The 276,705-nt window shown below is 41.0% G+C and overlaps 1 protein-coding gene, 1 long non-coding RNA gene and 1 pseudogene across 3 annotated transcripts; 1 reads left to right on the forward strand and 2 right to left on the reverse strand.

Annotated features, from left to right (window-relative positions):
• Window positions 1–8,882: 8,882 nt before the first annotated feature.
• Window positions 8,883–133,133, reverse strand: MET (MET proto-oncogene, receptor tyrosine kinase). 2 transcript variants are annotated; one of them, XM_062208224.1, is made up of 22 exons: window positions 132,956–133,133; window positions 108,231–108,277; window positions 103,173–104,389; window positions 73,581–73,772; window positions 60,256–60,390; window positions 58,986–59,159; window positions 52,750–52,910; window positions 51,099–51,201; window positions 50,876–51,012; window positions 49,688–49,849; window positions 48,486–48,585; window positions 44,656–44,874; window positions 36,441–36,587; window positions 34,707–34,863; window positions 34,375–34,515; window positions 31,201–31,431; window positions 28,850–28,930; window positions 25,807–25,988; window positions 22,295–22,404; window positions 20,933–21,098; window positions 11,586–11,722; window positions 8,883–11,480 (listed from the first exon to the last, which is right to left on the reverse strand). In XM_062208224.1, the coding sequence occupies exons 2-22, from the start codon at window positions 108,271–108,273 to the stop codon at window positions 11,270–11,272; spliced, it is 4,206 nt and encodes a 1,401-aa protein (XP_062064208.1). In that variant the 5' UTR covers window positions 108,274–108,277; window positions 132,956–133,133; the 3' UTR covers window positions 8,883–11,269. The 2 variants fall into 2 exon arrangements, with proteins under 2 accessions (XP_062064208.1, XP_062064276.1); XM_062208292.1 differs by lacking the exon at window positions 108,231–108,277.
• Window positions 133,134–133,788: 655 nt separating this feature from the next.
• Window positions 133,789–151,182, forward strand: LOC133765063 (uncharacterized). Its single transcript, XR_009866566.1, has 3 exons — window positions 133,789–133,876; window positions 139,336–139,410; window positions 151,103–151,182. It is a non-coding gene; the product is annotated as an uncharacterized LOC133765063 (long non-coding RNA).
• Window positions 151,183–173,502: 22,320 nt separating this feature from the next.
• Window positions 173,503–173,599, reverse strand: LOC133768579 (U6 spliceosomal RNA; annotated as a pseudogene).
• Window positions 173,600–276,705: the final 103,106 nt, after the last annotated feature.

Genomic DNA, 276,705 nt, shown 5'->3' on the forward strand with positions numbered 1-276,705 from the left:
GGAAGAAAGCAAATTATGGCCAGCACTGTGGCTCACTAGGCTAATCCTCTGTCTGCACCGCCGGCACCCCGGGTTCTAGCCCCGGTTGGGGCACCGGATTCTGTCCCGGTTGCTCTCTTCCAGTCCAGCTCTTTGCTGTGGCCCGGGAGTGCAGTGGAGGATGGCCCAAGTGTTTGGGCCCTGCACCCCATGGGAGACCAGGAGGAAGCACCTGGCTCCTGGCTTCGGATCGGCGCAGTGCTGGCTGTGGCGGCCATTTGGGGGGTGAACCAACGGAAGGAAGACCTTCCTCTCTCTCTCTCTCACTAAGTCTGCCTGTCCAAAAAAAAAAAAAGCAAATTACAAAGAATAAAGAAAATGTGAAAATGAAAGCCTTTAGAAATGACGACTACCACTTGTTGAGTGCTTTGCGCACATCATTCGTTTGGTCGTTCACAATCTTCTGAGGAAACCTAGGAATTTTCATTTCGCAGACATGGAAACTGACACTTAGGAGGGCTAAACAATTGCTCCAAAATCAACCACCTGGTGAGCGGTGGACATGATTCAAACTGTTTGTCAATTCCAAACTGTGTCTATCCAACCTTTATGCTAAAGCATTTCCAGTCCAGAATGAGAGCAAGGAGGGCTGAGCCTGCCAGGCAGGTCCCTGGGTGCCGACTTATGACTGGAGCAAGTCGGTAATAGGATGTAAAGCAATTCAGGTTTCCACACGTGGATCCTTGTGAAATGGGTAAGATTAGGCTGGCCCCACGTGTGCCTGAAGGATGGCCGGAGGGAAGGAGAGTAACTGGCTGCAGTAACAGGTTGGCCACACGTGGTGACAGTTCCAATCAGCCAGAAATGGTCATTCAGCTGAAATTCTGAAATAGTCCTCACAGAATGCAGCCATTCAGGAATAGGTGATCTACTTTTATGACCTAAGTCTACAATCTTTTATTGCTTCAAAGCAGTCTGGAAACTTCCATTGCAAACTTCCATTGGAGAAGAGAATAAGGTTTTTGGAAAAGCGTACTGTTTTGCTGATTTTTTTAAATCTGATTTTTTAAAATCTTGCCACTCAATTCACAATAGCTAAGATATGGAATCAACCCAGATATCTGTCAACTGAAGACTGGATAAAGAAATCATGGTATACAACACTATGGAATACTACTCAGCAATAAAATAAATGAAATCTTATCTTTTGCAATAAAAGGATGCAACTGGAAACTGTTGAAATAAGCCAATCCCAAAAAGACAGATACCACATGCTTTTCCTGATCTGTGATACAGTAATAGAGTACCTAAAACGTAATGTATTGGAGTGAAATGGACATTTTGAGATTCAGTGATCATTTATAGCCCTTGTCTCCACTGAGGAGGAACAGTGTTTTTTAATTAACACTGTTTTGTTGAACTCTTTACTTGTGTAGGGTTAATCTTATGAGTATAAAGTAAACTAAAAATAGATCTTTGTAAAAATTAAGAGTGGGAATAGGAGAGGGAGGAGGAAGAAGTGTGGGAGCGTGGGTGGGAGGCAGGGTAAGGTGGGAAGAATCACTATATATTCCTAAATCTGTATAAATGAAATACATGAAATTTGTATACCTTAAATAAAAAAATTTTTTTTTTAATTTTTTTTGACAGGCAGAGTGGACAGTGAGAGAGAGACAGAGAGAAAGGTCTTCCTTTTGCCGTTGGTTCACCCTCCAATGGCCGCCGTTGTAGGCGTGCTGCGGCCAGCGCACCGCGCTGATCCGATGGCAGGAGCCAGGTGCTTCTCCTGGTCTCTCATGGGGTGCAGGGCCCAAGGACTTGGGCCATCCTCCTCTGCACTCCCTGGCCACAGCAGAGAGCTGGCCTGGAAGAGGGGCAACCGGGACAGGATCGGTGCCCCGACCGGGACTAGAACCCGGTGTGCCGGCGCCGCAAGGCGGAGGATTAGCCTAGTGAGCCGCGGCGCCGGCCAAATAAAAAATTTTTAAAAAGCATATTTATTCTGCTTTGGCAAACAGAAATAAGCAAATCTGTTTTTTCATTAAGAGAAACCATTTCTGGGGCTGGCACTACAGCATAATGGTTAAGCAGCGACTTGGAATGCTAGCATCTCAAATTGGAGCGGAGGTTTGAGTCCTGGCTATTCTATTTCTTATCTAGTTCCCGGCTAATGTGCCTGGGAAAGCAGTGGAAGATGGCTGAAGTACATGAGTTCCTGCCACCCACATGGGAGACCTAAATGGAGTCCTTGGTTCCTGCAGATGGAGGATATCTCTCTCTTACTCTGCCTTTCAAATAAATTTTTTTTATTTTAAAAAAAGTAAAAAGACCATCATTTTAGTCTCCTTTCCATTTAAATAAGAACATTGGCTTGAAGGGACACCAAATTATAAGCCAGCAGATACAGAGGTAGTTCCAATAGGTTGGTCCAGCCCTGTTTACACAGTTCATATCAAGGAGGGACGTTTCTGGTGGGAGTGCAAAGTCCCAGCAGTAGAGAGACAATCCCCTCGAGTGCAGAGAGCATGCTGAGTAACAATAAGAAGTAGGCTACTAAAAGGTACTCAAGTGTCTGGTTTCAGGTGGAGTATTGCTGGAAGCAGACACAGAGTGTAACATCGGCTACCCTTGTGGAGAGGGAATGGAGGAAGAGATTCCTGTCCACTTTGTACCTCTCTGTCCAGCTCAAAGAGCTTTTTTCATGAAAACATATTTTACAATGGAAAGAAATTAAACAAAGCAACATAAAGGACAATGCAGGGAACATCCAGGAGTGGGAGGAAAGTGATGTATTCAGATACGCTGCATGAAGGCAGCTGTTGTGAGGTCATAAGGAACAGGCGCTGTGAGGAGGGCAGAACTGAGAGATTAAATTTGAGGATATGGGGGCCGGCGCTGTGGTGTAGTAGGTAAAGGCGTCTGCAGCGCCGGCATCCCTTATGGGTGCCCGTTTGAGTCCTGGCTGCTGCATTTCCGACCCAGCTCCTTAATGTGCCTGGGAAAACAGTGGAAGACGGCCCAAGTGCTTGGGCCCCTGTACCCACATGGGAGATGCAGATGAAACTCTCTCTGTAACTCTGCCTTTCAAATACATAAGATAAATATTTTTAAAAACGTGAGGATATGCCTGGAGTAAAACGCTGGTGCAGTGATATCTAAGCCACGTATAATTTGGAGACCTTCTTCTAGAGCCCTCGTGGAGGATTCCACTCTCCTCAGACCATGGTGTTTGAAATGAGAGGATTGAAAGCATCATTTTAGGAAATTGATGTGCCTGTGGTAGAGGAAGTTGCACAACAGGTTAATTATCTATCAGTAGAACAGTCCATAAGGAAACACATTCTTGCAGTAAACAGAGAAGAGAAACATAGGAAAGACAAATGTATAAAGGATTTGCATTTTTTGAATCACAGATGCATTGACAGAGAGCAGCACATGACACATTTTCGTATTAGCTTTTCCTCCTGTGAATCAACTGGCTTGATGGTGGCAGCCCAGACTTTTACTCTCTGTCATTTTAAGCTTTCGTTTACTAAACTAACAGCATTTCATTAAGCAAGACTAACTCCTCAGAGCATTACCTTAGCCAATTAGCTTTCACACAGTCATTAATTCCTGTGACATGTCCTGGGATGAGATCATTATCAATATTATTTTTATTAATTAATTTTCAGAAAAAACACATTATTTTTAACATTGGATGCTTTCTAAAAACATGGTTTTTAGTATCTTAGTGATAGTGATTTGCTGCTCTCCCACCAAGGTGATTCCACAGACCCTTTGGCTAACAAAGGTAGTTTGCATCCTCTCTGTTTAATACGCACAGTTTAGCAAAAATCAGAAACAGATTTGCAACAGGATGACGAGAGAGTACTTGAGTTTCTCTTGTAATTTCTCTTGACTGGGACTTCTGAAATCGCCTCTGAGGGTCACGTGACTGCAGGGTGGTCTCCTGGGGCAGGGCTTCACAAAGGCTCTCAATTTGGCATTTCTTGTTTACGAGAATTGTTGCTGCTGATGAATATGGTGGTTGTTTAGTCACAGTTCTATAGAAGGAAAGCCCAGCCTGACTCTAATGGAAAGAGCAGATGTCACAGAACCCAGTGGCAATCATCAACGTGAGGGCTTCAGCTGGCAGAGTCTGCTACATGCCCCAACACTCAGAAACAGAGGCGGAGAGAAGAGACTTCATAAAAACAACTGTGAAAATGATAACTAGGAAAGGTAGATGAAATATTGTGTTTATACATTCCAGGCTACCCAATAAAAATAGGAACTGATATTACAGATTCCATGGACCACAAATGAGGCACACAAATTGTTTAGGGAGCCAGTGAAAAACTGTTCTGACATGTTTGGATGCCAAAGATTTTTAAAGTTGATCTCTTTTGGCCTGGGAAGATTTTACGCATTTTTGTCGTTCCACTCCAGAGGTCTAAGGATTAGTGGATGTTTCTGCCCGCCTGGACTCATGTGAAGATATGAACGCATCAAGACAAAGTGTTTCAAGAATGGGATAAAAATTCATTATTATTTTAATGTGGGTTAATGTTAAATTGCAAGTTTATAGCATTCACATTAGAATTTTCTGTTGATGCAGCCTAAACATGTTATTTTCATTTCAGAATTCCTTCTTTTAATGCTACCTGATTTTCAGAATGCTTGACCAGGTAGGGTTTAATTGCTCAAGGGAACAGGACTTGAACTTTATTCTTTTTTTTAAAAAAAAGTTATTTATTTATTTGAGACAGAGTTATCGAGGGAGAGACAGAGAGAAAGGGGTGGGGGTGGGGTCTTCCACCTGCTGGTTTCACTCCCTAAATGGTCACAACAGCCAGAGCTGGGCCAATCCAAAGCCAGGAGCCAGGAGCTTTTTCCTGGTTTCCCACATGGCTGCAGGAGCCCCAGCACTTGGGCCATCTTCCACTGCTTTCCCAGGCCATAGCAGAGAGCTGGAACAGAAGAGGAGCAGCTGTGACACAAACCCATATGGATGCTGGTGCTGCAGGCAGAGGTTTCACCTACTACACCAGAGTGCTGGACCCTTGAACTTTATTCTAAATTGGTCTATGTGGGGAACTCTAATTCTTTACTAATTAATAATAATGATTTTGATAATAGTAAAAATGGATTGGGAGATATTTGAATGCTAATTGTATGTGAATACATCATATTAGCATTTAAAAATCTATATATTTTAATTGATAACAAGGAAAACACATTAATCAGAGTAACTCAGAAACATCCACTGGAGAAAAGGGAGAAGACAGACTCCTTCTATATGATTGTTAGATATGTGGAGTTGCTTTGACTCCAACACAGCATTAGTTGGACAGCAATGTATTAATGATGGTTTTTTTTTCATTTTTTCTTTCCCTCCCTCCCTTCCTTCTTTTCTTCCTTTCTCTCTCTCTCTCTCTCTCTCTCTCTCTCTCTTAACCAAAGAGATGCTCTTGTGATTTTCCTGGATTTCTGCTCCAGGTCACACAGTAAGTCAAGAGTAGTTATAAACCTCTCAGCATTGTGATCAATACCTTTGGCTGATGTAATCGAGACCTCTGGTGTAATTTACAGCAAAGGACAGTTTGGGCAAGGCTCTATTTTATTACCTTCCATTCACCAACTGAAATATTTCATTAGTTTATGACTGACACTTTTTCTAGTGTTTTGATAGATAGAGAATTGAGACAGTCCTGAAGAAAATATCAAGTATGAAGCAGAGAAGCAGCAAGAAGCATTTCTTCCTTTGGAGAATAATGTCTGCATACCCGTCTATGTCCTGAAACTGTCTATGGTGCCACAAAAATGAGTTGTATTTGGTCATCTGGATAGATTAGACTGTCCATGAAGCATTCTTTATCTTTCAAACACACGTCATAAAACTAAAACAATCTTGTATTTATTCTACTTTTCCCCAAATTGAATAATCATTAAGTAAAGCATCATAAAACTCTCTAGACATGATACTAAGAAAGCGACCCTTACCATTGCATCTTCACACAACATCCTGAAATTTAGATTGCTCTCTTCCCTGTGTGTTGTGTATTATAGGCCTGAAGGTTAACCAAGAACAAAGGAAACCAGTTGTTGCAGAAGTGATCCAAGGAACAGCAGGGATTTCAGAGAAAGGGATGGAGGTATCCTTCAGGTATCTTGCACTCAGGGACATGGTGCCACTGTCTTGTCACTCTTCTCATCTCCCACTCTATCTTATCCAAGCTCTAGGCTGAAGAATCATAGCTGTGTACTGCATAATCCAAGTGTGAGGTGAAGAATAGGGCAAGGATTTGAGTTTAGACATCTGTAAAGGCCTAATTTCTCTTTCAGCCAATCACAGGCTACCTTTATTTACATGGGCTTTTACTGCCCAAGGTGAAGATAAGAATATCACAATCAGTAAGTAACCATGCTGTGCTAGGAGCCTTCACACACTTGTGTTTAGTCCTGAAATAACTTTGAAGTAAGCAGGCATACCTACATAACAAGTGAGGAAACAGGATTAGAGTTCAGTATGTTGCCCACACTGAATCAAGGCTTGGTCTATTTGCCCAAGAGCCTATATTTTTCTTTTTCTCTTCCTTTACAAAGATTTATTTAATTATTTGAAAGGAAAAATTACAGAAGAGAGTGAGACAGAGATCTTCTATCTGCTGGTTCAGTTCCCAAATGGCTACAATGGCTGGGCCAGGTTGAAACCAGGAGCCAAGAACTCCATCCTAGTATCCCACATGGAGGCAGGAACATCAGCAGGCAGCTGGATCAGAGTGGAGCAGCTGGGACTTGAACTAGTGTCCATATGTTGTTGCAGGTGGCAGCTTTACCCACTATGCCGCAACACTGGCCAATGCAGAGCTGTAACGTCTCTCTGACATTTTACAGATCTAAGGAATGTATTATTCTAGTATTCACTAAGTATATAATTTTTTTGGTCTCTTCTATTAAGTTCCTTGGGACAGGAGGGACTGTTTATTTTTATATCCCCATTACCTCACTGTATTCCTGACAAAGGTGCTTGATGAATATTTGTTGAATCAAAGAAAATACAATGTAAATCAGGGGCTGGCATTGTGGCAAAGCACGTTAAGCTGCCGCTTGCAATGCAGGCAACCCATATGGGTGCCGATTTAAGTCCCAGTTGCTCCACTTCCAATCCAGTTCCCTGCTAATGCACCTGGGAAAGCAGCTGAAAATGGCCCAGGTACTTGGGCCTCTGCACCCACACGGGAGACCTGGATGAAAGTTGCTGACTCCTGGTTTTGGCCTGGCCTGGCCTTGTCTGTTGCAGCCATTTGGGGAGTAAACTAGCAGATGGAAGATACCTGTTTCTCTCTCATTCTATAATTCTGCCTTTCAAATAAATAAATATATCTTTGAAAAAATACAAATCAATTTTCTAGCCGGCACCGTGGCTTAACAGGCTAACCCTCCACCTTGCGGTGCCGGCACACCGGGTTCTAGTCCCGGTTGGGGCGCCGGATTCTATCCCGGTTGCCTCTCTTCCAGGCCAGCTCTCTGCTATGGCCCGGGAAGGCAGTGGAGGATGGCCCAAGTGCTTGGGCCCTGCACCTGCATGGGAGACCAGAAGAAGTGCCTGGCTCCTGGCTTCGGATCGGTGTGATGCGCTGGCCGCAGCGGCCATTGGAGGGTGAACCAACGGCAAAGGAAGACCTTTCTCTCTGTCTCTCTCTCTCACTATCCACTCTTGCCTGTCAAAAAAAAAAATACACATCAATTTCCTATATAATGCCAACTTGTTTCCTGAACTAAATTGTTAGATTAACAATATGAGATGTCAGCACTCAGATATCTGATATATTTTTATAGGTTTAATATCTCTTCTTCATGTTGAAGGGTGAAATCTGCCATAATAGGTCAAGGAATAAAAATGTAAGTAATGCCTACAGCAATTACAGAATGAAAAATTCCGTGGTAATTAAGAATTCAGAGCATCACACAAATCTTTGCCAAGAGCTAAGTCCTTCTATCCCAACCCATGTCAGTGCTCACCAAACACGAGAGCTACACAGGCACTACTTGTCTCTGAGGTGGTTTAAAGAGATCGAGTGAGGATAACAAAATGCTGTTTCAGTTCAGCAATTATTTGAGGCTTTACTAAGTGCCAGATATTAGGGATTTCAATACGACAGGTTCTTATCCTTATGGGGCACACAGTCTGACTGAACTTCCTGTGGAAATGCATCGTTTGGCTTAGGGGAAGTCTGGCTAGGTACAGGGGTTGGGTTCTTTCTCAGGAAAGCATAAACCCCTGCTGTATTTATTAGACATCGGTTTAATCTTGGGTTCTTTTAAAAATCACATTTCTTCAAAGTGCTACACCATTCCTATATGACTGAGCATCACCTCTGAATTATTTTACCATGACAAACACACACATACACACACACACAGATAACCTGAAGGTTTTCTGCCAACTGGGAGCTCCTGACAGATGGGTAGCTGGGCAGGTGAAAAGGGTAGTTTTGAGGGGGCAAGAAAGCCAATCTCTGACCTCTCTAACTGGCATCTGAGTATGTGTCTGTGCCTAGCATGGGATAGCAGGTCCCTGATTATATATTCTGGCCCAAAGACACACGTTGTGTGCATACACAGGTGCCAGAGAACAACAGGATGCTAATATAGGAACCAGGTGATGTGGAAGTTGAAAGATTGTCAGAAGAATGCAGGTAATTTGAGACCTAAGTGCAAATCACCCTTAGACAGTGGCTTCCTCAGATTCAAGGATTCAGGTATTATTAACCGTTGCCTATGCCTTGTGTTGACTAAGGTTCTCAGAAATGGAGAAGCTTGATGGATCCAGGAGAAATCCGTCATTGGCTTACTCTCTCATTATGTAAATGATGTAGGTAATGAAGCATGACTAGCAATAACAAACTCTCAGTACACAAGATGTTACATTACTTTATTTTAATCATATGATTTATCAGGACAACAACTAATAACAATACAAAGTACCATTCAGCTCAACTGCAAATATAGGCAGTGACAAGTATCTAGTTCTTGGAAGAGTCACTTACTCTCAAGATCTGTCCAAACACATTAACCTAAGGACAAATGATAAATAGCAAACATGATTTTCACATTGCAGTTTTTTCAAGCAAGTATATACAGGGTGCAGTTCCACTGGTGGGTGGCTTCCACAAGTTCTTTTGGTTCCTGGTGCATCCATTCTCTCCACCTTGGGAAGAGATACTTCTTTCTGCACAGCAGATTTCCCTTTGCTGACATCCAACGTTTACAATGCCCTGTGCACGAGTATTATTCTTTACATTTATGAAATAGTAACATCAGAAGTGAAACATCTCTGCAGTACAACTCCTTGTGTCTGCCCACCATTGTCAAAGAACTTTTGGTTGCAATCATTTTCCTGCAACAACAGCCAAACTCAACTATTGGGTTTCAGCATAACACACCCTCTTTGTAGCTTGCTATGTTAACCCTTGGCTTCAAGTCCTGGTGATGTAATAAGGGTGGGGTGTACTGGCAATCAGTACATTTCCTTATCACCATTTACAGCCATTGAAAACCATGAGATTATTAATCTGAGTCTGACATACCTTCTCTGAAATGTTCACAGTGCAGTATTTTTGTGGCCTAGCAAAATTTTTCTTATATCATTAAAAATAAACATTTTTATAAAAATATAATACTTTCAATGTTTACATCGACAAAACCAGTTAGGAGTAACCTATGCCACATGCACTATACAGTAGTAAGCACAAAATTCCACAGGACAAAATGCCACAATAGTCTTGCTTAGAGTAAATATTCATCCAGGTAAAATAGCTAGAATTTTCAGTTATCTTTTTTGTTTGTTTCTAAGATATGTTTTGCTTAAGACAAAACATGTCTTATTACAAAACGGGAAGTCTTGTTTTCAATTTGTGAGGTGAGAAGTTGCCACCTGAGTAGGAGGCCAGGTATTTCTAGTCTATCCACTGTTTGTTTTACATAAGGGGTTGTGATGGGAGCCAATGAATCTTTTCCTTGGATGTATTTTGCTTTAAATACACGTGGAGTTACCTTTGAAGATATTTATCACCACAAATGACTTGTTTTGAGTCATCATTTAAGAAATTACAAAACATCTAAATGTCCACATTCATTAGATCAGAACATGATTTTCTCAGTTGATTTTTCTTTAAAAAATGTATTTATTTATTTGAAAGGCAGAGCTACAGAAAGGCAGAGGCAGAGATAGAGATAGATAGAGACAGAGATAGAGAGAGATAGAGAGAGAGTGATAGAGAGACAGAGAGAGAAAGAGAGAGAGAGAGAGAGAGAAAATATCTTCCATCTGCTGGTTCACTTCCAGATGGCCGTTAACAGCTGGAGCTGAGCTGAGCTGATCTGAAGCCAGGAGCCAGGAGCTTCTTCTGGATCTCCCATGCAAGTGCAGGGGCCCAACGATTTGGGCCATCTTCTACTGCTTTCCCAAGCCACAGCAGAGAGCTGGATTGGAAGTGGAGCAGTGGGGTCTTGAACCAGCACCATATGGGATGCTGGCACTGCAGGCGGCGGCTTTACCCACTATGCCATAGTGCCAGCCCCTCAAACAGTTGATTTCTAAATGACAACTAAATATTTCCCTGTGATTAGGCTATTTTATGAAGATATTCTTTATGACATCTATGTACAACATATGAATGTCCCCATGTCATGCTATTTTGAAACTCTGATGAAAGTCTTTGCCTCCAGATAGTCCTCCAACAAAAAGAATGTGTGTACAAAAGTTTAAAAGGGAATGTTTGCCTAATAGGCGAATGACAACGTCAGCAAGGAGAAAGGCTAGTGACCGTACAGCAGACAAAAGTTCTTGGAAATGTGGAAATTCTAAACGAGGTGTAGGCTCCTGGGCTGCCACAATTGTCCTGAACATTACCACTTCTTCTGAATTTTCTGTGACCCAGGAGCCCTCAAATCCATAGTAGTTCCCCACAGAAAACCAGGTGGGCCTCTGATTTTTAAAACATTCAATTCAGAACTCAGGGGTTGGACTCCAGTGGGACAGGAGTGTGATCCTAACTATAGGGTTGCTGCTGGTCATTGGTCTGGGGGACCAAGCCTCTGGTTCTGATGCTCTGTCAGATGAGAAATTCCTTATGGCCCAGAAATGCAAATAACAATACAAGGTCCTCTCATGGTGCAATTTTGGCAAAATTCAAAAATCAAAAAGCTAAAAAACATTTGATGACCCTTCAAAGGCCAGGCAGTGAGAACTGTTGAAGAAAGTACGGCTGTTGCTTGGATAGGACTGTGACGTATCCAGGCATCACGTGTCCACTGTGCTGTGCACGTTATCCTGCGAGGACAACAGGGAAGGATAGGGAGCCACACATTTCACGTTCACGTAAGTCGCATTCACGTGGACATAGTGCTCCCCAATGAAAGTAGAGAAGATTGCAGAGATCCTGGAGACCAGTTCTGAGAAGGACGGGCGCATTTCGGCTTTAGGGTGCCAGCACTTTAGCATCACTTCGTACCTGTTTCGGAAGGAAATGCTGTGAGAGATCCCCAAGGAGGCAAGCATGTCTGTGAAAGTCAAGACTATAAAAGGGACAGAGGGTCCTGGCAGAATTCCTACTTACAAGGCATCTGGGCAGTATTCGGGTTGCAGGAGTCTCCTGCCTTGCAGCAGGTACACGGTTATGTCAAAGGTGTTCACATCAGGGTAAGGTGGGGCTCCTCTTGTCATCAGCTCCCACAGGAGCACGCCGAAGGACCACTAGTCAAATGAGGAAGAGGAGAATCCAGATGAGATAAGTGTGTGACCACTCAATTCCAAATGGAAATCAGCAGGGTTGGTAATGAACGCTGGCTTAACATACTCATCACGACTGCTGTTTGAGACAAAAGTTTTCTTAAGAGCGATTATTAAGCTGTAGCTTTCAGGGATAATTGGATTGGATAAGGTTAGATGATAAATAAATGTAAAGTTTTCAAAAAGAACAGCTGGATGTACATGACGGTTAGGATTTCCTTGAGTTAGTATAGTTTCCAACTTTTCCCTTGTATGATCAAAGCACCAACACACTTCTCTCCTTTTCTCTTCCCATAGCTTTACTACATTCTTAGATTGGTAGTAGTAGAAGATAAAGGACACCTTCCAGAATTTAAATTGTGAGATTTCAAAGTGAATGTAAACACTCTTTAAGAAATGTAACCCTATCTAATCTAAATGCTGTTAAAAGAGAAGATCTAAATCAGTGTTAGTAAAAACCATAAATAATAAGACTGCTGGACAACAAGACCCCTATTGAACACTAATTTCAGTAGAACCGTGATTTGGAAATGTTGAAGTCCTAGATTAATATAAACCAGCTGCATGAGCACTTGATAGCAAGACCACAAGGACACGGAGAGGTTACGTGACTTGCTAGACATTCGTTAATACATCTGAATTCACACTGGGACAAACATTTAACAGTTCTTGACCCTTGGGTCTTGCTGGGTTTACTGAACTTCACTAAATATGCATTTTCTTGCTCTCAAGCATTCTACTCAGAATGGATGAGACAGAAAGATTATCTCTCCCTGGACACATGCCAAGGTGAGATTGACACACAAGGAGAGTAAGCCAGCATGTGCTGGTGCCCCTGTGCAGAGGGCCCAGGAAGTCAGTTCCTGCTTAGCAACACTCTCAGGCTACTCCAAGGCAAAGAAGTATATGGGGGAAGAGATGAAGCACCCCCCCCCCCCGAAAAAAAAAAAAAGAGAGAAAGAAAGAAAAAGAAACCTGGAGAAGAAAGAGAATCCAAACTAGACAGGTAGAACAGGAAATTATAAAATTAAGAGGCAAGGGTAGTGTAATACTCTGCCGGGACAATAAACTGCGACTGAAAGAAAGAAACTAGGTAGAGATGGGAGTTGCTGATACAAATTTCTGCTAATGGCTCTTTCCTTTTTGCCCAAGTGCAAGAACTGCTTAAGGCCACGGACTGGCTTGATCCAATCACAAACCACAAAACCTCCCCCTCCACTCCTGGGGGTGGGGGAGGGTGCTAGATAACTTTGCTATCTAATTCAGCCCTTCAAAGGCTGCCATAGCCTGAAAAACCTTGTGATTCACTTGTCACTGGGTTAACCTTCAAAGCATTCAATTCTATCTAATGAGTATTTATTGAACTTCGATCATGTACAATTAGGTTACTGCCCAAGTTACGGAACAGGTCCAGGGGTGCTTGAACAAGTGTAAGAGTACTGTGCAGGGGCCGGTGCTGTGGCATAGTGGGTAAAGCCACTACCTGCAGTACTGGAATCCCATATAAGTATTGGTTCAAGTCCTGGCTGCTCCACTTCCTATCCAGCTCTCTGCTATGGTCTGGGAAAGCAGAAGAAGATAGCCCAAGTCTTTGGGCCCTTGCACCTTCGTGGGAGACCAAGAAAAAGCTCTTGGCTTTTGATTGGCACAGCTCCAGCAGTTGTGGCCATCCGGGGAGTGAACCAGCAGATGGAAGACCTCTCTCTGTCTGCCTCTGCCTCTCTGTAACTCTGACTTTCAAATAAATAAATAAATTTAAAAAAAAAAAGTATTGTGGGGCTGGTGCTGTGGCGTAGCGGGTTAACGCCCTTGTCTGAGGCACCGGCATCCCATATGGGTGCCGGTTCTAGTCCCTGCTGCTCCACTTCTGATCCAGCTCTCTGCTATGGCCTAGGATAACAGTAGAGGATGGGAGACCCGGAGGAAGCTCTTGGCTCTTGGCTTCGGATCGGCGCAGCTCCGGCCATTGCAGCCATCTGGGGAGTGAACCAGCAGATGGAAGACCTTTCTGTCTCTACCTCTCTCTGTAACTCTGAACTCTGTCTTTCAAATAAATAAAAATCTTTAAAAAAAAGAGTATTGTGCAGAAAGCTGTTATACAGATCAGTAAGATAGTGATTGTGACACAGGGAAAAGTCAAAGATAACAGTGAGGTGCTGAGAAAGGCTTCAGGAAGGGTGACAAGAAGGCGGGTCTTAGAGGAGCAGGGGGGATGTGTTTTCTGGGCACGTGGAGCATGCAGGCAGAAAGTGTGCTCCAGATGGAGGAAGTGACCCCAAGGGCAAGAGGACACATGTGTTTTTGTTGAACTGTGAGCACTATAGGTTCCACTGCATGAGGACTAGAGATAAAGTTGAAATATGTCTATGCGGTGGAGTTTCTAAATGTTGCAGGTAGGTTAAACTGAAAGTGAGGGGACTTGACTTGGTGCTCCTGGAGACTACATCTATAAATACTCTGTATGCAGAAGACAAAAGAACATGGTGATCCACAATACAGAGGCCACTTAGGAGGTCTCTGATTCAGAACGGTAACACATGCAGCACAGGAGCCTATGAGGTTACACTCCTGAATCAGGGAGGTAGAAGACTATTTGTCATATAACAAGGCATGCATGGGAGTCATACCCTTTAAAAATATTATCTTACTTCATCCTTATAACAACTCTGCAATGTAACTGGCTTCATCGATGTTTTAAAAATAAAGAAACCAAAGTTCTGAGAAGGCAGTGAAGTTCTGATCAAGTCTCTCTCACTGATAGCCTAGGCTACCCGTAAGTTTGGAGATGAACTCCTCAAACAAGAGGGAAGAGGTGAGTCCGTCTCCAGGGAGTTGTAAGATCGGGTAGTAACCGAGTCCCAGAGGAGAGCTGTGGGACTCCTGGCACTGGGGAGGGGAGAGGGAGGCCGTTTCTAAGGAAAACACTGTCCTGTTTGCATCCCAAACTCCCACAAAAGCGCTTGTGACTGACAGCACTGTGGGAGGAGGAGGCATGAAAGAGAATGACCCAGACCAGCAAGAGAGAAGCTGGGATATGTGTGGGGCTGAGGGGAAAGATGTGGGTACAGTGGGGGAGAGGCAGACCGTGAGTGTGCACTAGGAACAACAGCAGCAGGTCGCTTTTACTTTCAAGACAAGGGAGCTCGGTCATTCATGTGTACTGTGTGGCACTGGCCCAGTCATTTGGGATGTCTGAGCAATGAGCGCATCTGAAGGCTCTCTGCCCATCTTTAGCCAAGGTGAGGACCAGAGCAGCGATGAGATGTCAGAGATGGTTGGAAAAAGCTGTACAAAATGACAGAAGGGGTCACTGCCAAGATAAGTGAGGGGTGGAGACTAGAAAATGTAACATTCAAGAGTGGGTAAGTTGAGAAGATAAATACAAACCAGAATTGATAAAAGAGAAAAAAGGATATATTGATAAAACCTCATCAACTGGTAAACTGATTAAATTTTCAATGAAATTAAAAACATCTGCTCTTGCAAAGACATTAGAAAAAGAAATGAAAAGGCAATCCACAGAGTAGAAAAGTGTATTTGCAAAAACATGTATCTGCCAATACATACATATGTTCAGAATGCATAAAAGACCCTAAAAATTCAATAATAATAATAAAGTCTGGAGGTGGCTGTTTGGTACAGGTGTTATATGTCAACTGATATGCATGCATCCCATCTCAGAGTGTCTGGGTTGGAGTTCCAGCTCCACTTCTGACTCCAGCTTCCTGCTAATGCAGACCCTAAGAGGCAGCACAGGTGATGGCTCAAGTAGTTGTGCCCTTGCCACCCACATGGGAAACCCTGATGGAGTTCAAGGCTCCTGGCTTCAGATCGGCTGGGCTCAAGCTACTGCAGGCTTTTGGGCAGGTATAAGTAGATGAATGATTTCTGTTTTTCTCTCTGCCTTTCAAATATAATCAAACACATAACAATTTAAAAAGCCTGAAAATCAATTCTGAAACTTAAAAAAAAAAATAGGCAAATGACCTGAGTAGACACTTCACTGAAGGAGACACAGATATGGCAAACAAGCACATGAAAAGATGCTCAATGTCATTAATCATTAGAGAAACAAATACTAAGAAGAAAATAAGATATCACTACAACCTAATAGAAGGGCAAAACCCTTGAAAATTGACCATAACAAGTGCTGATGAGGATCCTCAACAAATAGAACGCATATGGATTGTTAGTAGGGATATAAAATGATAGAGACATTTTGGAAAAGAGGGCAATTTCTGATAAAGGTGGACATACACATATTTTAGAGTCTTAATTCTAGGTATTTAACAAAACCTAAATAAAAATTATTTTTGACCTACAAACTTTTAAGCAAATGTCACAGCATTTATAGTTATATATAATTAATTGCCTAAAATCACCAAGACCTCAAATGTCCTTCAACTGGTGAATGGATATATAAAATGTGGTCCAGCTGTACAATGGACTCAGAAATAAAAGGAAAGAGCCATTCAACTGTGGAAAACAGTATGAAGTTTCCTTAAAATATTTAAAATATAAATCATGGCCTAGCAATCCTACTTCTGGGTATTTATCTAAAAGAACTGGAAACATGATCTCAAAGGAATCTTCATACCCATGTTCATTTCAGCACTATTCACAATAGCCAAGAAGTGAAAGAAACCTAAATATCTACCGACAGGCAAATAAATAAAGAAAATGTGGTACATACATACAATGATATATTATGTAGAATTTAAAAAAAGAAAGCTTTGTCATATGCTACAACATGGATACACCTTGAAAGCATTAAACTAAGTGATACAAACCAGCCACAGGAAGGCTGTGTGATTCTACCTAGGTTGGATATCTAAAGTAGTCAAACTTGAGAAAGGACTGATACATTAATAATACCAATACAACACGGACAACCCTCAAAACATTAAGTGAAAAGACACAAACTCAAAAGGCGACTGACTGTATGATTTCATTTACATAATGTTCTTGAAAAAAATAAAACTATAGAGGCAGAAAACATCAGTGATTTGCAGATCCTGGGGACAGGGAGAGGGGATGACAAAAGACACAAGGCAAGGTTCTGGGATGAAGGAACTCTTCTCTGTCCTGATGGTGGTTGTTACATAATGCATGCTTTGGTCAATACTTGAAGGAGGGTACACTGAAAAGACAGTAGGGTAAACTGTACAATGGTGATGCCATCATCAGAAACCAGGAAATGAGACATGCCAACATGGCAGGAAAGAATTTGATTCTGAGCATGGTAAGTTTGTGCTGCTGATGACACACAGGTAGAGAGGGGCAGAGTTGTTTGTCGCTGGAATGCTTGCAATTGTCGAGGGAGGCTGACCCTGGAAGCCAAAACTCATAAGGAACAGCTATACTGAGGAGGTGAGAGAAAGAGAAGCACCAAGGATAAAGAAAACACAGCGAGAAGCAGGAGACAAAGCAGATGGTGCAGTGTCCCAGAAGACAAAGGAAGGGTGGTGGATACAGAAAATGCTTCAGAAAGATGAGGCAGGACGAGGGCTGAGAAAAGCTGGCTGGACTGAACTTTTGAGAAGTAAGTGCAGACCAAGGAAAGAGCTTGCACTCAGCATGAAACATAGTATGAGAAATTTCAAGTGTAGGAATACTCCAATTTAACTGACTTAAAGAGTATTGGGACTTTAGCTGAACTTCATCCAGCATTGGCTAGAATGAGAAACTATCTATAAGCAGGCAAGTTTTGGCTTGTAGATCCTCAGCATCCATACAGCTTGGGACATGCTTTTGGAAATGTGCCACGTAAACTGCCAAAAGACTGTGATGTTCTCAAAGTGAATCTTTGTGCAGATTTATCCATGCAACAAGTAACCATTTGCCAAAGCAGCACTGTGTACAGATTACTCAGGTTCGGCCTTTAAAAAGTAAGACACAGTGTCTTTCGACAACAGGGAGACAGAAATAGCATCATCACATCTACAGAAGCTTGTATAAATTTCCAGTCAAGATTCTGAGTGGCTGTTGCTATGTGAGAAGTGCTGACCGTGGTGCCATGTGTGTGTGTGGTAGTAGGGTGTGTGTGGGGGCTGTCAAAACGTTCAGAATCCAACTCTTACCTTGAACATGCAAAATTTCATCAGATACTTTTTAACAGCTTTGCTGATGTATAACTTACAGATTATAAAAGGTGCCAATTTTAAGTTTAAAGTTGGTATGTTTAGTAAGTTTATTTAGTTGTACAGCTACTACCACAATCAATTTAACACTTCAGAAAGTTCCCTTATACCCATTTATAGTCAATCCTCACTCCCATTGTCAGCCCCAGGCAACTAACAATGTATGTTCTCTCTAGAGTTTGACCTCTTGCTAGAAATTTCCTATAATGAGAATCACCCAACATAAATCTTTTGCGTCTGCCTTCTTGCCCCTAACAATGTTTGCCACATGTTGTAGCATGCATCAGTAGTTCCTTCATACTGCTGAATGGCAGTATTCCTCTGTATAGACATACCACATGTTATCTGTCCACTTACCAGTTGATGGATGTTAGGATTGCTCCCAGTTTTTGGCTGTTAAGACAAACACTACTGTGATCACTCATGTACATGTCTTCATATGAGCACATGTTTTCATTCCATGTCTTTATTAGCTAGCTATTCATATGTATCTTTGGTAAAATGTCTATTCAAATATTTTGCCTATTTAAAAAAACTGGAGTATTTTGCCTTCTTACTATTGCATTGTTAAGAATTGAGTCAGGTTCTGGATGGCAGACTAACAGGCCTGAATAAACAGTATGGTGTTATAGGCTGGGTTAATTCTCCTTACCTTACATTTCACCTGCCATGACCACTAACCTGTCCTCACTTCCCCTTCTGCCCCTCACTTTGTTCATCTCTTTCAGAAACTTTCAGGATCAGAACCCCAGACATTCAGCTCCACTGTGTACTATCACCTTGTCTTATCAATGCATGTGGAAGTTGCATTCTTCCACCATGACCTGTGACACACTTATCCAGTCACCTCAATTTATTCTGTAATGTTCCCTCCACCTCCTCACAGGAATGGAAAGTCGACTTTCATTTGAAGACTACAGTTTGTTTAAAACTCTTATGAACATGGCCTCAGTGTTCGCTCTGGCTGACTCACAGGGAGGAGTATGCTGACTTCTTGCTTCCCAATATAGCATTCAGATCCCTATCTCATTATCTTTCAATAGCTGCCAACCCTGTATCTTTTCAAATCCACACCCTCCACCAACATTATTTTCTGCCTGCATTGTTTGCTGATATCATGGGCTTCCACTTTTTTCTTTCCCAGTTGTCAATCTTTGCGCACTTTTAGATTCACAGTCTTGTTGACTTCTGCATTATGAACAGACTAAGTGTACTCCTCACTCCGTTCCATGCCCAGACTCCTCAGCACATCTAGACTGAATGATCTGTTTGTCACTCTTCTGATGCACCCAGGAGGAACGGACACTGCTGATCATACTAGAAACTTTCTCTTCCTCTAGCTTTCATGGTAGTCCCTTCTCCTGGGCCATCTACCTCTTTGTTCTCTTTCACTTCCCATCTGTAGGTTCTCCTGAATAATTACTTTCAAACTCTCAAGCACATATCCCTAGACTTGACCTCTGTTATGGACTGAACTATATCCCCTGGAAATTCATATGCTGAAATCCCAATCCCCAGTATGATGGTATCTGGAAATGGAGCCTTTGAGAGGTAATCATGTTTAGATGAGGTCATAAGGGTGGGCTCTCATGAAGGAATTAACACCCCTGTAAGAGCGTCTCTTGCTCTTCAGCCATGTGAAAAGCACTCAGAGAGAAGGCGATGATTTGTAAGTTAGGAAGAGAAGCTTCACTGGAGAAGGTAACAATCTATAAACAGAAAGAGAGTCCAAGAACCATGCTGGCACCTGATCTTGGACTTCTTGCCTCCAGAACTGTTAGATTTCTGCTATGTAAGTCATCTAGTGTATGGTATTTTGTCATGGCCGCCCTAGCTAAGATACCTTTTCTACAAGCTGCAGATCCAACTTCCAAGTGCCCGATTGACCTCTCTGCCTGCACATTCTTCTCCCAAGTCTAACCCATCTTATTCAAGGACCTAAGCATTTTTTCTCCTGCTCCGGCTTTTTGCTCCTGGTCGTCACATATTTGTTCTTGCACCGGCATACAACTTTGCTCATCTTTGACTTTAATCAATTCTTGTGAATACCGTGGATAATACCTCTGAGATGCCCCTTTCACCAGTTCCTTTCCACTCCTACAGTTTCTACATTATTTCTAGTTCTACCTCTCCGTCGTTCTGCCTCTATTTCTCTCACATCGTCTCTCAGAAGGAAGAGGACTGCAATCTAATCTCGTTATATGTTTATGTTTCCCCATGGCCAGAGAATAAATTCCAGGTGTGCTGGTTTGGTTTTCAAGGACCTCTATGATCTAGAATAAATCTATTTTTCTCAACTTATTCTGCTAACTCCCTCTGTGCTCTCCCTACCTGCCCAATAACCGATAAGCACTGCTTCTTTAAAATTTAGAGATGCTTGTACCCTCCAGACCCTTGGCCTCACCTGGATTGGTACTTCTATCTGATCAGTTGCCCAACTTCAAACCTTTTTTCCCTTCAGGCTCATTTTAAGCACCAATATAACTCCATAAGGTAATAAGGGCAATGCAGTGGAGCTGATGAGTGTGTCTCCCATCCTCAGTGCTCAGGTACATGCCTGAAGTTTGCCTGTGAAAGGAGGATGATCTTCGCAGAGAAAGGAGGCCACTTTTCCAGGCAGGTGCAAGGATCATGCTCTCACTGCCAGACCTGCCTTAGCTACAGCTTCCAGATCTAATGTGGAATTCTTGCTGCCCTTGGGCTATGAGAGAGAGGGCTAAGCCCAAGTCCACTGTGTGTCAAAATCACTGATAGCCTCCTGGATGACAGGGGTCATTCATGGTTCCCCTCCAGGCTTTCTAAGGAGCCAGTATGGTACCCTACTCAATAAATGGATTTTAATAAAAGAGTACATTTATGGAAATATCCTAGGGGTATCCAGCAGACAACCAACATCAGTTTTACACATGAAGATAACTGGAATTAGCTGAAAATTAGTTTTTTTTTTTTTTTTAAATTGAGATGCCATAAAATTATAAAGAAAGTTGGGTATAAAAGTAAAAGAGGAGGAAGTCAGGGATGATCAGTACATTACCACATCAGATTTAGTTGTAAACTTCTGAGTTTGCAGACTTTCTAAAGCCATCCACTTCACTGGCAGTTTTGCACCTGTTTTGTTGTGTACACTATAGTATTCTTTATCATACATATCTCTGGCAAGACCAAAATCAGCAACTTTGACGGTGAATTTTTCATCCAACCTACAGAATGGACAAAAAAATTATTCCTGGTGGCTGAAACAGAATTATTTACAGCAATGCTGAATATCTACAGAATACAGCAAGTGACTTTGGTATCTGAAATCCATATCTCCTGACAGGAGTGTCTCATCTGGCCTCTACTGACCTAACACTAAATTATAATGGAATTCTTCAATAAAGATGCTTGACATTTCCATTATGAATTCAACAGGCTTAGAACTCATGAATGTTAAACATAAGAAACTCCATTGTGCTTTAATGTAGAATTAGAGAAGCAATAAAACTGCCTCTTCTCCCAGTTTTCCTTGGTTGTCAAACATAATCTACCAACTGACTCCCCAAAGGAATCACATATCTTCACCTGTCAACTTATTAGCAATACTCAGTTTTATGGGAAACATGGAGGGTACTTTTTCATTCTCAGGCTAAATTAGTATATTAAATTCATATAGCTCACCACTGAGGTAACAAAAATAGGATACACAGTAAAGCATCTAAGAAAAACAGCAAAGTTTAGTAAAAAAAAAAAAATCAATTTCCGCTGTGTGAGGCTGCATATCCTTTGTTTAAGCTGGCTTTTATGTTGTTACATCGACCAAAACCAAGGTAGGAAATTAATAGCACAGCTCTTTCATTCACACATACCATAAGTCATGAATCAGGGCTGCGCAGGGGAAAAAGCACTGAATCAATTACTAACTGTTGACTGTTGTGTTATCCAGCCAGGCAGCCAGACACAAATAAAGTTCTTTGTATATTCATTCCCAAATACCATTTTTGGTAGGGCTTCTGCAGGCTGACTTCAAGTCCACTCTTGGGAAGTCACAGTATATTGGTATCTGTGTTACCACTCCTCTCCTTTTCACTGTAAAATGCTGAAGATCAAATTCTCCCTAGCAAACACTAATGTGGCATGAAACCACAACACTGGGGGCTACTGGTGGGAAGGGCTGTGGGTAGCAAAACATACAACAGCTGTGTAAGACCCCCTATGGAGCAACCCTTTTAAATTCTTTGTCTGATAAAGCATGAAAGCCCCGCCCACATCCCCAAGGCTTACACATCCATTTAAAACTTTAATGGAACCAAAGGAGGTTTGCATAAAGGAGAAAACATCTGCCCTAGCATTCAACAGCTGGGGACAGACTCCTCCTTGTCACTTAAGGTGGACACATGGCACAGAGACTACTACTTACATACAGTTTCTTGCAGCCAAGTCTCTGTGGACAAACTTTTTGCTTGCAAGGTATTTCATGCCTTTTGCTACTTGAAGACCAAAGCCAATAAGATCTTTTACAGTTGGGTTCTGAAATCAAAGAGAGTCGGAAAAGCACAAGCTAAGCATCTACTGTCCTAATTTGGATCTCAGAATTTTGAAATGTTTCTAAGAATTATAATATTGTCTCAAATAACAGTTTGTGCCCAGTTGATAGCAACAACATTTTTGAAGTATGTATTGTATACAAAGTTTTTGTAAATGACGGCTTATCTTTAGACACTTCTGTAATGCATGTGTGACAGGCTCTGCTTTTCAGATAGTAAGGTGGAGAGGCTTAAAAATGTAGGTTTTATTATTCTTTGGTTATGATGAGGATAATCTGTCATGAGACAAGTGCCTGTTAATTACACTTTCCAAGGGGCTTGGGTACATGACATTATGCAGGCCACACAGAGGAACGCTGGGGACAGTCAGGAGCAAGGGGAAAAACGGGGCGAAAGATTACTGCAGTTTCCACCAGGAAGGCCAGGTGAGGCTGGGCAAGCAGGTTCAGGATTGGCTATTCTGAATAATTTCTGTAGGCCCTGGGATAGAAAGGCTGTTCCTAGTTGCTGGTGATGCCTGGCTATGGGATGGTTAAATATTGGGATAGCAACTGGAGGTTGCTAGCAGGTGGCAGGGAGAAAGGTTCTGGATTGGTTGGTTTGCATATGAAACGCAAGCTATGAATATCTCCAGGAATTAGCTAGCTTGGGGAGGGGCAGTCCCTCCAGCATCAGAGAGGCCTCAGGTGTCAAAGCATCAGATACACAGTAAAGATAGCAGGCTCAGAGAGAAATAAATCACCCCAAGCCACCCAGATGATCAGTAGTAGAATCAGGATTTTAACCTAAGTCTGTTAGTTCCAAAGGCTACATGGTTGTGAGATCTATCACACCAGAAGACCTCCCACAGGTACTGATGCACCTGCTCACTCCTGAGGAAGTCTTGCACCAGTACAGAAAACACGAGACCCCATTCTCCACAAACCCCATCCTGGAAACTGGCTGAACTCAGGACTGCCTGTAGGAACATAAGAACTGTATCTGAAATTACACGGTGTCCCTGTGGCTGACAACCCAGACCAGGGTCTGAGCCTGAGGAAGCAGTAGCTCTTCTTCAGCAGCCACTATGCAAGGCAGCCAGGGGGGACTCAGCCCTAAGGGGTGTACTGCCCAAGCATACAGCATGTGGTTAGGTCAGTGCCTGGTGCTTTAGGCTTCTCTGGAAGACCTCTCTGTCAGTGGTTGTCACCTGTACTTCCTGCCTGGGTAGTAAAAGGCTGTGGTGCTATTCTGTACTGGGTAACAGGAAAACTACCAAGCTTGAACTGGAGAAACTACTGGAGCAGGTTGCACATCTAGGACTGCTGACTCTTCAGGACAAGGGCAAGAGGGAAAGTGGGATCTATTGGGGCAGCTTTGTAAGGTAAGGTCGCAGACTCACTGCCCCGGAATGTTCCATTGCTTTGGCTGATCATAAAATATCTTTCTTGTCCTTGGGCTTATTTTCTCTGAGAATCTGACCCCAAGTTTATAAAGTTGTTTTTGATCACCAGTAAAGCTACTCCATGGATTCCCACAGAGACCAGGACTCCGGAGCCAAGAAGGAGGCCAGGGTATCTAGAGTTCTGTTCTGGGGACTCCTCCTTTCACCCTCCATGGCCCTGCCCTGGCCGATGCTTGCTCGCCCTTTAGGTCCTGGCATCATCATCATGAAGAAAACTCCCACTTGCAAGAGACTAAGAACCTTTTTTGAAATTGTGAGCTCATTCATCCAACAAATGCTTAACAACAGCCCACATGCAGAATATTCTTTTAGAGGTTTGGAGCCATAGCAGTGAACAAAATACACAAAGATTCTGACTCCCATGAGTTTACATTGTGATGGGATGTGCATGTACACATAGGAGTATTTAAAAAGTTTATGGAAAGTGGGTTAAAAGACAAGTTTACTTTGGTGAAAAAAAATCTTTTTTTTGGAAAAGATTTACTTATCTGAAAGGCAGAGTTACAGAGAGGGAGATACACACACATACACACACACAGATAGGTAATGAGAGAGAGAGAGAGACAGAGAATCTTTTATCAGCTGGTTCATTCCCCAAATGGCTACAACAGACAGGGCTGGGCAAGGCTGAAAGTAGGAGCCAGGAGCCAGGAGCTTCTTCCAGGTCTCCCACATTAGTGGCAGTGGCCCAAGCACTTGGACCATCCTCTGCTGCTTTCCCAGGTGCATTAGTCGTAGCTGGATTTGAAGTGGAGCAGCTGAGACTTGAACCGGCACCCATATGGGATGCCAGTGTTGCAGGCAGTGTCTTAATCTGCTAAGCCACAACACTGGCCCACAAAAAAGATTTGTTTTTCATCATATACACTGATATTTTGGAAGGTCTCTCATATGAGAGGTTTCAACTTTTTTCACTTCAAAATAAACTTATCTTTTAATTCCATTTTTCATTAACTCTTTGAAATCCCCTTGTATATATACCTAAAAGGATAGCTATTACTTATTCATTTATGGTCTAGTATAGCACTATTCAACAAAAATATAATGGAAGCCCATATTAGAAAATTTAAAATCTTCTGGTAGGCACATTTAAGAAAGCAAAAAGAAATAGGTGAAATTATTTTTCATAATTTATTTTTCAACTCAATGAATTCAAGTTATTATTCTTTCAAAATGTACCTAATATAAAAATATGTTCATGAGATATGCTGCCTTATTTTATACCAATATATTCAACACAATAGCATACTCCAATTGCACTTCTCACATGTGCCTCATGGCCACAGGACTGGACAGCTCCAGCTGAGCATGTCTGATGCGGGTGAGAGTGCTGGAGGGAAGGAAGGCAGGGAAGAGGAGACAGACCAAAGGCATAGGCTGGAGAAGGGCAGCTGCACTTTTCAACAGGCCAGGAAGGCTCCATTTTGAAGATGACATTAGGGAAAAGATTTGAAGGAGAAGAGGAAGTGAGATGGGTGGATATTTGGGGCAAGAGTGTTTCCAGGTAGACAGGGCAGCATTTACAAGGGTCCTGAGGTAGGACAGTATGGGATAAGTATGGGAAACAGTAATGGACTCATCTGTAACTAATTCTTCAATATATTGTAGAGTTAAAACTCCACCTACAGTGAGGCTTGCCCTGCCTCTATTTCTCCTGTGCTATGCTCAGTTTCTGGCATAGTAGGCACTCACCAATGACTAAATGTATCTATCGGGCAGATGGTAGAGCTAGGCTGCTTGCAGAGCATATAATAATTACTGTCTTCCAGGTAACACTGACTTCCCACTGGGATAGAAGGTTCTGAGATTCCTGAATGGTACCAACATTTTATACATGCATTTTGGCTACTCGTGTTTTAAAAGGCTTAAACCAGGCATATTTTGAAAGGACAGCTGGTTTACAGCTGGTTCTATCATTAGTAAGCTTGGTAACAGACTTACATGTGTCTCATTTCGAATGAAATTTCTGAGATCTCCATGTTTCATGTACGGTAGGACCACCAGTGGAGACCCTTCACTTCGAAGGCAGATTCCCAAGAGTGACAGGACATTGGGATGACTGAAGTCTTTCATGATGATCCCCTCAGTCAGGAACTGGGAAACTTCTCCTATATCAGTGATTCCTGAGAAATCCAACAGAGGAGATATTAACTTCATGATGGAGCAACAGACAACTCATCACTTTAGACAGGAAGGGCAAGGAAACGGAAAACCACGGGTTACATCTTGTCCTGAAGCCTCAACCCAGGGTACTCTTTTTACAACACACTGGAGTGAACAATGTAGGACTAGAAAGGTGGGATACCTCTTCTCACCATTCGTAAGTCACAGATGACGCTCAAATAACAAGAAAGAATGTTGACAAGAGAAAGCATAGCCAGTTTATTTACCTATAGTTTTATGCGACATGGAAGTCTTCTGAAATGAAGACCCAAAGACTCAAGGGGAGAACCATGTTTTTATGCTTAGATTCGATGGAGAAAGGACAGCAGTGTAGAAATGTGATTGGACAAAAAGCATAACCTAATAACAGCCCAAGTGGGGGAAACCAGAAGGCCTGTCTGTTAGGATTCTTCTCAGTTTCTGCGTGGCATTTTTTCCTGCTGGTTATGGGGCAGGACTCTCTCAGAATGAGGGCTCCCGATGTACTTGCAGACAAGGTAAGTCCAAGAGTTTCTTTTTTTTATATTTTATTTATTTTTATTTTTTTTTGACAGGCAGAGTGGACAATGAGAGAGAGAGAGAGAGAGACAGAGAGAAAGGTCTTCCTTTACCATTGGTTCACCCTCCAATGGCTGCTGCGGCTGGTGCACTGCGCTGATCCAAAGCCAGGAGCCAGGTGCTTCCTCCTGGTCTCCCATGCGGGTGCAGGGCCCAAGGACTTGGGCCATCCTCCTCTGCACTCCTGGGCCACAGCAGAGAGCTGGACTGGAAGAGGGGCTACTGGGACAGAATCTGGCACCCTGACCGGGACTAGAACCTGGTGTGCCAGCGCCACAAGGCGGAGGATTAGCCTATTGAGCCGCAGCGCCAGCCCCAAGAGTTTCTTGATGTCCAATTCTTATATAGAAAGGCTAGAGGAAAATATTTGGGTCTTAGGGCTGTCTCTAGGGACAGGGGGTCTGGTTTCTATAACCTGCCTTGGGAAGGAGGAATCTAGTTTCTATGGCCCACCTTGGAGGAGAAAGGAGGGCAGGAGAAAGAAAGGCAGGAAAACATCAAGAAGAGACCTTGCTTCTGAGGCTCTTCCAGGGCTTTTAGTTCAAAGTCCTCATCATGCCAAAGTGCCATACTTCTGAGCCCCAACAGTGTCACCCTATACTACATCCTCAAGTCACCAGCTACCCCCAATTTCCTAAGACAGCATCCAATCTGTGTCATCCAGAACCACAGGGTATCTCATATTGAAAAAAGGGCAGAGAAGCTGGCCATTCTAGTTCTGTAGTGACTGTGCAGGGCAGTCATTTTTTGGTAAAGGGACAAATAGTAAATATTTTTCGGTTTTGTGGGCTGAGGAGTCTCTGTTGTAAATACTCAACTATGCTACTGAGCCACAAAAGAAACCACAGTGAGTGGCTGTGCTTCATTTATGAAAAGAGGTGGCTCCTGTGTTAGCAAAACTTGATGAATCCCTTTATGGTGTCTAAGTACCCATTTCTTGGCATGACAGTTTCTAACCATTTCTGGATAGAGATACCAAGGGCCTGAAACAAATTAGCATTCACGAGGAGTTAATAGCTTTTATTTGATTAATTTGTCTAGTATCTTTTTGGGGTTCGTGACAGTGTTGGTATTCTTTTATAAATGCAATGCATTCTAAGATTTGGAAAAGCCACTGGAAGTCCACATGGATTAGAACACACATCAAGCACAGAGAAGGATTTCTGGGTATTATGATTGTTCTGAGTATAACTGGCAGGAGTGCTCTCTTACAAGGCAAGTTAACTATCACAGCCAGTAGTTAGGTATCATATAGGCTGTCTCTTTAATTACATCATGGTCAACCTTCCAACCACATTAACCATACAGGCTGCTGCTCGGCACAGAGATTTATATTAGGAAAAGCTGAAATAGTGTGCAATAATGTGTCTTGTAGGAAAAATGTCCATTAGTGCATTTAAGGCTTATTAAATCTGTAGCATAACTGGTTAACATTTTTCAGGCAGCTGCAAATTATAAGCAGTGAATTAAAAATGAGAGTAGAAAAAGTAAGCATGTGAGACCTGCTCATAAAGGCAGAGCCAGGCACACTCCAGCATGTGGTATACATTGGTTTGCATAGTACATTAATTTATGGCCATAATTATGACTCTGAGTCCTCCATAAAGACTTAGTTTATGTTTGGAAGAATTCTCTGTTTCTTCAACATTTCATCCTAGAAAGATTTTCCTAATAACAGCCAAAAATTTTAAGAAATGTTCCAGCATTAAAAGAGGGTAAGTTTCACTTACTTAGGAAGCTTGTTTATGTGGAGCCGTCTCATTCCACAAAAATGCGGATAAATGAGGTATTATCATACTTATGATTTTCCAATTTTCTGCCAGCATACTTTTCTCCTGTTTGTTTTATTACATTTTTATCTTTTTAGTGGGAGTTGTGGTCAAAAAATAATTATTGCCATGTCTCTGGGTAAAATGAGTCATTACTACTGAATGTGCCAACATGCTTCCAATACTTTCCATAGATGTCACTTGCAAAACAATTATTATAAGACCAACACAGTTAAAACAGTTAAGTGATACTTGGTTCATCCAATAACCTCATTTCTCCTACACCCTTACTTACATGGGCTCTGAAGGGTAATTTCAGAGGAAATACTTCAGCAAGAGTTTAGGTCAAACAGATTTTCTGAGTTAGACCCATAATTTCAGCAGTAGCTGATTTTTTCCACGTGAGAAAATATAAATCAACATTTTACTATAAGCTGTTTATTGTTTTACAAATCACAAATGTTTACTCCACTGTTACATAAAGTATAACTTACTATTCAAAGATTTCACAGCACAGTGAATTTTCTTGCCATCGTTGTCCAACAAAGTCCCATGATATACACAACCAAAATGCCCTAGGTGAAGGAGGAAATGTGGTTAGTGCTATGTAACATTTAACTGTGCCAATAGTTAAGTAAATTAAGGTTTTTCACGACCTTCATCTCCTTTTCTTGACATATAGGAACAATGCATTGTTTTTTATACTTTTGAGTAATAATACCACTCTATGTGTACATGTTTCTATTTTTTAAAAAGTTCAGTTGGAAAGGGAGAGAGAGAGAGAGAGAGAGAGAGAGAGAGAGAATCTCCCCAAATGCCCACAATAGCTGGCAATAGCTGGGGCTCAGCCAGGCACTGGGGACTCAGTCTGCATCTCCCACATGGGTAGCAGAGTCCTAACTACTTGAGCATCACCCGTTGTCTCCTAGTGTGTACACTGGCAAGAAGCTGGAATTGAGAGTGAAGCTGGGACTGGAACCCAGATACTCTGATACAGGATGTGGGCATCCCAGGAGGTGTTTTAACAGCAACATCAAATGCTCACTCTGAATTTGTGGACACATGGTAATGTAATACATTTCACTTGAAGATATAAGCAGTATGGTTATTTAATACATGGTTAAAAATTGTAGGTGATATGACTGTTAATAAAGGCTGATATAATGAGATATGAAGGCACACTGGGACCACTGAGAACAGGGGATAACATCTACCTTATAAATGAAATTTATTATTTTAAGGATTAAATTTATTTTAAAACATAGCAATAAAGTTTTACCCACAAGAAGAAATCTAATAAAATAAGTTCCCTATATTCCAGTAAACTAAACTGAAATGAAAATGTTACCATTAGAAATAAGGTTAGTATTATAGAATAAGGATTTCCCCCATTAGTCACCAGTTAATACGTAAGCCAGGTTGGCAGAAACTGAAAGACAGTTGCCCAAATGAAGAAAATTCATTCTGACTCATTTTATGCAATTCTCTCTGGTCTTAACCACATCATTTTCTCAATGGCAACCTTTCATCTAGTGGCAATAATTTTCACCAGACGTGCCAACCATCTGATGGTTGTGTAAGCCATTCATCAGTTAATTAATCCAGCCAGCTGCAATGTCCTGAGTGCCTAGTATGTGAGTGTCAGGCATTAGGCTATCCTTTTATCCCTCAAAGATGAAGAAAATAAAACCTGGCTTCTAAGTGCTCACATTTTACCAGAGCAAGACATACAAATAGACAGTAGTTAATATTTACAGAATTGTTAATGATTGTTACTTCAAAAAAATTTGCTATTTTAGCATCCTTTCCTGATTAAAAAGAAATCTAATCTTACAAGTATAGAACAGAACATAATTAGTGAGGACATACACTAAAATGGGTGCAATTACTGGAATTTATAGTCTGCTAGGAGAACCAGAGAGGACTCTGATGTAAGCCCTGGAAGCAGGTTTGTACCAGTGAAGCTGCTCTGAGGGAAGGAAGCACACGCTGAGGATGAGCCTCCCAAGCGTGCGAGGCAGCGGGGTGTGGATGCAACCACAGCAAACTGAGAAGGCCTTGAGGCCTTGTGTTCATATCAGGCAAATCATGCCATTAAGCTTCTCTCGCATCGTGCTGGAGGCCCATACAACCTCTTTCAGTTTAAGCAGAATAAAATGGATCAGAGGCCATTCAATATTAAGGGTAAAAGCTTTTTAGGGGAAAAAAAAAAAAAAGAGTGGAGTTAATTTCTTGGCTTCTGATTGGCTACTTTTCCTGGTAAATACTTCCTCCAATGCTGTTTCTGCTAGCTGGTATTGCTGCTCTGGCTAGCTTACTACCAACACTCATTCCTTTTTGTATAAATAAATTGGAGTGCATTGGGAGATGATATATGTCATTTCAGATCAGGGGAATGCTATAAATTCCCTGTCTTCTGATGCTATCCAGCAGTATACAAAGTGCTATAAACCAGGACGTGGTAGAGTTTGTCACTGTGCTCAGGGTAAAGACAGGAGGGAGATAGCAGTGAAAATATTTGAGCTTAAAAGAATGATTTTATAAAGGGAGTAAACAGCACCTTCCAAGAAACTGTAGTTGCCAATAGGATAGAAAGATGAGAAAGGAATGTGATTTATTTCTAATACACTGGGGAGATTATCCAATTGCCTACAGGCTCAGGGGCAAATCCCCATGGATCTGATTTGCAGGGCTCCATTTCTGCAGGACAGAAATCAAGTATGCTTGTTATCAGTGCTCTGTCAGTGGCTTTCACCATTGTCTAAGTTCCTAATCTGCAAAGGCAGAAGATAAAATGCTTACTGGAAAATCGCATTTAACAAGAAATACGAGTGGAAATACTTACCTCTTCCTATGACTTCACTGAAATGCACAATCAGGCTACTTGGCCCAATCACTACGTGCTGGACTGCTTGGACCAGCTCTGGATTTAAAGCACTGAGGTCAATGTGGACAGTATTTTGCAGTAATGGACTGGATATATCAGAGTCTCCACTAGTTAGGATGGGAGACAGGTCCGTCAGGGGATATTGCACTTGTCTGCACGATCCATTCTGAGATGAGTTAGGAAACTGGTCTGCAAGACAAAGCACAATTACTAGAAAACATGATGAAACGTCACTTAGTGAAGACTGGGAGGTAGCAAACTGAATTAATAAATAAGCCTGAATTCTGCAATGAAAGAAATGGTGGCTATATCATTGAATGAGACTGGAAGAGCATTTACAAAGGAACTGGTTTGATAAAAATGATAATAAATTGGGAAAAGATACTGGCTTACATAGATAAACATTTTATAGAGTGCTTACACGAAACGTTTTGATTTCCTCTTCATTTCCTTGTACATTTTTATCAATAGCAAAAAACCATGCTTTAAATTTATTTTTAAACAGATTGCTAGTGTGTTAGTGTATTCTTAAGAATGGGATATAGTAGGAGTAGTCAAGCAACTGGCTAGTCTCAGAAATACCTAGCTCAAATGTAGGAAAATTGAAAAAAAAAAAAAGATGAGTTTGAGAGAATGGTGTTTATTAATGGAATTAATTCATACAGCACAAAACTACATTGATTCCTAAGGAAAATATACGCAGTAAAACATGTGATATACATGCATACACACTGAAACATATACGAATGCACAGCTGTGTGTACATATGTAGCCATACACACATAAATATATGTAATACGGCTAGAAATATGTAATGACTAAATGTGCAGAACAGAAAGCTTTTTTCATTGGTGAAAAATTCTCCATTGTGTGGAGATGGCCCTGGATTTAGCATTAATGCTATTTAGGAAAGGCAGGTTAGAATTGGGTTAATATGTCATTCTAATCGCCTCATTGAGGTCACCTGGAAAAGGAATCAGTATTGCTTTGAAGCTGATCTTTACACCCAAAGCTCCCTCTGAGCCTCAGGTAAGGTTCCCTTTTACAAGAAGTTCTTCCAGCTCAGGAGTCAGAAACTGTGCTGAGTGTAAACTTCTTAATGTCACACAGGTCAAAGGAGCCACCAGTTGCTTTGCCCTTTCCACCGGGAACCCAAACAGATCAAGGAGGCACCATAACTGCAGCAACTGACCTGAAGGGAAGTGATGCAGGGCACAGAAATGAAATAGCACATAACCTAGGGAGAGGATTATGTGGGGGGCCCTACTGGCACCAAAAAACAGTTTGTCTGCAAAGGAGTAAGAGAATCAGAACTAGAGAGAAGCTGCTGGTGGTACCTAACTATGCCTAACCCCACTGAAGCATTTATAAGACCTTTCACTGTAGACAGTTTTGACTAATCACAAATGAACCTGGCTGGAGCAGTGAAATCTCAAGTCATTCCAGAAAAGTTTGGGGAGCCACCTATAGGCAGGGTAGTTACTAGTTGAGAGTAACTCAGGTGCAGCCTTAAAGGAAGGGCATAGAAATGCTGGATGGATGAGGGAAGGAGGGAGCGCAGCTGGGTGTCTCTTCCTTTAATCCCAAGGAGCCAGGTTCTCCAAACCTTTTCCAGGATATTGGAAGTGCAAATTAATCTCTCTAAACTCTGTTCATTTCCTAAATCTTTGCATCCTGGAAATCAAGGTTATAAATCCTCAGGGGTATAGGGATGCAGGGAAATCCTTGATAAGACACAGGAAAAAGTTCCTTGGCATGGAATTCTACTAATCCTTTAGTTCAGTTCAAACATGTGCAGAAACCAATTTAAACCATAAGCTTCTGACTTTGGTGTAGCGCTGCACAGAATTCTAGGCCTCCTTGAAAAAGACTGTCAAGGTGTTCCCATTTGTTACAGAGAGAAAAGCTCTGCAATTGCCTCTTCATTAGATTCTGACTGTACATCAATAGCCTCATTCTTCCCTCTGGATGACTCTTTTGCCTGTTTTTTCTTTCTACATCTCCAAAGAGTAGGCACAGTGTAGACGGTGTAGAAGGAAATTCAACTTTCTTAGCAAAGATGGCAGAGGTTTGGTGAGTAAGGAGTTTGAAAAAAATATTTAATTTTATTTCAGATTAGAGCTATGAAATGTGAACAGAGACTAACTGGATCTAAATGTCAAACTATATAATGGGTTTGTTTCATCCATATTGTTAAAGGAATGGGTTTAAAAGGCAAAAGGAGTCACATGGGCAAAAACAACATTTACAATGTGTTTGTCTACAGAAATAAAATGAACTTCAAAAAGTAAGACACAGTAAGTGTTGAAAAAGTTAAAATGTTGAGTGCCTCATCGCTCTTATACATTTTTGGATGAGCAACTGCTAACTTTTCCAGTACTCAAAAGTGCCTGTGACTCACTTTATTTGTCCAATGGTAAATATTCAACCAGGGAAATGCTTGTACTTGACTCACGTCCTGTAACTTCTAAAGATAATGGAGCTGATACAACACAGACACTTTGCTTTCACCAGGAGATTGTAAATAAAACAATGTGAAAAGCTCTAGCTAACTGACATCATGGGCCTAGTATTTTGCAAAGCAGATGATGCTGACCCCTCCTTTTATAATAGAATAACTGAAGGTTTTTCTAGGACAATTCTCAAAATATATGCAAGTCTTGAAATATGGAAGGCAAAAGGCTGCATGCTAACAGATCATTGAGAATGCTTCCAAGGATTCCTAATGGTAGGTCTTAAATGTTTGGAGTCCAACAGGTAAAAAATGTAGCAGCTTCCACTTATATTTAAATAAATATAGTTGGCAACTGAACTCTTCCTGGATTGGTAAAGTGAACTTCATACTCTCTTAGCATTACACTTTGATGATAAACAAGTTTCCTTCACTCAAATGATTTCAAAATTAACTTATTTATGGGAAAAGAGCCCAAAGACACTAAAATGATAACACATGGGACCATTTTAAAGTAAGAGCAGTGTAATTCTGTGTCAAATGAAACACTGCTTTGGCACAGGCAAATACTTCTTTTATATTTTTATAAGAGGACAAAGGCAAAACCAAAAATAAACAATATTCACAACCCACTGACGTAGGTGTACATGTATTTCTCAGAACAATAAACTGAAATATACCTTCTGGAAAAGTAGCTCTGTAGTCTACAGATTCATTTGAAACCATTTCTGTAGTTGGGCTCACACTTCGGGCACTTACAAGCCTATCCAAATGAGGAGTGTGAACTCTTGCATCATAGCGAACTAATTCACTGCCCAGATCTTAAAACAGAGAGAAAGAAAGAGCTTATTAAAGACATGGCTGTCATGGGTCCTGGTAGACTTTGATCTAATGCCCAGAACTCACGACTTTCATGAGTCTCATATAAGTCAGCATACATGAATCTATGACAACTTTAAATTGTATGATGATATTCTTCAGGTAACTTAATAACACAGTAACCAAAAAGTACCTTTAATGCGCTTCTTCTTTTTTAGCCACAGAAAAAGTCCAAGTAATAATAAAAGTATTATTGATATTGAGACACCACCAACAATCAATCCCATAAAATTCTGATCTGGTTGAACTATTACTTTTCCAAGGACAGTTGAAGAAACTGCTTGCTTCCACTAAATAAAAGACAAATAAAGAGAAGTCAGAATTTAATCATTAAAGATACAAAATATACTACCCAGGCAGAATCACAATTTCTCTGGGCTCAAAATACCACCTGATTAATAACATTCTAGAACTGGCATAATTGTTTTCAGAGTAGTAAGAGATTCCTTAATTCTGCTTCAGTATTAGATAATGAGGAGAGAAATAAAAACAGTCCGTGGCCTCAAGGAACTGACTTGTAAAAGGGGAGACAGACAATAAATGCTTATAATGCAATACACAATTGATACCATGTAAGTATGAATAAACAGGAAGAAACAGAGACAATGGAGCATTAATTCTGTCCTGGAAGGCTAGGATGGAGGGGAGAGAAGACTTCCATAAGAAGTAAATACTTATATTATTATTATGGGACAATAAAGTCTCAGAATATTTTTATTTCAATTTTGACACTCAGAAGAAATCCTGGAGGTCCTTTTTGGTTCTAACATTTTATGATTTTAGGATTGATGATCTTTCTTAAATTCCAACACTAATATCATGATTCAGTGTTAGATTTTATAATTTTTTGTACTTTCCTATTTCATATTTTTTAAAAGACTTCAATAATCCTTTAAATTCACTCATATTTGGATACACAAAATGTGGTAATATGCAGTGGAATATTATTTACCCATTAAAGGGACAAAGTTCTAACACAAGAAGCATGAGCCCTGAAGACATTATGACATTATGCTAAGTAAAATAGCCAGACAACAAAGGAAAATACATATGATTCCATTTATATGAAATATCTAGAAAAGACAAGTTCACAGAGACTGAAAATAGAACAGAGATGATCAGAATCTGGGGTCAGAGAGGGAATGTGAGCTAACTTCCTAATGGTTACTGAGCTCCTATTCAGGGTAAACAGAAAATTTTTGAATTGGGCAGTGGTGATGGTTACAAAATATTGTTAATGCAATTAATGCCACTTCATCAAATACATTTAAAAATTCCATCCTATGCTACACACTTTCACTGTGACTTTAGGAAATTAATCATTTAATATATCAAAAGCCATTCAACTGTACACTTAAATTGGGTAACTTGTATGGCATGTGAGCTATATCACAATTCAGTTTTTATTTTTAAATGAATGAAGGAAACAACTCTCATTTTAGGTTATCTGATTTATCTGTTTACATGAAAGAAGTTACTGTGAAATAGTTTCCTCTTTACTTTACTCTGTCCAGTGCATATATCTTTGGCTAATGGGCTTCTATGCATTTGGGGATCACTGTAGTGGGCAGGGGCTCACAGGCTCCAGTTCCTGGTGTGGTGAGAGGTGAGGGGAGACGTATTCCCTTCTAAGAACTTCTGGCAAACTCTGGCAAGAGTGTGGCAGGATGGAAAGCAGTGTGGGTAGGAAGGACCTTTGAGACCCTCCCAAACTTAGGGAAGGAAAAAAAAAATCCCACTATTTCTAAAATAACATCTAGGACTTGAGGCTGAGTTGATGAGCTTTAATGATTTATTTTAAGCCTACGAGTGACATAATTACACTGGCATCTTTATTTACATCATGAGAGGAATGTAGGAATCCCACCTCTATATTTAGTTCACTGTTCAATTTCAGCAGGTCACTGGGGACCGTGCACAAGACGGCTTCAGAATCTGAGTGTATGTTCTCACAGCTCTTATTTCCAACTTTCAACACTTCACCTTTAACTGCTTCAGGGTCAATATCATTTCCCTGGAAGGAAGAAAAAAAAGAGGTTGTTAACACTTCACAGTTTTGCAGGAATGCTAACAATTATGAAAGAATATAAATATATTGCTTAAAACGCATGTGATTTTATGATTCTCATTCCCTAGGACTGGAATGATGGAAGTGCCTGTTTTAGGGCGCTAATTAGTCTGGAATTACACAGTCTATACCTTTTCCATCAAGTTAGATTTTAGAGAAAAGGAAAGAGACTCTTATCTTCTAAATTCTTACCACTGACAACATCTTCCCCATGAACATCTTATTAATGTCTTCAGTAGGTATGAATGTTTGGCAAAAAGCAAGCAATTTAGAGATTGAGTTGTTGCTCTGCCTAATTTGCTGTGACTCTCAACTCTGGCTTGGATGTTACAGTCACATTGAGAGCTCTACAAAATATGGATGCCTGGGTCTCATCTCCAGAGAGCTGAAGTAACTGGTTTATGTAAGCATATCCTTTTTTTTTTTTTTTTGGACAGGCAGAGTGGACAGTGAGAGAGAGAGACAGAGAGAAAGGTCTTCCTTTTCTGTTGGTTCACCCCCCAATGGCCACTGCAGCCAGCGCGCTGCAGCAGGCGCACCGTGCTGATCTTAAGCTAGGAGCCAGGTGCTTCTCCTGGTCTCCCATATGGGTGCAGGACCCAAGGACTTGGGCCACAGCAGAGAGCTGGCCTGGAAGAGGGGCAACCAGGACAGAATCCGGCTCCCCGACCGAGACTAGCACCCAGTGTGCTGGCGCTGCAGGCAGAGGATTAGCCTATTGAGCCGCAGCGCCGGCTGCATATCCCTTTTCTGTTTTGAGTTATGCAGTTTCTTTTTATCCTTCAATCCATAAATGAATTGTTTTTAAAAAACATTTTTAAAAAATTTATTTTGAAAGGTAGAGAGGAAGAGGGGAAGAGGGGAAGAGGGGAGAGGGAGAGGGAGAGGGAGAGGGAGAGGGAGAGGGAGAGGAAGAGGGAGAGGAAGAGGGAGAAGGAGGGAGGGAGGGAGGGAGAGAGAGAGCAAGCTTCTGTCCATTGGTTCACTCACCAACTGTCCACAACAGCCAGGCCTGGATCAGGCTGAAGCCAGGAGCCTGAAGCTCAATCTAGGTCTCCCATGTGGGTGACAGGGACCCCAGTACTTGAGCTATCACTGCTACCATCCAGGGTGAGTATTAGCAGAAAGTCAGAATCTGCAGCAGAGCTGTGCCTCAGACCCAGGTACTCTGATGTAGGATGTGAGTATCCTAATTGACATCTTAACCATAAAGTCACATGCTTGCCCCTCAAAGGCATTCTTTATGATGCTGTATGACCTTCTTTATGATTTGAGAACACAATTTCACTATTTTGAATAATTACACAGCTATAATTTTTTTTAGGACTTAAAATGTTATTCAATTTGATAGACTTAGTTAATGGGAGTTACTATTATACATTTCTAAAACATCAACATTTTGTTGAAGCAGCCAGTGATTAGCCTTGGGAAAAAAGTGCAAACACAGATTTTTTTTTATATCAAGAATAATTTCTTATATCAAGACTTGATGAGAATAAAGATTTATTAAACAAGCCATTACTTTGAGGAGACATATATCAAAACCTATTATTATTTTTCTTACAAACAAAAAGCAGTTGCAACATTCCTTTGACAGCATACACTGTTTTCACATACAGCCTCTTGGATGATCTCACTCAACAAACTGACAGGTCAGATCTCATTCTAGGGAAAGAAGTTGCAAGAGGATACTTCTTTATAACATGAAGCTGGGGTTCAAGAAAACATGTAAAGAGGCACACCCTGTCCCTGTGCCATTTCTTTTTTTTAAAAAATGGATTAACTTTATTTATTTTAAAGATTTTATTTATTTCAGACAGAGTTACAGAGAGAGGTCTTCCATCTGCTGGCCCACTCCCCAGATGGCCGCAACAGCTGGAGCTGCACCGATCCGAAGCCAGGAGCCAGGAGCTTCTTCAGGGTCCCCCACGTGGGTGCAGGGGCCCAAGGACTTGGGCCATCTTCTACTGCTATCCCAGGCCATAGCAGAGAGCTGGATCGGAAGAGGAGCAGCTGGGACTAGAACCAGCACCCATATGGGATGCTGGTGCTTCAGGCCAGGGCTTTAACCCACTGCACCACAGCGCTGGCCCCCCCATGCCATTTCTAGGAGCGGATGCGCAGTCCATCGACGCAGGTCAGCCTCACAGGGTGATTCCACAGAGAAGCCCATAAATCTTGCAGGTCACTCCGGGGATTCAAATGACAACTTGTTGGTTAGGTCTGAGGAGGTGAAGGCCCTCACTCACATCCTGGAGGGAATTCAGAGACCCACAAAGCAAAGAGTTTAAAGAGCTGGAGGGCCTGATTTATGAGTGGGGCTAATGTGTCTTGCTTGCTTAGATAATAAGTAAGATTGGGGGAAGGGATGAATACCCTGCATTTAAATTTCCAATGTTCATTCTTTCAGGCTCAGGGTCTCTTTGATGGTGTAACAGGGCTTCTCTAAGACAAAAACTGGTCACACAGCCCAGCAACTAGATCCCTTTTCACAGCCACCTACCAAGGAACATATGAGAAACAATGACTTCTATAGGAAGTTACTGTCAGCTTTCTACATGCAGTAATCTAAAAATTATTTATTTGAGAGTGAAGGACTATGGGGGGGAGAAAAGGGAGAAGAGAGTGAGGGGGGAAAGGTAGAGAAGGAGGAGGGGAGGGAAGGAGGGAGGGAGGGAGGGAGGGAAGGAGGAAGGGGGGAGGGAAGGAGGAAGGGAGGGAGGGAGAGAGAGAGGAAGGGAGGGAGGGAGGGAAGGGGGGAGGGAGAGAGAGAGAAAGGGAGGGAGGGAGGGAAGGAGGAAGGGAGGGAGGGAGGGAAGGGGGGAGGGAGAGAGAGAGAGAGAGAGAGAGAGAGAGACTGACTCCCATCTATCTGCTGGTTTACTCCCCAAATGCTTGTAACAGCATTAGCTAGGAGATCTGAACTCCATCCCTGTCTCCCATATGCATGGCAGGAACCCAAATATTTGAGCCATGACCGGCTGCATATTCCCAGGGAGCACATTAGCAGGATCAGAGCGACCATTCAAAATCAAGTACTTCCACAGGGGAGGCAGGCATCCCACGTGGTCTTGTTAGGTTAAACCCCCACCCCCATGCAGTCATTTTAAAAGCCTAAAATCTACGATATCACAAAAGTGACACTGGCAGTCTACTTTTATATGATAGAGGAGCCCATAAGAAAAAATAATGGGATATAGGTTAATTTTTCCTTTCAAGAATAAACATAGCTTTATTGAGCTATGAAAAAAATGCCTGTTTAAAACTTCCATTATTTAAATAGAAAACATACTTGTAAAATCAGCTGAGTTCTCATTAAAGTGGTTTTATATATGTGTGTGTCTATTTTTTTTCTTTAAAGCAACTGAAGAAAGAGCTTTCTTCTTCACACATTCTACACACATTCTACAATGTAGCTGCAATGATCTCATTTTACCCTGGGAAGACCCTCGCCTTCCAAGGTAGGCATTTATTGCTATTACATGTGAGGAGGTAAGGCTTGGGAACAGACTAGTTCATGAAGCCAATCACACTGCATTTGGAACAAAATCACCTACTGTACACTGTGTGTTGTAGTCACTGAGCATGTAAAGATAAATAAGCATTTCTTCCTCTCACTGTTAGGTTAAAGAGGGTACACTTCTAAAATGAAAACTATTGCCAAGGAGTCAATCAGCATGTACCTTGACCCTCCAATCTGGGCCAGCAGTGACATGTTTCTAGCCAAGATAGCCAGGATTCTGGCCTGCGGACTCATGTCAGAGGGATCCAGAACAGAGCAGACAGGGAGAGAAAATGGGTAGGCTTTGACACACAGCATTGTCGCACAGGGAGTCCTGCAGGTTTTCATACACCCAGGCGGCCACAAGGTGTGCCTGGGGCAGTCAGTGTGGTGCACGCTGGTAGCAGCACCCAGCCAGGCAACAGTTCAAAGTGCAGGGAGGATGACAGCAGATAGTCCGTGAGTTGTTGTTGTTGTTGGTGGTGGTGATGCAAGGCGAGAAGGACACTGCACTGAGGGATATGAGGCCCTCAATTGGAGACCAGTCTGAAGATCCTTCACCACCAGCTTCACAACTGAGTTCCACAAGCCGTGATGGGCATTTTGGGAAATAGGCCCCTGGTTATTTGAGCAAAGCTCGGTAAACCTAAACCTAGCTGGTTTCTTCACTGGCTACTTGGGGGCCTTTAGTATTTACTTGGGGAGCTGTACTGCTTGGTGGCATGAAACCATGGGTGCTGTCCATGTGCCTGGGAATATATATTTGCTTTCCCAGAATGTCTCCTAATTTGTGCAGCACAGGGAATACTAGTTTGAAAGTGAGCTAAGTGCACTGTCAAGTAGAAGACTTGTCTTGATGTTGGCCACGGTTGTCCTCTGAGAAAAGCACCCTTCACTTCCATCCTGGCTGAGGTGAGAATTGTCCTCAGGGTAACTGTGACTGTGATTGGGCTGACAGTCATAGCTGAATTAGCCAGAGGGGTAGGAAGACAACCTCTAGCTGCCTCTGAGCTGCAGGTGGATGGGTCTGGTTCAATGATGCTCCCGTCCAGACCTTTCTGTTCCCAGACACTGATGCCTGGCCTCTATCTGAGCTCTCAACATTTGTTCTTGTGTTCACGGTGTCACAGCCTGAGTCCCTGCTCCCTGCTTTAGCGTAACATCCTGCCTCAGCTTCCTGTTTTAGCTGGTTCTACCGACTAGAATTTGGAAGCATCTCTATTCCCATATATTTCTATATCCTCCATAATAAGCAAATCCTCCAAGGTAGTGTCAGGCTGTTGTAGGATACGGATAAAATTGATCAGGTTTGTGAGATGGAAGACCACACCTGTACCACACCCCTGTGTGAACTCATGCCCCTACCTGACCACACCTGTGTGGTCACCTGCCAATCAGGCTAATTAACCACCCCCCTTTGGAAGTGGATTAAAGGCCTGGGACATGGTTCAGCCCTTTTTTGCCCTTTTCCTTTTGCCCTTCTTCTTCCTTGCTGCCCTGTGCCTCCGGGGCGTGTAGCCTTCTGGCCACATGCTCCATGCCCTCCGGCATGCATGCTCCTCCAGGTGGCTGGGCTGGCTCCCACTGCTCGGTATGAATCCAGATTTCCCTTTCTTAGACAGGGCCCTCACTCCCCTATGCATTTATCTCACTGAATAAAAAGCTTAAAACTTATCATGCTGCCTCATTCACTTATACCAGTATTCAGAATCCTTTTCTGAATTCATGACAAAAACCCATAGGCTTATTAATATTGCAATTTATTAATAAGCACCCGGGAACAAGGCCACCCTCACTGCAGCATTAAATACTGTACATCTCTACCATCCATAAAATGTGCTCATGAACAATAAGTCACATGATATTATAGTTAGGGAGAAAATAGCGTGTGTGTTTCTTGCAACAGAATACACTTTTAGAAGTTTGTAAAACATTTAGAGCTATTTCATGTAAAGAATGGTACATAAATCATGGTACCATATACATGGTATACATCAAAGGAATATTGATATAAGAAACATCACAGTTCAGTGAAGTTCGTGGAATCTGAAATCAAGAAGCTTATATGAGCCCAACTTCTGCTGATGGCTTGCTGGGTGATCCAAGACAAATCAGCTAGTCTTTATAAATCTGTTTACTTACCTATAAATGGGGATAATTATCACAGGCCTCACAACCTCATAGGTCCACATAGGGCTCAGAAGGAAGAATGTATGTCAAAGTATTGTGTTAACTGTGAAGTTCCCTACAAATGTGGGTTGTTGTTGACAGGAGCACAAGGACACCCACTGCTGCTGACCATTGTCCACAACTGGTCCTGGTGGACTTGAAGCCTAGACTATAAACTACTTCCTCCAATCACGGGATTTCTGATTCATTCTGAGAAGTGACTGATCCTTGGCCCCTATTGTGTTTTCTTGACCCAAACTTGGCTGGTTCTTTTGCCCACGGAGTCGTCACTGGGTTAACTGCTAACTGAGGTAGCAACTCCCACAGTTGACTAGACGGTATCACAATTTCTTTTTCAGCCAAGGAATATTTGCATGCATGGCTGGTTGAGGATCATGACCTCTTCTTGGCAAAAGGAGTTAAGTCTCCCTGTAAACACATGATCCTTCCACAGCAGTTTCATTGACAAAATACACACTCTATCCTCAGTTTCTGAATGGTCATTGAACAAGCACAACACGAAACAGAATGATCTTCCTTTGATAAAAGCATTCCACCATTTGTCTAGAGGTGGACTTTTAAAATTTATCCCATGCTTCATTTTTCTTTATTTTTACCCTAAGATGGGCAGAGGTTTTATTATGCTCAACTTTAGAAACTGATAAAATGTTAAATTACTGTCACCCATAAAAATTACTCTTACATCTCAGATGTCTTCTTATACATAAGAGAAATGGAGTATGGGAAAAGACGGACTCATGAAACCAAAATAATCCCTTAAACTGCCTCTGTCCCTGCCAGATTACTGCCTGTGACATGGTAGGTGCTACATCCTTGTTGGAGAAAAAGAGTCAGTCTTTTATCATCCAGAAAAGGAGGTATTTTGTGCCTGTTTCTGGAGACTCCATGGGCCATGTTGGGAATACCATTAGCGGGCTGAGGATGATGTCAGATCAGCTTTTCCTTGGTCCAACAGTTTTGTAGAACATTGAATAATAGGTATTTAATTTACAGAAAAAGAGGTATTCTCTTCTATGTAAGACCGTGCTTGGAAGGGCAGATAAGGAACCATTTATCTCTAATCCTCCCCATCATAGATATGGGAACAGAAAGAGGGTTTCCTTAGGCGTAAAACTATTTGCACATAAACCTTTGTTTTCATCAAGAGAAACCAAATGGAATCTTTCAAACGGCAAACAGTAATTCTTGAATGTAAAAGGTCACACTAGATTAGTTTTATTGAAAAAAAAAAAAGAAGTGATAAAAGATCTTTCTCCCTTTCTAAAACTAATTAAAGAAGCAGATGAAAGAACTTTGCTGTGGTAAACATGCTGTTCATTGAAGCAAGCTTCCATTTAATTTCATGCTGGGCTTGCTTAATTATTGTACAAAACACAATCACATAGTTGGTAAACTTGTAGGAGTGTGAACGTGCACATAGGTTGGTTTGCAGATAAAAATCTTGTTGGAACAGCAGAATACTGCATTGTTAACCTAATGCTTACAGGGAGTGACGTATGAGAGCTCAGATTACTGCTAAACAAGGATTGCTCTCTTGTTTGTGTTTGGGCACGTCTGCATTCAGATGATCTTTCAGGAAAAAATTCTGCATGTCTAATACAACATGTTGAAGGATAAATAGTCTGCTCTTTTGAGTGGCCAGGGGAATGGATAATTAGTCTTGATCAATTTGCCTGTTTTATTGTTATTTGAAGTAAACATGACTGATGTGACAAGAGAGCCATATTCCAGTCTCTGTTCTGTTACTATTTCTGTGCTTCTCACACCAGTTAACCTCTCTGGGTTTTAGTGCTCTTCATTTGCAACAGGCTGGCTTAGAAAAGATGACCTGTTATTCTCTATTAAATTATACTGAGAGGCTGATAGATTCCTAACGTGGTGGGAACTCAGTTCCATTTGTAAATCAGCTTAGAGATGACCATATGCAGATATGAAATTCCAACTGTTACAAGGAGGCACATAATTACAACTGATGCATTTACTTTCATGGTTCTTCCTTTTATCTTAGAACATGCACATTTAGGTAAAATGTCCAGGGGAATGTATTACACTGGTAAGATAATCCAATACAGGTAGCCTATTTAATAGATTTGTTTCCTGCATTTGCTACTTTTAAAATATATAGACGAGGGTTTTTAAACACTTCATTAAAATGCAGTCCATGTTATATTTATCTTTTAGTCTTATGCCAAAAAGATTTCTTTTTCAGAGTTTACTGCTGATATAGCATAAGATATGACAAAGTACAATTGTATTCATAAAGCTATGAAGTTAATAAAGTTTGAGCTGATGATTTAAGAGAATGTTTTAAACATTTCTTACCTTAATTTCCAGTACATTTTCATTGCCCATTGAGATCATCACTGGCTTTTCAAAAGGCTTAAACACAGGATTATGTACATAAGTGAGATCAAAGTGTTTGGAAAGGATCCCATCCAACATGAAGAAGGCTTTGGTTTTCAGGGGGAGGTGCAGATTCAGCTGTTGTAGTGAAGGAGTGGTGCAGCAGATGATCTCTGAGTTGGACCGATGCTGACATGCCTGTGGGGAGACACAGTTCTCCACTGTTGACAGATGATAGCTTGACAACACTCATAGTGACTTTCCCACTCCACTACTTCAGTCAACTGGACGTACCCAATTTCTGACAAAAATATTCACTTACTTCCCAGTGTTGAAGAATATGGTTTGCAAAATGTCTGAAGAACACAGTAGATGCAAAATTACCTAAACAATGCAGTCTTCAAAGGAACATGCAACTTCACTGGCCTAGAATAGGTGATGCCAAGGTATCTGAGGCTGGCCCTCACTCCATCATTTTGTCTTCCTTAAGAATACTGGATAGATCTCTACAGGGACTGCCTTCTCATGTCCTGCAGCAGCTATGGCAGAGTAGGGGCTGGACTTGATGGGGTTACAAGTCCTTGGTTCATAACTTAGCTTTAACACAAGCTGCAAGAACTGACACACTGTTCTTACTTAGACACTCAGTTTCCTCGTTTAATAATTAAGATTAAAGGGTTCTTCCCAATGTGGGTAATACATGGGAAAGTGCTTTATATACTGTCAAACACTGCACGGTTAACATTATAGTTAAGTAGGTAGGTAATCTTATTAGTGTGTTTTAAGCTTTTAATGATTCATTACCACGTTCTATGCTGAATACTTCACCAGGTTGGTCTTACTTAATTCATGATCATCCTAAGGGTAGGTGCTCTGATCATCCAGTTTACAGATGAAGAAACTGACCTTTGTGAGCACATTATGTTCACCCAGATCGCATAACTCTGAGTGGCAAAGGAGGGCACCTACACCAAAGGATATTGTTTACAAAAGTCATTGCTGTAACTCCCATGCTATCCTTCTTGATCACTGTACATTTTGTATTGGTAAATCCTCTGCCATGTTTCTAGTCTATAGAAACTGTTCTATCATTATTTCATGCCCTTTCATTTGTGATTTCAAACCTCCCCAGTTGGAATTCTAATTTATGAATTTTGGAAAATGTAGTTTCCTCTTGATTGTACTTAGACTAAAACCAGCAACACAAAGTGGTACACTTAATGTTAAATGGTTGTGTTTTTCTCCCCAAGGAAAAGACAAACAAGCAATAACATCCCTTAGATTTCCTTTTCTTTGACAAGTATAGTTAGAGATAAAACAATTACTTACACTCACAATAGAAAAAGAACTCAGGATATACATAAAAAGCACAATCAGAATTTAGTACCTGATATTTTATCTTTAAAAATAATTTTTAAAAATATTCTACATTTAAAAATGTATGTATTGAGCAGATAAAACTCAAATATGGTATATATAAAATATTATTATTTGGTTTTATGTCAAATTAATGTGTTAACACTAAAAGCCATTTATTCCTGTCATCTTGAAAGATGGAAGTGAGAAATTTTATTGCCATCACATTAATTCTCTACATAGCAAGAAGAAATCTGAAAACTACGCAACACACTGAAGGCTTCTGGGAATAATTTAAGTTAACAAATGAACATACATTTTGTTAAGAAGGTGATTATTTTTATTTCAAAAGATCTGAATTTATTGAGCTTAAAGTTATTGTTGGATTTATATATCTAAATCAGGCCTGGCTAAGAGTTTTTTTTTATTTGTTAAATAATAAATGAGCTCAATTCATCATAGTCAGCTTCAAATTAAGTGGCACCGACCATGAAAGGAACATATATCTCTTTACAAGGTAGTTTGCACAACCAATGGTCAAACAGTAAATACTGAAATAGTAAGTGGTAAAATAAATGCACTACATTTTCATCCTTGCCCACTTCTAATGCATGGTTCTATTATGCTGACATGGTTGTAGCTAAATGAAAGAGGTCATACTTCTACATATGTAAACAGGTGAGGTTTTTATCCTCCACTATTGTCAGAATCTTCCTTAGGATATACACCTTTATGTCTAACACCCAGCAGGTTTTCTGTAAGCATCTGATTAGAAGTGAATGAATAAAGCTAAGAGGCCTCCTCTTGATACTGATGAGGGAGAGAAAAAAGAAATTTAGTCATTATTTTCATCATAGAAGCTCAGTGTTATCAGAAAAGTAACAATATCTCAGATTTCTACTTAAAAAAAAATCACATGCCAACATCAAGCAGCTATTCTTACTATCAAAAAAGTTATTTGGTTAATGAAAAATTGCTATGTTTAGTTGTAGAGAACTGAGATCCTTTAAATTAATAGTAGTGGCATTCTAACTTTGTTTGTGGCCATGTGTGGGGATTGATTTCAAAGCCCTTTACTTCATATGGTGATTCCCTGGAGTCCAGTCTCTCAGGAATATGATAAAAATCCAATAATACCCTTTAGAGGTGATGCAATGTGGCTGATTGAGAAGGTCAAGAAAAATCTCATTTGCAATGACCTTATTGTTTAGGGACTTGGCTTGACATTTTTAGCCCCAAATTGGTTTTTGTAATTAAAGAACACTGTGGCTTTGGTTTTCAAGACACATTGGATGGGGAATCCAAAAGAAAATGCGTAATTCAATCTGTCAGCTGCCCAATCAAGACCCTGCTTGAATGAGAGTAGTTAGAACTTTCATGCTAGGCTGAGGACACAAGTCCAACTAGATCATGGTGTTTTATAGTGGAGAAAAACATCAGCAAAAGTATGGAATTTTTGGAAATAACTCCAACCTCCCGAAGTTCTTAACTAAAATGACCACTTTAATGTGACCTATGTAATTTCATAGAACACAAAAATGGCTCCATCACTTTTAAGGAGGCATTCAATTACATTTTTTTTTTTTGACAGGTAGAGTTATAGACAGTGAGAGAGAGAGAGAGAGAGAGAGAGAGAGAGAGAAAGGTCTTCCTTCCATTGGTTCACTCCCCAAATGGCCGCTGCGGCCGGCGCTGTGCCGATCTGGAGCCAGGAGCTAGGTGCTTCTTCCTGGTCTCCCATGCGGGTGCAGGGGCCCAAGCACTTGGACCATCCTCCACTGCCCTCCCGGGCCACAGCAGAGAGCTGGACTGAAACAGGAGCAACCGGGACTATAACCTGGAGCCCATATGGGATGCCGGCGCCGCAGGTGGAGGATTAACCAAGTGAGCCATGGCACTGGCCCCTCAATTACATTTTGATGGAGCTTGCAAATAGAATAAGAAAAAAATGGAAAAACATCAAACTCTAGGACTTAACAAAAATATTCTAGGGCTTTTTCTTGTTACTTGATAATGTGCTAACAAAGGGATAAGAAGAATGGTAAGAAGAGCAGGAAGGTTTAAGAACACTTTGTGTATCTATAGTTTAGAAAGAAGAATGTTGCAGCAGGATCAGAGGCTTTAACCAAGCATTTTCTTATAGCTGAAGGCATCGTGTTCTATCATGTATTCACAAGAGGCAGAGGAGAATGCTGTGATTTTCATTTGTAGTATCTTTAAAGGTACTGCCTCAAGTTGGTAATCTTCATTTGTGCCTAAATACTCTGTGTGTGTGTTTTACAATGTCAGCCTAAGACTGTAGATAATTTCAGTTGTTGAATAAAATGACTGCTGATCTGTGCTGCAAGCAAGGTAATCAGCCCCAAACTCAAAACCCAAATGTCCTATCTGCCTTGGAAGCCAAGCGGTAGTGGCAGAAAGGCAGAGCCTGGACCCATCACCCCAGCACTTACCACTGTGAAGTTACTTCCCGCTTCGTGCACACTTATTACCATCCTTGGGACACTAACGGAATCCAGGTTTTTTCCAACACCTGTTATGGTGCTTCCACCGCTGGCCAAACAAAGTAGAAAAACAGCAGCATTTACAAGTTCTTTCCCCCAAGTATTTTCTTTTTTTTTTTTTTTTTAATCTTTTTTTTTTTTTTTGACAGGCAGAGTGGACAATGAGAGAGAGAGACAGAGAGAAAGGTCTTCCTTTTTGCCGTTGGTTCACCCTCCAATGGCCGCTGCAGCCGGCGCATCATGCTGATCCGAAGCCAGGAGCCAGGTGCTTCCTCCTGGTCTCCCATGTAGGTGCAGGGCCCAAGGACTTGGGCCATCCTCCACTGCCTTCCTGGGCCATAGCAGAGAGCTGGCCTGGAAGAGGGGCCACCGGGATAGAATCTGGCGCCCCAACCGGGACTAGAACCTGGTGTGCCGGCGCCGCAAGGCGGAGGATTAGCCTGTTAAGCCACAGCTCCGGCCTCCCCCAAGTATTTTAAGAGAGGGTCAGTTTGATCACATGCAGGGATTTCTAGAGGCACAGCCAAAGTCAATGGAAGTTCAGGGGTAATTCTTCTTCGGAAACAACTTATTTAACTTGAAAATATTCTTAAAAATGCATATTTCATAAACTGAAGACATGTGTTTATATTTTTATTCATCAAATAAACAAAAGAAATATTTTTCTCTGAAAAAAATACAAAGAAAAAATGAACATTAACTATTGTCACTATTCTGATAGAACTAATAGAGATTAGGCAAGCTGAACTGGGTCCTAAGTCAAAGGGAGTCTGGGATAGGGAAAAGCTGTGTGTGAAGCAGCCAAGACAAGAAAATGCACTGAGAAATGACAGAAAAAGAGAATTCTGATTTTGTGCTCTAAGGTTAATACAGAATTAATGTCTCTAAATACAGGTACATACACTTTATGATGGCACCTTAATCTGTTTAGCCATAATTTGTTTAAAATGTCATAGAATAGGATAAAATGCCTCTTGGTATGAACTGGCATTAATGGAGTAAAACTGTGACCAGGACCTGCATGTAATTTTTTTTCCTGGACGCATCCGTATCAAAGCCAGAGATAAAGCTGCAATTCCTCTTGACTCCTCTATAGCCCAATCAACCTTATGTTCCTTATTTTCTGATACATATCAACAGCTTCTACTTACCTAATAAAAGATTTGGTTGGATAAAATTCATCCACAATGGGGTCTTCCCGGTAACTGAAGCTGCTGGTTTCTCGGTTGGCTAAGTCGATTTTCAATTTAACAGGAAACTCAGTTGAAATGGTTTGGGCTGGAGTATAACACTCAAGAATACTGTTTGACATGCTGAACAAATAAAAATTAAGAAAATGGACCTCAGCCATCAGAAATATACATATTTTAGGATTATATTCCTAAATCAATAGAATTTAACTCAATAGATACTAAATAGGAATTTCCTGAAGTGGTCCAAAAAAAAAGTCCTGACTAGTGGAGGCTATTCTCATTGGTCTGGATCCCAAACTTAGCCTTGTTGTAGACAAAAGCCATCCTTCATCTCAATACATTTGGGATTTTAAACAATCCTTAAAGTGCTTTTGGTACTTGAGTAAACTGAGCCTTTCTCAGCCTAAGAAGCAAAAACATAACCTCCCAAAAGCAATCACCCCCATTTCTTCCCTCCCCAAAGTAACATTGTCTAATTATAAAACCTTTTAAGAAGGTTAATTTTATTTATTTGAAAGGCAGAGTGACACAGAGAGAGAGGGAGAGACAAAGATCTTCCATCTGCTGGTTCACTCCCTAAATGGTCACAACAACCAGGGCCGGTAGGCAGTAACCAGGAACCTGGCACTCCAACTGGGTCTCCTATAAGGATGGAAGGGTTCCAACTACTTGGGTCACCTTCTGCTGCCTTCCCAGGTGCATTAGCAGGGAGCTGGATCAGAAGCTCCCTGGACTTGAAACAATCTGGACTTGAAACAGTGCTCTGAGAAGGAACATTGGAGTCAGAGACAGTGGCTTAACCCGCAGCACCACAACATAGGCCTCTAATTATAAATCTTGACGGAAATGGTTAATTTACCATCCATTATCAGAATCTCATACCTCAAAGTGTAGCTAAGATACTAAGCTATCAAGAGGATGAATGGGAAGACTGAAAAGCAGGATTAATAAATAATAAAGGAAGAGTAGAAAAATCAGCAAAAGGAAGTGGATGGACTTGCGAAGGAGGAAGTTTTGTCTGCAGAAGAATAAATGATAAACATTTTGATTTTTTCTCTACAAAGAAGGCAGCCAGGCTTGCTTGATTTATTAGGTATAGATATTAACCCAACTAGATGGATGCAACAATAAATAAATTTATTAAACCTTTTTAAAGTACACGTTTTTTCACCAATTGAAATGTGTCTAGAATTTCCACTGTCCAGGTATTTTCCAGTTAAAGTCAGTAAAGTGCCACCGGCCTTAGGGCCATAACTTGGAGAAATACTTGTTATTACAGGATCCTGAATGGGAGATAAAAACAAGACAATTTGTTAATTTTTATAAAATCAAACACCTAGTTCGTGAGAACAATGATGGTGAGACTTACCACATAGGAAAAGGTACTATACTGTGTTCTCCCTCGACTGTTTGAAACAGTTATGGACATATTGAAATGCTCATTCGTCGTAGGACCAACTGTGCATTTCAACCTGAAACAAATGAAGGTTCAACATGTTATAAATCCTAAGGAGTTTTCCAGTTCGGCCGTTCTATGTGAACGTGAATTCACTCTAAATTGTACAGTGACTACTCTGAATGGCAACAAGAGGTTCACCGTAAGCCAATAGGCTGCAAATTGTATAATTCTATTTCTGTACTATTATGCTAAACTTTATATTGCTTGCATGACATTATTTGTACAGACAAAACAGGAAATGTTTTAATTCATCAACGTTGACCCCACTGATTGAAAAGTGCATAATAATCTAAGTCTAAGCTTATCACGGTGTAGGGATAATGTTTGGCATACTTAAAACAAAGGAATGGTATTTCAGTAGCACAGGAAACTGAGCTGGCTATCCAAAAGCCAAATCTATTCATTAAAATATATGTATCAACAAGCACATTTTGGGGGCTATACTTGTTACCTGTTTAGTTAAATTATTCGAGAATAATGGAATTGTGATAGGCTTTCCATGGAATTATTTTTAAATCAACAATATTATAGTTATAAAAAAGTTTAAGTATAATCTGTTATATTAAATAACTCTGTAAAGAAGAGAGTCAATTAGGTTTCATTTTTACAGTTCCTGATTTATATAGTAATGATTAAGAGTTTTGGAGAATTTGCAAGGGAGATTTCTAGAATGAATCTGTTTTGCCATTAAACTAACAAGTATGACATTAGCTGATGTTTTGGCCTCAGGAAAATGAGTAGAACTATACCTTTGTGTAACCTTAGAATAAATCCTGTAAGATATAAGCTAACAACTCATAGAACTTTAAATGACCCATTGATGGTACTGCATGATAATGAAGTTTCTGGATTCTCTGTTCACTATGGAATTCAGAGCTTAAAGAAAGCACAGGTGTTTGATGAGAAGAGCTGTGTTCAGAAGCCTGTTCAGCTCTGACTCTGGATAACCTCTCCTAAGTCATGCTCCACCTCTCTAAACTACAGGTACCTCCTGTGCAAAATAAGCAAGGCATTGTCGCCTCCTAACTTGAGAATGGCTGCATGAGATATAACCCGTCAATTAGAGTGCCAATAAATACTAGCTGAATGTAAACAAACTCATCCCCAAGGGGTCTCAAACATGCAAGTGAGGTACTTGATGACATTTCTCAAGTTTAGAAAGCGAACTTAGAAGCGAGAACTTATGCTGGACTTTACAAAAATTTTTTATAGAAAAATGTTATAGGAGACTTCGTATTTGAAGAGTGGAAAAACAGACTGACTCCAACCTGTGCTACTCTTTTAGACAATCTCTGCAAAATTGTCAGAGAAATGAGTGAAAACTTCCTAGATGCTTGAGCCTTCTTTTCTTCACCAAGGCGGTGTCACTTGGCTCTCTCTTTATCCCCAATATGTAAACAGAATTAGAAAATAAAATGAAACAAGCCCACAGCAGATGTGATAGGCCACGGCCTTTTTAAATTCAAGACATAGGCTTTCTGGGTAACTTTTTATAAAAAGTCATTCAAAAACCAAGGCTTTTTTCAAAGCAGAAACCAGCAAAGCAGTTTGAAGCCCTTACGTATTTGTCGTGCTCTCACTTAAGGTCAAGGTACAGCTTTCATTTCCAAGGAGGACTTTGGTTTTCTTTAAATCAAATTTATTATTCTTCCTGAACCCAAAGTCCCAGCCACAGATGGTCAGTGTGGTCCCTCCCTCAAGGGGTGCACTGGCTGGGAAAACCTGCAAGGATAACACAGAACTTTAAAACAAAATCCAGTATATTGTTATTTTTCATAGGAGTGGAAAACAAACACAGAAACAATATATATTCTTAAATGGTCGGAAATTGCTCCATTCTTCCACATCAAGTAGAACCTGAATTTTCACTACATGAGACAGGTGGCACGTTTTAGAGCATCTGGAACAAACACTAAAGCTACCTGAAATGCTGATGAAACAAGCTGTTTTTAAGAGGCTCAGAGATGCGGCCAAAAGCAGACTCAGCTGGGGTGGAAAGGAAGGGCCTTTGGAGGCTTCTCTAAAGCAGATTCCAGTTCTAGGGGTCTCTGGAGCAAGAGCAGTCACATCAGACTTTCACTTGCTTATAATCTGAGAATAAATGCTTTATGGGCCTCCTGATCAATCTCTGACCCAAACTCCTTCATCGGGAATGGGCATTTGATCTAGCAGTTAAGGTGCATGCCATCCCACACTGGAGTACCTGAGTGCAATTCCCGGTTCTGGTTCCTGACTCCAGCTTCCTCCTCCTGATAATCCTGTAGATCCTGGGAAGCAGGAGGTGATGGGTCAAGTGATTGAGTTTCTGCCATGCACGTGGGAGACCTGCAATGAGTTCCCTACTCCTGGCTCTGGCAGCTGTGGGCATTTGGGGAATGAACCAGCAGATGGCAGCTCTTTCTATGTCTGTTGCCCTGGGCCTTGCTCTCCTCCGCCTCTCAAATTTAAAAATATATAAATAAATAAAACAATGTTGCTATGGTATTTCTTACCCAGAGAAGGCACACAGTAAAAATACCTCTTTTGATGCTCATTGTTTGCACAATTGCATTCAGCAGCTATCACAACACCAAACACACAGATGGTATTCACAACATATCTGCCAATCATTCATTCATTATTTATAAAGCACCTTCTATGTGCCAGTTACTAACAAATAAATAAATGAATCTGCTTCTTTATACCTGTTCTAAAAGTATTTATTTGTGAGAGAAAGAGAGGGAGAGGGAGAGGGAGAGGAAGAGAGAGAGAGAAACTGAGGATGAGAAAGAATGTCCTTCTGCTGGTTCACTCCCCAAATGCCTCAACAGCGCTGAGGACAAAGTCAGGAACCAGGAGCTGGAACTCAATCCAGTTCTCCCACATGAGTGGCAGGGAATCAGCCATTTAAGTCATTACTACTGCCTCTGGGAATCCATTTTAGCAGGAAGCTGGAGCCAGAGACTGAGCCCATGTACTCCAATGTGGGACATGGGCATACTAACCAACATCTTAACCACTAGGTCAAATGCCTGCTCCTATATTGCTTAATTCACATTTATTATTGATTGAAAAATTTTTTTATTCTTTAAATATAGTCACTATTGGATGCATTTACATCAGCTGGTGAGCTGACATACACAGCCTTAAAAATTATATAACATTTAGCATATAAATTTTATTATTAATAGAAATAGACAACAGGAGAACTAGAGATCCCCAAATCAGTATTGTATCAGTTTTTCTCATGCTCTTCTATAGCATTATTTTACATCTGATTTTTAGGATTGGTGTCTCACTTTCACCCTCATATTCAACGGCAAATAAGTAACAGATTCATTTTATTATTGTCAGCTCCCTTCTGATGTGGCTCAAGGAAACTTTGGATGTATTTTAAAAGCCTCTGACAATCACAACATACGACAGCATTAGACACTTATGATCTCTAAGACAACTAACTGTTCTGAGGCTAAAATGATGAAAACAGAAACACATTTGCAAGTTAAAAATAAGCTTCTCCCCAGCAGCCTTGTGACAATTGAGAAAGGAAATACTCTTTTGGGGGGGGCATATTGTAAATTGTGCTGTAAAGTACAATGGTGGGAAAATGTAGCACCAAGATAGAGGCGACTCAGAAACCTATAAAGGTATGTGCTAAAGTTTGTGAAAGTCTGAAAGCGACTCTTATAATTAAGGAGGGCTTTCAGTCAAATGCAAAGTTGCAAACATTCCCATCCTTCCTAAGTCAATAATCTCAAACCAAAGTCTTAACTTACCCTTGTTACCAAACCCCTTTAAAGTCTTAGCTTAATGCTTTTATGATAGCCATTTTACCCATAAAATCCATTACACAGTGTGCCTTTCATGAAAATTTACCTCATCCATGTCTAGTCAAATGAGAACTGCTGCAGAAAAAAAAAATCTGTTTATTATTATGTTAGAAATCCAGTAGGAGAGAACAAGATAGCCAACCCTCCCAGGACAGCATCCAGTCTGAGGCAGTCACACAGCCACTCTTCCCTCTGCTAATGCAGGAGCCTCCTCATAAAAAACAGCTGCCCAAGGCTGATGATGGCCTGATCCCACTGCCTACACCCTCTTTTCCATGTAAAAGTTGAAGTCTGCCACTCAAGGCACGCCACCACTTGGCAAAGGGATTGGGCGATGATTTGAGAAAGGACATCAGGAGTTGTTCAACTGGTGCCCTGGTGAGACAAAGGGGCATTTTAAGCCCTCTGCTAGACTCTAAGGGTTGAAAGGCCAGCTCTGCTTAGTGCTGCACCCTGGGCTGAGCTGAGCACTTTCCTCTTGGCTTATGGGATAACCTTCACTCTTCCAGGAGGAAAGGAAGGAAGCAGTCGTGGACTACACACCCTTGGACAGACACAACAATGGGCTGGCAAACTCTGAGTGATCCTGAAGGGCAGAGACTTTGTGAGCAGGAAATGAGTGTCCAGCATTAAGCCAGAGTTGGGGTCTCCCACCCGTCTGGATAGGGGAGACTGAGCCACAGAAGTAGCTCTCATTCTTTCACAGGTGAAAGATCTCTTACTGATGAGCTCATTCCAATAGAATCTTTTTTAAAATTTTTATTTATTTGAAAGGGGGAGGGAGAAGGAGGCAGGGAGGAAGGGAAGGAGAGAGAAAGAGAGGGGAGAGAGAGGAGGAGAGAGACTGGGGGGGAGGGAGGAGGGGAGGAAGAGGAGGAGGAGGAGGAGGAGGAGGAGGAGGAGGAGGAGGAGAGAGAGAGATTGATTGATTTTCCATTCACTGGTTCACTCTCCAAATGCCCACAACAGCCAAGCTGAAGCCAGGAGCCCAGAACTCAGTTGAGGTCTCCCACATGGGTGACAGGGACCCAAGTACTTGAGCCCTCATCTGCTGCCTCCCAAAGTGCACATTAGCAGGGAGCTTGGAAGTGAAGTAGGAGCTTGAACTTAGACACTCTGAGCTGGTGTTCCCAGTGGCATCTTAAATGCCCATCCCACAACTGTATTTTAAGTTTTCAAAAAATCTTTTAATAAAACATAAGGAAGATACTCCTACCCTCCCCCAGATCAAAATTTTTTGAAAATTAAAATTCTCAGTCGCAGGCTTCTTTTCTAATAGGCAGTGAATTTGCCTGCCTATCACCACTGCCCAAAGTTATTGCAATTGTTTTTTAGCTGAATCTTCTGATCAATTAATAATGTTTTATCGTCTCAATGGGACTGGATTTAGTGCTATAAGACAATATTAGCCTAATAAATTCAGAATACATTGGAGAGTACTCTTTTCCAAAGCATTTCTCATTGCTCTTTAAGTCTGAGCTCAGATGACAGGTTTGAAACAAAATAAAGAGCTTCCAACCTTGAAAACTCTCCTATGTGGGACTGCAAAGGAGTTTGGCCTCTGAACATCCTGTACCTTGAAACGCAGGTTAACTTACATGTATTGGAAAGTGAAACTCTATACATTAGCTGGATTTTGTGCATGTAGCGTTTAAGACAGATAAGAAAAAGATGAATAGTCAGTCTTACTTTTTTGCAGTAAGAATGCTAAATGTCACGGTCTAGTGCAGCATGAAATCTTCCTAACATCTATGAACTGAAAGGGATTTATGGACTCAGCTGCACTACTCTCCTTCCAACCCTACAGCCCATGCCTGTCTGACATCTGCATGATACAATGCAACCTTTTAAAATCGCCAGCTACACAGTGCTGGGTCCAGAGAAGGTGAGAGAGGAGGGCTATTCAAACATTATGGGAGAATCTCTGGTTCCAGAACACTTTAAAATATTTACTCAATTTTAACCAGTTTAGTGTAGTGTTCTTGATTAGTAAAAGGAAGCACATTGGTCAAAGTTAGATGTTTCATTTGTACAGGCCATCAATCTACATTCTCTATTTACAAAACCTTTCTCTACTTACAACCTGGCTATTTTAAAAATGAACACACTGTGATTGAATTGTGTACGCCACACACCCTCTCCACATCTCTTTCACAGAGTGGCTAAGTTTATATTCCCGGTGACTCCAATTTTCAAGGCTCTGTGTTTAGAAAAGTATACAATGGCTTCTGATTTTAAGGTAGACTGAATAACAAAAAAGTGCATAAAAACTATAGTAGAGACTTAAATTTATTTTCTTACTCTCATTCGGTTTATTCTAAGGCCCTGTGTCACACCTAGCAGGAAAGGATTTGGTTTAAAACCCAGTCACCCACTACAAATCCTGTCCCCAACCGTAACTAAACGAAAACAGCCATGAGCTTGGGGGTGGTTTTTGAACTGCCTTGCACACTTTGTTTACTTGGGCATGAACCAGGAGACTGAGACCTTGAACTTAACTCTTTCACAAGAACCATTTACTAAAGTCCAACTGTTTCACATTTGGGAAGAGAAAACACATATTGTGTCCTCACCAGGAAGTGTTTCAAGCAAAATGCATTTGGATCAAGAAATTTTAAAGCACTGCCATGGAGATAGTCACTGTGCCAAATATATAAGAGTACTTCAAAACATTCATGGAAAATAGAATTAAAAGAAATTTACTTTGTTGCCAAAAATCTTTGAAATTCACGCACAGGCAAGGTCTTCAAAAGTGAGCATTATGGAAAAAATTTGCATGGATTACAAGATTTTTTTTGTATCAACATAATTTTGTCTTTTAATTTCATTTTGTTTCATGAACATTGTGCAGTACCCTTCTGTACTTGCCTGAATAAGGTAAGTGAGTTAGACAACATGGTTGTGATGTCCTGGCTGATGTGTACCTTCAGAAGCTAAGCACTCTAACAGCAGGGGCCTGTTTGTCTTGTATAGGAGGTACCTTCCCAGTGTCTACAAGCTATGCACTCAATAAATATTTTTGGAATGAATTTAAGAATGGAATGCCTTACAAAAGTATAGCTGTAGGCATAGTTACCACTTCAGCCTTTATTTCTCTTCCAGAAACATTGAGAGAAGACTTACAGCCTGTCATGGGAGCTTGTCCCTCCACCTGCTCCCCAGTTCACTCTGAGAAATAACCTCTGGTCTCCTTTGTGCTGAGACAAGGCCATGCCTTGTGCCCAGATACGAAGAAACCCTCTGTCCTGTCTGTCTCCGCATGACTGGGACTGTCAGTTCGTAGGCTGCAGCTCAGCATTCCAGAGCAGGCCAAGAGCACATCTGTTTCTGGGGCCAAGGTCATGTCTGGGCACTTGGCAGTTATAGCAGGTGGTGAGGAGTCACAGAATGGGTGAGTCGGGACAGAACAGGTCCCAGTGTGAGGACCACCAGTCTTTTATTCACACAGCACCGTGGGAGGAAAGCTGCTCTAAGAAAGAGTGTGGGCAAGAACTTGAGGTGCAGGCACGCCAGGTGCCACCCACAGAATAAACCCAGGAGGGAGATGGCACTTCAGCTGACGTCTCACTGGTAAATGAGTACATTGATTTTGGGCTTTTTTTTTTTAAAGTTTTATTTATATATGAAAGGCAGTTATCGGTGGCGGGGGTGGGGGCGGAGAGAGAGACAGACATATCTTCCATCTGCTGGTTCACTCCCCTCAATGGCCTGAAGTGGTCCAGGCCAAAGCTAAGAGCACAGAACTCCATCTGGTCTCCCAGGTGTGGCAGAAGCCCAGGCACTTGGGCCCTCTTCTGCTGCCTTTCCAGGCATTAGCAGGGAGCTGGATTGGAAGCACAACAATTGGTGCTCCAATATAGCATGCCAGCTTCATAGAGGCAGAGGCTTAACCTGCTGTGCCACAACATTGGCCCTCTGGATTTTATTTTAGTGATCTGTGTTTGCCAAAAAACCAGAAAAAATCATAACAGCCAACAGAGACTCCTACCTTGTAGATTGCAGGCAGACAGATCTCTTGAGTCCACGTCCCGCTGGGGCATTCCTCTGACGGCACACACTTGTCATGGCACCAGCCACATTGCACAAAGGGAGGGGCGGAGAGACACTGACTGCAGGACTGGAAATGTCCACAGCCCAACCCATTCAATGGGATTTTGGTAATCTGTGAAGGAAAGGAAGAATGTGCTGGTTAGTTTAGCAGTTCAGACACCTGCATCTCATATCAGAGTGCCTGGCTTTGGCTCCTGGCTCCAGCTCCAGAATCCAGCTTTCTGCCATTGTGGACCCTGGAAGGCAGCAGGTGATAGATCAAGTTAATTGAGTCTCTGCCACCCATGTAGGAGTCTGGACTGAGCTCCTGGCTCTTAGCATCAGCCCCAGCCCAGTACCGGCTGCTGGAATATTTGGGGTGTGAACCAGCAGATGTGGACTCTCTCTCTCTGTCCATCCATCTTTCTGCCTCTTAAAAACATATTAAAGGGCGAATAGCATTTATTTAAAGCAAGCAAACAAAAAACTAATAGTGATACAGAAAGAATTTCTAGGTGGGTTTTTGTTTTGTAAAAAATCCATAATTTGATGGAGTCTACTAGGGATAGCAATTGTGTAAGTCATTTAATCATATAATCATCATTAAGTGATTAAAATTTTAAAAATCAAATTTCCTCCTCCCTTTTATTATTGGCACATAGACGATAACATTTAACATCACTGTCCAGAGAACATAAGCCTTGTCACGCAGTGTTACAGGCCGTATATAGTAGGAATATTTTGCCATGTCTGAGACGATTTTAAAATAACAAGAGAGTATGGTTTAAGCAGAGGGAAAACACATTTGAACCTCTGGAAAATTCTAAGGAGGGTCACATATCATTCTGGCAACAAGATGCACATCCTTCAGAGAAAAGGGATTGCTGGCAAGAGTCAGATTCCAATGTGCATTTCCAAGACTTATCTGCCTGTGCTAGAGTTCTGCCACTAGGACTGTACTTCTTGTTCTGTGTTTGTTTTACTCACTGAGAAATACCGGACAAAAGGAGAAATACACAATGTGAAAAGACAGCCCTTTGGTCTAATCTTCCTTGAATAAGAAAAATTAACTGGATTTCAGGAGGTCTCTGGAATATTCAAGAAAGAACACCCAGGAGGAGCAGTGAGTCTAAGACAAGGAGAGATATTATAAAGGCCTCCATGACACCTGTAAATGCCCCCTCAGGAAGAACCAGGTCCTTGGAGACTCCCATGGGAGCAGGGCTCACCTTGTTTCCTGTGACCACCAGTGTATAGCCATTCTGGTTTAACGGGTGCTCCACAACCACTTCTGGAGACACAGGGTGAGAATCCAGGCGAAAATTCACATGAGGGATGTACGGTATTGTTCGAGAAATCACAACCTGAGAAAGAAAAAAGAAGCATCCTTATTTCAACAAGCTCTGTTTAAATGTGCATCTGAAATGTGGATGATAATGGTAATAACAGATTAGGAGAGTTCACGGGTGTTTGAACTGAAGACCCCACAGTTCATCTTGTAAATCAATATGACATACTCTAATCTGCCTTGGAGCCCATTTATTTGAGCCCTCAAGATAAACTTTTGCCAATGATATTTTAATGGTTTCTAGGGAAGGAGACCTTCTAATCAATCAGCTAGCACAGGCAGACAAATCCTCACAATTGTGAAGGGAACTGGCAGGGCTGAAGCCCTCCCAGAAAGAAGACACCACATATGCCACAAGGATTCTGGATCACTTTTTAATCTATCCCCTTGATCCTACGCACTGGGCAGTTCTCCTTGATGTAATGCTGAGCATAGTGGACAGAGGCCTGGAAACCTGAGCTAGTTCCAGCATTGCTGCTCTCAAGTCATATTTATAGACCTTAAGAGGTCAAAATAGGCCTCCAGCTACTCGGAAATGATGTACTGTATTTTTTACAAACCACTGTCCCATGATATGCTATTATTTGTATTATAAAACTTCTACTTTATCTCCTAGCTTTAAAATAAGGCCTGATGACTTTAATGCCTGGGAAGTGAGGTGTCACCCTAGGTTTCAGGTATGTCTAATTTGAAGTGTTTCCCAGCTATATAATTTCCATTTGCCCTGGAACTCAATAATAATAAAGTTCAGAGATGGGGATCACTAACTGGGATACAGTCAGGGTGATTATCATAGGTGCGACACAGATGTAAGGGGGCTTAGGAGTTCTCAGAAAGACTTTCACTCCTAGGCAGGACATCAGGCTGCATATTTGAGTACGTGGGGGTTTAGGAAGCTGAGCACATCTCTGGGCTTGAAGTCTGTTCTAGGAAATTGGCATTTCTCAACCTATTCGACTGTACTGGAAGTGTACTTACTTGCCATGGGTATGAAACTGTGGGACTAACATGGGCATCTGAGAGAGTAGGATGAATTATACAACCATTTTCTATGCCTCAGCTATATTATTCATAAAATGGGAATGAAAATTACAGGGGTAATTGTTTTGGATTCTAACAAACACATAAAACATATAAATGTTTCAGGGAATAGTAGTAAATTTTTTCTTGAGCATAATAAAGGAGCCAAGTGGGCTGAAACAATTTTGGAAGATTCCCAAAGTACCTAATTTGTTCCCAGAGAGTAGACTGTTGATAGAGAAACTAAGCTCACAGAGCTGTAAAAGTTAACCATCGTGACACTTCTAGTCTAGAGTTTGTTCTACCTCAAACACTCAACACTTTCAAAACATGTCCATTAAGCAGGGTGGCTGCATTTGCACAGACATTAAACGACTTGGTCAGTACGGGAATGGACAGAACTAACTTTAGGGCCCAATAGCTACTTGTGATCTTTGCAGGCACAATGAAAAGAGGTTCAATTACTAATCCTACCTCCCTCATGGTGCTAGTGACTGATGAGCAGGACATCACACGTCAGACTTTCAAAGCCTCCATCTCAAACTACCCAGATCTCATTAATCCAATTTTGCAGTCTTCATTTCGTCTTACTTTTTTCTACTTTCCTCCATTTTCTGACCTCCACTCCCCACCCCAGCTCCATGCCTATATTTTCTTGGTCATCTTCAAACAGCAAAGGTGAAAAAAACAAATCTCCTTTCACTCACAAAGCAAAACAACAGAAATCTCAGCCTGGCTTAATACTCCAACTCTACTTTCCACCTCATTTTGTGCTTTCCGCCTCACTGAAATGGCTCATACCTAGGACGCTTTGTATGGATATTTGCATTTTGGGCCTGTCTCCCTGGTTTCTCAGATTCTACTCAGACCTTCTACAGAACAATCACCTCTCTGAGCCCCTCCTGCATCTATTCTACACATTTCCTTCTTAATTACCAGGCCATCATCTTTGACTTTATCAACCCTTTGAATCCCACCCAAATACACCTTTACCAGAAAGGACTAACCTTTCTCTTTTTTTCCTGCAAAGAAGCTCTTTGCACCCCTGGACTTGGGTCGATTGATTTGTGCATCTTCAGTTAAGACTTCCTGTCTGAAGTGCACTGAAAGAAGTCTTAATAGCTACCTGAATCAGGCTCTGAGCAAACTGCTTTAAATAGAGACTTCGTTGAAGCCTCACGATAACCTAAAAGATGGTACTATGATTTTCCTTCAAGAAGCGACGACAGAGAATTTTAGCAAGAGAGAACAAGAATCAGGTTTCTAAGGAGCTTTATCTAATGCCAGGATCTGCATGCTTGACCTCTCCTTAAACACTCAACTGATAGACTCTTGGAGCAACAGAGTAAATACCAATAAAGAGCTTCAACTCATGAGTCAAAGCACTAAAACAAATTTCACAAAGTATTTGCCTTGCCAATTGCTCCTTGTTTCAGTAATCTCGGCAATATCAGTTAAGTGTGCCTAAGGAGGAAGCCTTTGCCTCCAATACAGTTTTTGATGACAAGGGGGAAATGTTATACCCTACCCACACAGCTCCTGAAGCTCCACTTTTGCTGTTTTTTTTTTTTTTTTTAAGATTTATTTATTTGAAAGTCAGAGTTACAGAGAGAGAGAGAGAGAGAGAGAGAGAGAGAGGGAGGGAGGTCGGTCTTCCATCTGTTGGTTCACTCCCAAGTTGGCTGCAATGGCCAGGGCTGCGCCAATCTGAAGCCAGGAGCCAGGAGCTTCCTCTGGGTCTCCCATAAGGGTGCAGGGACCCAAGGACTTGGGCTATCTTCTATTGCTTTCCCAGGCCATAGTAAAGAGCTGGATCAGAAGTGGAGCAGCTGGAACTCAAACCAGCACCCATATGGAATGAATTATTATTCCTGGCACCCCAGGATTAAATTATTAAAAAAAAAAACCAGCAAAAGCCAGGGCCAGTGGTGTGGCATAGTGGGTAAAGCTGCCGCCTGCAGTGCTGGCATCCCATATGGGTGCTGGGTCGAGTCCTAGCTGCTCCACTTCTGATCCATTTCTTTACTATGGCCTGGGAAAGCAGAGAAGATGGCCCAAGTCCTTGGGTCCCTGCACTCTTATGGGAGACCCAGAGGAAGCTCCTGGCCCCTGGCTTTGGATCCGCGCAGCCCTGGCCATTGCAGCCAACTAGGGAGTGAATCAGCGATGGAAGACCTCTCTTTCTCTCTCTCTGTGTAACTCTGATTTTCAAATAAATAAATAAAAAAACTTAAAAAAAAAGGAATTTTTTGTTGGGGATGGTGCTGTGGCATAATGGGGTAGGCCTCTGCATACGGTGCTGACATCCCATATGGGCACTGGTTCAAGTCCTGGCGGCTCCTCTTCCATTCCAGCTTTCTTCTATAGACTGAAAAATCATTGGAGAATGGCCCAAGTACTTGGGCCCTTGCACCTGCATGGGAGATACAGTAGAGGCTCCTGGCTTCTGGCTTTGGATTGGCCCAGCTCTGGCTGTAGCAGCCATTTAGGGAGTGAATCAGCAGGTGGAAGACCTTTCTCTCTGTCTCTCCCTCTCTTTGTCTGTAACTCTGCCTCTCGAATAAATAAAATCTTATAAAAAAAGAATTTATTTTTATTTTTTTTTGTTTATTTGAAAGGTAGAGAGGGATACTGATTTACCATCTACTATTTCACTCTCCAAAGGCCAACAATGGCCACGGTTGGGCCACACTGAAGCTGAGAGTTGGGAATTCAATCCAAGTCTCCCATGTGGGTGTCAGGTACCCAACTTCTTAAGGCATCACCTGCTACCTCCCAAGGTGCTCATTAGCAGGAAGCTAGAAACAGAAGTAGAGGTAGAACTTAAACCCAGGCACTCTGATATTGAATGTGGGTATCTTAACCGCTGCATCAGAATCATACCCCCAAAACTCTCCTCCTCCTCCTCCTCCTCCTCCTCTTCTACTATGACTACTACTACTTTTTATCTGAAAAGCAGACAGAGAGAGGGAAAGAGGTCTTCCATCCATTAGCTCATTCCCCACATGGCTGGAACAGCTGGGGCTGGGCGAGGCTGACTCCAGGAGCCAGGAGCCTCATTGAAATCTCCCATGTAGGAGATGAAGGCCCAAGCACTTGGGCCATCCTCTGTTGCCTTACAAGGCACAGTCACAGAGAGGTGGATTGACAATGGAGCACTTGGGAGTCAAACTGGCACTCCGATATGGAACGTCAGTGTCTCAGACTACAGCTTAAGCCACTGTGCCACAATGCTGGCCCCAAGCTCTGCTTTTGATAATGAGCTAGGGTGAGTGCTATTTGATGGAACAAGAGAGGACAGGAAAGCTGTATGGGAAAGGAGAATGATCCTTTGGATTTTGAGCAGAGTTGCACCCAGATGCAAACACTGTTTTAGTAGATCATTAGCCTGTTCCTGCAGGGCTTTCTAAGGCTGTAAAATGGCAAGAATGTTTTTCTATTGTTTAATTTCTCACTTTCTCTTACTGCTGAAAATCTAAATAATTGAGTAACCACTTTAACTCAAAATACCCTGAAGCAAAAATGTTTGCAAGAAATTAGGAGTTCTTTTTGGTTGTCATGGCGATAGTTCAGGGACAGAACTGAAAGTGGCATCTAAATTTAATTCTTATGATAAATCACCTGGCAATCCCAAAACAATTAGTATGAAACAGAAGACTAGCAATTCTTTTTGGAGTTTCCATTGCGTCAACAACTAATCTTAGGTATTTAGGTCACAAAATCTTTTTCTTTAATGTTCTTGAAAATATAAGACTACTACATTTTGGATGGGGGAAGGAATCTAAAAAGTACTTGACTGCTGTGGTTGTGATCTCACATAACCTCTCCCAGCGACTTATCTGGGGGAGCACTGGGGGAAGAAATATACATACAAATACCGTAAAACCATTGTAGATAGGCTCCTAAATCTGTAAACCTGAGCAAAATTAATTTTGTGTAAGAGTCTACAAATGCAGAAAGATCTCTCTCTGTCTTTCAAATAAATTTTTTTGAGTCTATAAGTAAGGTCTGCTCTCCTCCCCACATGCTTGAAATTTTACATTTTAATTGGACTGATAAAGTTTATAATAATTTAACATGTTTGTATGTGGCTTTCTATTTATTCTCCTAACTTTCAAGAAAAATTTATTTATCCATTTGAAAGAGAGGTGGAGGAGAGGCAGAGAGAAAGAGAGAGAGAGGGGAGTGGGAGAGAGAGAGAGAGAGAGAGAGAGATCTTCCATCTGCTGGTTCATTCCCCAAATGGCCGCAACAGCTAGGATGTGGTTCCTGGCTCCTCCCCAAGTGAGGAGCCAGGAACCACATCCAGGCCTCCCACAAGGGTGGCAGGGACTAAAGCATATGAGCCATTTTCTGTTGTCTCCCAGGTGCATTAGCAGGGAGCTGGAATGGAAGTGGAACAGGCAGGACTTGAACTGGTTCTCAGATATGGGGCAATGGAGTCACAAGAGGTGGCTTAACCCACTGCACAGCAAAATGCAAGCACCTACACCCTGTAATTTTTTCAAGTGGATAATTCAATCATTTTTAGAATATTTATAGATTTACTCAATTATCACCACAACCAGTTTTGGAATTGTTCTATTACCTAAGAAACCCTATATCTCTGTCATTATTCACCTAACTCCCCACACACCCTGAGAGCCACTAATCTATTTTTTCTCTTTATAGATTTTCCTTTTCTTGATAGTTCAGATGAAATCTCAAAATACTCAGATGTGATCTTTTGTGTCTGGAATCTTTCACTTAGCATGTTTCTACCCATCCTCCTTTTTCTTGCAAAATAATACTCCACTGTATGAATATACTACATTTTATTTTTCTATTCACCACTTGGACACTTGGGTTATTTACACTTTTAGCTATTATGAGTAATGCTGCTGTGAGCATTCATCATCACTTTTTGTGTGAGCACATGTTTTCATTTCTCTTGGGTGTACACAGCTAGAAGCAGAATGCTTCTGTCTTAGGGTAACTTTGTATTTAACCTTTTAAAGTACTACAAAACCATATTGCCAATCAATGGCTGCACCATACAACATTCCCACCATCAAGTGCTTGGGGGTTCCAATTTCTCAACATTCTCACAACACTTGTTGTCCTCCATTTTCTTGACTACAGCCATGCTAGTGGCTGTGAAGTGGAACGTCAGTGTAGTTTCAGTTTGTATTTCTCTGCCAAATGTTCTCTGACATTAACTAAGAGGAAGGTTTACTTCGGGCAGTTCACGGCCTCGGATGCCCTCCTCTTGCCCGAGTATGGTCCTCAGGCAGCCCCTCCTCGGCAGCCCCATCACCGATCTGAGGAACATGCCCTCATGGTAAGGATCCAAAAGGGGCTGGAGCGAGGGAGGGGTGGGAACAAAAGTGGATTCTCCCCTGGAGAAATAAGACAGGGAAGGATGGAGCAGCTGCCCAAGTGCCTGTGCTTGGCCAAGGAGGCAGAGGGCTTGAGGGATCGTATGGGAGGGCATGGAGTTGACGTGGTGGAGGTGGCAGCAAGGGTGGGGTGGTGCAGCATGGATGAGGATGAAGCTTTCTTGAATGATGGGGCAGGAGTGGGGGCCAAGGCTGGAAGATACCAGATGATAACCTGACACAGGGTTTAATCAGAGTTGCTGTGGACTAACAATACTTTGCATGCTGTGATATTCTGAGAGAGACCTGAGCAGCATTACAATTCCTGTTGGCACCACATTTTGACCAAGGCACTGCTTTGGGACTCAACTCTATGGGTGAGGGTTCCACCTGTGCCACTTTCTGGCCCTCCTGGTGTCTAACATGGGCAGTTGCCTCTCTGCACACATGCAACACAGTCCTTCATCTGTGACCCGGGCATCATATAACCTTGAAGACCAGTCTTAGAGAAATGTAGATTAAAATGCAACCAACAGGCTTGATACCACCTTTTGAAGATCAAAGTGAATTTTCCTTGTATAAGAACAGAAAATATATGGTTTTGTTCCAAGGCAAATAAAACTGAAGGAAAGGGGCCAGCGCTGTGCCATAATGGGTAAAGCCACCACCTGCAGTGCTGGCATCCCATGTGGGAACCAGTTCGAGACCAGGCTGCTTCACTTATGTTTCAGCTCTCTGCTGTGGCCTGGGAAAGCAGCAGAAGATGGCCCAAGTCGTTGGGCCCCTGCACCTAACGTGGGAGACCTGGAGGAAGCTCCTACCTCCTGGCTTCTGATTAGCTCAGCTCTCGCTGTTGTGGCCATCTGGGGAGTGAACCAGAAAATGGAACATCTCTCTCTCTCTCTCTCTGCTTCTGCCTCCCTGTAACTCTGCCTTTTAAATAAATAAATAGCCGGCGCCATGGCTCAATAGGCTAATCCTCCGCCTTGCGGCGCCGGCACACTGGGTTCTAGTCCTGGTCGGGGTGCCGGATTCTGTCCCGGTCGCCCCTCTTCCAGGCCAGCTCTCTGCTGTGGCCAGGGAGTGCAGTGGAGGATGGCCCAAGTGTTTGGGCCCTGCACCCCACGGGAGACCAGGATAAGCACCTGGCTCCTGGCTTTGGATCAGCGCGGCGGCCATTGGAGGGTGAACCAACGGCAAAGGAAGACCTTTCTCTCTGTCTCTCTCTCTCACTGTCCACTCTGCCTGTCAAAAAAAAAAAAAAAAAAAAAAAATTAAATAAATAAATCAATCTTGGAAAAAAAAAAAAAAAACAACCTGAATGAGAGTCTTGCTATCGTCTAGTTTCATTTCTAAGGGTTTTCTGTTAAGGAATGAGGGCAATTTTCCTTCTTAATGAAAGATGCAAATTATTGGAATTTGAGACTCAAAGAGAAAAATACTCAAGTGAAAGTGAGGACACCATTAATGAGTGGACACAGCTGTAGCTTAGAGGTGACCTGGTGGGCTCAGGGAGTGTGTCCCTCTTCCCTGTCACTCCCAGAGCAGACTCTGGCACATAAGTAAATCCCCTAGGCCTAACAACTGCCTTCACCTACAGACTGCAGAAGCTCACTGAAGCTGTTAGGAAGGCATGAGGCCTTTGAAAAGTTTCAGAATTTAGATAACCTTTGAGTTTAATCTGCAGGTTCAAGGTACAATCCCTGATGCCCCTTGCTTCTTTCTTGCCTCAGGTTTACTACCTTCTTAGCATGCAAAGGAAATGAGTGTTTAATTAGAAAGAAACCAGAATATAAGGAGAAGAGTTATTTGTTACCACTAAGGTGAAAATTTAGTTTTTTTGAATTAGGGGAAAAAACAGCAAACATGAGTAGTAGAAGAGATTGCTGATTGGTACAGACAACCAGATTGAAAAGTAGGGGGCCAGTGCTATGGTCCAGCAGGTTAAGCCACTGTCTGAGAGGCAGGTTCAAGTCCCTGGCTACCCTGATTCCCATCCAGCTCCCTGCTAATGTGCCTGGGAGAGCAGTGGAAGACTCAGATGGAGTTTCTCATGCCTGGCTTCTGCCTGGCCCAGCCCTGGCTGTTATGGCCATTTGAGAAGTAAACCAGTGATGGAAGATTATCTCTCTCTCTCTCTGTCTCACTCTGCCTTTCAAACACATAAAATAGATTTTAAAACAGAAAGGAAAAGAAAAGAAAAGTGATAAGACAATAGGCCAAGGGGCAGAAGCTGAATTGAATGAAGCTTTACTCCCTTCTTTTCTTGACTCTTTTTTGGTAAAGAGGCCAGGAGTGTTTCTATACCAACCTGACTCTAGAGAGGCCTGCTACACCCAACTGGTAAACAGTGCTCCTCCTTATACAAGTACCGATACATGTGTTCCATCTTTTTGAAATGAGTCAAAAATGAGTCAAAATGAGTCAATACCAGACTGAAAGAAAAACTCGAACACCTCAATACCAAATAAGCTGGGAAATCTTTTAAAAACTTTAAATAACCAACACATTCAAATCAACATTCCAAATATATTGACTAAAGGATTACCCAACCTATACACAGAGTATATCTTTTCTGAAATGATAAAAGTTTTAAAAACCTACTGGTATGTATTTTTTTTAAAAAGATTTATTTATTTGAAAGGTAGAGTTACAGAGGGAGAAGAAGAGAGACACACAGAGAGAGATTTTTTTTTTTTAAGATTTATTTATTTGAAAGCAGAGTTACAGAGGGGCAGAGGCAGAGTGACAGACAGAGAAAGAAAGAGAAAGAGAAAGAGAAAGAGAGAGAGAGAGAGAGAGAGAGAGAGAGAGAGAGGTCTTCCATCCACTGGCTCATTTTCGAGATGGCTGCAATGGCCAGAGCTGCACCAATCTGAAGCCAGGAGCCAGGAGCTTCCTCCGGGTCTCCTATGCAGGTGCAAGGGTCCAGATTCAGCAGAGAGCTGGATTGGAAGTGGAGCAGTCAGGACTTGAACTGACGCCCATATGGGATGCTGGCACTGCAGGTGGTGGCTTTACCTGCTACACCACAGCGCCAGCCCCGAGACAGATCTTCCATCTGCTGGTTCACTCCCCAGATGACTGCAACAGCCAGGAATGGACCAGCCCGAAGTCAGGAGCTGGGAGCTTCTTCTGGGTCTCTCACATAGGTGCAGGGGCCCAAGCACTTGGGCCATATTCTGCTGCTTTCTCAGGCACATTAGCAGGGCGCTGGATGGGAAGTGGAGCAGCTGGGTGCCATGGGCTTCCCACACAAGACACTGACTAGCCACAGTGGTGGCACAGGAACCAAACAAATTTGGAATCAAGAGGTCAATAAATGAATGGATTCTTTTGATTGGAAGTGAGTCATTATTTTCTGTCCCTTGATTACTAGCATAATCCATAAACTAATAGCAAAGGACATCTATTTAGATGATCCTTGAGTTTCCTAAGATGCAATAGTGTAGTTAGAGGCAGAAGAGAAAAGGGTGATTAGTTGTAATGGGATCAGGGAGAGGAGAGAAGCAGGTATGGAGGAAGAGCAAGGATGATAACAAAGAGCCTAATGACAGCTATGAGGGTGCCCAGGCAGAGGCTGCTGCTGGCAGGCCAGCATGGGGTACGCAGTAACAGTCCGGTGAATGTTTGTGGAGCTGAACTTAAGACACATCTTGAAAGGGCCTGAGCACCCTGCCCCCATCCCTGATCCACTCACTCTCCCTGGCCTGACAGTCATGCACAAATATTTTAATAGCAATGCTCTGCGTTGAGAGATTAAAGGCCTCGTACAAGTGCTGTAAAAAAAAAAAGCAAGCAAGCATTGTTTTGGATGTAGATTAGACGAAGAGCTCGGAAGGGGCTTGGAAGGGGAGACGTGGGCAATCCCCGTGATTATCCTGTGATCTTCATGAGAATCCCTCTCCCTTCTCCCCTCTCCCATGCAGCCATGCTCACTGTGCCAGTGTCCTCAGTCCTGTTCCTTTCTACACCCTTACCCCCGATTTGTAAAAAGGCACGTTTTTCCCTGTTTACTGGTGCCATTTTAAGTAGTTTATCACAGTATTTTACTTCAAAGCATCCCGAGAGAGTGATCACACAAATTAAAACTGGTAAATCTATGCTGGCATGGTACTGCAGACATAGACTCAAATACACACACACATTAGCATAGTTAGATGCAGCTGCACCTGTACAAGATAAGTCACACAAGTTTAAATGTTAGCAATGTGTCAAAAATGTCTTCTCTGCACACACATGATATTGTTAGCTAAACAATATAATTCTTTCTAATCAAATAACCACTGTGAAATACCTGATTCACTTTGCACCCAACAGCTGGGGCTGTGGCTTGTGTTCCCAGAGAGAGCTGAATATAAGCACAATAGGAAGGGCAGAAACAGCTGCAAACTCTTGGGAGGAAAAATTCGCACAGCAACCTTGCCATTGGGCTTCAGGGTAGGAAGGAAATAAAATCATTTTGCTGTTCCTTTTCATGTGTGGCAGCTGTCTTTGGGAAAAAAATTATATCCATTCTATTTTGTAACAGAAACTGCACAGTATTTATTAAATCATGAGTTCTAGAAACTTGGGTCTGGCCAGAGTTTTTGCATTTTAGTGCAGTCAAAACATTTACAGAACTTGGTAGGAAGTTACTGCTCTGACAGCTCTGGCTGAACATGCCCCTGTCTTTGCTCCACTCCTAACCACTCCTCCACCATTATTTGCTGTAAACAAACTTGATTTCAGTGATGCTGAATGATCTTTCAAATGCTTTATGTTTATCTATAAAACTTACTGGAATGGAATCGTCTTATACAGGTGTTAGAGAAACACTCACAGAAGCTCTGTGAGTCCCTGTGGCTCTTAGACTGCACATGCTATTGTTACCAGGTCAATGCTGGTCTTCCCTACTAAGATTCTAGAGTTTGAATGCAGGTTCAGCGCCACTGTTTCCTTTGCTCCACTCATTTGCCTAGCAGAGCAAGGTCAATAGGTTTCCAGTAGATAGCTGATGAATTAAGGTCAGCTGGTTTTAAAAAAAAATTGGTGACATCAATACTTTTCATAAAATAAGTATCTACTTATTTTTATGGACATACTATCGCTTTTGTTCTACAAATGATGGGAGACAGGACTAGAACATGTGCTGTAGCTTTTCACATGAGACTGGTGCCTGACATATTGCTTGGGTGGTGGACTCTGTATTCAATCAACCTATTTAAAAATAGGATTTCATTAGAATTCTAGCATCTGGAAATAGGCCAGGAACTCTTTGATGTTAAAAACATTGTTAGATCTAAAGTAACTGTAGAAAGCTTATTACTATGAAACTGGATTGGTGAGATTATGGGCAATTTGGAAAAATAGAAAAGCGGAAATAAAGATAAAGGGAAGCAAACCAACATTGCAAAAATATTACAAATTCAACAGCTGCTATCCTCTCTCATGCTCCTCCAAGATCTATGGAATTTTATAGTGTTCCATCAATGTAAATTAATAACACATATAAACACAAAATAACACTATGCATTTTCCAGGGATAATAGATATAGCCACAGTGCATGTCCACGTGGCAAGGGACTGGACATCCTTCTTTCAACTCTGAGAAGTTAAGAATACAGCTGAACTGTCAATATGGATGAGGTGTGTACAGCAGTTCTGGGATGGGGGACAGGAAGGAGGGGGAGAACAGACCTAGTTAGTTGTGAAGCAGAGGAGGAAGGGTGACCAGTGTGGGAAAACTTAGGTCACAGGATCTAGATGATTAGCTAGGAAGACTGTATTTACAACTTTGAAAAAATTCTACCAAGCCACTAGTACAAAAGAAACATGATTTATGGTTCTTACAATATGGAAATGACTGGTATCCAGACTGCTCTGAAGACATTGGTAATTTTTAAAAATGTGTTTTGCAAAAGAATAGAGATACAGGATGGATAGATGGGCAAGGCCTGGGAAAACCCAGTCATCCTTACTGGGTGTACCATAACTCTCTGTCTGATCAGCACACCAACCTATCAGACAACTCTAAGTACTAGCATCTCCTTGTAAACAAAGTTTCAGGCATTCACAGAAATTCAGTATTTCTGTAGATATCACTGACATTCTGTGTTAATCAAGAATCTATTAATGAACTCATGTTGAAAGGACAGATAACTATTAAATCAGTAAAATAAACTTAACACTAAAATCTAATTTTAATTTCTGCAAAGTGCTTTGATTCCTCTATCAAGGAAACATGGCAATTTCCATCAAGTTAGAAATGTGAAGTTTTATTGTATGGAAATATTGTTGCTGCCCATTAAAAGCATTTCTTAATAAAATCCAGATTTTTTTTTTAAAGTAGAGAACTTATTTGTGAGTGAGCCCACTGTTCTGTAGAATCAGAAGAGCCTGAATTACAATGGGGGTTTGATGACAGACTCCCTTCCTGACTGCTGCCAATATTTCTCAATGATGTGAATGTTTCTTCTCACGGAGACGCACGGTTCACACAATAGCTCCCCTTTGATCCGTAGCTTCCCTTGAGATAGGAAAACATGGCCTGGAAATACTGTAATTGTTTCATTTTTACTTTCCAAACATGTGACAGAATTTATGAATGGAAAAAAAAATGTAAACCTTTCTGAACAAGAAAATTAAAGCAGCCACGTCCAAACTTTTGAAAGCTCCAAGAACTTAAGACAAATAGGCTGCACACTTTGTAAAAAGTGGACCAGGTACCACTGTTTGGCTTTCCATGTGTGTCTCTAGCCTCTACAATGATTCAATAACTTACTGCAAAAACAAACATGGATTGCGTACTACCAGATAGAACAGACAGCCACGCTCAGAAAGCACCCACCTGCATGAAACGGCCCTCTGAGGTCCCGAGGTTAGCAATGGTGAGGTCGCCTTTAATGAAGGTGGAGATGGATGTTAAGAGGACTTGGTTGAACTGGCCCATGAATAAGTCCACACGCTGCAGTGCGGTGGTCAGCTCTGTACGGTATTCATCGCTGCGTGCTTCACAGTCTGACGAGTTTCTCAAAAGTGTCTGGAATAAAATATGGTCATACAGTTAATGTAAGTCCAGATGCAAACAAGCTGGTCAGAAACTTTCCAGTGTGTCCTTTCAGCGCTCACAGTGGAATGGCAAGGACAACCGTGCAGAGACAAATAGCCCCAAATAGGCGTCTACATTTCTAGAGGCTGCAAAGGCTCCAGTTTCACCAGGCACTGCTGTGTACACATACACAGACTCTAGAACGGGGCAGACCTTGCTATCATGTTTTTTTAAAAGATTGATTTTTATTTATTTGAAAGGCAGAGTTACAGAGAAAGAGAAGAGACAGTATGTGTGTGTAAGACAGAGATCTTCCACTCGCTGCTCACCCTGCAAGTGATCACAATAGTCAGGGCCAGATCAGGTTGAAGCCAGGAACTCACAACTCCACCTGGGTCTCCCACGTGGGTGCAGAGGCCCAAGTTCTTGTACCATCCTCTAGTGCCTTCCCAGGCACATTAGCAGGGAGATGGTTTGGAAGTGGAGCATCCCAGACACAAACTGGTACTCATAAGGAATGCTGGCATTCCAGGAGGTAGCTCAACCTGCTGTGCCACACTACTGGCCCCTGCTATCATCATTTGCACCATGGTTCAATACATAAATACACAGGGTAGTGTTTGACCTAGTGGTTACAACGCCAGTTAAGACACCTACATCCCATATCCGAGTGCCTGAGTTCAAGTCCCAGCTTTGTTCCTGGTACTAGCTTCCTGTGAATACATACCCTGGGAGGTAGCCAGTGATGACTTAAGTACTTGGTTCCCCACCACCCATGAGGAGACCTGAATTGAGTTCCTGACGTCTGGCTTTGGCCTGAGCCAGCCCCAGCTGTTGCTGGCATTTGGGGAATGAGCTAGGGGATGCGAGATCTTTCTGTCTTGGTATTTCCTTCTCTGTTAAATTAAAAAAAAAAAGTGAATACATAAACTTAGCTGATGCCATTACAACAAAAATAAAAGTTTAAATGTCTTAATTCTTGAAATAAAGGTGGCAAAAGTACCTGATATTATATTTAAAAAATTTTAATTTTAGAGCGAGAGGGAGAAGGAGAAGGAGGGACAGAGAGAACAGGAGAAGGAAAGAGGGAGAAGGTAAGGGAGAAAAAGAAAAGAGGAGGGAAAGGCAGGAAGAGAAAATGCTACCATCCACTAATTCATGCCCCAAATGCCCACAATGGCCAGAACTGGGCTGGGATGAAGCCAGGAGGCAGGAACCCAATCTTGGTCTCCCATGTGGGTGGCAGGAACCCAGTTACTTGAGCCATCATCTGCTGCTGCCAAGGATCTGCACTGACAGAAAGCTAGAGTTAGGAGCCAGAGCTGGGATTTGAACCGAGGCACTCTGATGTGGGACGTGGGTGTCTTATCTGCCAGGCTAAACACCTGCTCTGTATTTTAAAGTACATGCCTTTGTGCATACATGTACAGAGGGGCTAGGTGGAATGGTGTTTAACAGATAATTGATGGGAAAGCATAGCCCACAGACCCAGGGGCAGCATCAAATCCTGGTTCCAGTGCTCAGTTTTATGTAATTTCTGCCCTCTTTGTGCATCTGGAACTTTATGCCACCTGCAATTTATTCCTCTCATCTGTAAAATAGGTGGAATTGTAAAACAGCACCTAGATTATAGGGTGGCTATAAAGATTAAATAAACTACTCCACTAATCTATTTAAGTAGAACCCAGCACATCCAGAAAACCACTTTAGGATCCAGCTGACCAAAAGGCAATTATCACTCAATCTGGTAGCCACCCTTTAGGTTCGACCTCAAATGGAAGGCTTTTAAAAAATACTGTTCAGTAACAGGGGACTGTTAAGTGCTGTGCAGCCCTTCCTTCACCCGACACTCCATTCTGTGGTTTTCCTTCCTCCTCTCAGACCACAGCATTTATGTCTCCATTGCCAGGGCCATCCAAGCCTGGCTGTTGGGGCTGCGGCTGCTCAAGGCCGCTGCACTCACACTCAGTACTCTCCCCAGGCGGCCTCACACTTGTGTATCCACTCACAGGTCAAGAGAACCTCAGGCTCCACCTGACCAAAGCAGAAACCACAACCTTCCCCTGTCTGCCCATGACACCAGGCACCACTGAACAGCTCCGCCACTCCTCAAGGTGCACAAGTCAGAAATCTAAGTGTCACCCGTGAATCCTCCCTTCTCCTCAGTCCCCAAGCACAGGCCATCATCAATTCTTACCAGCCTCACTTCTTCTTCTTCTTCTTCTTCTTTTTTTTTTTCTTTTTTTTGACAGGCAGAGTTAGACAGTGAGAGAGAGTGAGACAGCAGAGAGAAAGGTCTTCCTTCCATTGGTTCACCCCCAAAATGGCTGCTATGGCTGGCACTGCGCCTATCCAAAGCCAGGAGCCAGGTGCTTCTTCCTGGTCTCCCATGCGGGTACAGGGCCCAAGCAGTTGGGCCATCCTCCACTGCACTCCTGGGCCACAGCAGAGAGCTGGACTGGAAGAGGGGCAACCAGGACAGATTCTGGCACCCCAACTGGGACTAGAACCCAGGGTGCAGGCGCCGCAGGCAGAGGATTAGCCTAGTGTGCTGCAGCACCAGCCCCAGCCTCACTTCCTAAACATCTCAATGTCTTTATCTCCATTCCCACAATCTTCATCCTGGCCATCCTGTCTCCTCCTGGGCAATGCCACCAACACATCCACAGTCACATTTGTCAGGTTCTGTTCTCCACATTAAAAATACAAATCTGATCATGTCTCTATCTAACACACTTAATGCTCCCCATGGCTCTTAAGACAAAGGGCAGCATCTTCAACGTGGCCTGCAGGGCTTCACATCCCCTGGTCCCTGGCCATCTTTTCCAGACCTGTACCTTTTGTACTCCAGTGAATGGGACTTCTTTCAGTTCTCCAAACAGGCCACCTGTCTTCCCATGAAGGGTCTTTGTATGTGCTGTTCCCCTTGCTGCCAATGCTCCTTCCACCTCCACGCACCTTGCCAACTCCTACATGTCCTTCATTCCTCAGCACATCTCCATTTTCTCAGGACACCCGCCCTGACCCCAATATTACAGTGAAATGCTTCTAGTACAGATTCTCATGACACCTTTATCCTGTGTCTCATAGCGTAGCATAACAGCTGCAACATAACACTAGTTTTTGTGACAATATGGTGTGAGACTTCTCCCCAATGATTATCTTCTTTTACCCTCCTTGGTCACCACCACATTAACAGTAGATTAAATAGCACACATAGTAGCTATTTGATAAGTATGAACTGAATGAATGAACAGGTAAGTGAATCAGTTATGATTAGAAGATGGGTGATGAGAGTGGAGGTATCTTATTTATTTATTTGAAAGAGTTATACACACACATACAGAGACAGAGAGAAGAGAAGAGAAGAGAAGAGAAGTGAGAGAGAGAGAGAGAGAAGGGGGGATGGAGGGAGAGGGAGAGGGAGAGGGAGAGGGAGAGGGAGAGGGAGAGGGAGAGAGAGAGAGAGAGAGAGAGAGAGAGATAGGTCTTCCATCCAATGGTTTACTCCCCAGTTGGCTGCAACGGCTGGAGCTGTGCCGATCTAAAGTCAGGAGCCAGGAGCCTATTCTGGGTCTCCCATGTGGGTGCAGGGGCCCAATAACTTTGGCCATCTTCTACTGCTTTCCCAGGCCATAGCGGAGAGCTGGATTGGAAGCAGAGCATCCGGGACTCGAACTGGCACCTATATGGGATGCTGGTTCTTCAGGCCAGGGTGTTAACCCGCTGTGCCACAGCACCAGTCCCTCAACAAATATTATTAAAGATACTTCCCCTGTCCTCAGGAATAAGGGCAGTTAAGGGTTTATGAGGGGGCCAGTGTTGTGGCACAGTGAGCTAAGCTGCCACCTGCAAGGCTGGCAGCCCATACTGGAGCGCTTGTTTGAACCTTTGTTGTTCCACTTCTCATCCTGCTTCCTTCTAAAGCACCTGGGAAGGCAGCAGAGGATGGCCAAGTGCTTGCACCTCTTCCACCCATGTGGGAGACCAGAATGGAGCTCAGGGCTCTTGGTTTCGGCCTGGACCAGCCCCTGTCATTCAGTCCATTTGGGAAGTGAACCAGGGGATGGAAGATTGATCTCTTTCTCTCTCTGCCAATCTGCCTTTCAAATAAATAAACAAAAAATTTTTTTAAACTAGTGAATCTGAATCTGAAAATGGGTGTGGGGGAATATATTAAGGAAAGTGAAGTCTAATTTGAAAGAAAAAGTTCATTCTTCACATCTTTGTATGTCACTAGAAGTCCAGAAAAATGACTGGGATGTTAGAAATTGTTATTTTCCTATTATTTGGTATACTACATATATATTTTATATATTTATATTACATATATATTTGGTATATTACATATATATATTACATATACCAAATGTAATATACCAAAATAAGTTTGGTATACTACATTTTGAACCACGTTGCTGTTTAAGAACAAATATAAACTCAGTTTTCCCTCTATAATTACCTTATTCCGTAAGGTCAAAATCTGTCACCTGGAGTGCAAAGTTCTTCAATTTCTAACTAAAAACCTTCTAAAGTGCTTGATCTCATATATCAGCAACTATTTCATTTAAGTGTAATAAACTGATAAACTGAGTCCGAGATACTAAATTTGACTCTTCTAATTAAAAATGTTTTAGACATTTATTTTGATATATAGATAAGTGCAATTACATGATTTAATCAGAAGCTTTTCTTCACTAAAGTACAACAGATTACTTCAAGGAGCAGCAGATAACTGACATGTCCCAGCAACTGAGTAGTAATCGATTAATTGATAATTGAGTTTCTATTGGGGATCAATCATCCATTTTCCTGAGATACTCAGGGCTGAGGGAAACTGCTTAAAGGGCAAAGGCCAATTTTCACCCGGAGGCCATCTGAGGGTCATGCTTTGGTTGGAGGTTTATCCTGTCTCTTGTTAGTGCTTTCTCTTTTTCTTCATGCCCCATATGACATCTGCAGGAACATTAAAGTCTCAGACTTGATGTGGGGTACAGGGCTGGTGGACAAATGATGGATTCACCGAGATGTAAAAACAATGTGCTATGCGTGGAGCGAGGAGTCTTTGATCATAAACTATCAGCAGCTTCTATCAACAAGACAGGAATTGTCTTATCTTTTATCCTCAGTGCCCTGTATTGAGCCTAGCATACAGTAGGTACTTAATAACAGTTTGATGAAAGCTTAATGCAACAGCAAAGCTGTTTAGAGATAAAGCCCATTACCTACCCAGGTTGCACTCTGGTCTGACTCCCTGAGTGGGGTGAGCAGGGGAATGGAGTGGCATGTTTTACAAGTGTCTCTTTAGAGAGTCCACAAGCCTGGGGCAATTTGTGGGTCATTTTCAAGGAGAGGAAGAGCAATACAACTGGGTCTTTAGCCTCTCTGCACCTGCTTCACACAGGTAAGGCATACATGTGGAACTTGCACCTAACTTAATGCAAAATTTATATTGTACACTTCTGAGCTTGTCCTTCAGGAAACAGAAAGGTCTCTAAATGGGACCTTCTCAGGACTGAGAGGATCCAGTTAAGCCCCAAATATAATTCCTGAGTACAGGGATATTGCATAATGTTGGAATAGGTTTTATAGAACTTCTTGATCCTGAAAAATTGTGCAATTTGGAGCCCAAAACAAATACCATGTCAGGTTCAGGTGGCACTCAAGTTTCATAAGCCGGTGACACAGACCTTTTCCCCCTTAGCTGAGATCTTCAGGGCAGGGGTGGGGGCACTGACTCTGAGGAAAAAGGAAAGGGTGACACTGAGCATCCACTTCGGGGGAGTGGCCTCTCCTTGTCTCTTTTCCACTGCGAATGCTGACAAACTCAACCACTGGGACCAGTGTGGCAGGAACTGGCTTACAGAGCTGCATGCTGCCTTTGAGGAGTAACAGCACAGGCAGCCCTGGTTTAAGCTCTCAGCATTGCAGAGGTAAAGCACTGTGCAAATACAACTAAATCGCAGTCTGATTTGCTGTGTTCCCTAAAGCAAAAGAGTCAATGTGTCTGCTGTTCATTCGTGCCCGGAGAATGGGGCTGCTGCTTCTCAGTACCGTACACACAGTTCCTGAGTGTGGCATTTGGAGTGGGACCCCATCCTCTGGAAGAGCAACCTGCTGCCAGTGCTCGCCTTGCTATTTGTGCTTCCCTAAAGCCAGGAGGTCTTGTGCTTTGGGGTAAAGTTGAGTGTGGGTGGTGGGAAGCAGTTGTCTGGGACAGCAGCTGCTTTGGGAAGCTGCAGAAGAGTACACAGCAGGTTGCACACCTGCTCCTGAAGGGAGCCAGACTGCCTTGTTCCTACAGTAACAAAGGGAGGAAGAAGGGAGAAGGGAGAAGGAAGGAAGGAAGGAAGAGAGGGAAGAAAACAACTTTACCCTGTGCCTGCACATGCCAGGCACTGAACGGGGCATTTTCATGTTGAAGAAGAGTCATGACAGGCCTGTGAGGTTTTCTCACACTCAGTTTTAGGAATGATGAGACTCAGGGCTGCTGAGGGCTTGGTCACAGAGCCCAGGACCCCCTGGAACAGACATGAAAATCCAGGTCTCTCTGGCTCTCAGGCTCATGAGTTTCTTTTGCTGCTATTTACCAGTCTGGGCAATGTTCTGAGGGTTACACAACTACAGAAATGGAAAAGTCCGGACACTACTTCACTCCTGTTCCTCAATGTAAGGCTGGAAGCAAACATTATTTCCCGCACAAAGCAGGGAGAGAACCACTAGCATCTTGGGCGGTATTAATCATCTTGACTCTCAAATCTCTCCTTGTTACATGCTTTGGTTAATGAACATGACCATGCTTGCATGCAGGTGACTTTCAAATTTCAGTCATCACCAATTCCTCTTTCTCTAGCATTGCCCACATGCAACCAGTTGCTAAGTCTGGCTATGCCCTGTCCACAGTGCTACTCTGGCAGCCCTGCCAGCTGCCCCTGTATCCCTTCCTGGCCCCGGCTGGGTACTTCTTAACTGGCCTGGAGTCTCCCAACTCCTCTACCGTAATGCAGTCACCAGTTGTCATTTCCTTCCCCAAAACTTCAGTGGGTTCTTGAAGGCCCACAGAAAAAAAATCCCAACTCCTTAATACAGCACTCAAATCTGCCTTGATTTGTCTTTTTAGTCTTTTAGCCCTTAAGGTGTTAAGATGACCTTCAGGTATACCATGTTAATTTTGTGGCTACCCTGACAGGGGAGATGCTCTACCTTCTACTTGTCATTGACATTTGTTCCTTGATCACAAAAACCCGAAGCTTGGCCCTTTTCTAAAATCTCTTTATGATGGATTTTCAGGAAATTATTCACTTAATTTAATTGAAAAGCAGAAACACACACACAATCTCCCATCCTGTGGTTCACTACCCAAATGCCTGCAACTGCAGGAGCTACAAGTCAGGCAGTGGGAACTCAATGTGGGTGGCAGGGATACACAGTGTACGCACTGTGTACTTCCCAGGTTGCACATGAGCGGGAAGCTGGAATCAGCAGCGGAGCTGGGGCTGGAACCAGGAACTCCACTACGGGACATGGGTGTCCCAAGCAGAGTCTTAATCAGTAAGCTGAACTCCTCGCCCCATGAGAGGTCTTCTGAATGGGAGAAGTAATGTGTTCTACTAGGTGGGAGTGGGGAGACAGTGACAAGGAATGAGATGGAAATGAAAGGGTGCAAGAAAATGCCAGAGGGCTTCAAACATTTGAGTCAAAAGAGAAAAAGAAGTGAGAGAAAACATTCACCCAGGACACGTGCTCAGGCCTACACACATGTTGAGTGCAACCACGGGCAGAGGACAGATGACGGTACACTTCCCCACTGCTGTTTACCCGCCCTTCTGGGAGCAGTGGGCACTACTGGATGGGCCACACAGCAGCTTTAAAGGCACTGGTCATGTTCCTTTTTTATAGCCTGGTGGTAGAAACCTTATTTTTCATGTATGAAGTTACCTTAAAAGTTCATGGAAAAATAGCATTCAAGACAAGTTAATTTGGGTGCAAAAATTTTTGAGATTCATTCTTTTTTTCATAATATGCATTTTCTATGACCTTTGTGAATATCCCTTGTATGCATGGATTTCAATTTTTTACACAAAAATATATTTTAATTTCATTTTCCATGAAATTTTTCAGATACCCTCATGTGCACATGCACACATATACATATATATGTGTGTACATGGTATACAAACCCTATATTCCTTACACTGCATCGTGTTTCTTATTTATATACTCCTATGGTATTTCAGTGCCAAACCAACACCCATGGCCTAAGGACTTGCAGGAAAGAATAAAAGCACCCCTAGGGGTCACGGCTGGCTCTATTCCAGCTGGGCTTTGATGAGCTGCGTGACCTCAGGCAAATAATTTGCTTCTCTCTGGTCCCAGCTTTTTTTTTTTTTTTTTTTTTTTTTTTTTTTTTTTTTACTTATTTGATGAACATTTGTGTCTAGTGTTTACAATGTGTCTGGCTGTTCTAAGCACTGTATAAATATTAATTCACTGAGTTGCATAACAAGATTAGGAAGAAACCAAGGCACTGAGTGGTCACAGTGCAGGAGGGGTTGAGTGAAGGGATTCCGAAGTTCTCTCTTAGCTCTACAGATGGCTTCCAAAGGCTTCTCCCGGCTTGCAGTCACCCACTGCCATCAGCCCACTGTCAGAAGAAACCACTACTCGGGTTGTCTACATTACCCAGTGAGGAAATGATTTCTATCTTCCAACTGGCAGGGGCTCCCTCCAATCTAAATGGATTCTGGATTTTTATAAGAAGTAGTGTTGAGCTTTCAAAGGACTATTATACTCTAAATAACCATATACCTATGAGAACCAATAATCAACACCTTGTTCCTTGTGAGTTATAAACTCACTTCCTTAACCCACATTCTTTTATATTGCCAGAATCACAAAATAAGAATTAGGGGCAGGTGTTTGGTTTAGTGGTTACAATGCCTGAGTCCCATACAAGAGTGCCTGGGTTCAGTATCTGGCTCCAGCTCCTGATGCCAGCTCCCTGCTAAAGCACAGTCTGGGAGGCAAGAGTGATGGCCCAAGTGATTGGGTTCCTGCCACCTACATGAAGACTGGGATTGTGTTTCCTGGCTCCCAGCTTCAGCCCAGACCAGATCTGGCCCTGTGGGCATTTGGGGAGTGAACCAGTGGATGGGAGCGCTCTCTCAAATAAATAGTTAAAATTTAAAAAAATGAGAATTAATCTATGATTTGTAAGTCCTGCTGCAACACTTTTCATGACTATTTGCCAGGTATTTATTTGTTACCTGACTCATGCATATATCATTTTTTGTAGTGAAAATAAAATCAAAGCACTCTATGTTTCAATGTATTTGATTCAAAATGTTTCCCTTAGTTAACATTATGATGTATGCAGTGAATATGCAATTACATTTAATTCAGTGTAATTAAGGATGTGATATATTTAAAATAGTGATTCTTTTAATTGATCTATAGGACAGATTTAGCTCACCTATAGATAATTTAAATCAGTCTTGCAGATAATTTTTTCATATATTTACTTTTTATTCAATTTGTTAATCTTAGAGTTCTTGCAAGATAAATTATTTGAAAATGCATTATCTTGTAAAACCATTGCCAGCTGACTCATACCGGCTCTCTTCCCATTTTGACCATGACTAAATTACCAGAAGCATTTTAACATAAGCTTACCTATAATCATACTTTGTACAAATTCTAGACACATAGAATAACAGTTTTCTTGGGGACACATATTTTAAAATAGAAAGTCCCTCTTTGCTTAGACCCTAGAACTTTTCTTAGATTGGCTAAAAACCCATCTGTTTTAATTTCAGGAATTTCATTTAGCTCACTTCCCTAAATGTCATTCATGTGCTGTCTTCTTTTTATCACAAGGGGCTGGGAGAGGGGATGGTGGAGCCAACTGCAGGCAGAGGCACAGGGTTTTGAACTTCGGTGTCTAGTTATATTTCTTACAGACATATTTTGAGTCCTCTCAGTCTACACTCACATGCCTAAGGAACCTGGATTCTCGGCAAAATGAAGAGTGAGCTCTCTTGCAGAGCAGGTCATTCTCTCTGGGGTCCGTAATACAAGCCAGACTGACTGGGGTGTGGTCCAACCCTGAGAACCTAATACCGTTCTGTGCAACAACAAGAACTCAATCTGCTATGCTCAGCGCAGTCTAAGAGACACTGGTTCAATCCTTCTGCCTCTTCTGCCTTTGATGAAGTAATCTACAGCTTCCAGTTCCCGTCAGCCTGAGCTCTCAGCTGGCATTTTAGCAGAGGAGCACAGCTGGGGAGTGGCTGAGGTGTCTCTAGGCGGGAGGGAAGGGCGTCCTCTCCGGCTGTGGCCTCAGAGACAGCAGGGGGCTGGCCAGTGGCTGCCTCAACACTGGTGACTCCGAGGTGCTGGGTGCTGCAGCTGCCCTGTTCTCACAGCCTCGTGGTGGTGACCTAACTTACATGCACATTAGTGCTCTCTCTTCTGAGGGCAGCCCTGGCCCCATCACTGCCTCCAGACTACCTCTGAATAAACCATCAAGGACACTCATCACGCTTCTCCCCAAGCTGACTCCTGCTCCAGCCTCCTGTCTCCACATGGCATCCACTGCTAACCTCTCCCCAAGGTTGAGGTCTCCACCCTCCCTGAGTCTTTGTTTTGCTTCATTGTTCAGGCCCACTTATCAATTGCATATCTATTTTTCCATGAATTAAAAGGAAATCTCAGGGCCAGTGCCGTGGTGCACTAGGTTAATCCTCTGCCTGTGGCACCGGCATCCCATATGGGTGCTGGTTCTAGTCCTGGCTGCTCCTCTTCCAATCCAGCTCTCTGCCCTGGCCTGGGAAGGCGGTAAAGGATGGCCCAAGTTCTTGAGCCCCTGGGCTCGTGTGGGAGACCATGAAGAAGCACCTGGCTCCTGGCTTCGGATCGGTGCAGCTCCGGTCATTGTGGCCATTTAGGGAGTGAACCAATGGAAGGAAGACCTTTCTCTCTGTCTCTGTCACTGTATGTAACTCTACCTGTCAAATAAATAAATAAAATCTTAAAAAAAAAGGAAATCTCATAAAATCTCATACTTGGCTTCCCACAATCTGATTCCCTGATACTAGAATCTTCTTCAGCAAGTCCACTTTATAAACTTTCTTTGAATGCTCCCAAGTTGCCCTTTCAGGATATCCTGAAAAGAACATGAGTTGTGTGACCACAGAGCACCCAGATCTCTAAGTCTCAGTTCCTCATGTACTTTGATAAGACAACTCTGTTGAGGCTTAAAAGTGACACAGGAGCCAGGATCATATTAAATGGGCATTTCTCATTCATTTAATAATTCAAAATTCAAAATATGGCAACCTGTGGTAGGTTGAACAATGTCCTCCTCTACCCCATCACACACACAAACTCATGTCCACCAAGAACTTCACAATGGCACCTTACTTGGAAACAGGGTCTTTGATTTTGTAGTTGGTTAAGGACCTCGAGATGAAATCTTCCTAGATTTAGGGCAGGCCCTAAGTCCAAAGACTCCTATCTTTATAGGAGAGGACACAGAGGAACATATGGAAGATGTGGAACAGTGGCAGAGACGGGTGTGAAGTTGCCATAACTGTGGGAATAGTTGGGGCACCAGAACTGCCACAGATAAGGATGGACTCTTCCCCGGAGTTCCAGGGAGGGGGCACAACCCTGGTACACACCTCAATTTTGGATTTCTGGCCTCCAGATCTGAGTGGAAAAAAAAATTTCGCTGTTTTAGGCCACCAAGTTTGTAGTAATTTGCTATGGTAGCTCTGGGAAACAAACATAAAACTACAGCATGTAGGGTTGGCATTGTGGCATAGCAGGTAAAGCTGCTGCCTGTGATGCGGGCATCCCATAAGTGTTGGTTTGAGTCCTGGCTCCTCCACTTCTGAGCCAGCTCCCTGCTGACGTCCTAGGAAAAGTAGTGGATGGTCCAAGTGTTTGGGACCTGCACCGACGTGGGAGACCTGGATGAGGTTCCTGGCTCCTAGCTTCAGCCTGGCCCCAGCTCTGGCTGTTGTGGCCATCTGGGGAGTGAACTAGCAAATGGAAAATCTCTCTGTCTCTCCCTCTCTCCCTGTAACTCAAGACTTCCAAATAAATAAATCAATCTTAAAAACAAAACAAAACAAAACAAAAAACCTAAAGCACAAAACCCACTCTATTCTAGATGCTGGAAGTATAAAGTAGTCAGCAAAAACATTTAAGTCCCTTCCCCGCATGCAATTTAAGCAGTTTTTATTACTGTTATTTGTTTCGTGACTCCTCATAATGTCTATAAGGTCAAAATTCAGAATTCTACTAATTTAGAACAAACCTCAGTCTCTTTATCTGTAAAACTGAAACACTCATACCTATTGAACAGAATTACTCACAGCTCACCAATGAGGTCATTCATGGCTCATCAAAATTCGTAGATCTGATATCTGTCTACTCTTAGGTTTTATTCCCTAAACAGGGGTAGGCAGGTTTTTTGTTTTTGCAAAGGGTTAAATACCAAATATGTTCATCTTTGAGAATCACAGGATTCTTATTACATATTTTTCTGTGTGTGTGTATGTATATGTATGTGTATATGTATATGTATGTGTTTAACACTTTGAAAGTATAACTGGGGTTGGCATTGTGGTGCAATGAGTTAAGCTGCTGCTAGAGCAACTGCATCCTATATCCAGGTATTGATTTGAGTTCTGGGTGCTCTGCTTCCAATCCAGCTTCCTGCTAATGCACCTGGGAAGGCAGCACAAGGAGAGTCCAAGTACTGGGCCCTTGCCACACATGTGGGAGACTTGGATTGCGTTCCTGGCTGTTGACTTCAGTTGGCCCCAGCCCTGGCTGTTGCTGTCTTTGGGGAGTGAACCAGTGGTTGGAAAACCTTTCTCTCTCTCTGTTGCTCTTTCAAATAAATAAATCTTAAAAAAAGAGAGAAAAAGAAACTGCTAGTGAAGTCTCACATCAGAAGTTGAAGTTTAATGGGGTCTGGGCAGAAGGTCAACTAGTGATGAGGGAAGGGGGAGATATCTGTAGCAGAACATATTTTATGTGCAAGTTTGTGTGTATAGATTTATATATACACACATGTGTATAATATTCTCATATATAAAATACTCACATATATGCATAAAAACTCTCATATATATGATATATAATACCCTCATATATATGATATATAAATGAAATAAATACATATCCACTCTGTTCTCAGGGAATCACTAGGATTCCGGCCAGACTCACCTTTAGAAGGCTTTGGAATTCTAAGTGTTAAAATTTTTGCTTCTTTATCACCACTTCCTAAGGTGAATCATGTCTAAAACAGATGAGCCCATGTGGTTTTGGTTAGCAGCCTTCATACGGCACTTCAATCAGAGCCAGGAGTGACAGTGATTCATAAAGAACAGTGTTCCAAGCGAGGCACGTTTTAATGCTTCATATAAAGAGGTTTTCTGCTTTTCTCTTTAGTTAACAGAAACCAAATTTTAATGTACTTACTCAGGGAGGTATAAAAGAGATTCAGAAGATACAATGCCAATTGCCCTGTACTAACCAATAAGACAAGAACAGTTCCTCTTGCAGGTGCTAAAAGCCCTAGTGTGTTTATGTGCCTAACAGTATCATACTCAATACAGAAGGGCAGTTAGCTATCTGCCACAAGAATTGTTCAGTTGTGCCCCACGTTGGTGTGTAAGCCATGGCTTGTATTGTAGCTTGCCATTAACACAGCTGTTGTTACTTTGTATCCATCCTCTCCATCTTACCAGTGTGGAGACTCTTCCTCTCCTTATCTCAGTCCAGAACTGCTTATCAGAAACCTCTGTTTGGGGGCAGCCCTTCTCAAGGATGAGGTCCCTGATGCTCACCCGGCTCTCTTCTCATCTCTCAGCATCAGTGTGAAGGCAGCCTCAGTACCCTTTCTGTCTGTATTAAGTGCACGCTTGGTGCCCAGGAAGTGGTGCCACTGTGGAGTGCAGGCCCATGCCACAGGAAGGGTGGTATTTTTTTGTCTTTTTAAAAATGTTTGTACACACACACATTTTGGAAGGGTAGTCTCAATAAACACCTTTGCCCTTAATTTCTTTTCCTTAACCCTGCACATCATTTTCAACTTAAAATCATAGACTGGGGCTTGTGTTGTGGTGCAGAGGTTAAGCTGCCACCTGTGACCCGGGCCAGCATCCCATTATGAACACCGTTTCCCACCCAGCTCCTTGCTAATGTGCCAGAGAAAGTATCAGAAGACAGTCCAACTGCTTAGGCCCCTACACCCTTATGGGGGAACTGGATGGAGTTCCTGGCTCCTGGCTTCAGCTTGGCTCAGCTCCAGCTGATGTGGCCGTTTGAAGAGTGAACTGGTAGATGGAAGATCCCTCCCTTTCCTCTCTTACTGTCTTTCAAATATATTAATTAATTTAAAAATCATAGATTGGTGGCCAGTAATAAAAATCCATGAATTCCAACTGCAAATTTCAAGGGAGGTGTCTCTCTTGGTATCACTACTTGGACAATGTCCACTAGATGGTGCTGCCTAAAATTCTTCTCATAGATGACAACACCTGCTTTGTCACAAGATTCAAAATGCTTGAAGGGGTAGGGAAGGTTTTCCCTCTTGCTCCTCTTGACAGTTATAGTTCTATTTTCTTTTTTTTTTTTTTAAGATTTATTTATTTGAAAGAGCCACAGGGAGGCAGAGGCAGAGGCAGAGAGAGAAGACAGAGAGAGAAGTCTCCCATCCGCTGGTTCACTCCCCAAAAGGCTGCAATGGCTGGAGCAGTGCCAATCTGAAGCCAGGAGCAGAGCTTCTTTCAGATCTCCCATGTGGGTTCAGGTGCCCAAGACTTGGGCCATCTTCCACTGCTTTCCCAGGCCAAAGCAGAGAGCTGGATTGGAAGTGGAGCAGCTGGGACTTGAACCAGTGCCTATATGGGATGCTGGTACTGCAGGCATTGGCTTTACCTGCTACACCACAGCGCCGGTCCCAAGTTCTATTTTCAATGCAGCACAAAGTCCTGGAATTCCTGCTTATTCACCCTCTCTCTGTTTATCTTTTCTAATTGGATTCATCTTCACGGTGGATAGGCAAGGGTGTTTGTGTGTGTAAGGAAGGGGCAATGGCAATGGTGGGTAGAACTTCACAGTTTTATTTCAGCGCTGATTAATTTATAGGAAAATCCTCCATTTTATAAATAAGTTTTTAGAGATTTGGGGAAGAGACTGAGAAAATTTTATCTAAAACATTCTCTTTTTACTAATCAGCATTCCATTACATTTTTTGAAATATGGGGCTAAGTCATAGTCATTTTCACATCTGATAAGCATTTATTTTATCCTAGCTCTTGTGTAAGGTACCGGGAACAGCTACAGAGAAATGCCATAGTCCCTCTCTTCCAGGGGCTAAGCATGGAACTGGTGAACATGTGACCACTGAGTGTGTGCTAAAAGAAATGGCAGAAATAAGCCACGAATGCTACAGGAACACGCAGGGAAGGCAGCTGATGTGGAATACGATGGGGCGGCTGGGAATGGTGGCATCTGAAATGATTTCCCAGGGAAGGAAATGCTGGAGGGCAGGGACAGAGTGTTCACCGGACAAAACCAGTGTAAAAAAAAATCACAAATCACTTAACACAAAATGAGCAACATCCGAGGCAGACCAAGCAGTATGTGCGAAGGCAGGGTTGGGAGGGAACTACAAGAACCACAGGTGGAGCACAGGCTGGGGTGACAGAGCTGTGCTTGAGCCACTACCATTATCAGCTCACAGGGTTGATTATGCACCTCTCCTAATTTTTTAAATTGTATTTCTTGTAGTTTATTCATGTGTTTTATTTATTTGGAAGGCAGAGAGGCAGAGAGAGAGGCAGAGAGAGAGAGAGAGAATCTCTGATCCATTAGTTCACTCCTCAAATGCCTCCAATAGCCAGGACTGGGCTAAGGTAAAGTGAGCAATCCTAGGCTCCAAGTACTTGAGCCATCACTGCTGTTTCGGAGCCAGGATTTGAACCCAGTTTCTCAGATGTGGGATGCAGGCAACCCAAGCAGAGCCTTCTCAGAGCACCCTCTCCTCTTCCGAATTTTTTGTTGGTGACAAAAACTGTTTCAGCGGTAACTCTGAATTGCCTCTTTGGGGGCATTTATGCTTCAGAAATTGGCAGACCTTACTTGTCAGAGGCTTCTCTTTTCCCTTCCATCAACATTTACCAGCACATCCCTGGGTGAGAGGGTAGACCAGCAAAAATCCATGGTCAAGGTAAGAAACTGTTCAAAAAGCAAGCTGAGTGTGGATTTTTTATACTGAAACCACTGGGAAGCCCTCCAATTATTTTAAGGATGTAGTTATACAAACAGGTTTGCTTTCAGGAAAGGTTACTTGTTCCAGCAACCTTTTGCGACATGAGACTGGGTGGGGATGAGGACAGAATCAGGGAGAGGTGGTTTTATCTGTATTGGCATCATTTCCAATACACTAAAAACCCCTGTCTGAAATGATAACATTTTCTGTTTCTGCTTTGTATACATGTAGGATAAGAGGTAAGGAGTTTTAAACTTTGCATTTGCTATGAATGACTGGTTTTTATTTTGCAGAAGGAATGGAAGACGAATGGGACTGTGCTAATATAGAAGACATGTAGACAGGCTGAATAATTCCTTGGAAATATTAGGTTTCTTGATTAAAGAGGTGGTGGTAGTCACACCCAAACCAGCAGCTAGATAAGGTGCTTAACAAAGTCATAAACCAGGGCTTGGGTTCAAGAATGAGAAAGCTAACATGGGTTAATGAATAAGAGAGGTTGTGTAAACTATTACTTAATCCCAACAGAGAGTTTCCTGAGCCACTGGGGAACTGGGTTGAGGTTGACAGACAGGAAGAAGGTTAGAAAGAGTCAGTATGAAATAAACAATACTTCAGTTTAATTTGTGATTTACTTACAGATCAGTATATGAAATGCAAACTTGACTAACAGCAAGAAAGGTAAATGGGGCTATACTAATGTTGTTATTAAAATAATTGTCCAGCCATTCACTGGAACAGAGATTTTATTACATATTGACAGAGAAAATAGAACATTCGACTATTTCTTAACTAGTTCTTGAACATTCAGCATACAGCTTTAAATAAGTTACTGGGAGTTGTAACAGCAGATTCCAAGGGCCAAAGCTTTTAATATCTAAAGGTCACAAAATACTAAATTAATATTTACCTACAAAAATTTACATGCGTACTTTCCAAATATTTCATAATCCTTTTTTTCATGAGTTTATCTGCATTCAATTGGATTGTTATATAATCACTAGGATCATAACATACTCAATAGCATATAGCTTATACCGTGGTTATCCTAGATTCTATAATATATTCTTTTTAAAATAGATATGTAACTTCTATCTGATTTACAACCATGCCACATATACCGACCTTTCAATTTTCAATACTGAGATGAATTTTTTGGTAGAATCTACTAAAAACAAATGGAGTTATATAAGGAGTCATGGGGGCAACATACTTAGCCTAAAAGTCTGTAAATGTTGCCTATATGTTCCTAAGTATTTAATTCCAAAAAGTATCTGGACAGGAAAATAGAAATTATTATCACAATTTATCATTATCATTTACTTTTTAATTATTAAAAATATATTTATTTGAAAGGCATGGAGGAGACAGAGAGATGAGAGAGAGAGTGCACACGCTCATACCTGCTGGTTCACTCTGTTCCCCCAAGAGTCAAGGCTGAATCAGGCCAAGCGGGGAACCTGGAACTCGATTTGAGTCTTCCATCTGTGTGGTAGGGACTCAACCACTTGAGCTAACACTTGCTACCTCCCAGGGTGCACATTAGCAGGAAACTGGAACCAGAAGCTATGCTGTGACCCAAATCCAGACCCTCTGATATGGGATGTGGTATCCCAAGCATCATCTTAACTGCTGAGCTAAAGCTCTCAGGTATTTTAGTTGTCTTTGTACTCATGCATGTCAAAAACTTGTACTTTGACCTTCCAACATCACAAGTTTTACTTACTATTGTTAAACACTATGACTCACTCATTTGCAAACACTGACATATCTCCTTAAGATTGGACTAGAAACAGAATTGATCATATGCCTGCTTTGTATGCCCAACTCTACCTGGAATCAATACCTTTCCCGTAACTCTTCAGAAAAAGAGAGTGAGTTTAGTTGAGAGTTAAACAACATTGCTCACTTTTTTCCACACTGGCTCTGGATCTGCCCAATATAATTGGTATTTACTTTTCCATTACTCGTTCTAATAATACATTTACTGGTCCTTATTTACCATGATGTTGGAGCCACAAATAAATTTATATTTCATGAATCATCACATATGTCATATCCTATTATAAATTCTTCTTCATTCATTTAATTCAGTTCCTTAAGCCCTGGGATCACCTAATTCGACCTCATATTGACCTTTATTCTTGTACTTTGGAACATTCCCTTCTTATGTGGTTGGAAAATGAAGAAAAATAGTCTCACTTTCCTATGATCTTTCCTGAGATTTTTGTGTAACCCCCCACACACTGTACTCTTATAAACAATCTTTGACACCCAAGACTGTGGTCATTTTACTGGAAAATAACTAGTCCTTGCATGTAATCACAGCTCTCAGGAAGGGCAAGCCAGAGACCTCTCCAGCTTGTGGGCACAGGAATCACTCGATGATTAAATGCCTCCTATTCCCTTAACAAACACCATTCCTTAGCCAAACGAAAGTCAACAAGGAGCAGATAAAATGGCAAGTCTTTCTTTCTATCCCCTATACATACTTTCACATCGCATTGCAAACCTTTCTGGTCGTGAGTATGAGAAAAACAGGCTGATTTATGATCGCCATAAAAATACAATTGTAAATGTTACCCTGTACTTATACCCAAACACGTCAGCAACTCAGGCTGTTTTTGTTTACTGCATTAAATACACAGATTTCTTTTGCAAGACAGATTTTTTTAATCAAATGTAATCAGCACTATTTATTATTTTTCCTTTGCAAAAAATATGTACTTAGCTACAAAGAAGAAAACAGCCTATCTTCTAAGACCATAAACTTAATTTTCATATTTGCATGATTTAATCCATATAGATAATATGATTAAAATGAAAGAGAAAGGCAAGGTATGTCTGCATCTAAAGCTGGAGAAACTTGCCTATAAATCAAGATGACAGAGAGATGGCTCCAAGGGCACACTTGTCTATCCAGTAGGTGCTCATGATATCCTTGTGAATCTGGGGCTCTTGTCTCTCCCCGGCCCTTGACACCACATGATTCTCATGAGAAGGAAATGGTCTAAAAATGGATGCCATTGTGCAGAGCACAGTACACAGATGCAGAAAGACAATGTGACTAAGGGCCACTCAGCATCACATTCCCTTGAGTTCTACTAATGCTTGCAAGTTTGTTAATTTCAAAGGAGCTTATTTAGTGTCTTCTCAGATTTGTATGATTCTCTTTGTCACAGGTTATAAGAGTTTATTGGTTACAAAAACAGCCCCCTTCCACACTAAGAGGAAAATGTGCTTCTGACAGATAAGGTCCCAAGACTTGGTCACAGAAGAAAGGAGAGGAGACAAGGAAGAAACAACTTGGCCTGACACAAGAAATACCTACTTTGAAATCAACTGAGTAAGGGGACAGGCTCTGAGACATTGCAAACCTATGTCCCTAGCTTCTAGAAATCTACACAGTTATCTTCTTTATGCTAAGGAAAGCTTCATGCTTACTAAAAAGCAACAATTCATTTAGAAATCAAAGAAAAGACAAGTAAGGTTTAAACATATGGACATAACACTACTTCTTGTTATGTTTTTGTAAGTATAAGGTAATATGCAGTGGCTTGTACTTAAAGGGTAAAGCTTATGAATGACAAGTAATTACTATTAGCTTTTAAATGTCTGCTGTATATCTGCCCATGTACTAAGGATATATTCCTTTCCTAAAATGTTAAGCTTCATGTGAAAGGTTCCTCAGGTTGGCCTTTCATGACTAAACTATAAGATTGATATATTCCCTCTCATTTGCATTCACAAATATTTATTTCCCTCACACAGATCTCATAAATTGTGATGTAGAAAGAGCTTTCAAAAAGTTTGTGTAAAAGTATAATTAAAAGATTATTTTGGTGTAAAAATGAAATTCATGAATAATCTTTTTATAATATGCATTTTCCATGAACTTTCTGGTTTGTTTATGGGTGTGACTGTTTATGGTAATGTCTGCTTTAGTCTGTTTGCTTCAAAAAGACAAGTAGCTAGCTCATTCACCACTGTAACACTAACAGGGTTAGACAGTCAAGAAATAGCTCTTGAATTTCTTGCTAAATCCTGGATCTATGAATAAATCCTTTCCTCTGTCCCTTGTTGAAATGATTACAAGTTTTGGGTCATTTTGCACACTAAATAAAATGGTTGGGCTTCTAGCACTTGGCTTAAACTAATAAGATAAAAGAACAAGCCCATAATGTAATTAGTTTAAAATAAATGGAAAATATTGCACATTTTATTGTCAAGATAATTTTTGGAGATATTCGCTTAGCTATTGACTGCCACTGCATTAGTGCTTGTAATCTGCTTAGTGCATTAGCACTAAATACTATTGATTCACTCAGAACTAACAGACCAATTTAATCTTTGTATTTCCCCATTTCCTGGACACCATCTCGCTTATACTTCAGTTAGTAGACTGGCTGCTGGCACACCAAGTGTTAAGCAGACGTTTTCAATTTAAAATTTCATTAGAAAATTTAATATACACATATATATTTTTTGGCATGCAGAGACATTCTAGCTAAACATGAATAATCTATGGATTTTAAAAGGACAAGTCAGCAAACTTAATTTTCATAAAATCAGCTCTAGGATGCTTTCCAAATCAAAACTGACCTTAATTTACCCCTTTTATCTGGGGCCTGACCTGAAGTATCATTCACCATTTTAATGTCCTCTGACTAATGAAAATTTTGGTGATCTACCCACATTAGACAACTGAAATCATTCAGTTTGAATCACAATGTATTTTTTTAATAGTTACATGATTCATAAAGTATTTACCCATTTGTGAACATCATGAATAGTTGAAACAAGCCTTTATCCTACATTAGCATGTATTTGTTAGACAGTTTGCTGTCCTCTTGCTGAGAAGGTAAAGAATATTTTGAAGTATCTCCAAGTAGTCACACTTCATCTGCTTCAGTGTCATCCTGGGTCTTAAGTGCAGTGCAATGAACTGCTTCCCCAAAGCAGGGGGAGGCTTTTAGAAAAGCAGTTAACATTGCTTAGCCAGAAACTCATATGCAAATGAACCAGCCTGGAACATTTTAGTTAGAAAAAAATATATAATTAGCAGGCTAGAATGTATCCAGGATCCTAGAATCACTTGCACATTCAATATTAAAAAAAAAAAAAATCAAGAGAGTTTTAATGACTTTAAAATTAGCTGAGCCCTTGGTTTTATTTCCTTGATAAAAGAGCATTTACAGCCCTCCTTGGACGCTGGAGATGTGACTTATGGCACATATCTGGGCACTGAGTCATTCTGCCCTCCTAGTGCCCACTAAATCAGTCGCCATGCCAATCCATGAATAAGCAACAGCAAAAATTCCTAGTGGATCCTCTATCTCTATGCAAATTCTGACAAGTCTTCATTTTTTCTTATTAGAGTGAGCAGATAACAGTGCAGGGTTGGATGGCCGCTGATAAGACACAAGTCTGAAATAAGGGCGTAACACCCAAAGTTTGAAACAATATTTTGAGTAAAAATCCATTACTGCTCAGGGAGGTCAGTATCCTTATCAAAATTCACAATCCCATATGCTTCCAGAAATCTCTAATCATGTAGTATGACAATGAAAATGTCACTATCAGAACTGTGACTCCAGAATTTTATTAGCATTTGAGATTTCCAAAAATCTACTTTTAAGATTTTTAAAAAAGATTTCTGCACTAACTCCTTATTGTTGATTGCATCAATTTTTCCAAGTGAATTTCAATGTAGCAATCAACAACTTAAATAAAACACAGGTTATACTCCCCTACTTTCAAAGATATTGAAACAATGAAAAATGAATGGAAAATGCAAGTGGCATAATTACCAACACAAGAGGTAGATACTACCAATTGTGTGATGAATCAATATAATCCACAGATAACCCTACCTATAGTTTTGAGGACAGTTTTGGTTTTAACTGTATTCTTCTGCTGTTAAACTTACTGAAAACATCATGCTCTTGCTGTTTTGTGTTTCCTGATAGGGACCCATGAATGAACCACACAATGGTTCAAAGAGGGGTTGGCAGGAAGAAGGGGAAAAGGTGAAGGGCTTTTTTTTCCCAGTACCTCCATGATGTGCCCTCTGATCTCAGACAGTGTTATAAAATTCTGGAAATAATCTAACTTTACATGTCTTTTAATAAAATAATATAATATGTCACTTTTCATGCAAGGGGTAGCATGGAGAATTCAAATAAATAAGTAAGGAAGCAGCAACTCCCTAAGCCTGGAGAAGAATGGAGTCCACAGAAGGAAAAGGAATCAAATGAAAAATTAATGAATCTCTAATTAGATTTAACAAAAAATCAAATCCTTATAACTTGAGGATTTTCAAGATTTAGCTTTATATTTATTACATTTGGTCTATGGCCAAGGTATTTAGTATTAAGTTTGGAGGACTAATGTAATGAATGAAGAATTCCCAATATTTTTCATATAGGATAAAATTCTCTCATTTCTGAGCACAGGAGGTAAAATACCTCTGTAATCTGACTTTACATTTTTCATCCCCAATACAAAATACATTCTCTTGAGAATGCCAGGTTGTTTAAGTAAGGCATGCCAAACCAGTATAATTACATGGATGTTATTCGTAACACTGACTCCACATTTGCAGTTCAAATGGTGTGGGAGATTATAGATATATGGCCTACGAAGAGTTATAAATCTTTGTTTATTTTATTAAATATTACGAGACATGCCCTGAGGATGACAGATCAATAATGGTCCTTGTGGTTTTCCTGATGGAAGGCTGCAATTATTTTCTTCCATTACAACTTAAATGTAACTCAATTTTCCTCATCTGTCATCCTTATAACAGTAATAAAGAAGCATTGCTGTATGTTTATTTTTCTGCCTGTTTGTATTATTCCTTGTTTGCATTTTCTTTTGATTTTTGCTCTGATTCAAAACTGCTCTAATCGCTTTGCTTTCTTCCTTTGATGGCTCTGAGTAGTGACCCTTCAACTTTGGCATGCTGAAACGGAGATGGAAAATTACTACCTTAAGTTTCCTTTATTTTGGGAAGCAGTTGGCTTCTCTTTGAATTTCAGTATAAATGATATTTAAAAACAAGGAAGCTTGATACAAACAACCCATGAGATTGGCTTTTTCTAAAACCATATTATCTGTGAACTATTGTTTATGTAGACTGTGACAAACACATAAGCACAGTATCACTGAGTGCCAAGAGTCGTTAGAAGTGAAAGTTGGACAAAGGAGCACAATTTATACCTCCCAGCTTGACTACAGAACACTTCTGATGCAATTGTTTTTCTCCCCACACTCTGCTCCCTCAAGCCTCCACCATTCCTCACCCCGTCTTTCTTTGGAGTGGGACTGTGAAATCATAAGAAATAAGAAGAAATCAAGCATTATGGAAGTGGTTACTTAACAGGTAAGGAGGGATGGGAAAGCCCCTGTGGGTAACAGAATGTGTTTCTTCCAGAAAACAATCCAATCATTTTCATTTTCTTTTCTCTTGGCAAGGATTCCTCCCTGTAATAGTTGCTAGTTATAATGATAGATCAGTTGACCCATCATTAATCATTAGGACGTCCAAGAGGCTGATGAAAGTCCTTGCTAGAAGTCTACTTTTATTCCTTCAGATGTCTACAAATAGAGAAAACTTTGCTAATGGGACCACAGGAAAAAGAGTGCAATGTGTTAATTGCATTTTCTGGAAGAGTGAGAGCTATTTCAAGAACACTTATCTTTTTTCTTTTCATTATTAAGTGAAAGGTAAGTTGATTCTGGTACAAAACCTTTTGAAATCTCTGCATAGTTTTTCTCAAAATACATATTTTCTTAAACTTTTTGAAAGCCTTTCATGTATTTGAAAACACTGGGTAAATTTTAAAACACTTCATAAATATAGTACAAGGAACAGATATTAACATTCAATTTGAAATATTGAGCAATTCTTATTGTGCCACTTATAAATTATTTCATTTAGTGAGCAAATAACCACACGAGGTATCTGTATCTATTATTATCCACACTTCAAAAATGAGGAAACAAGGCCAGCACCGTGGCTCGCTTGGCTAATCCTCCGCCTATGGCGCCAGCACCCCGGGATCTAGTCCCGGTTGGGGAGCCAGGTACTGGTCCTGGTTGCTCCTCTTCCAGTCCAGCTCTCTGCCGTGGCCTGGAAGGGCAGAGGAGGATGGCCAAGTGCTTGGGACCCTGTACCCGCATGGGAGACCAGGAGGAAGTACCCGGCTCCTGGTTTCAGATCGGTGCAGTGCCAGCCGTGGTGGCCATTAGGGGAGTGAACCAATGGAAGGAAGACCTTGCTCTCTGTCTCTCTCTCACTGTCTATAGCTCTCTCTCTGTCTCTCTCTCTCTCTCTAACTCTGCCTGGCAAAAAATAATAAATAAAAAGAAATTAAAAATGAGGAAACCATGGCTTAAACACCTGAGAGTTTAAATTTCTCACCCAAGCAAACAACCTGTATGTAAATGGGCCAGCTTAGAATCTGAAGCCAGGAATGATCCTAAGTTGCACATTTTCTCCTAGATGCTGTCATCTCCAGCTTTTCCCTACAGATGTCCTGATGCCCTCCAACTGGCTGAGGGCTTCCTAATTGCCTTTGCAGTCCTACCTTGGAGAAGCAGCTGCAATGTTGGTTAAGCAGGTCAATGTTGGTGGAGAAATTCTGGTTAATGGCGGAGGGCTGGGGCTGGCTTTACCAGTACCACTATCCAACGGCAGCTCTAGAACTGCAGTCATAGATAACTGTTAGCCGAATTCCCTGCTCCCGCTGCCCTCTCAGAGCTCCTATCTCTTCCACTAGGTGGGGAATCCTTTTTCAACTTTAACATTCATTAAAATTTTTTTCAAAATGTATTATTCCACTTCTTTAGGTAAATACATGATAACGTAAGGAACTGGACCTTTGCTGATTTGGGGACTAAAAAGAGAATTCTGTTCAATATTGATTCTCATTTGTGACTGGGCCAATGTAAACTGATTCTAGTTTTTTCCTGGAAACACCATGTTAATAAATCTCTTACAGGAGACTATTTGAAATGTCAGTTAACTTAAAGCACATTGACTGGATTTTTTTAGAGTTTATCCTCCAATAGAAGGTAAGGTCTTTCCTCCCCAGATTTGGATCTTCACCAAGTTTCCATATTATGGGTGTTATTTCTCAATATTTTATTTCAAATATTAATGTGCTATTTAGGTAAAATGCATCAGTCTAAAACAATTTCCATCAATACTAGTTTAGGATGCTTATGGAGGTTCATTGATGAGTAACAAAAAAAAGGGAGTAAAGATACTTAAGATGGATTTAGAAAAATGGAATTAAGACATTTACTTTGGTGAAAAAGTTTTTTTTTAAATTCATGTATAGTTTTTTGATAATATGCATGCTTCCATGACCTTTTTGAAGTCCTCTTGTATAGCTTCTTTTTTTTCCTTGTATAGTTTCATAGTTCTAAGTACTGGAACTCCCTGTAACAGTCCCTTAAGAATCACTTTCAGAAACAATACAGAAATGGCTACATGTGAATATCAAGAATATATTCTTATAGACCAACTAATACAATAAAGGCATTGGTATTTCGTGAATGGCCACCTGTGAATTGGAAAAAGTTTTCAGAAATAGAATCATATGCGGAGACTGAGAGTTGTGATGCATAAATACCTCATGGGTAAAGATGTGTTCTCGGAATTATTAGATGAACTCGAAGGCTTTTGTGAGGTCATCACTATAGGAAGATGCATGTGCAGAGTTTGCATCACATTTCATGGACTGTGAGACTCAGAACTGCAACACTGTATGTGATCATTAAGCAAGCAAGCCAGGTTTGATATACCAGCTGCACCCCTAGAATGCAAAAGAGCATTTTCTGCCACTCTCTTTGTCCAATCGTGTGATAGAAATGTATTCTGTACATGGTAAGGAACTCCATGAGGGTCAGGAAATTCATTGTGTGACTGCATGCACATCAAAGACAGGGTGGTCTAAATGAAAGTAACTGCTGCAGCTTCCTTAACCTTGTGCATAGAGCACACCCGAGTCCTTCCATACAACATTAGTGCTGTTAATAACAAAACTACAACATGCATATCTATCACTACACATTGTGCCAAAATAAAAACTCAGTTCCAAGAAACTAATAGAAGGGTCAACTGCTATCTTGCCAAATAGATTTGCCAAGATAAAATGAAATCATCTCATTGCTTAGAATTTCCATGCAAGTTTGATCTTGTAAATCAATTGTGTTTGTGTGACAAATGGCTCCAGGTGCCATCATTGTAAGATGAAGCTGGGAAATGATTATATGCTGGTTATTGGAATGATCTCAGGTCTTTCTTGTGGACTGAGTATAAAAAAAAACCCAGAGAATTGTGTAGTCCCATTTTCAGAAGAAATTTGTCATAAGTAACCAAAGAAGATAAACAGGCAATTAAATAAAGGAGGTTTGGAGGTATTTGTCTTTATGGAATGTGGCCAATGCAGAAGTTAGCTTTCCTTGTTAGAAGACTATACTGGCAAGTTCCATCCTGTTTCCCACAGAAATTTCAGCAATGGGAGTGATAATGGTTTCAGGTGTGGTTAGTGCATTTTGGGCATTTTTCCTGGGTGATAAAACTGACCTACATTTCATTGTATAATCCTGCCTTTTTGCTCCCCTTGGAACACTAAACAAGTCAAGGGGTAGGATAAAGTTCAGATGTGTTTTGACAATTTCTAGACTCCATAAATACTTTTACATCTAGGGGCTGAAATGTACAAAATAAAACAATGAGATAAGATACCAATGTATTGTTGTAAAGTCAAGTCTCTCACATTTTTAACAGAGCAAGGTTTAAACAGCCAAGTCATGTGCCCTGGAGGCCATAGGGACTTCCATTAGACCTGTTTTAGGTTTATGTTGCTGAGGCAACTCATTGGACGCAGGAAAAAGTGTTCTCTCCATAATGCTATTAATACTACAGTTTTATTTTCTAATTCTAGGTTTATGAAAGTCCTTTTGCCTCCTTTCATTCTTTTGTACTTTCTAGAAAAGAAAAGGGGTAGCTTCATGAAGAATTCCATTATAGCTTCCCAAATCCACAACGTATCGTTTAAGCATGTACAGAAGAAAGAAGTCTTAGTTGAGATACGTGTGTATGTATGTTACATATATTCATAGTTTTTGGATGGAGAAAAGGGAAATTGTGTCTTTAGTTCTCCAAAAGATGAATTGATTTACTCAGAATTATTTTCCTAGCTTCATAAAAAAAGGTACCAGGCATTTCCATAAATGTCTAGGCTACGGAAGTAGCCCAGACATTTCAGAAAAAGTCAACCCAAAGTTGCTGAAATCATATGCCCTTGGTACTCTTGACAAATTATATACTTTCATGTGTCAAGGACATAGTCAATGTTCTTTCTGCTCACAAGCATAGCCTTGAAAACTGCTGGAGTTAACTGAGACTTGAGACCATTTGTTCATTCTGTTACAACCATGAGTCATCATCGGAGGCTTACCCAGGTCCTTATACCCAATCTGGGTCCAGGACAAGTAAGCTTCAGGCTACAACTGACTCCTACATTGGTGCTGCTCCTCCAGTACCAGGTGATCAAATGACTCTCAGGTTAGATCTTCTGGGAATAGCTAGTAACTTCTATTATATTTAAATCACAGCACCAAGAATTTCCCTAATATCTTCACAAAAATTCCACTTACTATCAAGTACAAATCATAATTTATCAAAAATATTTATAATACCAAATACCAACCAGTAAAAGTACCAACCTAGAATGTGATAGATAAACAAATATTAAAGGAACTCCATGATTAAAGTCAAGACTCAAAGGAAGGATTTGGGAGGAAGGAAACATTTCCCTCTCTATTTTCTTTTTAAAATATTTATTTATTTATTTGAAAGGCAGAGTTACAGAGAGAGGGAGAGACAGAAAGAGATCTTCATCTGCTGGTTCACTCCCCAAATGGCTGCAACTGCTGGCACTGGGCCAGGCTGAAGCCAGGAACCTGGAACTTCATTTAGATTTCCCATGCAGGTGGGTGGCAGGTGCTCAAGCACTTGGGCCATCTTCAATTGCTTTCCCAGGCATATTATCAGGTACTTGAATGGAAGTACAGCAGCCTGGACTCCAACCAGTGCTCATATGGGATGCCAATATCACAGGCAGCAGCTTAACCCACTGTGCTACAACTCCAGACCCTATTTTTTCAAGTTATTTGGAGAAAAACATTACCTCATTTAAAAAGTTTTATTTAACAACATTTTAGAATATATATAATATATACACACATATCTTCTCAAAATATATATTTTAAGTAAAGTCTCTTTAATTAATGTCAAGAATACTGAATAATCATTTGTCTATCAGTGAGAGAATTTGGTCTCATAAGGAAAATGCCTTTAAAACCCACAAACTAGCATGAGTGTCTGTGGTTAAGATACCACTTGGGATACTTGCATCCCGTATCTGAGTTCCTGGGTTCAGGTTCCTGCTCTGCTCTCAATTCCAGCTTCCTGCTAATGTGTATCCCCAGGAGACAACCGGTGATGGCTCAAGTACAGAGTCCCTGCCACCCACGTGGGAGACCTGTATGGAGTTCCTGGCTCCTGGCTGTGGCCTGGCCCAGCCCCAGGTGTTGTGGGTATTTGGGGAATAAACCAGAGGATGGGCGATCTCTCTCTGCTTCTCAGTCTTTCAAATAATAAATAAATAAATAAATTAATTAAAGATCCCACAAATTAAGTTAAGCATCTTCTAAATGTTGCAGAGACTACAAAAGGATCTCATTAATTTTGTTTTACAGAAATTCTGTTGTGTTAAAACCAATATAAATTTGATCAGATCTACTAAAGCTTTTATGATAAACAACTTTAATAATCTGAAGTTTTGCAAATATTTAAATTCAAACTGTAAAAGTGTCTTTTAGCTACCACATTAATTTTTAAAGATACAATTTTAATTATAAATGAAGATGCAATTTCTAAGTTTTCTTGGACAGAATCTGCAAATATTTTGGACAAAGACCATTTACCAAGCACAAACAACACTCCTGACACTCTTTTCTAGATTGATACTTATGCTGTTTTAAGTCTCATACATTGTAAGTGGGGAATCTGTGTGACTTACCCTATTGAAGCAGTGCTCATGGTTGGGTCCATAAAAATGCTGGAGACATTTCACGTTGTTTTTGTTGACAATCTTGTTGAAGAATTCATTGATATATTTGATAGGGAATGCACAGACGGCAGATCGATTCATGGGTTCAGCGGAATCTGGTTTGCTCTGGGCGAACACCCCATAGAGAATGTCATCATTCAGGCTGGCTCCAATCTGCCTAGCAAGATGGGCCCCAGGCTTACTGACATATGCAGCCTGAAGGATATTAAACACTTCCTCCCTGGTGGCTCTCTTCCTCCTCTTCTCCGTGAGAATACACTCCAGAGGCATTTCCATGTAGGAATGCAAGCCGGAGTCCTTGGAACAGAACCTGATGATTCTTGTGTGGAAAGTCTGAGCATCTAGAGTTTCCTTTTGGACCGTCAGAAAGTAAATAAAATGGTTGCTTTCGAAAGCGTGGACATACTTAATGGGGTAGGAATCTCGGAACTCGGGTAGGACATCAATATAGGACTGATCCGTCAGAAACTTAAAACCATCCTGTGTTTCCTTCAGCCTTCTCACTGATATCGAATGCAATGAGTGATCTGGAAGGTAAGAAGAATTTATGGTATTGCCCACAAAGAAGTAGATGAAGCGCTGCTTTTTGGATAGGAGAACTTTGGCTCCCAGGGGGCTCACCACGCAGTCAGGACACTGGCCAGGCTCTTCATCTGCCTGTGGGGAGAACATACAGTAAACCCCCGACTGTATGTCAGCAGGATTATCAGGTGGGAGGACGTGTCGCTGGCAGGTCCCTCTGTTGACGCTGCCACAGCTAATGAGTTGGTCATCATAGTACTTGTCAACAAGCAGAGCCAGGTTGATGTTATCTTTCCAAACAGCACCTGAGGAATTGGCTTTGCTGCTGCAGTCCTGACATGGCAAACAATCCGGGTGTTCCAGCACCGGCCCGGTCGTGTATTCAGCAACCTTCTGAAGGTCTTTGTCATTTAAAACGTAGATGTGGTTGATGGCACCGAGGTAGACGTGATGCTGGTGCAGAAGGACGTTCTGGATGGGCGTTTCAGCGGTGAAGTTGGGAAGCTGATACTTCATGTTCACATTCATCTCGGACTTCACCAGTGCCTCTTTACACTCCCCATGGCTCCTCGGCACCAAGGTAAACAGGAGCACAAGGAAGCCAGGTGCAAGCACAGCGGGCGCCTTCATTGTGAGAAGTTTATCTGCCAAGACATGTTCAAGGCGAGAGCAGTTTAGTTGTCATTAGAAACAACGAAGAAAAAAATTGAAAGAATGATCCCAGTTAAACTATCACACATAAAGCTTCCTAACTGGAATTTTTACATAGAAGGAAAACAAAACTCCAGCAAGTTTCACATAAAGATGCATTGTGCATTTGGACATGACTCCACATAGTTTAATTTTAGAATTCAACCCATGAACAAGTAATTTTAGAGAACCATTATGAGATTCAAACAATGACCTGCATTAAAGACGATACAGCAACTAAGTTAGACTCATCCAGCAAGGAAGTAAGAAACATAGCGCATTTCTTTATTAACCCCTTGTTGGTTGTTTAATGTGGTTTCAGATCTGTGGCTAATGACTATGTTGATATTTTAAACTTTCTCAGTTAGTCAAGTAAAGGAACTGTGGCTCAGATTCATTTATTCTAGAAATCACAGCAGGCATTGTTTCCTTGGGAGCATGTAGAATTACCAGGCTAAATTTAGATTCCTTTTGGAAGAAAACAATCATAAATTCTAGAAGTAATATGATCACATGCTGTTTATAGGATTTTGTATGTAGAGGAAAGGTACAGTTAGAATTTGGCTATAGTTAACCTATTGTTTCAGATAGACAAATGCTTAATGTAAGATCACCAGGAACCCAAAGAGTAAGCTGAAAACATATAAAATAAAATATAATCTTTAGAATTAAAGTACAACCTGTTTTTTTCATTACCAAGTTAAAAAGCCATTTAGTAAAAGGAACATGATTTTGACATTCCATTGTATGCATATGGACAATATTTCTATTAGGAAGGACGAGTGGATTTGCTGCTCAGTATATAAACAGTGTGACTTCTACTTACAATGGCTATAATCAGGTAACACTTTGGGAAGGAGAGGCCTTAGAATGAATAGAAATTAAGTAACTATTTTTTTTCTCTTAAAATTTTGTTTATTTGAGAGACAGAGAGAACCATATGCTGGTTCACTCCTCAAATGGCCACAATGCTGGGCTTGGGCTAGGCTAAAGCAGAGAGCTGGGAACTCAAGGCAGGTCTCCCAAATGGGTGGCAGGAATCCAGTTACTTGAGCCATTTCTGCTGTCACTCAAAGTCTGCATTAGCAGGAAGACTGAGTCAGGAGCTTGAGCCAAATATAGAATCCAGGTATTCTGATACAGAATGGAGGCATCTTAACTGGTAGGCTAACTACCTGCCGCCTGCTTTTTATTTTGAAGAGTTTAATTCTCACAGGGAAAACACAGACTCTAAAAACACAGTAGATATTATCAATATACCAAAGATTAATCCTGGGTCTATAACACGACATGAGTTTTTCACTGAGCAATCATCATGTGCATTTCTTGGTGCTTGCACTATGGGAAATGGGACACCACCTCTGGCCTTCAGTGAATCTATGATGTGGGTAAGTGATAATATAAATATGCTTACAACAATAACACATGACATTAAATACCCTGCATAGCATAAACCAAATGCTGTAAGCATCAAGGAAAGGAGACATGGTCTGTACTTGAGATGATGATTATGAGAAATGGGGTAAAGGTCATTATGTTGTAAGATCTGTGAGGTTCAGGAAAGCAAAGGACAATGTCTGGCTTAACACTATATCCCACGTACCCAGCACAGAGCAGAGTAGATGCCAAATATGTGTTGAATAAATGAATAAATTAAAAAAGAAGTTCAAAGTCACATAACAGTTAAGTGCAGTAGTTAGAACTTGATCCCAAATCTTTCTGATGCCAAAATCAAAGACAATTTTATTCTACTAAATGGGGGCTTCCATTAAGAAGTAATGAAGAGCTCTGAACTGGAAAGTCATGGAACCAAGCTTCTACTCTAAGATTGATATTATATTTACTCCAAGATTGATCTAGAGGCATGGTTGCTTTGAACAGGGAGAACTTGGCAATCAGAAGACCAGTTGAGCAGGAATTATTATAGACCACAATGAACTCATAGGGCCAGTGCCTAGGCAGTGGTCCCAAGGAAAGAAAGGATCAATGAGAGACATATTTGCATAAATGGTATTTTACATCTAAAGGTAGAGTACCAAAGAGAAGGCAAAGATATAAGCAGTCATCTGGGGAAAGGTCACAAAATCAGAGTAGTCAGCAGTAGGCAGTTAGGCTGAAGGCAGGCAAACATGGCTTTAACGGTGTTGAGTTTGAAGTGCTGGTGGTAAATGAGCGAATGTTCTACTACAGGGAAGACTAGCAGCTTTGACATTATTCACCAGGAAGGAGGTGCTTGGAATAAGTGGAGAGTGAGAATTCTGAGCAGACAAGAGAATGTGTACCAAGGAACAGAGATGACGTGGGAAGTGTTTGGAGGAGAAGCTACCCTTCCTGGGAAAGTGGTTGATGGGTCTTGGGTGAGGTGATATCTGTCTTGGATGAGACAGTGACAGGTGGAAGTATGAGTACCAGGCATTTGCTAGCACCACACTAGAAGGAATGAAAATGCAGAACACAGGTTTAGTGGAGTAATTGAGACTAGTTGAAATGGAAATTTGCAAAGAGGTGATGGTTAAAACCAAGAGTGAGTATGCTCATGGAAGGATGAGGTGACAGAATAGAGGTGGTGAATGAAGCAAACCCTAGAGAATACCCACAGCTGAGGTCCCAGTGAAAGAGCCAGGGAAGGTTAGGTCAGATGGGCATCAAGAGAGCCAATACTGCACTGCACACAGAAGCCAGGTGAGGGTCTCAAGGAGCAGAACGTGGTCCACATGGAAGCTCTTTGTTGGCCTTCAAGAAAGTAGCTTCTAGAGATTCAGCAGTGATGTCAGGCATTAAAAAGCAAGGGAACGTGTGTTGAGGAAGTCGGATGTTTGCCAAAGAAAAGACAAATTGAACGTAATAACGGGATCAAGAGAGGTTTATTCTTAAATTGCAGGAAACATAATTTCATGTAGGGCAAGTGCTTATTTGTAAGACCTTCTTTCCTTCTACTTATATTGATTCAATGTCTATAAAGACATGGTGCTGTCCTTGGAAAGCTTACAATCACTTGTGGAGGCAGTGGGTTTACAGAGTTACAGGAATACAGAGGAATAGGAAGCAGGCAGGCGAGGAATGATGCTAGAGTTGAATCTTCAAGGAGGATGAGGAATGAAATTCTTAGCAGGCAGAGAAATCCGTGCAAAGTAGAAAGCAAATGATCTGGACAAGAAAGCAGCAAGCAGTTGAGGCTGGGGAAGTAAGAAAACAAAGCAGGCAAATGAAAGATAAAACTACTAGCAGTGCTTTTCCAAAGGGAAAAACAAAAAAGGCATTTCCAAGATCCTTGGAACACAAGAGAGGTCACAGGACTGAGGCAGCAGGAGAGAATGAGAATCAGATGAAGATACAGGGACACTGGAGTTCAGGGCATATGACCTCAATGTTTTATAAATAAATTATGGCACATGATCATCTGCTGAAAGGGATGGGTGCAGAGGACGGACCAGGGACTTGAGGGTGCATGAAGAGGTTCAGAGTAGATATTTCAGGGCATACAAACTATGGTCAGCAAGAAATGAGTGAAAGGACTGCTCTGAGGGCTCCTTTAGGATAAGATGCAACATGTTGTGACCACCTGTTCATTTTCAAGAAAGATGGAAGAAACTCAAGGCAGAAGGTCAAGAACACAATGATGACAAGAGTGCAAGGGATGCATCTGACTGAGGATACAGGCTTTGAAATAATAAGCAAAACTAGGAAAGTACAGTTGGGCCAGAAGGCAAAGCAAAGCATCCATAGGGTGAAGAACTGGAGGAGACTCTAACCATTTAATAATGCAAGTAACAATAACATGGATTGAGTGCTTACCATGTGCTAGGCATTCTGCCAAGCCCTCTGATTTACTCTTCATACACCTGTAAACAAGGAAGTATTATTATCCTCCTCTTCTAGATGATAAAACTTGCTCAAAGTCATACAGGTAGAATCAGAATTCAATTCCATGTCTGGCCAACAGGAACCCATTCTCTTAAATGCTTCCCCAACACTGAAGCAACTTCCTGAGTTAACGGGGAGTGCGCCCGGCAACAGGAGTTAGACAATCAGCTCTCTGCTTCTGGCCCATTTTTCTTCTCCAGCTTTGTGTCAATCTATCCACCGGAGTCTCAGCCCTGAAGTCTCATTTGACTATATGTGTCAAAAAGAGATCTCACCTCTCTTGGGGCCGGCGCTGTAGCTCACTTGGTTAATCCTCCGCCTGAGGCACTGGCATCCCATATGAGCACCGGGTTCTTGTCCCAGTTGCTCCTCTTCCAGTCCAGCTCTCTGCTGTGGCCCGGGAAGGCAGTGGAGGATGGCCCAAGTGCTTGGGCGCCTGCACCTGCGTGGGAGACCAGGAGGAAGCACCTGGCTCCTAGCTTTAGATCGGCGCAGCGCCGGCCGTGGTGGCCATTAGGGGAGTGAACCAATGGAAGGAAGACCTTTCTCTCTGTCTCTCTCTCTCACTGTCTATAACTCCGTCAAGTAATAAAAAAATAAATAAATAAAGAGATCGCACCTCTCAAAGCACTTTGTGACAGAGTGTACATCAATGTAAGGGAGCTGTACTTGCTATTTTTATATGTAATTTTCATTGTTTTGAAATGTACTGACAAGTTTTTGGTGATGGTGAAGGGAATGATTAGGAATAGAAGAAAAGAAGGATTAAGGACAAGCTGCTGGGTCAGGGATTGTCAAGCTACCACTTGGGATGCCCACAGCCCAGGCTGGAGTGCTTCGAATAGTGTCCCGCCAACACTTCCAATTTGGCTTCCTGCTAATATGCCTGGGAGGCAGCAGGCAATGGCTCAAGTATTTGGCTTCCTGTCATCCATGTGGGAGATCAAGACGGAGTCCCAGGTTTCTGGCTTTGGTCTGCTTCAGCCATAGATGTTACAAGCATTTGGGGGTGGAAAATCTATCTTTCCCTGCCCCTTTCTCTTCAAATAAATGCATAAATGAAACTTATTTTTTTTTTAAAAAAGAACATGCTGTCCTATTAGAAGACAAATGTAAATTGCACATATTATATGAAAAATGAAATGTTCTCCTCAAAATGGTGATTGTCTTCTAAAATTGGGAAAACTAACTTAATAAATAACTTACTATTGTATTTTTCTATAGAAAAAAAATAACAAAGGAAGAAAACAAATGAACCATTGCTGCCAAAAGGAAAAAAAATTCTAACATCTTCCTTGATGCTCATAAAAGCAGTGTGGAGGGTGAGAAACGGTTATTATTTTGCTTCTAGACTTTTTGATGGCTCTTTCAAAGTGATCATCTTCTACAATTTGAGGTTCTACATTAAATTATGTTCTTAAAATAAAGTTTGTATCTTAAGTCTGGTACATAGATCATTCATTGTACTAGACCTCACTTAGTTAGAACTCAAGACAATGCACAATGCGCTTTTTTCCTAACATCCCTAGATGAGACGGCAAAGTATAATCAAAGAGAAAAGGGACATCTTTTCTGTTTAAAGAAAAACTTCCAAACCCACTGCAATTAGTATTCTAGTCTTGGACACCTTCTTTTCAAAAAATGCATTTATTTGAAAGGCAGAGGGAGGGAGAGGGAAAGGAAGAGAGGCAGAAGAGAGAGAGAGAGAGAGAGAGAGAGAGAGAGAGAGAGAGAGAGAGAGAGAAATCTTCTATCCACTGGTTTACTTCCCAAATGACTGCAACAGTCAGGCGCTGTGTCAGGTTGAAGCCGGGAGCCAGGGACTTCATATGGGTCTCCCAGATGGGTGCAGGGGCCCAAGTACTTGAGAGGAGATCTGCTGCTTCCCAGGCACATGACCAAGGAGCTGGATGGGAAGCTGAGCAGTCAGGTACTTGAACCAGCACTCAGATACATGAGCATCCTAAGCAGCGGCTTACCCGCTGAGCCACAATGCCAATCCCTATACCTTCTTTTCATCTTCTGACAGTGAATAGTAATGCCATTGTTTCAGTGAGAAATAAAATAAAGGTTGAATGTATTTATTTTATCAAAAAATAGGACTAGGGCATACTACAAATGATAGGTTTTAAATTAAAATATAGGTTTCTTCTTAAATCATAGATAATATGAAAACTTAAGCACTTAAAATATTCCATACATTTGATCATTCTAATTAAGGCCCTTCCCATCAGTAAAGGTGTGTTGGCCAGACTAGATCTCCAACAAATGCTTATGTCCTACGGAAGGAAGGGAGTGAATCCTTGTACAAGTATTTGCTGCAAAGCTATGACTCATGATACTGAGTAAACTGAGTGACAGCTAAATGGTCATGTACACAGATTCCGCAGTGAGACTGCAGAGTTAGAATCCATCCACTCACTATGTGACCCTGGGCAAGTAACTCTAAGCCTCTGTTTTCTCAACTAAAATATGAGAGTGGTTCATGGACCTTCCTCACTTGTTAGGTGGGTTAGGTTACTCTGAGGATTCTGTGGGCTAATGCACATAAACCACTAAGAATAATGTATGGCATATAGTAGGTCAATAAATGGTCTCTATATTGTTTATGCCCTCAAACATCACTTAGGAGCATCTACAATGTACCAGAGATCATGCAGAATCAAGGATTCAAAGACAAAGACAACACTTTCCAATGGCCAGTGAGAGCTCAGATGAGGGGAGACAGACAAAAACACACCCCGGTTTAAACTCGATGTCAGAAGGTCCATGGAGCCTTAAAGGGGCCTTAACTAGGCTAGGGGGGAGTTGAACAGGTTCATTAATTGGTCAGTGGCCCAGTCCTCACAGTGCCTTTGCAGTTCTGTGATGAAGCATTAGGGAAAATCTGGTATAAGCTGCAGCACCTTGGTTGATGAGTTGTATGACCCAAAACAAATCACCCAACTCTTTTATCCTCAACTGCTTTCCTGCTTGTGAAATCACAGAGTTGAACCAGTTGTGTGTCAGAGTCTGCTGGTACTAGCTCAGGACATTTTGCAGTGTGTATCTCTTCCCAACCTCCAATTCAGTAACTTCATCTTGGTAGCTTGCAATCAGCTAAGGTGGGAGTATTTACACCATATAATTTGACAAACACTACAAATCAGGGGTTTTGTTCTCCCCTACTGGGGAGGGGATGTTAGCAAACATTAACTAGTTGGGGCTGGCACTGTGATGTAGCAGGTAAAGCCGCCACCTGCAGTGCCAGCATCCCATATGTGCACAGGTTCAAGACTCCACTGCTCCACTTCCAATCCAGCTCTCTGCTGAGGCCTGGGAAAGCAGAAAATGGCTCAAGTCCATGGGCCCCTGCACCCGTGTGGGAGACCCAGAAGAAACTCCTGGCTCTTGGCTTTGGATCGGCACAGCTACGGCCATTGCGGCCAACTGGGCAGTGAACCAGTGAATGGAGCCCCCCACCGCACTCTGCTTCTCCTGCTCTCTCTATGTAACTCTTTCAAATAAATAAATAAATCTTAAAAAAAAATTAACTAGTATACTTCTGGGATGAACTAAGGAACCCCAAAGCATTTTCCAATTCTAATAATTCTCAGTTCTGAGATTGTTTTTCCTAGAATTGCATTTAATTCCAATGCCACTGACTTGGCATATATTGCTCTCACTTTCCCATCTATATAACCTGCCAGATCTGGCTGTCTGAGCAATTTTAATATTTATATTCGTAGTAACTCCAGAAATACTTTTATTTTTGGCATATTTTTGTCAATACATTTATTCTTGTGATGTGCCTGGATCAGGGTTTCGACACAGAATGTCTGTTTTCTCTGTTTCTGCTGCTTTTTCTTTCTGAAACAGTGTTAGCCATTTAACCAGCTTTGAGTTCTTTACTAAAAGGAACACATAAAGATGATTCAAACAGAGTGACTAATTCATTCTCTTAAAATGTTGTGCATATATCAGGTAAAATTGAATCACCCATAAAACATTTTATTTCTCTTCAGTTGATGGTTAAGATAATCTCACTGGCAAAATATTTCCTGGGAGTGCTTATTTGAATAGCACCTTGGTCATTATTCTATTGGTATTTAGAGGAGTTTCCTTTCAAGAAGATTGTTCAGTAGGCTATGTGTATCAGCTTAGTTTAATCTTAAAACCAGCTAGTTGGCTCCGTCTGCCGTCCATCTACCTCTCATTAAACTAGGTTACACTGTTTTTCTCATCCCCCAGAAATCTAGCAATACATTTTTTTTAAAAGATTTATTTATTTATTTGAAAGTCAGAGTTACACAGAGAGAAGAGAGGCAGAGAGGCAGAGAGAGAGAGAGAGAGAGAGAGAGAGAGAGAGAGAGAGAGAGAGGTCTTCCATCCGATGGTTCACTCCCCAATTGGCTGCAACGGCCGGAGCTGCGTCAATCCAAAGCCAGGAGCTTCCTCCGGGTCTCCCATGCGGGTGCAAGGGTCCAAGGACTTGGGCCATCTTGTACTGCTTTCCCAGGCCATAGCAGAGAGCTGGATCAGAAGAGGAGCAGCCACTTCCGATGAGATGCTGGGCACTTCAGGCCAGAGTGTTAACCCGCTGAGCCACAGCACTGGACTCCTAGCAATACATTTAATTATCCAAGTACTGATTGAGAAATTAATTGCTGGTGCCTGTCAACACTATCACCATCCTCATCACTGTCAACACCAACAAAAAATCTTGCAAAGCATATATATGTTGTATTCAAATACTGATTCCTAAGGAAAAAACATGACAGGTGTAATGGAAGTTTTTTGAGAGAAGAGACTTTATAAATGTTGACATGGATAACTTTGTTTTCTTGAGGAAAAGATTTTCTTAGAAATCCTAACAAGTTATGACTATGTAGATTTTACTTCATAGTTTACAAGACATGGTCAGTTATATTATCTCTTCTAATCATGATTATAAGATCAACATTATTCTCGTGTTTTCAGAAAGCAAAACTGAAGTTCAAAGAGGATAAAGAATTTTCTGAAAGGTACTCAACATGCAATCCAGTCATGAGTATATTTCTTTTTAATGTATGAATATGGTTGAACTGCTGTGAACTATTTGCATTTCTCAGAAATAATTTTTATTCAAAAGCCACAATAATAAGCCATTTTTACTAGCACCCACTGATTTTCTTTCACTGGCAACTCTTGAAAACTGTCACTCCCCTACCTACTGGGCCTCTCTCAAGGCAAGGTGCATAAGCAAACCAGGCTGGCTTTTCAATGAGCTCTACTCTATTCTCTTTTTAAAATATATTTCTTTTTGGCCGGCGCCGTGGCTCACTAGGCTAATCCTCCGCCTTGCGGCGCCGGCACACCGGGTTCTAGTCCCGGTCGGGGCACCGATCCTGTCCCGGTTGCCCCTCTTCCAGGCCAGCCCTCTGCTGTGGCCAGGGAGTGCAGTGGAGGATGGCCCAAGTACTTGGGTCCTGCACCCCATGGGAGACCAGGAGAAGCACCTGGCTCCTGCCAACGGATCAGCGTGGTGCGCCGGCCGCAGCGCGCTACCGCGGCGGCCATTGGAGGGTGAACCAACGGCAAAAGGAAGACCTTTCTCTCTGTCTCTCTCTCACTGTCCACTCTGCCTGTCAAAAAAAAAATATATATTTCTTTTTTTATTTGAAGAGAGAGAGGGAGAGAGAGAGAGACCTTTCATCTGCTAGTTTATTTCCCAAATGTCCACAACAGTTGGGTCTGGCCAATGCCAGAAGCCAGATCTCCCACATGGGTGACAGGAACCCAAGTATTTGGACCATTATCTCACCTGCTGACTCCCAGGATGCACATTATCAAGAAGTTGGATTGGAAGTGGGGAAGCTGGGTCTCAAACCAGGCACCCCAATATGGGATTGGGCATCTCAAGTGGGGACCTACATGCTGTGCCAAAATGCCAGCTCTATTCTTTATTCTAGCTCTATTCTCTTTGACACAGTGCTTGGTCAGTGATGAACATGTAACCAAAGCAAGGCCAATCAGTCTTTTGGGGGATTTAATATGCATACTTGGAGAGATCTTTTCTTCAGGGAGCACAAGCACCAAGGATGGTGTCTGGTGTCTGGTGACCATCTTTGCTACCCTGTGGAGAAAGCCCACCTGAGTTTGAAACTGACCCAGAGGCAGGAGAGGCCAAGCATGGAGAGAGAGAGCTTCCTGATATTATTGTTTGCAAATCTGTATCTAGTCATTCCTTTTTTTTTTTTTAAGATTTTATTTATTTATTTGAAAGGTAGAGTTACAGACAGCGAGAGAGACAGAGAGAAAGGTCTTCCTTCCATTGCTTCACTCCCCAAATGGCCGTTACGGTCGGCGCTGTGCCGATCCGAAGCCAGGAGCCAGGTGCTTTTTCCTAGTCTCCCACGCGGGTGCAGGCGCCCAAGCACTTGGGCCATCCTCAACTGCCTTCCTGGGCCACAGCAGAGAGCTGGAGTGAAGAGGAGCGACCGGGACTAGAACCCGGTGCCCATATGGGATGCCGGTGCCACAGGCAGAGGATTAACCTAGTGAGCCACGGTGCCGGGTCCATGTATCTAGTCATTCCTTAAGTTAAAGGAAGTAAATTTTTTTTTTTTTTTTTTCTGGAGCCAGCATTGTGGTGCAGTGAGTAAAGCTGCTGCCTATGATGCTGACATCACATATGGCACCGGTTTGTGTCTCAGCTGCTCCACTTATGATCTATCTCTCTGCTAACGCACATAGGAAAGCAGAGGAAGATGGCCCTGCATCTGCGAGGAAGACCCGGAAAAGGTCTTGGCTCCTAGCTTCAGTCTGGCCCAGCCCTGGCTATTGCAGCCATTTGGGGAGTGAATCAGAGGATGGAAGATATCTCACTTTCTACCTCCTCTACTCTTTCTGTAACCCTGCCTTTCAAACAAATAAAATAAACATTTAAAAAATTTCTTTTTTCCTTCTTTTTTTTCATCAACTGTTTCATAATGATTCTTTTATACTTTGCTCCCGAAAAAGCCATGGGCAAAAAATATCCAGTGGAAAACATTATAAACCTGTGAGTTCAAAAAAAGTCAGTGCACAAAAGAACAGTGCATAAAATATTCAATTAGGACAAAGATGGCTTCTTTATCTACTTGAATAATTACCATAAATATTTCACTTTGCATCTGGGAACCTATCTATTTGAGGTGGTATACTATCTATATGAGGTGGTATACTAATCTTTTTTCTTACAATATAATTACACAATCTTCTACAATATTTATATAACATAATTTCAAGATGGGAATAATGTATCTAAGTGAAGAGTCAAGATATAAAAATTGGAAAATATTTCAATAGTGCTTTTAAGTATACCAATGGGATTTATGATGATGGAGAATGGCCGAGATCTCATATTCAGGAAATTGCAGCCATAAAAACAGTCATGGCTAAATCTCCAGGAACACTTGCCAGAGTGAATCCTAAGGAAAACTCTTAGCCTTGCATTTAAATTATCTCCATTAACATTAAAAGTAGGTCCAGGAAGACGAAATTCAGGAAAGAAGATCCCTATAGGAGACTCCTAATGTTATTTAAATTTAATATTTATCAACATTCACTGCTTATGAAATCACATTATATTCAATCACACAATATTCATCAAATATCTGTGAGCATCCACTGCATGCGACATGCTTATTTAGATACGGAGAACTTCTACCCTCAAAGAGCTTACAGCTTGCGGGTTAAAAAACAGCAGGATAAACTCTAAAATTTGAATGTGTAGCCTACAATGAAAGTGAATGGACCTACTGGGCTCTTGAGAAAGCAAGTTTTAAAATATGCTTTGTTGGCTGGCGCTGTGGCTCACTAGGCTAATCCTCCGCCTGTGGCGCCAGCACTCTGGGTTCTAGTCCCGGTTGCTGCTCTTCCAGTCCAGCTCTCTGCTGTGGCCCGGGACTGCAATGGAGGATGGCCCAAGTGTTTGGGCCCTGCACCTGCATAGGAGACCAGGAGGAAGTACTTGGCTCCTGGCTTCGGATCAGTGCAGCACGCCGGCCATAGCGGCCATTTGGGGGTGAACTAACAAAAGGAAGATCTTTCTCTCTGTCTCTCTCACTGTCTAACTCTGCCTGTCAAAAAAAAAAAAAAAAAAAAAAAAAAAAAAAGCTTTGTTGAATTTTTGATTCTTTTGTCTAAAGATTTAATATAATGCTATTGTAGTCATCAAAAGAGCCCACCATGACCTTGGAAACAATACATGGGATTAAAAACTCCTTTCTAACGAAGCTAGATAGCACCCTGACAGGGATTGCTAACAGTGAGTTGGAGGGACAGTAGGAATCCTCAGGATTCGTCTGCCCATCCAACTGTTCTTTTGTATGATCACAGTTAAGTGCTCCGAACACCTATGAGGCAAGCTTATTTTTCATATTTATAGGGAGTCTGTTTGACAACATATTTCATAACATTCTTCCCAAGAGTGCACGAACACTTCTGCAGATGTGGTGGGTTATAGCAGTGACAGAGTGGGCTTTGTCGTAAGACTTAGATGTGGAGTAAATCTGGGCATTATCATTTTTCACATCTTTGGACTCTGAGTGCCAGTTTCTTTCATCAAAACATGGGAATGATGGGTGCACCTTGTGTGCTGTCCATGAAGGCTGGACATGAATTACGAGAGGCACTGGAGTTCAATTATGCAGCACACCCTGCACCATCCTATGAAGGTAGCTATGCTGTTTATTACCCTCAGTTGTGTTTTAGCCAGTTTTCAATGCCCTCAACAAAAATGAGGAAGCTGGCATAGTCTCCTGGGTGAGCCCACTCCAAATACCTGGTGATTGTTTCATCATCTCAGTCTTCTTATCTACAGTTGAAATAATGTTATGTCTTATTTTCCCACACTGTGGCCATCCTGTGGTTTTCCTCTAACCCCCTTTCAAGTTCTTGGCATCTGTGCTTCTCTACAGGGGTCACAGAAGGGCCTCTCACACCAAGAAAGAAAAGCAAATAGGGACCATTACTTTACCTCTTTAGAGAAGAGTAAGTCCATATCCCACTGAGATTGAGCATGGAAGGACACAAGATGCCTAGTTAAATTTGGATTCCAAACAGTGGATAATTTTTTTTTTGGTATGTCTCATCCATCTATTTGACATGACAATCCTAGTTGTAAGCATATGAAAAAAAAAAAAAAAAGAAGTGCCTTTTTAATCAACAGAACTCAGATTGAAAAAATTAGAGTTGGGGTATTTATCTGTTGGGGTAGAACAGTTTTTTAAGGTTTCTCTAGCAAATAAATATTGCAAAACATACTTTTCTTTTAGGTTTTGCTGCTATATATCTAAAATATGCTGGTTTAAAAGTGATTAGCAGGGTAACCTGTTCCAGCAGATGGTTTAAATACCATGTGAAGGTATAACTATGTGGAAGGGAATAGAGATTCTTTTGTTTTCTTTACTAAATGTACTGTATGTTTTGCAGCCTGTCCATACATGACCTAAAATTTCTGTAGCACAAAGGATATTCCAAGACTTGAGTAATTTATTTATAAAAAATAACTTATAAAAATTTAAAATAAGTGACTATAGGAGAAAACAAGTTAAACTTAAGAATAATTTGTGTGTGTGTTATAATTAATATTTCCAGAGATGCTCTAAACTTTGTTTCTTGACTATTACACAAATGTTGCTTCTTGGGCAGAGATAAATAGTTATCTTATTAAAATCTTATTAAAATCTTATCCAATATTGCATCCTTCTTCTTTTTATAATCTTTTTAAAAGTTAAAAATGACTGAATCATAGCATAAGAAAAAACCAACTGTGCATTTTCCAGTTGTAATATATGATTGAGATCACTGTACAACTCTGATATGGCAAGAATAAAGATAAAGAGAATGGAATGCCATTATATTCTCAAGATTGTCCCTCATAAATTTGTAATCTGTTAGCAAACATCTCTGTCCCTATAAGAATAGTTGAAAGTACTCAACTTCTGGGAAGGAAGAATAAATGGACACTTGTCTTATCTTTGTGCATATTGTTTAAAAAACTTCTCAGAAAATACACTGAACTTTCAGATCCCCAATTAATGGACAGGGCTTTGCTTGTGAATAAGTTGAAGGTCAGGATATGTACTGCCCTTCAAAGTGTGAAGGTGGGACATCCCCACTGTTAAGAAAGTGCTAAAATGCTTGAAGTCCTATAAAAGTATTTTTTCAGATTTTTCAGCCTAATGGATGGATATGATTTTATAATTCAGATGGTGTGGAAATGGTACCAGATTTTGTTCATTTAATCCAGAAACACTGAATACCATAAATCTGCAAATCGCATTTGAGAAACATCTTTCTAAGTATGTCAGTTAAAACAGAATTAAGCCTAGCAACCTTTTCCAGTCTCACTCAAATACAAGGTTTGGATGGGATGAACCCAGCAGAGCAGTCAGAATGTGAACCACTGAAGGGAGACCAGTTGGAGAGGAAGCTGGCCCATTACTCACTAATGAATCAGACATTCCCTCCCTCAGTGTTTGCAAATGCCCTTGGCATAAGGCAAGCTGCAACTCCAAATGGGGAAACTGTGCTTAGGATTGGGCTGATAGCATGGATCAATCTTCTGGAGTGCCATCTAAGGCAGAACCCAAATAGCTGTGGAGGAACGCAGGTGGTGAGTAGCAACTGGCCTCCTCCAGCTTGTTATCGTGGCTGTCACATAAAAGAGAAATCAGCTTCCAGGGAAAGAGAGACAAGGGAAAGGCCAGTGGATGCTACAGGCCAGGTTCTACTCCAGAAACCTGAACTGTCCGAATGAGGTGAGACTTTCCTTGTGTCGCTATTTTCACTTAGTTCTGAATTTTCTTTTGCTCACACCTGAGAACTTCTTTTGGAAGTCGGCATTAGCAGGTGGATTCTTTGGCACTGGAATGAACTAGGGTCTCTTTTTCAAGGTGAATTTTGTCAGTATATGACATTTTTTTTTTTTATTGAGACAAAGTAGAAAAGAACTGTCAGCAAACATGGGAATGCTGTGAATGGAAGGAACAGCCACACCTGTCCTTATTATGCATAGATGTGAATTTCTTGGGTGAACATAACACAAATCTAACAGTTCTGGAAGAAGAATAAAAACATAAATAGCATTATGTTGAGTTTAATATGTCATTAGACAATAAAGAATCAAACAAAACTTCTACAAAAATCTGAAATACTTCCAAATGAGTAAAGAATGCCAGGCAAACTGATCCTTGTAAAAATAGAGTACAGAAAATAAGTGCAGAATCCAATTTCTAAAAACACTGTAAACATTCTGGATCCTTGAAAAATCAATAAACCAAAAGGTTATGAGAACTTAAAAACAAGTGTGCTCATTATTGCATTTATATACTGATCAATTCAAGGAAAATAAAAATTGAGGGCAGAATGTGTGTGTGTAGGAGGCATGTGTGTTTGAGGGAAAGAGAATGGAAAGACAGGAGAGGTATGATAATAAAAAATACAATCTATTTTTCAACAATATAGATGTTGCTCATTGAGTATGAGTTCCTAGCTCCATCCACCACGCTCGCAGACTGCACGGTAGGATGTGTGCACTGGGGGGATTATGCGGATGCCAGAGAGAAGGGCAGATTTCCAACAGGGGTAGTACTTGAGCTGGGTTTTGCAGGATAATGTGGAGTTTCTCAGGTGCATCTGAGGCAAGGGACAGGATTCCCTGTAGACAGGATTCACACAAAGTTACCTTAGGGAGACTGTGTAGGATTGTCCAGGAAGCTGCAATTAGATTAAAGGCTACGTGGGCTAGGCTGGCAGTGAATGAAGCTGGAAGACTGGGATGAAGACAGGAAAAGCCATCACAAAAAGTCTCATCTATCTCTTTGAGGGGTCTATCTGTAGGTGGGGATTCACTGGCAGCATTCAGGCAAATCAGTAGACACACACACACACACACACAAGATGCATTGTAAGTGTATGCCAGATCACTTTGGTGACAGGGTGGTGAGAAGGTTGTAATGGGAAGCAGTTACAGGTCAGAAGACACAATAGAATGTTGCTGCTCTGTGCAGGCAGTGAAGGATGAAAACTCACAGCAAAATGAAGAGTTCTAGATCTGTTCTTCATGTCTATCTGCAGAAGAGCCTGGAAATCTGTCTCCCCAACATCAGTTTTGTGTAACCAACTGCTATTGAAGACTAAATTTGACAACTATTTATTGAGACTCTACTATGTGCTGGATACATGGACTACACCTGTAAACAAAACAAAACTTGCTGCTCTGGGGACATGTGCTTTCTGGCAATGGGGTGCAGACAATGATTACTACACATAACACAATCAATCATCTGGAGGATTGGGAGTTGATAAGTGTTGGGAGAAACAAACAGCAGGTTTGGGGACCAGGATTTCCTGGAGGAAAGCCTGAGGGAAAGGTTTGTAGTTTTTGATGCAGGAGTTGAAGGAGTGGTGATCCCAGCCATTGGAGACTTCTGGGCAGAGGCAAGAAGGAAGAAACAGAGCATGCCTACAGTGCTATCGGCATACAACAAAGGGGTCAGTAGCAACCAGGAGATGAGATCAGGCAAAGAATCAGAGCTTATAGGACCCTGTGGACCTCTATGAAATCAGGAGGGAAATGGGGAATCAGTGCAAGATGTTAAGCAAGGGATTATGTTTGAACGGAATCACTCTGACCACGTGTGGGAGATGAGTGCTGGTGGCAGGGGTAGTATGGAGCACATGTGGGGCAGTGAGGCCCTTGGGGAGGCTGCTGGGCAGTCCAGGTGGAAAAGGGGGGTGGCCCAGGCAAGGGAGGAAAGGGTAGGATGAGAAGTGGCTGAATTCTGGTTACATTTTGAAGACAGAGTTAGCAGGGCTGGCTGATGGATTTGGGTATGAGATGTGAGAGAGAATAAGAAGGAATCAAGAACAGTCCAAGGAATTTGGCCTTTGTGCCTTAGAGAATGACTCTGCTAGTTACTCAGATGGATAAACTGATGGGTAGACCAATCAGTGGGCTTTGAGAACACCATGAGTTTGATGGTGTTCAGAAGATGAGGACTGAGCACTGGGGTCACCAAAGCTCATGGTCTGTGGAGGAGGGGATGAATGAGGCAGAGATGAAGTTGGGTCTCCTCTGGCACCTCCATCTACTCCCAGGAAGTCTGCTCTCCCACACTGTGATAACATTCCCACATTTCCAGACGTTACCCTGACTCCCAGCTACGGGGGTTTTAAATGTCCATCTGCTCCCATTCCCAGAGTTGAGGGTGGTGTCACTTCTTGCTTTGATTTCTACAACAGTTTCCTAGATGACATAGATTCAAGAGCTGTCATCTTTCATTGTCATTAATGAAACTGGGGTTTTATCTGTACTTTTCTGGTGATTTAAAGAACAATTTTTGTTGTTATTAATAATCTGTTGTTGCTAATAATCTGTTTCCAAGTATACCAGAGATAATTTTCTGAACCGACAATCTGATCATGTTGCTTCTTTGACAAAGTAAGAGGTCAACTCCTTAGCAGAGCTTAAAAGTCGTGCCTGAGTCAGCTCCTGCCCAGCTCCCCAGTGTTGTCTTTCTCTATTGTTCCACTAGAAATCTGGGCTGTGGCCATCATGCTCTCTTTGAGTTCTTGAAGCAAGCCATGTGGTCTCCAGAACAGAGATTCAGCATATATAATCCCTCTTTATGGAACACTCTCGCCCTCACTTTCCTTGGATAATGCTTACTCTCCTCAAGTCTCATCTCAGGGAACATTTTTTCTGGGAAGCTTTCTCTGATGCTTTTCTCACCCTCTGGTAAGATTAGGAACTCTCTCATGTGCTTATACATTAAACCTGTCCTCCCCTTTTCTAGTCTTAATCATGTGCTGTTGTCAATTACTTATCTGGGTCTCCCAATGGACTTTGAGAAGCAGGTGCTACGGATTGGTCAAAATAGGAAATGACCAAAATAAGAACAAAAGTTCACTTCAAAGTAATATTTATCCTAATGCACAATGGCTGTTCTCATTGAATGTCTACACATTCAGCAGGCAAGTTTGGGAAGTAAATGGTTATGTAATTATGACCTCTGTAGTAAATTCCTTGTAATGTTTAGATAATTCATCAGATTGGTGGGTCTTTATTAAGAGGAAATGCCAGCATTTGATTATTTTTGTTTCAAAACTAGTATTACTGAAATCTGCAAGGAATAACTTCAGGGCAAAGAAAACATATTGAAACAGATACTCTGCTCTTTGCAATAAAGCCAACAGTCCAAAGATGTTAAATAAATAAATCAGCTATAATGATCACCTAGCTCCGAAAATTAAAACCCATTTAGGTATTGTGAGGGAGTCTTGATCTTGATCTTGAATACTAGTCTAGTTATTCATTTAGAACCTTTAATAACATTTAGAAAGTAATTAATCAACTTATGGATTCAAGGGCTGTCACCTTCCATTGTCATTAATGAAACTGCTGGGGTTTTATCTGTACTTTTCTGCTGATTTAAAGAACAATTTTCTTTGTTGTTGTTAAACTCTTTGAAGACCAGCAGAATATTTAAAATCACTAGGCCATTATGTACAGATTCCAACGAACAATCCAAGAATGTGTTAGTGAGGCTGAAATAAAATTTAGAAGTCTTTTAATTTTGACAAGATAGAAAGGGAATTTTTAAAAACTCTAAAATGCATATTCATTTCTGTTGGGAGGAAACATTTTTCCCTGTCAAAAGTCTTTGCTTTGTTTGCTTCCTGATTTCTACCATTTTAAACTCATTAAAAAAAAAAAAAAACAACCCACAATAGCTAAGGTCATATTTTGGGTTCAAGGGTTCATTTAAGTCCCAAATAATTCTATCTGTTGTTGTCTCTGTCTATACCAGATAGTGGTCAGGCCACAAGCTCACTCTGGATGGTGCAGCCAATGGCTGGAGCAAGTGGCATTCTGCCTGCAAGTGAGACTGACAAGTGACAGCTGCTCACCTAAGACTCAGAGAAGCAAAAAGAGGAAGAAGGCTGTCCCTGATATGGGCTTACCTCAGATCTTTAAACCACTACCCGAGTTTGTGTTTAGAAAATGAAATGTAATTCCTACATACACTTTAGCATGAATTTTGTATAGTCAAGTCTCAAAAGAACGGTCTCAGATAGCATATGCAGGGGTATTCAACAGGAGTCCACAGCAGATAATATCCCAGTACAGAACGATGATGGATACGGTTTTTAGGACCACTACTTTTGGGCCCAACAATAATTTATGCACTATAATGGGATATTTTACTCCTGGAGATGGGATAAAATGTTTATAAATTTGTCTGGTTTTTCTTTAACGCTGTGATTTTCTCTAAGAAGATGGAATTTTATTTAGTGTTTAAAAGTAGCTGACATGCCACCAACACTCAGAAAAAAAGCTCCGCTTCTCATATGTATTCCTGCCATTCTTACTGGCAACCTAGTGTAGGGTGGATTAAGGGGCTCGATTTAGTAACGGAGAGATAGCATCTTCTCCCAGAATCAAAACACATACAATACACACACAATGCAAGTCTAGATTGTTTACCACGTAGCCTACCATTCTCCTGTGAGTATCCCTGCATTCCCCAGTGTGACCTGTTTCTTTCTCACTTAGAAAGAAGGCAGCCTGACTTCTGTTGGGACATGCTTTTCATGACTTACAGCACACCCATGACCATGACCATGACCATGTGATGGATCCACCACCTTTCCTCTGTTTACTGCATTGATCCAATGCCCCAGCAGTATACTTCTTGGTTTTCTCTGCTCTATCTACCAGTATTTCCTACATCTGTGGCTTGAGAGCTGTCACGAAAAAATTTCTTAAATTGAACTACATTTTTCCAAATGTACAAACACAATTTCATTTATTAAGTTGGGAAATATTTTAATGGAAACAAATGTATACAAAAACATTGATCTAAGATTACTGACCAACTGATCAACCACTGGGGAAAAACAGGTATGTCTAAACCATATAAATATGGTGTTATCTAGAATTAAATGCCAAAACAAACTTTAATGATGATGTATATATTCAGTAAACCTTCACGTTAACCTAGGAGAAGCTGTATTTCAAGACCATAATGACACAATTTTTCTTTTTCCTCCCGCACTTCCACAAGATATAAGAAATAGCCAAATTCTGTTACCACCTAACATGTCACATTAAAATAACACTTTTTTTTTGTTTTGTTTTAAATCAGGGATGTTTTTCTGAGGCTAAAATGTGATGGTCAATGAAAAATCTATAATATGCTATCAAAGAAAGCTCTCAACACCTATGTTTCTGTATTACACCTTCTTCTAAGTGCTACTTCCTTTTAGAGCCAAGGAGGTACTATTGCCAAAGCAGCCAGGACTCTAATCCTGTGCATTTCAATTGCGTTTAAAGCTACATATTTGTGTTGAGTCCATATGGGAAGTCTAGTTACCAGAAAATGCACACTCACAAACAGGAAATCTAACTACAGTAAGAAGGGGCTTTTCTCCACACAATAGAGTTCAAAGATGTGTCATCCATGTAATTCGGAGCAAAATCCAACACCACTATTATTGTTGGGTAAACCCCTCTCCCTCCTATATTAAGACAATGTATGATTACAGCATTACATTTTCTGAGCCTGTGTGAACTTGCTTTTCTTGCTTATAGATACAAGCCACCTGCCCTTTTCTGTGCTTAGCTTTCAATCAGTAAGCATGTCAAGGTGGGAAGAAGGATGACAGGAATAGTAAAAGAGGGGAAAATCAATTTTCAGAAAGCATATGGTAACAACTGAATATTTAATCAAATTAGCCTAGAAATTCCTTCCTATTTTCAGCACTCTGTGCAAGGCAGTTGCTTCACATACAAAATGAATTTCAATAAATGTCATATATTTAGTTAGATGGCTTATTTTTAAAATTTGTCGAACCAGGTCACTAGCTCAGAATAGATCTCATTCCAAGACATGACAGATGGATACTGATATTGAAAAGAAAGACTGACATTAGCTAGAAGGTTCTGAGCAGAAGAAAAAGTCATTCATTTAACACTCAATAAAATACTGAGTACCTACTGTGTGCTAAGACAAAATGATAGACATTTGGAATTTATGTTACAATACAAAAAGGAGTTATGTCAAAATCAGTTCCATGCAAGTTTTTGGAAGAAGCCAAACAGCATGGTGGCTCCAAAAGACCTTCAGATAGCAGCCGCCCCAAGGAGCATGAACATGAAGGCAAGAAGAGGAGAAAGGAGTAGACGGCTGCGTCTCTTCAGAGAGAGTGAACTGTTATTCGTAACCCTACTGATGCAAGTCATGTGTGGAAACTTTGTAAATGGTCAGGATGAAACCAAATCGGTGTGCAGACCCCAGGGCTACTTTTTACTACAAGAGAAAGGGGGGATTGAAAATTCTACTTTGAATTAGATTTTTTTAAAGAGTGAGTTCTGTTAGTGTGTCTCCCACCTGTCGGCACTTATAGAACATACTGCCCTACACGCAAAATTAAGGCCACTTCCTTTTGTGTGATGCTAGTAGTTTGGGGTTAATATTTGTATAAGAATGACTGCTAAAGAATAAAGTTACCCCAACCACAGTGAGTTCACATACTGGAACTGTCCTGCCAAATGAATTTTGCCCCTATTGTGTTCATTTTATTTTGGAGTAGGGAAAGTAAGGTCTTGCTTAGAGCAACTATTTGTTTCAAATAAAAACATTTAGACAAAAAAAAAAAAATCAGTTCCATGGCGTTAGGAAGGATTACAAGTGAATACCACTGGTAAACAAGGTCTTTAAATGAACTTATATTTTCCACATTACATCAGGAAATGCGTTATTATGTATTCGAGCATCCATCTCATCACAGTTCCAGGATTTTAGACTAACTGGGATTTCTGAAGATGCTGTTTACTGATCCTTAGCAAAAACCAACATCCTATTTTCCTGGAACAAAATGGGCCTTACATAGTGTCAAAGATTTCTTAGACATCAAAGAACCTAGAGTGACATACAGTTTATGTGTAAGAATCATTGAATCAAAACACATGGATTAAATTTCCCTTAAAAGACTCTTAGGTTTAAAATTTAAGAGTGAAAGTGCTGGTTTGATCGTATTCTGTTCCCAAGCATAGCCAAAACTTACTTTAAAGCTGGAGTTGTCTTATGGCCCTGCAATTTGGTTGGGCTTTCCCTTCTCACATGATCAGGCCCCAAAGGAAGAAACCTACCTTTGCTAAACAAATTACTACACCTCTCTCTTTCTCTGACTTGAGAGGATGATGTTATTTCAAAGGTTTCCAGCTTTAAATGTTGTCGCAATGTTGTTAAGAAGGTATTAAAAGTGAGAAGTCTTCCTAAACAGTTGGAGTAATTTCTAATTCTGCAAGTTACTTATTTTTAAAAAATTTTTTAACAAACATCAAAATTGGATCTGAAATTCTAGGTGCTCCCTCAGATTTCCAACAATCAGAATACAAGATCATTTCATAACAGGAAAATGCCACTGATCTGAATATGTACATGGTTTCATATATTACTGTATTTGCATTTAAAATTGTAGGAAGAAATACAGTACACATAATCTTCCTTTTTAACACAATGGCCTTCTGGAAGTTTGCTGGCCTGGGCATTTCACTGAGTTTTTAGGACTAAAGGAAACAAGTTAGTGCACAACCAATGTAAGAGCTTTTATTCCTTTGGAAAAATAGATTGCAACAGCGATCTGGTTTTTTTCTTTTTTTTTCCTTTTTTGACAGGCAGAGTGGACAGTGAGAGAGAGAGAGAGAAAGGTCTTCCTTTACCGTTGGTTCACCCTCCAATGGTTGCTGCGGTTGGCACGCTGTGGCCGGCGCACCGCGCTGATCCGAAGCCAGGAGTCAGGTGCGTCTCCTGGTCTCCCATGTGGGTGCAGGGCCCAAGGACTTGGGCCATCCCCCACTGCACTCCCTGGCCACAGCAGAGAGCTGGACTGGAAGAGGAGCAACCGGGACAGAATCCAGCTCCCTGACCGGGACTAGAACCCAGTGTGCTGGCGCTGCAGGCGGAGGATTAGCCTAGTGAGCCACGGCACTGGCCCTGATTGCTTTTGAAAGGTCCTTGAAACCAATAAGGCAGTGAAACTTTTGGATTTCCACGGTAGGGGAATAAACAGGTGGAGTTCAGGCAGATATGAATTTTAGGCAGATCCAAAAGAAGGGAGAGCCAGAATTCCACAGGGACAGTGTATCCTGAATGACAGAACTTGGAAATGAAATCTATGAGGCATTCAGGTTTTAGAAAATGATTACTTCAGCTTAAGAATAAAATAACTAGATTATCCTTTAGTGTAGAAATATAAATAGCTCTATCCAAAATAGGTGAGTTGATGAGTCTAGAGAAAGAAGAAATGTGCCAAAAGGCAATGAAGAACATGATATCCATTTTCTTTCTTAAATCACTTGCTTTTCCAGAGGGAAATGGAGAATTCTAGAAAATAAAATATTTTGTAGAGGCAGGTGGTCCTGAGGCTCTAGGGCCATTCATGCTGCTAACACAGCCAGGGTGGGAATGCAACTGGGACCACCAGGAGCCAAATTTGGCTCAGAGACTTTCTTTCTCTGTATAGTGTTTTGAAGACATTGAGTCAACCTTTTAAAGTGGATGGATTTCTAGCTTCTCTTGAGACTGAATGACAGCCACCACGTGGGTCCATGCCATGCACTGGATCCTAAGGCAACACTGATGATGCCAGATTCTTCTCTTGGGTCGGGCATTTTCCAAGCAGTTGGTTAAGTCCATACTGAAGTGGTTAGTTTCATTTAAATTACCTATTTGCAAATCTTCCTGTAGGATATTGATAGGACATAAAAGGGAAGGAAGAAAACCCAGTACAGTAGCTTAACAGTGGAGAGAAAAAAGAAAAGAGAAGGAAAGAAAAAAGTGTACAGCAGAGGAAGGCTGCACACCATCAGAGGTCCTCTTCTTTGTAGTCTCTCCACTCTACAGAGGGATCAATGACAAAGGCCAAGCGTATTCCCCTCAGCGAATCAAATGGGGCCAGGTTAACAGTGTGGAAAACAAGAAAAGTTGTACCAATGGAGCAATATCTCTCATAGAGGATGGAGGTGAAGATGGGACCAAACAACGTAGGAAAATACTACAGATCCTTGTCCATGCCCCTTAAAACAAGGGGTGTGGACTACCCTTCTGTGTTTAACTTTGAACTGTAGCTAGCTATGTCAGGAACTTCCCTAAAAACCAGGCAAACTGCACAATTCCAGAAGGAAAACAGAATGACAATGGTAGTCCCAAAGAGTGCTCCTGGGAGCCACACTGCTCATTCCCTCATGTCTTTTAGATCCTAGCGCAACAGTCAACTTTGAAGTGAGACCTTCCTTGACCTCATTACTGATTTTTTCAAACACTTCTCCCTCTCTAGCCAGCCTCTCGTATTCTTAATAGTCCTTACTCACCTTCACAGACTTATTCTTCCTTGCAATTCTTATTATTACCCAATATATGTACAATACATTTTATTTACATATTTCTTTATAGTTTGTCTGCCGCAATAGAACCAAGCCATCATAAAGTCAGAGATATTGGTCTGTTTCACTGTCTACTGCCACGTCAGAGTTGAGATCTATGCCTGGTAGGCATTGAACAAACTATCCTGAATGAATGACTAAATCCTCAATCACATTCTTGGAGTACAGGAATCTGCCTTTCACGAGAACCTGTGATTCTCTAACCAATTTTGCAATTGCTATCCTTTATTGTATTCAGAGACATACATTTTCAATTTCTTTCACTCATTATGTAAATTATTTGGCTCATAGGTCTTACATAACTTCTTAGAGCCCAAAGCTACACAATTTTGTTTATTTGACATATTTTACATACATATATATGTTTCTGGTGTGTAGTATAATGATTTGATACATGTATACAATGTGTTGTGGTTAAATCAGGATAATTATCATTCCATCTCCTCAAACATTTATTATTTTTATGTGATGGGAACCTCTGGATTTTTCTCCAGCTAATCTGAAATATATTATAAATTGCTGCACACTACAGCTACCCTTGTGCTATAGAACACGAGAATGACTTCCTCCCAGTTACATAATTTATAACAGAAATTAAAATCAACAGGAGTAACCTGCATAAGGATACTTGCACAAATTTACACAATCACAGAATGAAGTAACGCATACCTGGGTGTGTGATTACAAAGTCAACTGTTTTTTATTTCACTGTGCTCACACCTCCTGCTACACATGCCACATGTGTGATTTTTCTCTCAATTACGTTTTACAGCTTATAAAAACACTTTCTTCATTTTGTCCCTTGAAAAACAGAGTATTCAGATTTTACTGGATGTTTTTATTGAAACAAAACCCAAGGGGGCTATATTACACTGTTTAACACAGCTGAAGAGATATCTGAGAATGGGCTTTGTGATAGAAGGCCAGATTACAAAATTACTCACAGCTCTTGATCTGATAACAGGAGCAGAATGCCCCACACATATGAATGAAGCCTTTTCTTGGAATGCCTTACTACAAGAAGATAGAGAGAACTGGAGAGAGAAGGTGAGAAAAACGCCTGGGACTAGAAATGTTACATTCATTTTTTATGACTAATTTAAGATCCCTACCTCTCCCTCAGTGGAAAATGCCTCTTTGTAGTCTTTAAGCTTCAGAGATACTGGGGAGAGGTGCATGGTGCTGGAGAGAAAGCTGGAGCCAGGTTCAAGCTCACAGTTTCCCAGTCTGTAACATGGGATGTTAAAGATAGTTCTACCAGCCTTGTCCAGCTTGTAAATCTGTAGTAGCGTCAGAGAGATGACATATACAGAAGCAATCTCAAAATATTAAGGTCTTTAAGTTGCACTCTTTTGATTTAAAATAAAAATTCCATTATTTAATAGCAAAAGGGGAGATTTCTCAAGTTGTCCTTCTTGTGGGATATCCTCTGAATAATTATGAATTTGGTTCCATTTTGTATGTGTGACACTTGTCTGCATATCTAGACTGTAAACTCTTCAAGGATAAAGTTCATTTCTTCTTTTTTAAAGTAAAAGTTTTGTTACTACCTGGCACCCATGATGCTCAATGCTGAAATCTTAGTTATTTTAGGTGAAGCACACATGGGTCAAGCTTGATAAGTTAGGGACCACTGGAAACACAGAATCAAAATAACCCTAAGCTGACACGAGTCAGAGTTCCTACCACTGAGTCCTCACAGGTGACTTGATTTTGCACTGAGCAAAGCCCAGGAAGAAACTCTGCCCTGAGGGCTGTGTGTCAAACACACCTGTTTCAACATACTCCTGCCAGGAAAAGGAGATTGACTTCGTAGCCCAGGAGCTTCTGCATGTATTTTCTCCCCTTGAGGGAGTATGACTGGGAAAGTGGGTATCCCATGAACAAATACAGCTCACCAAGGAAAATCTTAGGGAAGGGAAAAAGAGTACACAGCTCTGGGGAGGTGCAGTGAGCCTCATTCCAATGAAGAAACTAGGAAACTGATTTGGAAAAATGAGGGCACAGAAGGCTTGGAAGCAGCTCTGACCCAGCCAAAGAAGGGCTAAGGAGCAAGGGGCACGGAAGGGAGGATCCGCATGTGTAAGGAACTGTGCCTCTCCAGGAGTAACCTCTAAGCCTGGGTGCAACCACTTAGACAGTGTATGTCCTGAGAAGTGCGTGGCCCTTTTGAGTTACTTTTTTTTTTCTCCCTAGATAGCCACATTTGGAAAAAAGAAAAAAAAAAAAAAACTTATTTGAGGCTACTATATAGGTCTGCAATAAGACTAATACTATTTTGAACTATTCTTTTTAGCAAGCTAAGGGCATTGGTTTTTGAAGTGTATTTCTTAGTCTAGACTTCATTAAAACAAATTTCTAAAAAATTTTCAAGATTAATGTTGGGCACATGTTCACATAGGCCTAAAAGGAATTTATAAATGAGGGGTCTTTCTTCTGTGTAGAAAAGTGTCATTTATCTTATTGTGAAGGTTTAAAAGTAGTGAAAACACCAGTTATGAGCTTTCCTATCGACTGGCTATGGTTAACCTGGCACATTTTCATCAGATAAACCTTATCCACTAACTCTGAGAGCACGTAGAACCCACCCCCACCTCCAAGACGTATCAGGGACAAAGCAATCTTTGAAAAAGCAGTCATTGGCAGAACACCCTCTTTATGCCATAAGTTCCATCATGTTAAAAGCAAAATACATTTAAGTAATGCAGGCTTATGCACTGTTCAGTTTGAAAACTGAACAGAATCTTCTAAACACCAGTATATTTTACAGGCAATCAGACATATTTTCAGTACCACAGAAATTTCTTATGAATGATATAAATTTCACCCGTGTTATTTGGGCAGGTCAAAAAGAATGAACTCTGAATCCAGCACAGACTTGCAATGGTTGGACCAGTACCTTACTTCTGTTCCACTATGGAAGTTAATATGTTCAAAACAAAGCCCAGCTAGAAAGGAAAGCCATATACCTGTAAATAACCCAAACGCCACTTAACACTGCTTACATAAAAGCACCATTTATGTCCCAGCAGCACAGAAAAACATGATGCACCTCATTTTCAGATCATCCTAATGCAGAAAAAATTCATTAGTCAGCTATAATAGTCTAGCTGTAAAGGCAAATAATGTTTTTCTGAATCCATTTGCATGGCAATGTGCATGTGTCTGGCTGATGGAAGTGACAGAAGAAACCTCCACCCAGTGCTACAAAATGTGAACAATCTTAAAATTCAGGAGAGGGTCCAGACGGTCCATACTCTCTCCCCTGTCAGATTTTACAGTCCTCTCACATTCATCGAGCATCTTAACCTGGCAATTAAAGTATCTTGATTATTTTGCCTAAGAGAGCTGACAATATTTCATTCTGCTTGAGGGCTCCTTGGAACATAAAACTGCGATAAGGTAAAATACACTGGGCAGCCACTGGAACCCTCTCCAAGTGCCAAAGTAGCAGATGCCTCTTTTAAAACACAAAAGGTGAGACCGTTCTTGGGAGTAAATTCTGCCCAGGCGATAGTCGGGGAAAGTACTTTCTCCGGTGCTTTGGTGCTTTAATGATTGGGTCAGCACCAGCACTTGCCACACTGTTGACCTCTGGTTAGTTATAATCTATTTCACCTATTAAGACAGATGTCCTCCGCCAGAGCCCCAGCAAAAAAAAAAAAAAAAAAAAAAAAAAAAAAAAAAAAAAAAAAAGACAAGGTACGCCGAAAATGATGGATCACAAGCCCCGTGTCTGTCAGCAATGAGGAATTCAGAAGTCCCACCAACACCTGCCCCGGGGAAGGACCCCCCCCACCCCCACCCCAACAATACAGAGACAAGCAGGCTTGGGAATAAGGAAATGGCTTGGTTCAAGCCTCGCAAGCTGCATCACCCGGGGACACGGTGACCGGCTCCCTTTTGGAAGGGCTGAATCAGACCCCAGCCTTGAAACTTGCAGGGCCCTCCCAGTCCGGCAGCACCCAGTGCCCGGGCGCCCCGTTGCCCCTGAGTCACACAGGTGGCGCTCAACAACAACCCCACCAGACGCCAATGCCCAGTCCGTTCCACCGGCCCGCGGGCCACTCCCTTCAGTTTCTGAAGCCCCGCAACTCTCGCCCACCCCCGTGGTCTTGCCCACCGGAACACCAGTGCTAGGGGAACAAAGAAAGCAGAAGCGCTGGGGCCAAGGGTGGGGTGCAGGTTATAGTTTTACCTTGCGGTGCTCAGGAACCAGCCGAGGAGAAGTCGGCGGCGCGGGGAGCGACCCGCGCGCTCCGCGCCTCCCCTCCTGCCTGCAGCGAGTCAGCTGTCGCCCCGCATCTGGCTCGCGCCCTCCGCCCGGCTCCGCATCTGGTCACAAAGCGCTCCGAGGCGCTGCGGGCGCCGCGGGCCTCCGGGTCACCTGCGGCCGGGCCGAGCCCAGCCCAGCCGAGCGCCCCGCCCGCCCTCCGCCCCTTCCCACCCGCGCGCTGCCCCGGCCGTGACTCAGCCGGGTACAGGCGCGCGCGCCTCGGGCGCGTCCAGGCTGGGGGGCAGCGGGAGGCGGCCGGACCCAGGCGCTGGCCCGCGCGCCCGCCTCAGCACGTGTCCGTCAGTCCGCGTCGCCCGCGAGGACCGCTGAGGTGGCGAGTGGCACCACCCAGAGAGGGAACTTGGCCCTCGCCCTTCCTGCCGCCCGCGCGCCGCGCCTGGCCCCGCGGGGGTCGCGTTTCCTCCGCCCCGCCCCCGGCCACCACAAGGTGAAACTTTCTAGGTGGCCAAGTTTCCTCGCCCCGGCTGCTGCGCGCTGTCTCTCCTGCCCTGGCTGGGGCGCTCGGAACTTTGCACAGCCGCAGAGGAGCGGGACCGAGTCTCCCCCTCCTGGCGCTCGGGCGCCGCGGGCCGCCGGGCGCGCACACTCGGCGTACCCCGCGCGGGCCGCGGGCAGGGCGCGGGGCTCGGCGCTCAGCCTCCCCCACGCCCGCGGCGAGCGAGCGAAGCACCGCGGAAACAAGGCGCTCATTGTCAGAGACGGTGGTAGGAGTGGACGGACGGATTGTCCCCATGATTTCGTTGCGCAACGATTATCCTCTCCTAGAATAACCCGAGTTTCCTCAAGGAAGAACAGAGGCGTGTAACCCTGAGGAGACTTCAGGTTCTTTAATTTTTTTTTTTTTATAACCGGAAGCAGGGTGATTAACCAAGCAAAAACAGAAGAAAAGTTTTAATTCTTGTTTGTTGAAATCTTATTTAAAAAAAAAAACAACAACATGTTGAGACCCTGGTGAATTGTTGAGGGGGTAATTTATTAGGAATTATGAGGGCTCACTAATTAGTATTTTAAAAGTATTTCGCATATAAAAATTGATAGTGACCTTTACGTAAGTAAGAGCATAAAGGTAATAGGGTCTAAGGAACCGCGTTGAGTTCTTTACAGCTCCGAGAAGGGCCTATTCAGTAGACGGCAATATATGATCAGACATGGATCTGTGAATACTTGACAGTCATGGGACAAGATAGCAGTCAACCTGTAGATACTATTTACTACAGAATGAAAAATAGAAAAATATGGTAGGAATAGTTGTTTTCCAAGAGCTTACTATGGGCCAGCAGGCATTTCACCGGAAGCAACACAGAGCAAGCTCAGTCCTTAAAGGTGGTTACCTCATGATTCCCCAGTGTAATTGGAAAGGAAAGCCCCAGTGACATTATTAGAATTCAGCACTAAACCATTTGGCAGATGAAGAAACTGAGTCCCTGAGAGTTCCTAGAAGGGTCACGCAGCTGGCTAGTAAAAGGCGAAGCTGGAACCCAGCTCTTAAGTGCTGGTCAGGTGTTTTCCACAGCAGGCCTCAAGGCCTCACTCAGCCAGGCACTGAGGATTTCCTGATACCACATGGCATGATTTAATAATGGCTACAGTTCATACTGAAATGCTGATTTGCTGGTGGTAGGGTCCTGGGCCTATTTATGGACAAATCAATTAGAGATTTGGAGTCCAGTAACAGCTTTCAATAAAAGGTGCCTAAGTGAATTTACACACACACACACTCACACACTTAGCCACAGTTGTCTAAAGGAATAATTAGAGTGCTGTTTCTATTTCCTGGTTTCCATAGCAATATGTTAACTGGATTTTTACATCGAATTATGTAGTTGCCTTAACAGGTTTTCTGAGTTTCAGTGCCGTGACAAAAATATAGAAGAAAAAAATTTACAATTAAAGTTGTAGAAAGACCCAGAAAAGCCGATGCAAACTGGAAAATCAAATAGATTATAAATGCAAACAATCTAGTCTATATTTTTAGAACTGAAGTTTTCTTAGTTTCTTGTGGTTAAAAAATTTCAATCCAGTTTACACACTATTGAAAATTGCTGTTTTGATTTATTAATTGTAAAAAGGTAATATTCTATAAAGGCTAAGAATAGCATAAATAAAAGTCTGAGTTTGGGCAAGTGTTGGGGTGCAGTGGGTTAGGCTGACCCTTGGGATGACAGCAGCCCATATTGGAGAGCCTGGGTTTAGTGCTGTCTACTCTACTTTTGGTCCACCTTCCTGCTAGTTCATCCTGGGACGTGGTGGATGATGGCCCAAGTACTTGGGCCATTGCTGGCAGACCAAGATGGGGTTTTGCGTTTGACCTGACCCATGTGTGGCTGTTTTAGGCATTTGGGGCATTAACTAGCAGACAGAAGATTTTCCTCTTTCTCTGTCATTCTGCCTTTCAAATATTGAATGAGAGCAAATAAATAATAAAAATTTTTTTGTAAGTATCTGAGTTGTGGATGTCTAATAATGTTTACACACTGTCTAAATAGATTTGATCCAAAAAAGGGTTAGAGGTAATTTCACATTTTTTAAAGAAATGGATGGAAACAGACATTAAAAACTGTAATAGGGTTCTAGAATTCTAATTTGGTTTTGCAGCAAACCTCTTGCTGTTAACTTTTCTTGGGTGGAGAAAGGTTAACTTGTATGATGAAGTTCTGTTGGTATTTTCCTAACCAAACCAAACCACTGTGGCTGTCACTGTTGGCTGGCTAACCCAGCACCTGTTCCCAACCAGATTTTCCCTTATCTGCCTGTCTCTTGGGGCTGGAAAACAGAAATATTTGCTTTCCCAGACTCCTTTGCAGCCAGGCATGGGCATGTGATGTAATTCTGGAAATAAGGTGTGAACTGAACTTTGATGGGGCCTTCAGGGAAAGGGTTTAGTTCCTAACAGGCAGTGCCTAGGAAGTTAGTGCCACCCTTTCCCTTTTTTGGTGGATTTTGATCTCAGCTCCACCTGCTAGCTATGTCACTACCTGCCAGTGGCTTAAACGTGGCATCTCATCTGTAAAATGGGATAATAGTCATTGAGGCTGCTGTTCTAGCATAATGAGTTAAGCTGCTGCCTCTGACTCTGGTATCCCACATGGATGTGGGTTTGAGACCCGGCTTCTCCGCTTCCCATCCAACTCCCTGCTAATGGCCCAGAAAAGCAGCAGAAGATGGCCCAAGTGCTTGGGCCCCTGCACCTAAGTGGGAGATCCAGAAGAAACTCCTGGCTCCTGATTTCAGCATGACATCACACCAGCCTTTGTGGCCATTTGGGGAGTGAACCAGCAGATGGAAGATATCTCTCTTTTTCTCGCTCTCTCTCCCTCTCTCTTTCTTTTTCTCTCTGCCTCTGCCTCTCTGTAACTCTGCCTTTCACATAAATTATACATCTTTAATTAAAAAATAGTCATTGTGAGGATTAAATGATTAAAGTGCATGGAATGGTGTCTAATAACATGTAGGTGGTCAAAAGGCATGAACTATTCTTCCTACACACTGGTGAGTAACACACAGTGTTAAACTGAAAACAGGATTCCTTGTGCTGACTTTGAGATGGGCCTAATGGTAGTTGTGGTCAAGAGAGAGAAACAGCCACCTGCTGCCCTAGACAGGTCGCTTCCTTTCTGCTCTCCCTTCCATGCATTAAAATTTGGGTCTTTGAAGGTACTCTGTAAACTTGTTTACATGGTACTGTCTTTGAAATGAAAACCATCTTCTTAGAATAGATGCCAGCAACTGGGGTGAGTAGGGCCCACCACAGGCATACATGGGCCTATAAAGTGTTTTTGAAGCATGGGAATCGTGGTAGGTAGAACATGGGTTCTACGATTTGTCATTAGCCTATATCTTCTCTTGCGTCGCTTCCAACTCACTTCTGCTCTTGACATCACTGTCTCCTAAAGGCAGCAGGGCTTGTAAGCATTACCTCAATTTTTTCATTCCCTAATTACACCTGTTATTGTGCCTACAGAAAGTGTCTCCACAAAAAGCCAGTAGAATAATTCAGGTGGTGATTGCTTATGTCATTTCTGTGGGCAATCAGAATTTGGAAATGTGGGATTCCTATAAGCTTTGTAGAAATATATTAAGCACCTTAGAATTTTCTGGGGCCAGTGCTGTGAAATAATGGGTTAAGTCACTGCTTGCAGCGCTGGAATCCCATATGGGCGCTGGTTCATGTCCCAGCTGCTCCACTTCCAATCTAGCTCCCTGGTAATGTGCCTGGGAAAGCAGCAGAAGATGTCCCAAGTACTTGGGCCCCTGCACACATGTGGGAGAGCAGGATGAAGCTCCTAGCTTCTGCCTGGACCAGCCCTGGTTGTTGCAGCCACTTGGGGAATGAATTAGTGGATGGAAAAATTCTCTCTCTCTCTCTCTCTGCCTCTCTCTCTCTATAACTCTGCCTTTCAAATAAATAAATAAATCTTTAAAAAACAAAAAGAATCACAGGCTGGTGCCACAGCTCAATAGTCTAATCCTCCACCTGTGGCGCCGGCACACCGGGTCTAGTCCCGGTCGGGGCGCCGGAGTCTGTCCCAGTCGCTCCTCTTACTGTCCAGCTCTCTGCTGTGGCCCGGGAAGGCAGTGGAGGATGGCCCAAGTCCCTGGGCCCTGCACCCGCATGGGAAACCAGGAGAAGCACCTGGCTCCTGGCTTCGGATTAGCGTGGTGCACTGGCCGCAGCGGCCATTGAGGGGTGAACCAACGGAAAAGGAAGACCTTTCTCTCTGTCTCTCTCTTTCACTGTCCACTCTGCCTGTCAAAAAAAAAAAAAAAAAATCACAAAATTTTTGAAAATGCACGTAAAAGAACAAACTAAAAACAAACCCTTCTTAACTTCACTTACCTTACCATTTCCCAAACTTAATTATCCATGGAATGCTTTTTTTCCCCTCTTAACATCTTCAGTGCCAATTTCTTACAATTTTATAGATGTCACACTTTAGGAAACCTTGCCTTCAAGAATGGAAATGCCAGTCACCAAGGGTCAGGCATTTGTAACAAGAGCTGCTTTTATGTTGATTTGTATTGGTCATTTGCTTGTGGTTGAGCTCTCTAAAAATAAATACTCAATGTTAAGATATCTAAAAATATGACTGAGCATATTCAATATTGAGGAGAAGTACAAGACTGCTAGGCTACAAGCTACAAGTATCATAATTTTAATCAGAGACCTAGCAAACCATGGGGAGGAAATTAAAGGTAAATTACCATCTCCTACAGGGTGCTGCAATTTTGTTAGTGATTTGGTCCATTTTCACATCTAGCTTATTGCCTCTCAAAATCATGCAAAGGCTTAATCTATTTAGGTCTCATTTACTAAATGTCTGTCATTGTCCATCATGTGTTTGGATTTCTGCTTATGACCTCATAATAAATCCAGAATAGGGGATTGGTGCTGTGGCATAGCCAATTAAACTGCTGCTGTGACACCAACATTCCATATGGAGCACCAGTTCGAGTCCAGACTGTTCTGCTTCTGATCCAGCTACCTACGAATGTGCCTGGGAAGGAGGCTGAAGATGGTACAAGTACCCATATAGGAGACCAGGATAGAGTTCTGTCTCTTTGCTTCAGGCTGGCCCCAACCTAGCTCTTGGAGCCATTTGGGGAGTGATCCAGCTGCTGGAGGATCTCTTTCTGTCTCTCCATCTCTCTCTGTAGCTTTGCCTTTAGAATAAATAAATAAATCCTAAAAAAAAAAAATCTAGAATAGGTATCATTCTCTTGGAAAAGAGGCTCAAAGAGATCATGTAACTTATCCAAGGTCACACAGCTGGCCTATCTTCAGAAAAACTGCACATCTCATTAACAGTGATTATAAACTGCCTCTGAACTATGATGAATGAGGTAGTCATTGTTTTAAATTTATTTTTTATTTTTAAATTTTTTGACAGGCAGAGTTAGATGGAGAGAGAGAGAGAGAGAGAGAGGTATTCCTTTTCCGTTGGTTCACCCCCCAAAATGGCCGCTACAGCTGGCGCACTGTGTCAATCGGAAGCCAGGAGCCAGGTGCCTCCTCCCGATCTCCCATGCGGGTGCAGGGCCCAAGCACTTGGGCCATCCTCCACTGCACTCCCGGGTAAAAGCAGAGAGCTGGATTGGAAGAGGAGCAACCAGGACAGAATCCGGCGTCCAAACTGGGATTAGAACCTGGTGTGCAGGCGCCATAGGCGGAGGATTAGCCAAGTAAGCCACAGCGCCAGCCAATGAGGTAGTCATTTAAGCTGCTCTGTTGGAGCAGAAGAACTTAAGGCTTCCTCTCATTTTCCCTTCTTCTCTCTCTGCAGAGTCAACTACAGCTTAAAGCATGGCCACCCCTCAACTTGCTTGATCCTTGGGATCTGATACCCACTACGTTACCTGTAAGTAAAACATTGCACACGTAGAAGCAAGGGTCCTGGGCAGTTAGCATGGCCCAGAGGGTGGGCTGGAAGAACACAGGACCAAGACGTCTGGGATGTGAGGAAGACCCAGAATGCTTTCTTCTGTGTTTCTGTCTTCACAACCTTTGTGCTCTCCTTTGGAGACCTAGGGAATGTGATAGAGAAGGAAAAGCACTAGATGACAGAGTCAGATTCCTGAGCGAGGCCGCTGGAACACTCTGTGTCTTCAGAAGATGAGGAATGAAGAGAGAGAAGAGAGAGGGGTCTTCCATCCCCAGATGGCCACAGTGGTAGGAACTGTGCTCGAAGGCAGGAGACAGGAGCTTTTTCCAATCTCCCACATGTGTGCAGGGGCCCAAGGACTTGAGCCATCTTCTACTGCTTTCCCAGGCCATAGCAGAGAGCTGGATCAACAGTGGAGCAGCCGGGACTTGAACCAATGCCTACGTGGGATGCCAGCACTGCAGGTGGTGGCTTCACCCGCTATGCCACAGCACCAACCCCAGCCTTACCCATTTATTCTCCCTGATTTATTCTCCCTGTCCCTTCCTCCCTCCCTCCCTGTTCTTCCCTTTCATTCCTTGCTCCTCCCTTTGCCTACCCTTCCTAATCTTTTTTTTTTTTTTTCACCTTGTGGTAAAATGGTGAAGGCATTTTGAGGGAGAAATTTCATTTTTTTTATACAGCAAAGTATAGCCTTATTTCCCAATTAGCTTATCCATTTCATTGGTTAATTTAAACTTGGGCAAATAGATTAGCTTATCTTGGGAAAGAATGCAGCCATAAAAATCAATGTGTTTCCTACATTGATCAGCATTTGTTTATGGATAGCCTTTAAAAAAAAGCATCCATGAGAGCATGTAATGACTACCATTGCACATCTTACTGCTGACTCAATAGGTACTTTGGCTCTTGACCCCTGTCAATCAGAGTCCTCATCTACAAAAATAATTCTAAGGTCTGTTGAACATGATTTGAAAATATTAACTATCACCTGAAATTCGGTTGAAACAAGTCTACTTAGAGCAATTATATCAAACAGACATCATAGAGAAAGAAATCAGTGTTTGGATCTTATTAATCAATGCCTTGTCCAAATATGATAAAAATATTTTTTAAAAAGATTTATTTATTTGAAAGGCAGAGTGAGAGCAAGAGAGAACAAGAGAGTGAAAGCAAGAGAAGCAAGCGAGCTCTTCCATCTGGTTCACTCCACAAATAGCTACAATAACCAAGGCTGGGCTGGCCTGAAGCTAGGAGCCTAGAACTCCATCCTGGTCTCCCACATGGGTGACAGGGCCCCAAGTACTTGGGCCATCTTCTGCTGCCTTCCTAGGTGCCACAACAGGGAGCTGGATGGAAAGCTGAGCAGCTGGGAAATGGGCACTCTGATATGGGATGCCAGTGTCCCAAGTGGCAACTTAACCCACTATCCCACAACTGTGGCTTCAATAAAAATGTTTTTCTGCTTCAATGTGAATGATTTAATAATCACCTCAAGTATAGTGTGTTTGGTGAGTTCAAAGTAAATTATGCAGTTAAAAATGGCCACAAAACTTAATATTTGGGGGGGGACTAGATAGGTTCTTGTGGCATAGAAAAATCATAGAATGTTTGAAAGGTTTGGTTAGTATCCCTGAAACTATTACACTTTAATATTCTAAAATATAATAAAGATGCTTATATTAAAACAGTTTGCAACACTTTTTCATTGGCCAGAGTTCAAACTTTAACAACCTTAGTATCTAAGCATAATTACTATTAATGCATGTTTAAAACACATACAAGAAATGGCAGTAACTCTGGTTTAACCTTGGTTTGTCGATGAAGAATTTAGAAAATAAGAGCACAAACTGTGACCAAAGGTCATGCTCAGAAAGCTGGCAGTGATGCAGACTGCTTAGGACTTCCAGCTCATTGGCCTATTGTAAACATTGCCACTTTACAAGAGCCAGCAAAATCCGACCAAACTACCCTCCAGAGGCCAATGCAGACCAACCTGTAGACAAAACTGTCAGATCTGATCAAATTACTGCAAACTTTCATACTTATATTGAAGGAACTTTCAAGGAATGTATAACCTGAATTACAAAAGACATCTTTTTAAAGCTTCCCCTGAAATGTCTGGTCATCTGTTTTGGTCTGAGTTCCCTGCACTAGGGCAGTTATCAAGCACTGTTGGCCCTCCCATTGCTACTGTTAACACATGGATTTGTCACTCTAAAGTTAAGAAAAACCAGATGTTCCCTTTGTTGTTCTGTATTCTATGGCAGATCAAAAGTATGTTTAAACAGCACCAGTGAAGTTGAGATTTAGAAATAATCTTATTAATCTGATCAATGATGTCATATGATTTAGAGCCATTTCAAGATTTAGACTGAACTTCAATATTTGGCCTACATTTATTGGATTACCTCCAAATAAATCAATTTTTGTATATAAAGACCTATATTTTATGGGAATCATAATTTGTGTGGAAGCAACTATAAACATGGAATAAAATATTTAAACATGTCAGATCTCATAATACATCAATTAATTTTTTTAAACAAATGTTTATTGAGCCCCTACCATGTGCCAGGGAAGTGTTCATGTTTTGCGCTACGAAAATGAATGAGCTATGGTCTGGAACCTGAGGAGCTCACAGTCCAGTAGGGAAAAGCGGCATTTAAGCCAGCAGACCAAGGACAACAAATCAAATGCTGTCTACTCTTTGTGTTACTGAGAGTCTGGTCCTTGTATACGGTGCTGAATCAGAATAACAAGGACAAGGTTTGAAGATAAAGGCAAGAGAAAGTTTAATAATCCATTGATAAATTAGGAAGATAGCAGACTAATGCCTGAAGAACTACCATCTTCCTGGGTGAGGGAGCTTTAGGGTTTCCAAGGAGTTCAGAGAGGATTAGAGGTAGAGAGGTCAGCAGTAAACAGCCCATCACCAAAACTGGTTGTAGGTCTGATAACAGGATATTGTTTAATTAAATATCAAATGTCAGTGCAGTTTCTTGAGAAACATGCTGCAGGGAATTGTGGGCTTGATCTTAACGTAGGTGGAATATAACAGCATATTCTGCATGCATGAGTAGCTGCAAAACACTATTTGACTGGAATCTGAAAGAGGCAAAGCACTGTGTTAAGAGATCATAGTGTTGCATTAACCATAATGAGGCTCACTCACCCGGAAGTCTATGATTAGTCAGGTTTATTGTGCTCTTAGTCATCTGCACCCCATTATACCCTATTACATCAGGAAAATGTAGGCCAGCTTCAGGCATCAGAAGGAGGTGAGAAGATGTGGACTACACTGCAAGGGAGGCCACATTTGAGCCATATCCTAAAAGACAAGCAGGAGTAGGGTTGGCACTGTGGCACAGTGGGTTAATCCACAGCCTGCAGTGCTGGTATCCCATATGGGTGCTGGTTTGAGTCCCATCTGCTCCACTTTCGATCCAAATCCAGGCTAATGTGTCTGGGGAAGCAGTGGAAGATGTCTCAAGTCCTTGGACCCCCATATCCACGTGGGAAGCCCAGAAGAAGCTCCTGGCTCCTGGTTTCAGCCTGGTCAAGCCCCGGTTGTTGTGGCCATTTGGGAAGTGAACCAGTGGATATAAGATCTTTCTCTCTCTCTCAACTCTGCTTTCAAGTAAATAAATAATTTTTTTTTTAAAAAAAAGATAAACAGGAGTTCTCTGGGTGACTGTTGGTAAGGGGACAGAATTGAGGAAGTGAAGTCTTAAAAAATGGAGCAGTCATGAAATAATTATATATTTAGGGTTCTTCAAATGGCTCAGAACAGCTGGGTCACAGTGTTTTGGGGTTAGGGTAGAAGAGGAAGCTGGAACAGTAGGTGAGGGTCAGAATACCTTTGAGGGGTCTGGTATATCACACCAAGACAGAAGATCTATATGGCAAGTGATAAGCAGTCACTACAATAAGTAAAATAATTAGAATTTTACATGTTTGAAACATTGCTGTGGTTTAATGGAAGGTTGAAAGCAAGATGAGATTGGAGGCAGGGTAGCAAGAGAGAACAGGATTTCTTTATTTTTTTTTAAAATATTTGTATTTTATTTGAAAGGCAGAGTTAGAGAGAGAGAGTGAGAGAGGCAGAGGCAGAGGCAGAAAGAGATTTTCCATCTGCTAGTTCACTCCCCAAATGGCCGTAATGGCCAGAGCTGGGCTGGTCTGAAGCCAGGAGCCAGGAGCTTCTTTGGGTCTCCCATGTTAATGGCAGGGGTCCAAGCACTTGGGTCATCTTCTACTGATTTCCAAGGCACATTAGCAGGGAGCTGAATCAGAAGTGGAGCAGCTGAAACTCGAACTAGTGCGCATATGGGATGTTGTTGCTATAGGTGGTGGCTTTGCATGCTCTGCCACAGTGGTAGCCCATAGGAGGGGATTTCTTTAATGCAGGAGAGCAATGATGAGACCCTGCTCCATCACACTCTGAAAGTGACCGCTGGGATATGGGGCCAAGAGGAAAGATACACACACACACACACAAACTTACTATATATGAGCCTACACTCTCCCACTCCTCCCCAAGAATGAATGACTCCATTTTATATATATTATATATAATAATATATATTATATACTAAATTATTATATAATAATACATAATATTTATTATATTATATATATATGGTGTGGAATCTGTGGGACAACTTAGAGATCAGAGAAATTGAGGAACACTCAAAGTTTGCTTTTTGTGTACAAATAACAAAAAAAGCTTTATACCATAATATATGTGGATTTTGTTTGAAAACTATACTTTGATAAAGCTTGTTTTATTTGTTTATGTTGTTTGGTGGAAGCCTAGGACACATGATGCATTCATTTTGGACTTGAGTTTGAGGTGGAGTAATTACTGATAGCTGCCTAAGGAACTGTTGGAAGTCTGGTAGGTTAGTCTAATATCAGTGTGCCGGATTTTTCTGCTGTGTGGTTGTTTATGTTTGGAACCATGTGTTTTAGACTTTCCAATCTCATTTAATCCAAGTTTGGGGGTGGCCAAAAGGGAAGTAGTGTGAGTTCTGAGATGAAGAAGAGGAACAGCCATCCTCATGTTCTAAAGATCATGGTCTTCTATCTGGTGAGAGATGGACGCAGATGTGCCAGTGTATTTAGTTTGTCCTCCCTCCTTCCTAATGCTGACCTTCTTTGTTAGAAGTTACCCTTGCTCTTTGAACAGACACTTTGCTTCTTGCTCACCAAGTTGAGAGGCAGGAAAGGCCAACAGCCTTTCATAGGCTTTGAGGTTCCAGGCTGCAGTAGGGCATGCTGACTCTCAGAGCTCCTTACAAGGTTTGACTCATTTGTGACTTTTCTCTCTTCCTTCAACTCCATTTTTCAGATCCCTGCTTTCTCAGTTTCTCCTATAAGTGTGTAAGTTTCATTTCCTATAGTAAATTCCTTCTTCTGAATCATTCCATATCCTTCCCTGATTGAATATTTTTTAAGCTTCAACTGAAACATGATTTGTCAAACAGAACTCCTTAAACGTTGCTACATTTTATACTCAACTTCTTCTTTTTTTTTTTTTTTGTAATTTTTTTTTTTTTGACAGGCAGAGTGGATAGTGAGAGAGAGAGAGACAGAGAGAAAGGTCTTCCTTTTTGCCGTTGGTTCACCCTCCAATGGCTGCTGCGGCCGGTGCACTGCGCTGATCCGAAGCCAGGAGCCAGGTGCTTCTCCTGGTCTCCCATGCGGGTGCAGGGCCCAGGGACTTGGGCCATCCTCCACTGCCTTCCCGGGCCACAGCAGCGAGCTGGCCTGGAAGAGGGGCAACCGGGATAGAATCCGGAGCCCCAACCAGGACTAGAATCCGGTGTGCCGGCGCCGCAAGGATGAGGATTAGCCTGTTAAGCCACGGCGCTGGCCTATACTCAACTTCTATCACTTGAAATTGTTTGGATATTGGGGGGTTCCATCTTTTCCTTGACTTTTTGATAGTGATCACCAGTAAAAATTAAGACTTTTAATAGGTTCAAATAGGAGAAATTGTCACGAGAGCTGAGTAATTTCAAGAAAATTAATCACTTGGTACATACGCTGTTGAAAGAAGTCATTGCTTTTGTATTATGTTGGGTCAACATTTTAATACAATCCAGTACTCCAGAACTTTGTAGGTAATGGAGAGACAAGCATGAAAGATCTCTGGTGCTCTAGGGGACAAAGAGGAAGGAATAGGGCATATTGAGGCAGGAAAAAAGGTTTCCCTCCTGGTGGGATATAGAGTCATTCATTCTTGGGGAGGAGTGGCAGAGTGTAGGCTCTTATTGAAAGAGCAGCTGGGAAACAGAGGTCCTGAAGTTCTTGGCTCAACAAAGATCCTCTCATGAGCAGGTCAAGCACATAAGTGGCTCTACAATGAGCAGTTGGGTTACTCTTCATCAGCTTGTACCCTGGGGAGAGATGAAGTTGAAATCCAAGGCAGGTGTTGGGGGAGGTATCAGCCTTGTTAGTATTGGGAAATAAAGTTTGACCTAGAAAAGTATGTGCCCTAGAGATTCTCCCTAGTTTTTGTTTTGCTTTTTTGCTTTCCTTCCAAAGTCAACGGAATAAAATGCTAGTAAGAAGATTGGAGTGTTGCAGCCTTTTGGCAAACATAGTGACAATGGCTTGCTCATTCCCTGCCGTGGGGATGCTCTTCCTTTTTATAATTGTGTGGCAATCTTTGGCTCATCCTTCAGGGTCCAAACTTGATGTTGGAAGGCCTCCACGAATGTCCTGTCCCTGGGCAGGCTGACAGGTTGCTTTGTCTGTTTTCCATGTTCCTTCCTACTCCTAAATTAGCATATCTCACACTGTGTTACAATGAGCCACTTTTGTGACAGCATATCCCAATGATGTATTAATTTGTGTGGACTTTTCCTGACTGCTACTTTGTGCCTCAGAAAACATTTAAAGCAAAGAAAAGGAGAAACACTGCCCCTGGGGGCAAGGGGAGGTAGGAGGTCTTACATCTCTTTGAGAGTGTTGTGGTTACATAGGGGCTAAGTTACTGCAAATACAGACTGACCCAGCTCTGTTTTTACATGGTTTAGGCGAGGCACCAGAAATAACACCCTTCCAATCTGTTTGCCCCAAAGCCTTGGTAGCTAGGGACACATCTGAAGAAATGCATTGTCAAGTTATCTTGTCATTGTGTGGACATCATAGAGTTAACTTGCATGAAGTGAAATGGCTGTGATGTCACTTGGCAATCTGATCTTATGGGACCACTGTTGTATACAGGGCTCAACATTGACAGAAACCTTATGTGGCAAACTTTATGAACAAAGTTTTAAAAATTCATCAATAGCTCTGGAAATTGGGCTGTGTCTTCTATAGATGTTACCTGGGCACATTAGGAATTGAACAGCATGTTCTGGGAGCAGAAACTTCATGCAGGACCCCATAGCTCTGCCAAGCTTCCAACTTTTTCATGTCCTGAAGCAGCCTTGGGTAAACCCTCTTTGTGGGCCTGATGACCCCCTGACCTGTGCTAGGTAATTAATAATCTTCTTCTTTTCCTGGGAGACAAATGGGATTAGCACACTTTGACAGTGTCTATTATTCTTAAGGAAGTTACATTGAGATCAGTGTCACCTTCCCAAAGGATACATTATACACTGCACACAAAGGGAGTCATGCAGTAGGGGTAAAATTCTTGTGACAAGTTTCTCTTTGTCCGGATAACTTACTTGTCAGCTATTTTCTGTTAGGTTGTTGAAAAGTACTGACTGCTTAGTGCCTGAAATGAGGCAAGAGAGTTGGGATTGGATGTGCCCATTAAACCTGTCACAGATGAGGTCAAGCGTGTGATTGAGGGGACCAGTAAACCTGTCACATGGGCCAGAGAAAGGAGAGTTGTGCTTGCGTGTCACCAAGGACTCAAGTACATTCCTTGGTTGAGAACACTTGCTGATCATGCCCATGACCATTGGCTGTAGGGTGGAGACAATCCCTTTTGCCTCCTGAGACCAAGTCAGCCAAGCCTGCTAGGGCTCCTGGACTGCTCCAGGAGCATCTTGGGTTTTTGTCTTGGGGTTCTGAAATTACTTTTTCAGGGTAATGAAAAGAAATGAAATGAAACTTAGAAGGGACCCCTAATTTTGGTGATTGTCTAAAACATAGCAAGGGCTCAGTGTTTGAAAGATAGCATAACCCTTTGGGAGGTGTGTTAATACACAAATGCTTCAAAGTCGTGTGGTCATATGGGGTCAGTCCTCTGATCTTGGTCTAGGCCAAAGTAATGCTGACAGAGGTCCTTCCACAAGGGCTTGATTGCTAATTGTGGGTTCCGTGTGGTCCTAAAGTCCAGGACAGCAGGAACCGAAGATTGACTTCTTTATCCACAGTGGCTGTAATCACATGGGATATAAAAATTAAGATCCCAGCCGCCTGCTAGCACCCAGAGTTCTAGTCCCGGTTGGGGTGCTGGTGTCAAAAAAAAAAAAAAAGAATTAAGATCCCATGGGGCCAGCGTGGTGGCGCACTAGGTTAATCCTCTGCCTGCGGCACTGGCATCCCATATAGGCGCCGGGTTCTAGTCCCGGTTGCTCCTCTTCCAGTCCAGCTCTCTGCTGTGGCCCAGGAAGGCAGTGGAGGATGGCCCAAGTCTTTGGGCCCTTGCACCCACATGGGAGACCAGGAAGAAGCAGCTGGCTCCTGGCTTCGGATCGGTGCAGTGCAGGCCGCGGTGGCCATTTGGGGAGTGAACCAATGGAAGGAAGACCTTTCTCTCCGTCTCTCTCTCACTGTCTATAACTCTACCTGTCAAATAAATTAAAAAAAATTAAAAAAAAAAGAATTAAGATCCCAGGGGAAGACAGAGGCCAAAATCGAGATGCAGAACTTTGTATCAGGATGGGGGGTGGGGTGAAGTTCACACATCTGAGTTGTGATCTGAGAAGGCAGAAATAGGGTGATTGGCATTCCATGTTTTTCAGTTCCTCTGCCATCTTTTTTCTGGGTTAACACTTTAATTTTGGTGGACTATCTCCTCTCATGTCCTAAAAAAGCATTCATATGATGAGAATTTTTTGAGACCTTGAAGTCTAATAGTGTTTTCCTTTTACCCTCGTGGCTTGCCTGGGAGTTTGGGCAGATGTAGAATCTAGGTTAGAAAACAGAGGTCTGTTGTGTAGCTAGCCTCAGTCTTTTTCTTGAAAAGTTTGATGTGATTTTAAGTCCTGATTTGTTTTTCCCACTTTATTTTCTCCATCCTCTCTTCTGGAACCCCAGAATCAAAGTGTTAGACTAGCAGGATTTGGCTTCTGATTTTTATACATATATATAATATTAATATATATATAACATATGTAATAGTATATATTCCCTTCCTCTCCTTTCTCTTTCCTCTCCTTTCTTTCCTTCCTTACATTTCTTTGTTTCTATCTTTCAGGTAAGAAAATTCCCTCAAATGTCTAGTAGTCCTTGGCTAACCATTCGCATAAAACATGAGGAAAATTGGTATGGGAGAGATAAGAATTCATGAGTTGAGATGCTAATTGTGGATTTCAGAGCTACTAGTTCTAAAACCAATTTGAATGTTTAGATCACTGAATCATAAAGATCTATCAACATGTGTTATGAGAGAGTACGTACACCTCCACAGATGATAGTAATTGTGCTGGGGCGTTTTCATTTGCTCTTCAACACCTGTTTCTGTGTCCTGGGAAGTTGATCACCATAGATGACAACTGCATGTTTCCTTTCCCTCTGCCTTGTTGCTGGGTTCAGCAAGTGGGGACACCAGCAAGACTCCAGGATGTGAGGAAAGTAAAGTCGGGGTCTTTATTCTCCTGACACTCTTCCTGCTGAGCTATCAGTGGCAATGGCTTTGATCTTATACCAAAGGAAGGCAGAAGCAAAGCTCCTGTTGGGTGCTTTCCCCTTTACCTGCAGCTACAACACAGCTCTTTGGGTTCCAGTCACTTTCCCTTCCTCTTAATTTCTTCATGTCTGGTTGTAAGAGCTCCCAGGTTTCAGCTCAGGGACACTTTGGCATCCCTTATTGATATACCTCGATTAAACCCATAGATGTAAATATTCATTGTGGTAGGCAGGAATGTAAGATTTGTGACCCACAGTATGCACACTGCTTCTCCCAAGAATTCGATCAAACACTAATATAGATTGTGTAGGGAAGGGATTTTGCAGGTGCAGTTAAGGTCGTAGCTCAGTTGATCTTACAACAGAGTGAAATGTTCATCCACATGGGCCTGATTTAATCACATGGGCCTTTTCAATGTATCAGTCTATAGTTCACCAAGAGTGGAAGTCAGAGATGAGAGACAGAAGGGTTTCACTCGAAATTGCTGGCTTGAGGATGGAAGGGGCCATGTGGCAAGGAATGCATGTGTCCACTAATTGCTGAAACCAAGTCCTGGGGAGTTCAGTCTTACAACTGCAGGGAACTAAAGTCTTCCTACAACCAGAGTTATTTTGGAAGAAGATTTGGATAAAGCTGTGGCCAACACCTTTTTCTGAGCCTTGTAATTCCCTGGCCAGAGAATTCAATCATACTACAGCAGACTTCAGAACTAACAAATGAGTGAGTGTTGTCTTTTTTTTTTTTTTTTTTTTTTTTAATTTTTCACTATTGAGTTCCTTGACTGAGAAGACTGAGAGCCAGGCTGTTAGCTCTAGCTGGTGACAGGGGACTGAGAGGGAGTCAGTGGGCTCACGGGCCTCCTACACTGACCTCTTTTTTTTTTTTTTTGACAGGCAGAGTTAGTTAGAGAAAGAGAGACAGAGACAAAGGTCTTCTTCCATTGGTTCACCCCCCAAAATGGCTACCACGGCCGGTGCCCTGCGCCAATCTGAAGCCAGGAGCCAGGTGCCTCCTCCCAGTCTCCCACATGGGCCATCCTCCACTGCTCTCCCGGGCCACAGCAGAGAGCTGGACTGGAAGAGGAGCAACCAGGACAGAATCCGGCGCCCCAACCGGGACCAGAATCCGGGGTGCCGGTGCCCAGGTGGAGGATTAGCCAAGTGAGCTGCGGTGCTGGTCAAATGAGTATTGTCTTAAGCCACTAAGTTGATTATAATTTGTTGTACAGCAACAGGTAACTAATAAAATCCCTTTGTCGAATATTTCTCAATTTTCCTTTGAGTGTATTATTGATGTCACACCAATTAACTGACAGATGAAATCCTAGTCTCTTTACACTTGTATTTCGGGTTCTCTTGACCTAAAGAAGAGGTTCTACCTTGATTGTTGACAACATCCAAGGAATGTGTGTTTGCATTTTATGAAAACATTTGATGGCTGGCGCCGTGGCTCAATAGGCTAATCCTCCGCCTTGTGGCGCCGGCACACCGGGTTCTAGTCCCGGTTGGGGCACTGGATTCTGTCCCGGTTGCCCCTCTTCCAGGCCAGTTCTCTGCTGTGGTCCGGGAATGCAGTGGAAGATGGCCCAAGTCCTTGGGCCCTGCACCCCATGGGAGACCAGGAGAAGCACCTGGCTCCTGCCTTCGGATCAGCGCAGTGCACCGGCTGCAGCATGCCGGCCGTGGTGGCCATTGGAGGGTGAACCAATGGCAAAGGAAGACCTTTCTCTCTGTCTCTCTCTCTCTCACTATCCACTCTGCCTGTCAAAAAAAAAAAAAAAAAAAAGCGAAAACATTTGAATTTCACAAGGCTTTATATTTTCATCATTTATTAATTTATCATTTCCAGGTTTTGAAGACACTATAGTGATCAAAATCCCCGCCTTCATGAAACTTATATTCAGAGAATACAGAAGACAGTAAACAAGTAAATAAGTAAGTAAAATATAAGATATATGTGTGTCAGGTGACAGTAAATGCCATGGGAAAACTGTAGCAGAAAATGGCATAAGAATTAAGCCAGGTTTGGGGGATTTCATATAGCATGCTTGGGGAAGATCTCATTGAGAAGGCGACATTTCAGCAAGGACTTAATGGTGGTGATGAAAGAAGTTACGCAGATATCTGAGGAAACAGCTTTATAGGCAGAGGGAACAGCCAGTGCAAGGTGTCAACAAAGTGGCCAGTATGGACGAAGAGCAATGAGAGACCTTGTTTCAAATAGATTTGTTCTAATTATTCTATTCAATTGGGGGGCAGTCTGAATTTAGCAAAATGATCTTTGACAGTAGAAGTAGAAAGACAACCCATTTGGGTATATCCATTATTTTTTTCTCTTGTCCTGACTATTATGTATTTTATCTGTAGCTCTGACAATTTGTGGGGTTAACTTACTGAGTAACTTTGGCCAAGTTACTTAATCTATAGACGTGTATTTCCTGGATGTAAAATAAATAGTTGGGTACATGTTATCTTCATATCACATTTGGCTCTAAAAGCTGATCTTATTACCTGAATTCTAATTAGCCATTTCACTGGAAGAAGGCCCAGGACATGGAGAGAAGATGAAACTTAGGGCAGTTAATATTGCTGCTCATTTGGCATTCTAGGAGAAGGCTGATGGGGAGAGGCTCATCCCCCTAAGATACGTGTAGAGGCCTGTAGTTTTTATGTTTGTCAAGACCTGCCATGGCTCGTGTGGTTCTCATTTTATGAATATAAGTGATTGCTTCAAGTGCACAATTAATATAACATTTGGAGCTTTTAATATATACTAATATATATAATCAGTATATGTGTGGCATAGCTCACCATCACAAGCATCAAATGAGTGCTGTTAGCAGTAGAGTGTGTGGGGCAAGTCCGTCAAATCAAATCTTCACCCAGGAAGCTTTAATGTGCATATTGAACATTTAAACAAAAAATAGTTTTCAGTGTGGCCTCTCTTTCCAACCTTATCTTCTATTACTATTTCCTATTCTCTTATAAGTAACCATCATCTTTTTTATTTTACATTTTTAATTGAAATTTCCATGTTTATCAGGTTTTGATGACAAGACCTTTTTTTTCCCCATAAATCACTAAAGTTAAATTTCATATTCCTTTGTAAAAGTACTTCCCATACCTCCTGCAACCAAACAAAATAACCAAAAGGCTAGATGATTATTAGCTCACAAAAAGCTTTGATTAATTAGCCTGCTGATGGGCAGGCACCATGGCTTAACAGGCTAATCCTCCGCCTTGCGGCGCCAGCACACCAGGTTCAGCACACCCGGTTGGGGCACCAGATTCTGTCCCGGTTGCCCCTCTTCCAGGCCAGCTCTCTGCTGTGGCCTGGGAGTGCAGAGGAGGATGGCCCAAGTCCTTGGGCCCTGCACCCGCATGGGAGACCAGGAGAAGCACCTGGCTCCTGCCTTCAGATCAGCACGATGCGCCGGCCGCAGCGGCCATCGGAGGGTGAACCAACGGCAAAAGGAAGGCCTTTCTCTCTGTCTCTCTCTCTCTCACTATCCACTCTACCTGTCAAAAAAAAAAAAAAAAATTAGCCTGCTGATAACATTCTCGAATGTTCTGAGTGTGTGTCAGCTCAGAGGAAAGGGTGAGCTCTGTGAAATGGGAGCGTGGTTCCCTGTCTTCATTAGCTCAGCCAGGATAAATGTTCTAGGAAAATTTTATTTTAGGATTCTTTTGATTTGAAAGGCCAGCAGGTCCAAGAGAGCTTTTAGGATATTGCAGTATATCTAAGCTTTAAATGGTCCTTGTTGGAGGGGTTTAAAACATCTATTTATAGAACTATTGGGAAAGATTTCTGATGAAAGTCTGGGCTTTTCACTGGTTCAGATTTCATTAGTCCTCATGCTGGTTGTCACCAGTAAATCTTGGACTGGACACTTGTCCATGTCTATGAAAATAACACTCTTGTGCTTATTTTTATTTTTTAGCTTCTGTTGCACTGAGGCTTAGGTCTCAGTCTTTTTCAGTCACAGGTCAGATTACCAGAAGTAAGCATAATGTTAAAACATTCACTTAGCAACTGAAATGTGTATATCTTGCCCCTATGAGCAGTCTTCAAAAGTCTGGGGAAAAATGCAAGTTATGAAAAAACTATGGATTTCAAAATTTTCCACATTATAATAAACATCTTTTATTCCACTTTCCACAAATTTGTCAAAGGACTGTCATAAGAGGGTCAGGATTACATCCCCTTGAATATTTAGAAAATTTCTTTGAACATATGACATGTCTACAATAAGTTTCTTCAATGAAGAACAACTATGAAAACCTTGGAATTTTAAATATTCCCAAGGTATGCTTTGTGCCAACATAAACAAAGAGCTCTTTGGATATTATATTCAAAATGATCATGTATTTTGCCATCATTTTTATTATTTATTCACCACAACTCTAAGTTAGTACAGAAAATATACATAATATACATTCCTATACAGTTTGATTATTTCCTTTGAGAAATCTGATGTGTGCTTTCCTGTCCTAACATATGAATTGAATAACTCTTTTTAATCAGCTGCTTTTTCAAATTTAATCTAGAAACAAATTGTATCAAGCTTGGTGCTAAAAGTATATCTGATGAAAAGCTTTCCAATTTTGTTATTATCTGTAAGTCTAAAGATAGATTGAACATTGGTCATTTATAAAAGTAGCATTTCAAAATAAAAGCTTTCTTCTTGTTTTTGTTTTGGTAACATTTTGCCAGTATGTAACATAGGGTAAGAATCATTTACCAGTCTAGAAGTAGCTAGATACCCAATTTTCAGGTGAACATTGAATTTCCAGTCCTGCCTATTAGATGCCCTTATAAGGCTGGAGCAAAGTAAGCTCCGTATTGCTCCATTGTAATGTTCATCTGGCTTCCAGCCATGTAGATGGATGTATTAATACTCAGTTCTCAAGAGTGTTGTGAAGTTCACTTAATTAATGTTTATAAAAGCTTCTTGAGATTGTCTGCTGAAAGATAGTACATGAGCTAAAATTACATAGAAAGCAAATGTGCAGAGCACTCTAGAAATTGTTGCATGGCAAAAATAAACATGCCCTGATGATCTATTAGCCATGTCTGAATCAATGATTTCTGGTTTCTTTAATTTATCAGAGTATTTTATGGTTGGTACATAAAGATGACTTAAAGGTGTATCATCTCTTTTCCTAGTGCAGAAGTCTCTGTGACGTTTTGGTCAGAGAGGTTTACATAAGGCGTTTGTCTCCTGCTCATTCAGGCAGAACACTCAAATCAAGCATCTAATAAAAAGTAAGGCGCTAGTTTGAAGGTTTATTTTTGCTCCCCAGTGAGTACACCTTGTGGTAGGCATGCTAGTTTTTCAACACCTACTCTTCATTTCTCTCTTATAGTACTGGAATGCCTAATTTTTTACTGGTCGCATATCCACTCTGAATGAAGTTTACTTTGTACACGTTCCTCTTACTTGGGTATGGCCTGAGGTTCTAGCCCATGAATTGCTTTTATTTTTTTATTTGACAGGTAGAGTTATAGACAGTGAGAGAGAGAGACAGAGAGAAAGGTCTTCCTTCCGTTGGCTCACTCCCCAAATGGCCGCTACGGCCAGCGCTGCGCTGATCCGAAGTCAGGAGCCAGGTGCTTCCTCCTGGTCTCCCACGTGGGTGCAGGGGTCCAAGCACTTGGGCCATCCTCCACTGCAGAGCAGAGAGCGGGACTGGAAGAGGAGCAGCGGGGACTAGAACCAGTGCCCATATGGGACGCCAGCGCTGCAGGCGGAGGATTAACCAAGTGCACTATGGCTCCAGGCCCCCATGAATTGCTTTGTGATACCTCTTGGTTGCATCCTTAAAGGGAAAGTTTGCCTTTCTTTTCCTCTTTGTTCATCTTATTTCTTGCTATATAGACAAAGTGATAAGCCTTATTGGATACATGAAGAAAATAACCTAAAGATGAGAGAACAAGACAATAAGAGCCTGGTTCCTTGAAAGATGAAGAATAGCACTGTATTACCAGCCCTCCACCACTAACCTAGAATGTGTTTAACACACTATTATGTTGAGTCTAGGTTACAGATCACTCTGACCATCTCTTACCTTATGCCTCTCTCTACAAAAGCAAGAGAGGGAAAAAGTGATTCTATTTTTAGATCTTATGCCAAATTGCCCACTCATGGCCCAGTTCTAATTGAAAATCAGCTATAAGTTTTATTTATGTGCTGAGTCCATTAAAGGGTTTTAATTTTAGGGTATAAATTCTCATCATAATGTAGACAAAGAAAAATTTCTTTAATTGTACTCCAAACAAGCTAATGAGCTTTACTTTTTTCTTTTAAGTTAATCACCTGTTTTTCTGTGTCTTTTCTTTCTTCCTCTTTTTTTTTTTTTTGTTAAATGTTTATTTACTTACTTTAAAGGCAGTCACAGAGAGAGAGAGAGAGAAAAGGAGTGAGAGAGAGAGAGTTCACTGGTTCACTCCCCAAATGACTGCAATAGCTGAGGCTGGGCCAAGCTGAAGCCATGAGCTGGGAGCTTCTTCAGGGTCTCCCACATGGGTGCAGGGGCCCAGGTACGTGGGTCATGTTCTACTGATTTCCCAGGCACATTAGCAGGGAGCTGGATTGGAAGTGAAGCAGCTGGGGCTTGATCTGGTATCCATATGGAATGCTGACATCACAGGCAAAGGCTTAACCTGCTGCACCACAGCACTGTCCACGTGAGCTTTACTTTGAATAACTTTATCCTCTGAAATTGCCAAAACATTATATATGTAGCAAAACCAAAAAGAATATATTTTAACTAAAATTATAAAATTTTAATACATTGGAGTCAGTATTCTCACTAATCATTGTTTCCTGCCCTATTTTTTTTTTTTAATTTTAAGATTTACTTATTTATTTGAAAGAGTTACAGTCATAGGGAAAAACAGAGAGAGAGAGATCTTCCATCTGCTGGTTCATTCTCCAAATGGCTCCAACGACCAGGGCTGGGCCAGGCCAAAGCCAGGAGCCAAGAGTTTCATCCAGGTCTGCCATGTGGGTACAGGGGCCCAAGCACTTGGGCCATCCTCTGCTGCCTTTCCCAGGCCATTAGCAAGGAGCTAGATCAGAAGTGGAACACCCAGGACTCTAATTGGTGCCTACATGGGAAGCTGTTGCTGCAGATAGTGGCTTAACCCACTGACGCCAAAGCACCAGCACCACATTACCCTATTCAAACTCACTCTTGTGCTTGTAACTGAGTAGCTTGGAAACAGTGACTGATTTAAATGTTAAAACCCAACACAGCTGAGTGTTTTTGTTTTTTAAAGTCATCTCTGAGTTTCTTGAGCATCTGCAATTTATTCAGAGCTCAGGAAGGTGATACTACTATGACAGATATAGGTACAGTTTTCATTTTTTTCTTAAATATTTTTTGCTTTCTTGTATATGGGGAATACAGTCTCTTCAATCTTTTGGTCAAATATTTATGTCAGAATGGACATTTAGCATTATGGTTAAAATGCTTGAGATGCTCACATCCTGCAGTAGAGTGCTGGGCTCAAGTCCTGGCTCTGTTTCTGCTTCTGCTTCCTGCTTCCTGCTTCCATACACCCTAGAAGGCGAAGGTACTCACGTAGTTAGGTCTCTGCCACTCATGTGGGAGAGCAGAATTGAGTTCTTAGCTCCCACCTTCAGTCTGGCCTAGCCCTGCTATTATGGGCATTTGAAATGTGAGCTAGTGGATAGGAGATATCTCTGTTAAGTAAGAATAAATAAATAAATATGTTTTAAAATATTTATATCAATGACTATGTATATAGTTAGATGAAATACAAAGTAAAGTATTTATAAATACACTTCTGGCTTTTTGAGCTAAATAAAGATCATTGACATATTCATGTTGACATTTACATTTTCCACAATTTTTGAGCACTAAAAATTCATCTAAATTTACATTTCATTTGGGGATCACTAATTTCTTCCATTGAAAGTTATTGTTTGTCTATTGATGCGTAGCAGACTACATAATGGATTAAAACTGTAACAAGTATTTATTTTTCTCACATTTTTGAAATTTTGGCAGTATTCAAAGCAGATATTTCAGGTGTGCTTCATAAAACATCATCTAGGACACCTCAGCTGAGACTGGAGAATACACTTCCAAAGTGACTCATGACAGTGGCTGGCAGCTGAACTGGAAGGTCAGCTAGGGGGATAATTTAGTAGCATTGATTCATTTCCTTATTGGTCTCTCCACAATGTTGCTTGAATTTCCTCCCAACATGGTGGTGCATTTCTGAGAGGATATATTTGTAAAGACAAGAAGAGAAAGCTGCCAATGTCTTAGGGCCTATGCTTGAAAACTGGCACAGGATCATTTCTGCCGTGTTCTGCTTCTCAAGAACTCACCCAGATTCTAGAAAATGGAGCATAAATGTCACCTGTTCGTCAGAGAAATGTAAAGTATTGTGGCCTTTGTTACTGCATTCCAGTGTTAAACACTGCAACTAATATTGAAGGCACAACAGCAGAAAGAGGAGTAGTTAAGAAAGGGAGCAGCAACAGTTATTCTTCCTATGAAAATGTGATAGAACAGCCTCCAAAAGAACTAACAGAGCAGATTGATGAGTGCTTTGGAAATGTTTGGAATCTGATTTTTCAGGAGTTCTAAGTTACATTGAGGATATCCTATTTAGCAGCAGAATTTCTATTGACACTATATGATAGACACTGATGGTTGCATACTCAGCATCTACTTTCTCCCTCTTCCTTACTTTGACTGGACTTATTTGTATCAGCAAGGTTCTTGGGCAAAAATTCTCATGTCTTGAGATGCTTTTGTGTATAAGGATTGCCATGGGACACAGTTCTGATCATTTTATGCTAAATAGAGGTCACTAGCTACTAATTCTAGAAAAAAAAACACTAAAAGAAGGTAAGTTTGGCTTTTTCTTTTGTTCTTTTTTCTTCTCCCATTTTTCTGCATAGGTTGGGAATATGGCATCCATGTATAATAGCCTTGTGATCAATAAATGATTTAAAGGAAGAAAGCCAGAAAGCCAGAGCTCCTGATGGCCTCATGGAATCACTATGACAGTGTTGTTCTGTCTACCCTAGATTTCTTGAAACATGATATAAATAATCCTCAGGACCACTGTGTCCCCATTCTAGACTTTGGGAATGGGGAAAAAATCAAAGGACAAGTAGTCTCTCATAAGTGTGATCTGAACATTATCCATATCTTTTCTGCTTATCTCTCATCAACCCTTGCTAACAAGCTAAAGTTAGCTGAATGGTTTATTAGAAACTACCTCAAGTTGGGATCCCATTGACCAGGCTGAAAATAGAGAGGCTCTGTCACTACAGTGAAGAGGGAAATTGAATATCTCATCTAACTTCAGAGGACAAATCTGTCATGTTGGCACTGTTGGGATTCTTAGCATCCATAAGTTAATGTCAAAATGAGTGCTTGTTCCTCTGGTACTAGAACCTAGTACAGATATGCCCTCAATCAGCAGTGTTTTTTGCTGTCATTTTCTTCTTAATACACATGGTTTAAAATTTTCTGACTTCCTCTTTTTCTTGCCTTCTGGTTCTGATGTTCTGTTGCCATCTCTCCTCACCATTGTCTTCACTCACACTTTTTTACTGTCAAGGTACATTTTGAAATACCCAAAGCAATCGCAGGTTTCCCAAACTTTACTGAAGACTAAGAGTGGTGGTAGGTGATGAGGGAAGGCCGCAGAGGTTTCCTTCTTTCTTTTTTGGACAGGCAGAGTGGACAGTGAGAGAGAGAGACAGAGAGATCTTCCTTTTAATTGGTTCACCCTCCAATGGCCGCTGCCACAAGCAAGCTGCAGCCGGCGCACTGCGCTGATCCAAAGCCAGGAGCCAGGTGCTTATCCTGGTCTCCCATGGGGTGCAGGGCCCAAGCACTTGGGCCATCCTCCACTGCACTCCTGGGCCACAGCAGAGAGCTGGCCTGGAAGAGGAGCAACCGGGACAGAATCCAGCGCCCCAACCGGGACTAGAACCCAGGGTGCCGGCGCCGCAGGTGGAGGATTAGCCTATTGAGCCATGGCGCCGGCCCGCAGAGCTTTCTTCTCTCCCTTCCCATATCAGTTCTTCACCCACTCATTGTCAAATGCCCCTGTGGCCAAGAGATTCACTCTCCCATTAGGCAGAATTGTTTTCCTGCCCCTCTCAAGCCTTTACAGCTCCACCAGTGCCCTAGAGGTTCTCATCTACAGTAAAGTTGTTTCCTCCCTAAAAGAGTCCCAGTGCCAGCTGTTGAAATAATCAATGTTCCCACTTCATTATAAAATGAAGTCAACTTCTTCATTTTCTGAGAAAATGTTGTTGAGGACATTGCCCATTACATCATTCAGTTTCCTCTCTATAAAACTTCACATCAGAAAGGTCTTACAGATTTCAGCGCCAGAAAGAACTTTGCTTCTCCTAGAGCGTGCTTCTTGCTTTCTGATAGCAAGAGCTACATAACTTATCACACTTTCTGAACCATAATACAGAGGCATATTTGCAGCTCTATCATTGCCGTCATGTTAAACATATAATTAATATATTTGTATTTTTCCCATTGGCTTTGGCCATTTTTTTATAATTAATTTATTTGAGAGGCAGACAGGTGAACAAAGACAGAGTTAACTTCCATCTGCTGGTTTACTCCCCAGATGCCTACAATGGCTGAGGCTGGGTTGGGGCTGCAGTGAGAAGTAGGAATGGAAGCCAGGTCTCCCATGCGGATGTCAGAAACCCAACTATTTAAGCTATCACCACTGTCTCCCAGGGTCTGCATTGGCAGATAGATGGAACTGGGAGCTGACGCTGGGAATTAAACTCAAGCTCTCAGATGAAGGATGTGGGTGTCTTAACCACTACATGTAGCTAACCCTACATTCCCTGCTTGGACCATTTTATATGTTGATCATATTAATCTATCTTTTGTTATAAACCATTCAAAATCTTTTTTTAAAAGAATCAATGTAAATAAAGTTAATAGGTAAATAAGCAGCTTATGTAACACCAAAGGCAGTGATACACAGTGTTTTATCTCCTCCAGATGTTTAGATGAGAAAAAAGGCCCCATGGACCACCTACTTTATTGATTCCCACTTTCTGAGGGAAAAATAACTCAGTGACATGCTACTTTTAAATTAAGAAAGGGGGGGGTGGCACTGTGGCACAGCAGGTTAACGCCCTGGCCTAAAGCGCCGGCATCCCATATGGGCGCCGGTTCTATTCTAGTCCTGGCTGCTCCTCTTCTGATCCAGCTCTCTGCTATGGCCTGGAAAAGCAGTAGAAGATGGCCCAAATTCCTGGACCCCTGCACCCATGTGGGAGACCTGGAAGAAGCTCCTGGATTCTGGCTTCGGATCGGCGCAGCTCCAGCCCGTTGCAGCCACCTTGAGAGTGAACCAGTGGATGGAAGACCTCTCTCTCTGTCCCTACCTCTCTGTAACTCTGTCTTTCAAATAAATAAAAATAAGTATTTAAAAAAATAAATTAAGAAAGGGAAAAATTTAACTCCTATCAACTCACTTGTTATAAGTTCCAGACTCTTCTATACCATTTTGAATCATTTCCATTTCACTTGTCTCCAAGGCTTTGGTCATTGGTTCACTCCAGCTGCCACTACAAAGACCAAATGGACTTCAGCTTATTTCAAGAGAGCGCAACTTCACATCACTTCTCCTATGGTTCACTTTCTACCCTGTGATTCTCCTGTTGACAGTGAGGAAGATGGTAAACACTTGGCACCCATATATTTGCATGATACAAGTAAAGAAGAGTAGCACCCTATGGGATGAACATTTAATCAGTGAGAAATGGAAGGCAGTGGATATTCCTATACCCACCACTGATCTGAGTTACTGGTTACTGACCTGGCATAGTCATTCATATAGAGTACTGGAGATGGTCTAATGAAATGGAGTAATCAGATGTCAAGTGGTGACTAGCTCAGGAATGTGTCCTCATACTGGCTTTCCCTTCTGCTCTTCCTTTTTTATCTTTTATTTCACTGTTATTTCTGTGGGATTCACTCTTTAATAGAGAACTCGGGTTCTGTTTGAGTCCTCAGGCTAATGATATGATTGGTGAGATTGGTGGCCTATTAATTGGAGCTTCATGATAGAATTTTTGAGTTAGATGGTTGTTCCTGTTTGAAATCAATAAAGACTCCATTTCTTGTGGTGAATGGTATGGTGATAAAACTTAGTATCACAATTCCTGATCTTTACCTGTAGTTCACTGGGATCAGGTACAACTTGAAGGTGTGGTAATGGGAAATAAGAAGTCTGTGACTCAACCAGTACAGGAACAATAATACTGATAAGGATTGTGGAAGTTTAGCTTTTCTTGAGTGCTGGATGCCTGTCAAAAAACGCTTGCAATCTTCTTTTAGCCAACCTAAGACTAAGTACATGAAGGCTGTAGGTCACCTCTATAGTTTTTAAGTGTTGTCATTTTTAGTCACTGCAAGACAGATTATACTGAAAATAAAAACCAGAATCCTCTTTTAATGTTGTCTATTGGTGTGGTATCCACCGTGGGTTGAATTGTGTCCCTTACAAAAAAAAAAAAAAGTGCTAACCTCTGGTGCTTCAGAATGCTACCTTATATGGAAGTAGGGTTATTATAATTATAATTGGTTAAGGTCATACAGGAGTAGGGTGGGCCCCTGCTAAGATTGTATAGAATGGTGATCAATATGAATGGTGTCCTTATGAGAAGAGAAGAGATAAAGAGACAGAGACACTCTGGGGGAATCCATTTAATGACAATGTCAGACACTGGAGTGGTAAGGCTACAAGCCAAGGAATACCCAGTGTTGCATGCAAATATCAGAAGCCAGAAAGAAGGAAGCAAAGATCACCTACAAGTCTCAGAGGAATCATGATCCAATCAACACCTTTCATTCAGACTTCTAACCTCTCGAAAGACAACATATTTTTGATGTTTGAAGCCATATAGTTTGTGGTACTCTGTCTGGGCAACCCTGGGCAATAAATAAGAGATTCCATTCCATTACATCACAGCAATGGTCTCATTTTATGGCAAAGATGTTATAATAATGGGCATTTGTCAGTGGGATCACCAGTTACCAGGTACTCCACTCCATCAGTTAGAAACAAACGTCCTAATAAAAGCAAAATAGCCTACCAGTGGTTTGGCTAAGGCATTAACTGTTGACCACATCCCATGGGTTATGGCATTGTCCTCTCGGTTGTGGCATATGTGCCAAACCAATGGTCAATATATGATGCATACCTTCAATAGCTAGATACACAGACAGGGACTCTGGGGTAAAAGTAGGATTGATTCTCCTTGTTATCATTTCCAGTGACGCACTTGTGGAATTTGTGCTTTTTGAACCTGTAACTTAGCCATTGCCATTCTAGAAGTCCTGGTTGCCAGGTGGAAGTTCTTTCCATCAGAAAACACTGTAAGATTTGGTTGAACTTGATTGCAACTACCACCTTGACACTTTGGGCAAAGAAACAATTTATTGTTTGATCAAGATAATAATCCTTGATCTCAGAGTACTGCTCTTCAAAAGGTGCAGGGAGGTATATGTTTGCAAACTGGAATTGCTAGGACATTTATTGAACCATCAGAGGTAAAGGTCTGGGTACTCACTGGGCAAGAAAACCAGACCATCCAAAGTGCTAACCGAGCATGAGGGAATCTAGACTCGATGGTGGGGGTAGAGAGATGAGATAATGAGTATCAATTATGGCCTTGGTTATTATAGGACCAGCACTAGACATAAGAGCTGAAGCTGTTTTTACTAACTTTGTTGTAAGTTTTATGCTTCTCTGGATTGCACTCTGTAATAAAGTCATAGCATGTAAACCTTTGCCTCTGTTTCTACTTTCTGAGGAACTCAGCTAAGATTTAGATGCTGGCCTTTAGTCATATACTATTGAAAACCTATGGAAACTCACCTCATTCCTCTGTAGAAGGCCGAGGAGTTATTGTTGTTATTCCTTGGCCTATAATAATCAGAATCCTTATCACCACCCACCAATGGTCACACATAATTCTCTGAGAATCACTGATCCATAGGATTTTATCAGCTGGGATTGTGTTAAAGAGTCTGGATGGGATCTAGAGTTGGAATCCTTTGGATAATTTATATAATTTAATTTTCTAATAACATTGGTTGATGATGAGTGTTTGAAACATGCTGCTGAAGTATCCAATATTCTCAGTAGAATTTCCCAGAAGTCAGGCAGTTGTGGTGCAGCAATTATTTTGGTATTTATTGCAAGTTATCACATTGGGACTGGGAATGATAGCAGATTGGAATGACTGTGCCGGATGCTTGGATTAGGTTAATTAATGCATTACTAAGAGTAAAGTTTAAGAAAATGGTCAGAGTTAATAAATCACAGAAACTGGGGTGAGAATATAACAGGTGTTCTGATGTGAGCAGTCAGGAGCAAGGAAACACGTAGAAGGCATGCAGGGGTTAGAATTCAGGAGCACACAAAACCACTGGCTGAGCCGCTGCACCTGATCAAAGCCAGGTCAACACTCAAGGTATAGGCCAGGAGAAACGGAGACCAGACCTCTTTGGACAGTGCTCCTTTTAAATATACTTCCTGGGCCTCTCTACACATTGAGAGAAATGACAGCCAAGGGCTCAAGGCTTAAAGACAGGGCAGAAATTTACTACACTGGACAAACTGAAAATTTTAAGGAAAAAGAACTTCCCTGCTTTCTGGAAAATGCTTCGTGACTTAGAGTAGATTCATGTCAAAGAGATGGCAATGGGAAGTCAGGTCAGACCAGAGTTATTCCGAGCCTTTTTCAGTGTCTTTGGAATCTCCGAGTTTTTATTTATTTGAGATGCAGACACTGCTTTGGGTGGCACCAACATGGACCTGAGCAATGGCTAAACGCCTTGTTAAATGACATGAACTGATTTTAGTTAAGACTGATAAAGATCCTGTTTTCTTCTTGGTTTATATTACAAACTATCTCCATCTGCTCCTGGCAACTCCTGTGGCTGGGAAGTGACTCACCAGAAAAAGTGGGAAGCAGGCTACTACTTTAGAAGATTCACTGCTCATATATAGTTTGTCAAAGATTATTTCTTGTTTGAGACACAAAGTATGGACATCCATAGAATTTAGTAGAGAAAAGAGCTAATGACAGTTCTGCCATTTTTGTCTCCTTTAATCATAAGATCTGGGGCCAGCACCATAGCGTAGTGGGCTAAGCTACTGCTGGCAACTCTGGCATCACATATGGGCACCAGTTTAAATCCTAGCTGCTCCACTTCCAATCCATCTCCCTGATAATGTGCCTGGGAAAACAGAGGAAGATGGCCCAAGTCCTTGGGCCCCTGCACCCACGTAGAAGACTGAGATAAATATGTTGCAGCTGTTTGGGGAGTAAACCAGCAGATCGAGGATCTCACTGTCTCTCCTTCTCTCTCTGTAACTCTACCTTTCATATAAAATAGATAAATCTTTTTTTAAAAATCATAAGAGCTAATAATTATTGGATGCATTTTATAGATGGGGAAAATGGGGCTCAGATAATACATACACATTTGAAGCCAAGTCTGTCTCACTCAAAAGCCTGAGCTATGCCACTCTGCCAAATGTTTTGATTAGTTTTACAGGTTATCTGCTCACAAAAGACAGGAGAATGTTCATGGAGTTATTTTTTCAGAAACCCACTCTTTTATCATCCAATATCAATGTGCACTCGATTCGGAAAAACTGAAAAATTGAAATGAGGCAATGAAATGGTTTAAAATTATTTAGTACTAAATAGTCAAATATCAGTTATATATTAGTGACATAAATAAAGAAGAAATTTTATTTTTAAAAAAGATCTTTTTATTTGAAAGGTAGAATTATTGAAAGAGAAGGAGAGGCCGAGATTTTCCATACATTGGTTCACTCCCCAAATAGCCACAAGTACTAGGGCTGGGCCAGGCTGAAGGCAGGAGCCTGGAACTCCACCTGTCTCTCTCATAGGTGGCCAAGACCTAAGCACTTGGACTATCTTCTGCTGCTTTCCCAAGTGCATTAGTAGGGAGCTGGATTGGAAGTGGAGCAGCCGGGACTCCAATCAGTGCCCATATGGGATGCCAGTGTTGCAGACTAACCCACTGTTCCATAATGCTTGCTTCAGGAATTTGATTTTAATGGAAATTCACACATAAAGAAATGTCTTTTTATGTAGTGGGGCCATTCAGTGGGATTGGGAAAAGAATGAGGAAGCTCTATGCCTGGGTTAAGTGAAGAATCCTGAAGTCGTAATCATTGACCCCAAAAATTTGAAGGACTGTACCATTGCTGCAATCAACTTTACCTCTTGGAAATTTAGTTACAAACAGGCACTATAATTAATGGAAGATACCATCATAAACTGCTAGAAGGAAAGACCAAAGTAGCCTCTAGAGCTTTCTAAGCAAATCTGATTCTCTTTGAGGATTAGGAATTTCCCAGTTAAAAGCCAAGTCTGTCTAGATATTTCTTAAAGCATGCTTTCTGCTCCAGTAACATATCGAATACATTTCAGTTAGTCTGAAATATAAGGAGAGCAAATGATATTAGAGACTTTACAAACCAGAGAAAATGGAAATTGGAGTAATTAGGCAGCCTAATTTTATTGAGGTTTATGCATATTATAACAGATGCCTCATGAAATGCCTATATTAAGAGAATATTCTCCTTTCTATATGTTTAAGAGTAATATAGACTTCCATTTTTAGCATAGAGTCCATTTCATGGTAGGTTATACCATGTGTCAAATCATGCCTCCAGCTACCTTAAACTGCATATAGAAGTATTTAATAATACATAGATCAGCTGTAAGAAATGTGAAGGGAATTTATATTTAATGCTGGGAAACTTTTAGTTCTAATCATGAACTTTTTTTCAGAATGGAAAGAATGCTAAAATTTTGTGAGCTAAGTTTTAAAAACTTATCAAATAGAAGAAATAGTATAACATATATTAAGGACTCCTTTACTAGAAAGCTATTTAGGGAGTTTTCCTTAAAAATTCCAGAAGGAAGATAGCTGAAATGATTTGTAGAACATATAAGTAAACTAAACTTTCTAAGGAATTCTAGGAGAAGAAACTAAGAGATAGGCTGTTCATGTGTGTGAATTATTATGTAGGAAAAAATATTTCATTTATAACATCCAAGAAGAACATAAAGACCTATTTATATATGTTTTTCTTTTTTTTACAATTCACAGAGATTTTCAATAGTATCTGTTGCAATGTGAGTCTCAATATTTTTTAAAAAGGCAACTTCAAAATTGTGTTAAAATTGATTGTTTTGCCATGTTAAAGGTAATATTTACTGTAAATTTTTGCAAGGTGAATTAAATTTATAATCTAGTTTTAAAGCATCTATGGTAAACAATTTCAGAAGAATGAGAAATGTCATTAAATGACAGCATACCTTTTTTTAAAAGATTTATTTATTTATTTGAGAGACATAGAGTGAGGAAGAGACAGAGAGAGAGGTCTTCCATCTGCTGGTTCACTCCCCAAATGGCCTCAATGACCAGAGCTGGGCTTATCCGAAGCCAGGAGCCAAGAGTTTCTTCCAGGTATCCCACGCAGGTGTAAGGGCTCAAGCACTTGGACCATCTTCTACTGCTTTCCCAGGCCATCATCAGGGAGCTGGATTGAAAGTGGAGTAGCTGGGACTCGAACTGGTGCCCATATGGAATGCCAGTGCTGCAGACAGAGGCTTAACCTACTACGCTACAGTGCTGGCCCTGATAGTATACCTTAATAGAGATATTATATATATATATATATATATATATATATATATATATATATATGCCTCAATTGATAGAAATGTTTGGGTAGTATGCTGTTTTATTTAGTTGTTTTTTTCTTTTTAAGATTAAATGTTTAATTTTCAGTTCTTACTGAAAAATCTTCCAAATGCGTTCATAATCTTCATTGTCACAATAAACACAAAAAGTACGTTAATCTTTCTTTAGCCAATGAGAATTTCCAGTGTCTGAAATTGATCTTTGTGAATGTCAAGAATCATTGCATGGCTGGAGACTGGGATGAATGTATTTGTCTTTAGCACGTAACAAGAGCATTAATTATGTGAATGAACCTTTGCTATAACTTCCTTTCTGAAGATGTGCTTCTTTTCCTTGCCCTCAAAATAAAATTCTAGGAATGGTTTGTGATTGGAACTGTTTTATCAGGGGCTCTGGGTGGTCAGATGTCTGTTGAAGTGAGATTTTATCATATTATTAATGGGATTGCAGTGACTGTAGAAGGCTGACTCCAGAATCCGTCAGCAGGCAGTGAGTTCCATGACACAAATTACATAGGAGGAAAGGGCCTGGCTGTACAGATGAGCCTTGAGTGATCTGGTCTCTTTAGCATTCCAGCACTGACACAATCTCTGGCTTGACTTTGGAAGTAGGAGTACAAACTTGGTGGGACTGTTAGAACCAAGGATTCTAACCAGATGGACATGGGTGGTTGGTTTTGGTGGACTTCTCTATTGTGTGCATGACTAGAAGATTGGACCTGGGAGAGAAAGGAAATAGTGTAGCCTGTAGAAACTGGCTGGATTTAGAGTAGGGCCCCAGTGCTAAAGAGAGACTGGGAAACTACCTAGGAACCCTGAATAAGATATGTACTACACAGTGGAAAATTAAGGCAGTGACTTCCTGTCACATATGACAGGAGATGATGGAAAAGATGTATTTCTTGCTTTAGTATGGAAATACTGGAAAAAATGTCTGTTTTTAAAAGAAAGAAGCCAGGCTTGCAAGCAAGAAATTAAAAACTCTCCATGCCCCTGGAAGACATGAAGAGGACACATAATGCAGACCTACAGGTAGAGATCAAGCAAGGGAGGCTCATAGGGGTGCAGCACCAGAGGGATCTGAGGACTGGGACTAAAGTCCAAATCAAACACAGGAGATGAAGCCTCGGGCCTGCATGGGTAGGTGCTGGGACTGTTTGCTACCTAAATAGGGGTCATATAATAAAAGGGACTGGGGTCAGCATTTTGGTGAAGCCTGACATCCCACATGGGCACCATCTCAAGTCCTGGCTGCTTCACTTATGGTCCACCTTCCTGCTAATACACCTGGAAAAGCAGTGGAAGATGGCTGAAGTACTTGGAACTGTGCACCCGCATGGGAGATCCAGATAAAGCTCCTGACTTCTGTCTGGCCCAGCCCTGGTTGTTGTGGCCATTTGAGGAATGAACCAGTAGATGGAAGATCCCTCTCTCTCTGGCCCTCTGTCTATCTGTCTTCTCTCTCTGTCTCTCCTTGCTCTGTAACTCTGCTTTTCAAATAAATAAATAGGAAAAAAAAAAGGAATGGAACACCCTCTGGGGCAGGTCTGGGGTAGGTTACATAATATACTGTGCAAGGAATTGGAAACCTAAGTCAGTGCTGAGCAGGTGTGAGTTCTGAATTTACACCACTCCTGGGGTGTTGGAATCCTGTTTTGAGAAATTAACACCAATACGGCACTGGAGCTCAGATACCTTCTGGGTCTCTGGAAGAAATAAGAGTGGAGCAACTCTGAAAGGATTGTCCCAAAACACAGAACACAGTGGAATGAAAAAAAATAATTAAAGAAAACATAACCTCACAAGGGCAAGAGAGCAGCTGCATCAGCCAGGAGACTCTGTGCTCCAAAACTGGTGATTATAGAATAGTCTGAAACATAATAGGCATATTTTAAAAACTTAAAGAGATAAAAAGAAAGAATAAAAAGCATAATAAAAATAGAGTAGTAGAAGAGAAAATGAAAAGGCATAGTTATAAAGCACATTTGGTGAGTGAGATGAAAACTCAACAAACATGTTAAACAGCAGATTGAGCCGAGCCAGAGAGGGCTAGCAAGTTAGGAGCTATTCTGGAAAAATTATGAAGTATAGCTCATAAAGACAAAGTGATATAACAAGTGATGAAGAGAGATGAAGGATTCAGAAAGAGCATTTATCTCCCTGTCCTATGGAGGGTAGAGAGCCAGGATAGGAATCCCAGAGCATACAGTTGAGATGATAAGAAAGATGTTAGATGGTGACAGATTTCCAGACTTGTAGCAAGACAGGAGATCTTCATTTGCAGAATATACTAAGATTTGAGTGAGAGAAATGGAAACAAATCCAAATCTAGACTTCTCAAAAACAACAGATTTATTTAACTTTTTGAGAGGCAGACTGATAGGAAGACTCAGAGAGAGAGAGAGAGAGAGAGAGAGAGAGAGAAAGATCTTCTGCAAGTTCACTCCCAAAATGGCCGCAACAGCTGGTGCTGTACCAGACTGAAGTCAGGATCCTGGAACTCCATCCTGGTCTCCTACAGAAGTGCTGGGGTCCAAGTACTTAAGTCATCTTCTGCTGCCTACCCAGGCACATTAGCAGGCAGTTGAATTGCAAATGGAGTAGCAGTGACTCAAATTTGCTCTCTGATATGAGATGCTGGCATTGCAAGTAGTAGGTTAACCCACTTCACCACAGTGCTGGTCTGCCATCAACATAAAACCTTAAAAGCTATCACAGAGAAATGGAATATAACCTAAAGATGATAATTACACTGAAAAGTAGATGTAGGAAGCAATGGAATACATTTCTATATTGAAATAACTATAATATATTGAAATAACAATCAATTTATGGTTCTACAACAAGTTACAGTATCAATCAATAAATAGAAGTGGTTGTAGATTGCATAATTGGCTCCCAATTCCAAACCCCTTTTGTGGCACGACTGCAGAGTCATGTGCCTAATTTTCATGAAAAGCATAGAAAGTATTTTTCCACCTCTTGATTTTTGGATTCAGTTATGTGATATGCTGAAGTCAATAGAACAATGTGGAAGCAACATTATGGCAGTTTCAAACCCAGGCTGTGATTTTGAGTTTTCACTTGCTGTGAAAACTAATGCCATTGCCAAGGAAAGAATATATATGAGCCAAGAGCAGGGTGAGAGACAGGAAGAGCAGAGCCCCCTAAACTGAATGCGAAGGAGACTGTAGACCCACAGACCCTTGAGTGACAATCTTTTATTTTAAAAAATATTTATTTATTTACTTGAAAGGCAGAGTTACAGAGAGGCAGAGGTAGAGGCAGAAGCAGAAGCAGAGAGAGGTCTTCTGTCTAGGGTTCACTCCCCAAATGGCTGCAATGGCCAGAACTGGGCTGATCCAAAGCCAGAAGCCAGGAGCTCCCACACAGGTGGTCTTCCACACAGGTCTCCCACACAGGTGCAGGGGCCCAAGCACTTGAACCATCTTCTACTGCTTTCCCAGGCTATAACAGAGAGCTGGATCAGAAGTGGAGCAGCCGGATCTTTTTTTTTTTTTTTTTTTTTTTGACAGGCAGAGTGGACAGTGAGAGAGAGAGAGATAGAGAGAAAGGTCTTCCTTTTTCCACTGGTTCACCCTCCAATGGTGCTTTTCTGGCACGCTGCGGCCGGCGCACCGCGCTGATCCGAAGCCAGGAGGTAGGTGCTTCTCCTGGTCTCCCATGTGGGTACAGGGCCCAAGGACTTGGGCCATCCTCCTCTGCACTCCCAGGCCACAGCAGAGAGCTGGCCTGGAAGAGGGGCAACCGGGACAGAATCCGGCGCCCTGGAACAGGACTAGAACCCGGGGTGCCGGTGCCACAGGTGGAGGATTAGCCTATTGAACCATGGCGCCGGCCAAAGCAGCCGGATCTTGAACAGGCACACATATGGGATTCTGGCACTGCAGGCAACGGCTTTACCCCCTATGCCACACCGCCGGCCCTGTCAATCATTGTTTTCTAAAGTCCGTGAGTTTTGGGGTAGATTGTTGTATTAGTTTCATATTACCACTTCCACAAATTACCACAAACTTACTGGGTTAAACACAGCACAAATTTACTCTCTTTTAGTTCTGGAGGTCAGAAGTCTGGAATCTTGTATAGGACTAATATCTTAGTGTTGGCAAGGCTTTGTCTACTGTAAGCCCTGAGGGAGAATTTATTTCCTTGACTTTCCTAGTTCCAGGAGATTGTCCACATTCCTGGACTCATGACCCCCTTCTTATGTCACCCCAATCTTATGCTACCATTGTCACATCTCCTACTGTTGTACTCAATCTTTCTCTACCTTCCTCTTATAAAGACACTTGGAATTAAAGAGGAACGACCAGGATAATCTACTCTCCTGAAGATTGATTTAATCTTATCTTCAAAGTCTTTGTACCTAGATTAACATTCATGGGTTCTGTGGATTGGGATGTGGACATCTTGGCAAGGAGGCATTATTCAGATTACCATAATTGGCATGTAGGGATTTATCTATTATTTTGCAAAATGACGTTTTTAAGAAGAAAAACTCTAGGAGACTTGCGAGGTACAAATAGATACTGATAGAACTAAAGGATGTAGTTAAGAGATGGTATTAGTATAACAGTTGAACATGTGAAATTTTTTAGCCAATAGTCTTGGCTTTAATACAATCTTTACTACTTTTGTGAATTTGATCAAATTACCTCCCTCTCTGTGACTCATTTCCTCACCTGTAAAATGTGTATAACCATAATAGTATCTACTTCATGGGCTTCTTTGAATATTAAAATGAATTGAGTATTTAGAATATTGATAAAGCACATAGTGAGGGTTATATACTAAATAATAACATATTTTGCATTATATTTATTTATATATTTATTTAAATATTTCATTTTATATATTTAAATTCCATTTTCACTGATTTTGTTTTTTCTTTTAATATATTTTAATGTATTTTAAATAAAAACAAAAAGAAACAATCCAGAATTAAGGATGGGCTAGATGAATCATTTCAGTCCCAGTCTGTCAGCAAGGTTTAAAAATGTCTGGCGAGTTCTAGAAATGGTAAGAAGTGGCAAAGTGGGAATAGTTGTGTCAATCAATCCTATTTTCTAAAGCAATTTAGCAACTCGAGTTGAGTTGAAAAGAATCTGATCATATGAGGCAGCAATTCTGGGATATACTTGAGCAATCCTCATCAAGTCTACACATGAATGGTCACAGCTTATGAGAGTGGTATGGTGACCCTGTCTTAGGCCAAATTCCTTGGGAGCAGAGTCTGACACAGCTAATTGGTATACACTATTTATTGAGGAAACACTGCTCAGGAGAAACTTGTGAGGATTCCTGTTGAGGGAAGTGGACCACTTCTCTATCCTGATAGAGGAATGCCAAGAGAGGGAGGATGTGGTCTCAGGTAAAGCAGAGTAGTTTCAGATGGACCCATGAAGGCCTTGGAATATAAATCACATCAGGTATTCTCCCACGGAGGCAAGGGAGTCTTTTTGTATCCCACAGCCAGTTGTAGGCTCCCTGGGGTTGTATGTGGGGTAGGGAGGTGGCATCTCCTGGACAAGGCCGCTCCTGTTAGCCCAGGGGATTGACTGGATGAAGGGGCAGCTGTGATCTGTCAGCAGCTAACCCTCAAACTGGCTGCCTGCATAAAAGATTTGAATGAGGTACTCCAACTCCCATAAAAATGTAATACAGCAAAACCTAAGTTGAGCAATAGGAAACTGGGTTAAAAATGAAGGGCATATGTGTGTTATTGAGTTCTGCATTGAAGTCATTATGAATGAACTAGATCTACCTGTGTTGCATGGATAAATTTTGAAAGCACATTGAGTAGAAAAAGCAAATTGGAGAATGGTGTCTTCATAAATAGAATATTTATGTGCTGTGTATGGCTGTCTGACATTGGTATAGCTGTTAAAGTATAGATTCATACTGGCTTCATTAAGATAGAAGTTATCTTTTAGAATGGAGGATTAAAAATGTAATAAAATAGGGTTTCAGGTATATTTGTAATAGTTTTAAAAATAGTAAGGCAGAGCACTCTTTATTTTAAAGAGTTTTTTGATTGACATATAATACACATTTTTAGGGGACACTGTAATATTTCAACATGTATATACAGCAGAAGCTGATCAAATCAGGCAATACGTGTAGTTAGCATTTCTATTTCTTTTCCTTTTCATTGTGTCTGGAATCATTTAGCTCCTATCTTCCAATTCTTTGTACAGAATAGAATACATTATTGTGAACTACAGTTGTCCTACTGTGCTGTGGCAGCACTAGACCCTATTCTATCTGACTGTGTTTTGGTCTGCATTATCCAACCTGCCTCTATTCCCTCTCCTCTAGGAATCACTTTTCTAAATTCAGATCGACTTATTTTAAGTTTCCACATAGGAGAGACAATATGCAGTATTTGTCTTTATGGGTGTTGCTATTTCATTTCACATAATGACCTTTAAAAAATATTCAGTTCCTCATGTCATCCTTGCTCAGGGTCTGTGTTGATCATGTCTGTGTTGTTCCAGTTTTAGTATGTGTGCTACCAAAGCTAGTGCTGCCTCTAACATTTTATTCAATATGGCCCAATGTTCACATTCTATTCAGTCATGAATTGAATGCATTAAAAACCTCATCCTCTTAAATTTTCTGTACATTTGAAATATTATATGTAAATATGAATCAAAGAAAATTCAAGGAAAGGGATTAGATCTCTGGGCTGTGCCAATATGAAGGGGCCTTGAGAGAGAGTATTTGATTCCCTCATTTGTATCTAATTCTAGTTCCTGGAATCTAGGTCTGCTTATCTGTCAAAGACGTTGTGATTACCAGGAAATTATGTTTGGAGCTCCAGTTGTGTTTTGGCTTTGAGAACATTGAATCAGAAACTAGAAAGACCCAGGCTTAAATTGTCCAATCGGTAGATCTAGCCTGAGAGAGCTAAATGGAAAAAAAGCGAAGAAAGGAAATAGACAAGAACCTAATAGCACAATTTAGAGTAGAGAAGTTTAGCAAATATTTATTTAGTACTTTTTAAAAGATTTCTATATTTATTTGAAAGGCAGAGTTACAGAGAGAGAGTGGGAGAGACAGAGAGAGAGAGAGATCTTATGAGAGAGACAGAGAGACAGAGAGAGAGAGAGAGAAAGAGAGAGAATCTTCCATTAGTTGGTTCACTCCTCAAAAGGCCACAAGGTACAGGACTGGGCCAGGCAGAAGCCAGAAGCTTCATACAGATCTTGCACGTGGGTGTGTTAGGGGCCAAAGCACTTCAGCCATCCTCCACTGCCTTCTCAGGTACATTAGCAGGGACTTGGGTCAGAAGTGGAGTCCCTGGGATATGAACCAGTTCCCATGTGGAATGCTGACATTATATGGAATCCCATGTGGAATGCTTAACCTGCTGCACCACATACTGGTCCGTTATTTTGTCCTTAATATGCATCAAGTAATGTGCTAGGCTGCAGAGTCACAGATGAATGACTGTGTTCCTATCTTTCTTTTAAAAAGTTATTTACAGTTAATTTATTTGAAAGGCAGAAACAAAGAGAGTAAGCTCCTGTGTGCTGGTTCACTTCCCAAATGCCCACAACAGCCAGGGCTGGGCCAGGAACCTAGAACTCAATCTGGGTCTCCACATGAGTGCTAGGGAATCAAGTTTGATTACCTGCTGCCTCCCAGAATGCACGTTAGCAGGAAATTGGATGGGGTGGAACTAAAATCAAACATGGGTGCTTGTATACAAGATGCAGGTGTCCCAATTGGCATCTTAACCACTGTGCCCAATGCTCAACACCACCGTCACTATTTTTAAGTATCAAGTGAAAATCTCAAGAGAGGGGAAAGGTTAAAGAACTAGGGGCACCTTTTTTTTAAAGGCCAACATATATACTTCTGGCAAGAATTTCTTGTTTCTGATCAAAATTCCCCAAATGATTTCTGTGAAACTGGAGTTTTCCAAGATGTTATGTCAAAAAGCAGGTCTTACCAGTCAAACAAGTTAGGAAATGCTGCCTGCTATAATTCATTCTTGGAGATTGAAATGCAATTTATATACAAAAATTACCGAGATGATTTCTAGAAAAGAAACCAATAAGGAAACTGCATCTCCCCAAATTATTTCATAGCAAAATGAGTTTGCAGAGGAAGCAAGAATAATACCCACAACAGCCCTTTAGTGTTTTGTGGAATTAATTTAGTTCCTTGGTATTATATTTATATTATTATTTTCTTAACTACTTTGAAATATTTTTAAACTTTTTTAATCAAACCTTTATTCCAATGTTTCTTTTTTATTTAAATATTGTGTTTTGCTGAAAATGTTCATTAGAGCTTTAGTAATTTTGTTTGACTTTATAGGGAGAATTAATACCATGAGGTTTTGTGCAAGTCATTTTACCTCTTCAAAATAGGAGTAAGGCAGAGCACTTGTAAAAAGCATACAGACCATTGCACTCTTTGCAACCTGATTTTATGACACCCCTTCTCTCCACTTTTAATGTCTAGCGTAATGCTCAGTCTTCATGCTTTTGAACAAACATGTCAATGGCTTTAAATCAAACTACATGTTGAAATATATGACTGTGTCACAACCATTTGCAGCTATCCATTTAATTGCATCCTATAAAATGAACCAGGAGGTATACGTTTACAAACATAACATGTGAGGTGGTGGTAAGATTAGAGTGAAATAACACATGTAGTTTAAATTCTCAATTTAAAGTCATGAAGGACTGTAACTTTAATATACTGCTGACAAACGGCATCAGAGCGTTATTGTGCGTTCCCAATAAATGTTTTCAGCATTGGAGAACCTGACACACCTTCAGTTTTATATACAATTCTCATTCTGTCACACATATTTTTACACTGTTTTGTCTGAGTAGTAGAATAATCAACCAGTACAGTGTCTCAATTTAAAGAAATAATAAAAAACAGTTTACCTTTCAGGATAGTTCTTGTCACAAATGGATGCTCCATGATTGTTTATTTACTGCATGGCTAAAGTTTGTTTTGTTTGATTACTGTTCCCAGAAGTGCCAATGACGTGAGTGAAATATAGAATAATTAATTAACTATGAAGCCAATTAAATTTAATGAAATACATTGTTAACATTTTTTTCAGTTGCATAATTGCCTGTTTTCATAGATCTTTCAAGTTGGTGAAAATTTTTCTTGTATTTGTGTGAATTTGGGTCTGCCATTCACTTTTTAGTGCCTCTCTTTCCTTGTCAAACAGGGATGCAAAAGCAGCCATTGTGACTATTAAGTTAATTTATGCAAGAATACTGAATGGAAAATGGTCTTTTTTTACATTCAATTATTGTTTATAGACATTGTCTATATTCCCACCAAACTAGGCTCTTTTTTACTTTTTACTTGTGAAACTTCTCATGTGATGAAGTAACAAGCCTTTTCACTTTAATGTAAATTTAAAATGTTATCTTAAAAACTAATAAAAAAAGGGGATAAGGAAGGAGAGTGAGATGGAGAGAGAGGGAGGAGAGAGGTAGGGAATATCATTATGTTCTTAGAATTGTATCTGCAAATCACATTGAATGTGTTAAAAAATCAAAAATTGAAATAAAAAATTAAAGGATACTTCATCTTCTGTATATAAAGAGAATTGAAAATGAATCTTGATGCAAATGGAAGAGGAGAGGGAGCGGGAGAGGGGAGGGTTGCGGGTGGGAGGGAAGTTATGGGAGGGGGATGCCATTGTAATCCATAAGGTGTACACTGGAAATTTATATTCATTAAATAAAAGTTAAAAAAAATCAAAAATTGAAATAAAAAATTAAAGGATACTTCAAAGAGTTTGTAGAAAAATAAAATTAAGAAATGAATTTATTTTGCTTCCAAAATTTTTGAAATCCATTTGCCATCTTTTATAAGATACATTTTCATGAGTTTAAAAATATTACTTATTTACTGATTTGAAATTGGGAGAAGGGGGCAGGGAAGGAGAGAAAGATCTTCCATCTCCTGGTTTACTTCCCAGATGGCTACAAGGGCCTGGGCTAGGCCAGGTTGAAGTCAGGAACCAGGAATTGCATCCGGGTTTCCCACATTGGAAGGCAGAAACTCAAGTACTTTAGCCTTCACTCACTGCTTCCCAGGCTCCTTAGCATGGAGCTGCGTGGAGGCAGGGCTGCTGGGACTCGAACTGTGCTTCGTGGGAAGTGGGTGTCGCCAAGGGTCAGCTTAACCTGCTGCACCAGACACCAGCCCCTCCATGAATTTACTGAAGTACTTTTTACATGAAAGTACATGGCACACACAAGCACACTGTATTAGCTGTTGTTATTTGTACACTAGAAAGACTATAAATAATAAGCAACACACAATTTCTTCTAACAAAGTCTACAATCACAGTGAAGCATGATGAGACCTATTAGTCAACTCATAAAACAGATAGTCCAAGTTAGATCTTTTTCCTAATTGCTTACTTGGGTTTGTGGTTTTTTTTGTTTTTGTTTTTTTTGTTGTTGTTGTTGTTTTTGACAGGCAGAGTGGACAGTGAGAGAGAGAGAGAGAAAGGTTTTCCTTTTTTTTTTTTGCCGTTGGTTCACCCTCCAATGGCCGCTGCGGTAGGCGCGCTGCGGCCGGCGCACCACGCTGATCCGATGGCAGGAGCCAGGGGCTTATCCTGGTCTCCCATGGGGTGCAGGAACCAAGCACTTGGGCCATCCTCCACTGCACTCCCTAGCCACAGCAGAGAGCTGGACTGGAAGAAGGGCAACCGGGACAGAATCCGGTGCCCCGACTGGGACTAGAACCCAGTGTGCCAGCGCCGCAAGGCGGAGGATTAGCCTAGTGAGCCGCGGCGCCGGCCACTTGGTTTTTTTTTTATGGGAAGGTTTATATAAAGACATTGGGTCGGTGCTTGCAATTGGAGGTGAGGGAGAGGCTATTGCTGAATAGGTAGCACAGGTGCTATTCTTTGGTCTCCTTTAAGGTCTACATGTTATTTTTCAGTCAGTATCAAGAGCATTGGAGCAAAAGCTGTAGCGTAGCAGGTTAAGTCACTGCCTGCAATGCTGGCATCCCATATGGGAGCCAATTTGATTCTGGCTGTTCCACTTCTGATCTAGCTCCCTGCTAAAGTACCTTGCTTGGACCCCTGCACACACATGGGAGATCTTGATGATACTCCTGGCTCATGGCTTTGGCCTGTGTCAACCCTGGCTATTGTGGCCATTTGGGGAGTGAACCAGCCAACAGAAGATCTCTCTCTCTCTCTCTTTCTCTCTCTCTCTCCCTCTCTCTGTGACTCTGACTTTCAAATAAATAAATCTTTCTTTTTTCTTGATAGCACAAAAGCCTTCTTGCTCACCCAAGTCTTTTTTTTTTTTTTTTAAGATTTATTTATTTGAAAGAGTTACACAGAGAGAGGAGAGGCCGAGAGAGAGAGAGAGAGGTCTTCCATCCGCTGGTTCACTCCCCAGTTGGCTGCAACGGCTGGAGCTGTGCCAATCTGAAGCCAGAAGCCAGGAGCTTCTTCTGATTCTCCCACATGGGTGCAGGGGCCCAAGGACTTGGGCCATCTTCTGCTGTTTTCCCAGGCCATAGTGGAGAGCTGGATTGGAAGTGGAGCAGCAGGCTCTCGAACCGGCGCCCATATATGGGATGCCAGTGCTGCAGGCAACAGCTTTGCCCAATGAGCCACAGCACTGGCCCCCAGGCAAATCTTTTAACAGCCACCTCCTGATTCCTACCTTGGACCCACACTGGCAGATAGACCAGTAGGCAGAATCAACAAGCGTTGGGAGGTGAGTGAGCAAGGCAGGAAGTAGAGCCGGGAGAAAGGATGTTGCTTTCCTTCTGTCCTTCCATTTAACTTAGGTTTTCAAGGCATACTTTACTTTTTTAAAAAAGTGAAAGTCTTTACACAAGACTCTGCTTGTTCAAATTTAAAAGAAGGTAATAAAGTGAGACTGTCATCCAAAAAAGTAGAGAAATGAGTAGAAACAGTGATGGCTACTAAAAAAAATGTTTGAGTTTGATGCCTCTCTCTGGCTCCTGACTCCAGCTTCCTGCTGGTGTGAACTGTGGGAGGCAGTAGTGGTGGCTCAGGGGTTGGGTCCCTGCCACCCATGTAGGGAATCTGGATTGGGTTCCTGGCTCCCAGTTTCGGCCTTGCAGGCATTTGGGGGGTGAAGCAGCAAATTACAACTTGCTGTCTGTCTCTCAAATTGAAAAAAAAAATTAAATAGTGTCTTGAATTAAAGAATAACTCCCAATGTCTAAAAATATAAAAAGAACCATAAAAACATTTCTTGAATCTATCAGGACACATATTCTTTAACTAAAGTGGGAAAGACAAGATAAACAACAAGTAGATTCGTATAAAAGCCATTCTTCAAACCCTCTTGGAAAATGGAATTAAAAGATAAGTTTATTTTTGTACAAACATTTTTTGAAATCCATGTATAGTTTTATCATAATATGTGTTTTCTGTGAAGGCTCTTTGTATGTATAGTTTAAAAAAATTTTTTTTGCAACAAAATAGACTTATCTTTTAATTCAATTTTTAATGAACTTTTCAAACTGCCCTTGTACATAAAGACATAAAGTTATATCTTTAGAGTTATAAATTTATATGCTAATATGTTAAATTCAGGACAGTACTAAGGCAAAAAATGAATATAAGGAAGACCTTGGGATTCAAGTTGAAAGAAATGAAAAGGTAAACTTTTCTAATCCTTAAACTTTCTTTCCAATTTCCATTCTTTACTCGTGGAAACAACTAGAGTAGGACAGGCAGTGTCCATATCTGAAGGTAGTTTGTGGCACAATGTCCACATGTATCAAAACCTCCCATTATACCCAGTTATAGACAATTAGTATACACAATTAAAAACAAAACAAAAACAAGTTAGAGAGTGAAGCTGGGATTTGAAGGCTCTGGCCCTAAATTTTTCAATAAAATAAAGTATATTGAACTATCTAAACTCTTTAGAATTTTCAGTTAACTAAGTAATTACATTGACGTAAGTTACCAGTTTTAAGGTTAGAGGATGGAGAGGTTAATTCAGTGTGTGTGGTGTGTGTATCTAATATTAGAGATATATTTTACCCAATAAGGGGGAAAATATGCACCAGAAAAAAATACATCATGAAGAAATACACATGACAACTATTTGAAAGTGTTCTGCTGTCATTACGAGCAATACTGTCTTAGATTCTTATTTGACTCTTCATAACCGAACAATTGACATAAACACAAGTCCCACTCAAGGTCATTGGAAACTCTGAACTTGGATTGGCTCTAGGAAGACATTAGAAAACACAATAATTGTTCCTCTGAGTTCCAGAAGTTTGCTAAGATTCAAAACTGGTAAATATTTCTTATAGAAACTCAACTCTTGCATATCCTACCATTGGGATATTCCAAAATTCACTTTTTAAAGATTGAAACAGTGACTTTACAAAAATGAGCTGGTACAAAGAGGGTGGTAAGCCTGAATCTGCTCTCTAAAACCTTTGAGAAGCCAATTTCCATGCCTAAGATAATGTTTCAAAGAGATTTCTTTTCAATGTGTTTTCTTAGGAAGGCAAGATTTCAAAGAGGAAAATTAGCAAAGCAAGGTAACTGTGCTGATGCCATCTGGAGTTTTCAATGATCATTTCTGACTAAGACTTTGGCAGAATTACTCACAAATATTTCCAGAGTTGAGAAATAATCTTATGCCACTTTCCGTTCTTATTTTGAGGACATCAGGGCAAGTAAAGTAATAGAAAGAGGTCTACAAATTCCAGTTGAAGGGAGTTGGAGCATTCTGTTTTTACTATCATGCTTCATTGTGCACATTGTTTCTATGTGAAACAACATATTTAAAAATGGTCAGGGAAGTGATTGGCCAAAAACTTGAAATTCAATGACTCAAGGATGACTAACATATTATTCTTGGGTATTAACATTTAAAAAAACCTGTTGATGTGAGCAAAAGGAAAAACTAGAATCCCAGATTGTGGAGCTGTACAGAACTTTGGAGACTACGGCTTCTAGTCTCCTCATTTTATGGGAGAGAAATCTGAGGACCAGAGAAATGAAGTGGGGTCACCAGAGAAGTCAACAGCAGAGCTGTGATGGTGCTCCGGTCCCCTAACCTCTGGCTATGCTCATTCAGCGAGAGTGCTTCAGGGAGTGTTTGCATTGTTTAGTCACAGTTTATCTCTCTGTTAATTGCACATTTACTCCTATTTTTATGGATGCAAAAGCATCCCAGATTGACATGATTTGTTCCAGGTCAAATGGATATTAAGAAAAATGGCAAGGCTTTTACTACTCATACTTCTTTAATGTATTCTATTTTAAAATTTCATTTATTTGGTAGGGAGGGAGGAAGGGAGAGAGAGAGAGAGAGCACTTTCATTCAGTAGTTCACTTTTCAAGTGCCTGCAACAGCAAGGACTGGGCCAGGCAAAGGCAGGGAGCCAGTAATCAAGTTTGTGAACTATCATAGCTGTCCCCAGGGTGTGTATTATCAGGAAGCTGGAGCAGGAGCCAGAGCTTGGTCATAAACCGTGGCACTCTGATGTGGGATGTGGGTGTCCCAACAGGAGGCTTCACCACTAGACCAAATGCCTGGCCCCCTCTATTCATCAAATTCTGTGCAAAATCTGGTGTGAATTGCTGTGAGTAAATTTGGAGACATCATGTATGGCAGTGCGTGTGACCCCTCACACATGACACGTTAGCAACAGTAGTATATCTGATGTTAGGGTGCTGCCCCAGGCTCTGGGGAGATGCTACATGACAGATGAGGGGCTCAGTAGATGACACCCCAAAGTAAAGGCCTCAGAAGCAAAGCTGCTCTCTGATCTCCTGCCCTCCTATCTCTCACCCCACACCCTGAGGCAGGCCATGGAAACTAGAATTCCTCTTCCCTAAGATGAGTCATAGAAACCAGAACCACTTTCCCCCAGAGCCAGCCATAAAACCTAAAAATATATTCTTTTCAAATTTTCAGGGTAAGAGGTACCCATGAACACTTTCTGATCTACCTTGAATGTGGGTCAAAAGTCCCTAATTCCCAAGAGTCCTCCCACCTCCTGGGGAGGAAGAAATGCTACAACAGAGGGTCCAACTGGAATCTGGACAGGCAGGCTTTACTGAGTTTCCTTTCAGTCCATTGCCATCAGCTCAAACTCTTTGTGTCCAATCATAACTCTATATGGCTGTCCATCCTTCCTTGAACTTATACATACACATGCACAGTTCACTCTGGGCCTTTGGATCTTCAGTCCACGGGCTCCTGTGTCATGCAAAAGTATGATACAATAAATTTGTTATGCTTTCCTCTTGTTAACTTGCTTTTTGTTATAGATGTCCCCTATGACCTTTTATGATGAGGAGAAAAGGGATCACCTCCCTTTCTACCCTACACAGACAACGAATAAACATAGCTTGTATGGCATTGATTACATTTTCAGACCCTGAACACTTCTGAATTCTGTTCCCAGTAGTTTTGTATAAGTGATTTGGACTTCAGTTTGTTCATAATGTAATTTCCTTACAGAAGGTTACAGTTTTGGCTTATAACTGTGCAACTCAGAAAACCTGTCATGTATATGATTTTCTTTGATGCAGATACAAGAACCAAAGGGAACTAAATGAGCTAAGAAAAGTACTGTCTATGCAGTAGTAAATATAGAAAAGTAAGAGCTGAGTATGGTCAGTATTATTTATGATCAGGAAGCCCAAGGTGAACTCAGTGTTCATTTCTGGTAACTGTCTCATCCCAAGTTTCTGTTAAAATCGTCTTCCTTCCCCCTCCCCCTTTTTATAAATTTTATTTTATAACTTACTTTCATGTTTATTCTAAGCTGTATCAAATGTTAGCACATATGTGGGGAATGAATTAGAGATTTTTCCACGCCAACTCCCACAGTACATGTGTGTTCTCTGCTTCACTCAGTGGTAAAATTGAGGACTAATCAGTCAAGTAATGTTTACTTGAGTACATATGCTGAGTCGCTTAGGGTCTCTATGGATTTGAGCAGACATGACATGATACATTCTTCTTATTTATTACAACCCTGATATTTAACCAAAGTCTGGTTAAGTGCAATGTTCTGATCATCGCCCTTGGCCTTCATACTGCCTGCAGAGCCTCCTGGCACTGGCTTTGGTCCCAACTGGAGCTGCAGCTTGATCAATGGCAGATGGAGAGGAAGGGGCAGTCATTAGGGCAGACTCATGACAGACCCAGCCCTTCCCTTATTTGCAGGATGGAAACCTCATCAACTAAAAAGTTTGACCTGTCATACTCTGTCAGGATAAACACACACGTACAGGCACCCCAGATGGGCAAGAACTGAACATCTTGGGTTTTCTTTGTTCCCATTCCAGGATACTGAAAGTAAATTTTATAGTTTAAAGTCATACTTGCTGTTATGCATTAATCCCAGCATAATTAGGAAGTGATCCTAGTTACATAAATTCTATTTCTATACAATCAAGTTAAATAGAAGACACATATTCAGATCTCAGTGGAAGCAGGTGTTCTCTCCTTTTGTCAACAGTTCCTATAATGTGTCTGTTGCTTGGACTGTATTATTTAAAGGGGCATGAATAACATAATCTAACACTCTCTCCTCACCCCTGGGTTGAACAGGAAGAAAATAATATGATCTAATGGAAAGATACAGGACTAGGAATCAGGTCCCAGCTGCACCATGACCTGGTAGATGACCTCATACAAGCCATCAGACTCTGGGCTGCAGTTTCCCTGGATCCTGTTCAGCTGTAAAATATTATGATTCTATGAGAAGTGATCATCAATAGGCTCATAGTCTGTCTAGGTTCTTCCCTGGGAAGATATCTCAAAGGTAGAGGATTTCTTCCAAGTATGGAATAGCTTTTCTTTATTGAAGGAGAAATTTTGGAAGCATGCAGTGGCTGACAGAGAAGGAAAAGGCTTGATGATGAGCCAGTTCAAGGGAACTCTCTTCTCTGTATGTGTGTGCTATAGGCTCATGACTGCTGGATGACCCAAGTGAAGGGCACATCACAACAATTGACTCACAGGCTTCCTTGGCTTCCAAACCTAGGAAGGGCCCACGCAGGCAGCAACACAGAGCTGGAAGGTGTAGAACGACAGGCAGAGTGGGTACCATGCCCTTTCCGGCTGAACACTGTTGGGTATAGAGAGGCAGGAGTGGGGAGGCAGGAGGCATGCAACCTTGTGAAAGAGAACATTAGGAAGGAAGAGGATAGTAGGCAGTGTATGGATGATGGGTGTAAAAAATGGTCTTCAAATGATGGTCAAATGAATCACTTTAAGGAAACATCTGTGTCATAGATTACATCAGAGGTAATGGATATCCCTTAGGTAATGAGTAGAAATGAGCAGTTTCATGTATTTGTTTAATATAATAATAACACTTAGAATTTACTGATGTTGAGTATCTTTAATCCAAAAATTCAAAATACTGCAAAATCTAAAACTTTTTGAATATTGACCTTATGCTACAAGTGGAAAATTCCACACCATGAAACTTTGCTTCCTGTATAAGTTATTGAGAATATTGTATAAAATCACCTCCAGGCTATGTGTATAAGGTGTATATGAAACATAAGTGAGTTTTGTGTTTAGACTTGAGTCCTATTCCAAGATATCGCCTTCTATATGAGTAAATCTTCCAAAATCCAAAATCTGAAATCTAAAGCGCTTCTGGTCCTAAGTATTTAGGATAATGGATACTCAGCCTGTATTGCCATTTCCTTGGAATGTGTTTTTTTAATTTATTAGTTCTTTTAATTGCCATTAGAAGCATAAGATGTAGGAGCCATTATTCCATTTACAGACTGAAAAAAACTGAATAGGTCTAAATAATAAATAAATGGAGAAAATCAATGGAGGGATGGAGATGTGCACCTAGATAATGTGCTTCTGCTCTGTCCAGATTGGCTATAGCTGCAGGTCAGTGTAGGGCTTCTTCTCCAGGCCTGTAGCCTCCCCAGGCTGTAGTCAGGTCAGTGCCCTACTTGCTAGAGTGTCCATGAGTTCTTCTACTCCTATATGTTTTTCTTAATTAAAAAAATCATTGTAATTGCACATATTTATGGGGTACGGTGTGATAATTCAACCTATATACTCAATATGTGAAGATCAAATCAGGTTATTTCTATAGCTATCCCCTTTCTAGAGGGATTATGACATGGTACAAAGTATAGAGTAGCTCAGACTTCATTCCCCAACCTTTTCCTTGCTTTAGTCAAGCTTGATGGATGTGGGACAGCCAAACCATAAGTCTTCCAAGGCATCTGGTAAGAACTGGCCACAGCACACAATTCTGTCCAAAAGGATGCAGCAAAAGTTGGAAAGATTTTCATTTCTTGATTTAAAAAAATACAAAAACAAAATGAGAAGACAAGCATTTTTATTTCTTTGTCTTTAACCAACTCTGGAATATGGATATGGTGTTGTATCTTAAAATGACCAAAGGGGTGGGAAGAGAGAGAGAGAGAGAGAGAGAGAGAGAGAGAGAGAGAGAGAGAGATGGAGAAAAAGACACTTTTAGGCTAAAGGTAGGAGAACAGAAAGATCAAAGGATGCTGGGTACATCAAAGGATGTTGTAGGCAGCTTTGGCAGCTCTTAGCTTCTCACTACAAGGCTTCTTGTTATCTGAGAAAAATAAACTACTTGTTTAAAGCATGTTAGTTGGGTTTTCTGTTATATTCAGCCCAGTACTACTGACTGATACAATAGGACTATCATGACATGTATATCTGCTTGATTGTTTCCACTCGCTTTCTTTTCCTCTCCCTTTCCGGACATTATAGAGCTCTAAGCACAGAGGGTTTGTTTCCTCTACTGTTGTGATAGTTTAAATTACTGTGTGATAGAGTTCACTCCTCTCCTACCCTTAGGGCTTGACCTTTTGACTTGCTTTGACCATGGAACATTAGTGGACATGACATGGGCATAAGCTTTAAAGATGCTGTGCACTGTGGCTGTCTTGCATTCTACTGCTCCACCATAGGGAGAACAGGCCATGGCCATGGGCTGTCCCATTAGTCTGGACCCCAGAATGGGCAGACATGAGTGAACTTGAATGAACTTATAACCTGGAGCACAGATCAGGTAGACTTCAGCTTGAAGCAGTCACCCAGCTAAGCCTAGGCTAGATCAGCCAAACCAAGGTTGACCAAGAAGGTGAGAGGAAGTTCTCATTGTTATAGGTCACTGAGATTTGAACGATTTGTTACTCAGCATTAATGTGGCAATAGCTGACTGATACACTACATAGAAGGGACTTCTCTTAAGACAAATCATGAACTTTCTTTTTTTAAAAACTAACTAATTTATTTGAAAGAGTTACAGAGAGAGAGAGAGAGAGACAGAGGGAGGGAGAGAGACAGAGATCTTCTATCTGCTGGTTGTACTTACCAGATGGCTGCAACCCCCAGGGCAGGGCCAGGCCAAAACCAGGAACCAGGAGCTTCTTCCAGGTCTCCCACTTGGGTTGCAGGAGCCCAAGCACTTGGGCCACCTTCCCCTGCTTTTCCCAGGCTGGATCAGAAATGGAGGTGCTGGAACATGATCCAGCACCCATACGGGATGCTGGGTTTACTTTACCTAACACTGTGACACATTGCCAACCCCAAATTCTGAACTTTCTTTCTTTACTTAGTGAAATTGAAGGCAGTAATCAGTCAAACCTGGTTCTTGATGTGTAAATAGAAATTTAAGTCATCTTAAAAAGGCTAGATTGTCTTAGCTGTGCTTTACTTTGATTAGATCTTTCTAAGAACTCAAAATTTTTATTTTTGTCATCAATAACTAAACATGGACTCTTTTCCCCTCTTTTCATTTATGTTAAACAAACCTAGTCCAGCCTCAAGGCCAGTGAATGACTTTGGTCAATCAAGGAGGAAGTCAAATAAAATGAAATGCAAAATAAAGATGTAAGTAAATATATTTCAGGGAAAAAAATCAATTATAATTTCTACTGCTGCTGGTGTTTTCTTTCTACTATTTTTTAAATTATTTCATGGCACCAGTCAGAACTCTCTTAGTCATCAAATGATGGACTGCAGATCAAATCTGGCCATCTGAATTTTTAATAACCTATGAGCTAAGAGTCTTTTGCAGGTAAATATTTGCAACTGATTTGATGATAGGGGCTCTAATTTAAACTCCTAATTAAGTGAACTGTTATCTCCCTAAAAAAGAACTTCATTCTTCTCATTAGTAGATCTGTATTCAAAAAGTTGTACTCAATTATCACTCTAGTATGAATTGTGCCAGTAAAAATCTTGTGGGAATATGTTTGCTGTCTTGCTATGTAAATATCCATGCCCTAGCCTCAATTTTGTTTCATAATCTGTAGAATCTAAAACATTGACTATCTGGCCCTTTAAAGAAAAAATTTGCTGGAGTTGGCATTCCGTGTAGTGTGTTAAGCCCCTACCTGGGATACTGCATCCTGTATAAGAGTGTTGGTTTGTGTCTCAACTCCTCAACTTCCAATCCAGTGTCATAGTAATGCATCCTAGGGGGCAGTAGATGATGGCTCAACTATTGGGCCCCTGCCACCCACATGGAAGAGGAGCATGGAGTTCCATGGCTTCTGGCTTTGGTCTGCCCCAGCCTTGGCTCTTGTGGCTATTTGGAGAGTAAACTAGAGGAAGGAAGCTCTCTCTCTCTCTCTCTCTCTCTCTGTGTGTGTGTGTGTGTGCGTGCATGTGTGCATGCGTGTGTGCGTCTCCCTTTTTGTGTTGTTTTGCCTTTCAGGTAAATGAAAAGAAACAAATAAACATATATATTTTTTCTGACCCTTTTGCTAAGCTGTCAGGCTCCAGTTTCTCTCCTAAGAGACATCTCTGTGTGGTATGTCCTGGAGAGACAAACTATCAGCAGGAACTGAGGATGCTCCTCTCCTCTTCTGTCATTGACAAAGAAATCCCTGAAAAATCCATAGAAATTTTAGAGAGCATGAATGCCAATAGTTTTCATAAATCTCTGTGTGGTTTTTACTGTTCGTTTTTTATCTGTTGTTTGAGAGGCAGACAGACAAAGACAGCTTTCTAATGCTGATTCACTCCCCAGTTACCTACAATGGCTATGATGGAAGACATGGGCTGGGAACTGACTAGGTCTCCCAGATGTGTTGAGGGATCCACCTCCTTGAGACCTTACCTGCTGCTTCCCAGAGTCTGCATTAGCAGGAAGCTAGAATCTGGAGTGGAGCCAGGACTTGAACCCAGGTACTCCAGTGTGGAATGCTGATGTATTAACCACTAGGCCAGACACTTGACTTCAAGTTTTACTATTTATAAACCAGCTTTATTCTACAAAAGCAAAACAGGACTGTGTAGACAATTGCTGGGCTGATGCTCACAACTGGCATGGTAAAGAAATTAATGGGTTTCAAGCTAAGTCATAGGAACATAGGCAGCCGAGTCAAGCATGATTCATATTGTTTAAATCCAAGAAATTAAACACCTGAATGAACTTACATGTAATTAAAATTTTTAATTTATATTTCTCATCATATACAAATATAACTTTTTAAAAAAATGATTTCTTTATTTGAAAGCCAGAGTTACAGAGAGAGAGGGAGAGACAGAGAGAAAGATTCTTCATCCATTGGTTTGCTTTCCAAATGGCCACAATGGCCAGGTTGAAACCAGAAGCTTCATCCAGGTCTCCCACGTGGATTCCAGGGGTGAAACACTTGGGCTATCCTCTGTTGCTTTTCCTGGGCCATTAACAGGTAGCTAGTTGTGAAATGGAGCAGCTGGGACACCAACCAGTGCCCATGTGGGATGCCAACACCATTGGTGGCAGCTTTACCTGCTACACCAAATGCTGGCCTTTTAAAATATAACTTTAGGTAATTTCTTTTATGGTTGTGATGTTTTTCTAATCACTATTAATATTTTTCAACTCAGTTAACAATCATGATTATTAGGTATGTTCTATTTTAATTGTTTCTTAATAATTCATATTTCCTTTTAGTACTCCAGAGTAGTATGTTTTGTTTCTACTTTTTTACATCCCATATTGATCAATTTAATGTGTGGATTAGTCTTTAATTGTGATAATTTTTGGTGTTTATTGTGATTAAAGTAAATTTTTTGGTCTATCTTTTAAATATCATTCTGGTTATTTCATGGTTAATATTGCATGGATTGGTTGTGCTGATTTTGATACATCAATAATCATATAATTTTATTTGATAAATATTTTAAAAAATATTTTATTTATTTGAGAGGTGGAGTTTTGGAAAGACAGAGAGGAAAGGTCTTCCATCTGCTGGTTCACTTCCCAAATGGCCAAAATGGTTAGAGCTGAGCAGATCTGAAACAGGAGCCAGGATCTTCTTCCTGGTCTCCCACACCAGCGCAGGGGCCCAAACTCTTGGGCCATCTTCTGCTGCTTTCCCAGGCCATAGCAGAAAGTTGGATATGAAGAGGAGCAGCTGGGACTAGAACCAGCACCATATGGGACGCCAGTGCCACAGGCAGAGGAATAACCTACTGCACCACAAGGTTGGCCCCTTAGTAAATATTTTTAAAGTTGTATTTTTTTTTGTGATGTGCTCTTTAAAAATTACTCATAATTTTTTTTCTTTTTACTATTTTACCTCCTGAATATGTGTTTGATAATAGTAATTTTTTAAAAGATTTATTTATTTATTTGAAAGGAAGAAATCAGAGAGAGAGGGGTGGGGAAAGAGAGACAGAATATCTTCCATCTGCTGGTTCACTCTCCAAATGGCTGCAATGGTCAGGGCTGGGCCAGGCTGAAGCCTGGATCCAGGAGCTTCTTTCAGGTCTTCCATGTGGATGCAGGGCCCAAGTACTTGGGCCATCATCTGCTGCTTTTCCAGGCACATTAGAAGGGAGCTGGATCAGAGGTGGAGCAGCTGGGACTCAAACTGATGCCTATATGGGATGCCGGCAATGCAGGTGGAGGCTTGTGTTTTTTTGTTTTTTGTTTTTTTTGACAGGCAGAGTTAGACAGTGAGAGAGAGAGACATGTCTTCCTTCCATTGGTTCACCCCCACAAATGGCCGCTACGGCCAGCACGCTGCGCCGATCCGAAGCCAGGAGCCAGGTGCTTCCTCCTAGTCTCCCAGCTGGGTGCAGGGCCCAAGCACTTGGGCCATCCTCCACTGCCTTCCCAGGCCACAGCAGAGAGCTAGACTGGAAGAGGAGCAACCGGAACAGAACCGGCGCCCCAACCAGGACTAGAACCCGGAGTTCTGGCACCACAGGCGGAGGATTAGCCTAGTGAGCCGCGGCGCCGGCCAAGGCTTAAGTTTGTATACTGCAGTGTTGGCCCTGCCAGTACATGTTTGGTAATCAAATTTTTCCTCTTAGCCTACTATCATTTTTCTTAGACCCGAGAAACTTTATATCAGGGGATGATGCATGTCAAGAGCTGAATGCAGAGCCTGACACATAATAAATGCTCAATAAATGATGCCTGAAGCTATTAATTTACATTATTTTAAATCCCTATGAACTGAGTTAGTGGATTCAAAAGGCTTCCATAGCCTAGGTAACGCATATCAAGAGCCTCAGGTGATCACTGACATCATGTATTAATTGTTAAATTAACAACAGGAGTCACTGTGCACTAACTTCCCATGCAGGACCTCTGTCCTCAAAGAGTTGTATTATAATTATGTCTACGTGCTCACAAAAGATGTAAAATTCTTTGGTGCTTCTTTAAAGTTAATTAAGTTTCTAAAAAAAAAAAAAGAAGAAGAAGTGAAATTAACTTCAAGATGCAAAGACATTGAACAGCCCTTGTCTCAACTGTTGAGGAACAGGGTTTTTATTTATTTATTTATTCATGCAAATTGTTGAACTCTTAGTTTAGAGTTGTTCTTCTATGTATAAAGTTAATTGAAAATGGATCTAAGTAAAGAATGGGACTGGGAATGGGAGAGGGAGGAGGAGGTTAGGTGAGAGTGCGGGTGGGAAGGCGAGTATGATGGGAAGAATCACTATATTCCTAAAGTTGTACTTATGAAATGCATGAAGTTTGTATTCCTTAAATAAAAGGTTTCTTTAGGGGAGAAAATAAAATTAAAAATGTAAAATAGAAGGCCGGCACCGTGGCTTAACAGGCTAATCCTCTGCCTTGCAGCGCCGGCACACTGGGTTCTAGTCCCGGTTGAGGCACCGGATTCTATCCCGGTTGTCCCTCTTCCAGGCCAGCTCTCTGCTATGGCCCGGGAGGGCAGTGGAGGATGGCCCAGGTCTTTGGGCCCTGTGCCCACATTGGAGACCAGGAGAAGCACCTGGCTCCTGGCTTTGGATCGGCGCAATGCGCCAGCCGCAGCGGCCATTGGAGGGTGAACCAACGGCAAAAAGGAAGACCTTTCTGTCTCTCTCTCACTATCTACTCTGCCTGTCCAAAAAAAAAAAAAAAAAAAAAAAAAAAGAGTAAAATAAAACAAAACAATCCCTATGAACTTTCACAAAAATTCATTTTGGGAGAATCAAGATGGCGGAATAGGGAGGGAGCTTACTGCTCTAGAGGAAGATAGTTTAAAAATAGTGGAGAGAGCACAGTCTCAGGGAAGAGTTAAGGAGAAAACGACAGAGGAAACTGCATGCAAATTAGAAGGACTCTATGGACCTATGTGGAGGGTATGGACGTGCACAACTTGGGACCCCAGCAGCCGAGAGCCTCAGCAACAGCTTTGGAATGAGGTGAGACCCAATTGCAGCTGCCCAAGCCACTGGTGATAAAGCTACTGGAAGAGCCTGGTGGGAGTCCAGTACACTGTCACCCTGTGGGAGACAGTGTACCTGCCAACCTAGAGGGGAAAAAAAGGAAGCATGTTTCTTATCTCTGACCACCTGGCACCAGCGTCCTATAACTAGCTGAGAGAAGGCGGACACCATTTTCAACATAGGCAACAGCTGCACCAGCTCATGTACACGTGCACCCAACAACCGAGAGGAGACACCTGAGTCTGCCTGGGAGTATTGACAGGGGGCTGGGCGTTCATGACTGTGGAAGCCTTGTGTGCTGGGACTATGAAAGCACTGTGGCTGTGTGGAAAGGCGCAGAATGTGACTGGAACTTTGGGCAGTCACTGTGGGCAGCTCCACATGCTCAGGGCTCCCTGATTCCCTGCTGAGGGTCATTGCTGCAGGATCTGTGTTCACTTTGAGGACTGTGTGGATCCTTTGCATTGCTGTTGTGGCAGTGTGGATGAAAATTATACCCACTGAACCTAGAACCCAGGCATTGGTCTCCTTTGAGGAGAGGAGATGAGTGTGAGACTATGCCAATGGAGCTGAACACTCCTCCCCTCTAATTAAAAAAAAAAAGAAAGAAAAGAAAAGAAAAAAGAGATTTACCACGCCTAACTTGGGAGTCTCCTTGGATACTTCCCTTACCTTGGAGCACAGAGCAGAGCTCCCTTACCCCACTGAGCACACGCTTCTGGGTATTCACTGAAAGAGCAGACACTCCACTAAGACACAGAGGCATATTTCAAGGATAAAAGCCTTCATAGGGGGGGAAAAAGCAAAAAAAAAAAAAAAAAAAAAACAAGTATCACCACAAATGCCTAATAATAAATGCAGCAATTTAGGAAACAAGACTAAGGAAAACAACATGATGCCCCCAAAAGAACACAACAATTCAATGCTAGAATGTGAAGTCTTTGTCTCTCCCTGTCTCTGTAACTCTGACTTCCAAATAAACAAATTTATAATAATAATAATAACTCACTACCTGCTTTGTGTGATGGCACTGCTTTTGGTATTTTAACTACAATATGAGCTCTGTGAAGACCAAACTCTTTGCCTGTTTCATTCACATTGTATACTAAGTGCCTAGAACTGTGTCTCGTAAACAGAAGGCAACAAGGTTTTTTGAGTGAAATTGTTATTTATCACCATGACCATCTGAGGTAGACACCAGTATTATCTCCATTTTACAAATTAGAAAACAAAGCCACCGAGGAATGAAATAATTTGCTGAGACTGCACAGCTAGAAAGTGGTAGAGCCAAATTCTGAACCAGGCAGAACTGCTGCTTTGAAAAATTGTGAGAACAGTTTACATAATAACAAGGAAAGATAATTCGGCTGTATGCAAAATAAAACGCACTTGGATAACCTTGCTTTTGGAAAACCAAGCCTTGAATCCTTTACCATATTCTCACCACATGCTGAGTTGACTTAATAGCTTTAGTTGTTGTTGTTTTTCTTTTTGAGTAACTTACATTTTTCACACTAATGTCTTATGAATTGTGAGTTATTTTTTGGTCTTCAAGAATACACTTCATGTTGTTAATCCAGATGGCATTTATTGAGACTGCCAAAATACACAAACAATGTAACAATATTAGCATTTCATTTTGAAGGTTAAAATAGCTATACTTTCCAAAAACCCAATAATTCAAATTCTGGAAGCTCAACAATGCAAATTATTAGCAGCTTATCTATTGGTTATCAGATATACATGCCCCCTTTAAATATCTTATTCTAAAACTCACATTTGATTTCCAAAACTCTGGAGAATGAGGCATTCCATGTCTTTCCATATTCAGAGGGTTCCAAAGAATATAATACAGCAGATGTTGTAGGTAATACTTAAAAGATGAAATAATTAATTGGCCTTTCTTTAAGATGAGTTTAGTGTGTTCTTGGAAAGATGAAAGAGTACTTGACAATTCTAGCACATTAGGCAGTGATGCATCTTTCAGGGCCCTCTTGTCATCAGATTTATTTATAGTATCTCAAAGGAATTAGTTATAATGGTCTCAACAAACATGGAAACATTCAAGAATAATCTGTGGTCCTTAGATCTGAGATACAAATATGTTAGATATTGTCCTTGTCTCTCAAAGTAACTACAGTTACTTCTACAGTGTAGAAGAGAAACAGCAAAGCAAAGCAAGAAGGAATGTAAAACCCAAAGCAAAATAAAACACAATGTGGGTGCTCTGACTGTGGTGTGCACGAGATATGCCCAAGACCCGTGAAGGAGTGGCTGACCTAGTGAAGGACATACCTAAACAGTTCTTGGCAGGGTTGTCACTTGAACTGAGTTGTGAAAGACAAACCTAAGTGGGACACTTAGTAGAAAGTACAAGGTGGAAAGGAAGAAAGTAGCACCAAGAAATGCCAAGTACTTAGCTGTGCCTTGGGCAAAGCTGATGCTTTATTTTCTCCCTACACTCCCCTTTCTCTACTGCTTGCTTGCCTCAACCTGCCAAATTCAGACTTCCAGCCCTGAGCTCATCACCTTGAAGTTGCAGCAAGAAATACAGCACCCAAAGTGTGAGAGATTGTGTCTCTTAAACCTAAATATTTTATCAAGAGTACTGGAAGATGGGGCTGGCATCATGGCTCACTTCGTTAATCCTCCGCCTGTTGTGCCGGCATCCCATATGGGCACTGGGTTCTAGTTCCGGTTGCTGCTCTTCCAGTACAGCTCTCTGCTGTGCCCTGGGAAGGCAGTGGAAGATGGCCCAAGTGCTTGGGCCCTGCACCTGCATAGGAGACCAGGAAGAAGTACCTGGCTCCTGGCTTCGGATCGGTGCAGCGCACCGGCCATAGTGGCCATTTTGGGGGGTGAACCAACGGAAGGAAGACCTTTCTCTCTGTCTCTCTCTCTCACTGCCTAACTCTATGTGTCAAGTAAAAAAAAAGAGTACTGGAAGATTGGTAAAAAACAGTGAAAGAAGGAATTTAAGAGGATTCAACATATATTCAAAATATTGTGGGTAGAAACATCAAGGACTCACCTTTGAACAAAAAGACGTAAGATTTCCCCAACCCCATGTGGGACACTGATTTCTGTTTTGGTTCCCATGTAGTTTTCTCTTTTCTATTTCTGTAAGGTGGCGAGACTTTGTTTTGCCTGAGGGGGTTTTGAGTTTTGGTGTCTAAGTCACTGTTGCCAGAAGACACGAATTGTACTGAGTAGGGGGGACCTCATCATGTTGAAAGAAGGGAAGAGGAGAAACGTAAGAGACCCTCTGGCCTGGGAAGGGGACGGAGGTCTTCTGGATACATGCGGGTGTGTGCTCCATTCCTTTGCATGTCCCAGAAGGCTAGCATAACTTAGGAGGGAACTGACTGTGGCAAGGTGCCCTTGGAAAGCTGAACTCACCCTTCTGGGCCAGCAGCCTGAGTGAAGATTCCTGTGCTTCAGGAGAATGAATTTTGACACTCATCTTCAAGGGATCCTATTTTCATTGCATAAGACTCTCGGGACCCTCACTAAATGTGAAGGGAGAGAGTGAGTAATAACTAAGAATAAGACTGCTTAGAGCAGGTTTAATTAGGTTTAGAAAACATCATTTGACATCTCATCCACTGTTGAGTTGGTAGATTAAAATTCACACCCATTGCAAGTTATATACAGAATGATTTCTATGATGTGTTGAAAAAGGAGTACTTGAGAACATCTAAACCAAAAGTGATCGATGGGTTAGGAGCCCTATCACCAAACAAATAATGATGAGGGCTAAACTCAGGCAGGAACTCAGGTTCCAGGAAGTTGATGGATGTGAGATATGATCAGGAGATGGAGTTGAAATGGGGAGGGTGTCAGCCGGGGTCCAGGCAGGTGACAGCAACATAATAGGGAAAGTGTAATATAAAGAATCACTAACTAGTAACAGGGGAGTCACCACTAAGGGGTAAATAGGACTCTAAACACTGGAATAGCAGATACAGAAAGCTATCACTGCCCCTAGGGATGAGGCAGAGCACTCAAGGGAGGAGCAAGATGATCAAAGCTCTCTAAGACACCTGTGTTCCACATCGGGGTGCCTTTGATGCCTGGCTCCAGCTCCTGACTCTGGCTTCCTGCTGATGTAGATCCTGAGAGGCAGTTTTGATGGTTCAAGTGATTGAGTCTGCTTGGAAGACCTGGAGTAAGTTCCTGGATCTTGGTTTAGGCTTGAGCCCTGGCCACTGGGAGCATTTGGTGACTGAACCAGTGGATGGAACCTCTGACTTTCTCTCTCTCTCTCTCTCTCTCTCTCTCTCTCTCTCTCTCTCTCTCTCTCTTTCTCTTTCTGTTTTAAATAAATAAAAATTAAAACAAAGAAAATAAAATCTTCCACTTTCCAAGGCTGTGGTTCAGATCTCAGTGGAAGGAGTGGGTCTGTGTCCACTGGATGGCAGACATATGCTGAGGGGCTGCAGCCTGAGGCTGGCAAATGCAAAACACCTATAAGGGTGCTACTTACAGTTCCCATAAAGCTGGCCTCCAGGTGCTGGTGGAATTAGTTGGGAAGCTGTGTGAAAGAGTGTTGCTGATCTTGCAGGGAAGTCTCATCACACCTGGCCTCATTAGGAAGCTGTCCCTGGGGAGGCCACCGAAACTCTCTGAAGATGGGCACCACTGTCTGTCAGGATAGACAGACACCATAGGACAAGAGGAGAGGAAGAAAACTGGAATGATGACGACAAGTTCTTCATCAATGTCCCTGCACTGACAGAGCTTGCAAAGAACTGTTAGTAGGGCCAGCTCCACGATCACAGGGCAGTGAGGATGGATTTGGAGCTCAGAGGCGTTAGGCTAATAACTGATGTTGGACTGGGGGGACCTCTATACTACAGCCTGAGGGTTTGTGTCTTCCCAAGTGTATCTGTTGAAACTCTGAACTCCAAAGCAATGTTATTAGGAGGTGGGGCTTTTGGGACTTGATTAGTTCAAAAGCATGGAGTCCTCATGAATGGGAATACAGACCCTCACCAGAAATCAATCTGCAAACACCTTGATTGTGGACTTCTAAGTCTCTAGAATTGTCAGAAATAAATTTGTTGTTTATGAGAAACCAAGTTAATGATATTTTGTTAAAAAATCCTGAATGGGCTAAAAAAATGACTTGTTGAGAACTTATGTTTATGTTGACCTTTTTCAAAGAAGGAATATCAGACTGTAGGAAAGAGTTTGATAGATTCATGTTCAACTTTGTGAGTCAGAAAAATTGCATATATGAAGCAGATGTTTAACCTTATGGTTAACATGCCTATGTCCCTCATCAGAGTGCCTGGGTTTGATTCTTGCTTCCAGCTTACTGCTGTTGCAGACCCTGGCAGGCAATGATAATGGCTCAAATAATTGAGCTTCTGTCATCCATATGGGAGACCTGGATTGGGCTTTCAGCTTCAGGGTTTGGCCCAGTGGATGTTGTGGGCATTAGAGGAGTAAACCATAGATGAGAGCTTGTTGTTTCTCTCTCTGCATCTGAAATAAGTTAATAAAAAAACACCAAAACAACCCCTAATATTGCATGTAGAATAAAAGGGGATATGACTGATAATTGGAACATGGAAATATCAATATTTTAGGGATCAGTGTGAGATTGACTCCTGTGAAAGAAGATGAGAAGAAGGAAGTTTATAGAAAGTAAAATTAGGAGAGTGTGATGTTATTTAAGTCAACAAAGACAGACCTAATCAGAGAAGAAATGGTCAATGGTGCTAAATGCTGCTGAGAGATCAAGGGAAGCTAGTAACTGAAATGTTCAACAGGATTTGGGAGCAGGGGATCTTATGTTGAGCTTATCACATACAGTATAAGTTAAATGTGAATAAAGGAGTAAGGGGGTTGAACCATACAGATTGAACAATTCATAGCTCTAAGATTTTATAAGATAAAGAGATGTATAATGGGTAGATACTTTTCAGAGAACTAACTTTGGAATTGGAGGGAATAACTCCAATTAACTCCAGTTCAAAGTGTACTACAGTGAACATTGTATGAAACCATAAATTAACTGTCATTGGAACGTGAAGGAGGGAAAGTTTGCCTCATTAGAGGCTTGGTGGAGGAGGAGGCATATAAGTTGGGCTTTGCAGAAAAGGAAGAATTTCAAGAGGCAAAGAATGGAACAGGTGAAGAGGTGGAAAGGTACAGGACAGGTGGGAAAATTGTGAATTTTAACCTTGGTGTGATATATCTGATGACAAATACTGAGGATACTACTGGAAATCATCATACAAAGAAATTTTTAGGGCCGTTTAATATTTTTTAAACTTTTATTGTTTATTCAAGACACAGAGAGCTCTTATCTCCTGAGTCACTCCCCATATAAGCCAGCAACTCTATCCAGGAGCCAGCAGCAACTCCATCCAGGTCTGCCACTTGGGTGGCAGTGACCTGATCATTTGATCTATCACCTGTGCCTTCAAGTGTGCATTAACAGGAAACTGGAATCAGGGACAGAGCTAGGAGTCAAACCCAGGCTCTCCACTGTAGGACCCAGGTGTCCAAAGCAGCATCTTTTTTTTTTTTTTTTTTTTTGACAGGCAGAGTAGACAGTGAGAGAGAGAGAGAGACAGAGAGAAAGGTCTTCCTTTTCCATTGGTTCACCCCCCAATAGCCGCTCTGGTGGCGCGCTGCGGCCAACGCATGGTGTCAATCCGAAGCCAGGAGCCAGGTGCTTCTCCTGGTCTCCCATGAAGGTGCAGGGCCCAAGGACTTGGGCCATCCTCCATTGCCTTCCCGGGCCACAGCAGAGAGCTGGACTGGAAGAGGAGCAACCGGGACAGAATCCGGCGCCCTGACGGAGACTAGAACCCAGGGTGCCAGCGCCTTAGGCAGAGGATTAGCCTAGTGAGCTGCAGCGCCAGCCCAAGCAGCATCTTAATTGCTAGGCCAAACACCTGTCCCAACAGTCAACCACTTAATGAGTACCCTGTGGGCAGTGGAAAGTCAATGAATGCTGAGTCAGTTCTTAGACAGCATGGGGATTAATGAAATTGTTGGCATCAGTTACATAAAGGACTGATTGGATGGGTGATAATCTCAAAAGAAATAGAACAAATCAGGAGGCTATTGAGGTAGGCATGAGACTAGCCCAGTCTAGGAACCAAGAAACTTGATCGAGGAGTAGATGATCAGATGGCTTAGGAGAGAACTAAAGGGATTCTGTAAAATATGTGAACAGAAATAGTGCTGAGAGGTTGGAATGTAGTGGAGAGAAAGAAAAAAGGACACTGGAGTTTACAGAGATCAGTTGAAGCATGAAATCATTAACAGAGGTGGATTGTTTGGGTTGGGAAGGGCTTCAGGTAGACATTTTAAGTAAGTTTAAGAGATTAGAAGATTTTTATTCATACCACTCCCATCTAACATGCAAATATACTTTAAAAAATTGTCAAGGGTTGAGCATTTGACCTAATGGTTAAGACACACGTTGGGACACCTGTATTCTACATCAGAATGCCTGGGTTCAAGTCCTGGCTCGGTTCCCAATTCCAGCTTCCAGTTAATGCATACCCTGGGAGACAACAAGTGAGGGTACACTTGATTGGGTCACTGACATCCATGTGGGAGACCTGGATTGAGTTCCTGGCTCTCTGGGCATTTTGGGAGTGAGCTAGTGCATAGGATCTCTCACTCTGTCTCTATTTCTGTCTCATTGCCTCTTAAATAAATAAGCAAAAACGATTTTTTCAGTTCATGAAAAGCAGAATTAAAAGATAAATTTGATTTTGATCAGATAATTTTTGAAATATATATATATATATGAGAGGTCTTCAAAAAGTTCATGGAAGATGCATATTACAAAAAAATAAAAGGATAGTATCTTTTAAAATATTTAATTATGTATTTATTTGAAAGGCAGAATTACACAGAGGCAGAGGCAGAGAGATCTTCCATCTGCCGTTTCACCCTCCAAATGGCTGCAGTAGCCAGAGCTGAGCCATTCCGAAGGCAGAAACCAGGAGCTTCTTCCAAGTCTCCCACACGGGTACAGAGGCCCAAGCACTTGGCCTTCTTCTACTGCTTTCCCAGGCTATAGCAGAGAGCTGGATTGGAAGTGGAGCAGCCCAGTCTCAAACTGGCGCCCATATGGAAGGCCGGTGCTGTAGGCAGTGGCTTTACTGCCCCACCACAGTGCTGACCTGGAGACAATTGTTTTTGGTGCAAAACATTTTGAGATCCATGTGTATATTGGGTATTCAAAAAGTATATGGAAAATTCATAGTATGAGGCAGCATGCATGGATTTCAAAAAAAATTGCACCAAAATAAACATATCTTTGATTTGTAAATTAATTAATTTAATTTTAAGGAATACAAATTTCTTAAGTACAACTTTAGGAATATAGTTATTCTTCCCACCATACCCACCTTCCCCATCCACACTTCCATCCCCCCTCCTCTTTCTCCCTGTCCTATTGTCCGTTATGATTCTTTTTCAATTAACTTTGTACACAAAAGACCAACTCTACACTAAGTAAAGTTTTCATCAATTTGCACACACGCATACAGATACAAAAACACTGTTTGAAAACTAGTTTTACAGTTAATTCTCATAATACAACTCATTGAGGACAGAGGTCCTACATGAGGAGTTAGTGCAGAGTAACTCCTTTTGTTAATTTTACAATTAATGGGGCTGGCTCCGTGGCATAGTAGGTTAATCCTCTGCCTGCAGTGCCAGCATCCCATATTGGTGCCGGTTCTAGTCCTGGCTGCTATTCTTCCCATTTATCTGTCTGCTATGGCCTGGGAAAGCAGTGGAAGATGGCCCAGGTCCTTGGGCCCTTTCACCTGCATAGGAGACCTGGAAGAACACCTGTCACCTGGCTTTGGATTGGCACAGTTCCGGCTGTTGCAGCCATTTAGGGAGTGAACCAGCGGACAGGAGACCTTTCTCTGTCTCTCCCTCTCACTGTCTGTAACTCTACCTCTCAAAGAAATAAATAAAATCTTTAAAAAAATGTTTATCAGCAGGCACCGTGGCTCACTAGGCTAATCCTCTGCCTGCGGCGCCGGCACACCGGGTCCTAGTCCCGGTCGGGGCACCAGATTCTGTCCCGGTTGCCCCTCTTCCAGGCCAGTTCTCTGCTGTGGTCTGGGAGTGCAGTGGAGGATGGCCCAAATGCTTGGGCCCTGCACCTTCATGGGAGACCAGGATAAGCACCTGGCTCCTGGCTTAGGATCAGCGCAGTGCACCGGCCGCAGCGTGCCTGGCACAGCGGCCATTGGCGGGTGAACCAAAGGCAAAAGGAAGGCCTTTCTCTCTGTCTCTCTCTCTCTCTCTCACTGTCCACTCTGCCTGTCAAAAAACAAACAAACAAAACAAAACAAATGTTTATCACCCTTTAAAAAAATTAACAATTAACATTCTTACATATTTATGTCAGTGACCACCCATGGCTTTTGACATGAGCTGCCAAGGCTATAGAAGCCACAAACTCCATTAGTATTTAGAAATGGCCATAAGCAAAGTGGAAGTTCTCTCCTCCATTTAGAGAAAAGTACATCCTTCTTGATGGTGACTTCTTTCTGATGGGGTTTCACAGAGATCCTTCATGTGGAACATTTTTTGCCACAGTGTCTTGGCTTTCCATGCCTGAAATGTTCTCACGGGCTTTCCAGCCAGACTAGGAATCCTTAAGGGCTTATTCTGAGGTCAGAGTGTTACTTAAAGTGATTGTCATTCTATGAGTCTGCTTGTGGATTGCTTCCCATGTTGAAACATCTCTCCTTTTTAATTCTATCTAATTTTATTACCAGGCACTTGATCCTATTTATATATTCACTTTAACACTTAATATGATCATGTTAAAACTTAAGATGGCATTTTTACCACCCAGCATAGTGGGACTTGGGGTACCATGACAAATTTTTAAACTGTACCCTTAGAAATAAGTCTGTAGGAATCTATGCACAACTGTACAGCATAACAGTTATAAACTTCCTCTTCCCTCTCTTATTCCCAATCTTACCTTTCACTGAGATCCATCCTCAATTGGCTGTATACACATATGATTAACTCTATGTTAAGATTTCAACAAGGGGCCAGCGCCATGGCTCACTTGGTTAATGCTCCACTTGTGGCACCAGCATCCCATATGGGCTCCAGGTTCTAGTTCTGGTTGCTCCTCTTCCAGTCCAGCTCTCTACTGTGGCCCGGGAAGACAGTGGAGGGTGGTCCAAGTGCTTGGACCTCTGCACCCGCATGGGAGGCCAGGAAGAAGCACCTGGCTCCTGGCTTTGGATCGGTGCAGTGCTGGCCGTAGTGGCCATTTGGGGAGTGAACCAACGGAAGGAAGACCTTTCTCTCAGTCTCTCTCTCTGTCTATAACTCTACCTGTCAAATTAAAAAAAATTTTTTTAAAAAGATTTCAACAAATAACATAAAGAAAAAAATGGACAAAAAAAGAAAATGAAACTGTTCCTCAACAGTCAAGACAAGGGCAGCTCAAATCATCCCTTCTCAAAGTGTCAATTTCACTTCTACAGATTTCATTTTAGGTGCTGTATTCTCACAGATCAGAGAGAATCTAAAATATTTTTCCCTTTGGGACTGGGTTATTTCACTAAATATGATGTTTTCCAGATTCATCCATTTTGTTGCAAATGACCAGATTTCATTTTTTACCACTGTGTAGTATGCTATAGTGTACATATTCCATAATTTCTGTATCCAGTATTAAGTTGATGGGCAATTGGGTTAATTCCATGTCTTAGCTTTTGTGAATTGAACTGCAATATACATGGGGGTGCAGATAACTTTTTTATTTGCTGATGTCATTACCCTTGGGTAAATTCCCAGGAGTGGGAAGGCTGGGTCATATGATAGGTTTATATTAAGATTTTTGAGGTATCTCTATACTGTCTTCCATAGTGGTTTTACCAGTTTACATTCCCACCAACAGTGGATTAGGGTACTTTTTCCCCACATCCTCACCAGAATTTTTTGTTTGTTGATTTCTGTATGAAAGCCATTCTGACTGGGGTGAGGTGAAACCTCATTGTGGTTTTGATTGCATTTTCTGGATGGCTAATGATCCTGAACATTTTATTCATATGTCTGTTGGCCATTTGGATTTCCTCTTTTGAAAAATGTCTGTTTAAGTCTTTTGCACATTTATTAACTGGGTTGTTTGTTTTGTTGTTGTAGAGTTTCTCGTTCTCTTTGTAGATTCTGGTTATTCATTCTTTATCAGTTGCATAGGTTGCAAATAATTTCTCCCATTCCGTTGATTGCCTCTTCATTTCCTGTTTGTTTCTTTTTGTAGTACAGAAATTACTCAATTTGATGTAACAAATTTGTTAATTTTGGTTTTGACTACCTGTGCCTCTGAGATCTTTTGTACAAACTCTTTGCCTGTGTCAATGCCGTGCAGGGTTTCCCCAATGTTCTCTATTAATTGGATGGTGTTGGGTCATAGATTTAGATCTTTAATCCATGTTGAGTGGATTTTTGTGTAAGGTGTAAAGTAGGGGTCTTGTTTCATACTTCTTCATGTTGGAAATCCAGTTTTTCCAGCACCATTTGTTGAACTGACATCCTTGCTCCAGGGATTGGTTTTAGCTCCTTTTCAAATATAAGTTGGTTGTAGATGCTTGGGTTGATTTTGGCATTTCTATTCTGTTCCATTGGTCTATCCATATGTTTTTGTACCAGTACCAGGCTGTTTTGATTGTAACTACCTTGTAGTACGTCTTGAAATCTGGTATTGTGGTAGCTCCGACTTTGTTTTTTTGTATAAGATTGCTTTATCTATTCAAGGTCTCCTGTATTTCCATATGAATTTCAGCATCATTTATTCTATATCTGAAAAGAATGTCATTGGTATTTTGGTTGGTATCACATTGAATCTGTAAATTGCTTTTGGAAGAATGGACATTTTAATGATATTGATTCTTCCAATTCATGAACATGGAAGATTTTTCTTTTTTTTTTTTTTGTTTCTTATTCTATTTCTTTCTTTAATGTTTTGTAATTCTCATTGTAGAGATCTTTGACATTCTTGGTTAAATTTATGGGTCAATTCAGGTAAGTTTCATATGTCCAGAAATCTATCCATTTCTTCTAGGTTTCCCAGTTTTTTGGCATACAGTTCTTTGTAGTAATTTCTAATGGTTCTTTTTATTTCTGTGGTGTCTGTTACATTGCCTTTTTCCATTTTTCATCTCTAATTTTATTGAATTGGGTCTTCTCTTTTCTTTTATGATTAGTTGGGCCAATGATGTGTCAATTTTGTTTATTTAAAAAAAACCAGCTTTTCTATTTGTTGATTTTTTTTTATTCAATTTTGTTGACTTCTTCTTTTCTAATTGTAATTATATTTTTTCTCTTAGCAGTTTAGGGTTTGGTTTGCTGTTGTTTTTCCAAATTCTCGAGATGCATTGATAGCTGATTTATTTCGTGCCTTTCCAATTTCTTGATGTAGGTACCAACTGTTATAAACTTTCCTCTTAACACAGCTTTTGCTGTATCCCATAAGTTTTGATATGTTGTATTGTCTTAATTTGTTTCCAGAAATTTTTTATTTCTCTTTTGCTTTCTTCTGTGACCTTCTGTTCATTCAGGAGCATGTTGTTCAATCTTCATGTATTTGCATATGTTCTAGAGGTTACTGAGTTGCTGATTTGCAGCTCATTCCATTGTTGTCTAAGAAGATGCACGGTATGATTTTGATTTTTTTTTAATTTGCTGAGACTTGATTTATGGCCTAGCTGTCAGTCAATCCTAGAGAGAGTTCCATGAACTAATGAGAAGAATGTGTATTTTGCAACTGTATGATGAAAGTTCTGTAGATATCCATTGAGTCCATTTGGTCTATAGTGTTGATTACTCTGCTGTATTCTTGCTGATTTTCTGTCTGGTTGATCTGTCCATTGCTGAAAGTGGAGTATTGAAGTCCCTCATTACCATCGTATTGGATTCTAAGTCTCCATTTAGATCACTTAACATTCTTTTAAATAGCCAGGTGCCCTGTAATTAGGTGCATATATGTTTATAATAGTTACATCTTCCTGTTGAATTGATCCCTTAATCAATTTGTCTCTTTTAACAGATTTTGTATTAAAATATATTTTTCTGATGTTAGGATGGCTATGCTAGTTCCTTTTTTGGTTTCTGTTAGTGTTGAATATCTTTTTCCATCCTTTCACTTTCAATCTGTGTGCATCTTTGTTGGTGAGATGTGTTTCTTGTAGGCAGAAAATAGATGAGTTTTGTTTTTTTAATCCATTCAGCCAGTCTTTGTTCCTTTAAATGGAGATTTGAGACCATTTACATTCAAGGTGACTGACTACTGATAAGTAATGACTTTGCCCAGCCATTTTTCCAAAACTATTCCTGTTTTTTACTTTGAATTTCCTTTGAACTTTTACTTGGAGATTTCTTTCCTTTATCTTCTTTCATAGTGATGACCATGCTTCTGTGTTTCTGTGTGCACCACAGCACATCCTTAAGCATCTTTTGTGGGGTTGGACAGGTGGTGACAAATTCTTTAAATTTCTGTTTTTCATGGAATTTCTTTATTACCTTCATTCATAAATGAGAACTTTGCAAGGTATAGTATTCTGAGTTGACTGTTTTTCCTCTTAAGACTTGGAATATATCTCACCATTCTCTCCTAGCCTGTAGAGTTTCTGATGAGAAGTCCGCTGTGAGTCTAATTGGAGAACCTCTGAAAGTAGTCTGTCATTCTCTCGTGCACATTTTAGAATCTTTTCTTTATGTTTTACTTTGGTAAGTTTGATTACAATGCATCGTGATGAAGATCTTGTCTGGTCATGTCTATTAGGAATTCTGTGTGCTTCCTATACTTGGATGTCCCTAAGTATGTCCCTTTTTTTTTTTTTTCAAATTAGGGAAGTTTTCTGTTATTATTTCACTAAAAAGGCCTTCTAATCCCTTCTCTCTTTCCATGCCTTCAGGAACTCCTAGAACCCGTATGTTATGTCGTTTATTAGTACCCTCTATATTCCCAACAGTGTTTTTCATTTTTCTAATTTCTTCTTCTTGTGTTTGGTCTGACTGTATAATTTTCTGTGCTTTGTCTTCTATGTTGGATATTCTTTCTTCTGCTTCACCAATTCTGTTGTTAAGGCTTTCCACTGCATTTTTAATTTGTTTATTGAATTCTTTATTTCCTTTTGATTTCTCTTTAAGTTCTCTATTTCATGGGAAACATTTTCTTTCATATCATGTATGAATTTCATTAGTTCATGCATTTGCTTCTGATTACTTCTAAGTAATCCTATGATCAATTTTTTGAATTCCATTTCTGGCATTTCTTCAATCTCATAATATTCACATTCTAGTATTGAAATGTTATGTTCTTTTGGGGGCATTATGTTGTCTTCCTTATTCTTATTTTTTGATTGGTGTGTTTGTTATTCCGCATTTATGGAGATACTCGGTTTCTTTGGTTTTTGCTGTGGCAGCTTTTACCTTTGTATCATTCCTCTGTAGATAAGTGGAGCATATACTTTCATTGAATATCTAGAGGTGTATGGTGGGTGTGGCCAGGGATCTCTGTTCAGTTCTCCAAGGTGTCGGGCATGACTAAGGTGACACATCCAGATTTGGTGTGGTAAATCAATCTCTCTCTCTCTCTCACTCTCACTTTTTTTTATGGAAAGGGAGGTTTATTCTGCTCAGCTAAGCTCCTCTCCTCAAAGGAGACCAGTGCCTGAGCACTAACCCCAGTGGGTATATTATTTGTCCGCTCTACCCCAAGAACCACACAAAGTACCTGTGCAGTACTCAGTATAAGCTCAGATTCCCCAGCAATGTCCCTCACCAGGTAATCAGGAAGCCCTGAGTGTGTGGAGCCTCCCATACAAGTCCCATCCACATAATGAGTCCTCCCACACAGCCTCATTTTTTTTCACAGTCCGGCATACAAGCCTCCCATAGTCACAAGCTCTCAGTCCCCTGTTAGTTCTCCCCACTAGAGTCAGGAGTCTCATCTCTGCTGGTCACTTGGTGGGGACATGAGCTGGCACAGCTGTTACATATGTCCAAAATGGCGCCCCCTCCATCAGCTTGTTATAGGATACTGTTGTAAGGTGATTGGGGAGAGAGAAACATGTCCCTCCTTTTTGTTTTCTCTCCTCTAGTTTGGCAGGTACACAATCCCCTACGGGGCTCCAAGCCAGGTTCCCTCTGGGCTGTTCTTATAGCTTTAGTGCCAGTGGCATGGGATGCTGCAGTCTGCTGTCACCTCACTCACCTACACTGGTGTGTAGGCTATCAGCTACTGGAGTCCTGAGTTGTAGGTGTTCATGCCTTCCATGTATGTCCACTGTGTCCCTCTAATTTGTGTAGAATTTCCTGTGCTATTTTCTCCCTAACTCTTCCATGAGATTGCACTCTCTCCACTTTTTAAGAAACATTTTCTCCTAGACTAGAGCAGTAAAATCCCTCTCTACTCTGCCATCTTGGAAGCTCTGGATAGTACCTTTTAATTACATTTTCCACAAACTTTTTGAAGTACCTTCATAGTAAGTTATTAAGCACCAGTATTCTAGGTACTTAATAAGTGTGAGTTACAATGTGGAGAGTTCTCTATCTAGATCTAAGGACTTCCCTTGATATTAGGCTTTTGCTTTACTTGTAAGGAAATAGAGCCTTAGAGAAGTTGTTATGTGACAGATATCCTGCAGGCTATAAGTTTCAGAGCCAGGTTACAAGGCCAAGTTTCTCTGTCTCCAGGCCCAAGCTTGCAATAGCACTGCACTTGTGTATACTTACTTCTCTTCTCCCCACAGTCAACTCACAAAGTGTAATTCCTGTTGAGCAAGAGTGCTATCTTGCACTGTTTGATAGCTCTCGAGTCACTAAGGAGAAAATTTGCTCAATTTAAGTATTCAATTAAAATCTGTTGGATGAATGAATGATGAAGTCTACTTAATGGTCCCCAAGGGGCTTTAAGAAATTGAAACTCTAATATTTACCAAATAAATTTGTGCTTGGACTTAAGAAAATACAGCTGCTTAACTCAGCTGACTTGAGCATGATACTAATGAGGCCAAGGTCATAGGTATAACTCCCTTGTGGACTGGTTCACTTTGCACTGTTTTCATGCTCTCAATCTTAAACAGGCTTTCTGGCAAATGTAAATACATACACTTGATCCCAGGGGAACCAGTAAAAGAAAAAACAAAAAGAATGAATCAGTGCAAATCTATCACCACTGTTGGAAAAACACCTTGAACAACATTACCCACTTCTGGTAGGTCATTGGCATCATATATGTTTACATATGAGGAATGGCTCAGAAGTGTGATATGTCCTGCTTGAATTTGTTATACTGAGGTCCCAAATAGGGTGTGTACCTTAGCTATAAAAGGATTTAATCATTTAAACAAAACATTAAAATTAATTGGCAGGAGAGCACCATTGGTTCACTTAAAGATTAATTTTATTTATATGTAAGAATATCTTTACTTGATTGAAGTATTCTTAAATAATTTCCTAGTCACTGAGACATGCTTTTGAGGGGTGGGAATCAGGTCTAGCAGGTAATTCCACCACGTGGAATCTGGTCCCTGATTCCAGCTTCCTGGATTGAGATCCTGGTTCCTGGCTTCTATTTTCTGGCCATAGTGGACTTTTGAGGAGTGAACCAGTGGATGGGAGTGCTCTCTCTCTCTCTCTCTCCCTCTCCCTCTCTCTGGCTTTTTCTTTGTCTGCCTCTCAGATAAAGAAATAAATAAGGAAAAAAAAGTGCTTTAAAAAAAATAGAATTGTAGAACATGACATATTGTGGTGGAAAGGTTATGATGGATTTGAATACTGAATATACACATTGCTAGATCACTTTGTGATCTAGGAGAACTTAATTGGTCTTTTTGAGTCTCAGTGTTTTATCTGTTAGGTAATCCCATGAGCACCATAGGGTTGTTCTTGCATATACAGCTAGTCTTTAAAACATTTTATTCCTTTCCCTCTTTATTTCTCAAAATACCTCTACCTTTATTCTTTTTAATTATAAGTGGTATGAATAATCAGAAACAGTGTTGTGAAAATGGTAGCATTGAAATATTACCTGTGTTATCATATTCACATTAAAATACCTATCAAGTGGTTGATTAATTTTTTCTAAGAAAAATTTTTTTAGTTGGTCATGTTCTCTCTGCAAGAGCAAAATCTGTTTGAGAAACAAAGAGGTGCAACTTCCTATAATGATTTTGAATTTCATTTTCACAAAGGGTGAATTTTATTATTTTCTGGTATAATGTAAATGATATTGTAATTAGAATGATAGGCCCTTTGAGGGATAAATAACTGTTCCCAGAAAGGAACATTGCAATACAGAGGTTTCATGAAAGTGTCTGCTGGAAGAGTCCACTTTGGGACTGTCCCACAGGGCAGAGCTAAGTTTATTCCTTATCTGTAAATTTCTGGGGGCAGGCGTTGTGGTGCAGCAGGTTGAGCTGCTTCTTGGCAGGCCTACTTCCCATATTGTAGAGTTGGTTCATGTCTTGGCTGTTCTGATTCTGATCAAGCTTCATGCCAGTGCACCTAGGAAGTAGCAGATGATGGCTCATCTGCTGGTGTAGGGGACCATAATGGAGTTCCCAGCTCTTGGCTTTGACCTCGCCCAGCCCTTGTTGCTATAGCCATTTGGGGAGTGAACCAGGAGATGGAAGATCTCTCCCTGTATCTCTGTGTCACTCCCTCTTTCAAATAAGTACATACATCTTTTTAAAGTGACATTATTTAAAAAAAAAGAAGAAGAAACTTCAGGATTAGGTATTCTGTGGTTGTGGGTATCCATCATTCTCTTTATAGCACCAATATAATTTTCCTCAACAAACAGGCCAATTGGCATTTTTGGAAAAAAGATTATCCACAAAGTCCCAAAGAAAGCATTCTGGCTAATGTAGGACCCAGTGCTTGCTAAATAAGGTATTTGGAGTCATTTTCAGAGAAGAAGGAATCAGCTTATGGGTACTCATTGCTGTGTTTCCAGTAGACCTCCATTCTGCAGCAGAGAGCACTCATCACACCGAGCCCCTCGGGTCTCAGCAGGTTCTATTAATCTCTGTTACTCATTCTCTCATTTTTCTGTCTGATGTTGCTCTGTCAAAGAACATTTAGCAGAAGGAAGAGTAAAAATGCAATCTGTAGGGGGAGGGATTGGGACAAGTATATGGAATAGATGGAAGAATCAGAAAAAAAAATCAAAGGGGAAGCATTAAGATGAAGAATTTATGTTGTACCATTTTTCATGAGTTGTATTGACCAATAAAGAAAATGAGAAGTTTGTGGGTTAATATTTTAAACTCATGCCCTGAATTAGAAGTCAGCAGATCAATGCCAAGAGCCAGAAAATGTACTTAGCAATTAGCAGGAGGGGGGGGAATGTGAGCTGGTTAATCAGCTTTAGAACCTACCTTGGTTCAATTTTGCTTTCTGATCAAACAGTTTCAAACTAGTTGTCATTTACTTTTAAGTTGCTGGTACAAGGAGTTTGCTGTAAATAGAAGTCTTAATTGCATAGACTTGAGCCAAGCACACAAGCTGCATTCTGGGTATATTTGTCTTTGCCAACGAACCTGCTCCTGCTGTTCCTACCCTTTCCTTTCTTGGGCATGGCGTACCCATTTACTGAGCTTTCTGGTGTGTGTGTAGGCGTGAAAGTGTGTATGTGTGTGTGTGTGTGTGGGTGTGTATAGATTCTTATAAATGAATAATAGCATGAGCATTCAAAACAATTCCTTTTCCTTTGTTCTGGGACTTCCAAGTCCCATTTCCCCAAATGAGGAAGCCTACTGTGCTAGCCTAATAAGCCACTCATCTCCTATTATCATTTTCATTCTTTCATTGATCACTTTTCTTTCTCTTCTGTTTCATGATTATAAATTGATTATAAAATTTCATGAGTATAAATTGATTAGCCATTGCATTGTTCTGTACTCCCACCTCTCTCAAGCCACTGCTTGTCATAGACTCACTGAGCCATAACCTCATCCCAACTTGATGAGAACTGCTGATACAGGGGTGGGTATGTCAGGTTCCACTCAAGGTGAGGCAAGACTCAAAGCTGCTCTGAAACTAAAAATTTGGCTGCATATGTACTTCCAGGAAATGCTTGAAATGTGAATTTGGTAAGTTATGAAAAGAACTATACAGAAGAGGTTTATGAACACTATATACCAACTGGCAAGAGGTGATGTAGTGTTCTTTTCTTATTTTTTTTTTAAATGTAACTTACTAAAAGCATTTCCTAGTGTACTAATTGCAGCCCACCAGGGATCAGCAAATTCATGGGTAAATTAACAGCAAACTTTGTTTTGATAATTGATGAGGAAGGCATCTGTCCCAAATCCTCCCTCAAGGAAAGTTTAACCTGCAAAGTCAATGCATTGATTACTGTTTATTTGCTTTATTTTATTAGGATATGTAGCATTCATCACCTAGACAACCAGCTCCTTGGGTAGGCAGGGCAAGTAAAAATTAACGTGAACTTCAGACGTCAATATTGAGAGCACAGCATTCAAATAAAATTAAAGAAATACTATTGAGATGGCCAGCCTTTTGACTTGTCTATTCTGTGGGTGTTAGACCAGGCAGCATGATGTCAGAAAGATTTCTTCTGATCTACACATGCATCCCCTTTAAATGAACTGTGTGTATATTTGCTGGGCTCAAAATTAACTTCTCTCTGAGTTGTTAATAAACACATCTTTGACATTACCTCATCACTTAAATGTATTTTTTCCTTAGTCAAGTCTAGGATCACAGAGGAGACTCCTACACATAAATCCTGTATAGGAAAAGCTGGGATCATGAGATGCTCTCTTGTTATTCTACTCCCTCATTTCTGTTAGCGACCAGTCAGTGCACCTGCAACCCTTGGGGTGGGGCAAGGGAATACACCTTTCCCTTTTCGTTTGTTACTAACTGGCAAAGAAGGATTCACCTCATATGGCCTGGTCTCAAAGTCTGGCCCATCTGATTGTCAAAGCTGCATATTTAAGAAAGGCAATATGGTCTTATACCATCTTCTTATTTAATTGGGACTGCTTAGGTAATCTTTTTACATATTCCTGTCTGTGCTCTAAATTAAGATCATCAGGAAGAATCAGAAGTACAGGGGGAAGGGAAAATATGGCTGACAATTTCAGTCTTCCATACAACCCTCACATAGAATTTGGGCCTGAGCTCAGAAACTGGACACAGAAGGGACAAAAGGCATCCATCCCATCAGACAACTCATTGTTTATTAAGGGACTTTTGGTTTATGTTTTTAGTTTCACTTGAGCCACCAGCATTTTGAAAAATCTGAGACTGCAAAGGAGAAGGGAACACTTTTAAAATAAAAACAAAAAACCACTAGGTATTTAGGGGAACACCATGTTTTGTGACTCTGAAATCAGAAGTTAATTCAAAAGGAAAGTTGTTTTCCCTCTAGCTGTTCACATTTATTATCAATTGTGCAGTTTTATCATGACAATGGTGGCTTTAAACGAAGGCTCTCAAGACAGATTAACTTTCAGGACAGTGCCTTGGTTTCCCTTCATTTTGTAGAGTTGGTTTTATGTTGACAGTACTAAATGTATGAACCCAGACTGCATATGTGAATGAACTGGTAACTCACACTTTTAAAAAGTTAAGAAACTCAGTTGTACTCCTTTATACTCTTTTTTTTTTTTTTTGACAGGCAGAGTGGATAGTGAGAGAGAGAGACAGAGAGAAAGGCCTTCCTTTTGCCGTTGGTTCACCCTCCAATGGCCGCTGCGGCTGGCGTGCTGAGGCCGGCGCACCGCGCTGATCCAAAGGCAGGAGCCAGGTGCTTCTGGTCTCCCATAGGGTGCAGGGCCCAAGCACTTGGGCCATCCTCCACTGCACTCCCTGGCCACAGCAGAGAGCTGGCCTGGAAGAGGGGCAACTGGGACAGAATCTGGTGTCCCGACCAGGACTAGAACCCGGTGTGCTGGCGCCGCTAGGCGGAGGATTAGCCTATTGAGCCATGGCACCGGCTTATACTCTTTCTTTTATAGATTACAAGTAATATTTTTTTAAACTTTTATTTAATGAATTTAAATTTCCAAAGTACAGTTTATGGATTACAATGGCTTCCCCTACCCCCCATAACTTCCCTCCCACCCGCAACTCTCCCCTTTCCGCTCCCTCTCCCCTTCCATTCACATCAAGATTCATTTTCAATTCTCTTTATATACAGAAAATCAGTTGAGTATATATTAAGTAAAGATTTCAACAGTTTGTCCTCACATAGCAACACAAAGTGAAAAATACTGTTGGAGTACTAGTTATAGCGTTAAATCACAATGTACAGCGCATTAAGGACAGAGATCCTACGATATTTTTTTAAGAATTGATTAATTTTCTATGCAATTTTCAATTTAACACCAAGGGTTTTTTTTCATTTTCAATTACCTTTATATACAGAAGATCGATTCAGTATATACTAAGTAAAGATTTCATCAGTTTGCACCCACACAGAAACACAAGGTGTAAAAATACTGTTTGAGTACTAGTTATAGCATTACTTCATACTGGCAACACATTAAGGACAGATCCCACATGAGACATAAGTACACAGTGACTCCTGTTGTTGATTTAACAATTTGACACTCTTGTTTATGGCGTCAGTAATCTCCCTAGGCTCTAGTCATGAGTTGCCGAGGATATGGAAGCCTTTAGGGTTCGCCGACTTCGATCTTATTCCAATAGGGTCATAGTCAAAGTGGAAGTTCTCTCCTCCCTTCAGAGAAAGGTACCTCTTTCTTTGATGGCCCCGTTCTTTCCACTGGGATCTCACTCGCTGAGATCTTTCATTTAGGTCTTCTTTTTTTTTTTTTTTTTTTTTTTTTTCCAGAGTGTCTTGGCTTTCCATGCCTAAAATACTCTCATGGGATCTTGAGCCAGATCCGAATGCCTTAAGGGCTGATTCTGAGGCCAGAGTGTTATTTAGGACATCTGCCATTCTATGAGTCTGCTGTGTCTCCCACTTCCCATATTGGATCGTTCTCTCCCTTTTTGGTTCTATCAGTTAGTATTAGCAGACACTAGTCTTGTTTGTGTGATCCCTTTGACTCTTAGACCTATCAAAACCTAATGGACAGCAATGGAAGGAAGAATTGCCTCCAAGTAATATTTTTTCTAATTGCTTACCTATTCAACTTCCTCACTTGGAGGCAATTCTTCCTTCCATTGCTGTCCATTAGGTTTTTAGAGACATCTCTTGGTCTTTGCAGTGTACTTACGTATAGAAAATAGAAAGCAGCTAAAGTCTTTTCTGTTTGCTCAGGTCCTACCAGTTCCATAGCATTTGACACAGAGGACCCTCACCTTATGCCCATCAGCCATTATGTTCTTCTTCCTGTGGTCATGCATGCTCCTGGCTCTTCCCTTATTATCCCTTTGTAAAATCATTTTGGCCATCTACTGTGTGTCCTTACTTGACACAGTAGTCCAGAGTAGAGGTGGGTAATGAGGTCAAAGGCATTGGATCACTGCAATGATCATTGCCTGAGGTTTGTGGGATTAGAAATCTGATAATATCTGTTTCCAAAATTGATTGAGCAATCTCTATCCCCAGGGGAAACTTTGCCAGAAACTGGTGATTATAAAGTGGGCTAAATGAAATTGTACTGGGATATGGATACTCCTGTCTTTTGGTCAATACATTCCCTGTTTGGGACAAAGTGTGAGGAAGCCAAGTCACCATCAACAGGTTGTGTAGTGAACCTGGGGCAAGAAAATGAGAGCTGGTTGTGCAATTTATCTTCAGAATCAGAGTAGATTTTTTGATATGGATTTGGAAAGGGTGAGTATTGTGAAGTATGTTACTTTTCCCCATAGGTAGTGCTAGGGGCTTCGATGAGCACTGCCCACTATTTGTTACTATGTCCCTTTTTCATCGCTGCTCCATTATTTGATTTCCATAAAATCATGGGCCACTTTATGCCCTCTTCACATCTTGCTTGAATTCCCACATCATCATTCTTTATGAATGGTATTTAGGGTACAGTCATGTTTTAACATATAGAGGGACTCTTCTACCTTATATATAAAGGACAATTAATTCATTTATATAACTCTCATTTGCAACCTTATTTCCACAAATTCCAAAGAAAATCATATTTGCTGTGGATTTCCCCTTCCCTTTCTTCTTCATGCCATTCCTCATGGCTCATTGGCATATGGTCAAAGGATTTTGAAGTCACACAATTTCAGAGGCAGATATCCTCTTTGCCTCTGAGTAGCTGTGGGATCTTGTGTGAATTATTTATACCATTTGAGCTCCTGTTTTTCATCCATTAAATGAATTATTGTAATATCCACATTTAAGTGACTTTAGCAACTAGGCTAATTTCCAAGTCTTATCAGAAGCCCCCATTGTTCTTCTGAGGTCCAGATGTTTTTAAATACTGCTTACCAGGAATCTTCACCTCTCACTGGCAACTTAAAATGTCCTGAAAGTGTATATTCTCTCTCTGCAACACAGTGCTTCTACCTGTAACAGGGTGTTATTAGGTGTTGAGTGAGATTATTTCATGGCTCAGAACCATGAATTAAGGATGCTGATTAGTTCGTATTCTTAAAAACACAGAGCACACTGTGACGAGTCTTGCATCTGCCTGTGGGGCTTGGTAAACTCAGTGGATTCTGCTGTTCCAAACCGTTTTCCACCTCCCCAGTTTTTCACCTGCTCCATCTCTCCCCAACCTCTTTCTATGTCCTTGTCCTGGCAGCCACAGGAAATAGTAAAAGTTGATCTGGAGTCCTCCAAGAAAGATAATTCTGCCTTTTCTGTTTCTCTTCCACACCTAAGACCAGCAGGGAAGATTGGGCGAAGGAGTGGGAGTTGTATGTCAAAATGACCAGGTCCCCAGCCTCCATCCCAGGCTCCTAGCCTGCAGGTCTACAGTGGAACAATGGGAATGAGGTGTTCAACAGAAAACTCCAATCCACATAATCCCGAGGTTTTTTAAATTACCAGTACTGAATTTAAAGAAAAAGAATAAAATTTTTATGATAAAAGTGTTAGAAAAAAATCAGTAACTTACATTGGAGAAGTTATTCAAACCCTGTAGCCCCACTGTTTTGCTCCTAGTTTGTTTTCAAGATGAACTTGTGAATATGTACAAGGAAAAAGTAAAACTGTTTGTAGCAATATTGTTTGTAGTAGTAACACAAAACTCTGGGAGTAAACAAGTATTCAGAAAAAAGGAGGATAAATAATTGGTTCTCATTCACACAATGGACATATTAAGAAGCAGTGAAAATAAATGAACTACAGCTATATCCAAAAACGAGGATGATCAATAAATATAACACTGAGCAAAAAGTAAAAAGCCTTCAAAAACCTAATGATTAAGACACCAATTAAGATGCTGATGTCTTACATTGGAACACCTGGGTTCGATTTCCAGCTTGAGCTCTGGTTCCTGAATCCAGCTTCCTGATGACACAGACCCCAGGAGGTAGCAGATGATGGCTCAAGTAGTTGAGTTCCTGTCATCCACATGGGAGACATGAATTGGGTTTGCAAGTCTCAGTATTCATCCTGCCCAGTTCCAGTCACTGGAGGAAATTTATGGGATGAACCAACAAATGGAAACTTTCTTAGTCTCTCTCTACCTCTCAAAAAAATGAAAAATTAAAAAAAGCTAGCTGTTGAAGTTTATATCTAACTTCATCTTTCAAACCAACATTTGTAATAAATTGTTTTAAGAAGGAAAGGATGGGCCAGCGCCGCGGCTCACTAGGCTAATCCTCCGCCTGTGGCACCGGCACCCTGGGTTCTAGTCCTGGTTGGGGTGCCACATTCTGTCCCGGTTGCTCCTCTTCCAGTCCAGCTCTCTGCTGTGGCCCGGGAGTGCAGTGGAGGATGGCCCAAGTGCTTGGGCCCTAAACTGCATGGGATTCCAGGAGGAAGCACCTGGCTCCTGCCTTCGGATTGGCGCAGCACGCTGGCCATAAAGGCCATTTTGGGGGGTGAACCAATGGAGGAAAGATCTTTCTCTCTGTCTCTCTCTCTCACTGTCTAACTCTGCCTGTCAAAAAAAAAAAAAAAAAAAAAGGAAAGGATGATAAACATAATTGCAATGATTTTCACATCAGGTAAGAGGAGGCCAGAGATGAATGAGGAACTAAATATAGGTAGATGTAATATTTGTCAGTAGTCTTATTCTTCAGTTGGGCTAATTTCAGTATTGAATGTATTACTAACAAATATATACTAAATAAATAAAATAGGGCCATGAATGATAGCAACATGCAAGAGTACAGAGTACAAAGTACAAAGTATTGTACTTTGTCTAATATTAGTCTCCTGAAGTCCTGAAGTCTAAAATAAATAGGAAATTTTTGAATTTGAGTGAGGGTGAACTGACAGCTGGAACAACATAACTGTGGGCAGTTACTGGAAAACATTAAACTTCTATGTATATTCCATATCAAATTAAGGCTTCTCAGTAAAATATTTACAAATATTTGAAGACCTTGCTCTCCCATTGCCCAGGTTTGAAACTGAGTCATCGTCTTTATTACCATTATGAAGTCTAGCATCTTTGAACCACAGGTCATGACCCAATAGAGAACAGAATCAGTTTAGTGGTTTACCCTCAGTTTTTAATTACAAAAATATGGAAAGCTAAAAAAATAGAAAATACTGGTGTGGCTCACACATAGTAAAGGAATATTTTTGTGGAACTTCTGTTTCAGTGATTCATATGAATGTGTTTGTATTGAATTGTAATGCAATTAGAAGTTAGACTAAAAAAAAATTAGTTGGTGGTTAAGTCCCATAGGTCTGTTTGTAATGAACTTAATCCCTCCTTGATTCTTATTGCGCCCACCTGTTACCAAGTTCTCCATTATGCATCTCCTGGTATAATGGCCTCTTCCTTGTGTCCCATTTCCAAGCTTTCCTTTCTAATCTTCCACAACATCTGGAAGAATCTAGCTAAAATACTGTTCTATATGTCATTTCTGTGCTCAAAGTCCTACAGTTGCTTTTCCTTTCAATATCTGTTGAAGTCCAGAGAGAGTCTCAAAGCCCCTGCTGTTAAATATCTGACATATATTATCCAAATACACTTTTCTAGGCATATCTACCAACACTTCCTCCTCTTGTAGCCTCTCTAGCTATATGCAATTTCGTATCATCCATTTAGCACTATGACTTTCTACAGTAGTAACTTACAACATATTTTGTTTTACTAATATATTTCAATCTCCTTGGCATTAGTGCTTAGAACAGTGCGTAGCTGTCCAACAAATACTTATTCATGTAAGGAATGCAACTTGCAATATGGTCTGAATTTGATTATTTATTTATTATTTAAAATATAAGGAGATTCATGACAACCAGTAACCAACCTAGGTATCCTTAGATGGAAGAATGTTAAACAAACACGAAATGCTCCTCAACATTGTAAACAGCTGATTCAACCATGTGGTTGAATCACAAATAAGTTATACTGAATGAAAGAAGCCAGATACGGGCCAGCGCTGTGGCTCACTTGGTTAATCCTCTGCCTGTGGCACTGGCATCCCATATGGGTGCCAGGTTCTAGTCCCAGTTGCTCCTCTTCCAGTCAAGCTCTCTGCTGTGGCCCAGGAAGGCAGTGAAGGATGGCCCAAGTGCTTGGGCCCTGTACCCACACGGGAGACCAGGAAGAAGTACCTGGCTCCTGGCTTTGGATTGGCGTAGCTCCAGCCGTAGCGGCCATTTGGGGGGTGAACCAACGGAAGGAAGACCTTTCTCTCTCTCTCTCTCTCTCTCACTGTCTAATTCTGTCTGTCAAATAAATAAAAAAAAAATTAGAAAAAGAAGCCAGATACAACAGAATATATACTCTATGATTCCGTATTTGTGAATCTTTTGAATAAGCAAAATTAATCTTTGAAGGAAAATAAGTCAAGTCAGTGTTTTCTTGAATAAGCAAAGCTGATCTATGGAAGAAAAAATACTACCAATGATTGGGAAGGAATATGGGAGTATTAAAATATCAGTGTTTTAGTGATACATTTCAGGTCACACTTTTGGATGCATTTATCAAAACTCATTGAATGATATGCTTAGTATCTGGGCATTCCTTTGTATGGAATTTCCTAAAAAAATAGTTCAAAAAAGCTGTAATGTGCAGATATTTAGCTTAGTGGTTAAGATGCTAATTACGATACTCACATCCCATATTGGAGTGCCTGAGTTAAAGTCTTTTTTTTTTTAATTAAAAAAAATTTAAATTTATTTGACAGATAGAATTAGACAGTGAGAGAGACAGAGAGAAACGTCTTCCTTCCCTTGGTTCACCCCCAAATGGCTGCCACGGGTGGCACTGCCTGATCTGAAGCCAGGAGTCAGGTACTTCTTCCTGTCTCCGATGCAGGTGCAGAGGCCCAAGCACTTGGGCCATCCTCCACTGCCCTCCCAGGCCACAGCAGAGAGCTGGACTGGAAGAGGAGCAACTGGGACTAGAACCCGGCGCCCATATGGGATGACGGCGCCTCATGTGGAGGATTAACCTAGTGAGCCACAACGCCGGCCCCCAAATCCTAGTTTTGCTTTGACTCCATCTTTCTGCTAATATAGATCATGGTAGGCAGCTACGATGGCTCTGGTAATCAGGTTCCTGCCTCCCAAAGAGGAGACCAGGACTGACTTCTCAGCTCCTGACTTTAGCCCAACCACGGGCTATTGCATGCGTTTGGGGAGAGAGCCAGTGGATCAGAGTGTGTTCTCTCTCTCTCTCAATAAAAATAAAGTAAGCTATATGCACATATTGAATATTAATTAATGCTTGAATTAATAAGGGGGAAATGTCATTCTGCTATTTACTTTGAAATGCATAAGAAAGAGGGTTTATAGATGAGTAGAGGGATACGTGTGTGTAGATAACATGAAGTTAAGTGTCATACAGTGTTAATGGTACAATCTAGGTTGTCCAGGTATTTACCATAAGAATTTTCAAATTTTCTCTAGTTAGAGGATTTTTATAGTGAAATGTAAAGAAATACAATGAAAGGTAAAGAAGACAGAATAGTTTAAAATGCTTCCTGGTTTGTATGGTATGTTTCTTAACAATGAGTTTTCTTTCTCTTTGAGGTGTCTGCCCTTAGAGCTCCAGGGAATTATGAAAGTGGGAGGTAAGGAAGTCCTTTCAGAGGGGAGGGCAAAGTGTGGGGGAGGGTAGGTAGGAAAAGAGGGCAGGAGGAAAAGGCTAAGAGGCAGATGATAAGCATGTTGGGAAGTGGATCATCATTGTGCACCCAGAGAAGCAGAACAAGTAAGGGATTTTTTTTGGTAGATATATATACTTGAAAGGTACAGCAACAGAGAGGGAGAGAAAAAGATCTTCCATCTGCTGGTTCTTCAAGTGACTAAAGCAGCCAAGCCTGGGTCAGGCTGAAGCCAGGCACCTAGAATTCCATCCAGATCTGCCAAGTGTCAGTGGTCTAAGTGTTTGGACCATCATCCTCTGCTTTCCCAAGCACATTAGCAGGGAGCTAGACAGAAAGTGGAAAAGTCAGGACTCAAACTGGCTCTCCTACATGGCATGCTGGTTTTGATTTTCTCTCAAGGGGAGGCTTAACACCCTGTACCACAACACTAGCCCAAGGGGATATTTACTAAGAGGTTTACCACAGGGAACTGACTTGAGACAATTGTAGGTACTGACTGCGTAAGTCCAAAATCAGCAGGGCAAGTCTTCCACAAAGGCAGGCTGGAAACTCCCTGGCCAGAGTGGGCACTAGTCTGCTGGTAATATTTCTTTTTTGGTCTCTGGGTTCTTAATGGTCCAAAATTTGAGTTATTTAATTATAGAGGGCAGTGGGAAATCTTTAAATGTATTTATCTGTTTATAAATGATAAAATTTGGTTATTATACAGTTACACTAAGTGACTTTTTCAGAATATATGATAACAATTTCAAAAGTTTTTTTTTTTAACAAAATTAGTTATTTGAAAGGCAGAGTGGGGGCTGTCATTGTGGCATAGCAGGTTAAGCCTCTGCCTGCGATGCTGGCATCTCATGTGGGTGCTGGTTTGAGAACTGGCTGCTCCACTTCCAGCTTCCTGATAATGTTCCTCGGAAAGCAGAGGAAGGTGGCCTAAGTTCTTGGGCCCCTGAATCCATGTGGGAGGCCTGATAGGAGCTCAGGGCTCCTGGCTTCAGCCTGGCTCAGCCCTGGCCATTGTGGCCATCTGGAAAAATGAACCAGTGTCTCTGCTTCTCTTTCTGTCACTCTGCCTTTCAGATAAATAAAAATAAATAAATTTTTTTTTGACAGGCGGAGTTAGACAGTGAGAGAGAGAGAGAGACAGAGAGAAAGGTCTTCCTTTTGCCATTGGTTCATCCCCCAAATGGCCACTACGGCTGGTGTGCTGAGGCCAGCGGGCTGCGCTGATCCGAAGCCAGGAGCCAGGTGCTTCTCCTGGTCTCCCATGCGGGTGTAGGGCCCAAACACTTGGGCCATCCTCCACTGCACTCCCAGACCACAGCAGAGAGCTGGACTAGAAGAGGAGCAACCGGGACAGAATCCGGTGCCCCGACCGGGACTAGAACCCAGGGTGCCGGTGCTGCAGCCAGAGGATTAGCCAAGTGAGCTGTGGCGCCAGCCAAAAATAACTAAATCTTAAAAGGAAAACGAAAGGCAGAGTAACACACACACACAGAGAGAGAGAGAGAGAGAGAGAGAGAGAGAGAGAGATACCTTTTCACCTGCTGGTTCACTTCCCAAATACCCACAACAGCAGGGATTAGGGCAGGCTAGAGTCAGGAGCCAGGAATTCCATCTGAATCTATCGCGTGGGTGATAGTGGCCCAAGGACTTGGGCCATCATCTACTTCCTTCCATATGCATTATTAGCAGGCGGGATTGGAAACAGAGGTGGGACTTGATCCTAGGCACTCTGATATGAGATGCAGCCATTCCAAGGGTGGCTTAACCTGTGTCATAATGCCCGCCCTCAAAGGATTTTTATTTGACTTACATGAAAATTTTCTAAGTGGTTCCTGGGCACCAGGTTTTTCAATTAGATAAGAAATTATTTAGCCACCCAGTCTTCATTGTGTCTTTTGAAGAAGAATAAATGTTATTGAAGCCTTTGGCAGATATTTTTATGCAGACATTTTTTTTTTCCAATTCTGTTTTATAGGGCAGCTATAAGTCAAGCTATTTCAGCTAATGAAATTTGCTTTGATCAGAGGAGGCCAATCATCCTTCAAAGCATTGTTGTGTTTTGAAATGCAAGCGAGTGCCTAATAAATTGCAGCGGCACCAGATCAAAATAGAGGTTGATGTTTCATTAGATCACATTAATACCTGACAAAAGAATGGCTGCAGATCAATGGGAGGCACTGTTAGTGGGTGGGTCAACACAGGGGAAAGACAGCTTTCTCCTGCCACTCTGCCTGACTCCCTCCCAGCCTCCTTTCCTTGTTCCTTTTCTTTTTTCCCATCTCCTTAATCATTTTCCCAAAGTACTTTAGACTACAGAGGTAGGGACTTAAGGCAAAATATTACTTATCTTTCATTAGATATTTATGGTGCTAAATATTGCAGAGGGTTATAGTACAATGAAATTGATAGGCAGAACTTTAGGAAGAAATATTATAATAGACTTTAAATCTTATAGAAAATCTTTTAGAACCTCCCCCCAACATATATGTACATTTTTTTCTCTTGAGAAAAAAAATCTTCAAATAACATTTCCAAAATGCACAGATTTCTCATAGAAAAATCTTAAATATGGATTTTATAATAAAATGTATATCTTCTTAGAGTAGAGTCGGATGATTGGGGAAGTCCCTATACTATACTATAATAAGAAAGATTTTTTTTTACTTTTTTGTAATTATGAGAAATACAGATTGCCTCACAAGTTATGGGACAAATTATCCTACTCATGTTTTTAGAGAACTGTCTCTGCCACTGAGCTTCATTTAGCCATTGGGCTCCTTCTTTGTTGTTTTCCCCCAAAGGCCACCAATGCTCCAATTCTCTCACACCAACTGGTGCCCTTTTCAAATCAATTCAATTCAAATCAGCTTAATTCTGACACCAACCACCTGAAATTAAAATAGGCCCCTCAAGATAATGGCTCAGTCCCATATGACTGCCCTCATTCCAGACACTAGCTGCAAAAGTGGTCCCCAAGCAACCCACACTTCTGCCTGGCTGCCTATACATTTGCTTTGATAATTCATTAGCATGACTCACAGAGCTCAGGACAGCACTGTGTTTATGATTATGATTTTATTACAAAGCATGCAACTCAGGAGCAAAGAGATATATATGTTGAGGTGTGCAGTTGCTGATGGTATCCCAAACTTCCATGCCTTCTCTGGATCATGTGGCCCTGCCAGTACATTGACATATTTGCAACCTGGAAGCTCTCAAACCTCTTTGTTCAACAATTTTTCAATTCCCAGCCCCACTGCCTTCCCTGGAGGTGGAGAATTGGGGCTGAAAGGTCCAATCTCTAATCATGTACCTGGCAGTAGTTGGTATTTCTGGTGATTGTCACTTATCCTGGAGATAACTAAGGATCCATCATGAGTCATCTCATTAGTATAAACTCAGTGTGGGAGGAAGGCTGGTATGAGTAACAAATGACACTCCTGTCACTCCAGAAATCTCCAGGGTTTTAGGAACTCTTTGCCCAGAACTGGAGCCAATACTCAAAGACATACATATTATTTTACCACAGACATACTCTCTGCTTGTAGGGTCCTGGTACTATTTTCTACCTTAGATTTTAAGGTCTGTTCTTTTAGCTGTCACACCTTGAGATCAACTCCGTGTATCTGCAAGAGACAAAGTGAAGAGGCCTGAGACCTGAGGCCGCAGTGGGAGGGGAATTGGAAGCAATACCTCCTCCCTGGGTCATGCTGAGTCTTAATGAGTTATTTGTATGAATTACTCAGAACACTGCCAAGCAGATTGTGATTGCTGTGTGTGTCCTACTGTTATCATCATCATCACCACTACTTTCATTGTGCACAAGACTGAAGTGACTTGTGCAGTGTCTCACACTCTTTTCACCTCCCTGAAGCCAAGGTATAGACCCAATTTTCTATTTAGGAATTGGAAGTGGCACTTTCAGGAACTGGATTTGAGCAGCTACAAAAACCCACATGGCTCAGTACTTACTAGGAGCCATTAACAGCAATTTAATATACACCTCTGGATGATCATGATGAAGTTTTATGACTGTATGTGGCGTGTATGATGCATGGAGGTAGTGCAATCACCATGTTTAGAGCTTTGTAGTGGAACAAGAAACTTCCTGCCTTGCCAATTAGAGTCTCATAGTAACTTGGACTGTGATGAAAATGAATTTGTGATGATAGTAATTTAATGGGACAGTAACAAAGGAAGCCAAGTTCCCTTTCAGCTGCCTTAAATTGTACCTTTGTTGTCTCAGAGCTTTTTGCATCTGAGCTTAGAAATTAATGGTCTCTAATAATCAAAGCAGAATGTTTAAAACAATGAAGCCTGAATTTTCTATCTTGTATCTACATAAGAACATGATGCCATTATCACTTAGATCCTACCCTAGCAATTTTCTCCAGCATTATCATTTTATCTTTCTGATCATGTAAGCAACAATTTATGAATTAAAATTTGGATTGGGTGCTGATTGTAGATAGCAATTTACACTTAAGAATTTGAATTGAAATCTCTTATTTCTGTTTCCTGCTTTGTCCTACTTACTCTTGCCAACTTCTAAAACTTCAAGAAATACAGTTTCAATTAAGTGAGAGACCAATATCTACAACCTTTTCTATTGTTATTAAGCCTGACTACAAGCTCATGCCAAGTGTTGAATATAGGAGCTGCCTTGGAAGTTTTTTTGTTTTTGTTTTTGTTTTTTTTTTTCTGGTTAGAATGCTTTAAAACTACCACTGTAGTGGTAGGCATTTGGCCTAGTGGTTAAGTTGCCAGTTAGAATGCCAAGTTTCCATGTCAGGGTGCCTGAATTTGAGTCTCAACTCTGTCTCCTGTTTCCAGCTTCCTGCTAATGTACACCCTGGGGGAGGCGGCAGGTTATGGCTTAAGTAGTAGGGAAACTGCCACCCACATGAGAGACCTACATTGGCTTACAAGCTCCTGGTTTTGGCCTGGTGCAGCCCTGGTCACTGTAGGCATTTGGGAGGTAAACTAGAAAATGACATATGTCTGTCTATCTCCCATTTCTCTCTCTGTCTCTGTCTCTCTGCCTTTCAAATAAATAAAATAAACATAAGAAATTTAAAAATCTCCCCACCCTGCTCAAGAGTAATTGAAGAAAAATCTTATTATTAGTGCACTAAATATCACACTGCAGCTGTGTTTAGCCTGTAAGTCTTACCACTGGCTTCAATCCTTTGTCGGATTCCTTTCGTGCATAGCAATACATGAAGTTGAAGCAATACATGAAGAAAGGATGCCCTCCATCTCCTTCAGTGTTTGGATTCTGCCTCTCTCCTGACTTTCTGAACAAATACAAAGAACCTTAAGCACCCCTCCTGCTTTGCCTGCTCTTTATCGTCTTCCTGTCAGGCGGAGCTATGTGTGTAGACATTTCAGTTTCTTTTTTATCTTCTCCTCAAATGTTGACAAAATGATAGTCCCAATGAAACACGCAATTTACTGAAAATGACAGATGTTGGCTTTTTCTCAGGTTATCTTTAACCAGTCCTCTCTGTAGAAAAATCACTACAATGTTTTGTCTGATTGAACTTCTATTTGTAAATAATTGACCAAAAATTTCCTTCTAAGAATGAAACTATGAATTCAAAATGCCTGGAGTTCATTGGAAAAATGATGCTCTGTAAGTCAACTTAGTTGACTACTATTACCAGTGACAATAGCTTTGGCTCCATGGCTTGGTTGTTTAAAATGCCAGGCTAGTATTACCAGTGACAGAATTCTCAAACTGAAAGTGGGTCCAACCACTAGAGTTCACATTAAACCTCCACTGCCTCAAGAGACAATTACTGAGCAGCTGTCTCATGGAGGGTCACCATGGGTGGCATGAGGGAGTGTAAAACATCATCTCTCCTCTGAAGGACCTAGTTGGGTGAGAGACAGGAAAACTCTCATCATAACACATGAATCAACAAGAATGAACATGAATGTGTGAAAAATGTTCTGAGTAGGTACATGATTTACTGAAGGCAGGCAGAGACTGGAGGCAGGCAGTACTGGAAAATATCTGAAGCAAAGATATTAGAAAGAACACCAGTTTCAAAAGCTACAGTTTTCATGTTCCAACTGAGGTACATAATTGTAAGCATTTTGTCCACCATGAACAGAATCTCAGTGGACTGAAGGGTAGTTTGAGAAAGGAGGATGCTAGGAAATATGAGTTGTGTTTTTGTGATGCCAGTCCATGTGGTTGGGCTGCATCTTTGACCTATGGGTCTGTCATTTTGCCAGTGTTTGAGGGGTGGGTGTTATTCTGTGCTTCAGAAAAAAAAAAAAAAGCAAGACTAAAGGGGCAGCATGGAAGAGCAATAAACATGGGAATTTGTTAAGTCTGATTTTAAAAAGCTATTGTGTATCATGGTTCTTGAGAGAAACAGAAGTAATATAATATCTCTTTATTCATCTGTCCATCCATCCATCCATTTATCTATTAAGAGACTTGTTTTAAGGAATTGACTCCTGACTATGGAGGCTGGAAATTCCCAAATCTGCAGGATAGGGAGGCTGGCAGGCTGCAGACTCAGGGAAAAGTTGATGTTGCTGCTTGAGTCCAAAGTCTTCCTGCTAGGTGTATTCCTTGCTTTTCCTCAGCAAAGGTCAATCTTTTCTCTATTCAGGCCTTCAACTGATTGGTTGAAGGCCATCCACTTAAGAAAGGTAAGCTTCATTGCTCAAAGTCTACCACTGCAAATGTTAATCTCATAAAATTACCTTCATGGAAACATCTAGAATGAGGTTTGCCTAAATGCTTGGCTATCATGGTCTAGCCTAGTTGACAGATACCTTGAACCATCACCCATGGTAAGATCCTCTTTGCAGTTGTGGTCTGATTGGCCTGCCCACATTGAGACATGCAAAGAATCAGTCAATCAACAATCATAAGTCTGATTGGCCACATCTCAGGCCTGTGCCCATGCCCCTGCTGCAGCAGGGGAAGGAGAGAGAGACTGCTCCCTCAGTTTGTACAGACTGTAGCACCTCAATCAACAAGAGTTTTCCTTAAAAGGTGACTTAGTTGCGTAGAGGAAGGGAGGTAGGATTCTGGAAGGCAGAATAAATTCTGATCCACTTATTTTCCACATGATTCACTTTTTGAAAAGTTTGTTGTGTCTTATCTATTTCTTCATTGACTCCTCATAATCTTGTTATTTATTTATTTATTTATTTATTTATCATTTTACTCTCCACCCTAGCATGTAAGGTTTTTTTTTTTTTAAGGTTTATTTATTTACTTGAATGACAGAGTTACAATGAGAGAGAGAGAGAGAGAGGGAGAGAGAGAGAGAGAAACAGAGAGAGATGTCTTCCATCCACTGGCTCACTCCCCAGATGGCTGCAACAGCTATTGTTGGTACAGGCTGAAGCTAGGAGCCCATAACTCCATCTGGGTCTCCCACATGGGTCATAGGGATACAAGCACATAGGCCCTCTTCTGCTGCCTTCCCAAGCACATAAGTAGGGAGTTGGATCAGAAATGCAGCAGTGCTGGGACTGGAACTAATACTCATATGGGATAGTGGTGTTACAGGTGGCTGTTTAACCCTCTGCACCACAACACCAGCCCCTTGAATGTAAGTTTAATGAAGCTAGGGCTCTTGCTTCTTTTGTCCTCACCATTTCCAGCAGAAGCTAGAATCATGTCTGAAACATAGCAATGTTCAATATATATTTTCTTAATAACTGAATATGTGAATAAATATTTGACTCTGGGAAGTACACAGTGTATAAATAAATATATAGGTTACATGTCCTGCCTGACTTTAACTGCTTGCTACAATTACAGAAAAAAATGATAAAAAAGAGCTATCAAAAATTATATTGTAATGTTTCAATTCCACAAAACCAAGAGGTTTAGCAGAAGTTCTTTCATAATCATAAATAAATGCATGCATTACAGCTATATACATGATAGATATATGACACAAACAAGAATTTTCTGGTTTTGTTTTAAAAATATGTCTTTATAATATAGAATTTGATCTCATATTTATGGGTCTTTGTCTTGCACTTTATATGGTTTTCTTCTGCTGTTGGGACAATTTCTCATCCCTTGGGCATTGTTATTTGCATAATAGGGGTTATTTATTAACAGTTCTGACTGCAACCTAGACCTAAGAAAAAAATATTTTTGCCTCATAAGAAAATGAAAAGCCACAAAAAGATACTGATAAAGCTTTCTCCAGATGATCAGTGTTTTTCACTGAAAAACATTTTTATATTTTCAGTGGCATAGGATTCCACTCCAAATGTTCCACTGTTACTAGTAATGGTTTTCCCAGTCCAGCATGAAAAAAGATTGGTTAACAATGACCTAGCATGCCTATTGAATTTTCTAGCCAAAAAATGTAATGCTGGGGACTCTTAGACTTGGATGACTTATGTGACAGACTGCACCATCCAGCATTTTGATGCTGTTTGCCTAGGATGATCTCAAACCATTGCTTTTGACTTCCTGGCTCTTCTGATGAATGTCCCGTTATCTATGGCTGTGTAACAAGTCGCCCTAAAGTTATTGGGGAAGAGCCACCACCTAACTGTGCTCACAGATTCTGAGGGTCAGGAATTCAGACATACATGAGTAGGGATGGCTTCTTTGTTTGTATCTGGATCCTCAGCTGGGAAGAATCAAGCAGCTGGAGGTGGCTGAAGTGGTTGGGAACACAAATCTTCCAGAGGGTCCATGTATGGCACTTGGCTTGGAATGAAGGAGAGGCAGGGTTTAGCTGGGACTGCAGACTCCAGGGCCTACTAATAGACTATTCCTATGGCTTGGGCTTCTCACAGCATAGTGGTTGGATTCCCAGGGCAGCACCCTGAGAATGAGGATCCCACATTTTGAATCTCAGAAAATCATTTCCTTTGAGGCACTTGGCCTCACAGTACCATGAGACATGGATTTGTATCTCTGTTGTCTCACCATCTCAGAGAGTTAAGTGTGTTTTCTCTTTTCTCTTCTCCCTTCATTAATAACTTCCCAGAGTTTCAGTTTCTTCATCAATACAAAGAGAGACTAGCAAGAGGAAAAGTTAGTTTTTTCTCCTGCGAGGTGAACTACCTCATTCCTGAATATGCAAGGGGAGTTGGTTCCAGGATCCCCTGTGGATATCAGAAATCTGTAGATGCTCAAGTCCTTCTTCAGAGAAAATGGAATATTTTCAGATAAAACTTATATATCCCTCTGGTATACTCTAAATCATCTCTAGATTACTTGTAATACATTTTTGAAAGAATATTTAAGTTTATTTATATTTTAGAAAATAAATATTTATTTGGGAGGTAGGGAGGGACAGAGAGAGAAAGAGAGAGAGAGAGAGCGAGCAAATCAGTTCCCATCTGCTTGCTCACATCCCAAATGCCAAAACAGCTGGGGCTGGGCCAAGGCAAAGCCGGAAGCTGGCAGCTTAATCAAAGTCTCAGGTGACAGGGACCCAATCATTTGAACTATCCACCTGCTGTTTTGCAGTGTGTGAATTATCAGAAACCTGGAACTGGGAGTTGAGCCAGGAGTAGAACCATGACACTCTGACATGTGATATAGTTGTCCTAAGTGGTGTCTTATCTGATAGGCCAAGCATCTGTCCCAATATTTAATACAATATAAACACTAGGTAAATAAGTTGTTATATGGTACTGTTTAAGGACTAATAACAAGAAAAAAACTCTGTACATGTTCAGTATGACTGCAATTTTTAAAGGAAGTTTCAGTTTGTTATTGGTTGAATCAATGGATATAGAGAGCTGACTATATTAACTACTTGGGAATAAGGTAGGTAATTTTGTAATTTTGCCTAAGGAGTTCAGAAGACTTTTGGGAAGTGACTACTTTTTGCCCCTTGTATTTCCAGTCATCCTGTGGTTCTAAGTTAGAGAATCTATCAGAATAGACCTGCGCTACCTTGAGCAAGACACAAGTATAGATAAATTAATGACAAGTATAAAAGAGGATCAATGGGCTGGTCACAACCATTGGATGAGGCAAGTGGAAGAGAGCATGCTTTTGCCTTGGCAAAAATTTCTGTGTGAACCAACAAAAAGGACTGGAAGGTTGAATCTGAGATTTTTGGGCTTGGAATCCCTTTGGTTGGACTTTGCACTAGGTGACAGGAGGCAGATGTCTTCTGCTCTTCCCTGACAGAGCATAGGGATATGGCGTGGTGGTGGTGGAAGCATAACCACAGGAGAAACAGAGATGATGCCACCAGCCGTGGAGAAGTTGCTCTCCTGGTTGTTGGGTTTCTTGTTGGGCAACCTCCTGTTCTGGAGCTTCTGATGTCAGCTACAAGATTCCTGACCCTTGAGCACCAGAGAAATCAATAGATAGGAGCCTCTGAATATTATGGAAAAAAACAGCAGCAAAGGGAGGTTGGGGGTAGATGGAGTGATAGGGGTGAGGGTGTAGAGCCTTGAGCTATGAGATTTTCAGACTTCTGCAAGAAACCACAGCTATCCATGTGAAGCACAACAAAAATATCAGCCTTATCTTGTGTCATAGCCTTATCTATTTAGTACTTGACTGGGCTAAATAGCAGAAATAAACTTATATGTAGTGCCCAGCGTAGAACCTGGCTTGCATAAGACAACTAATTTGTTCCCTTCCTATCCCTCTCCATTTCTCACCTCTGGCTCCTTTATCTGCTGGTTGTGATTTGGACCAGTCTCTTCAACTTTCTTAACCTTTCTCAGTTAAAAATAATTATTTTTATAGTTTAGTAAGCTGACATTGAAGCATAAAAACTAAATAAAATAGTACTTATCTGGGTTTTCTAAATCAATGTCTTGTTTTCCCTTTTCTTCATACTCAACAAAAAATCCATGCCATTTATAATTCATAATTCTAGGGGAATTTCAAATGCATTCTTCTCTTCCTTTACTGACTGGCCCTGGCCTTCAGGAGCACTTTTTTGGGACCACTCACATTTCCTAGACTGAATTTCCCTAAATCTCCTGCACTAAACACCCCACTGGCCATGCTTCCTTCCTTTTGTATCCATGAACAAGATCACCTCCTGTACATTTTGGAATGTGTCCATGTGAGGCCCACTCTGCCTTTATGTTTGTCATTCATCTTTGCTTCAGAGGAACTAGATAGACTCTAGGGTTAAATTTATGTTTTTCCTTATAGAAGGCAAGGGCATAGCACCAACTTGAGGGACTCCAAAACAGTTAATCATTCTATAGGGAACATCCGAGGTCTCATCATGGGACACAGAATTCACTGGGTGACCAGGAGCTAAAGGGCTCCTTGGGATCAAACTGCTTAATCAAAGAGCTCAGATTAGCCTTTGTGTTTATCAGGCCACAACCCCCACACTCACAAGTTTCTTTGAACTGAGAGCAATTCCACTCCAGAGTCAGTGCCTCATAATGGAAGGAAATCCACTCAGACTTTTTAGTTCTGTATCTGAAACCCTAGATTAGGTTTAGGGCTTTTGCTAGCTACTCTATGGATGAGATGAGATTCACTGTACAGCGTGTTAATGAAACTGTTGGGAACTCAACATGGTGATTTTTTCTGCCTTCAGACCAAATGCAACTCCTTTGAGATAGTGGAATTACTGACTTACACAAGCAGATGTTTTGTCTTTTCTTAGAGAAGAGTCTTCTCAACTAACTGAGCACCAAAGGGGAAACCTGTGAAAGTGAAATGGACACTATGAGAAGCAGTGACTTGATCAGCTCTTGTGCTGACTGTTGATGTACAATGTAATACTTTATCCATTTTAGTATTTTTTTTGTTCTAGTACTAGTGGTTGAACTCTGTAATTAACACACAATTATTCTTAGGTGTTTAAATCTTAACTGAAAAGTGATCCCGGTTAAATATAAGAATGAGAAAAAGAGAGGGAGGAGATGTACAATTGGGGACATGCTCAATCGGACTTGCCCCAAATGATGGCATTAGAAACATGCCAGGGGATTCCAATACAATCCCATCAAGGTGGCATGTACCAATGCCATCTCACTAGTCCAAGTGATCAACTTCAGTTCACAATTGATCACACTGATAGATCTAAGAGTCAAAGGGATCATACAAACAAGACTAATGTCTGCTAATACTAACTGATAAAACCAAAAAGGGAGAGAAGGATCCAACATGGGAAAGGGGAGACACAGCAGACTCATAGAATGGCAGATGTCCTAAATAGCACTCTGGCCTCAGAATCAGCCCTTAAGGCATTCAGATCTGGCTCAAGAGCCTATGAGAGTATTGTAGGCATGGAAAGCCAAGACACTCTGGAAAAAAAATAAAAAGAAGAAGAAGAAGAAGACCTAAATGAAGGATCTCAGTGAGTGTGATCCCAGTGGAAAGAACAGGGCCATCAAGGTAGGAGGTACCTTTCTCTGAAGGGAGGAGAGAACTTCCACTTTGACTATGACCCTGTCAGAATAAGATCGAAGTCGGCGAACCCTAAAGGCTTCCATAGCCTTGGCAACTCATAACTAGAGCCTAGGGAGATTACTGACACCATAAACAAGAGTGTTAAATTGTTAAATCAACATCAAGAGTCACTGTGTACTTACGTCCCATGTGGGATCTGTCCTTAATGGGTTGTCCAATGTGAAGTAATGATATAGCTAGTACTGAAACAGTATTTTTACACCTTGTGTTTCTGTGTGGGTGCAAACTGATGAAATCTTTACTTGGTATATACTGAATCGATCTTCCATATATAAAGATAATTGAAAATGAAAAAAAAAAAAAACCCCTTGGTGTTAAATTGTAAATTACATAGAAAATTAATCAATTTTTAAAAAAAATATCATGCAGGATCTCTGTCATTAATGTGCTGTACACTGTGATTTAATGCTATAACTAGTACTCCAACAGTATTTTTTCACTTTGTGTTGCTATGTGAGGGCAAACTGTTGAAATCTTTATATATACTCAACTGATTTTCTGTATATAAAGAGAATTGAAAATGAATCTTGGTGTGAATGGAAGGGGAGAGAGAATGGGAGAGGGGAGGGTTGCGGGTGGGAGGGAAGTTATGGGGGGGAAGCCATTGTAATCCATAAGCTGTACTTTGAAAATTTATATTCATTAAATAAAAGATAAAAAAAAAGAGAAGAGTCTTCTAAGTACTCAAATGAAAAGTTGTTCTATAACTAACACAAACTCTTAGAATGAACTTGGCATGACAGACTTACATGATGAATAGATGATTTTATTATCTGGAATTTATATCTAAATTACTTTTATAATTAGGGAACTCAAGTACTAGAAATATAAACAATAGAGACAAATACACACATATATGCAGTAACAGACAAAGACCAGGAAAGAAACCTGCCAGCTCTCCCCAATTCTTTCATATTCTGATGTCATGAATTAAAGACAGGTGTTCTGAGGCCGGTGCTGTGGCACAGCGGGTTAAAGCCCTGGATTGAAGTGCTGGCATCCCATATGGGCACCAGTTCTAGTCCCAGCTGCTCCTCTTCTGATCTAGCTCTCTGCTATGGCCTGGGAAAGCAGTAGAAGATGGCCCAAGTCCTTGGGCCCCTGCACCCATCTGTGAGACCCAGAAGAAGCTTCTGGCTCCTGGCTTTGGATTGGCACAGCTCTGGCCATTGCAGCCATCTGGAGAGTGAACCAGCAGATGGAAGACCTCTCTCTCTGTCTCTGCCTCTCTCTGGAATTCTGTCTTTTAAATAAAATAAAATAAAATAACTCTTTAAAAAAAGACAGGTGTTCTGCTGATACAAGGTCATATGTTAAGGGAAGTCCCCTTTCTGGAGTGCCCTATATCTCACATGCTGTCATTAAAAAACCCCGCAAAAGTTACATGGAATAGTGATGTCCAAATACTGTCAACTAATAGCTTGACATTGTCTGGAAGAGAAGTTTCCACCAGATTTTGTCCTTTACCTGGACCACAGGAAAGGAAATAGACACAATTGAATGAAAGAATAAGGAGCCAGCAATGTAAATAGGCAGGAGTAATGAACAAAGTATCACCAAATTAAAGGAGGTGGAGATAAATGTCAGGTCTGAACTTGGTTTTAAGAACCCAATTCTAAGGGGATTGGGTGGGGCAAGCATGTCTTAGCAACTGACTTGCTAGGTGAATAGTGAGAGAGTCATTTGTGTCAAAAGGATGATAATGTGGCAGCGGTAGAGGAAGTCATAAAACACACAGAGTTGGTCTTGATTAACTCTCGCTTGGTCACTTGATACCTGAAATACTTGTCACAAAGCTGGAGAAGCCCAGCGACAAGCATGCTGAAGTAAGTTCAGTAGAGAGTGCTGAGAATGTTGATAGGAGACTTGATAGCAGGTCATGAAAATAGCCAGAAATTAGGGCTGCTTAGGACGGAAGAAGACTCATGCATCTCTTAACAAAGTCAGTGTTTACCTGTCATATGCAAAAATTTGGGTTGGTGTCTCAGCTTAGGTTGTTAGTTTGTTAATGTGGTTTTTTAATTTGGTTTATTCTGCTTGGCTTCCTGTGGGGGAAGATGAAGACTGGGCAGAAAGCTTCATAGTAATAGATATTTGGTTTACTTTAAGAAAGGGTGTGTCATAAAGATGTGTTGAGTAGTATGAGAAGTCATACATTTTCTCTTATTGGGATGTTTACTCATTAAGTTAAAAATCAGTTGGAGTTGGAATTTAGATATATGAACCATGGTATGACTAATAATTTCCAAACTCCCAGTGATGTGGGATAAATAGGCAGGCAGCTAGATAAATCTGCAGTGAACTGGAAGTATCTGCAAGCTATACCCTACCCTCCATGTAATTCTGACCTCCGGCTTGTCAGTCCAAATGCACACTTCATTTACAACGATGTACCTGCTTCATCTGGGACCTAGGGGGATGCCATGAAAATATGGATATTAAACACCCTATGGAACTCTTGTAGATACCATAAAAGTTCCAGTACTTGTAGAGGCACTGCCCCCTACCTAATAAAAGGGGCCAATATCAGGGAAGGATTCTCTCTCTCTCTCTCTCTCTCTCTCTCTCTCTCTACACCATAGCAGGAGGTGCTGCACAGTTACAGACTCCCTCTGAGTCCTACCACACCCCTTCTTCCTTTGGGAAATTCTTTGTCTCACTGTCCACTTATGGGTATTTCTCTGCATGGGGCAACCCACACTCATATGGGCATGTGTTCTTTCTTTCTTCTCTTTAGATTTTTTTTATTTATCTGAAAGGCAGAGTTACAGAGAAGCAGAGAGAGAGAGAGAGAGAGAGAGAGAGAGAGAGAGAGAGAGAGAAATCTTCCATCTACTGGTTCACTCCCCAAATGGCTGCAATGGCTGGAGCTGGGCTAATCTGAAGCCAGGGGCTTCTTCCTGGTCTCCGACATGAGTGTATGGGCCCAAGGACTTGGGCCATTTTTCTCTGCTTTTCCAGGAGCATTAGCAGGGAGCTAGATCAGAAGAGGAGCAGCCAGGACTCAGATCAGCACCCACATGGGATGCTGGTGCTGCAAGCAGAGGCTTGATCTACTATGCCACAGTACCTGCCCCGTGTGTTCACTTTCTCAACTTATGAATAAATTTTATTAACACTTTTTACACCATAAACCTTTCTGTACTTAGAATGCTTTTCTGTGTGAGACAAGGACCTACAACATAACCTACAACATCATTGTAGTTGGAAATCCTGAATAGATGATTGACATTTAGATCTAATTGAATATTTGTTATTTATAAAACATTTGAATCACTGTAAAGAATAAGAAGGCCCCAACACAGATTTTTGCCACATGAGATTTAAACACTGGCCTTGGTACTTGAGTCCTAGAGGGTTGGTAGTTTGGAATGTGCACTAGGTTGTGGCTTACTGTGGTGGACTGAGGTGCATTAATGAGCTATGCTTGGCCTGGGCCACACCAGCTGCTGAGAGTTGACAGAGAGTGTCTTCTCGAGATTGCATTCAGGATTTTTTATGTTGGCAGCTCAAAGTCGGTCATAGTGGGAATATTTATACCACAAAAATTAACAAATAGTACAGATCAGGGCTCCCCTCCACCCTCCAAATTCTGGGCTTTTTGTGCCCTCTGAAGAATTGGTTGTTAAAGATTTTCCAATAAAACCATTTTAAAAATAGATACTTTTATAAAAATTCCAGGATGTACAACAGATAAAGGAAGAATGAAAGTAGTGGAGTGGGCCTATACGCCATACCCACTTAGATTTCCCACTTTCCACTGCATATTCTTCCCCCATAGGAGGCTCAAAGGCACCTGGCGGCACCCCACAATGCCACAGGGTTTAAAAACCTCAGAGGAAATAATCCTTTCAACTCAGCTGTGCTGTATTCTTTTAACTACTATTTCCCTTTTCCTAGATCTAGGAATATAGGCATAAAACAGCAGGGTTTCCCTTAGTTTTATGAGATTGTTTTCAAATGAAATGCCAGAGGGATCAGTTTAGGAACACTGGAAATCCAATTCTTTTTTTTTTTTTTTAAGATTTTTATTTATTTATTTATTTGACAGGTAGAGTTACAGTGAGAGAGACAGAGAGAAAGGTCTTCCATCCTATGGTTCACCCCCCAAATGGCCGCAACGGCAGGAGCTATGCCGATCCAAAGCCAGGAGCCAGGTGCCTCTTCCTGGTCTCCCATGCAGGTGCTTGGGCCATCCTCCAGTGCTTTCCCGGGCCACAGCAGAGAGCTGGAGTGGAAGAGGAGCAACCCGGTGCCCATATGGGATGTCGGTGCCACAGGTGGAGGATTAACCTAGTGCACCACAGCTCCGACCTCTGGAAATCCAATTCTTAAAAACACAAGAAGAAATGCACATACATAAGAGTGAATTTCCTCACTTCGTAAATGTTCTTAATGTTATTGGGCAGTTATGCTATAAAGGTACCCCCAAAACTCTCCACTAACCCATCACCTTGTTTTGTTGGACGAGAAAACCTGATGGCCTTAAGGTATAAGATGGTATGGGATGTTGTCATGTGTGGAGGGCAGGAGCTATTGGAAGGCAAGTTCAAATGATCAGCAGACCTTTGGATAGACTCCTACCAATAGAGGATAGCATTAAAAGGGTGGCTTCAAGGGGTCATTTGTCCATTTGATTTTTGTACTGCATGGTCTATTTGCTGAAGTACATGTAAATGACCCAAAAAGGATCATACAATGGCTGTCAGATAAATGGAACTGAGTGCAGGCATCTTGCATGAAATGCTTGAGGCAATCCCGGTGTTTACCGGGTGTCTGAGTGTTTATAAGCCAGAGAATAGGGGTGAAAGCAACATGATCGCTGCCAAACTTGTCAGGTCAAATAGGCTTTTATCACTGATGGTGGAATTCCTTCTCTTCTAAAAAATTCAAGTGCTCTGGTGTGTGCATATTTTGGTTTGAATATTTCCTTTGGAATTCCTCTTGTCTTATGAATTCTGATTTCTTTTAATCTCGCCCTTCCCACTCTCCCCAGAATTATAATGAGTTCATGTGCCTTTCAAGGTCCTCTATTTCTCTCTCTTCTTTCCTTGACTTTGTCCCCTGACTTCCATTCCCTAGAGTTCCCATCTTCACAGTGGGGCACAGAGTCCTGGCTGGCTGGACTGCTGTCCTTATCTCTACCCACACTCCTTCCTGTTCCCTGCTCTTGCCAAACTTCGCTCTTCACTCTGCCCTTCAGCCCCTGTGCTGGCCTTGGACTCAGACTTCTTTGCCAGGTGCCCCTCGTGTCCAATCTATGTCCTGATCAGAGCTGCCATGAATGTTCTTTCCTCTGCCTAAATCCTCCCACTGGTCTCCCTAGTCTTCAACCTGCTGCTTTCTCTTACACCAGCCTGGGTTAAATTTCTATTTCTTGCCTTATATTTATGTCTTTTTTCTTAAAAATATCAAAAAGAAAAGATTTTACATAGTCTCCTGAAGCTAAGTCCCCTTGCAGATACTAAGCACACATCACAAGATTCAGTGCAATGCCACTTAAGTTCTCGTTACGTTACTGATAAAATGGTGGCAAGGAAGGGCGACCTTGGTTCTTGTCTCACGTAAAAGAATTTCTACCTTTCTATGTCCAGTGAGAAAGCCAGATTTATTTAAGTCAGAAACCTCCTGCCACAGCAGCCAGGTGGGGGGCTCCAAGAGAGGCAGGCCTGAGAAACTGTGACGGAGTCTTTTTGTATTTTTTGTTTTTTAAAGATTTATTTTATTTATTTGAAAAGCAGAGTTACAGAGAGACATCTGCTAGTTCACTCCCCAGATGGCCACAAGGGCCGCAGCTGCACCCATCCAAAGCCAGGAGCTTTCTCATGGTCTCCCACGCGGGTGCCATCTTCTACTGCTTTCCTAGGCCATAGCAGAGAGCTGGATCAGAAGTGTAGCAGCCGGGACTCCAACTGGCACCCATATGGGATCTGGCACTGCAGACGGTGGCTTTACCCGCTACGCCATAGTGCCGGCCCCCGATGGAGAGTTTTTTATGCAAGTCTTTTGAGTCTTTTTTGGGAGTCTTTTATGTACAATTTGAGGGAAAAAAAAAAAAAAAGCCAGCAGCTAATGGTTGATCAGAGCTTGTTGACAAAACCCATCAAAAGTCAGAGTTTGTAGTTCTATCTATTCTGTCTAGCTTTCTCATAATAAAACAAAAGGTCATCAGAAAGGTGTGATTGGTAACTTCTGTTTCTATTCTCATGAGAGACCAAAACTAAGAAGGGTAGAAGTATTGCTTCCTTGCTGTTCTTTTAAAACTGGAAACTCAGGAGTGGGATTCAGCTTTATCTTGCTAAAGGTAGCTTTTGGGAGGAAGCAAGTGTTTCGCACCTCTTAAAGAGACTTTCCCTTTCCTCATTCCAACCAGTCTGTTAGTCCATCTGCCTCCTCACACTTACAGTGAAGAAACAAAGACCATTTAGCTTCTTCTCAAATGTAAGGGCAAATTTAAAATGTCCCCAAATAATTAACAAAAATGAATAAAGGCATGTGAAAATTTAACTATTCTTTTCTAAGAGAAGAGTCAGAAGAGAGCAGAAGTAGGACCCTTATTATATTGCTCCAATTGACAGGGCTAACCAAGTAAAGGAAAACTACTGTACCCTGCCATCTGATTTTGCAGTATACTTAGGAACACAGATTATTTCTGATCAAACATGCAAAATTCTAGGTAATCAAAGTTAGTTTTTCAAATCCAATAATCTGACACCTAGTGTTAATTTTGAGTACTGCTAAGTATTTCACATTTGAAGTGTATAAATATAGAAAGTCTTCATTTTTCATTTCATTTGGTTTCTTTATATATTTGTAAAATATATTGAGGCTTCAGTGTAATCCCAGGACAGGTGTAACTTAGTTATAGATGTTAAGATGCAAGATAGGACTCGAGGTCAGGAAGCTGAATTCTAGTCATGGACCAACTAGCTCCTGTAACCTTATGTAATTTCTTTTCCTGTGTGAGCCTGAGTGCTTTCATTGGTAAATGAGAGTGGTTGAGTATGTGATTTATCTTTAGGTCTTTCCCAGTTTCAGCACCCTATGAGTTCATCTTTTTAAAACAATAATGTGCACTAACTCTATTTTGAAGCTTAGAATATGTTTACCCAATAAACAAGAAAATAAAACAATAAAATTGGAGGCGTATGGCTATTCATTCCCTAAGTAAAATTCTTTCAAAACTTATCTTACAAGTTATAAAAAAAAGCACCAAATTTGGATTTTGATAATTTATAGTAGAGCTGCTGTTACAATGAAAATTTTTGTGCTCTCCAGTACTGTAGGCACTAGTCCCATATGGCTGTTGTGCACTTGAAATGTTGCTAGTGATAAAGAACCAAGTTTTAACTTTATTTAGTGTAGAATCAATGTGAATTTAAATAGCCACATGTGGCAAGTGGCTTGTCTTGGACAATATGGATTTGTTGAATATGAGAACATGGGACTTTCTTGACAAATTTGGGGTTGTAGTCACTGATGTACTTAATTTGCTTGGTATACTAAGTGGTTTGCCTGAATTCATCATACAGTGGTTTAGAATTTATTCCATATCTGTGTTTTGTCATGGTTTCAGCTATATAAATCTAGTCTAATTGAATTCAGGAAAAGTCAATGTTTTTTTTTCTGGTTCACAGATAAAATTGAAACACGCGAAAACATTGAGAATATGTTGTCATGCTTAAGGGTAAATTTCAATTATTTTTTTCTAAGCTAATTCTCTGCATTTGAGATTTCAGGTTAAAGAAAAGGAAGGAGTCACATATAGAAACATAATTTTCTATTTCTTATAGTATATAAAACACTTAGACAATTTTTTAATGTAATTTAACTTAAAATTTAGCTTTTTACAAATCCACACAAAAAACACGTAAGTATTTTGAATAGCAATTGCATCCCATTTTATTTACTATAAATTATTTGCCATGGCTATAATATCCTTTGTGCTTTTGCAGTTAAAATTAAAGCTACTCATCTGACTCTTTCATTAGTACATTATCTATTGTACTTTCTTCTATTTGCTCCATTGAAGAGACTTTGGTTTAAGTCCTATAGTCAAATAAGCAATTCCTTTAACAATAGCACACATACATAGACAAAGACATATACAGCATGCACATATATATACTGCCATTCACATACACACACACACACACACTTTTACCTTGCTAAGATGTCAGGTAACTGGGAGCAATTTGTGACATTGCTGTTGAAAGCATCCCTCTTTGTGGTTTTTTTTTTTTTTTTAAGATTTATTTATTTGAAAGTCAGAGTTATACAGAGAGAGGAGAGGCAGAGAGAGAGAGAGAAGTCTTCCATCTGATGGTTCACTCCCCAGTTGGCTGCAATGGCTGGAGCTGTGCCAATCCGAAGCCAGGAGCCAGGAGCTTCTTCCAGGTCTCCCACATGGGTGCAGGGTCCCAAGGACTTGAGCCATCTTCTACTGCTTTCCCAGGCCACAACAGAGAGCTGGATCGGAAGTGGAGCAGCCGGGTATCAAACTGGCGCCCACATGGGGTGCTGGCACTTCAGGTCAGGGCGTTAACCTGCTGTGCCACAGTGTCAGCCCAGAAAGCATTCCCTCTTTGTAAGATGAATGTGCATGGGAGGATCTGGCCTCAAATCAGTAAAATGAAAGTGGTTTATAAAGGATGTTTGTTATATCTATAGAGTTTGATCTTTTTCTGTACCTAAGCCCATTATAGCCCATACTTTTTCCTTGCTATGAAACTATTATTCAGGAGCTGATGTTGTGGTGCAGTGAGTTATGTTGTCTACTTCAACACTGACTTTCCATATTGGAGCTGTGGTTCGAGTCCCATCTGCTCCACATGCAATCCAGCTCCTTGCCAACATTTCTGGGAAAACACTGGAAGATGGCCCAAGTGCTCAGGCTCCTGCCACCTATGTGGGCTACCCGGATGGAGCTCTGGATTCCTGGCTTTGGCCTGGACCAACCCTGGCTGTTGTGGCCTTTTGGAGAGTGAACCAGTAGATGAAAGACAACTCCCCCATCATTCTTCCTTTCATATAAATAATTAATAAATCTTTTTTAAAAAGTAACTGCCAAAAAAATTAAAAGAATGTCCTTCACATATGTTTGCCAAATATTTAGAAGTAGTTAAAACACACTTTTTAAATGCAAAATACAGATGTTTTTCTACCCTTCAATTAAAGGATAACTTTTATGTATTCCGGAGGGAGAACAGGTAGAAAGCTTAGCTAAGGTTTTTTTTTTTTTTACAGTATTTTATAGAAAATAATGACCACAAAGCACTACATAACCCTGTATTTCCTTCTGAAATGAAGATTGAATTTTATTAAAGAGAAGGTCAGCATTGTGTGAATACTACTAAGTTCAGTTCCTTAGGAATTGGTAAGCTTCTGCTACTGAATATAATTGTACACAGTACAACATAATGCATATTTTTAGAATATGATTGAATACAGTGTCATGTTCTAACATAGCTTTGTAAAAGAAGGAAGGTATACAGACCTACTTTGCACCACACAAAAAGTGATAAGAGGTATCTCTGCTCCTGGTGGTATCGAGGAACCGCAGTTTGAGAAATCCTTCTGTTAGCACGAAGGCTGTAGTTACTCTGCATTCACCAGAGTAAAAAATGTTCCTCTGCAAGTAGAAATTCAAACTCCCTAGTGACAAGGATTTCCAGACCAGAATTCTGTTGTTCCTGCTTATTTATATTATCTGTTGGCTTATCTTCTAATAAAATTAGCAACCTTTGTAATGTGAGTTTCCTCTGCAGACAATGTTCCCATTATTAAACACACTTAGTCCTAGAATTTGTTTTGTATTACAAATGTCCAGTAGATGGCAGCCCATACACTAGTATTCATAAGGTGGCCTCAAAGCATAACTGCAGCTGTTTTGTTTTGTATTTTATCTACATTTTGGAAATTTTGGTAAATTTCACACAATGAAGTTGAAAGTCAATTTTTAGCTACTGCATTTTCAATTTTTAGCTTTAAATAAGTAACATAGATGCTTTTTTATTGGTTTCATTTTGTTTGAAAAAGATTGTGGCTCAATTAAAAGGAACTCATTAGCTTCAAACATCCACAAACACCAAAATGATAAAGACTGTGACCCAGTATTTGATAAGTTTTCTTGCAGATTTGTAAGAAAAGAGTAGATTGGAGGATGTGTTCCTTTGCTAAGATGCTGCTCTTTGCCGTTACCAGCAATATCCAAGCAATGCCTCAGCCTCTTTAAAGGCTTCCTTGTACCTGGATGGAAGACCCAGCACATGGGTGATGTTGGAAGAGCTGCTGTTGTGAAATACTGACAAGTGGTTTTTTACACAGGCTTTCAGTCTGATTTATACCTAAGAGATAGGAGGTTCTAAGGGTTTTTGTTGTTGTTGTTTGTTTGTTTGACCTTGCAGGATTTGGGCAAGATAAAGAATTCATCCTACCCCTTGGGTGAGCAGAGAGAGAATGATTGCTTCCAAGAGTTAATGCATTCTGGGAATCCATGGGGATTTGCCAGGCCAGAGATAAGTGTGGGGATGCTGGAGTGAGAGGTTACCAGGTTAGGGGAAGATCAAGAGGGGCCCTTCCTGATCAGAAAGTGAGGTCACTGACTGTGTTTGAAGCTAAGAAACATGGGGAAAGATTTAGAAGAGCAGGATGTGTAACAATGGGAGGTGAGAGGAGCATAACCAAGGGTTAATTAACCATTTGCTCCATTCTGGGCAACTCAGGAATCTCCAGAACATATGCAAACAAATGGAAACTGAACAACATGCTCCCGAATGAAGATGGAGTCATAGAAGAAATAAAAAGAGAAATCAAAAAATTTCTGGAAACAAATGAAGATGTCAATGCAGCATTATCAAAAACTTACTGGATACAACAAAAGCAATGTTAAGAGGAAAGTTTAGAGCAGTTGGTGCCTACATTAAGAAATTGGAAAGGCACCAAATAAATGAGCGATTAATGCATCTCAAGGATCTAGAAAGACAATAGCAAACCAAACTCAAAACTAGTAGGATAAAAGAAAAAATTAGAGAAGACATCAACAAAATTGAATAAAAAAAATACAAAAGGTCAGTAAAACGAAGAGCTAATTTTTTGAAAGAAATAAAATTCACACACCATTGCAAAAAAAGGAAAGAGAAGACCCAAATCAATAAAATTAGAGATGAAAACGGAAGTGTAACAACAGACACCACAGAAATAAGAATCATCAGAAATTAATACAAAGAGCTGTATGCCTACAAAGTAGGAAAGCTAGCAGAAATGGATAGATTCCTGGACACATACAACCTACCTAAATTGAGCCACAAAGACCTAGAAAACCTAAACAGACCTATTACCAAGATGTAAACTGAATCAATGATACTCTCCCAAGAAAGAAAAGCACAGGACCAGATGGCTTCACTGCTGAATTATACCAGGCATTTAAAAAAGAATCAACTCCAATTCTAATCAAGTTATTCAGAACAATTGGAAGGGAGGAAATCCTCCCAAATTCTTTCTATGTAGCCAGAATCATCTTAATTCCTATACCCGGAAAAGGCAAAACAGAGGAAGAGAACTACAGACCAATTTCCCTGATGAACACAGACGCAAAATCTTCAACAAAATTCTGACCAATTGAATTCAAAGACACATCGGAAACATCATTTACTTATCTGTAGTATGCAGGGACAGTTCAACATTTGCAAATCAATCAGTGTGGTATATCACATTAACAACCTGAAGAATAAAAAGCCATATAATTATCTCAATAGATGCAGAGAAAGCATTTGATAAAATACAACACCACCCTTTCATGATGAAAACTAAGCAAATTGGGTTTAGAAGGACATTCCTCAACACAATCAAGGCAATTTATGACAAACCTACAGCCAGTATCCTATTGAATGGGGAAAAGTTAGAAGCATTTCCGCTGAGATCTGGTACCAGACAGGGATGCCGACTCTCACCACTGCTATTCAGTATAGTTCTGGAAGTTTTAGCCAGAGCTATTAGGCAAGAAAAAGAAATTAAAGGGTTACAAATTGGGAAGGAAGAACTCAAACTATCCCTCTTTGCAGATGATATGATTCTGTATTTAGGGGACCCAAAGAACTCTACTAAGAGACTATTGGAACTCATAGAAGAGTTTGGCAAAGTAGCAGGATATAAAATCAATGCACAAAAATCAACAGCCTTTGTATACACAGGCAATGCCACGGCTGAGGAAGAACTTCTAAGATCAATCCCATTCACAATAGCTACAAAAACAATCAAATACCTTGGAGAAAGAACTTCTGAGAGCAAGCCCATTCACAATAGTTCCAAAAAAAATTCAAATCCTTGGAATAAATTTAACCAAGGAAGTCAAAGATCTCTACGATGAGAATTACAAAACATTAAAGAAAGAAATAGAATTAGATACAAAAAATTGAAAAAAATTCCATGTTCATGGATTGGAAGAATCAATATTATCAAAATGTCTATTCTTCCTAAAGCAATTTATAGAATCAATGCAATTACCAATCAAAATACCAAAGACATTCTTCTCTGATATAGAAAAAATGATGCTAAAATTCATTTGAAAACACAGGAGACTTTGAATAGCGAAAGAAATCTTATACAACAAAAACAAAGCCAGAGACATCACAATACCAGATTTCAGCACATACTCCAAGGCAGTTATAATGAGAACAGCCTAATACTGGTACAAAAACAGATGAATAGATCAATGGAACAGAATATAAATGCCAGAAATCAATCCAAGTATCTACAACCAACTTTTGACCAAAGTGCTAAAACCAATCCCTGCAGCAAGTACCATCTCTTCAACAAATGGTTCTGGGAAAACTGGGTTTCCACATGCAGAAGTATGAAGCAGGACCCTTACCTTACACCTTACACAAAAATCCATTAAACATGGATTAAAGACTTAAATCTACAGCTTGATCCAATCAGATTATTAGAGAGCATTGGGGAAACCCTGCAAGACATTGGCACAGGCAAACAGTTCCTGGAAAAGACCCCAGAGACACAGGCAATCAAAGTCAAAATTAACAAATGAGTTACATCAAATTGAGAAGCTTCTGTACTGCAAAGCGAAACACTCAGAAAAGTGAAGAGGCAACCAATAGAATGGGAGAAATTATTTGCAACCTATGAACTGATAAAGGATTAAAAACCAGAATATACAAAGAGATCAAGAAATTCCACAACAACAAAACAAACAACCTTGTTAAGAAATGGGCAAAGGACTTAAACAGACATTTTTCAAAAGAGGAAATCCAAATGGCCAAGAGACACATGAAAAAATGTTCAGGATTTCTAGCTGTCAGGGAAATGCTCATGAAAACCACAATGAAGTTGCACTTCACCCCTGTTAAAAAGGCTTTCATACAGAAATCAGCAAACAAAAATGATGGTGAGGATGTGGAGAAAAATGTACTGTTGGTGGGAATGTAAAGTGGTAAACCACTATGGAATACAGTATGGCGATACCTCAAAAGTATGAATATAGACCTCTCATATGATCCAGCCATCCTACTCCTGGGAGTTTACCCAAGGGAAATGAAATCAGCAAATAAATGTGTTATCTGTACCTCCATGTTTTTTGGAGCTCAATTCACATAGCTAAGATAATGGAATCAAGTAAAATTCCTGTCAGTTGAAGACGGGATACAGAAATTATGGGATATGTACTCTGTGGAATACTACAGAGTGGTACAAAAATGAAATCCAGTCATTTGCAACAAAATGAATGAATCTGGAAAACATCATACTTAGTGAAATAAGCCAGTCCCAAAGCGACAAATACCATATGTTCTCCCCGATCTGTGACAACATAGCACCTAAAAGAAAACCTGCAGAAGTGAAATTGACACTTTGAGAAGGAATGACTTGATCAGCCCTTGTCTTGACTGTTGAGGAACAGTTTTTTGTTTGTTTGCTTGTTTGTTTTCCTTCTTTAAACCATTGGTTGAACTCTTTACCTAACACAGAATTAATCAAATGTATATAAAGTCAATTGAAAATAGATCCCAGTAAATATAAGAGTGGGAACAAGAGAGGGAGGAGGAATTTTATTAATTATACTCTCTCAATTTTGAATCCTGCTTTATTTTTCAAATGATTGTCATCCTTTGGGGAAAAGGTTTCACTTGGTAGTTAATATACTTGTAGTAATGCCAGATCCCATATCAAAGTGGCTGGGTTTGAGTCACAGCTCTGCTCTCAACTCCAGATTCCTACTAATGTGCACCCTGGGAGGTGGCAGGTGGTGACATAAAGTTGAGTCCCTGCCACTCATGTGGGAGAACTGGATTGCTTTGGCCTGGCCCAGCCTCAGATGTTGCACGCATATGGCGGGGTGGGGGGTAGTGAAAACCACTAGATGAGGTCTCCATCTCTCTCTCTCTCCCCCCGCCCTCAATCACTCTCAAATAAGAAATACTTTAAAAAATTATCCTTATCTCAGGCTGGTGCTGTGGTGTAAGGGGAAAAACTTCCATCTGCAGCACTAGCACCCCTTATGGGTGCCAGTTTGCACCCAGTTGCTCCAGTTCCAATCTAGCTCTCTCCTATTGCCTGGAAAGCAGTAGAAGATGGCATATGTCCTTGGGACCCTGTACCCACACTGGAGACCTAGAAGAAGCTCCTGGCTCCTGGCTTTGGACCAGCCCAACTCTGGCTATTGAGGACATTCAGGGAGTGAACCAGTAGATGGAAGACATCTCTCTCTCTCTCTCTCTCTATCTATCTCCCTGTGCCTCTGCCTCTGCCTCTCTGAAGCTCTGCATTTTAAATAAATTAGGAAGGAAGAAGTCAAACTATCCCTCTTTGCAGATGATATGAGTCTTTATTTAGAGGATCCAAAGAACTCCACTAAGAGACTATTAGGACTCATAGAAGAGTTTGGCAAAGTAGCAGGATATAAAAATCAACAGCCTTTGTAAACACAGACAATGCCATGTCTGAGAAAGAACTTCTAAGATCAATCCCATTCACAATAGCTACAAAAACAATCAAATATATTGGAATAAACTTAACCAAGGATGTCAAAAATCTGTATGATGAGAATTACAAAACCTTAAATAAATAGAAGAGGATACCATGTTCATGGATTGGAAGAATCAATATCATCAAAATGTCCATTCTCCCAAAAGCAATTTATAGATTCAACACTATACCAATAGAAATACCAAGGACATTCTTCTCAGATCTAGAAAAAATGATGCTGAAATTCATATGAAGGCACAGGAGACCTCAAATAGCTAAAGCAATTTTCTACAACAAAAACAAAGCCAGAGGCATCACAATACCAGATTTCAAGACATACTACAGGGCAGTTATAATCAAAACAGCATGGTACTGGTACAGACACAGATGGATAGACCAATGGAGCAGATTGGAAACACCAGAAATCAATCCAAACATCTACAGCCAACTTATATTTGATCAAGGAACCAATCCCTGGAGCAAGGACAATCTATTCAATAAACGGTGCTGAGAAAACTGGGTTTCCACATGCAGAAGTATGAAGCAGGACTCTTACCTTACACCTACACAAAAATCCACTCAACATGGATTAAAGATCTACATCAATGACCCGGCACCATCAAATTATTAGAGAACATTGGAGAAACCCTGCAAGATATATATATGCACAGGCAAAGACTTCTTGGAAAAGAATCCAGAGGCACAGGCAGTCAAAGCCAGATTTAACAATTGGGATCACAACAAATTGAGAGTTTCTGTACTGTAAAAGAAACAGTCACGAAAGTGAAGAGGCAACCGATAGAATGGGAAAAAATATTTCCAAATTATGCAACTGGTAAATGTTAATAACCAGAATCTACAAAGAGATCAAGAAACTCCACAACAGCAAAACAAACAACCCACTTAAGAGATGGGCCAATGACCTAAATAGACATTTTTCAAATGAGGAAATCCAAACAGCCAACAGACACATGAAAAAATGTTCAGGATCACTAGCAATCAGGGAAATGCAAATCAAAACCACAATGAGGTTTCACCTCACCCCGGTAAGAATGGCTCGCATTCAGAAATCTACCAACAACAGATGCTGGAGAGGATGTGGGGAAAAAGGGACACTAACCCACTGTTGGTGGGAATGCAAACTGGTTAAGCCACTATGGAAGTCAGTCTGGAGATTCCTCAGAAACCTGAATATAACCCTACCATACGACCCAGCCATCCCACTCCTTGGAATTTACCCAAAGGAAATTAAATTGGCAAACAAAAACTGTCTGCACCTTAAAGTTTATTGCAGCTCAATTCACAATAGCTAAGACCTGGAATCAACCCAAATGCCCATCAACAGTAGACTGGATAAATATATTATGGGACATGTACTCTATAGAATACTATACAGCAGTAAAAAATAATGAAATCCAGTCATTTGCAACAAAATGAATGAATCTGGAAAACATCATGCTGAGTGAAATAAGCCAGTCCCAAAGGGACAAATATCATATGTTCTCCCTGATCAGTGACAACTAACTGAGTACCTAAAAGGAAACCTGTAGAAGTGAAACGGACAAGAAACAGTGACTTGATCAGCCCTTGTCCTGACTGTAGAGGAGCAGCTTACTATTTTATTCTTTTTGGTATTTTCGTGTTCTACTTAATACCATTGGTTGAACTCTTTAATTAGCACACAATTATTCTTAGGTGTTTAAATTTAACTGAAAAGTGATCCCTGTTAAAAATAAGAGTGGGAATAAGAGAGGGAGGAGATGTACAGTTCAGCACATGCTCAGTCGGACTTACCCCTAATGGTAGACCTAGAAACATGCCATGGGACTCCAAATCCCATTAAGTTGGCATGTACCAATGGCATCTCACTAGTCCAAGTGATCGGTTTCAGTTCCCAATTGATCATAATGATAGGACTAAGAGTCAAAGGGATCATATAAACAAGACTAGTGTCTGCTAATACTAAGTGAAAGAATTAAAAAGGAGAGAATGATCCAACATGGGAAGCTGGATACACAGAAGACTCATAGAATGGCAGAGGCACTCTGGCCTCAGAATCAGCCCTTAAGGCATTCGGATCTGGCTAAAAAGCCCATGAGAGTTTCACAGGCATGGAAAGCCAAGACACTGTGGCAAAAAAAAAAAAAATGACCTAAATGAAAGATCTCTGTGGGCGCGATCCCAGTGGAAAGAACAGGCCATCATAGAAGGAGGTACCTTTCTCTGAAGGGAGGAGAGAACTTCCACTTTGACTATGGCCTTGTCTAAATAAGGTCGGAGTTTGTGAACTCAGGAGGCTTCCATAGCCTTGGCAACTCATGACAAGAGCCTTGGGTGATTACTGATGTGCTAAATAAGAGTGTCAATTATTAAATCAACAACAGGAGTCACTGTGCACTTACTCCCCATGTAGAATCTCTGTCCTTAATGTGTTGTACTATGCAAATTAACAATAGAATTAGTATTCAAACAGTACTTTATACTTTGTATGTCTGTGTGGGTGTAATCTGTTGAAATCTTTACTTAGTGTATACTAAATTGATCTACTGTATATAAATACAATTAAAAAATGAATCTTAATGAAGAATGAGATGGGAGAGGGGGTAAGAGATGGGATGGTTTGCGGATGGGAGGGTGATTATGGGGGGAAAAACTGCTATAATCCAGAAGTTGTATTTTGGAAATTTATATTTATTAATAAAAGTTTTTAAAAAAAGAAATTAAAAAATGAATAAATAAAGTAAATTTTAAATAAAAAGTCAAGCCCTGGCCTATTGTAGAATTCCTGTATCCTCAGTTATCCTGCCTTTAAAAGACCCTATTCCTTTCTTACCCAACTCTATGCTTTTTGCTCTGTTGAAGGAGCCAGAACCAGACCTAGATTTTGAGATTTTGCTTGGGATGGTATGTAACAGTTTTCTTGGAGAAGATATATTATTTATGTCTGCCTATATGAGTTTTTTTTTTTTTTTTGCTTTTTTTGTTTTTGTTTTTATAAAGCTGTGTGCTGTTATCTGGTAACTAATTCCTTTGGTTGTTTTCCCAAAGAGCCTCAACCAGGTGCTATAAAAGTAAGAATTTCCACATTTTGGGTGGGCCACTCAACCAGCCATTAGTATTGGTGCTCAGGACAGAACCTCTTTTTATTTTTGTTAAAAAAAAAAAAAGATTTTATTTGTTTGAGAAGTAGAATTACAGAGAGAGGGAGAGACAGAAAGGGCATCTAGCCATTGGTTCACTCCCAAAATGGCTGCAATGGTCAGAGCTGGGGTGATCTGAAGCCAGGAGCCAAGAGATTCCTCTGGGTCTCCCCCATCAATATAGAGGCTGGAGATCTTGGGCCATCCTCCACTGCCTTCCCAGGCCATAAGCAGAGAGGTGGATCAGAAGAGGAGCAGCCAGGACACAAACCTGCAGAGGTTTGGCCTACTATACCGCAGCATTGGCCCCTTGGCAAGGACCGTTTAAGTCCACCAAGCCCCCAGCTCTGTGAACACTGCTCAGAGCTCTGGTTGTGAGCACTTTCTTAAAGCCAGATCTCATATAATGGCCCTTGAACATGGCCCATTTAAGAATCAGTACAGCCACATCTAAGAAAGGCCCAGACTCAGCTACGGTGATGGACACTGTAATTCCTGTGAATGGAGGCAGGAATTTCAAGAAACTTCGTTCTCTCTGAGGCTCAAACTTAAAAGAACATGCGATCATTTGCAGATTTCCAGTAACTTTCTGTAGTCTACAAAGTTAGAGTCTGAGCTGATAATCCTTCAGTGCTGACAGAAATATGGAGATAAATTCTTCTTCTCTTGCTTAGTCTTCATTTGGCTTTGAGAAGGTTTTGAAGACAGCCTGCTGGGATGCTCCCCTCTGGCAGTAGATACACAGTGAAGCTCCTGGTGGTGTTTGTGAGCCTGGCATCATCAACACTGGCTCTGACCATTAAGTCAAGGGTCTGCACATTGTGGTCTCTGGTCAAATTTGGCCTGTAAATGCTATTTTTTTCTCAATAAAATAAGAGTTTTATTAAGACACAGCCATGCCCATTAAGTCACTTATTTTTTCTGGTTAGTTTAGTGTTAAAATAACAAAATTTACTAGGAGTAACAAAGGCCATAGGCCCTACAAAGCCAAAAATATTTAGTATCTGTTCCAGAAAAAGTCTGCTAAGCCCTGCAGTAAGTTATCCATAGGATTATAAGGTGCTTGATTGAAAACTGTTTGCTATGTCCTTAACCTATTGGGGAGCTACACTTCAACAGGCTACCCTTGACTTCAGTGTGGTACCTCTGCCACTTGCAGTTTGTTCCTTAAAAGCCATTTGCAGTAGGAGACATGATGCTTGCCTCTACTTGGCACTGAGAGTTTTTCTTTTCTTTTTTTCTTTTCTTTTCTTTTTTTTTTTTTTTTTTTTTGACAGGCAGAGTTAGAGAGAGAGACAGAGAGAAAGGTCTTCCTTCCATTGGTTCACTCCCCAAATGGCTGCCACTGCCGGCGCGTGTTGCGCTGATCTGAAGCCAGGAGCCAGGTGCTTCCTCCTGGTCTCCCATGCGGGTACAGGGCCCAAGGACTTGGGCCATCCTCCACTGCCTTCCGGGGCCACATCAAAGAGCTGAACTGGAAGAGGAGCAACCAGGACAGAATCCGGCGCCCCAACCGGGACTAGAACCCTAAATGCCAGCGCTGCAGGTGGAGGATTAGCCCAGTGAGCCGCAGCGCCGGGCTCTTTTTCATTCTTTAAACACTCATGAAAGTAGCCTTGAGCTTTCCAGAAATCAGTGGAAATTATAAACAAGTATTTGCTGCAAATTTCAATGTGTGCTCTAGTAAGAAGAGAGGATGGAAGGCTTTGCAGGGGACATTTCCAGAACTATTGCCTTTTTATTCATCTTACAGAAATTCTCAACTTTTTTTTTTTTCTTTTTTATATTTTGGGAACTCTTTTGTTCCCTTGGGTCTTACTGTTTTCATATCTCTTTTAAACGAGTGAGTCAAAGCCATGCTACAATGTACAGTCTCACAGGCCCTCTCCCTGGTGAGAGATGGTGTTGAGGTGCAAAGATGTCACTGGCTGAACTAAATATAGGCCTGGCAGTGCACTCACTCCCAGGCCCAGCCATGCCTCTGCTGATGAGGACTGCTGCTGTTCGGAGCCTCCTCCTCCTTTTTTGCCCTGGGCCTCTGACTTTGCTCTGAGGAATCTGTCCCCTCAGGGCAGGACTGATGGAGCATTCCTAAATTCCCTGAGGACATAGGAAACTCAGCTGCTGTGTGAATCCTTTTCAGGAGCAATGGAGAGAGCCTGAGGGTGGTGACCAGGCACAGGGCTGGGAGTCTGCAAGCACCTTGTTAAAGCTTGTCTCCTTTCTCAGGGCTTAGACCAATTTGCTGTGCATTTGGGTGGCAGCACTTAGCTGCTAAGTGTGGTGACATCACAGGGAGGAACTTTGCAATTTGCCTCTTGGTACAAATGAGTGGGGCCATGTGCTTAACAGATTAAATAATGGGAATGTGCATTTGTACTGACATGAAAATACTGATGGGATAGAATCACTTGGGAGAGGGAAAGAAACAACACTATATTTAAACCACAAAGAGATTGTCCAGCTAACCGTAAATTTCCTCACTTCTGTGAGGCTGATGTGTTTGGCCTTCTTGAAGGTGTCCATCAGAAGGTAGGATCCTGAGTTCAGGACCTCCCTCATGATTGACACCCTGCCGTGCCCCTAAGAATAGAGATTGGACCCCATCCTGCAGGAGGGGAGATTCCCCAGCAGAGGGAGGATAAAAACTTTGGCTTTGCCTCTGACTAAGTGTGTGACCACGGAAAACTCTGATTACAAAACATGGGAAAGTTGGATGTTCCCTTGAGAAACATTTGACAGCACCTCCTACTCATCTTCTCAACCCATATGTCCTAAAACTGCCTTCTTGGGCAATAAGGAAAGCTGAGACCTCCACAACTGTGACAGGAGATGAGTAGGCTGCAGACAGCTGGGGCAATTAAGTTGGCTGCAAGCCTCATCCTAGTCATGGATGTCTATTGGATAATGTAAGTCCAGCTGCTGTAATAGATAAACCCTGAAACCTTGGGCACTCAGTGCAATGGAAATGTCTTATGTAAAAGCCCGTTAGTGCTGGAGGGTGGGATGGGATGGCAGATGGCATTTTGCTTTGTTCAGTCCTTTGAGGACTCAAGCTGTGAGATGGCTTGCCATTTCAATATAGTTCTCATGGGTCCCCTGGTCCAGATATCCTGCCAGTAGAGAGAGGAAGAGTAGAGGTTTATATGCAAAATTTTGAAGGTTCAGGCCTGCAAGTGAAACATGTAATTTCTGTTCAAATGTCAGAGCCAGATCTGAGGCACATTGCCACTGCACAACAGGCTGGGGCATGGAGCCCCATGTGTACCCAGGAAAGGAGCTAGAGTTTCATGCACCAACTAGCCAGTCTCTTCCATGGTGGCCAAAACCCACTTCCATCATGGCTGGTATTAATGGTATGTCCTGCACAGGGGCTGGTCTTCAAGCAATGGGGAATCTTGAAGTCAGATGATGAGTTGTAGCTGCTTCTGAAAAAAGTCTGTTAGGTTTGAAGAGGCCCATGGCAAAAGCATGGAGAATGAGATTCTGTCCCCTGAGGATGACTTGGATGACCCAGACAGGGTCACAGGGTGGGAAGTTGATAGCCAAATGATGTCAGCCCAAACATGTTCCAATTCTGGGAGAAGCCAGAGTGATCTTGGTATGAAGCCAGAGTGATCTTGGGATGTCATGATCTCTGTCATGACATTTTGGCCAACATAACCAACTGGGAGAAGCTGTACCCTGGTGTCTAAGACAATTGCTCAGCACATGATGTATAAAGCCAGAACTAGATCATATTACCTGATGAAGATATGTCCTCTGCCAGACTTGGTGGCATTAACTCTGCAGCTGAGTGAAGTTAAGATCTCTAGTTTCTTCAGCTAATAAGGGTTAAGAAACACATAGTTTTTGTACACTTTTTTTTTCTTTTTTTTCCTTTCTCCTTGCATCTGGTAGACACATGGTAGAATCCCTCAGGTCTATTCCACTACAGATCTAAGCCCGTCTTGCTCATTCCTTCCCATTTGTTTGGCTAGGTAGTTTGGCAACCTGCTTGATGAGGAAGTATGGAATTACCGGTCCCCCTTGGTAGTTCACTAGAATTGCTTCTCATGTATCAGTAACATCTTCAGGTGAGCCATTCACAGCATAGGGTATGAAGATGCATTGGATTTGACAATCTCAGCTCAATGAATCCAAATAACCATGAATCTTTAGCAATTTATCCACCTTCTCATGGTGGTATGGGCCTGATGCAACTTGGCTACCAATCCTGGGGTAGAAGTAGGAGGAAGGCCTCAGGCTAAGGGGTCTGCAGTTGGCTTCCCTCTTGCCTTCAGCTGGCAGCAGAAGCTGAGACCAAAATAACTGGCTAATTTAGAAAGTGCAGGAGCTCATGGCCTAGAGTTTCAGGTTCATTGCAGAGGACCTGGAGAAGGCAAGTCTAGAATATGTAGCGGATGGCTCAAAACCAGGGAAACCAGTGTGAGTGGCTTAAAATCTATCAAAATTGGAGTTTTCATCTTAACTCTTAGATTCATGTAGACTTTGTTCTCAGCACAAAGTGGTGGAAATTCCAGGACAACCTGAAAGGCTTCACCCAATTTTCATTTGCTACCAAATGTGAGCACCAAACAGATATTTGCTAATACTTGTGGTGCTTTCTACCCTCAGTTATATCTGGGTCTGCAGCCCACGAAATTACTGTCTTCAAGGTGAGTGTCAGTGGATAGGGATGTCCTGGTCTTATAGATGAGTGTTCATAGGGTCAGGTCACCTGAGCAGGTAGTTGCTGTGACTGTTTTGCCTGTGACCTTGGGAAACCCTGGGAACTTGCAGTGTTGGCATCTTGGGACCCCTGATCTTGCGTCTCCAAGCAGTGGAAACTACTTTGCCTTCCTCTGTCTTGGAGCACGCAGGCCAGAAGTGCCAGAGAATTAACCGCTGCCGCCTCCGCCAAGCAGCAGTAGCTAGCCTTCAACCAACTGGGTTCTAAATTCTTGTCTCATCTCTCAGGTAGGGTAATTCTGCAATGTGTCTGGTCTCCCTGAATTTTCCCGAGCACGAAGCTGACTATTGTAGCTGAATGTATAGCTCCCCTATAGCTGCCTTCCCTCTGTGTAGCTAGTGTTGATGTTCTCTTCTCCCTAATGAACTAATTGCATGAGAATCCTGGCTTTGGCATCCACTTCTGGGAAAACACAAGCTAAGACCCTGCTTTTTTAGAAAACTGCCTGGGCTGTTAGAGGGATTCATTCTTTTCTTGAAAAGAAAGTTTCCTTGGGCAGATGTTTTGGGGTCATGATGAAATTCACTCCCAGCCTTCCTGCCTAGAGAAACTCAGTAACACATGACATTTCCCATTACAGCTTTCCCTTGTCTTAGAGACTCAAAGAAAATTTGCCATAAGATAAATGATAGTAGTGGTCCGAAATATTTTTATATTATCTTTAGTAAGAATTATGTCTTATATTGCAACTTACTATAAATATACAGATGCTATATGTAACAGTGAACCAAATCTCATTAAATTCATCCTGTTGCCCTTAATATTTGTGATCTATGCTTATATTTCTATCCTGTTATATTTTATTAATAAATGAAAGTTGCTACACACTGCATTAATTTTAAAATTCTATTATAGGGGCTTTGGTCTAAATATTGTGTCCCCTGCGAATGTCTATGTGGAAAGCTTAAGCCTCATCTTGATGTTGTAAAGAGGTGATCAGGTCATCACAGCAGGACCCTCATGAATGAGATTAGTGTCCTTATGGAAGCCCAACTCCTCTGCTTCTGCGAGGTGAGGACACAGCAAAAAGACTGGCCTCTATGAAGAGGCTCATCACTAGACAGCAAATCAGAGACTTCCCAATCTCTAGAACTGTGAAAAATAAAGCTCTGTTTTTTGCAAGTTGCCCAGTCTATGGTGTTGTTACAGCAGCCTAAACAGACTAAGACCAAAGGTCATCATTCACAGTGATAACACTTGCTGAAGGAGACACTTGTTGCAACAGGTCAGGAAAATGGAATTCAGAAAGGAAGGAAGTTCAAAGAAAGGATCTGCAGAACGATTACTTGTCTCTCATAGCTATCACTGCTTAGTTCTGATGGCTACCCAATGACCTTTTTGGTTTGAAATGTAAGTTATTACCATCCTGTGCTGCTAGAAGAGAGAAAAAATATAATGCAGAGTCTAGCATATTCAGGCCCTGTGTATGAATTTTTCCAGGTGTCTCCATTCCAGGATGAAGAAATGCTGTGGGGTCAAATGAAGCAACTAGGTACTGAAAAGTGGGAGGATCCTGGAGGCCTGGACCAGCTCCCCTGGACTTGTACCTGCTCTTGAGGATATTTCATGCATGTTCTGGATGGCTGGAAATGCAGAAGCAGTGGTGAACATGTGTGTTCTCTATGATTTCACATACATGTATTTACTTAGGGCTGGCTCTGCAGGTTCACAAGATGCTTATTTATATAGGAGACTCTGAGGAAATACAATGAAGGGAAACCTTGAACTCCAATGTTAAGCCATCTACCTGGCAAAAAGCAAGAGTTTAAACTTCTCAGACATTCAAGGGGAGAATCTTCTGAAGGTAAAGCAGTACTATTATATGCTCTGTAAATGATTTTATAATCATTTAGCATGAACAGAGGGCTGTATGTGTATGTGTGTTTACAAAACACAGTGTATAATTAACTTTTGCAATAGTTGGCTAAGGAATGAACATGCCAAGGATCCTAAGCTTGCATTTGAAAGACCATAACCAACTCTCCTTTAATAGCTTCCACTCTAGTGAGAATAAGAGAGTTTGCTAGTTGGCAAAACAGATACCAAGGATGAATACTCCTTGGTGAACGGGGTGACAAATATATGTGGATTTTTAGGAAATATCAATCAGGCACTTCTGACCTTATATAAGAGGGAGGAAGAATCCAGACAGAGCTCCATGGCCTACCCCCTTCACAGGGGTGTTCTTGGGCCAGGGCCTCATTCAGTAGCTCAGTAAGACCCTGTGGCTTGATTCAGACTGGAAATGTAGCTGCATTTTTCATCAGAATTTTCATGCATCTGCCTAGAATGACACTTTCATGCCTTGTGTGGCCTGGCACTTCATTGCATTTATTGTGTCAGATTATATAGTTATGTTGGAGCATTCTTTAATAAGTGGTACTGTATTGGGAAATACAACATATCACCTGGTAGGGGAGGAGGATCATGCTTCCCATCTGCTCCTTGCTGCTTGAGGTGATCAGTGTCTGCCCAAGTAACGTAGAGCTTGCTGAACAACCACATTCACTCAGGCCAGTGAGTGAATCTAAGAAAATGAGAGCAAGAGAGGAACTCTGGTTTTTGACCACAGCCTTGTGAATACAACTAGACTCATCTCTGTACTCAGCCCTCCCAGTTCTATGGACCATGACAAAGAGTGAGTCAGAAAAACCACCTCACTCTGGTCTCAGTGAAAAATGTGGAATGGGAGCTCTGCTTTGAGGCACAGTCATGAAGCGGGCAGCAATATGTTTTTTCTTTAAAACAGGATGTGAGTAATGTTTGATTTCTTTCCTCTCTCTAAATAAATTGGATATGCTGCAAGCCGCCATTTGGCCTGAGTGGTGGAAAGGTTATGCTTTGTTAATGATGGTGTTTGTCTGTGTGCCATATTAATGTCCCATATTTGATCCCCAAAGATCACAACTTATACGCCCAGTGTTCAAAACTTCACTACTCTTTTGGAATGGAAACTCTTCTGGAGTTGCCATTCTGGGGCACTAGGGTCATTGCCAAGGCTGGGAGCCCAGTGTTTGGAGTCCAGCCTCCTTAGCAAATGCTAGGCTGTTGTTCCCTGCTGAGATACCATCACATCTTGGATTGCTGCAAGGGACCAGCACACAGGCTGTTGGTGCTTGTGTAGCTCACAGAGCTTTGCTGTCTTATAAGTCATGGGAGATGGTCCCCAAATTGCTTTCTGATTTTGCTTTTTCCACTCCTTCCACTTCTGAGAGGATTCCTTATAATGACTCTCCAAGGGGCCTCAAGAAACACAAAGTAAACTCTTCATCTCAGAGCGGTGGCAGGAGAACAATTGGTTTCAAACACAGTTCCCACAGTGTAACCCACCCATGCCAAGAGCCACATCCAAAGACATCAAGAGATGGATGAGAAGAATAGCTATAGAATTGTCACCTGAAACTACCCAGCAAATGGGATGTGACCTTAAGAGATATGAAGTGGCACAGAAAAAAGTGGAAATATTCTTAAAGTGAAAGAAAATTACTTGCTTTTTGGGGGGGCATGTATTTATTTATTTTGCAAGAAAACACATATTCAGTTATTGTTAACAGCACAAATACCATAATTATGATATTTGTTATTCATATGAATAGCTTATTTTAATGATGATCTGTATTAGCTGAGCATTAGATATTTTCATGCAAGTGATATCATTTGCTCCTGACATCCTGGGAAGGAGACATGGCACATGGGATTTCCCCATTTTGCACACATGGTTAAGAAAAGTCAAGTGCTTTTCATGTTAATTGACATACAAGGTTAGTCAGCAGACAGTTTAGTGGAACTAGGTGCAAGTACATTATTCTTCTCCTTGACCATTCTGTCCTAAGCTGTAAAACTTGGAGCGAAAATATGGCCTGTAGACAACTGACTTGTGTTCTCATTACTTTAAAGTCCATCTTTCAAATTAGCCATGAAGGACTTTTCTTACGGTATCCAAAGAATGATTAAATGCTCTTTGCTTTTAGAGTACTTATTTAATCCCAACTGAGCCAAGTAAATGAAACTCCCTGCATGTTGTAGTTGAGAGCAGTTTGGCAAGATATAAGTATGTGGAGGGATTAGGCATGTGCATTCATTCATTCGTTCATTCAGAAACATTCAATAACAACTACCATGTGCCAAACCTGACCCAGACTCTAGTGCTGCTCTTTTCAACATAGCAGCAATGAGACATGAGAGGTATTTCAATTCAAATTAATTGAAATCAAATGAAGTATAAAATTCCTTTCTTCAGTCACACTAGCCATGTTCCAATTACTCAGTAGTCACAAGCAGCTAATGACTAGTGCATGTTTTAAAAAAATATTTGTACTTTATTAAAATTATAACAATAAAAGACTATTAAAAGAATGAAAAAGCAAGCTGCAGTTTCAGAAAATATATGCACAATACACACATATATAATAAATAACTTAAATATATGTGTATTAAATAATGGGACTGGCAAAACAGTTAAAATGAACAATATTCTGTACAAAAGAGGCTAAGTGATATATATATATATATATACATATATATATATGAAAATGTGCTTAACATTAATTGTCAGGAAAATGGATCATCATGGGACAGAGCATTTTTTGGTCACAAAGTTAGATATAGAAGGATCACAGTCGATTCTTCCATTTTAATAACTTGTAACTATGGTATGCCTGGCATGCAGAACTTAGTGCTATGTGTTCTATAACAACACATTTTACAACAGGGTCCATTCTACAATAGGGTATCAGTGTAGTTAGGCAGGTATTTATTGTGCTAGTCATTAGACTACATTCTATGGATTTAATGATGCCTAAAAATTGTTCTTTGCCTCCCTGTAATTTGCAGTTTGATGAAGAAAGAATAAAACGCTGTAAAGCCTTGGGGACCAGAGCTACTTTCTTGCCTGGGAAAGTTACAAGAGGAAAACACCATCGTACCCGTTTCTTCTGTCTTCTCAAAGTACGTGCTTTGTTTCTAGAACAACACAGAAAATACCTTAATAACTGTATTATGTAATAAGTAATTATTATAATTTTGCATAGACATTCTCAAAGCACTGGGCTCCTCTTGCTCTCCTTTACAAATGAGCTTGGACCATGGAGTGGGAACCATGACAACTCCCAAATTCATTTGGCAACATTGATCCCAGGCAGGCAATTAGGCCTTATGCCAATGATGTCTCTCACTGCACTCTGCTGCTTACAGCTGAGAGACCTTCCTCCTGCCATCCCAGCCCTACCCTGGATCAGGTTAGGGAGGATATTGACTTTTCACAATGGCCTCGCAGTTCTAAATGTGCCCAGCAGCCATCATGTATTGAGACTTCTGGCAATGGCTGTTTTGTGTCTTCTCTCCCTTTAGCATGTTTTATTTAAATTTCACAGATAATGAAATAGTCATATCCTCCACAGTAAGATAACTTTTTTAATTTGTGAGTAGTGGTTGAATATTAACTGTATTTTCTGAGCTGTCTGAAAGAAATATCTATTTTTTGACTGCAATTTGGAGGCAGGGGAGTTATCCATGGCCATCTGGGACTTGGGCCAAGGCTTTAACCTTGAAGTTCATTCCTCATTGGTATTGATGTTCTTCTATGGGGAGGAAGTTGCCCAGGAGTGAAAACATGACTCTGCCAAAATAGAATTTTATTTTAAGCTGGCTTATTTCCTCATTTTAGTGACCTTGGTTAGTTTCTTCTTCCTGAGCCTGTGTCTCTGTCTCTTTAATCAATACAGACATAGCACTTATTCTGTCTCTGTATGATTTGATATTTTTGCAATCTTAATTGTTAAAGAGACTGGCAGCCTAAGCTTTCAGTCTGGATTTATTTCTTGTTCCATTGGTGACTCATTAACTGAACCTGGATAGATTCTTCATCCTTGGTGCTTTACGCTTCCCTTCTGTAAAATGGGATTATCAGTGAAACTCTTTTCCTGTCTCATGGGAATGCAAGAGGACATATTTGCGAGAGATTGGATGATTAGATTTTTGTGGATATTTAGATTCCAAATAGATGTGTTTGCTCATTTCTCTGTTACCTCCCTATTTCTAAGTAGCTTCCCCTCCTTCCACATCTCCTTGAATGAGCAACCCTTGAAACCAGGAGGCTGTGCTCCCATAGCTGATACTGGTTGAACCAGGCAAAACAAAAAATATAGGGGGAAATCAATCTATAATCTCATTGGAGCCAGTCAGATGTCCCCTTTCAGTCCCTAAATATAGAAACACAAAAATGGAAGTCAGACAGTGATGAGTCCCTGAAATAAAGGGTCAAGGAGATTTTGGGAATTTTTGGCTCCATCCATATTGATGGTCACAAGAAGAAATCTGGTCTATTAAAGAAGGCAAGAGAAATAATTGAATGTGTTAGAGAAAGCAGGTAAGTAGGGTACTACAAAGAGTGGGGCAGGATCATGGAGTAAGGGGCTGCCCGAAATGTTTTGACTTCTGTGAGGACTGGCTCTATTTTAGGCATTTTCACATGGTAGTTCACATCACAGTCCAGTGAAGTAGGATGCATTATGGCGGCTGATTTGGAGAACGTAGCCAATGATAAAATTTATCCACGCCACACAGCTGATTCTTAGGTTGGTTGAGGATTTGATTGTAGTTCCTGTCTCTGAGTTCAAAGTTGTTTTCTGCCACACAATGGCTTATTAGATGCTTTCATTGTTGTTTAAGGTTGAAGTCGGAAAGAAAAATAAGAAGATATAAAGAAACATCTCTAGTCTATCATATATTCTGAAGGCTTATATTTTACTTGTAATTTGCATGAGTAATACTTAACATCATTCCAGATATTTGTCATAATGCCAGTAATCTCACTATTAAATTTATTTACTCCTCAGGAATGTAAATGACACTATCCTTTTTTCCTACTCTTCCCACTCAAGTCGTTAGTCATTTCTGTTAGAACAAGAGTGTGGGTTTGCAAGAGGATCATATATTTTAATTGGTATTTACTCATTTGATAGGTGTTTTTGAATTTGGTTATCTCCTCTGTTAAGCCTGCATCTTCAAAAAAATTAGAGGAATAATCACAAAAAGCAAGCGCTGACATTTCACTTAAGTCTTAAATATGTATGAAGTATGTATTTAGCTCACCAAGTCAGTCAGTGGTGTTCAGATTTTCTCAGTGGTGGGAATGCTTACTCAAAGTGTTATGATGACAATTAACATGAGAAGAAATTAAATAGTACTTGTCTGAGGGAAAATGGTGTGCATCGTTCCTCTGATCCTGACCTCCTGTCATCTTACTGAAGGAAACTAGTCAGTCCTCCGCATGCTATAGGGTATAATTTTAAAGCTAATGTATTAATCTGTAAACTTTATTGTCAGTAAGTTTTATTTTATAAAAAATTGTCTTCTCAGCAAAAAATAGCACAATATTAATTCCAGCTTAGAATTGCCTTTGTAGATGCTTCCCTGAGCTCTGTGAAGATGAAAGCCTTTGTCTTTCTCATCTCTGTTTTGCTTATCTTTCTATTCCTTTTAATATCAAATAGTAGCTCCATGAATACCTGTTGAAGGAAGAAAGTAAACAGTTATGGTAAGAGAGCCTTAGACTAGAGAACACATTATTTGCATAGCTTTTAACCACTTGCTCTTTTTTTGTCCCATTGGAGACATAGTGCTACTATAATACTGCAAAATAATGCTGCCACTGCTGCCACACTGTACTTTCTCCCAAGAACACAGTGAGTTTCTCCGCTATGAACAATATTTGTACAATGCTTAGTGGATTGTTGTTTGTACAGTATGTGTTCAATAAGTGGAAACTATTGTCACTTTGAGAGCAATATGAAAAGTAATAAGGCAAAGCACAAAACCACTGTGAAAATGTGAACATGCCATCACTATCAAGCCAAATTCCATCCGTCAAGGTGCACATGGCTCTGTGCACTTCACAGAGTACTCACTGTGTTATATAGTCAACAGAGCTTTCTGTTCTGGCGCTGGCAGGTAATTAACTCTTTTCCAAGAGGTTATGCAATGTGGTGGGAGATTGAAGAAGTATTCTCTCAAAAGGAATATTGACTAATGCCTGGGATAGTTATTACTCATTAATCCTTGGCATAATATTAATACAACTAGAAAAGAGGAGATTTCTTTGTTTGGCCATTAATTGAGTGGCTCAGACTGGCAGCTGTTGCCTTCTTTAAACAAAAAACTGCCTTTTCCCTGTTGCAAATACTCCACCCTTTATGCCAGTTTTCACATTTTTCAGTTGTTCTGTTTAAGTACAAGGTAAATGTAGTTTTTTCTTATTAACGTTGTTATTCAATTTTCTATAGTATCAAATATCTCATTCTAGTAGACTTTTTTCACGTTCTGCATTTCTAACTTTGACCATTCCTCTATCATCACAATAAAAAAAAATCCTTGATTCCTTAGTAAGTTGTAACTTTCTAACTCTGTGGAAGGTTGAGTGAGTCACAGCATAGTGGAATTGATGAAGTCAACAGCTGCTGGGAAAACATCTTTTTCCTTAATAATTGTATCAACATGTGTTTGGTATTATTCAAGTAAGGGAAAAGCGTATATCAGACATCCATGGTAAACTTTGCTAAAATTTTCATTAAGGAAACTCTTGTGTGTTGGTATAACAAAATGTTCAGACATACAATAGATGAAGTTTTAATAGAGAACAAAATCATGGAGAAAGAAAGTGGAAGAAGAAAATAAATGGCAAGACTGTTGTTGATGATTATTTATTTCAGAGTGGGTTAGGTGACTTTTGCATGGCATTATTATTGGGGAAGCAGGAATTTGGCATGTCATGCCTTCATAGTATCCAGAATCATGTGACTGTCCATCAATTCATCTGTCCAACATGTATTAATTGTATATTATGGTAAAATCTCTGCCTCGTAAGAGAAAGATTAAAAAAAATTGTTAACAGTAAAATAAAATAATTGTTCAATATGATATGTGGTATGACAGAAATAGGCAGGAGGCTAAAACAGAGATTAAGGAGCTCAGATTTGCTTCCATTAGGGAAGTCTTGGAAGACTTATCTGAGGGGTGACATTGAAGTTGAGACCTAAAGGATGAGAAAGAGGTAACAAAATAGAGAGGAAGGAATAAAAGAATCTCAGAGAGGTCAGCTGCATGCAATGTCCTCTGATTAGATATGGTGTAGCATCTGCTTGGGACTGAAAGAAGCTCAGTGTATCCAAAGCACAGATAGTGAGGAGGTGTTGGTATAAGATGAGGATGGGGGCTGGCGCCGTGGCTCACTTGGCTAATCCTCCGCCTTTGGCACCGGCATCCCATATGGGCACCAGGTTCTAGTCCCGGCTGCTCCTCTCCTAGTCCAGCTCTCTGCTGTGGCCCGGGAGGGCAATGGAGGATGGCCCAAGTGCTTGGGTGCCTGCACCCGCATGGGAGACCAGGAGGAAGCACCTGGCTCCTGGCTTTGGATCAGCATAGCTCCGGCCTTAGCGGCCATTTAGGGAGTGAACCAATGGAAGGAACACCTTTCTCTCTGTCTCTCTCACTATCTAACTCTATCTGTAAAAAAAAAAAAATGAGGATGGAGAGATAGATGGGATTTGAGTCATCTAAGACTTTGTAAGCCTTGGTAAAGAGATTCAATTTTGTGCTGGATGCAATGGGAAGTCAATGGAAAATTCTAACACTTAGAATTGCTCTCTCTTTCCCCGTGTCTGTCTGTGTGTGTGTGTGTTTCTTTCTCTCTCTTTGTGTGTGTGCGTATACATTCCTGTCTGGATTGTGTAAGACTTTGTAGGCTTTGGTAAAGGGATTCAATTTTATACTGGATGGAGGGTTTTGAACTGTGTGTGTACATACCAGTAGAACAATTTGTGTTGTTGTATATATCAAAATAGCCAGAGGAGTTGCATGTGGGGCAAGCATGGGAACAGGAAGACTAGCTAGGGTAGCTTGGACAGGCCAAGATTTAAATGATGGCTGCTTACACTGAGGTAGCTGCTGCTGAAATGAGGCAAGAACACAAAAGCAAGATTTGAGTATGGAGATAAAATGGACAGATCCTGATAAAGGACTGGGTATAGGGCTTGGTGGAAACAGAATATTCTGGGGGTAACCTCTTGGTTTGGGGCCTGAATAACTACATAGATGTTTGAGCAATTTAAAGCAATGCAGAGTATTTTTTAGAATATAGGAAGCATCAACAGTCCAGTTTTGAATAAGATGTGATAGAGAGATCTGTAAGACATCCATGGGGAAATGAGATAATCTGAAAATAAAGTGTACAGAGAGATAAGAAGAGGGCTTATGATGGACCTTGATGGTATCTGAGGACACCTGGGGTACTATTTAAAAAACAAAGCAATGAACTGAATTACTGAATTACAAATACCCTCTGGAAGAAGGATTGAGATTTGTAATTTTTAAAACAAGCATCCTAAAGGAGAAAACAAAATTAGCAACAAGAAACAAGAAATCACCCAAAGGAACCATGTAGAATGTTAGAATCCAAAGCATAAGAGTTGACATTACCTAACAGGTGGGATGAACAATGATGAAGGTACAGAAAAAATGGATTAGTGAATAGAAAGATTAGACTGATGACTGCTTCTAGAAGGAAATAGAAAATGCAAAAGTTTAGTTTCAAAGATCCTAGAAGCAGAAATACCAGTTTCTAGATACTTGGAATCTTTGAAGGAGAAAATGTAAAAAATAGATAAAAGAAAATATTTGAAGAAATATGGATAAAATTTTCCAAAGAAAGAACTACTGTTGATTGAAATGCCCTGTAAAGGACCAGTGGGCAATGTATATTTTAAAAATCCACACACAATAAATTTTACTGAGATCTAAAAATATCACAAAAAGAAAATAATACATGATAAAAATGACATTAGATGGGGCTGTTGCTGTGGCATAGCGGGTAAGGCTGCCGCCTGAAGTGCTGGCATCCCATATGGGTAACAGTTCGAGACTTGGTTGCTCCATTTCCAATCCAGCTCTCTGCTATGACCTGGGAAAGTAGTAGAGGATGACCCAAGTCCTTGGGCCCCTGCACCTGTGTGGGAGACCTGGAAGAAGCTCCTGGTTCCTGGCTCCTGGCTCCTGGCTTCGGAGCGGCCTAACTCCAACCATTGTGACCATTTGGGAGTGAACCAGCAGATGGAAGACCTCTCTTTCTTTATCTCTCTCTCTCTCTCTGTGTGTGTGTGCCTCTCCTCTCTCTGCATAATTCTGACTTTCAAGTAAAAATAAATAAACCTAAAAAAAAAAGAACAGAAGAAATATGACATTAAAATTTTCAGGCTTGATACTGGACATCAGAAGCAATGGAGGAATATTTTTAAAGTACTGAAGAAAAGAAATTTGCAGATAGAATTTTACAGATAAGCAATGTACTAGTCAAATGTGTAACTGCAATAAAAATATTCTGTAGCTTGTAATACTTTGACATAGAAAAGACACTGAAAATATTTTGTTCATTTTCTTTAATTTTAATTAGTTTTTAACAGATTCAATATGCTTTTTAGATATAAGTCTAAGAACATAATGTTTCCTTATTCTTCCTTTCTTCCTTTATCTTTTCTTCTTCCCACCTCCTTCATCTCCCCTTGTTTTTTTTAGTTTTCGAGATAACATTTTAATTTCACACTACAATAAAAAGGCTTAATACTTTGCTGAATAAGAAGTTTAGCAAGTAAAGAGCAAAATGACCCCTGGCCGGCGTTGCAGCTCACTAGACTAATCCTCTGCCTGCAGCACCAGCACCCCAGGTTCCAGTCCCCATCAGGGCGCCGGATTCTGTCCCAGTTGCTCCTCTTCCAGTCCAGCTCTCTGCTGTGGCCCGGGAGTGCAGTGGAGGATGGCCCAAGTGCTTGGGCCCTGCACCTGCATGGGAGACCAGGAGGAAGCGCCTGGCTCCTGGCTTTGGATCGGCGCGGTGCACTGGCTGCAGTGCACCAGCTATAGTGGCCACTTAGGGGCTGAACTAAAGGAAAAAGGAAGATCTTTCTCTCTGTCTCTCTCTCTCACTGTCTAACTCTGCCTGTCAAAAAGAAAATAAAATAAAAATTAAAAAAAGAAGTTTAGCAAGTAAAGAGCAAAATGACCCTTGTTTAGTGGGAATATAGGCAAGGGCTGTAAACAATAATTGAATAGAAAAATGACCATTTCATCCATATACAGTACATTATAAAATAATCACAGAAGATTAAAACTATAGTAGTATAACATTCTTAACCATTGGTTTCACAAAAGTATAAAACAAAGTTTTTACACTTTAAATGTTGTTAAAGTAAGTACTTAAAACAAGAAAAAAGGAAGGAAGGGAGGAAGGAAAGACAGGAGGAAAAAAGAAAGAAAGTAAAAGAAGAAAAAATAAAGTACATTAATTAACCCAAAAAGCCTTGGTAAAAGTTGCTGTTTTCCAAATGGAAAAGAAGCTACTATCAAGGAAAAGAAATGTAACTGGATCCAAAATACCTCAGAACCCAAACTCTAGGTAGTGTCTTCATAATCACTGTTGTTGGTAGGAGGGAAGCCCAGCAATCATGGATGTGTGTTACAGCTAATGGTGAGATAGTTTGAAATCACAGGATATTAAAAAGAAACACAAAAAGTAGAATATCAATTAAAAATGAGATAACAGAAAGAAGAAAAATATATCTCAACTATCACAATGAATACAAACAGACTGAACTTGCCAGTTAAAGAACAGGCTTTCAATCTGGGTGGAAAAAATAAGTTCCAGCTCTGTACTGATTATAAAAGACTCCAATAAAGCACAAGGACATGGAAACTTTACTTGCACACACCATAAGAGATGTGATCACAGGGCAGTCTCTCTGAATGCCACTCCCTAGAGTTGTGTAAGTGTCCAGCTGGCATTGCTGTGCATGGCAGCCCTAGGAGTAAAAGATTAGAAGCAAATATATCTGGAAAAAAGTGAGCAAAAAGATCCTGGAAAAATAGAAGATAAAGGAAATTTATTTTAGTGCAAAACTAAATTTTGAAATCCATACATTTTTTTTTATAATAGACATTTTTCATGAACATTTTTGTGAATTCCTTATTTGGAAAATTTGAACAACATAGTAGAAGGCTGATATAATGGACACGTTTTGAATCCTCATATAAAAATCTAGAACCATACATAAAGTACTTATAAAAATTTATCATGAACTAAATCATAAAACAAATCTTAATAAATTTCAAAGAATAGCTCATTATATAGATCATGCAAATGATCTAAATAAAGCTAGGCACTAAAACAAGCATTAAGAAATCCCATATAGTTGAGAATTTAAAAATACATATTTGTCAAAAGTCACTGAACTGAAGTTCATGTACGAAAGAAAGAGCAAGAGATCTTCCATACACTGGTTTATTCCCCAAATTGTCAGCAACCTGGAACTCCATCCAAGTCTCCCAGGTGGATTCAGGGACACAAAGACTTGAGCCATGTTCTGCTGCTTTCCCAGGCACATTATCAGAGAGCTGGATCAGAAGTGGAACAGCCAGGACTTGAATTGCATATGGGATGCTGGAGTTGCGGGCAGTGACTTAACCTGCTGTTCCTCAATGCCGGCAACTGAGGACTTCTTCACTGTATTTATTTATTTACTTATTTTTAAATTAAGCACTTGTTGATCAATTGAAGCTTACTGTTGAGATAGTTGAGATAATTTTCCTTTTTCTTTTTTTACATTTTTAAAAACATGAGCCACATTTATATCAACACACGTATATATACTTTTTTTTTCTTAAAACAGATATTTTAATATCACAGAGTGAGAGATTTATGGCAAAGATCATAACATAGGGAATGATTGTCATTTGCTCATTGTCATTTACATGGTATTGTTCAGTGAAGCAAAGTTTATAATAAATACCAAATATAATAGATAGAATTAAAAGGGAGTGAATTCTCCAACATAGGAAGCAGTACATACAACAGACTCATAGAGTCAAAATCACTTTAAGTAACACTCTGACCTCAGAATCAGCCCTTGGGGCATTCTGGTCTGGCTGAAAAGCCCATGAGAGCATTTCAGGTATGGAAAGCCAAGACAATGTGGCAAAAAATGTCCTACATGAAACATCTCTGTGGGTGAGACACCAGTGGAAAAAGTGGTCATCAAAGAAAGATGTACTTTTCTCTGAAGCGAGGAGAGAACTTCCACTTTGCCTGTAGCCTTGTCTAAATACTGATGGGATTTGTGGATTTAAAAGGCTTCCATAGCCTAGGCAGTTCATGTCAAGAGCCTCTGGTGATCACTGATGTCATCCATAAGAGTGTTAATTGTTAAATTAACAACAGGAGTAACTGTGCACTAACTTCCCATGCAAGACATCAGTCCTCAAAGATTTGATTTATGAGAGTTAACAGTAAAACTTGTTCTCAAAAGTTTATTTCATTTTAGTGTATTAAGGGAGGCTATTCCTATGTCTTGTAAGTTTTAGTTGTGCCTAAGTGTCCAACTCCATTGTTTGTTTTCTTAGATGCTTTTTTTTTTTTTTTTTTTTTTTGGACAGGCCGAGTTAGACAGTGAGAGAGAGACAGACAGAGAGAAAGGTCTTCCTTTTTCCATTGGTTCACCCCCACAAATGGCTGCCATGGTTGGCGTGCTGCACCGATCGATCCGAAGCCAGGAGCCTGGTGCTTCCTCCTGGTCTCCCATGCAGGTGCAGGGCCCAAGCACTTGGGCCATCCTCCACTGCCTTCCCGGGCCACAGCAGAGAGCTGGACTGGAAGAGGAGCAACTGGGACAGAATCCGGCGTCCCAACCGGGACTAGAACCTGGGGTGCCAGCGCCATAGGCAGAGGATTAGCCTAGTGAGCTGCAGCGCCGGCCTAGATGCTTCCTTAATTAATGATAAAACTTATTCTCAAGGACTTAGTTTCTTTTAATGTATTAAATGGAGGATATTCTTATGAAAATAAATAAATAAATATATACATACATACATACATACATACATACCAAATAGTATGACATCCACACAATGTTTATTTATTTACTTTTTTTTTTGACAGGCAGAGTGGACAGTGAGAAAGAGAGAGACAGAAAGATCTTCCTTTGCCGTTGGTTCACCCTCCAATGGCTGCCGCAGCTGGCGCACTGCAGCCGGCGCACCACGCTGATCCGATGACAGGAGCCAGGTGCTTCTCCTGGTCTCCCATGGGGTGCAGGGCCCAAGCACTTGGGCCATCCTCCACTGCCTTCCCGGGTCACAGCAGAGAGCTGGCCTGGAAGAGGGGCAACCGAGACAGAATCCTGGCGCCCCGACTGGGACTAGAACCCGGTGTGCCGGCGCCGCAAGGCGGAGGATTACCCTATTGAGTGCGGCACCGGCCTACTTATTTTTTGACAGGCAGAGTTAGACAGTGAGAGAGAGAAAGACAGAGAGAAAGGTCTTCCTTCCGTTGATTCACCCCCCAAATGGCTGCTATGGCTGGCGCACTGCGCCAATCCGAAGCCAGGAGCCAGGTGCTTCTTCCTGGTCTCTCATGCGGGTGCAGGGCCCAAGCACTTGGGCCATCCTCCACTGCACTCCCGGGCCACAGCAGAGAGCTGGACTGGAAGAGGAGCAACCAGGACAGAATCCAGCGTCCCGACCGGGACTAGAACCTGGTGTACTGGTGCTGCAGTTGGAGGATTAGCCAAGTGAGCTGCGGTGCTGGCCCAACAATGTTTATACTTTGTCTATATATATTAACTTCCACAAGTAAGAGAAATGTAATATTTATCTTCCCATATCTGGCTTATTTCACTTAGCATGATGGCCTCCAGTTTCATTGATTTTGTTGTCAATGTCAGGATTTTATTCTTTTTATGGCTGATTAGTATTCCATTGGGTATGTATGTACCACATTTTCTTTATCAATCATCAGCTGATGGACATTTAGGTTTATTCCACATCTTTGCTATTGTGAACTGGCTTTTATAAACATGGGAGTGTAGGTATCTCTTTTACGTGATTCTTTCATTTCCCTTGGAAATATTCCCAGGAGTGGGACAACCGGGTCATATGGTAGATCTATTTTTAGTTTTTGAGGAATCTCTATACTGTTTTCTGTAATGGGTGTAGCAATTTGCAATCTCATCAACAGTGCATTAGGGCACCTTTTTCTCCACAACTACACCAGCATGTGTTTTTTTTTTTTTTTTTTGAATAGTTGCCATTCTGACTGGAGAGGGTGACACATCATTATGGTTTTTATTTACATTTACCTGATGGCTAGTGATGCTAAGCATTTTTTCAGGTGTCTGTTGGCCATTTTTATTTCATTCTTTGAAAAATGCTTGCTTACATTCTTTGCCCATTTCTTAACTAGATTGATTGTTTTGTTGTTGTGGATTTTCCTGAGCTCCTTATGTATTTTGGATATTAATCCTTTATTGGATGCACAGTTTGCAAATATTTTCTCCTATTCTGCTGACTGCCTATTCACATTGCTGTTTCCTTTGCTGTGCAGAAACTTCTTAGCTGGATATAATTCCATTTATATGATATTGTTTTTATTGATTGTGCTTCTTGAGTCTTATCCAAGAACTCTTTGCCTAGGAGGATGTCTTGCAGCATTTCTCTTATCTTTTCTTCTGGTAATTTGATGGTTTCAGGTCTTAAGTTTAGATGTTTGATCCATTGTGCGTTGATTTTCATAAAGGGTATAAGATAGGGGTCTCGTGCATGTTCTAACCAAAAACAATCAAAAATACCAAAATACAAAAAACAAAAAAAGAAGACACAAATTAATAAAATCAGAGATGAAAAAGAATACTTAACATCTGATACCACAGAAACAAAAATAATAATTAGAAATTATTACATACAGCTATATACCAACAAATTTAAAACTTTAGAAGAAATAGGTGGGTATCTAGACATATATAATTTACTAAAATTGTGTTACAAAGGTAATGAAAACCTGAATAGACTAATAACCAGGGCTGAGATTTAATCAGTAATAAAGAGCCTCCCCAAAAGACAAAAGCCTAGGACCCCATAGCTTCTTATTGAATTCTACCAAACTTTTAAGCGAGAATGAATGTCAATGCTTTTTAAATTATTCAAAACAATTGAAAGGGAGGGAACTCTTTCAAATTCATTCTATCAGGATAGCACTACCTTAATTCCAAAACCAGAAAAAAATACAACAAAAACCAGAACTTTAGACCAATATGCACAATGAACATACACGCAAATATCTGCAGCAAAATACTAGCAAATAAAATCTAACAACACATCAAAGATCATCTACCCTGCCTAACTGGGATTTATCCTAGGGATGCAGGTATATTTCAATGTACACAAATTAATAATCTTTTTATTGATGTGGTACATCAACTTGGGTGTCACCTTGGACACTCTTCTCACCCTGGAGCACTGAATAGAGCTCCTGAGCCACACCCAATACACCACACAGTAGACACTCCACTAAGCCACAGAGGCATAATCTGAAGATAAAAGCCATAAAAGCCATTACAGGGAAAAACCCAACAGGTATCTTCACAATTGGCTAAAAGTAAATGCAGAAACTCAGGAAACAAGAATAAGGAATAAAACCTGATGTCCCCAAAGGAACACAACAACACTTCAATACTGGAATGTGAAGATGAAGAGAATGAAGAATGTTGGAAATGTAATTCAGAAAGTTGATCATGGGATTGCTTAGAAGTGTTCAGAAGCAAATCCACGAATTAAAGAAATCCATATATGACACGAATGAAAATTTTTTTCTGTGAAATAGAGATTTTAAAGAGAAATCAAAGTGAAACATTGGAAATGAAGAATTCAATAGATCAAATAAAAGATACAGTGGAGAGCCTTAACAGCAGACTTGGTGAGGCAAGAGAAAGAATATCCCAGTTAGAAGACAAATCTCTGGAAATTCTATAGTCAGAACAAAAAAAAAAAAAAGAAGAAGAAGAAATTAGAAAACTAAAAAATAGTGTTGGAGATTTATGGGATACTATCAAACAACCCAACATATGGGTCTTAGGAGTACCTGAAGGTGTGGAAAGATAGTATGGATTTGAAGGCCTTTTTAGTGAAGTAATTACAGTAAACATTACTAGAAAGGGTCTTCACATGAAACATAGTAGCCAAACTCTCCACAGTAAAACAAAGAAAAGACTAAATATGCATGAGAGAAATGCCAGATTACTTTCAGAGGATCTCCAGTTATACTCACTGCTGATGTCTCATCAGAAACTCTACAGGCTATAAGAGAAAAGAGACATATTCCAAGTCATAAGAGAAAAAACTGTCAACCCAGAATATTGTACCTTGCAAAGCTCTCATTTATGAACGAAGGTGGAAAACAGAACTTCCATAACAAAGAGATATTGAGAGAATTTGTAACCACTGTCCAACCTTACAAAAGATGCTTAAGGATATGCTACACACAGAAACACAGAAACATGGTCATCACTAAGAAGGTGAAGGAAGAAAATCTCCCAGTAAAAGTACAAAGAAAATACAAAGTAAACAAGAGGAATATTTATGGAAAAATGGCAGAACCAAGTCATTACTTATCAATAGTCTCCTTGAATGTAAATGTCTTCAACTTTCCAGTTAAAAGATACAGACTGGCTAAATGGATTAAAAAACAAGACCCATCTATTTGCTGCCTACAAGAAACACATCTCACCAACAAACGTACATGCAAAGTTAATGTATAGAAAAAGATATTGCATGCTAACAGAAACCTTAAAGAGGTGGTGTAGCCATCCTAATATCAAACAAAATAAATTTAACGCAAAAACTGTTAAAATAGATGAAAAAGGGCACTATGTAATGATGAAGGGATCAATTCAACAGGAAGATGTGATTATAATAAATGTATATGCACCTAATTACAGGGCACCTAAATTACATTTAAGAGAAATGTTAATGGATATAAAGGGAGACTTATACCCCAAAACAATAGTGATGGGGGACTTCAATACCCCCCTTTCAGCAATGGACAGATCAACTATACAGAAAGCCAACAAAGAAGCAACAAAGTTGATCAACACTATAGTCCAAATGGACTTAATGAATATCTGCACAATGTTTCATCCTACAGTTGCAAGATACACATTCTTCTCATCAGTGCATGGAACTTTCTCTAGGATAGACCACATTCTAGGGCATAAAGCAAGTCAAAGCCAATTCAGAAAAATAGAAATCATTCCATGGATGTTCTCTGGCCACAGTGGAATGAAGCTGAAAATCAACAATTCAAGAATCTCCAGAACTTAAGCAAACACATGGATACTGAACAACATGCTCCTGAATGAACAGTGTGGGCCATAGAAGAAATCAAAAGACATATAAAAAATTTCTGGAAATGAATGAAGAAGACAATACAACATACAAAATTTATGGGATACAGCAAAAGTGGTGTTAAGAGGAGAGATTATAGCAATTGGTGCCTACATCAAGAAATTAGAAAGACACCAACTAGATGAGCTATCGGTGCTTTCCATGACCTAGAAAAACAATAGTAACTCAAACCCAAAACTAATAGAAGAAAGAAGTAATTAAAATTAGAGAAGAAATAACAAAATTGTAACCAAAACAATAATACAAGAGATCAGTGAACTGAAGAGCTTGTTTTTTGAAAAAATTAACAAAATTGACACACCAGTGGCTTGACCAACCAAAAAAAAATGAGGTAGAAGACCCAAATTAATAAAATTAGAAATTAAAAAGAAAATGGATCAACAAATACCACATAAGTAAAAATAATCAACAGAAATTACAAGGAGATGTATGCCAACATATTGGGAAATTTAGAAGAAATGAAACATGAAACTGAGACATGAAGACATAGAAAACCTAAACAGACCAATAAACAAGACAGAAATTGAATCAGTAATAAAGACCCTCCCAGCAAGGTCTGGCTTCACTGCTGAATTCTACAAGACATTTAATGAAAAACTAACTCTAGTTTTTCTCATTTTATTCAAAACAATTGAAAAGGAGGAAATGGTCCCAAACTCCTTCCATGAAGCCAGCATCACCTTAATTCCTAAACCTGAAAAAGATGCAACAGAGAAAGAGAACTACAGACCAATTTCCCTGATAAATATAGATGCATAAATCCTCAACAAAATACTAGCCAATCAAATTCAGCAGCACATCAGAAAACTCATTCACCTAGGGCAGGTGGAATTTATCCCACGTATGCAGGGATGGTTCAACATTTGCAAATCAATCAATGTGACATGTCACATTAACAAACTGAAGAACAAAAACCTTATGATTACCTTGAGAAATGCAGAGAAGGCATTTGATAAAATGGAACACCCTTTCATGATGAAAAGTTTAAGCAAATTGGGTATGGAAAGAACACTCCTCAATACAATCAAGGCAATATAACAAACCCATGGCCAGTGTCCTATTGAATGAGGAAAAATTGGAAGCATTCCTACTAAAATTTGCAACTAGACAATGATGCCCACTCTCACCATTGCTATTCAATATAGTCCTGGAAGTTTTAGCCAGAGCCATTAGGCAAGAAAAAGAAAGCAAGGGGATATGAATGGGGAAGAATAAATTCAAACTATCCCTGTTTGTAGATGATAGGATTCTATATATAGGGGATCCAAAAGACTCCACTAAGAGGCTTTTGGAACTCAAAAGAGTTTGGTAAAGTGGCAGAATATAAAATCAACACACGGGGCCAGTGTCATGGCTCACTTGGTTAATCCTCCACCTGCAGCGCCCACATCCCATATGGGTGCCGGGTTCTAGTCCCAGTTGCTCCTCTTCCAGTCTAGCTCTCTGCTGTGGCCTAGGAGTGCAGTGGAGGATGGCCCAAGTGCTTGGGCTCCTGCATGCGCATGGGAGACCAGGAAGAAGCACCTGGCTCCTGGCTTCGGATCAGTGTAGCACCAGCCATGGCGGCCATTTGGGGAGTGAACCAAAGGAAGGAAGACCTTTCTATCTGTCTCTCTCTCTGTCTATAACTCTACCTGTCAAATAAATTTTAAAAAATTTTAAAAAAATCAACACACAAAAATCAATAGCTTTTTTATACACAAATGATGCCATGGCTGAGGAAGAACTTCTAAGATCAATCCCATTCACGGTAGCTGCTAAAAATTTAAATACTTTGGCATAAATTTAACCAAGATCATCAAAGATCTCTATGATGAGAGTTACAAAATATTAAAGAAAAAAATAGAAGAAGACAAAAAATGGAAAAATCTTCCATGTTCATGGATTGGAAGAATCATTATCATCAAAACATCTATACTCCCAAAAGCAATTTACAGATGCAATGTGATTTGAATCAAAATACCAAGAACATTATTCTCACATTAGAAAAACAATGTTGAAATTTATATGAAAACTCAGGGGACCCCAAATAGCTAAAGCAATCTTATACAACAAAAACAAAGCCTGAGGCTTCATAATACCAGATTTCCAGGCATACTACAGGGCAGTTTTAATCAAAACAGCCTGGTCCTGGAACAAAAGCAGATGGCTAGGCCAATGGAACAGAATAGAAACTTCAGAAATCAACCCATGCATCTACAACCAACTTATCTTTGGCAAAGGAGCTAAAATCAATCCCTTG

Source organism: Lepus europaeus, chromosome 1, assembly GCF_033115175.1.
Source record: "Lepus europaeus isolate LE1 chromosome 1, mLepTim1.pri, whole genome shotgun sequence".
In the NCBI taxonomy this organism is placed as follows: domain Eukaryota; kingdom Metazoa; phylum Chordata; class Mammalia; order Lagomorpha; family Leporidae; genus Lepus; species Lepus europaeus.

Coding starts and splice junctions, on each gene's coding strand:
- MET (XM_062208224.1), bottom strand. CDS start 108,273: ATGAAGAGTAAATCAGAGGGCTTGGCAGAATGCCTAGCACATG. Junction 59,160..60,255: donor TGGTGGTCACAGGAAACAAG/GTGAGCCCTGCT, acceptor TTTCCTTCACAG/ATTACCAAAATCCCATTGAA. Junction 31,432..34,374: donor CAGAGCTACTTTTCCAGAAG/GTATATTTCAGT, acceptor TTTGTCTTGCAG/ACCAGTTTCCTAACTCATCT.